Source organism: Phaethon aethereus, assembly GCF_964289735.1.
Source record: "Phaethon aethereus genome assembly, chromosome: 1".
NCBI classification, from domain to species: Eukaryota; Metazoa; Chordata; class Aves; order Phaethontiformes; family Phaethontidae; genus Phaethon; species Phaethon aethereus.
The window spans coordinates 106558226-106846583 of record NC_138575.1 but is presented as its reverse complement, the minus strand read 5'-3'; the positions used below and the strand labels follow the sequence as shown (position 1 = coordinate 106846583).

General features: G+C 38.6%; 1 protein-coding gene across 1 annotated transcript; it reads right to left on the bottom strand.

Moving 5' to 3' along the window:
• Nucleotides 1–79085: 79085 nt before the first annotated feature.
• On the bottom strand, nt 79086–252381 carry GBE1 (1,4-alpha-glucan branching enzyme 1; the record flags this gene model as incomplete). The annotated part of the gene is made up of 17 exons (XM_081996299.1): nt 79086–79142; nt 87637–87684; nt 89277–89393; nt 102961–103092; nt 104101–104285; nt 136758–136929; nt 139824–139934; nt 142047–142145; nt 145491–145618; nt 145863–145978; nt 172047–172256; nt 173410–173500; nt 175711–175846; nt 178478–178603; nt 201836–201951; nt 211398–211567; nt 252278–252381. 17 exons carry the CDS (start codon nt 252379–252381, stop codon nt 79086–79088), a joined length of 2118 nt encoding a protein of 705 aa, XP_081852425.1.
• Nucleotides 252382–288358: the final 35977 nt, after the last annotated feature.

Here is a 288358-nt window from a genome sequence, read left to right as displayed (position 1 = left end):
AATATAATCAGATTTTAGAAAATAAATAATTCTTGACTCACAGGCTGAATGACTAATCTGAATTCAAATTCTTCTTCCAGCCTTTGAAAACTGTGACAACCCTTTAAACTCACTTTTAGGGATGAAGTAAAAGTGGCCAAGAGGAGTAATACAGACCAAGTTCATTCTGCGACCAGTTTTCTAACCTTAAAGATAGAGCTAGGATATAACTAGATATAGGGGATAACAGAAGCACCACCTCTTTAAGAGCAACCATACGCATACAGTATCTGCCTACATTTTCTCAGAAGGTTCTTTAATACTGTAAATAAATTTATTGCTACATTTTAAAGGGGAAATATAGTCTTCAGTTTCTACAGTTTTATTTAAATATGGCCATCTCTGTCTTTGCCATACTGCTTACAAAACTATTATTGAGAGCTCCTAATTGGCTTTATTACTACTCACGTGTCAAAAAAAATTCCTAGCCAGGGCCCTCTTAGCTTTTGTCCCCTGCATAGGTATGAAGCTCTACTGAAAACTATGGGAGGGACTCACACAAATTTCAAGGAGCTATAGATTGCAAAAAGGACAAAAACAAGTTTGATGAGAAATGTTAAAGATATTTGTTTTCAGCTTATTAGAAAAAAAAAATCCACATGGAATCCTTTAGGACTACAAGAATGTTTGGAATAACCAGAAGCAATCTGTAACTCCAGTTGCTTACTTCCCACAGGAGTCATTCTGTAAATCCCTGCTGTGCACGTCAAGGTCCAGACAGCTTTTTGAAGGTCCAAAAGCTCTTTTGAGAAAGACTTGGAATTGTTTCATCAGTTTAGCCTGTTCATTTTGGAACAGGCAGTTTGATGCCCTGAACATCCGCATTCATTTCTTGCTTTCCCAGTCCCCAAGGACCAGAAGTTCTTTGAACCAAGAAATCAGTGATGTTGCCTGTGTAGTTTATTTAAAGACTAACCTGCTTTTGGTGAGTGACCTTAGCTCAGCAACGAACCTTTGATTAGTAAATCGGATGACATTGCTTTACATTTCTTACTTGATTCTACTGATCTTCCTCAGGCAAAGCTCCCACTGAAGTTAAATGGAGTTATGCTCTGGTAAAGATGGTTCCTATTAATTTAGCACCTGTTCCTTTGCCTGTGGATTAGTGGTTTGTTTGTGGTATCTTAATCACCTTTTCTGATATGATTAAAAAGCCACCATTGTCTTGCGTTTTAGGGCCATAACATCCTATTGATTTTTAGGCAAACTCCCCATTGATTTCAGTTGGAAGCTCTACTTTTAAAAGGAAAAAAAAAAAGAAGAAAATATCAATGGCATATTATGACCCTTAGAAAGTAAACAGGACAGGAGAAATAATTTGAAGATGTTTCAAACATTACAAAGGGACTTTGTTTCAAAACGTGAGGAAATAAGACTACTGCGTTGTCTGAACTTTCTTATTGATTTCCAAACAATATATAAAGAACAAATATACAATGTTCATATCTGTCTGAGGGGAAGATAATAAAACCTACTAAAATTATGGTGCTAACCATGTCCAGTGCACAACTATAACAGCTGTCTGATGGTGAGCTTTGCAAGAGCAGAGAGTGACTGTAGTTTCCTCCAGATTAAGTATTTCATAGCTAGACTTGGACAGAGAAAATCTCTTTTTTCTAACCCATAATCACATCAATTTTAAAGATCGTGGGTGGTTTTTTGTGTGTTTTTTGTGTGTGTTTGTCTTTTTAAATAGAAATAAACTGCTATTAGTGCAAAACATTTAGGTCTAGAATACAGTTTTTTATTAAAAAAAAAAATTCCTAACAAATACAAAGAAAACCTTCAACTTGTGTTAGTATAAAATTTTTTCCAATTTCCAAAGCGCGGGGGGGGGGAAGGGGGGAAGTACTTCACTGAAAAAATCTAGCATGTTCTTCCTGCAATTCCATCTCTTGTTAGTCCTGTGAGAACATTGTAATGAGGACCTACAAGAGTCCAGCAGAGACTGATTCTTGTCTCCAACAGCATCTCTGAACCTCTCTCTCCCAAAGCCCAGCAAAACTTTATGGTGCATTAGCCTGTCAGATAAAATCTCTAATATATGCTCTTCCATTCCTTGTTCATGTGGTGTTTAACTTCACTACAGAATAACTGTCCTCATCAGGTTATTCTTCACATTAGTGGAGGTAATTTATTGTGATCACTAGCACTGTAAAACTATTGGAACCAAATGGATGATAGCTATCTATCCCACCCAGGAATAATAGACTCGTATCTAACCAAGCATGGAGAACAAGGAGAGGCAGCTTAGGTCCACCTGGAGCCGGCCGTGCACGTTGTATCAAACAGCAGTTAGACTCATTAGTAAGCCCCTCTTCATACCTTCTTCCTCCATTTGCTGCTGTTTCCACTTTAACAAAGACTCAAAGAGGGGTTGTGCTTGAGAAATACCTAAGTCCTTCTGTGCACAGTCTACAGCCTGAACGATCACATCTAATCCCTTGCATACAGACAGAGGTCAAGGCTGTCAAATTACAGCTGTATCCCTAAAGCTGAAAATTTCAGTTGCTGCAGTCTGAAATGAAGAATCAAGGTCTCTGGATGGGACTATAATAGACACACTCCCTGTATATTGACATAGGTAGGTCTGTAACATATGCCTAGCAGTAGGTTACATGTTACCTCTGACAATGTCAAACACTATTCTTCTCTCCACTTCCCTTTATTTGTGCTTGGATAGAATATATTTGATCTTCCTTCCTTAGGAACATCAAATTCACATTCAAATTACATCAAGAGGGGAGAGATGTATTCCTTCCATGTCCTGGTGTGGTAGTAGCAGTCAGAACTTGGACAGAAAATATTTTTGTCCCTGAAGAATTTTCTAAGGATATCACATCTTTGCTTCCCCTACCTCACCGCTGCAATCAACTGCAAAAAACTTAACATTTTGTAAATTGTACAAAGGATATAATAAAAAAAAAAAAGCTTTTAGAAATTTGGTGGGTTTTTTTTCTTTTAATTTCTGTCGGGTTTGCCAACAAGTCAACAAATAAGTTTTTTTAATTAAAAAATGTAGTGAAACAAGAAATGAACCAAAATGAACAACTAATTGCTCAAAATGAAAGCTCTATGTAATCAACTCCACCCTACGAAAATACTTCAGCACCCCTGTGAGTCCCTGTGATTATTGTTCTTCCTGTCCCAAGAGAAAAATCATTGCATTCAGTATGGTACTTTCTCCCTCTTCTAACCAGCTGCTATGACTCTCCTAACTGCCCAGCAAGGGCACCCCCAGACACACACACACACACACACTTCCATGGGACAACTTCCCTAAGAAAACATACAACTCCAAAAATGAGAGAGAGAAATTTCTTTCCTAACACAATAGTGGTGAAGCTACCTTTACGGACCTTTCTTCAAATCTTACGTGCTGACTATTCAAGGAGAAAAATAAAAATGATTGAGATGTTATCTTGCCTCAAAGTGAGGCTGAAAATGCAGTAACATCTCCAATAAAACTCGCGAGGGGATTTTCAGCTTGCAGTCCTAGCACACTTCCATGATCGATGAGTAATCCATGGATTCCAAGGCCTGTACAAATTCATGCACTTGTTACCCCAGGACTGCTCAAAAAATAAAGGAAGAAGCTGTCACAGTCTGTTCTCTTACAAATGAGCTTTTAGTGACGGATATACACAACAGATTATAGTAGCTCTGAAAATGAAGGTGAGTCAGATACGTAAAGGGAATTCACACAATATGTATTTAAAGACTCTCATATCTGTTTTGCATTTATCTGAGAGGCCCAAATGGCTCCTACAGAGCAGTTATTGCACTCCAGGAACATAGTACATTTCATGACAATGCTGCTTTAAGAAAAAACACATGTAAATATTCAGAACATTCCTCATGCAAGAACCCAATTCAAAATTCAGACTGAAGCCATGTCCCGAATGTGTTGTCCTGGAGATTGGCCTTTCTTGCGGCTCTGAGACCAGCTGAAGGCAAATTATAACATGTGATCCTAGAGAAAGGGGAAACTTTTTTTTGTTATTCGAAAAAGAATTCCTCTGGAACTGTGGCTGTAAAGTGACCCATGGAATTCCTTTAAATTTCAAATGAGTCTCTTTCTTTGAATAGTAGCGTTTAGTATTTAATAAGAGGGAGAAAAGGTGATTCCACTTTTTAAAATAATTCTGGTATAGGTGGTGAATTTCAAAGCACTTGTCTTGTTTTTGCTGTTATCTCAGAGTGCAAATGTCACAGAATAATTCTGCTGTTATTTTTCTATGGTACTTCTTGAGTTGAAAGACCTGACTGCTATACATTCCAAGGTTGCTGGTTTCCACTACAATTCTTCTGCTTTCAGGCTTGCATAATTTATACCACTTTGTCTGCCACCTTCATACCCAGCTGTCGTCTTCTTAAATATTGAAGTAATATAAGCAACTTTTAGGCATGCTTTATATTTAAAATAAATATCATATGGCACACAAAGTCCTTGTGTTGTCAGAGGACTACAAAAATCACAGACCAGCTGTTTTTCTGATTTCAGTTCTGTCTGGCTCTAAGCTGAAGTACCCTGGCATACATTCTATTGTGGTGTTTGCATTTGAAAATCAGAGAGAAGTATTATCAAATGTCTCTGTAATCATACAATATCATCTAACTGAAAGGAAGATCATACAAGCTGTTGTCAGAAGAAAAGGACAGGTCAGTGAAACATGATAAAACAAACAAAAGAGGCAGCAAATGAATCAGAAGAATTACCCCATCATACAGTGTCTGTCACTGAATGAAGGTTACGCAGCAACAACAAAACTGTCTTCAAATAATCCACCTAGGTAACATCATTGATTCTTCAGTTCAAAAAGATGCTGCTCTTTGGGGACTAGATACAAATGCTGGTGTTCAGAGCATCAAAACTGTTTCCTTCAGAAAGGAGCGCTCAGCTGGGAGAAACAATCCCGAGACCTTCTCAAAAGACCTTTTGGCCTGTTGAGGAGCTGGATGGTATTTGCCGTGCAGCGTGGGGGTCTGCAAAGGAGCTCCCTTGGGGCTGAAAGGGCGGGAGCTTGGACTCATGCTAGCCGTGGTCATGGGCCTGGCAACCGGGGTGCGGGGCAGAGCAAGGAAGCTTTGCAGGGGAGGAGGCTACTTGGCACCAAAGACAGACACGGTATCAAAGAGGTGCCTGCGACAAGAAGAGAGACGACATAAAAGGAGGTCAGACTGTCAAGTGAGCGCTGGCAGCTCTCGCTCTTCTCGAGGTTCTGGCCATTACGAATGGGGTCTGGCTGAAGAATGATAGATACTGGGTTTACTTTCCTCTATCTTTTACAATATATGACAGATTTTCCTAGAATGCACATAGACACAAATAACAAGCAAAACTTACCGTTTCTTGGGCGTCACATGAGAATCCCTCTGACTGCTGAAGGACAGCGTAGTGCCGCACGAGTGAATCTCCGGAGTAGATTTTTTTTGTTGTTCAATATAGGAGAGGGGAGAGACCTTTTCAGTCTGTTTCTCTGGAGTTCAAATAACTCAGAAGAGAAAGTTGCAGGCAGGCGCTGACTTATATGACTGTCTATTCCTTGCTTTTATTTCTGGTTATTTGTGATCATATTTTATTCCTGTTTTCCTGTTGGTTAGGAAAAACCACAATCAAATATTACAAATTTATTGACGAACTGAGCCCTAACTAAAAAAACCTTCTATAGTCAAAGTCTAAAATACAAACACCTCAACAACTAGGGCTCCTCACCCTTTTACTTCCTTTAAAATCTCCCATTTTAGGTTTTTTTTTTTGTTTTTTTTAAAGCCATTTTTTCCCACAGGATGAAGCATTTATTGCCCATCATTATGTATCAATAACTTGTAAAAGATAGGAAAAGCTGACTTTCCACACAGAGACTCCTATAGTAAGATTCAAATTAATTTTTAATAGCTTAATTCCCCTTCCCTGAGTGTACAGTGTCTAACCATATTTGTGCACACATACAGTAATGGAAATGTAGACAGGTGGTATAAACAAGATGTTCTTTAAGATATGAAGGGTATTTATTTTTATTCTGCAGTGGTATTGAGACAGAACAAACATCTACTCATAGACAAAATCATTTTTATGACAAACAGGAGAAGCGGCAGAAAAAATTAACAATTTTTCTTCAGAAAGAAAGTTTTCATCTGGGACACCCATGTTCCCTGACACAAAAGAACACTGCGTGTTAATTTTGAAATAGCATTCAGACTTTATTATGGCATAGCTTCATTTTTAATAGGAAAGGTTTGCATTCTGAGTCTGCAAAGCTGCACATGAAATTAGTTTATCCTTTTAAAACAAGTTTTAAAACAAGGCAATTGCACATTTTCAAATGTTAACTATGTCTTAAAAGAGAAGCTGCATAGAACTCTACCTTTGGGTAGAGCTGCTGTGGTAAGGCTAATTTCTCACAATTACACAGTATCACGCAAACCCCGAGGGATACTGATTCTATTATATTTTATTGTTCCTGAGTTCAGTGAAATTCTTTAAAGAGACCATTTTGCCAATCAAGCTAACAGCAATTCTGAAAATGTTGTAGTAATCTGTATTCTTTATTAAGCGTACATTTGCTGACTAAACAAACGACTCTTGTTTATTTCCATAAGATAATAACTCTGATGTTATATTTGTCTGCAAGTCTACTGCATGATTTGCTGCCACAAAGAAATAAGAGTTTTGGCAATAAACAAGATCCAACTGCAGAATCAAACCTTAATTTCACAGAACCCACCTGATCACGCCCATAAAATAGCTATATTCTGCTGTTCTTTATTAACAATGCTGAACGTTTAAGTCTATTAAGATGCATTTCATTACCTCTGCCAAATGCAAATGACTTCCAACCTTTTCAGGGCAATGAGATTTATCGTACAGTTTAAAGGACGGTTGTGCCTTCTTTCTTATACAAATAGTATTTGTTTTCGTTGAGTACATTCCCAGCAATTTAGTAGCTCTAATTCAGTGGGTTTGATATAATCCTGTAAATATTTGCAAAGGAATTTGAATAACAGCCCTGGCACATCTACTTTGATTTACTGAGAGATACTTGCAGGAATGCTGCCACGAATCACATTGTAGTTAACATTGTTAACTAGTGGAGTAATTACACAGTTAAAATACCATAGAGTGCAGAGAGTAACTTAGTCTATAACTCCCGTAACAAATAAGGATGTTGTTTTATGATGGGACATGGGGTGAGAGTTATGACAAAAGGTAATTTTTATGAGTACATTTTCATCCCCACTCTTCAATGTTTATACATCACAGAAAATAGGCTATAGAATTCATAAACCTAGTGAAAACATACTAATGTGCCCTGGCATATGTAGATCAGAGGGTAAATTAAAGTTCCAATCCAAGTTCAGAATGCATATAAGTTTTTGTAGGACTTTAGTCTGAGAGGTTTGTTTCCCCATTTCAGTGGAAAATAGTTTGTGCTAGTAACGCATCAAAACATCTTTCAAATAACAGCAAAAAACAATAATACTATAATCACTTCTTTTTCCATTCACCACCTTCTGTTCCTTGTACCCACCACCACCCTGATATGATGGCAAACACAACACTACAATCACCGCTTCTTCCATCCATCACTCTCTGTTCCTTGTCTTCCCCTTCATTATGACAGATTAAGAACAACTTTAGTAAGTACAGCTGATAGGGGAAGCACATATGCAGTAGGTCCACCTCACTGCACTAGTAATTACTCTGTAGAGATGGAGACAAAATAGCTACTCGGGTCCAAGCAGTGATGAAGATGTTCCCCAGTCACTGGCAGGGCTGCAGAGTAGCAAACTAATCCACTGTTATACAACAATAAAGTATAGAAGTAAAGTTTGACACTGGTGTCATTGGTTCAATATTTTTTCCACTTAGAGGTGCCCAAAATTATCTCAAGTCTTTAGTAATACTTCCCCAAAAAGGAAATTACTTTGATATAATAATATTTCCCAGAACTGGAGTGCCCAATTAAGTAAATTTCCATACCACACATTTGTATTTTAGTCAGCCTCAAAGCTGAAGGTAAGTAAAGATTCCGCAAACAGGCAGGCTTTTAAAATGAGTGAGGTCTTGCCTGTATAAGAAAAGAATCCTTTTGACTTAAAAGTCTCTCTGGTTGGATTTGAAACAGTAATCTGACATCAGTGGACACCTGGCTGTATTTCTACTCTTCAACAGCCTACAGATGTTGTTACTCCATTTGTTTTCCTGGCACCTTAAAAGAAGTATGCTTCGCAAGCCTAGAGGGCCGCCTGTGTAATGTCATCCCTATAACTGAAACTCTGCTCTAAGGTTCAAGCATGGGAATTGTTTGAAGCTAATTGGAAGAAGGAAAGTTGCGTTGGGTAATAAAATGAAGTTAGAGCAATATAAGAGCAGCAGGAAGACCGTAATTACTCAACAGTGCTTTGAGAAAAATCTCTGCCTTCATTTTCAAACACTAACTTTCTACAATTGTTGTGGCAAAATCACCCTTGAAAATAAATCTGATTACCCACTTCAAATATATTTCCATATTAGGAAGGCTGTAGACCTGTAAGGCATAAAGTTTTAGCACCTAAGAGTTACGTATATTAACAGTTAGTCAGAAATTCTTCCCCTAAATGTCTCTCCCAACCTCAGACTACCTTCTCCAAGAGAAAGACCTTTAGTTAATCCTTTTCACAGTAATGAGGTCTCTGGGAAAAAAGCCTATTGCTTATTTTGGGATGCAAATAGCATCATAGACCTGTCTGGTTTTCAGGAGGATCCAGGAGTGCCAAGGCATCAAACGGGAACCTCCACCCAAACCAAGCGTGAGGCTACTCCTCTTTCAGAGCCTTCACCCTCACTGCCAGATTCTTTACCCCTGGTAGGTTTCTGAAAAAAATGGTAGCTACATGGGCCCTGAGCAGCATTAAACTGGACCTCACAGACCAGCTCCAGAGCCTTTCTTGTGCTCTTTGGGCTGCAGATAAAACCATCTGTTGGCAGGGAATAAGGTGCGTCCACGAGAACTCACTGGAAGGAAAAAACTTCTCCTTCCACGGGTAGGGAACATCTCATGTGCTGCAATAATCTGATTTCAAGAGAGGTGAAGTCCCTACTGGTGTGACCAGTAGGCAGTTACCCGACCTGTGTGAAGATCAGTCACTACAGCTTTCTGCAAACCCCACAGTCACACCTGCCAATATGATTTGAAGAAGAGCCTTCAAGACATTCTTCTGATAAACTCCAACCGGAACATAAATGCATTTTAACTTGTGCGACTTCTACAGTTCCGTAAATCCATATTGTTCCTTTGACTTTTTTAATGGATTCTGAAAACACATGGATAACATTTCTGTATTCTCTCACATAACCAGCTATGTAGCTTTTTAAAAGTACAGTGACTGTCAAGACAGAATCAGAATGTGGTACCTAGTTATTTGTCTTAATATATGGCAACTTTGGTTAGGAAAGTTTTGATTTATTAAAGAGGCAAAAAACTATGAACTCTTTGTTTGGAGAGATGGTGCACAACATGATGCTTTTTACTTGTATTTAGAATCTTTTAGTCCAAACACCTTCACAATCTTTTGAAATAAAACCTACATAACTCACTCTCTCTGTGAGGATTTCCTTTACTGGACCAGAATGCAATAATTACCAGGTGCCTTATGCCTAGGTAGCAATTCCAGGACTAGACATTTTGGCTAAACCTAACTAGGGAAAATGCCTACACTAGAGAATTCCACACGAGAGCTTTAATTGCATGTCCAGCCACCTTCCTTCATGGTCTGGCTTTAACCTGAAATTGAGATTCTTTCCTGGAGTTAACATCTATCTTGCTTTCTTTTTTTTGCTAATGACAGATGCTTCTTTGTTGTTGTGCTCATTTTCCACACTTGATATATAAAGCATATTTTACATAGTGAAATAAACAAGAGAATAAGACGTACACATTTTTACAATGTGATATACAAAAGCTTTGGCCAATCCCTCCTTTTATTTTGTAGGATTCCAGGCCAAAATGAATTTTAGTGAAAGAATTCTGAATGCTTCATTTTGCTGAAAAGTAAAACCTTACATGCAATTTGAAAGTAGACCTGGACACATATAATGGATTTTTCCCTGGTGTTATTTGAGGGACTACAATTTTGGCTATTCAAATTATTATCCTGGTTTTGTAACCCTACCTGCCCATAATCTATAAATGTGTACAGTACCATTTATAAAAAAATAGTCTATGGCCACTCAACATATAAGCACTATTTCACCTTGAAATCTGTATGCACTAGACATCAGAAAAAAAAGGAGGAAACTGAAAATTACAAGTTCAACATCATTTCACAAGGTTTCCTAAGTCATATAATTACATCAGAGAACAGGAGCTAGAACTCCTATTAATCCTGTCATAGAAACACTCGACTCAAGTGGGTCCTCTAGCCTGCAATCCCTTCCTTCAAATTTCCTGTTATTGATGCATATTATTCAAGTTCAAGAACTAATTTTGCTAGAATACTACAGAAGATTTCAGATCTGCTTAAAGTTGTCATATTTTTTCAGAGTATTATTCTTTAAAAAAAAAATAATGGCCACGATCAAAGGGAATGTTTTATGCTATGCCCCCAAGGCAGGTTTAAGGTTTGACTCCAGATTGAAGTCCAAGCTGAGCAAAGACCTTCAACTTCTACCTCACAATCTGAATTCAAAAAGTGCGTTAGTGAAACAATATTTTACATTGTATGATCTTCAAAATCAGAATGTGATATTTAAAATGTACTGGTTAACCTTAGCCATAGCTTTTAAATTCTCAGCAACAGAACAACTGGCCAGTAGGTATCAGTGTGTACTGCCAGATGGAGATTTTTACATTTCTGCATAAAAACACTGGAAAGATGTGAAGTTTTCCATGCAAGCTGTTCGACATACTGACTCCAGCATAGAGTATTACTCTATTATTAGAGACGAATGTAAGACGTCATGAAAATGAGGTGCTTGAATGCCTTAAAGGAGGCCGGAGTTATTCTGGAGACCTGCAATAAGCCAGGGGTATAAAGTTTCACTCTCAGAAAAATGGGGCATAAATCCTCCCTTTCTTGAACATCTTAAGGACATTTGGCTGGATTATGATGAGAGTATAAGAGGTGAAGTGCTGCATGCTGACAAAAGCCTGAGAAACCAAAGTAAGATTTTGCAACTTGAAGACTTGCACAGGCATTTGTTAGTATGTTAAACTATCTCTTTTTTTATAGACATCATAGCACTGTTCCAAGGCCTCCACAAATAAAAATATAGAATAATCTTATTTGCAAATTATATATATGCCATTATCTCCCTTTTCCCACATTCAGTAATATCAAATTACCAAAACACAAACAAGCAATATAGAGTATTTCATGTCAGGTAAGTGGATTAATATCATCCTTATATTACAGCCTTAATTCTTCTGACACACTAAAGTCAGAAATAGAACTACCCAAACCCTATAACATCAGCTGCTATTCAAAAACATGCACATCAGATACTGTCTTCTCAATCCAGTGAGCATATCTTCCTATCCATTTAAACCACTGCACAACTGGTACTGCAACGTTGAATTTGGAGTGGCAAAACAAGGTTGTATCCTTTAACTTTTATATATATATATATTTGATCTTGGAAAACATATAAGAACGTAATAGGCACCTCAATAGATACATTTTTTTGTAATGTGAGGTAGACATCAATTTGACTTAATCTGCTTTGCCCTTGACTATATTACATCCCCCTGCAGCATTAAATAGTGTTAATGAGCCTTAGACAATATTCAGAAAGCTAGGCCTTGCAAGAAAGGGAGCTTCAGCACAGCTGAACACATCATTACAAGGGTATAATAAAGGACAGAATGTGAGCGTATTTGGGGGGACAGAGCAGTAGCTGATGAGCCTCTTCAGAACCAAGAGGCTTGTCACAACAATGCCACGCGTTCGTGATCTTGCCAGCCAGAAGGCAGCTAGATTGACCAGGGACCAGAGGAGAGGGGGTGAAAAGGGAAGGAGAAGGGAAGTAAAGAGCAATTTCCTAGTAAAACATTCAAAAGACAGACATTGCTATCTTGTACCTGCCTTGAATATAGGAAATACAATTTTTAGTTTGCAGCTGCTAGATTTAGTTCGCTGCCATTTCACTGTCAAAAGAGAAAAGAATTAAAATGAGTTCCTGAAAATAATCATGCAGGACTTCTCATGGTTTTGTGGGTTTGTGTGGGTTTTATTGGTTTGGTTTTGGTTTCAGGTTTTGGGGTTTTTTTTACATAGACCAATTAGCATCAATCCAGTTTGATGAGCTCATATGAAAGTAAATGAAACTCCTACCTTTTCCAACTCATTTCTATCAAAACCAACTGGATAGTTTAACTCAAAAACACTACAGGAAACAAAGATCCATAGCAGCCACGATTCAGTTAATACTTTTTTTGTCTTCAAAGATTTTGTATTGGGGTACACAAGGTAAAACCTTACAATAATCCACTGTACGAAAGAAAATTAGGAAGAAAAATAGGATGATAATATAATGCAATAGTCCATGGACATTTTTAATTCTTCTTAAGGCAGCAGTTGTTATACTTTTTTCTCATGCCATGTTCTGTTCTGTTTCTACCCACCCATTGGAGAGCCACTGTCATGAGCCACATACTCCTCCCAGGTGTGTGGTGTGTGCCAGGCAAGGACGGCACGATGATGGGACTTCATCAGCTTCTGGAGTTTAGGTTTCCCTGTCTTGTCCTTCTGTCTTCAGATAGATAGTTGTGCTCTGACCATGTCAATGCTACCACTACTGTCACGCGGTTGCAAGATCCTGAAAGGTGAAGCCATGAGTTACCTCTGCTACCGCTTTGTATTGCGCATGTACTTGCCACCAAAGCTCTACCAGCTCTACTTCACCGTCTGACTCTGGTCAATCCTCATCAACAATTCCCTAACCAACAGGTCCTCAGCAAACTAAGGAGACAGGATGGAATTTCTTCCATCACTTAAAAGCCACCAAACTAAAATTAAATTTAGCAATGTCATAGAATCCTAGAATCTTTGAGTTGGAAGGGACCTTTAAAGGTAATTTAGTCCAAACCCCCTGCAGTGAGCAGGGACATTTGCAACTAGATCAGGTTGCTCAGAGCCCCGTCCAGCCTGACCTTAAATGTTTCCAGGGATGGGGCATCTACCACCTCTCTGGGCAACCTGTGCCAGTCTTTTACCACCCTCATTGGGAAAAATTTCTTTCTTATACCTACTGTAAATCTACCCTCTTTTAGCTTAAAACCATTACCCCTGGTCCTAGTGCTAGGACAGGCCTTGCCAAGAAGCAGAACCCCCAATGTCTTTAATTTCTTACTGGGTTCCTGGGCTGAAATTGCTTGTGCTTTCTTCAGCTTGGCAATCTTCCGTCACTGCTCTCACTGCAGCTCAGCCTTTTTCCACTCTCCAGAAGAGCCTACAGACTCCCCAGCTATCTGAGCTGCCGTTTTCCTAACAGCTGCTTTTGAGGTGGGAACCTCATGGAATCTGAGGAACATGACTCTCCCCTTCATGAGCTGGTACAGCCAATGGTTAGTGAATTCATTTTCCAGTGAAGCTGTTTGAGACCAGTGACGGAGCTAAAGAGCTCATCTGTCTCAGACTCCCACAGGAGAGGTAAAGACTGCTTTTCTGTCCCTCTCTCATCCTCTCCTAAAATGCTAGGCGAGGCTGCTTTTATCATGAAAATGCACCCCCCTCTTAAAACTACAATAATACTACACGTAGGCTAAGATGGTTTAAGAAAGGGGCTTACGGGTTCCTGTTATTGATGTCCAGAACAAAGCTTCAACCAATGAAAAACTGCTTGCTTTTCCTGTTTCATTAAAAACTGTGGAATAGAGAGACTGATCTACTTTATTCCTCTAGACATTCTTTAAAGTATGACTGTCTAGCTTGTGGCAAAAGAGAAGCTTAGCATATGGTGATTTTTTTTGTCTAATTCCTGACTGAACTGCACACAGTTGCCTCACACCACAGTGTGTGACCCAGATATGTAGCTTACTGCTTTGCAAAGCACGTTCTCCTGCGCTGACAGATAAATCAGTTTCTTGTGGCTGCTTAAAAATAGCAGCTATTGCTGTTGGAGAAGTTCTCTGCAAGCGCAGACAAAACATGAAATTGTGAGAGCAATCCACCACGCTCTTGACAAGCCAAAGGAGAGCCTGATGCCCACGTTATCACCAACCCCCACATGCAACCCCAACGACGTAGCAACAAGGCTGGAAAATCCTCGAGGTACGTCGAAGGCTGTCAAAATCGCTAACATGATTAGTTAAGGCGATCTGCTTGTTTTCCTCACGCAGACGTGTGAAGCCCTAGCATCGTTCAATTTGGGTACTCTCTTAACTGAGTCATCTCTGCTGTAGGCCCTAAGTAGACGTAAAAACCTTCAATCCATGCTAATGCAGTCAAAGCTAGCCTGATCATCTTGTCACTTCTCCTCAGGTGTCGGCATAATTGGGCTTGACCAAGAGGTAACTCAGCTACTTGTGTTTATGCCATAGTTTTCAGCTGAGGATGCTTGTTCCATTTCGCTCTCGTGTCATGTTCCATTACAGATGAACCCCTGAAGTAGACCTGAATAGGTAAAAAAGGCTTGCCCAGATTTTTTTCCCCACACTGAAATGATAAATAAGTGAGAAGAAAAGAGCCTCCTTCTACCTAACCTGACTTAATACAACATGTCTTTTCAGATGTTCCCCCAAATCTTCTGCGACAGGAAGTTCTAAAATATAAGCAACATTATAAAAGAACTAGAGGTAGCAGAGGTGGCTTTAGAAACTAGTGGAGTATGAGAATCTCAACTGCAATCCTTCCCCTAGTCAATATGATGACTGTATGCTATCTATAAAATGAGTATTGCCTGATTTTGGGGTGTGATGGGGGTTTATTTGTTTTTTCAGAAGACTAGAGAAACCATTAAAAAATGGAAGCTTGTGATGGTGACTGCCTAATCTTTGCTACATATCCTCCCTTCTGATATGAAAATAATAATGTTTGGTTATGCATTTTGTGTACCATAAGGCCCATGATGGATGTCTTTAAAGTCCAATATGAGTCTCAAGTGAAAAACCTGAGGTGTGCAAAAAATCATTTTCAGAAAGGTGAATTCATCCACTGCAGTAATTAGGTCAGTAAGGTCTATGAGAAGATAAGCCATTCTCAGTAAGTATTTAGCAACTCGGGATGAGTAGGAAGTGTGTGCACATATACACACTAAAGGGCAATACCGGGTGATTGATTCCCCTGAAAATATAATTTTAGACTCAGACTATCTGTCCATTCAACTTGATGGGTGTGTTTTCTAAATTCCAGCATATTTTCTTTGAAGCCTGTCAGATCTTGAATATTCACAATAACCTAGTCAAGGTGAGCTAAAGGTATCAAGAAGACAACAAAACTTCTTTGACAAGTTAAGTTTTGTGGCACATGCTGCAGACAGGAGGTCAAGTTCTGATCAGAATAATCTATTCTCACCTTAAAAACTTTTTGAACCATGTGAAAATACTAGTATGCCTAGATTCTTCTCCACAGTGCATACTGTCCAGAATGAAAACTTCAAAATGGCTCTCCAGCCATGATGAGTAAGATTCGTTTTTAGCACTTTCCTGACCCATTAATTTTAAAATAGAGTTAATTAAAAATTCAATAAAAGTAAGTATTACCCTTTTAACTTTATACTACAGCAAAAAGTAAATATTCTTTCAGTTACAGCACTAGAACAAAAGAAATTAAATATTTTTTTCTTCTGCTTTTTATTGAAGACACCATTGGGTTTTTTTACTTGCTTTGTGTTTTTACACGCTGCATGATGGTACCCTCACTTTTCTGCCGACTGATGTCCCTGGTAAGAGTACTCATTTCCCCACGGGTACTAATTTTAACGGCTTGTCCTCCAAATCAAGAAGAAACAAGCCAGCGTTAGTCTGGAAGGCACAGCGGTGTGGAGTTCGATCCAAATTGAAATGCGATGTTTCTCATCCAGTTTACGGCAGGGTCAGCCCTGAATTCGCGCCCTTGTGAAGCTTCCAGATCCTGCTGATCATCTCTAAGCATGGGCTGAATGGATGCATGACTGCCTCTGTCACAGGAATACTAACTCACTGAAAATGATGCTCAGGTTATACAGAGGCTGCATATTTGTAGCCTACTTGTGAATCAGTTCTGCTTGCTGGGAACTGGCATCTTAAGATGGCTTCACAAATACTCCTTTTGGCAGCTCTAGAACTTAAACTTCTCCCTCCCTTGTATCTCCTGTATCATTCATGCCCCAGTAGTACCATCCATGTCAGTAATCAGTAGGGTTTGTGGGAACCGTTCAGTAAGTCTCCAATTAAACTGGTACTACTGTTGCAACACTGGAGCAAAGGTGGCCTTAGTGGTATCCAAGCAATAAACCGGAAAGGAAGAAGAGTAATTGCTGAAACTAATTGCTGTTTAAAAAAAAGGGGGGGGGGGGGTGGATAAGAGAGTGTTCACTCCTGCTATACTGCAAATATACTATTAGCAGCTAACTTTAAGCCCTTTCAGAGCTGCCTCTGAACTCAATAAAAGCAGGTGCGGACCCTTTGAATGCAGGTTAATCGCTTCCATGATGAGGATCATCATTTCCAGTATCATTATCAGGACAATTAACGGGAACACCACAGTTTCTAGCACCTTTCACTTCGTTTGTGGCGGCATCCATGGCACAGCGTGGCTGAAGCTGGTTCCCCACCTAGATCAATGCAGGATGGTTATCTGCTCTCAGCTGACGATTTACCTTTAACTTGCCGCTGTAACTGACTACCAGGCATTAAGCCAACTGCAGATTCTCTGTCTTTGAAAAGCAAAACCAAATGAAAATACCAACCATTTCATTTAAGATTGCTCCCATACAAGGTCATTAAGCTACCAGAATGTCTTTTGTTTCATACACTGCATGTATAAAATCCAAGAGGACTCTTTTATTGGAATTTTTCTGCTACTTTTGATTAAGTGCCAGAACCTACATGCAGAAAGGAGAATGGGTAAATAAGTATGAGTAATTTTCAGCTCTGTACGTATCTAATACTCAACACTTAGGAACCTACAAAATATTAATAAAAGAAGATCTCAGCGTTTTACTAAATGATATCAAGAATCCCTTCAATAAAATGCTCTGTCACTATTGACTTCAAATCAACATTTAGCTTTTAGATAATACATGCTTCACTGATAAGATTTAGGTAGATGGTTTATATAGGTACTCATTATAGGTATGTAGAAAATCCCCAAATCTTAAAAACTGTGACACCTTAGGTTAATTTTATCTCTGGGATTCATATCTAGTAGAAAACCTAGTAGCTGTATCAGTCAGTTTAAAACAAATCTCCTTGAGAAATGATCATATTTTTTATTATTCTGCAGCTCTGGAAATGCACATTAAATGCACAACTCCGTTATTACTGCAAAGCTTTAATCTCATTCATATATTCTGGTTGTTCTCCAGTGCTAAACATGCCTCTAGCAAAGCAGACCTCAACTTATTAGCACAGATTTTAACCATTTCTCCTTCCCTTTTTGCTCTCTTTTTTTCCTTTTCTTTTCTTTTTTTTTTTTTTTTACATTATCACTTTTCAAGTGCTTTCTTTTTTTGGTTAGACAGTAAATTTAAGTTGATGCAGTACATAAAAACCTGCATTATTTCAACTGGCAATAAATACATTTAACTTACAGATTTATTTCTTTACTAGCCATGTGTTCTTCCCCTGTTACACTCCAAGGTTTATTGTAATACATCTGGCTAAACAATCTTGGTTTATTTTTCAGTAAAAATATGAATTCTTGCTGACAGCAAAATTTTACTGCAGAGGTATTGGAAAGTAATATCTGTTCACTATAACAAGCTCCCCTGAATCCCTGCTATCAACCAGAAACCTGTTACGGGCCATTTGTTTTGTCTTTTTTCCCCTCTCTCTCTCTTAAGCAAGTGTAATTGGTGCAGGAGCAAAAAGGCATCCTTGAAGGACAGATCTCAAATGGTCAGCCTTCAAAAGTGTTAAGCAGTACACACTGCCTGCTCAGATGCTATCACTCAGTGCACCTCAATTCCCTCTTATATGAGAAGACTGCCTGTCTCGCATTTCAACTGCATTTTGACAGCCAGGGTTTCCTTTCAGGTCTCTGAAATGAGAATATTTCCTGACCCAATACACCTGATCCCATTAACAAAAAAAAAAAAAGTGAGCAAGGAATTTTTCTTTACTAAGACAACTCATCTTGAGCTCAGAAAACATGGGCTACATCTTTTGAACAGGGCTGGATACAACTGCCTTGAAGTAAGCACCAAGTCTCAGAGAAATACACTGGTCCAAATTCTTACTTATCCACAGCAGGTTTCATGAGAGAGGGGTATTTATATTCCTTATTGAGCAGCATATTGAAACATAAAAATACATATTTAGCTGATCTGAACTACCACCACAGTAAGAGTTGGAAAGCAAAAGAAAGAGTGAGCAAGCTCATCCAGGGATGGGGTACCAAGTACACCCGCTCACTGACTCTAATATAATTGTGGTGGTACTTAAGAGAGCAAAGACAGCAGCAGAGACATTTAATTCAATACGTTACTAGAAAGGGGAAAATTTTGTCATAAGCAATTTTTTTGCTATAGCTGCTTAACTTCCCCTAATATTGACAATATAAATTTGCTCCAAGAAGCTCTGAAGAGATAATCTTTGCCCTTAATTACACCTTGTATTTGAGGTAGGTATCTTCCAACACAAGAGGTAAAAGTAGAAAAAGTCACTTCAGAAAAATAAAACCATAAAATTTTGTGCTTTATAATTCCCAATTTATATTAACATAAGGAAAAGAGAAACTTTCATTATCAAAAGGGATGGAAAAGAAACAAGATTTAAACAAATAAAAAAACCATGAAGGCTTCCAGTATGAAGGCTATACACATGTTGCTTTGAATCACTCAGACCTTCCTCTGTTCTCCATTTTTTGTTTACTCATACTAATTTTTTTCTATGAACAGTTTTTCCATGTGAGATAGTCATAGCATCCATACTTCTACTAAAAAAGAAGATGCCTGTGAACATTTAAAGAATGGTCAGGGAGAACTCTAAGAAGGTTCAAATAATTTTTTTAGACCTTTAAATTATTTTCATTGATAATATGTTAAGGCTCTAGGACAAATCTGTTTCTCTGTATTACTATTCCTCCTAGAACTCCTCTACCCCATCGGCAGGGCTGATAGGAGTTTAATTTTAATGATATTCCAATGACTTGAATTTTTTCCTACGCTGTTCTTTTTGTCACATTGAACCATTTTTATTCCCCTTGTATCTTTTAAATGTGTGAGATTACTATAATAGACAATAGCTGATTCTTAGTCATAACAGACATCTTGTCAGCGAATTGACAAGTTACAATCCTATCCACTCAAAGCGGGTGACAGTGGCGCCGGCTGTAGTGAAAGTTTAAAATATGTATCTCCATAGTGTGCCAAATGATCGAAACGTGAAGAAATGTTACTGGGCAAAAAGTTACCTCCTTGGCATCCCCTATTCATAAGCAGGGCTGAAGTGATTCCTGTATTCTATTGCTTCACATACTGAAAATTTTCATGTACTGCTTAAAATGTTAGCAAGTATGAAAGTTATTCTTCCCTTTTCATACTCTTCTAGAGTGATTGTTGAGAGAGAGTTGAAGTGATGCCTGCACTCCAGTCAACAAATCAGTCACTAGGACATTGGCAGGGGCCGGTGGGCTCAGTTCTCTGTGGCCCCTAGACACCCATCTGACCTCTATAGGCATGCTGAAACAGATCCATAAATCTATTTGGGCACTTACTTCCCAATTATTATTATAAAATGGGATAACTCAACTTTGAGTTTTGTTTAGCTCATAGGTTGTTCAGAAATGGCCCGAGACTTCATGCACTATCCAACACCTACCATAACTGAACTATCATTGTCGAGGCCTTCTGTAACCCACAGACACAAATAAAATGTCCACACCTCTCAGAACAAGCTGCAGGATTTGGATTCGGTTGACACAGCTGGAGAGATTCTGGCCCTCTATGTTTAACAGCACTTCATCACACCATACTGTAACTATTCAGGCTTCTCTTCCTTGAGACCATCTCTCTGCTTTGTCTCTCATCTTGATCGTCTTAGTTGGTTATTCTCAAGCCATTTAATGTTTACCCAGGAGAGGCTTAGGAAAACATAACAGAGGATGTTCCAGCAGTAGGAGGCATCTCAGATATTGTGGTCAGAGGTGACTTATTAAAATTCAAAAAGTACAGATATTCTACAAATAGATGCAGTAGTGCCTGAGGATGTTATACAATAATGATTTAAGGTATGTATACATACTCATGCAACACACATATTTGTCTGTCATAGAGATAACTTTCTTCAAAGCAATGTAGCTGTGACAAGTTGATCATGACAGCTCAAGTGTCAGAGAGGAAAACAGGAAGCTCTAAAGAATGAATTACCATCTTTCAAGTGGCTGTGTACTTTGTCTTAAAAATTACTGTAGCATAACAGAGACCATCCTCGTGTACCTAGATACAGAATCTCTTTCCTTAGTTACTGATATTGATCAGATGGGCTATGAAAGCAAATTTTCAGGTGTTCATATGCATGTATCATCTTGAACACATACTCTGCCATGAATTGCTTCAGAATCACAGGACTTTCCCTTAAAATCATCATAAAATCATAGAATGGGTTGGAATGGACCTTTAAAGGTCATCTAGTCCAACCCCCCCTTACAATGAGCCAGGACATCTGCAACTAGATCAGGTTGCTCAGAGCCCCGTCCAACCCTCTTGTGTATATGGTCAGTATGGCAAAGATAAGAACTACCTATGAAGAGAATCCTATTTATCAAATATTATGTCAGGACAGATGATGAATCCAGAGCAACACTGATGGATTTCTCAAAGCCTTCAGAAGCACCAACCGTATTGAGTCCCTGACATAGACCCACAGACTAAAGTGGAGATAACAATAAAACATGAACAGAAATCCACCTGAAAGTTGAATTTGACCTGGAGAATGTTAGTTGTCAGTGACTTTAATTCCTATCTTTGTGTTCTCTTATGAGCAACTATCCTCCAGATGGGAAGCTTCGGTGTCAAGTCTTGTTGGGACTACTTCAAATGCACTATGTATGCACTGAATCATAATTATGTTTCAGTCAGACAAATGTTTAAGAACACATTTTAAATTAAAGCCAAAGCAAGATGCATTTTTCATCTAAGGAATATACAGTATGACAAGAAAAAATGTCTCCGTTCATATTTGAAACTAAAAGGAAATTCACCAACTATTAACATGAAAAGTTATATATATTGAAAAGTCAATTTATCATAAGATATGATGAAGGCAAAATGATTCACATATCAACCTGACTTAAGCATGTTGTTATTATTCTTTATACCTGAGAATACAGATCATTTCCATGTTAGAAGTCTAAAAATACAGAAGAATGTCACACGACACCCTCATCCCCATTTATGCAATTTTGTTTAGGAATTTTGTAATGAACTTGTAATTTATATCAACCTGAAATAGCTAAAATGCCAAAGATCTGGTTTAATATATATTTTAGGCTGTGCAAATCTGGAGGGTAAGTGTACTATATAACAAGAATCAGAACAATCAAACTACATCCTGGATAGCTGCTATAAGATAGCCAACACAGGAGATGACATTAGCCCTTTTCTCTCATGTCGCTCTGCTCTGTAATCAAAGGGGGCAGAACGCCGGATTGCCAGTTTTGCCAGAATCAGAAAGCTGGCCGATAAATCAGCACCATATTCAGGGTATCTACCCCTAGCCCAGGATCTATTTATCAATATGTATAGCCTATATTTTTAAATTGTAAATATCTATTTAAAAAATTATTAGATAAGCCTAGAATGGATCTCACCTTCTGCTATAGTATACCTTGAGCAACTGCTCACTTTAATGTAGAATGACTTTAAGGCACTGGAAGCCTAGATCTTATTTATTGGTCTGGATCTACCCCTAAGAGAAAAGGAAATTTCCAAAACACGTCTGCAAACACAGCTTGAAAATCAGGCTGATAAATCTATCCTGCATGAATGCTAGCTAGTACCAACAGGACAAAGAACAATGAATTCTTTTAAACTGAATCCTAAACGTTGTTGACTAAATATGGATTCCAAAGGGGGCTGTAAAAAGTGGTAATTTATCTTTAAGTCGCTTAAGAGATGCTGAGTTTCGGATACCAAAATAAAATTGCCTGAGAGTTTCTTGCTGATGCTGTACATATTCCAGATTATGACAAAAAATCCTCACCCTTATCTACCAGATTTATTAAATCGAACATCGATCTATGCTCAGACATTAAAGGGCTTGCCATTCATCTTCAGTTAGTCTAGGAAAACGTTTGCATCTCTGTGTCTCTTAGCACAGGCAAGGGATTCCACCACCCCCAATCTGCAAAATGTGTCTATGAATTAATTCAAGCCTTATGAAGAAAAGATTTTTGTTTCTTAAGAGCTGAATGTCTGCTCAGACTGCAGCAGACTCTGTGACAGCAATGGTATCAGCTCAGGTAAAACGTCAGGCAAAAGGACGCACTTCGTGCCACCACGCAGCTGGAATAGCACATAGTGCCTCTCCAGTTCTAAAGTCAGTATCTGCATTGTCCAAAGGTCCAGGCTTTTCTGAGAAGTGGCTCTCCTATTTCTTCATCACCTCATATCTTTCAATATAGGTCTATTTAAAAGCCTCAAGGCTTGCAGTCTTTGTGGAGGCTGCAAAAGTGGAGCAGAAAAACATTCAAATACATTTTAAAATAGCAAGAAGTGCTTCATGAGGAAAAAATGTACAGGAAAAATAATTTGCAACCTGTCTGCTCTCTTTTTCTAACTTTTCTCTTAAATACCATAGCGACAATAGACTGACTCTAGAGGATTAAAAAGAGAAAAGAAAGCTGGTATGACTTTCATGTCATAGCTGTTTGAAACATTCACTTTTTGTAGATGGCAAGGAGTTGCTGTTAATAATTTTATGACATTATTAATACCTTACATTAAATTTGATCTAAATGACTAAATCAATGCTCTTTAAAATCAGGGTTATGCCTTGATCTAGTACCATGTGAAGTCACATGCCTAATTTCACGGCGGTGAGTCATCCCCTCTTCCTCAGCGAGGCTACGTCCATAAAGAGCACTGCAGCGGTACCTTAGAGACACCCAAGCTCATTGGGTACACACCATACACACCTGGGCACAGCTCTTGGATTCCAAAAGCATTGCAGCTGTGTTAGGAAGGTGTCACACTTTGCTGAACTGAGAGACTGTTTCTCATTCTGAAAACAGAATATCGAATGCTGCCGCAGAGTTCTGATGTCGTTTGCTGGGCTATATACTAAGGCATCTAAATAAAACAAATCTGACATTGTTCACAACCGCATTTAAAAGCCTTGTCTGCAGTGGGAAACGACATCATTCTAGAATATGTCTTGAGGAATTCTAGGAATTAGGAGAGTTTTAAATGCACTATATCAAGGAGGATTGCTAAATTTAGCAGTATATCAGATAGTCATGGTTAATTCAAGGTTTAGTCTTTACTAACACTAAGCACCAAGCTGACTGTCTTAACAAGTAATGACTAATCCAAAATATATTCGCAGAAAAAACAAATGAGGACATGAACTATTATAGGTCAAGGCACACTGTAGTCTTCATCATAATGTTTACCTAAACCTAACACTAAAATGCCAGCCTTTACCAAGATTTCTATTGTGTTATTTACTACATTATGTAATGCCTATAAAAGCTTTTTCCCCCCCGTACTGTGAGCTTGCTCTGTGTATGCATTCACATCTAATACTGCCTGACCCAAGAGGTGCTCCAGCACGATGTGATTTTTACTAAAGGGACAGGACTGGGCAGGTCACACACACTCTGCTGACTCCTCCAGCTCGCCAATGAACGCAGGAAGAGAAGCCTTTGCAAAGGCAAGTAATTACGGAGCTGCATAAAGCTCTGTATGGAGTTGTACACTCCTGACCATCCACAAGGCACAGAATCTAACAAAAAGAATTATTCCAAGCAAGAAAGAAGAGACCAAGCTAACAAACAAAAAAACCTTTTCAAGTTTTAGTCCCATGTAGTCATTCTCTATGTAAGACTCTCTGTAGATCTAGTACCTATAATGTCAGCTTTAGGGGTATTTCTTATTCAGCCTTCCAGCATATGACAGTGTGCAGTGATTTATATGTAGATTCCATAGCAGTGAAAATCAGGACAAGAGCTACTATTCAGACCTTTGGCAGACGCCACCCAAATGTAATTATAAATTGAATTAGGAAGAGTCATCTACTTCTACCCATCTATTCTGAGATTTTATTGGGGAAAAAAATGGTAAGGAAGATAACAAGCACGCTGAGAATCTCTGTTAGGCATTTCTACACATCTTTTACTCGGCGCTCTTTTTTTTTAAAAAAAGGTTTTCTTTCAATACTGCCTGCCTGAAAGAACAAATCTTTTCTATCCTTCTTTTAAAAAACAACAGCGTATAGTTAGGTCCTAAAGTGGTAAAAAAGTCAAAGCATAAATTATAGAGAAATGAACTATTTACCACAACATAATAATTGGAAGGCTGAGGTTTCTCCTTGTTACCACTCTGTGCACATATCATGATCCCAAATGAAAAGCCTATATTTTCAAAAACCACACAAAGTGTTTCCAGCAGGGCTACAAAAAAATTGGGAAAAATCACCTTGCAAGTCAGTTCACTTTATTTTATAAAGCTCACCAAGGTCACAAGCCCAAGGAAAGCTTAATTAAAGTCGATGGAAGATGCAGAAGTGAGGCAGAAAGAATAAGATGGCAAGAAAAATCATTTTTAAAAACATATTAGATTATGTGAAGCCAGAGAGGCTTGACACCATCGATTTCAGAAATGGGTTAAAGATAAGGAACCAAGTATTGTAGGAATTACAATGAGGCAAAGCAGGCTGGGAACATCTGTTACACACATCCACATTCTAATTCCAAGAGATACAATGAAGGCTAATATTTAAGGGTGCCTAAACCCAATAGGCTTTCATTAGGAGCCACATACCTAAATCCCAGGGCTCCAATGAAAAAAACCAACAGACTAGCCATGTCACCACATGACAGCCAACATTTTAGTCTTTCTTCTTGCTAACTGCTAGTAAAAATCACTATATTTTTCCCCCTGTACACTATGCTGCCTCATTGTTTTACACATCCCACTCCACTCCCCATTAGTCCTAGAAAAGATGTAATCATAATTATTTCCTGTCCAAGAAGACAAACATAGCTTTCCAGCAAGCTGAGAAGCTGCCTCAGGAAATAACAGAAACTAAAACACAGAAAAGAAATAACAGAAAAGAAGAAAAAAAAAAAAAAACAAGCTGAACTAGCACTTATTATACGTAAAATCATTGACCATACATGATACTTTCATGAAGTTTGTCCTCCTCATATTATTCAGCAACCAAAAAAACCCTCCAGTTAATAAGGAGTTATGTTTAAAGCAGTCTTTTATAAAAATGCATCTTAAACTGACTTGGATGACATAAGGTCAATGCTCAAAGGTGTAATCCCCATCAACAGAGCAATTTTCATTATTTGGCTGAAGATTTTGCATCTTAACCTCTAAGACACTCGACCTCTCTCAGCAATCATTGTCTGCTAGTGCATTCTGCTGCAGTTAGCAACACAACAGAGGGACAAAAGCTGAGTTCAAACTGAAGAACGGAAACACCTCACATGCTGTCTGCCAGCTATAATTAGCAAGGCCAATTACAAAGGTTGGAAACCAGCATAAAGGAAAGCTTTCTAAGGGTTTGTGCAGAGGGAGAGGTGTCTGGGAGCCCAAGCACCACTGAACTCAATGGGTAGGTGCATTTGTGGAATGAAGGTGGGGAAGGGTCCTCATCCAAGGAACTCCCCAGAATTTCCCAGGAAGTTTTCACATGAAAGATGAATAGGGTTATTCCTTTGCTTTTTAAATAGCAAAACACTCATTGCTCTTTTTGGTGAAGCATTTGAAAATGCAGTTCAGTATTTTATAATGCAGAGCTAGACACTTGAGGAAGCAGAAAAGCTGTCTGATTCTAGTATGTTAACTGCTTTTTAGCTTGAGGCTGTGCTGGCTAGAGGTGTATTAGATTTGCAATTAATTTTACTAGCCCCTCTGTTGTTTTCCAGATGTGTATATTGAATATTAGTTTCAAATGGTAATACTTAATCTGCATAAAATATAAGTAGTTAAGAACTACACAGATATTTAATTATTTTTTTTAAAAGTGTGGATGAGTTAAAGGGCCAATGTATAGCAAAATCTACCACACCTTTTCTTACAATGTTGCTTCCCTTCAGGAGAGTGCAACGCTTGCTCGATGGCCAGACGAAATAAGAGAAAGAAGACATTACATCCACCTGAAAATACTGGAGGACTTGAAATAACCTGATTGCTCTTAGAATTATCTGTCTGATTATTAGCCAAGGAAAGAATTTAGCCAAATACCAGTATTGTAATAAGTTCAAAACTACTATATTTATGAAACACATTCCCGCTCTTAATTTGGCCACACTGTCTTCTCATGTTCACCACCAGTCAAGATATCCTCATTATTACTGAAGGAAGCCATTACCTCCTAAATAGCACGTGAACTATACATTTGCTACTGCCATTTGTCCCGTATATAGGCTATGTAGAGCAAACAATTCAGTAAATGAATTGTTCACAAACATACTTTTATTTTTATGAATCCGACTGCAGCCTGTAATTATTTGGAGATCTTATGTCAGCAATATTTGGCCTATGACATGCTTGAAAATTGTATTTAGAGAAAAGAATTAATATTGCTCTTTGTAGTAGGTCACCTTGGGATATGTTTCCTCTCTTCCCTTTCTTGATGACACGACATACACTTCATTATACTTAAGTACATTCATGGAGGAAAGAGTGAGGCAAAGGCAATTAAGGTTAATGGATTAAAAAGTCTGAGGGGGTTGGGTTTTTCTTTTTAAGATATTCCAAAACTATGTCTTTCTGGGCCCCTTTAAGTCTCTCTGGCCAGATGTTTTGGATTATTCTAAGAAAGTTAGCTGCAATCCTTAATGTTCAAACTTTCTCTCGCTGCAAGCATATGTGGCTGTGTCACCTGGAATCCAGCTTTCTTCGAAGGTTTCTGCTTCAGCTAACGTTGGGCTGTGCGAGGAGGCGCCTGGCCAGCCAGACGTACCTCTCGGTATGGCACAGCGATGCCTTTGGTGGTTCCCGGCCCCACCACGGCTCTCAGCAGTGTAAGGTAACTTTTAATGGGGGTACCTGGTGAACTGACCGGAGCTATCTAACACCCCGTGCAAGAGGAGTCTATGCTCAGTGCGAGCTGGCCCACTGCCGTGGCTCAGGGAGCAGTCTGAGGGCAGAGTCCCCCTCCTCACAGACTCCTCTGTCAGCTTGGTGCAGCAGCTCTTTGCTTGCATATAAAGAGCAGACACGAATATTTTGGTCTTCAGAGTCCTACTATTCACCATTCTTCACCAGGACTGCTGTGACAAGCCAGCTGATTGACTGTGTGCTCAGTCCTCCCTGAGAAACTAAAGGGAAGTAGCCATAGGCATTAAAAGAATAATACCTTCTTGCTGAATGTCTGGAAGAGTGTATTTCAGTGAAGATTTCCTTGGTTCAAAGAAACACTCTTTCTCTTGATGTATCTTCCTTATTCATTCGCAGACACCACCTGCACACGAGTGACAGAAAACAGCAAAGGCAGGGGGATGTGCAGGAAGAGGGAGGGAATTTCTTTAAGCAAGTCCTCCTAGATCTTGTTTAGCTATTTAAGGACAAGATTGAAATTGTTATCAACACCATGTCTTTCTCAACCCCTCAGGATGGTTCTGATTGGGAAGAAGTGTATAATGGATAGATAGAAAGACAGACAGTATAGAAAAAAACACAAAGAGGATAGATCAACAGTCACCCTAGGGAAGGTTATAAAAGAATTTTTACAATGGGATAGTTAAATATCTGCTCTATATAGAATTTCCATAATTATTTTAAAAAGCAAAATATTACAGATGTTTAATTATTGGAGATATTGAATTGCTATATAGAGTATTGAATTGGTATATGAAGATGTGTAATGGTGGTAGACGCGACAGTAAAGAACTGCGTTTTATGGAACCATTTAGGTTGGAAAAGACTCTTAAGATCATCAAGTCCAACTCTAAACCTAGCACTGCCAAGTCCACCACTAAACCATGTCCCTAAGTGCCACGTCTACACATCTTTTAAACACCTCCAGGGATGGTGACTCAACCAGTTCCCTGGGCAGCCTGTTTCCAGCGCTTGGTAACCCTTTCAGCAAGAAATTTCTCCTAATAACCTAATATCATGGTCCATTCCTACTCTAAATTCTGGCTAGGGAAGAGAGAGTGAGCAGGGGAAGAAAAAAGTGCCTTCTGACAAATTTAATTGGAAACCCAAAAATCTGTTACTTTTACCTGAAATAGATTTGGTATAATATGAAACAAATTTCAGTTTATAACCTAAAAATCTATTTCTCATAAACTTTTTACAAATAAGATTTCACTCACATGAATACAAATATTTGTGAAGAGATGAACATAAAAAGCAGGAAAACATGGCCAGATGTTTCACTTTCCAAATAATTCCAAATATTTGTGATTTATTTTTCCAATTATTTGCCCATCTTTAAGTTGAACTTAAAACCTAATTATTCACAGCCTTTAGGGGAAAAGACAAAGATTTCTGTTCCAGGTAGGCTGCAGCAATGCTCTGTCTACTTCACAACAAAGCAGTTTTACCGTTTAGTTTGTTGACCTCTACAATCCCTTACTAGACTCTAAATACTGCAACTTCATTAACATATATATCCTTTTAAAGATAACTTACTTTTGCTTCTAGATATTAAGCTGGTACAGTGGATAGATAACTTTGGCTTCTTATGTTTTTCACGGGACACTTTATTTAAAATCTCCCGTGTCAGGCTCAGGCAGTTCTCACAGGACTCCATAATGTGAAAATTTGCCACTGGGCACTGCCCTTATAACCGTAACTCTTAACAGTGGTGACTAAATGAGAGAGAAAAGCCACTTCTACTTTGTCTTTAGTTTTCATAGGGTAATGGATTCAGTGTAATCTTAGTGAAAACCAGAGATGCAAAGCATGGTTTGATCCTGAAAGACATTTCAGTGTTGGAAATGGATGCTTTTTGGAATAATGCCCAGTGAACTGCAACTTTCACAAAGTCAAAAGTCTGCTCTATTAAATCTAAAAGGTTGGTTTGGCTGGTATGCAGTAGATATTAAACTCAAAGTACAAAAGTCAGATTGACTTATTGAGACATTTATCTGCTGGAGTGATAGTCCACCTTTCACTCTGTTCCGCTGAACTGCCACGCTCCTAATCAGATCTTTATGCCTACGGACGTGTATGGGTGACACAAGGTAAGTGTAAACCCAGAGATCCTAAGGCGTATGACAGAATTATTATCACTTATTTTTCCACATTTAGGAACTGAAAGCTCATATAGTGTTTAAATACTTGACAGGAATATTCTTTTCTTTCCAGGACTTACTTTTATGCCGCGTGACCCATTCCTCTTTGGTATGAAGTTTCCTGCTCTGTTATGCACGGTGAATTATGGGGAAGAAGACAGAATGGCATCTAAATTATACGAAAATCTAAGATATACTTCCATAAACAGAGGAAAGGAGTTTCTATGAAGCAAGTTACCTATTTTTTGAGCATTTGTGCGGGACATAGCCCATTAGCAGAAACCCCATCAAGGATGCTGTTTCATTGTGTCCTCTTGGCTAACTCTAAAGCGACTTCTGTGGCCCCAAATAGAAGTTTGCACTCCACAACACCCTAGCCCTCCTCTGAGGAAAGAAGCCAGATGCACACCAGCCCCTTTCTCTCCCTAGTCCTCCTGTTTCTACAGGAAAGAAATCCCATAAACCGGACAAGGGCCACATAACAGATGAGCTGGTGACAGAGCACCCAGGTTGCACTGTGGAGTGCACTCAGAGGTCATATTGGACAAAAATCACTGGACTTGGTCTGCTCCTCTCCACCAGACGCAAAGACTTGTAATTCCTCCTCCTAGGCTAGCATCTCACAGAAATAATTGTTGCAGAGACAGGTATTGCTCTTATTTGGCAGTCAGCAGAGAAGTCATCTGATTTCACAGATATTGGAGGTGCCACTTGGCCATCTCCATCCTCATTTTCCTTCAATCTCAGACTGAAAATGAGAATGAAACTGAAAGGAGGAAATTAGCTCTTAGGTCACAAGTACGAACATGTGAATGGGATCTGTGTCACCAGTGCAAACAGTTTATTTCTGCTCTTCCTTAAAAGCAGTCATGAAAAGTAGTGTCAGATTCCTAAACCTTGTTCCTTAGTTTTAATGAGCAAGAGAGAATAACACTGAAAGGACTTGTACTTTTCAAGTTGCGATACGTCCGGCTGTCAAAAATATTGGAATGCTACATACCCTAATCTTTTTTCTCTCACCATTGCACAGTTTGTGCAATTATTTTGTTGCAGTAAATTGAGGAAAAAAGTATCAAGAGTAAATTAGTGTATAAAAGCTATAAAATCTGCATTGCATGTTGTCCCTTTTCCTATTAAAATTAAAGGAATATTATGAAAGAATTAAATAAGGATGTGATTTTTTAAACAAGCTTATTTCTCCTTTCCACAGCATTGTAAATATTTTTGCTGCACAGTCATGAAATAATCTGTAATACTATCGGTGACAAGGAAAAAAAAATATTAAAACTGGATGAAACACATAATTTTAGAACCAAGACGTAACAGCAAACAAATCTGATGGAAAATGCCATGAGTAGTAATTGTTGGCTTGCAAAAGATATGAAGGTCAGAAAAAACACTGCATAATATTTAAAAGATGAGAATACATACTGGGAGAAAATAAAAAATTGCTATTCATGCAGATACCTTTCTCAGCATAATATGTTCTTTGCATCTTTAAAGTGCTAAATGTACTCTTCACTAAAAATAATTAATGGTAAATAATTTGAAAAACCTTACCTCTTTTCAGGTCCCTTGTGTTTATGACACTTTTCAGAACTGCCAGGCTGAATTCGTCTACCTCTACCTGCTCACAGAAGCTCAAGAATTACTATCCCTTATTTTTCCCGATTTAGGAACTAAAAGCGCATATAACGTTTAAATGCAGTGCTTGGATACTCCATCACCAAGATCCCTCTGGCGTATTAGAGGTACAAACCTAAATGGACATGGAAAAATACAGAAATAAATTAGTAAGATCCTATTTGGTCTCGTCATTATTGTTAAGGGAAGGAAAGTGAGAAGAAAATACCAGAAAAGCAGGCTGAGATGACATATTTGAAACTTTTCTAAAATTAGTAGGTTGTGAAAAAATAGGCTATCTTTCGTCAATAAAGGAACATTATTTTGGAAGGTGAGAGGCATCTGTGTCCATGTCCTAAATGCAATTAAGTTCACAGTTTCACAATTCGGCTCTTAGGGGATGTTGTAATACATAAACATTAGTACAGCCTTTCTTTTTTTTAAATCAGTAGTTCAGTCATAACACTTAGTTCCATCAAGGTGTTCAAAAGAATTATCCCTAAATTCAGTTGTCCACTGTTTATATCTCTGATCAGTTCTGTATTTTGTCTTCATTTTGCTCCTGAAGCACTTTGCAGTGAGGAATGAATGCTGAGCTGCTAATGATTCTCCATGGCTGCAGTCTGTGGTGGCTCTGGAACAGATGAAACCTCTGCTGTGATTCAGTTACTATCTCTAAACTTATGACTCATAACTGTTGGTTTGGTTTGGAGTCTGGTTCTACTTTTAGTCAGTCGAATGGATTGCCAGTGAACCCACATTAACTAATTCAATTGTAAAAATTTACCTTCTGATAGTGCTTTTGCAGCCATAGTGATTTAAGGATGCAAGGCAGATGAAGTTTTTAGGGTTGATGTTGTCTTTTATTGGGCCAATATTATCTATATACCATTATTTCCACCAGCACCATTTATCCATAGAGAAGCTGGTGCTAGATTGGGATTAACAACTCAGTGCTTCTCCTTCTCAGTGTGAAAACAGAGGACTTACTTGCTCTTGGTGCAATCACATACATTTTTCTTCCTAGAAGTTGAACGAAACTATCACAGACTGTCACCTACAAACATGAGCATTAGCTGAATGCAACGTAGACGTGCTCATACCTACCCTAAACTGTGAGGCAGCTTCCTGTCTAGAGTCCCAGTGCCCTCCACCCTCCAGCCACCGACCTGGCAGGAGATCCTCTGGCTGCCTGCCAGTGCCATGACCTCATCTGGTTTCATCACCACAAAAAATCAGGGGGCTTAGCAAGACTCATGCCAAAGTCTCACCCTCAGGTAGAATTGATGTGTGGCTAAGGCATGTAATTCAGGAGAACAGGACTTCTTGGTGCCACGTTGTAGATAGATCTTCAGTTTCCTTGTGCCTCTGTTTCCAGAGTTGAAGGAGTGTCGTTCCCCAACTAGATAGGCAAGTGTTTATCTGGATGAATTATACACAGAGAGGCACTGAGGTACTGTGGTAATGGAAGCCATAAAAGACCTAAAACCCGTTGTTTCTGTAATTAAATCATCCATCTCAGGAGAATCAAGAAAAAAACTGCAAATGGACCCTTTTCAAAAATGAAGAAAAATTAAGTGGTAAATAAATGTTTAAAAACCACACAGGTTAAATGAGTTTTCCCTTAATAGACTGAATACCTTGGTCTTAAAAAAACCCCGAACAAACCATGAAAGCTGAAGTTACTCGCTTAGTACTCGCTTGATTTATTCTGACTGCTTTAGAATATGAAGTTTAGGGATTTAAAAACAGATTTGATTGGGTTTTTTAAATTATTATTGATCAGTTGCCTTCCATCGTATGAAAGTCCACAAACAGATGAATGATAATTAGCCATTTCATATTTGACTGGTTGGTGCATTATCCACATGTGTATAAAATTTAACAAGTTTTTGTTGTTTTTCCTGTCCTTTTAAGAAGTCTAAAATGGCTTTTGTGAGTTCACTCTGGCACCCTCCTACTTGAAAAAGTCTTCTCCAATTAGATAAGGCTTCTTTGTTTCTATGCAATCACACCACTGCAGATTAGGGAAGTCATTTGATTATATTGGTGAACCCTGCACAAGGGGCTGCCTTCAACATCAACATTTAATCAATTTTATAGACACAAACAATGAAGCCCTTGAAAAGCAAATTCATACTGAAGTGGCTAAGCTTTTTCTGTACATCCCTCTAACTCCAGCATTCAATTCCAACTGAGAAAGATGATATTCTTCGTGAAGTATTTTTCTCCTCTCTTTTTTGGTGATTAGCTATAGAATGCAGCAAAGTGCCTGGTGTACCACATTAAGGAGGATGCTAAGCGGTTTACAAGTCTCAGTAATTAATGACTATTTTTATCACAGAGAATATAGACTACTTTCTTATATCTATCTGAAACTCAATATAAGCCTCTATAAGCCTCCAGGCTGCATAATTGGTGCAATAGAGCTGAAAATGAGATGGAGGATATAATACAGCTCAAGTAATCCTGCCTTTAGCTGAAATGGAACAGTGGAGGCTCTGAGCATCCAGAAATGTTGTTTCCACTAAGATTTAAAGCCAGCCAGCTGTCGGCTGCTGCAGTGAAAATTGTAGCATTATTTACTTTGTTTAGTATACTTCAAATATTTAAAGTAACACAACCATATTTATGGGCATTTTTTTTATCTCTAGCAACTTAAGCAATGTGTACTTTCCCATTTTTTCTTGTTAGGGGACAAATGAGTGTGTATTCTTCATAAAAGTTTCAATTCAAGCACTTTGGAAATTACCTCAGGTTAGAACATCCTGGAAATGAAGAAATTGGTTTTACCTTCTCTATGCAGTAACTGTAAGAAGTAAAATCTTTTTTAAATCATAATGGGTTTATAAAGGGTTTAGAGAACAGGAGGGAACATTGAAAAGCTTTACTCAGTGGTGACATTTTAAGATTGAAAGAGAGTGCTTGTTATACAGAGACCTGATGAAATCTGTCAGGTTGGGATTTACTGTTCAGCACATTTACCTCAGATGTAAAAAAAAAAAAAAAAAAAAAAAAGTTTTAAAAAGTAAAATAAAAAAACCCCACCAATCTTGCCTTCTCTTTTCTTTACAGTTTGCATTGCAGACAAGACTGGAACGGACTGATGATGAGAATGACAAACTCATTAGCCTACTTTCTTGTGTTTCTTTATGTCACTTATTAGTAAATGGTACATATAATATATTGTACCTCCTTTCTTTGTGAGAGAATTGGAAACAATCTCCAAATGCAGTGTACTGGCTGAAATGCAGACATTCAGTTTAGTTTTCCCTGATTCCCCACTCCTCCCCCAGGGAAATCTTGGTTATTTTAAAGTTATAACAGATGAAGTGCAGTCTATAACCTATGCTTCTGGATAAGGTTTATCTTATTTTTAATTGTGTGCAAGGAGCCTAGCAGAGTAGAGCCCTGGGGCACCACTGTAAAACAATCATTAAATAACATTAAGCCTATGGCAGGGGAGAAGGAATCAGTATAATCATTGTACATCTTTCCTCCCAGATCCACCCTCAGCCTGGAGTCTAGTTCTTGGTCTGCTGGAAATGCCATCTTTTGATTACAACAGAAAAATCCTGTTAACGTTCCTGCCACTGCCACAGTGCTTCCGTGTTTTTCCTTGTGACAGATACATTACCACATTCTGCTGCATCATCTGCATCACTAAAATAACACCACCGATTTTCTGTCTCAGGGATACGTTGTGTGCTCTCATTAGCGATACGCATTTTGACACTGCGGGACTGAAAATGATGTCGAACCGCAGAATATTTTTACCGCTGTTTAATAATGTTGAACAATACTTAGGAGCTTCTTTAGCTTCCTGACTCCTGCTCAGAACGCGCGACCACCTCTCGGAACAGAGGTCTGGTAGGCAATAACCAGGCAGTGTGCTTCATCCAGATGGGCTATGGAAATAGCCTCTCCTAGCGCTTTGGCCACCGTGGGCCTTCTTTGCTTTTAAGGGAACTGCTCTCATGCTACAAACCATCGTCCATGACCACTTACACGTTAAACTTTTGTCCCTGGACAATACCGTGGGACTGTGACCAGAGACTGCTGGAAGGAGAAGCTGAAGAGCTGGCGGTACCTGATCACTCACTGTCACCTTCATGACCCAGGCTCAATTCATAAAGAAACGGGTTTCAGGTAACTGAGACCTTGAAAAGAGAATAATTTACCCTACAAGAGGACATACACCTCTGTCGGTACTTTTAACAGAAGCATGGATGGGTTAACAAAAACATGTTAACACCAGAGACCTTGAGATTCTGTATTCTGCTGATTTTGGCCTAGGCAAAGCGTCACTCAGTCTGATGAGAGTTTAGTTTCAAAACTGCATAATGAGACTTCCTCGACCTTTGTGGATGGACAGGAAGGGTCTTTGCTTCGTATCTGAACATACTTCCTCTCATGGCACAGCATGGACCTCAAAAGGAAACCTACAGCCTGTATTCATCTCTTCTGTGTACTGTATCTTTTATGTATTATTTTTCTTTTATGGATTACACTGCCAAAGAATCACTAGGTTTTATGCAAAGAGATAATACAGAACATTATGCTAAAAACTGGTTTATCACACTTACATTAAGTCAGATTTATCAAATATGTTCTGGTATTCACTGTGGAGTAGAGAAATGCTTCTCCTTTTTATGTTAAATTTTTACAGTTTTCACAGCATCAGATTTGAACTGCTTTGCCTGACTGGTTTCTTCAAACCCCAGGTGAACTAGGAGTGGGGAAAACTTTGTTAAGCTAGAGATTTTGTGAACCTCACATTATTTTCTTTGGTTCACAAAGCCCATTTGACCATACGAAGCATTTCCTCCAGGAATGTAAGACCATGCTTTCTGAGAGGCAACTCTACTTGTAAGAGACAGGCTTGTTAGCTACAAAAAGTTTTGATGATGTTTCTGGAGCTACAGATGACCAAGGGAACAGTGGTTTGGTTGAAAGAAATGCAGTATTGCCACAGAAAACCTTCAAATAAAAAAAAAAGTTAAGAAGCAGGACTGAACATTCACTGTCTAATAGAAAAAGTGTTAGAGGTGTCTTTATGAGAATGATGTTCTCCATCCATGTTTTGAAATAACGTATGAAAATGTTGATTTTGTTTTTAAAGTCCCCTCTAATTTGCTTTATAAGTCTCTATATGTTTCAATTTGCATATTTGAATACTCTCTTTATCTTTTTACTACTATCTCTTTTTCTGGACTTCTCATTAACATTATCTTCTTGGTATCACACAATCTATTTTTCCATTTCCTTCTCAATATTTTCCCTTTGTTTCCTCACCATACTGACCTATTTCTAAGAAGAGATTCTCTTATTCTCAGAAGGTGAATCCAGCAGTGTACACATTAGAATTAAGTTTTCACAATCAATCTACAGGGGAAAGAGACACAAAAACCTTCAGCACTGTCATACTACTCTCCCTGCCCTGTAAAAAAAGCTCGGGATGACAATATTGTCTAGATATATACACAGAGCTACTGGCATTTAACATGTCCTACACCTTTCTGTGGAATGCTGGATGGCATATAGAGAGATTGGTTGTTACACCTGAAATTTAACAGACTTCTGTTGCAGGAAAAATGCTCTGTTAAAAATATTTTTTAAAGTTTACTTTATGGAATCAAGTCTTGCAGGTAAATCCAGAGTTCCTAAAACTCAATAATACAGAATCGTGCACTATGTTATCCATTTCTTAATGTTATGGAAAGATTAATGTTGGAAACTGTGCCACCTGTCCATAAGATAATGTGTACCTGCCATTGTTGAAGCAGACTGCTTACAGACCTGCATCACCAAAGATGTATTTGACATATCAGGGTGGACCTAGGGAGAAGAAAGAAAAAGGAAAAAAGTTAGCTGCAATCAGGAAATAATTATAGGAGCATAGTTACTATATAATATACTATTAAAGCCATAGAATTGGTATCTGCTGAGCCTATGGGAGGAACAGATGACATATAAACTGTACAAGGCTGGTAGCTCGGGCATCGTGTGAATAACCTGACTAGGTCAGTGTGGGAGCTGATCCAAGAGGCTCAAAAGGTGGGATGGTCATGGGAAAATGACGGATTTGTTTTCCCATAAGATTATCAGGCCCAGCTCGGTGCATTCAGTCTCCTGGAATCCCATAAACTCCCTCTGTGACACTGAAGGACATCAAGGTTTCGCGCTGCATGCAGAAGCCTAGGAGAAGCATTTACACCTCAACTAGTTTGACCTTGATAAGTCCAGAGTATAAAGCCGCACCTGTGGGAACGGCAGCCTCGGTCTGCCTTCACAACCTGGCCACCTCCCGTTGCCACGTGCGCTGTTCTGCGGCGCAAAGGCAGGGGCTGGCGGCTCCGCCGCCCTCCCAGGGCATCAGCGGTGCCGCGCGCAGCCGGGGCGAGACAGAAGCCCGCCGGCAGCTAACGCACGCCGCCGGGAAAGAGCCCAGCTTCTTCTGCTTCAGGGAGGTTGCAGCCTCGGAGGCCCAGGGAAAGAAAAGTGCTGAGATGTTTCTGCTGTTTTCCGTGTGAAAGTTATTTACATAAATTTGCCAGCCTAGCGCTACGTATATCTATATATGCATATACATATATTAAAAAAAAATAGAGGCATGGTGCACCTGTGTGGGTTCATCTGCACAGGTGAACGGGCGCGAGCACCGCCAGGTGCGGAAGAGCAACAGAGCTTTGATCAAGGAGAAGGAGGAATCGGGGCAACGGGTGAGGGAGTAGCCCTCTCGCCAAAGGAGAAGGGCTACTGACTTCTCTCCTCTTCCACCCCGTGCCCTGAGGAGGCTGGTCGCACTTAACGTGGCTGCTGAACATCAGGCCTAGTCACCTAGGCATGCTGACAGGAAAAAAAAGTAAGTCCAAAAAAGTAAACAACCAGTATTTATTTGTGTAATTAAAGGAGACTAAAACGCAATAGAAATTTCTAATCTCCACAAGAAATCCCGCAACCAATTTCCAAGATGATTAAACTCGCGTTGTTGCAAAATGAAACAATCTAATCAACGGTCTGTGTTCTAATTACGTCTACCTGATCTCAAAATATTTCTGAGCTTGTTTATATCCCCAGGCCTTTTTATCTTGACGTATTGTAAAATCATTTCTAAAATGAACCAAGTAATGTGTTTTTCTTCCCGCGGCAGGTACAGCGCAGCGAGCGTAGGGAGGTTCAGAGACCACAGCTACGCAATGGTGATTGAAAATCTCAGGCAAGTGGGGGGAGCAATGGAGAGGGAAATGAAAGTGCTCAAGGGGAAGAAACACACCTAGCACTGGAAACAGAAGGAAAATACACTGTATACAAATGAGGGTATAGCAGAGTAGCAGGGCGAGAAGAAACTACACGGTGCAGGGAAAGAAGGGAGAGCAGAGAGATAAAGGCAGGGCAGTCAGAGGCACCTAGAAGTAGGATGGAGACAGTGGATTATTCAAGGCCCTCTTAAAATTACCATCAATTAATTTCTAAAATTCACATTTCTATCTCTTTCTCACACTGTACTATTTTATTAATTTGAGCATATCCTCAAACCTGATCTTTGCTTTCATAACCGTAGCAGTTCAAACAGTTAGTGGTGACTGGTGAAGGGGGGATGATTGAGAAATGATATATGAACATAGCTGAATAGTTAATATTGTAAAATACATATTAAGTTACCTCCAAAAGACAGCAAAGGACACGGACTTTGGAGAGTGGAAAAACTGCGTTTTCCTATTTCACTGTACAGCAAAGTGCATTAGAAGGTTTTGATCATGATACTGGCTTCTGGATGCTGTTGCAACATACAGAATTAACAAGCATGGCATGGCAGTGGGAAAAGACAACATGCTTTAAATTTGAACGACTATAGTTTGGAGCCTTAATACTTCTACCAGCAGACTAACCGCACAAATGCTGAAGAGGGAAAAAGAAATGCAAACTTGCAAGGTTTTATTTTCCATTATAAATGCTTATAAAACCCAAACTACTTAAAAAAACATTTCCCCCACACATACACATTTTAATTTCAAGCTTATGATTTAAATCAAGCTTGCTTCCTGGAGTGCTGAAAAACAAAAGAACCTCTAGCACACCGGCACAGTCCCAATTAGAAAAGCCCCAGACAAAACACCGCACACTGCTGCCCCTCATTTCCCTAATAATAGGGACTTACCTCAGGTAAGAAAATGGATCATTACTTTTAATCAATATGGCAACAGCAAGACCATTTGGACAGGGGAAAAGGCAGAATAGATACCTTTCACCTGACGAATAAGCAATTTTCTGCACTTCTAGTGAAGGCAAAGATTACTGCATTTTTTTAACTTTCATAAACACTTCAGAGCTTCATCATGAAACACTGGCTCCCCAGTTTCTTGTTTCCGTAGGAATACAGAAGGAGATACTTCAGGAGAAGATGCAAGAATTCCTTGTTTAACATACATGGAATAAAATTCACTGCATGAAAGCTTTTTACTCCTCATCTTTTTAGTTTCAGATCCCCGAGAGTTAATGCCTTTCCATTCTTAGTCACTATTAATGATAGAAACTTTTTATTACTGAGATCAATACCTGGGCGGGTGGTCTGCCCACACTGACAAGCAGCAGGGTTCTGAAATTTCAGCAGGCTTCCTCTGAAGCACATCTAGTGGCCCTTCAGTGCCAATAGGTATTTAAAGAGGCAGCAAGCTGAGAAACTGAAAAGAGAAAAAAAAAAAATATAATGACCTCTATATCGGGATTCAAACAAAAACAAACAAAAAAACAGAAAAAAAGAAAAAGAAAGAAAACCAACAACAGCTCCATGAGCTTTCACCAGGAAATACCACGGACGCAGCTTCAGAGCTAGAAGAGAGGAAAAGCCTGGCTCAGACTTTCACGTTTACTTGGCACAAGCCAGAAGCATACAGTAAGTTTAAAACAACTTTTTGCCTGGACTAATTGGCTTTGTTGAGAACCCACTGTGTAACACACACGTCCCACAGGAGATTTTCCCAAGGCCCAAAGGGTCTTGGGTGCTCAATCCAAGGGCAAAGGGAGGAAGGGGCTTGGAGAACAATTCATTAGGGGGAATGCCAGCAGGGATCAGACTGAGATGCTCTCCTCAGGAGTTAAGAGACAGAAGGAAAACGAGAGTAAAACAAAAAACGGAACAAAAAAATTGTCTGGGTTAAAAAAATAAACAAACCACAGTTTTAGAGCAAGGCTAGCAATCCTCAGAAGTACTTACACAACCTAAATGGCTTTTGCTCAAGTATACCAGTTCCTGTAATACAACAGAGAGACGCTCCGGTTACCTTTATACTAGGGCAGGCCTGAGTATAGGTAAAAACCTAACGGTGGCTGCAGGCAGCTCAGCATCTAATCACGTACCCCTTTCTCCTCACCTCTTCTCCTCTGACTGCAGCGTATATACTACTTGAAGTGCTCAAATCTCATTTATTTGTGTACTCCACCTTTAAGAAGCTTTCAGAGTTATGAGGCTTTGCTGTTTCTCCAAACACAGAGAGACAGAGAAACAGGCTGATGATAAACTTCCAATTATGCGAAAAGTTGGTGTAGCTGCTGATGATTTATATGTTGTTTGACCTTTTATAGGTCATCTTAAAAGTTAACATTTAAATTATATGAGAAATTCTGACTCTTAAATTGGCTGTTTCAATAACATTATTGCTTCTGCCTCCCTCGAGTGCTTGTGCTCTTAGTTTCCTGATTTTAATTATTAATCCACCACCGCATGTTGCGCTTCTCTGTAGCGACAGAAAGGTTAATATTCATAACCGATTTTTTAGGTTATTTTTAAAGGTAGGTGAGGAACAGCGCAGGGGAAGATGCAGGAGGGAATCAAGTTTTAATTACTTGTCAATATCACTATCTAGGTTGCAGAGCTGATTGCAGCTCTGCTCCTTCCCAGGCTCTTTAAATGCACACCCAGAAGTGCAGTTCCACCGCAGGCTGAACACCACTCCCCGCCTCTCCAAAATCACCTCTGCGCCAGCTGCTTTCGGGACCCTGTGACCAGCAGCTTTTCTAATACTGGTCTGCTGAAAGTAATCGATGAAGCAAGATCCTAGAGACTCGTTCATAAAAAAGAAAGCCTGTACACATATGTAATCTCATCTAATCTTATGCTTCATTACAATACAAATAAGGCAGGCTGGCTTCTTTCTTCAGTTAAGAAGGACCAAATCCAACTTCCACCCCCAGAAAGCCACAGAGCCTGCTGGAGACCAGAGCTTCTCTCTGCTTTTTTCCTTAGTGTCTCTCAGACTGATTTTTCTCCTGAGGGAAATCTAGACTTAAACAACCACCACAATTTCTTCCCTGCTGCCTATTTCCGGTTCTCCAGAAAGTGCAAAAAGACTATTCTTATTTATTTATTTATTTTCTACAAAGCCATACAGAGGAATCTTCCTTTATCTCAGCTTGGATTTCCATCACAGACTCTACATTTATTACCAGAATGTAATACTTAGTTCTTTCTCAATAATGGGAGTACTCAACTACATCATTTGTAGTGAAGTCAAAGTGAGAAAGGAAAGAGGCAATGGAGAAAATCCTTTCACTAGCAGTGTCTCCTCCAGTTTTTTCTTCAGAAAAAGGCAAAAGCAGTTCACATAATTAGTCACATCTAGAACTTGAATCAAAGCTCAGAGTTGCCCGAGACAGATCTCTGCGTGTCCCTGTACAGCCTTCCCATGTTCAAACGGGGAGGTTGCTGCTGGGATTACTCGCTTCTGTTCTACTCTGAAAATCAAGGTGTAAATGGACAAAACTTGTACCTTTCTGTTTTTTAAACAAACAAAGGAAATTCAGACACACACTTTTGTGCCTTTTTAAATCCTCATTCCACTCAAAAGAGAAACCCCCTGCTTCCATTTCCCACTCTCCTCCTCTTACTCTCAGAAATGCACCAACAGGGGCTACGGGTATAAAGTTGTTTTGCCTAGGCAACTGAGATGAGAAAACTGCAACCTAAATGGTATCCTAGTGGATATTTTCGGAAGACAGAGTAGGTTACGTACTATAATATTATTTTTCCTCATCATACCTGTCGTGGTTTAACCCCAGCCAGTAACTAAGCACCACGCAGTCCTTTGCTCAGCCCCCCACGGTGGGTCGGGGGAGAGAATCAGAAGGGTAAAGGTGAGAAAACTCATGGGTTGAGATAAAGACAGTTCAACATGCAAAGCAAAAACCAGGCACGCAAGCAAAGCAAAACGAGGAATTCATTCACTGCTCCCCATGGGCAGGCAGGTGTCCAGCCATCTCCAGGGCTGCATCACGCGTAATGGTTTCTTGGGAAGATGGACACCATAACCCCGAACATCACCTCCACCCCTTCCTTCTTCCTCTTCCGGGCTTTATATACCAAGCATGATGTTATATGGTATGGAATATCTCTTTGGCCAGCCTGGGTCAGCTGTCCTGGCCGTGTCCCCTCCCAGCTCCCCGTGCACCCCCAGCCTGCTCGCTGGCAGCCCAGCACGAGAAGCTGGACTGTCCTCGACTGCTCAGCAGCAACCCAAAACATCAGCACGTTATCAACCGTTTCTCATCCCAAATCCAAAACACAGCCTCACGGTAGCATCTAGGAAGAAAATTAACTCTATCCCATCTGAAACCAGGACAATACCCAAAGGTTCAGAATCCGTCTTTCTGCTAAAAAAGCACTGGATCACAAGAATTACTCAATTCAAATTCAAAATTCAATGTATACTTGGTGCTCCTGCTGTATTCAATCACACAAAATGCATTCTAAAGCCCTTTCTCCCAGGTTTTAAAGTGACATGACTCAGTCCTGCCACGTAAATAAAACGCCCATTGCATTGTCACCTTGACAAGAATGCTACATGTTTAAGTGATGAAAAAGCAAGCTGAGGATTTACAGATCTTTTTGGTGGAAGAAAAAATGAAGTAGATGTGAGATGTTTTTATTATCTTGTAAGATAGTTACAGAATTCGTTTCTACAGAATGAACCTCATGAACACTTTCACTGCTACTGCATTTTTTTGTTTATTTTCAAGCAGAAGTTCCTTTGCTTTCAAAATGATACAGCTTCGTTTCACTACCTGTTAAGATACAGGCAGGCCTATGAACAAAAACCATTACTGTGCACTCATTCCTCACGTTTTAGATAGTTTCAGTAGCCTATCTTCACAAGAGGACATTTGCCTATGGCTTTGATTCATTTACTTCTCTTTACTGTAAAGATGATGCAAATGTTTATTATGCAGCATGATTTGAAAAGCCTTTTTATGTTCTACATCAAAAAGATGAAGTGAACGAAAACTGGAAGTCTTGCTATATACATGCAAGATAAAAATTCTAACCTGTAAACTGAAAGTCCATTTTAAATTGTTTTTTCATATCAGAAAAAAATAATGAAACTAACCTCAGTTTATTCCCTGTCACCAGTCAAAACATGCACACATGCACATAGTTTCATGCAGAAACTTGAGTTTTAACTAAAATTACATACAGTTAAAACAAAATACAGAGGTACTATTGCGGTGGTTCTCTGAAGACCTTGAAGTGCTATTTCTGCTCTGTCAAAGACCTCTAGATGGCATACTTTAGTAAACTTTTATGATTACACACATTTCATCCTTTGTACAGTTTACAGTGTTTTCACCAATGTTTTTGAATTAATCTGCTATAATGACTATCAGTTTAATAAGTTATTAAAAGATATTCCTGCTTTTGTAGTGAAAAGTGTAGCAAAAACAAAAAAAAAACAAAAAACCAAAAAAACCCCCCAAAAAACCCACCACATTTATTACAAAAGTTCCTAGAATAAAATATATGCCTCGAGTGTCTGAACAGCATTGCAGGCTCTGGGGAAAATAAAAGCCACAGTATTTTCAAGCAATAAAATATTTTCTAGAACAGGACACATACCTGTAAAAATTATTGTAATGTATCTTCCTCCTGAAGTCAGTAAGGTCTTTAGAAAGAAGAACTTCACTGAATTTGAATAGTCTACCCAGTAGGGATCTCTGAAAGGTTTTACAAGGAGAACATCTAGTAAACAAAATGGAAACTTGCTGCTAGGATCCCTGCTTAGCGTTACACCAGAACGCTGCATTAATTTGTAGTAGACCCTCAAGTGTCAGGATCATTAGATCAGCAAATACAAATTTCCATATAACACAGGCTCTTGGTTACTGCTACGCGGAGCCCAGTAACTGGCATTTGGCTATGACCTGTCTTTCGATAGTATACACTTTGCAGAATTAGAACCTAGCAGCAAGGCAGTCTGTCTGGAAAGGACAAGTCAAAGAGATGCTGACTGTCACTGCCATCAGACAAGGTGATGATAGTCAACAGAATCATAGAATATCTCCAACTGTATATATACATACACATATTTGAACTGAGCCTTTTCTGTGCCAATTCAGCACATGAGAACTGGACCTAAACAACATGACTCCTGCATGGTTCATCTCCCTTTTATCCAAGATTATGGCTATCTGGGGCTTCCTAAGTCAGAGAAAATCAATGCTAGTACAGGTTCTCTAGGACATGGAGTCATCTTATGCCCACTCAGATTTCCTACTGAACAGTGCAAGGTCTGAGCTGGTTCCCTCGTGCCTGCACTGCTTCCAAGCCCTCATCAGCGCAGGTGGACTGAGGGGTGCATGCAACCACGTGCTGACCGTTCCCAGATCATTCATGACACAACTTGCCTTCTCTGCGTACTCACCTCCACTTGGCTTGAGGTGCCTCCCCAGCCACCTCTTGTACTCCCTGCTTTCAACCACCATGGTCCTCCCTTCCTCTTCTTCCTGCAAAGTTGTGAATACTTGGAAAAAGACAACAGAGAAAGCCTTTCCACCTCTCTCCCAGGCAGCTCCCAAATATTTAACTGGATTACAGATCCTGACCCACACAAAGCTACCTAATAATAATTGTTCTGGGACACATCTGCAACCCTATGTGCTTTGTTTAGAAATGCAGATGTGAGATGAGCAGACTTGAAAACGTAACTGAAAAAAATGAATTATTAGTTAGTTATGTTTGATTCAATAAATACGTGTGTTGTTTAGTTTTTTAACTCCCCAGATTAAGCCGTATATGCCCTCTTGTCTGTACTCTAGCAGGTAGAAGCTGCTGCATGCCTTACTCAGAATACCACAGGAAAAAGAAAATGAGCAAATGCTGTATAAAAGAAGAGCAAGCCAAAAATACCCCCGGGTTATTGCAAACTCCAGCAGATTTTTGCAGGTGTTCTGGGCTTCAACAGCACAGTAAGGCTTTTTCATTCATGTTCTGCCTGCTTCCTGGAAAACAGCACCAACGTGAATATCCAAGCTAAAGAAAACAAAAGCCAATGTGTATTTCAAAAAGAGAACTGGCTTTATATCCCATAGATTATTATATATCTCTGTTCACAAACTGTGCCTAGGCATCTTAGGCATGTTGAACTATTCAAGCACAAACAGAGCCAAGATTATTTATAGTTCTTTTGTGTCATATTGGATGAGGCTATGTTGCAATTGGACGAATAATAGGGCCCAAGGTGACACACACTATAATATTAATAGAGGGGCAGAGGGGGAAATTACCAAACTGAAGTGCTTGGAAATCTACAACCTATAGCAAGAGCAACCAATGTCATAAGAAAGTCATTCCCCTCTAACACCACATGGATTCAGGTTCCTTTTAATCATTTTGTCTAGTTGTGTACTCTGTTTTATGATGGTTTAATTGTAGCTGTACTTCAAATGCGGTGCACTGATGGGGGACAGCAGGGGAGCATTAGGCATAAAATTTAACTGCAAAGCTCAATGCAATCCTAATTATGGTGCTGCTATGACACCTCCATAATTACTCATTCTTATCCACTGGCTCTACTAAAATAATTCAAAAGACAAAAAGCAAGCTGAGAATGCCAGCATTGTCACTGCAGCCCAAATCCAGACAAGACTAAAACATGGTGATGGTAGGCTTTTCGACACCCACGCCCCTCCACAGAATTTACTGACGCCCTATTTTAAGCACTTGGTTTCCATATAATTCAAAGATCATCTAAACTGGCTAGAAGGAAATATGGAAGAGAGAAGTGCCTAAAATCTCATCTTTCTCAGGCGTCTCTATGCGATCCATGTCAGTTGTTTTTATGAAGTCAGCATTCCCAGTCCTGCAGGACTTGGGAACCTTTTTAGTACATGCAGGCAACTTATACTTTTCTTCTTCAAAATAGCTAGAAATAGAAGTAGAACTTGTGCCACTATTTTTCTTTTTTTCTTTTTTTTTTTTTTTAATATAACAACCTAGGAGCAGTGTGTTTCATTCATGGACAAAATAAATAAGCATCACCATGCCTTCATCCCTCTCTAGACCAGGATTGCAATGACAGGGCTGGCATTCTCAGCTTGCTTCTTGTCTTGTGAAACTCTAAGCGGAGACAGTGGATGGGGAAGAGTAATGATAAATGTGTCATAGCAGTGCAGTAATTAGGACTGCACTGGGCTTTGCACTTGATTTGGGAAGCACAGATCAATCTCCAGTCCTCCCTTTGCCCGGGGAATGCCCTTATCACAGGACTGTGGAGACAATCCTTCACTCTTTTTAAAGACTCGCCAGTCTAGCCTCCAACTTCACAATTAGGATACTTTCATGAGAGAGGACAGGCGAGGATCTGCATCCTCGAGCAGAGGGTCAATTAAAACTTTGACCTTCGCATCATAAGGCAAGGGGTAGGTACCAGGTCTGAGGAACCCCCTCAGTACTTCCTCCTCTTCCTCCAGCCACATTTATCCTGCAATGGAAGCTAAATCAAGTCTCGACAACTGTGGAATAATTGCTGGAGGTGACCTAGAAATCTAACTTATATCCATATTTTAAAGAAAGGTACAGCACTGAAGAAGCTTCCAGGGTGTAGTGCGGCTGATACTCAAGGGATACTTTCCACGGGAGTTCCCTAGGCCTGTAACTCTAGATGTTACCACACCAGGGGAACTTGGTGTGCTGACTCTAGGAGGAACTGTACGGAGGGTGGAGCAGAGTGGAGACACCGTGGCCAGGCTCTGTGAGATACAGAGAACTTGAAGGTACAAGGGAAACGATAAGCTGCATATTCACTGCCCTGAGCCAACTGTCATGTTTCTGATGAAATGCTGTACTTGGAGTGAACTTTGCTTATTATAATATCATTATAATACTAAAACGCACACCCCTCTCAAAAGTTACCCACCTCCCAAGGTGCGACCACCCCTCAATGAGAGTGCGCACTGAATTTTTCCTAGTCTGTACCTTTAAATGCGAAGCAAAAGAATTCTGAACCAATCCTGATAAAGGTATGTATGACTAGAGTCACTCAAGCTCCACCTGCAAAGTAAAACACTATAAAATAGTGTGAAAAGAGCTGGATGTCAGGGAAGATACCATCACTCCTGACTTTTAGGACCTGCTGACGGGCTGACCCTCTCTTCCCCCGCATTGGGACGCCTTTGGGTAAGATTCAAACACTCGGCTATCCCGAGTGAATCCCCGGGAACTTTAGGAATCTCTATATAGAGTTGTTTTATTACCCCACGCGTGTGTAACCCGGCCATATTTAATTTATTACACGTGCTTTGCAGACAGTGAATTCATCACCGGCAATCCAAAAGAACTTGTGCATCTGTTGCTTCAATAAATCGCACTATTGACAGACTCAGCCGTGTGTGTGTTGTCCCTGAACACGACCGTACCTCTGAGTGCGGCCGTGTGAGTTCAGGAGGTGTCCGGCTGAGCAGGTAGTGTGATGTTAGTAGTGCATCCGGACCCGTGAGAGTCCAACGAAGGTGTTGGGCACGACTGGACTACTAACGCTGACTTCGGGCCTCACTCAGAACCTAAGCTCAGCCGCCCCCAGTCCCTCTGATATCTGAGGATCGACTGGAAAGCAAGGGGGTTTAGTTTCTGCCAAATTGCTCTGCCTCTTAACGCAACAACAACTAAACACTTTTTTGTAAAGGTAGCAATCTTGGCTACACTCATAGAAAACCACCTCTAGCTACTGTGAATAGTCCACTAAAAAACCATAGGTATGGATTCACAGGCCTCTCAACACCAAGACAGTTATTCTGTGCACTGCACTGTTGTACTTGCGCCCCATTGTACATGCTTTTGTGTTTTGTAGTTTATGTCTCAAGGTATCATCAGAGCTGGAGGCATTACGTAACTCCTGCTAACTCGTAACACACATGCTCGGGTCTGCAAAATGGCAGCCACCTCTTCTGCCGCAACAAGGTTAAAGAGCACTTGTTTTGACTGTGCTGAAAAGGTCAAGGATAACTGACAAAACATTGGGAGTTTCAGGCATTTCAGTCTTTCTGTCCTCTAATATTAGAGCAGTCTAGGTAAGATACAAAACTTACAAAACCTTCACTGGGACAAGAAGTAAGGGATCTATAAATTTCAGGGAGGATAACAACAGAGATACAGATTTCCTCTAGTAACGATAACTCAAAGTCATCCAAAAATTCAAGAGCTTGGTTTGAAATAATAAGCTTAAAACATATTTTGGAAACAGTGAAAAAAAATTGCGTATTTTTAAGTTTTTCCCCCTTTAAAAGCAAAGACTGCAGATGTAAAAAAGCACAAACAAACCTAAAAATGGATTCTGCAGTACTAACATACAACTGTGAAACTGGAATAAGACACCACGTGCTGCAAGAATTTCAAATAAATAGTAAGTTTGCAACACTGTCCCTGCTCAGCTCATTCGTATCCAGAGTGCAAGGCTGGCTGATAGGTACTGACAACAAAGGTTAGATCAACTTCCCAATCTGCTGCGAGGTGCTTAAAGGATTAGTACCGAGGGACTTAATACTATTGAAAGTACTTGATTCTCTCTGCTACTTCTCGGTTATTATGAGGAGCTTCTTCCCTCTGCCTACACAACAGCAAAATATCTAATCAAAGCTAAAATCAGGTACACATTTAATTTCCTGATTCTTGATTTCTGGCAATTGAGACCCATTTCACTTAGTCAAATTTGTGAACCAATCTGGACTCATAAGGTGCAACTGTCTATCAATGTATCGGAGGCCAAGGTCAACTAAAACAACAGAATGTGCATTTTTGAGTCTAGATATGGTTACCGTGAAACAAATGCATAGTCATCTTTAAAGTAACCCAAAAAATCATTCCTAGATCAAATTTTTGCTTAAAAAGGTCTGGACTCACACTTCTATTATATATGTATATGCACATACAGATGTACACATATATATACACACACACACAAACATGCACTTACCTATACATAGTTAGTGTTCCCTGAAGCGTTTTCTAGATGTGAATTAAAATTCAATGATTTCTTTTTATGCACACTGACAAAGCGAGGCAAAGGAAGTTTCAGAGCTTCACTTCCCTGAAGTCAGATTAAGAGTCATCTGACTGCCTACAGACATCTATAATGTAGATGGATACGTGAAAGCTAGTCAACTAGAAATGTAGGTTTATTCAGAGTATGATTGATCTCAGTTGAAGGTAGAGCTCTAAATGAGACTAGAAGTCTAAAAATCTGGTAAGGGAAATAACTCTCTAGCCCATTTGCAGAGCCATTTCACAATATGAAAAATGGCAGCAGATTTGCATTAAGAAAGAAAACAAGTGAAAAATCAAACGTATTCAGAACTTAAACCCACAAAATGTACTGGATTTGCATCTGTCTTGCTTTCTCTTAAGATTTAAAAATTAAATACTACATTATCCATTCGATGGCATACTGACAGCTCTCCTGATTCAAAACATATGGAGAAATCCAAAGTCGACTAAATTTTCTTTACTCTCAGAAATATCATTTCTGATCTGAAGCCAACCATGGAACACAGCAAACCAAAAGGGATCTGGCTGAGGAACCTGTGGACAATTGAGATGAGAATGGTTAATGAAACATAGCCCTGCATGCTTCATGCATAACACTGCATCAGTGTTGAATATTTCAAAAGTAAAGTTTTCACTAAGAAAGCTTTTAAAAATATATATATTTATAAAGGAAGACTTCCTGAAGAAGCACATTATCCATAATTTCTTTATATTTCCACCCCCCCAAGTCTGGAGGATACCCACTTAGTGCCTGTTACCTCTTGTAAGGGCAGCAGGGAAGGACTGGATGGCTGAACACACCTATAGCAGACACGATCGCAAGGGAGAAGGTTTCAGATTCATGCAGACACCTTCAGGAAATTACAGCACAAACCAAAGGGGAATTAAAAATACGTATTTTTTTTTTCTGCAAAATGAATGACATCCATGGTTCATATAAAGTGTTCTCTTTTCATTATTAGTTGTTCACAGAGAAAAGGTAAAGTGCACATAAGAAAACTCTTAAATCTGAGTTGTTTCGGTAATACAGAACAGAAATACATGTCTAAATTTCTATATGTGATTTCTTAAGTGGACAAAAGCTTTCTGTCTACTGTAAAAATGTTCATATATACATGGGGGAAAATGGATAATTATGGTGGCGACCTCTACTATTTACCTAAGAAACAAAATTAGATGTGCAATAAACAGGTAAGTTTTGTCTCTTCTGTAGGAACAAATCATCTCTTTAACAATCCATAGTGACTTTTTTAACATCAGCTCAAACAACCATCTGAAGGGATTTTGCTAATTAACTACAAACTTGCAAGGCGCAAAATTCAGCTTATCAGTTTGTTTCTTCTTCTAAAAAAAACATTTAAAAATAAATTAATCAGGATATTCAAATGATCCTGTTGGCTTTATCTTATTCGTTCCTGAGTAAAACTGAGATACTTAAGATCCAGAATAAATACTGATAGTACTAACTAGTAAAAACCCATGGATGATACAGGCCTCACGATGCTAAAAGTGAGTGCCAAAATGCTCCAGTCAGCAAACTAGACCATTAGATTTTCCACCCACTACGCTACCACTAAGGCAAATACAATGATTTTATTTACATAAATAACTGCTGCTATTCGGCGATAATGGAAGCTTAAGCTACTCAGTGTGCAGTAGGGCACTTGGAGAAACAGAACCAAAATCAAGCACACTGCAGAAGAGTAAACCAATTCTATAGTTGCATGTCTAAGTTTATACAGAGAGTAACCATGATTTCTGGTTACCGGAGCGAGCACACAGGTGAACAGATAACTGCACGGATAAACAAATGTTCATAATATAACTCGGACATTGAAACACCAGCCCACAGACCAAACCTGCACAACCTTCACTGTAAGTAGGCTTTTTTTTTTTTTTCTTCCCTCTTTAATGCCCGCACGTACCAGATAAAGTCATGCTACTCACAGCCAGTGACTAGAACAAATGAACTGGTTCAAAGGGCGGCTGCGAGGCACTCTCCTGCTATACGACAAAGTATCGTTTTTCCTTTGCGTGCTCAGTGCCATCTCTAATCCAAAGCAATTGCTCTGAGGTGCCGCACGTATACAGCGCGACAGCCAGCACCAGCAAGTAATATTACTGCCTGCTTCCTCCAGAAACTAACGTTACTGGGCCGAAAACTCACGCTGTATTCTGCCCGTGTCCTACCACTCCAGGAGAAGTTATGATAATCTCAGAAGTTGCTCCTCAAATAACCACAGTAATTCTGTAATGAAGGGGGCACCAAGGAGAGGAAAGTAGTGTAGATTCATTCAGTAAAGAATATAACAGTAACACAAGTTAATTACAAGGAGGATGCTTTAAGTTTTGGACAGTTTTTCTGATGCCATCACCACAAAGATGTTTTAGCTGGTCACCAAGCAGACCTTGAACCATCTGCCGTGTAAACAGAAGTAGTTGCAGATTTACATGGAAGCTATTCACACTCTGCAGCCAAGGGAAGTAACTTTCTCGGCAATCTTACACAAGCTTCCCATGCTCATGTAGAAACCCATGGGATAGAGTGAAAAGAAATATGTAGAGACATTATTAATAAATGTTTATAGAATCAACTCTTTGCCAGAAGATTATGGACTCCATGCTTTAAAGTGGGAAAAATAATTAAAAAAACAGTGAATGGACTTGATGCATGCCAAAGGTATCTAGCCTCACTAGTACTTCCCTGAGGTTAGAGAAATTAAATATTGAAAAATATTTTAAAATGTTAAGGCACAAAATGTTGGGGGGGGGAAAGTGGCTCTGTTGGTAGTTCAAACTACCTTTGATGAGCAGGCAGGTACTCTAGGCTCCAAAAGACCAGTGTGAGGTGAACCTTGAAAACTCTCTCAAAGAACTTTGCTGTTGCCTCTTTTCCCGTTTCTGCCTGGGGGACTGATGGCTTAAGCGGTACAGCAAACGAAATTACCATTAGGAAGTTTGTAAAGAAAAATTAGCATCTAAGATTGTCAGTACTCACATAACATAAGGCGTAGAAGGAAAAAAGTGAAACATGAAATTATCAGATGGACTGTTCAGTGTTACTGAGGAAATATCATGTCACCAGAAGAAACTACCACACGGGCACAGTGAAGCGTTTTCCACCTTTTGAAACATGACAGTTTTCTCCCAACAGTAATGGTATAAAGATACCTTAGATTAATCTAACTGGAGAGAATTTTTTCATTTAAAAACAATTAAGAAAGGACTGTTATCATGGTTTAGCCCCAGCCGGCAACTAAGCACCACGCAGCCGCTCGCTCACTCCCCCTCCCACAGTGGGGCGGGGGAGAGAATTGGAAAAAACTTGTGGGTTGGGATAAAACCAGTTTAATAGGACAGAAAGAGAGAAAGAAACAACAATGATAACAACAACAATAATAATACCGACAAAGGAATGTACAAGAACAAGTGATGCCCAATACAGCAATTGCTCACCACCCGGCGATCGACAGCCCGTCCCCGAGCAGCGATTTCCGCCCCCCGGCCAACTCCAGTTTATGTACCAAGCATGATGTTATATGGTAGGGAATGTCCCTTTGGCCAGCCTGGGTCAGCTGTCCCGGCTGTGTCCCCTCCCAGCTCCCCGTGCACCCCCAGCCTGCTCGCTGGCAGCCCAGCACGAGAAGCTGGACTGTCCTTGACTGCTCAGCAGCAACCCAAAACATCAGCACGTTATCAACAGTTTCTCATCCCAAATCCAAAACTCAGCCTCACACCAGCTTCTGTGAAGAAAACCAGCTCTATCCTGGCTGAAACCAGGACAACTGTCCATCTCCAGGCTGAGGTGCAGATGAACAGAGTAAGGCTTTGCAGCTGCTGTTTATTGGAGGGGCCAGGAGCACCTACGCATGGAGGAGGAAGGCCATCAGCAGAGCCCACGGCCTGGGCTTCTACCTAGTGGCAAGAGAAAATCTCTTATCCAATGCACAACTTTGGGCCCTAAGTCCTAGCTGGGGGAAAAAAATTAGTGCTCCCTCACTGATCATACTGAAATTATCTCAGTAAAGGTGTTCTTTTCAAATCTTGTAATTTTTTTGAACTACCAGAGGTTGTGATCAGCTGTGCTACCACATCAGTTCAAGTGATGAGAAACAGTTGGGCTCCCGTGTGCTTACCATGGCAGGGACAGAGAGGTACCAGAAGTCAGCATCACTGAATGAGAGAGAGATCAAAACACAGCTGTCTTTTTGTTCAAAAAAGGGCCTGATTTTGATCAACTATTTGCAGCATTGCCACCAGCTGTGACCTTGGAAAAGTCACTTCTTTGCTTCACTCTGCCTTCACACCTATAAGACATCTTGAGAGCTTCTGCTTATGTACTAGTTCTATCTAAAACCTACAAACTATTCTTGTAACCTGCAGTCTTTCATAATTAAATTTAATGGATGCAATTTTGATTTAAAACTCTGTATTTTAAGTCTTTCACATATCTCAATAATAGCATAGCTCTTATTTTTAAAGAAACACTTGACTGTTGTTAATTGTACAAGACATATCTGCTCCCCACTAATATCTCTGTGATGTAGAATTTAATTTACTTTCCACCATTTTACTTTTAATTATTGCAAGACTCTCAAGCAATAAACTGAAGAAACATATTGATGGGACAAGCCTTTTAAATGATGAGACATAACAATTATTAATTATAACTTAAAAGTCCCTAGCAGTACTTTCTTGCTATAAATACTGGCTGACTTCAAAAGCTGGAAAAGACTAGTATTGTGCAACAGTCAATTAATTAGATATATACTGCAGATACCTTTATTAATGAATTTGATTATTAATAGAGCAACTCTCAAGATTGAAATACTGACTCAACTGTTAGCAACCACATTTTTTTTTCAAGGATGAATATATTAGCATGTACAGGCCACCTAATTATATTGCAAATTTTTATTTTCTCTACTATCATTTAGTTATAGTGTATGCATAGTTTACGTTTTTACACTTTTACAAACAGTGCTCAGCTAGGTGGAAATACTTATATAAATAATATTAAATAAACCCTAAAAGCAAACAAACTTCTGCATTTCTTTTCTCTGCGGAACACGACAGAATTTTATTGTCAGCTTGCATAGGAGAACACGATGGTAAAATAGCATATCTGTCACAAGTAAATCAGCAGAGTACCCTTTTTAAAACATATTATGAAAATGCTTAGCAAGACTCTGTTTTAATCCCAAGCACGTTCGGGAAACTAGTAATTCCTTTCCAGAAGGAACGCCTCCACAGGTAGAGAAATTTTTTTTTGTCAGTTTTGTGAAAGAGCTTTTAATTACCTGCATTCAATTGAGTCTTGCAGATACACATTGGGAAACAATTTATGAGGTTTAATGAGTCTAGAGCACAGCTCCCAGAATAAATCTTTCCCTTCTCTATTTACTTACCCTACCTATGTCTCTGAGCCATGGTTTTTTGTTTTTTTCTTCTTTCTCTTGTTCTTTCCAAGAAAAATGAAAAGCACAGAGATATGGTCTTCTGGTACCAGTGAAAGCAGCACGGTCTAGCGTTTAGGGTATGCAGTCAGAACAGGATAAATGGATTTTCTTCTCAGCTGTACTAGTTGATCAGTAGGAGACAGGACGAGCCATGTCACCCCCTGCCTGGCATTGGCACCAATGGAGACAGGTATTTTTTCCGTTTCTCTTACAGTTTTCTGAGAAGCAGTAAAACAAAACCTGCCTTATAGGAACAAAATAGCAGGTGACTGACTGCTTTGTAAAAGGCCAAACACCATCCTGCGCGAAGATAAAATTAAGCATCTATTTTCTAGTTTGCCTCTCTTTGCAAGTCGGATCAACTTTAGTAAAACCCAGTAATTTCCAATTGTGGTCACAACTTCCTGCAAAGAGAATGGGAAGGGAAGACAGATGACTAGACGCTTGAGAAAAAATGCAAATATTTGAACTACAGTAGCACTCAGATATCCCAGGAAAGATCAGTAGAAAACTGCTTCTGTTTCGATGTGCTGCTCCCGGTAGATAGGATAGGAGAAAAAGGAGTAGCTCTAGTATTATTTAGCTAATTAGTATCTTCATTGGCTCTTTGCTTTATACAAGACATGAAAGCTTTTTTGTGGACAAGTCAGAGCACAGAATACACTCAGAATAAAGTGTTTAACATACTAAGGAACCTGATTGCAGTAGCTGCTACTGTGGGCTCCAATATTTTCATGTCTGAAAAGGGTGACGCTGCAGTGAGGAAGTCTTTTGCTGCATTGTTGCCTCGCTTGTTTTGGTTTGTTTTTTTTTTTACCAGGATAAATATCACTCAGAAATACACATGATGCTAACTGCAAAATGAACCTATTTCTATTTCTGCAAGCAAAGCCATGGAAAACACTGACCACACACAGTTGACAGATGTACGTCCTCCTGATCTTTAGTTCTTCACCCAGTGAAATTCTGATACAAAGGAAGATTAAAACAAACATATATATATAAAGCGAGAGAAAAAACACCCACAAAGCTGGCACAAGAGTGTGGTACTAACTACAGCAGTAACAGCCTCCTGAAGAATTATATTTTAGTTCCGTACACAAACTTTAAGGCATTTTTCTTGTGGGAAAAAACATTCCTATTGAGAGAGACAGGGAGAATCCTAATATCTCTTCTCAGTTCTTCTCCCTAGCCCTAATCGGTAGGAGATATTTTTATTGAAACAATCTCTTTTTCTCCTTCATTCATTTGCTCAGCTGCTTATCCCTCACCTGGAGCCATAATCTCTTGTCTGTAGCTTCATAATCTTCTGCACTGCTAAAAGGATTAGATATTCAGGTGAAACATAAACAGCAGGAACAGATGATCACATAGGAAAAAAGTACGAGTCTAACTTTTCAGATGCTGAAGAAACCCTAAGCACCACCACCTCTTAGAAAGCAAAGCAGCAACCCTACAAACATATAGAAGGAAAAAACCCCTAAACCTTATGACATAACTTTTTAAATAACTCTCCTCAGAATTAAAATTGCATGAAACTTCAAAATGAGTAGTATAAAAAGACCATGTATAAGAAGATTTAAAGAGAGACAGAGAGATATTATTCTAATGTTTTAATAAAAACGCTGCAATCTTTACAACGCAAATACGTTCAATCCTGAAAATAGATGCCTTTTTCTCTGGGTTTTCTAAAAGAATGGTGAAGCTGAACTTGGAGTGGGAAGGTTACATTTCAGTCTACAGTTTTCACTGGCTCTTTACAGCACATGCTCATTTCTTTTATAAACTTATAGGGCATTTCTCATACCTGACTTCTTGTTTAGGTTTTGTTTGCTTGTTTAAAGCCAGTACACCTGTTGGAGTCACAGTGTTGCCGTAGCCTTCCACCATGATTGAAAATCTTTCTGATAAGAAAAGATTGGTGCTCATTAAAAATGAGAGAAACATTTGTAAAATTCAATATGCTTTTCAAAACTGTAAGATCTAAATCTAACCAATTCATACTCTTTTGACACACCCTTTTCATCTGATATTTGAGTCTGTTCTTTCATTTACCATTTCGCTGTTTTCCTTCAACTAGATGTCTGACATTAAGCTCAAATACTGCCCTCACTAACATACCATACAACTGGAAAATTTTCAGAAATGGCTTTGATTGCTTAAATTTGTGAGAAAAGAAAAAAATATTTTGAAATGCGTTACACTCTTTTATTAAGCCTTGTTATACAATAACCTTTACAAAAGCAAAACAATGGCAGATGAATACGACTTCTTGATTATTCAGTTGTGCCTGTATGTGGGAATTGGGTAGTCTCTCTCCGAAGCAGACAGCATCACCTGGAAAATGAAGCCACTGGACAAGCAAAAAAGAAAGTCGGGCTATTCAAAATGACATACCTCTTCATGATGCCTCCCCTCTTCCCTTGAAGTTACAACCTGCTCTGACTTATTTATCTACCAATATTGTCTGAGGCTTAATAAAGTGTTGATTCCTTCCCTATCAGTTTAATGGGCAATAGATCTGCTTTTCTCCATCACTAGCCTATGTACAGTAAGTAGAGCAAGATTTACAGTAAGTAGAGCAAGATTTACAGTAAGTAGAGCAAGCAAGCTGAAACCTATTCCTGAAAAGTTCACCATCCCCTTCATCAATTAGAATGGATTTCAGTGAGTGGACATAAGAGATGGCATGACATTGTAAAGGTTTTAAAGGTCTGCAAAAATTCCAGTCAGATACAGATTGAGTTAACATAGTTTTACTGATCTAACCAGTCCCTTCAGTACTCCTGCTGACAATACACAGGCAGTGTCTACAGAGCTGTCAAAAGAATCTAGCCGAGCAGACAAAAATGAACACCTGAGCCAGGGGATCTGATATTTGCCTACTCCTACATTTCTTCTGAACAGTTCTTTAAAATCTTACCATTTAGCAAGACCCACCGAAAAATAACACTTGAACTGATTCAAACTTTATCTGGCAGCCCTCTCTACTAACACTGTTACAGAGAACTTCAAGAGCTCATTGTCAAACAGCTGTACCAGGGAATGAAACTGGCAGCAAAAATTCCACGAAGCAGCAACAGTTGAAGACAGAAGGAAGACAGAAACGTGTGCTGACGATGTGGCGAGGACTGCGTCCGACGGCTTTTTATGTAGTTGGTACTTCAGTCGAAGGTAAGCCGATCTCAACACAAAATAAAACTGCAACACAATAAATTGAATTGAATTATGAAAATAATGCAAAAGGACACTCCCTGGGGGATTTTATTTTTTTTTTTCCCCCTGTGAAAATTATACCAGTCTTTCACGAGGTGCATTCACTGCCTGGAGGCTTACAGGGAAGGTTACTCTAAGCAAGCTATTTGTTGTGATCTAAAAATCTTCTCAACTCCAGCTGTGGTCAAAGGCACAGGAACCTTCTCAAGGTGGGGACAGCTGTGAGTAGGGTTTGCCACACGGGCACTCATGGTGCCGGGTTATTCCCCTCGTTCCCCGGAGCAGCCTCAGGCCACTGACCTTCCAGAGTAAGGCACAAAGCTCATCTCTTCCCTTGGGTCTTGGAAATAGAAAAATGACTTAAAAGGCGAGAGCCGAGACTAAGACCACCTATAATAGCGAACAGGCTGCTTTTTTCCTCCATCGCATTTATGTTCATTACTTTACTCGCAGAGTATACCAGAAAAGCCTAGAATCTAGGCCAGGTGCTTTAAATGCCATACGTAATTCCAGCCAACTAAATATCTCAGAAAATTGGAACATCATTGGTGATTGCTCACAAACTAATTAACAAGAATGGACAAAAATCACTGAAAATGTGCTATTTGGCGAAGAATTGACTAAGAAGCAAGGTGTGGAAAAGACAATAGCTGTGTGTTAATAGCATAGTCAGCATTTGAAGGCTTCAAGCACCTAGGAAGGAGACAAAGTTTTACTTTCCCAGACTGTCTTAAATAAAAATAAAAGTTACACAAATTTAGAGATCATTGTTAAATAAAAATCTGATCTGTTTTTTGAGTTGCAAAGCTTCAAAATATTTCTGTTTAAACACCAAAGAGTTAAGGCATCAAATTAGAGAAAAGAAGAACTTAAATTAAGCTGGGCTTTGTATTAAATATTAATTGTTCAAAACCAAATTTGCCATTTACCCTATTAAACCAAGAAAATGTTAAAGATAGATAGATATGCCATGTATGTGATCTGAAAAGTGCTGTTGCCTAAGCACTTGTAAGTTTCTGAAAATAAGGATCTTTTAAAGGTTACAGCTTGGACACATTTACATTTTTCTGAGTACACACAGAATTCCCCTAATGCTAGTTTACAACGTTTAACAGCCATATAAAGTTCAAAATCAAAGACTAGGTAATACATTATTTCATAGCAAACAGGACAGGCAGTCCTTAACAAAAGTTTGATAACTTATTAATTAGAATACAACAGAGAGAAAGAATTAAAACACACAAGAGAAAAAAAATAAAATTATAGCATGACAATTTGACTTTGATATTCAACACTTGCACAAGACAAATTTGATAAAAGCTATCAGATTTCTGTTGCTAGAGAGTGGATATTCAGGATTCTTGAACGTCAAGTAATCTTTCTTAGTAAAGAAGAAAGAAGCAATGTTCTTATTGAATCTCAATTGATTTGTGCTACCTTGCTGCCAACACAGACAAACAGAACAGATTAGTAAAGGGGAAAATGCTTATTTTAATCTCTCAGGTGAAAATGTGATCCATCATCCATGAAGGCACACACTGTGTCTCAGCTAAAACTGCTTCTTGCAACTGCCTGGTCTAGACCATCACCTGGTCAGTCTCGGCAGGTCTGATGCCCAGCAGATATTCTGAGCCTTATTGGTGCTGTTTGGGCATCGCCTCCTTTTGTTCTGGCGTGCAATCAAGAAGGCTGGCTCAGACATAGTTGGAAACAGAGAACACGCATGCATGAGGAGGGAATAGGATGGACGAAAATGACGGAAGAACGAATAGGACACGTAGTGGGGAAAGCAGCAGGAAGTTCTCCAGGGTATGGAGTTACGATCTTTCCCCTTTCAGTAATAACTCCAACTGATATGCCAAAGTTTATTTAAGTCTCCTTCCTGCCCTCAACTTTTTTTTTTTTCCCCAAATGTTGACAAACAATACAAGATAAGTTACTTATCATTTAATTCAGGTAGATTCCATTGCTGACTTGTCACTTTTGGTCAACCAATTCAGAAAGTATTCCCCTCTCATGCTTCACGCCCAGTACTAAGTGCAGTCGCAGTTGCATCAAAATTTGTCCTGTCTGGGTTAAACCTGTTTGTTTTCAACTTCTACCATTTTCCATCAACATTCATCATGCCAGAGTACTTTGGATGTCCAGCGGTATTCCAGGCATAAGCTCACGGTGAAGGTATCGGTCTGCGTTGAAGCACTTTCCTACCAGAACGCGGGCCGGCACGTAGCCCGGGGGCTTCGTACCGGGGAAGTTTTAACGTTTCCAGCTACTCTATTTAATTTTTTCCTCCTTGGCTCTTTTAACTACTCTAATCTCTCTGTGTTTAAAGTAGCAGGTTAGGTTCTTAAAATCATTGTAACGGTGGAAATAAAAACTTGACCCTATACTGAATAACATAACTCTGCGCCTGCCCTACAAGGCCGTCTGACTCTGAGCGGCGCGGCGCGTTCCGAGGGCACCCCGGAAGGCTGCGGCTGGGCGAGCCGCGCGCGCGCTCCGCTGGCGCCTGGTGATGGCGGTTGGGTTACGCACAGACGGAGCCGGTTGTTGCTGAAGGTTGAGAGATGGATCAGTAACACTTGAGGCAACAACTGAACAACTCTTGGGAAAAGGGCGGGAAGGGAGGGGGAAAAAGAGGGGAGGGAAGAGGAAGGGCTAATATAGCCAAAAACCTTACTGCCAACAATAGTGTCGGCCTATGAAAAGTATCTCAAGGGAAACAATGTAAGTACCAGACTTAACCCATTCTAAAGGCTCTGCAAATCAGTAAAAGCAAAGTTTTGCATTACAGAACTATACTGGCCTAGCAGGGACATGGAGCAGGTGAACTAAATAACCAGTTTCCAGCATCTTAGAGCAAGCCACTGGAAAGTTGAACTTCTAGTTTATTATGTGAAAGTTATATTGCTTGTTAGCTCAAGTGTTTAAGTTCTTTTTTCTTTCAGTTCCTCAATGTTACATTTTTTTAGTCCATCAAACCAACCATCTCAGAGTTGTTACTGAAGCTAGAAAACCTCAGAAGGCAAGGGAAAAAAATTAAAAACAAATTAATGTGGGAAGACAAGATAAATCAAGTAGTGAAGTCAAGAGTAAATTATCAAAAGATCTTTTACTGAAAATGTTTTTCTACTTCAAGAGAAAGCTATTAATTTTATTCCCCTCTACCCCATTCCTTAGCATGACTGTAGTTCAAGCAGCATAATATAAAAATATGCTTACTAAGATTTGAAATGCATTTAACTCTCATAAGTACCACAGTCCTTCAAAATTTAGTTTTAAAAAAAATATAAATCAGGGTAGCAGAAAAGGGTTTGCATTCGACAATAATTAAGGGGGAAAACTTGGTTATCATTGACAAACTGTAAGCAAAACAGAGACAGAAAATAAATGGCATAGGCTGGATTTGGCAATCACTGACAGACTGTAGCTGCTTTCATTGGCCTGGAATGAGATTTTGGGGGTTCCCTACAGAGTAATTCTAATTGTTTTCAAAAGACAAGATGTAGGAGGTCCAGTGTCATTTAATGTAAGACAAGCAGAGTGATTTTTTGAATATCTGTACTTCAATTCTATATGATACTGAGATCTGCAGTTCTGGTTAAAAAGGAAAACAAAATGAAAAGCATACAACATATACTCAGCTTTAAGGCTTTTATCTCCCTGGCATCCCTCAGTTAAGCAAACGCTTAAATTGATTTCTAGACTGGCCAGAGAGAAGTCGTGGGGCATGGCAGCACCTCACTGACATGCAGCGTGCGTCACGCGAATCATTTTGCGGTGGCTTATACTGCATGTAGACTCCTTAATTTTGCTTATTCACTTCAACACGATCCTGTGCATCTCTCACCCCTTTCCTCTCCTGAAATAATTATCAGATGGGAAAGCAAGAAAAATTCCTTAGGCAAAAGCTCTGCACTGTGCTAAAAGGAACGTCCAAGGCACTGCCATTCCTGAAAGCAAGTATGTGAGTGCGCAAAGATCCCACAGCCAAAACAGACCACAGCACAGACAGACTCAGGGAAGTTAGCGGTAGTGGTTATCAAACGTTACATGACAACAGGCATAACACTTTCAGTGGCTTCTGTGGTCAGAGCTTGTTGAGACATGTGCTGGTTTTGGCTGGGGTAGAGTTAATTTTCTTCACAGGAGCTAGTATGGGGCTGTGTTTTGGATTTGTGCTGGAAACAGCGTTGGTAACACAGGGATGTTTTCGTTACTGCTGAGCAGTGCTTACAGAGAGTTGAGGTCTTTTCTGCTTCTTACCCCACCCCACCAGCGAGGAGGCTGGGGGTGCACAAGAAGTTGGGAGGGGATACAGCTGGGACAGCTGCCCCCAACTGACTAAAAGGTTATTCTGTACTATATGATGTCATGCTCGGTGATAAAACTAGGGGGAAGGTTGGTCGGGGTCCAGTGCTCAGGGACTGGCTGGGCATCCGTCTGTCGGCAGTAAGCAATTGCTTTCACTTGCATCACTTGTCTTTCTTGGGTTTTATTCCTTTCTGCTATTTTCCTTTTCATTACTATTTTTTATTATTATTTTATTTCAATTATTAAACTGTTCTTATCTCAACCCAATGAGTTTTCTCACTTTTACGCTTCCAATTCTCTTCCTTCCATCCTGCTTGGAGCGGGGAGTGAGCAAGCAGCTGCGTGGTGCTTAGCTGCCGGCTGGGGTTAAACCATGACAGAGAACTTGCAATAAAATAACTAGGTACATCACAGCACAGCAGATTGGAGGTGACAGCAAAAGTATGGTGAATGAAATGGTGAAGCCAAAATAATCAGAAAGATGTAATAATTTGCCAATCATTATCAGCTCTTATTAGATGGTCATTATTTTACTGATATATAAATCATATGTAGCAACTCAAATTCTGTTTCATAATCCGTTAGCAGTTCGACAAGGTAGGCAGAATTTTAGTACTAATTTACAATATGAAAAACGCTTCTGAAAATTTAGTATACTGAGTCTCAAATCCTACTTCTTACTTCAGGTATTTCTGATCTTAATGTATCAGACATGCTAATTACTACATCTCTGTATCACAAAGACAAAACCGCAGCCTTACGGAGGAAATACAATAATTCCTGCTGTCCTAGAATTCATGATCCCAGAAGTTTCCTCATGGACTACATTCACTTGCTTAAGGGAAGATAGTTCAATGAAAGACTCAGCAGCAAGTACTGAGCAAATAGCTTTGAAACTACTTAAGCTAGAGCATTCAGGACTACAGAGACTCAATGGCTGCTTTAGCAAGTTATCAGGACAAGGGTTTCACTTAATGTTTAAATAAATATACTTAATATGAAAGAGAGAGACAGCCACGTGTTATTTGCCTGTCTGTATATTTTCCTTAATGAGTGCAGAGCCTATAAAAAAAGGCTTATTAGTATAACTCACCAACAGAAAGGTCAGCCTTTTCATCCTGTTCCTGAGAAAAATCTTTGTTAATAGCCTGACTGATCACATGTTAAGAATGTTTCTATTACTGATTTATTTTTCAGGAATTTCTAGCCATAAGTAAACCAGAACTTCTTTGTGTTAGGTCTGCTCAGGCACACAAAAGCAAGCAGTTCCTGACCCTAAAGAGGCTCAAATCTAGTACATATTGATGGAGTTTTCTTGCACTGAAATATAAGAATGAGAGAGATGTTTGTGTGCACATACATATGTCATACGTACACTTAGAAACATAAACACACACGTGTGTTTTTGTGGAGAACACCTCGCTTATGGAGGAAAAAAATTTGGCCAGAATTATGACACAATGTGACCGTTCAGCCGAATTAATACCACATACAGGATTGCGTGCACCACCCCCATATGTCCCTTTGTGACAGCATGGACGTGCAGGTGGGCTATAGGGCAGCCCTAAAAAGAGGGGGAACAAGGGATGCAGACAGAGTAGGGCCAGGTACTGCAGCTCACAGGACAAAATTGATGCTTTAGTACCACTTGCATGGCGGGTCGTGGCATTGCTCCATCACGGATGTAAACCAGCTACACACATGAGTCAAGCTGTGTCACCCAGAAGCCAAATGGGTGGCTGAGGCCACTGGAGGACGAGGCCCAGCTTCTGTCTTGCTCAGCACCCGAGGCCCGATTTTGGCTGCTCACTTCTCCATCAGGTAGCCAGACCCACGGAGAGAGAGAGATACCTCAGGTGCCCTGTTGCGTTAAATGCTGCTTCGTTTGCGTATGTGATCAACAATTTTGGGGAGACTTAGAAAACATACCCCAGATATCTCAGCTCCAACATGGCTGTACTAATTACTAGGGCAGAGAATTACGTTTTTCTGAACCAACAAGCATTTGGGTATTTCACACCAACCTCAGCACTGCTCTGTAGGAGGACAGTGATTTTACACCTAGGTCCATACCACGTTAACACTGAGACCTCTCGTTTTCCTAACACAGTTCAGAATGGACATTGGCAAAACTGGCTGTCTTCTGTTCTTCAGCTGTTTCAAAATTGATCTTGTTATTTTGAGGTCAAATGAAGTGATTCAAAGCCATACAAAACATTGTGTTTTAGTTCGATAACCAAAGGTAAAACCTGCTAATATGGTCCTTAAACATTTGTACATTACCAGTGTGCTGAATGACCCAATACATTCAATTATTCACCCAGAGAGGAGACACTGAGCTCTACTTAGAGAGAGAAATCCATTTTAGTTATTGATGGACTTTCATATATACTGAGAGATGACTTTTTCTGGGGGACTGGAATGAGAATGACAGCTTTAATACTTTTGCTTAGCTCTCTTAACTTTTCAAGATAAATTTTTTTTTAAGCTTTAATGGAAGTTAAACTGTATTTATAAATATTTTTTGCTTTCTGTGGTATGAACTGAATACATAAGCAGGGATTACTGTATAAGCAATAAACATATTTGGAGTCAGTGTTTCCTAACTGCTATGTTGCAATCTATACTCAGCAAGGCCAGAACCGGGCACTGTGCTGGAGAAGTTTGTGCCCGAGATTCCTTACAATAACCATAAGCATGAATTACTGAACTGCCGCTACGCAGCTCTGACCTGCCTCAATAAGCATCAGATCGATCGGATCACTGTGACTATCACAGTACTGACCTCCGTGTGAGGTTTTCCAGTGAAAAATAATACTAACTTTTCCTCTCCCAGGTCTTTCTGTAATCCTGCTTTCAGTGCCTGGCACAGAGCTACAACTATTTACATAGGCTTTGGATTAACAAAGATGGTTGGATAACCTTGATGCTTTGATTTATATCTAAATGAAATTAATTTTTTGCTTAAGTTGACTAATATTTGGATATAAAGGTATATTTTGTTTTAATACAGTGCATGGATAGCTACAATAGGCGTGTTTAGTGTATTTACACAGAAGAAAACGTTAGTCTTAAGGAAACCAAGCAATCTCATGTCTGCAGTGCCAGAGAGCACACTAGCTGTATATCCCAGTACATACAGCAAACACATCCTTCGAGTTGGAACAGTTTTATATTGACTAGTACACATCACAACTTCCCTGGCGTTACAGGAGGCCACACATGCTGGCCACGGAGACCAACCTGCTGTCCCTGCACCAGTTCAAGTTGTGCCAACGTAAGGCCAGGGAAGAGAAGGCAGAAAGCTTGCAGCACCTTGGAAATGCAATGGACATATCAATGCCTGTCAATATCTGAAGGGTGGCTCTCAGGAGGATGGAGCCAGTCCCTTTTCAGTAGTGCCCAGTGACAGGACGAGGGGCAACGGGCACAAACTGCAGCACAGGAAGTTCCACCTCAACACAGGGAAAAACTTCTTTACTGTGAGGGTGATGGAGCACTGAGAGGTTGTGGAGTCTCCTTCTCTGCAGACTTTCAAAACCCAACCGGACGCGTTCCTGTGCAACCTGCCCTGGGTGATCCTGCCTTGGCAGGGGGGTTGGACCAGATGATCTTCAGACGCCCCTTCCAACCCCTACCGTTCTGTGAGTCTGTGAAATTCCCTGCGCTCTGTTCTGCCACGACCTGCAGCTGGAACGGGCTGGGGCAGCAGGGCAGCAGCACCTAGCACGGCCTCGATGACCTCCTCACGCCGGGACGCGGCTGCTGCTGCGGCTCCACGAGCACCCTGCAGGCGCAGGATCCTGCCGTCAGCCCTCTACAGTCTCTTACACGGCTCTTACACCCGCGCTCTGCGCTGCTGATGTTGCTTTCCTCGCAAGCACTTAAAACTGGCAGAATATTGCAACACAAGCAAACATGCCCACATTTCTTCTTCTCACCTGTCAGCCACCAGCAAGGGCGAGGGGGGATGTTCATTTTCCCCGTGACTCTGCAGCAGCTCTTCCCGTGTGATTCCTGGGATAATCCTCTCCCTGCAGCCACCTGGTGCCTGGGCAACGTATGCTTCCCGTGCCCGGGCACGGGGAGCACCCGGAGGTGTCATTTACCTACTCCAGGAATACACTTCGATACCCAGCACTGGCCCCAAGAGTGGCTGTGCGTGGCTAGCTGGGCAAGGACCAACTGGCTCTGAAGCTCCAGCTGGGGAGCTGCTGCCCAGAGGGCTGAGGTGGTGAATACTGCAGCATAATCTGTTACGGACATCATCTTATACCTATGATGTACCTTCAGTGTGTGACATGGCACCCTCCCCAATTACTCCATTTGCTAGAGCACGCAACATTAGAGTGCAATGATAGAATGCAGCAGAACATAAGCAAAATAAAATATGTGGAGGGCATCAAGGGCAGTATTCATCCCATCTAACTCACAGGTGGGCTTTTCCTGACTGCAGTTAAATAAGGAAGAATTTAGTAAGAGAAAAGCTTTGCAAGATCTGGAAGCAGTGAATCCTTGTATCAGCAAAGTACTGTCACGTATACCCTGAAAGACAGGATATGTCTCTACGTGATAGATGCCCATCTGTAAAATGAGACAATACCAATTTACTTCTCCTGTGCTTTTGTTGTGGATGCAAATCATCGCCCACCATCCCTTATGCGAACACAATGTTTGTAGCACAAGGAAGCACCAATTTCAAGGAGGAGTGAGAACCAGTTCCTGATTTTGAGCTTATGGCTGTACCAATGGGAATGGCAACCCTCAGGTGCAGGAGGCTGGAAATGAAACAGAGTCTTGGGGGGTAGGCGGGGGGAGTTAACTCTCACTATGTACTGCTAAATTAAAAAAAAACCCTCACAAAAAAAAAAAACCCACCATAAAACTTGTTAACTTTTAAAAAACTTCTGGCACATGAAGAAAAATTAGTCTCAACTGAAAAAAACCCTCCCAAACCAAACCACAGCTGCCATCCAAATATCCTGTTGGTAATGATTTTTGTGCACTGAAATGTTACATATACTAGTTCAATTTCTAAATCTGCATTTCAGATGAAAAAGTGCAAAATAAGGTTTAGCAAATTGGATATTGAAGATTTTGCTACTGACTGCAGTTTCTGTTACATTAGACAAGCACATTATTTGCCTTAGCAGGCAGAAGAACAATGACTAAAGGCTGTTATTATGCCATAACGGCTACATTAAGATAACTGTAAAAATAATTGGAGATTCACAACATCAGTTCTGTGTAAACATTTTCAGAAACATTTCTGTATCTTTAATTTCATTTGCAGTGCTTCATAAAGAACAGGGCTTAAGCCAAGGAATATGGATTGACAATAGTAAAGTCTCGAAAACTTAGAAATAATACTCCTGGCCTATTACACTACATCTACGTTAGCAAATATTTTAGGAACAGATCAAAGTGGCCGCTGCCGAGCTCCTCACACTGCTACTACATGCGGCTTACGCACTATACTGTGGATTAGATGCAACCTCATCTATGCCAAAAAGTCTTACCTCCACCTGCAAATGAAGCTTCCTGATAGGAAAACTTAGCAGATGCACACGGGAAGTCCTTGCAGTGGGTGGAGGCCATGCATGGGAAGATCAGGATCTAAAGTTACACACTAAGGGACATCTGGAGTGCTTTTGGGGAAAATATTGCTGTTTAGGTCCACCTATTTACTTTTTTCATCCCAAAACTGCTCTTGGAACTGAGTTAGCACATGGTAAGTGGAGACCATCAGGTCTTCAAAACTGCGTATTACTTCTCTGATCTGAATCACTGTTGTAGATGCAGACTTGCAGAGATACCAAACCATTTGCAGCACATTTATCTTTCTGAACTCTGCTACCACTTTTTTGTTATCACTTCTGAGAGGTTCAGGCCTTTTAGGTAACACTTCCAGAAAAATGTCATGTACTATTATTACACATCACTTGGTTAATTAAGCAGTATAACTTGTGGAAATATTGCACAGGTTGCTGTTGCTAATGATGCGACTTAGAGATGTAGAAAAGGCGGCACAAAATACCGCAGAATGTGTGCTTAAAAAATAAAGCCCAATTACTCAAGTTTCTGTGACCAAGAGACATATCTACCTAAGATTTAAAAGCAAGAGAAACAGCTTCGCCGCAGATACCTGCCAGACATATCTGGATACTTATTCCCTCCCCGCTCCACACAGATTCTTTTTTCACGCACAGCCCATCCCCAAGCAAACCTGGCTTCCCCGTAAGCAGGATTATCACACAGATACCTGCTGCTGGCTGCCTGCATCTTCTGCCAGCAGCAGTCACTGTGAAAGACAGGGTGAGCACCTGATCGATTCCAGTAAGAACTGGAAGAGAGTTAAGAAACAGTAAATTCTGTGTGTATGCGTGGTGTACTTAAGGTTTCATATCCTTGTTTCCCTTGGTCATTCTGTCACCTGAATTCTTGACATTGTACTTGTAATCCCTGGAGCATACGCAGCACCTGTGTACTGGAATGGATATGACTGACTCCCCTGAAAGGGATGGGAAGAGGGTGGATTCGATTGTACCATTCCAGCAGGTTGCAGCAGCGTTCACATCAAGTCTGACTCTTCCACTGGGCATCAAAGCAACCTCAGCAGCTGATGTGTCTTCACAAGCCCTTCATATCTTCATGTATCTTTTTTGTTTTCCTTCCCCCAGTGCAAAAAGCTGTACTTGATGAGTTGTGGAGTGATTCTCTCAAATCCTGGGCAAGTCATCTACCACGTATCAGCTTTTCAGAGTAGGTATGTATGGGGCACAAAGGAAAGAGACTTTGAAATATATGCAAAGGACATGCTCAGACTTACAATTTTTCCTCGTGGGGAAAATTCCCAAGCAGTAACATGCAAGCATGGCTCAGCAGATGACATGAAGGAATAAATTCAGTAAGCTGAAGATGGTTCATTTGCACATCTCTGGTTGCAGCTTACATCTGCACTGTTACAGCGATTGCTGCGAGATCAACAGCTGAAACATTACGCCTATTCTTTCAGGTCAGGGACAGCCCTGAAAAGGAGCCACCAAACCAGGGTGACAGAATCTGTAAAATCTGGGGAAGTTAGGAATTAGAAGATGGACCTCTTGTGACCTTTAAGGATAAAGTAAAACACGGGCCAACACATTCATTTGTGCTGCAGCCCTCTCTATCTCCAAGCACCTGAGAGGTTTGGCCTTAACAGATCTTTTGATGGGCCAAACCCCTTGAAAATACCTGCATCAACATACCCACCTTGCTGGGCAGTGGGAGCCAGAGAAACAGGAAGGGATAAGGACACAAGGGCTGCTCAGAAGGTCAGAAAGTGGTTTGATGCAGAACTAAGCATAGCACAGTCCTGTGAGGTGGCAGGACTCTGTACACAGCACAAGCACACCAGACACCTGCCTCCATTGTCCAAAATAAACAGGAAGATTCACAAGATCTGTTTAGGAAAAAGCAAAAGCAGATAAGACAGGTTGAAAGCTACGTCTGGCAACAAAGCATAACATGGCTTGAAAGCCATCAAGGCTGTTAATACTCCAAGGTCAGTATATTTAATTAGTCATAGGAATGTCTACCTGTGAGTTACCTCCAATGAAACATCAGCAATTTTCTTACATGTTTAAACAATTTTGCACAGTGTTTTACATAACACGGTGTGTATCACCACTCAAATTTAAATGGGAATATTACAATCAACTAATATAATAAGCATGCACTGCGAGGCAAGAATTTCCTGATGAAAGCTTCTATAGCAGCAGCAGATGCATAACTCTGCGATATTTGCTCCTTTCATATTTTATACGAGAACTATCATGAAGATTTCTGAAAAAGAGTAACTCCATTTTCACAGTAAGAGAAGACCAGGCAATGTGCGCTTGCAGCCCAAAAGACCAGCAGTATCCTGGGCTGCAACAAAAGCAGTGTGGCCAGCAGGTCGAGGGAGGGGATTCTGCCCCTCTGCTCCACTCTGGTGAGACCCCACCTGGAGTCCTGCATCCAGCTCTGGAGCCCTCAGCACAGGAAAGACCTGTTGGAGCAGGTCCAGAGGAGGCCACAACAATGACCAGAGGGATGGAACACCTCTGCTGTGAGGACAGTCTGAGAGAGTTGGGGTTGTTCAGCCTGGAGAAGACGCAGCTCCAGGGAGACCTTATCGCAACCTTTCGGTACTTAAAAGGGGCTTCTAAGAAAGATGTGGACAGACTTTTTTAGCAGGGCCTGTTGCAATAGGACAAGGGGTAATGGTTTTAAACTAAAAGAGGGTAGATTTAGAGTAGGTATAAGGAAGACATTTTTCACAACGAGGGTGGTAAAAGACTGGCACAGGTTGCCCAGAGAGGTGATAGATGCCCCATCCCTGGAAACATTCAAGGTCAGGCTGGACGGGGCTCTGAGCAACCTGGTCTAGTTGAAGATGTCCCTGCTCACTGCAGTGGGGTTGGACTAGATGACCTTTAAAGGCCTCTTCCAACCCAAACTATTCTGTGATTCTCTGATTAGGACTCACCTCCCTCCACTCCATCAGCACTTAAATACAACAGAGACCTGGATAATTAGGTTATTTTTTTGTGTGTGTCAATATGAAACTAGCCATAATTTCTAGCTATATGTTAGTATGGTTTTATGTTCCCTTTTGTGTGTGTGTGTGTGCACTTGGTGATAGCATTTCTTAGGGACACATTAACCACCAGTGATACCTTGTGCTTACTACATCCACAGAAAAGAAAAAAAAAAGAGAAGGCAGAACCTAAAATTGCATTAAATATACCTGATTTCTTCACTATCACTTCCTACCAGCTATCCTCAGTTAGGCAAACCATGTTCAATTTCTTCTAAAATACTTACATTACTGAATGATTCCTTGGGGATTTTTAGAAAAACAAGGTCATTGCCATGAAGGACATGTGGTCACTGTGTTAATCCATGAATATGATGTATTGTGTTACACTTGTCTGACAAGTTTGAGGAACAGGGTCTGGCAGATCCGGGACGTTATTGAAAATTAGAAGGAAAAGTTAGTTCTGTGTAATAGCAGGCTTCTACACAACACAAGTAGAAAAAACACTTACATATTGGATGCAGCATAGTCACCGCCCAACAAGTTGCAGGAAGATTGAGACATCAATTGTAAAGATCTCATTTTCCAGCTAGCGTTACATATTTTGGCAGCCTTATGCTATTAAAGAGAGTTACATTCCCACAAAATCAGTTTTACAGTCCAATTCATCACATCGCATCAACAGCATCTGTGCAAGGACCACCACCAGGACAGCTTGACCCCTCTGGGCAAGAAGATGCTGATGCTAGCAGCCCAGCCAAATCACTGCCTTCCAACCCTCACCAACAGGCACCAGGCAGAAGTTACACAGCTGATTTGAGTTTCAGAAACCAAAGGAGACCTATGGAAAACTAACTCCATAGCCCTATCACTTTACACGCTCATTAAAGTTTCTTATTTTCAGAAGAATGGTACATGGATTGACTTAGGCAATGAATTTAATGAAAACCTCCTCCACACAGCTGCTTACTCTAACAACGTTACATCTGTTAGTGTCCATGTAATGCAAGCATTGATTTTGCTTAGTGTTCTTATTTTTGTAGAACTGTTCTGGAAGGGTTTTTGACAAATACCTTTCTATGAAAATGCTCACTTGTCATAATCCAATATTTTTTATGAAAAATATCTCATATTTGAAATCTTGGAAGATTTTTTGCCTTGGGAAAATAGTTTTCTGCATAAAAAAACACGTTCTCTATGTCACACAGACCTTCTGCTCCATTTCATAAAGTGATCAACTCTAGTTCCTTTAGATAAACAAAACTGAATAGAAAAAAAAAATATTCATTTTTTGGACATGATGTGTTTACATAATTGGCTTTGCATGCTAGTCTAAAGATGTGATTTTTTTTGCTGCCAGACAGGGTTTGCTTTTATCTGACAAAAACATGCCACAGTCAAAGATTTAAAATGATTAGTGGAATTGCAAAGGCAGGAATTTAAGTGGCATTTATCAAAACCACCAAACATCTTAAGCTTCCCCTCTTATCCCTACCCCAGAAACGCACAAACCAAAGCTAACCCCAACTTATTACTGAAGATTGAAAACTGATTGCCTCAACCATTCATAACTAGTATTTACACAGGTTACAGAATACAGAAAGACTCAGAGAAAATGTTGCATTTGGTCTAATACCATTGTAATGAACAAAGAAAAAAAAATCCCAACAGAAGTCGCGGTCAATACATGAAAGGAGCTTTGTACAAAATTGATGGTTAAAATTTCATACATTCTAAAGATCAGGTTTTCATTTCAGTTAATTTTCCCTATTTTTATCGTACTAGAGGGTAGCCTTTTGATAAAAGTTTTTTTTTCCTCTTTTAATAGTGAATAAAATTTTATGAAAGAATTTACATTATAATTTATTTACATTTGAAGTAGAGAAGTATTTTTACACTTTTCTACAGGGATAATCACATGCTGCTACTACTACAAAAGAACTGGTCCGAGAATTTTTAGCATGAACTAGACTGAATACATAGACTTTGTCTGGTCATTCACAGAGGTGATACTTTAACAGCAAGACAATAAATCTACTCCAGTTATCTTGCTCTACAAACCAAGTAGATGCAAGACACATGCAGGGTTTTGTGAAAGGCAACGAAGTAAGGTTGGGATTTACCCCCTACCTTTTCCTTCTAATGACATGACTCTCAAATGAGTTCCAGTGACTTCACCTACTCTCATCTTGAGAATTTCCTTCTGAGGTGGCTGGCTCACTTGGTCTTTCGTGGAGGTCATGGGTTGATCCCAGCAAACAGCCAAATACCCTCACAAGCTGCTTGCTCACTCCCCTCTCCTCCAGGATGGGGAGAAAATAGAAGGAAGGTGAAAAGACTTGTGGATCAACATAATAACAGTTTAATAGCAAAACCAAAAGCTGCATATGCAAGCAAAGCAGAAATAGGAACTCATTCACAAGTCTTATGAGGAGCGGCTGAGGGAACTGGGGTTGTTCAGTCTGGAGAAGAGGAGGCTGAGGGGAGACCTTATCGCTCTCTACAACTGCCTGGAAGAAAGGGGTTGTGGTGAGGTGGGTGTTGGTCTCTTCTCTCAAGTAACTCGTGAGAGGACGAGAGGAAATGGCCTCAAGTTGTGCCAGGGGAGGTTTAGATTAGGTATTAGGAAAAGTTTCTTCACTGAGAGGGTGGTCAGGCATTGGAACAGGCTGCCCAGGGAGGTGGTGGAGTCACCATCACTGGAAGTGTTCAAAAAAGGTGTGGATGTGGTGCTTCGGGACATGGTTTAGGGGGTATGGTGGTGTTGGGTTAATGGTTCGGCTTGATGACCTCGGAGGTCCTTTCCAACCTTAATGAGTCTGTGATTCGTGACTTCCCATCAGCAGGCAGATGTCTATCCGCCTCCTGGCAAGGGGTGGGTTGGGACAGAGTAGGAAACAGGAAGCCTTCACACTGGGCAAGCACCGTTCAGCAACAGCCAAAACATTGGTGTGTTATCAACACTGTTCGAGGCACAACCCCAAAACACAGCACCACAGGGCTGCTACGAAGAACATTAACTCCACCCCAGCTGACCCAGTACAGCAGGACAGCTATCTGCTTGCTCCCAATCCCCGCCTTCAGTAAAGAGAAGAGAAAATAGACCAGAGATGGTTCCTTCGCTACAAAAGACTCAAGCAGACTACAGGAAAGTAGCAGAACAAACAATTACTATGGGGAAAACACTACAACATTACAGCATTTACAGCATAGTTTCTTCAGTGTTTGCAGACACACCTTTCTTCCTAAATGCACTGTATCTATTTTGTCATAAACCTCATACCCTGAGCAAAGACTGAATATTCAACACATTAAATTTACATCATCCTATCACAGACTGTCCTTGCTCTATACATTTAAATTGTGATTTGTGAGGCAGAGTCAGAAGAAACATGCAAGTTGAGGAGGAGTTCCCTCTTAGCTTTTAACAGTGCTGAAGACTACCTTGGAGTCAAATGGCAGGGGTGATTAGTGCTGCATCTATTTTAATCCTCTCCTAATATTCTAATAAATTATTGTCTTTATCTTACCTTTAGAAGACAGTTTTCAGAACTAGTTCAGTTAAACACTTAGACCTTTTTTCAGGGTTCAGAATAGCTTTGTAAATATGCAAAAATATCAGCTAAGCTGACACCTATTACTTCAATGCCTACAAGTTCCTACATTTTCTCCTAATTAATTTTAGGCTTTAATTTACCATGAATATCCAAGAGTTATTTATATTTACAGGGTACATATTGTACTCACAGGCATGAAAAATATAATTTATCTCATCTAATGAGTCATCATTAGCTTTTGTTTTTACCTTTCCATAAGCAGAATATTTTTAACGTATTCAACTGGAGTTATTTTAACCCAACAATTTATATAATTGTTTTTAAGAAGAGCAGTCATATGTCCGCCTATCACTATTACTGCAACTTATTTTCAGATAAAACAAAAATGAAAAATCCTACATAAAGGAAACATTTCATCAAGAAAAAAAAATATTTCTCTCTATCAAGGCAAACATGACCAAAACTTTTGGATTTTCTTTTTTTAAATGCTCATGAAACTTTCAGAAAGATGCCATTTCTCTCCTCAAGAATTTGAATACAACTCTAAATAATCTGGAAATCTAAAGAAAGTTAAAACATATGTTTGGCGTAAGAAGATGCCACTTATAGGCTGATTTTTAGGAAACTTAGATCCTAGCTAAGGTATGATGTATGAAAATATGTAAAATACCGCTTCATCCCTGTAGCAGTCCTCCAACAATGACAACATGCCCAGTTTGGAATCACTAGTCAGTGAGGAAACTCTTAAATGCTGAATACTTAAATTCCTCAGAAATCAAATTATGGAGCTGAAGACAGACAGATCATAACACCTCAACATATCCAGAACAGAATATCCACATTTATTTAAGTTAAAGGAAACAACTGCTGCTGTTCATTCAGTTAACCCTCACCCTTCAGCACTCACCTAGTAAAGTTATTTTTGAGCTCTGAGAAGGGAGACATTTTAAATAAACAGGAAGTTCTTCCTTTAACCATTAATGGGCACTTAAGAACCTGAAGTCATGAAAAAATGGGGAAGCTAAAACTTCAAGTTGCTTAAAACATCATTTGAAAGCAGAACTGTGACCGACAGGTTAATACGGAAAAATACCATCTCGCATTATATCTGAGTACCATACCGTTGCTTACCTAGCCTGGTATCTTACTGTTCATACAGCTGATCGCCCTTTGTCAGAGCATTAGCTGCTACACCACGTTCCTGCATTTCAGAGCACATAGTTAAACTCTTTACTGAACTGCATATAATAAGCAAGACAAATTTCATAAAAGGAAAAAAAAAAACCCAAAACAAAACCGGTCACATTTTTCCATTAAAAAATCTGGGTTTTTTTCCATTAAAAATCTGGTTTCCAGAAATACTCACCGAGCTGAAATAACCACTCCATTCTTCATCTTTAAAATAAACCTCAGGACAGTAAGGCTTGAATTGTGGGAGTAGGAGAAAACATCAAGGAAATAAAAACTTACTGCCCACAGAATACACCAGTCTAGTGGATGCCTGCCTGTTAGCGTTACGAACAACCTGGTCTGGAAAAGAACTTGAATTATTCATTACAAAGAACCACTCAACACACACGATGCAAGATGGAGGGAAGGTCAGCCTGAATCTTTAGATAAACTGGCAGGTGAGGGCGAATTTGAGTTCTCATTGACTGTTAAAGAGCCCATGGGACAATAATTTCTGGGGCCAAAGCTACCAAGAATTACCAGTGCTCTTTCAAGTGTCAGGTAAGTATATATTTCTAAGTGTAGAAATAGAAATCCTTATCAGACCTTTATATTAAGATAGGTTATCTTTAAAGAGAGCTCTTCCACAATGTCTAAATCTCTGTGGATAGCTTTGTGCCCGGGGATACATCACCATGGACTACTTCATTTACTTCTGTGACAGAGCTAAACTACCATATTTGACCAAAGAGTGCTGATTTGAGGTGCACCCAAGCAAAAAGCTCTGGAACACGTTTGAGGCTTCAACCAGTCATGGTGACAGGCACCTCAGGGCGTAATGGCACAGAGGGCCCTTGGTTGAAGTCTTGCAATCTGAGGGTGCCACTAGACGTAATGGCACAGAGGGCCCTTGGTTGAAGTCTTGCAATCTGAGGGTGCCACTAGACAGAAGGTGAAACAGCAGTAGCTGAATTTCTCTTTATAATTCATCAGATCACAGTGAGCAGGAGGAAGCAATTGTCTTACCATGGGTATTGCAAGGGAAAATTTTCCAGCCTTGCGTGACAGGCAGAAGTATACCCACTGTTAGAATGTAGACGTGGACTCCAAAAAAGCCGTAATTATTCTGCTTCCTATATTTTTATGTTCATCTCGCAAATCTTGTGGTCTACTTTTATTTATCTATCACTACATAAAAGAAAAATGTATGTAGGACAAATATTCTACCAATCCCATTAGACTGTTTATGACCAAGAAAATTTCCCCATTTTAAGATGGAGCGAAATCTAATACTCTCCTCCAGTACTAAGACTACTGTAGAATCCTTTTACAGTAAAAGCAATGAAACCATATATGCATTTGTTTTATCCTCCTCAGAGTTTATTTTGCATGTAATTTTACAGAGTTTATACTTCACATCATACATTTATTCCTTCTCTTGAAAAAAAGGTTTGACATAGACACTTGCCTTGCATTACATTTTGAAACCTGGAACTGGTACCAGTAAAAAAAAAAACCAACCACCCTATAAAACATATTAGATCAATACAATGTAAATATAACATGTATTAGAAATTGCTCATTATTTCACTACAAGGAAAACAATCTGGAAAAAAAAAAAAATCAGTTCCAGTTGCTAAAACAGTTCAGTGTATTTTCTTTAAAGTCTTAGTGTAACGGGAATGCTTTTATCAGCCCACTACCAAACAATGATCAAACTGCTGTAGAGGAAAATGAAGCATGATCCTAAACAGTATTATGGTACTCAATTGCAATATAAAATTCTCTGTCACACAGAACATAGCAGACTTTCAAGTCCTTTCAATGTGAACTCTGCAAAAGACTGCTCTCCATCACGCTGCATTATTCCATCATATCCCTTATTTTGCTTAAGAAGTAAGCCACAAGCATTCCAAGAACCATGAATAGATTTTCAGTGTTAGCACAACTATTCAGTCATTTACACAATGGTTCACATAGGAAACTGGGTAAAATTATGACTTGGAAATGGTCACGGACATCTTCCTCTTTGGCTACTTTAAAAGTTAGAAAATTCAGATTTGTACAAAAGACATTCATTTCAGAACCAATTCAAATATGTTTTTAAATAAATGGAACAAAATAAAGCATGTGTCGTTAATTTGGTATTAATTTTCCAGAATACTCTGCAATACATTTTCAAATATACAAAAATCTTACTCTTTACAAAAAAGTTGTAGCTCATGAAAGAACTCATTTGAATAATCTTAGCAGCACTCCAATAATAAACTACCTTGACTTTATTGGAAAAACACCTTAGTTTGATCACTGTATTTTGAGACTGCTTCTTCATGAGAAGCAATGTTTCAAAAGTTATAAAAGTGCAAGAACATCATCATGTTCCAAGCTGAAAGGCAGCTTCTGGAAGTAGTGGAATTAGTATTGCAAGGTCCTGACATTAGTGAAATAAATGCAATGGGAAGAATTAAATTTTAAGTCCATCTTCCAGCGTGGTATCATCGCATAAGAACAAAACACTCTTCTCACTGAACATTTGAATCATCTAAATAAAATAGTTGTGTCATTTTTTTCAGCTGTAGCAAGTGAGATGCACAGACTAAGTGATTTGATTGGGAGCAAATAAGCAACACACACAATAGCATCAGCAGGTCACCAGTCAATCGGCCTGCTCATTTTGCTGTTCAGCATTTTTATGCAATTTTAATTAAATAAAAAGTGGCAAAGTACAATACTCTCAGAGGACCTTCTCATCCATTTGCATAAACATTTCTAATTCCATGTTGGACTTCATTGAAGAAGAGGAGCCTCAAATTAGGTCCCACAAACCGTTAAGGCTGCCTTTCAGCCAAAACCTTCTGTTTTATTTAAGCAAACTACTTACTTTTAGTAAGAGCATTAATATATAATGAACATTTGAATTCACTGTCCAAAAAAGAGTTTTCAAGAAATTACAAACTTTGGAGCAGGATCATTCTTGTTATTTCTCATAAAATTCTGTAAACAACAATTTAATTGAGAATACCTGCTGCTTTGCAATATCTTAAGTGTAATTTTGTACTACTAGAACTACAAAACCAACGTTTGCCTTTCTCTTTTGTAAAGTTTCCTCTAAAGACGTGCTAGCAAGTCAAGAGCTCTGCAATTATATGTGAATATTAATCTTACATTTTAAACACCTATTACTATACTCAGTTTCAGAAAGTTTCCTTAGAGCAAGTTTTGTTATACTCAATACTAGTACAGCGTATCAGCACTTCTTCTATGACTTGCTTCTTCAGTGATAGCTACAGAGAACTTCATTTTGGGATATCCATATTCTGAAGCACAATAGCCACTCTGCTTGGAATGTACACCTAGTAAAAATAAGACAAGGGTATGAATAGCTGTAAAAACCATCAACCTCACAGGATACAATTTCTAAATAACAGCATGTGAAAACAAACGTGAAATATTTCAACTGTTAAAAGTTTGTCATTTGTGCAATGCTGTGCGTCATATTAATAACATTTGAAGAGTGAGTATTGACTGCTTAGTCCCCAGCACTTGAATTACACAAGATAACTTAAAAGTTTAAAAGACAGCTTCACTGCAGTTTCTCCTCTTTTTTCTAAAGCTTACCTTGATATATTTTGAAGTGGCTACCAGTAGAGGGCCTCATATGACTTACAATGACTGGTTTCACAAATCTGAGGACATCTAGGTCAATAGACCATACAATGATAAATGACAAAGTTTCTCAACACTCTTCTGCTGTGAATTAAAGTTGCCCCAAGGTCTATGATGTCATTCCATGCAGGTAAATACCAGCAATACGACACAGCAATGTATTCTTCTCGCTCTTGGCATCTATGGAGTTTCAGTGTCTGAGCAATAAAACTCACTCTCAGAACTAGACAGATTCAAAATTAACCATGAAATTATTGCATTTTTCTTACCCTTTTTTCCCCGATTACCATGAAAAAACCCAAACATATACAATCAAAAGACTCCTCATAAATCACAAAAGAACTTGTGGCAGTATATTTTACATGACATTCCTTCCAAGCAGACTAGAGTCACAATCTGAAAACAAGACCGGTACGTACGTCCTACCAATTACCTTGATATATGGTACTCCATCAATTGTCAAGTGTATGAATGTGTTTGCTGAACAAGTCAATAAAAATGCAATTATAAAAGGTAACACAAGATTGAAGATTATCGGCTTCATTCTGACAACATCCTCTTTTAGACTATCCTCCATCCCTGTGGAATGTCTAATATTCTGCAATTTCAACTACGTTATCTGCTAACTAGAGCCTGATGGCATGAAAGGCTTTCATAGGTTTCAAAACAGAATAAAGCTAAAAGCTTTAGGAAAAGGAGAAAAAGGAAAAGAACAGTTGATCTTCATTGAACCAGACGGAGCTATGTCCAATGCTTCTTGAAAGGCAGCGAACATAATGATTTCCCCTAAGGTTTCAGTGATAAATAGCTTCTACAAATCTGTGCAAAAGAGGAAATACTTAATGAAGTCAACTAGCTCAGAACGTGTAATAAAGGAGAGATTTTATAATTGTGTATTGAGAAATTCAGCGCTCTGGGTTTGTATGGTAAAGTGAGAAGGGAAAAGGAATAATTAGAAATATTTTTTCTTAGAAAGAATGTGTAAAAAGTTACTTCAGCTAAGGGAACAAAAATTAACACAGGATACAGCAATTTTCAATTATATTCTGGTCAATAATGTGGCAAGTCCTAGGCAGAGTAAATTAGCCCAGTTCCTTTAAAGTCAATTTACATCAGATGAGAATCTAAGAGCACCATGGAAGCATCCCACTCCTACCACTTCATTGCCAATCAGAATTTTAAAACTGGCTTTAAGCACAATTTTAGAACTTGTGCAAATGATTGTGTTTAGACTGATGAGAGATACATTTTCTGTTTGCCATTAAGAGATGCAACTGCCAGCTTATTACTTCAGTCATGGCCTCTTCCTTACCGGGGCAAATTAAATGTGTGTTTTAGTGTTTTTTGTCTTGGTGGGCTTCTTGCTAAATCATAGAAGAGGTAAATATGGCATTATCTCCTAATCTTATCAATTTATTTCATTGGCCAGTGTAACCGCCTCTAAAGCTTAAATAAAACTGCAAAAAGCAACAAAACAATTAGGGCATGAACAATGAATACATATTAATTACTGAGTAAATATATTAATAATTATCAATTGTGAATATTAATTATTCATTCCACTTCTGTAATTTTTTTTAAAAGGAAAAGCACTACACAAATATTAGATAGTTGTTACAAATGCATAGGGATTATTCCTTCCCCCTGCCCAACAGTATTTACAGAAATACTACAGTGTATATGCTCTAGCTTTACTATCTGTTTAAATAGACAGAACACACAACATTTGTGTGGGGAAGAGGGGAGGAAAACTGTGACCAATGAGGTTGAAAAGACTGCTTGTCTTTCCTGAGGTAAGGTGCAATCCAGAAGATTATCTGCCCAGGAACCCAGCAGGATTTTCAGCCTTCGCCTAGATTTCTCACCTCTGCTGATTCCTCTTCTGACAACCCAAATCCAAGAACTTCCTCAGCCTTTCCGCTCCAGTATTTTCCCTTTTCCTTCAGCACCTCTCACCTGAACTACTGCTCTTGTAGTAACATATCCCCATTAATTTATCTTCTCTATTATTTTCTTGAATATACTGAGGTGTGCCGAGTAGACTGTGCTCCAACCACATGCTACAATTTGCCACCAAGTGGTATGATTAAAAGAAGTCAGGAATCCATTATTGACATGCTAAGTTGAAATGCAAGCATCTTCCTGTATATTTGAGTCCAGACACTTTCAAATATATAAAGTTATATATAATCATTAGCTAAAAGCTAATTATTTAGTAACATTAGGTATGTTTTTATCTAAATCAGATGGAGACCTCAATTAAGAATTCTGCTTGCGTGTAACATTTTAATCCATTGTTCTGATTCATATCAAAACACATACATACAGTATTTAATATTATAGAAATAAATGTACAATAGCATACAATAAATGGCTTACATCCCCAGACATTGAAACAGCCATGTTTCTATTGTACTACTCAGTTTTGTCACCCTTACACACTGAAAAAAAATGGCAATCTCAGTTCTTTTTGCATTTCCTAGGTAAAGTGCCAGGATTCTCCCCCCTCCCTTTTCTAAGTTATTTAGGTCCAAATTATAATAAAGAATTTTAAAGAGAATTCCAATACACTGAAATGCATCTGTTCTGACAGATTATGATACGTGTCTGTGACAAACTCCACTCCATTTCCACTTAGTATCCAGCATAACTCTGGTGTTTTCAGTTTGTTGGCTAAATCCTCAAATTTATCGAGATGTGCCTGGACTGCACCTCTAACATTCGATTTATCAACCACTCACTCTAATTCAGTGTCATCTACAAATCTGCTGAGGCTGTGCTCTGTCTCATCATGCCAGTCACTGCTGAAGACTCTAAAACAGTATCAGCCCCAGCAACAACTCCTAGGACACTCTCCTTGATACCAGCTGACAGCTGAGCCTCCGATTACTAAAACCGCAGCAGCCCAGACAGTTTTTAACCAACCTAATAATCTTCTTATGCAGCCTGTATTTCCTCAGCTCCGAGGTAAGAATGCTGTAAGAGACAAAGCTGAAAGTCTTACTGCGTTGATTGTAGCAACCTCATGCACACAGCTAGAGTCATTTTGTCACAGAAAGCAATAAGGTTGATCATGCATGCTTTGCTTTAGAAAACCAACCCAGATTTAGCAAACTGACCCATCTCATATACCCCACTTATTTGGCTACGGATTCCAAAAGGAAGTGGTCCATGTACTCTCAAGAGACTGAGGGGAGAGGCTGACTGGCCGACACATCCTCAGCCTTTCTTTTTGCTTTTACTACGGCCTTTGTTCAGTTGTCAGAAATTTCCCCTGACCACTGCGATTTTTCACAGATAGCCAGCAGCCTTGCAGTCACATCATTGAAATCTTTCCAAACCTCTGGGGGTATCCCAGAGTGTCTTTAAGACTAAAGACTAACCTACTGCTCTACTACTTTCTTTTCAATAGTGTACTAGCACACAAAAGGGTCTGAGAGCAGGCTTTGCCCTTGGAGTCCGAGGTAAAAAAAGGCCTTGAATACTCCTGTACTCTCCGTAGTGCCCAGGACAGGTTTGACTCCTCACATTGCCCATGGACTTGCATTTTTTCTTAAACTGCTTTTGCTGTTAGTATACTTGTAGAATCGCCTCTTGTCACCCTTCATTACCTCTAGTTAGCTATCTTTATATATATAGTACATGGCCTGAGATACATATCTACCTATAAATAGATAAGTATAGTAAAAGTATATAGAGGTGTCCTGATTAAAACAACCATAGGAAACCTAGGTATTCATCAATAAAAGACATTATCAGATATATGTAATTTCCGATTTTTTTCTGTACCCTAGATGAATCCAGAAGTTTATTCTTGTCTTCCCTTTTCCTCTCGTATACTGCTGCAGAATTATGTTCCAATTGGTAATTCCAATTACCAGCTTCAGTTCTATTGATCTCTGCTCTTCTAACCTGCTGCTTTCTGATCACAAGATTTATTCCATTCATGTCTCCTCCACCATTTCATGAGGCTCACTTGATGAACGTAGACAGAAGTGAAAATGTGAAGTACACAATACTGAAGAGAATACATTCACAGCTAACCAACATCTTGACTATCATTCAATCATATCTTCCTCTGAATCCCTCTTCTGTTTCAAGCTTTCTGTGTTCATCTTAAATGCCCTTCCCAGCTCTTTCCTCCCCAACAGGTTCATCCATGTTGGAAGGGGCTTCAAGAGGCCAAACTCCCTGCTGAAAGCAGGGTCAGCTATGAGTTCAGAGCAGGTTACTCAGGGCTTTATATATGTCAATTAATTGGTCCTCTGCTTTCTACACCAATTGCTTGCTTATTACCTCAGGTCCTCTAAGGTGTCACACAAACTCAACTATTTTAGGAAACCATGAAGACCTCTAAAACCACACACAGGAAGACTCACGAGGCCTTTTCTGATGGGGAAGCTGAATATGGGGAAGCGAGAACATCAGATCTGTTTGGGATACAGTTCGGGTGACTCAGCTGTGAATATAAGTTTTTGACAAAGTTAACATTCAAACATTTAGTCATCAAACTACCATTGACAGTCTTTTCATCCTCAATGCAGTATTCAGCAGGAATGAAGGGGAATAATTGCAGTTGACTTCACAGGCAGATATGCTAGCAAAGAGGATGACGGAGAATAGGAATGTTGTTTATAAGCCAAATACATACAAAATTGTTTTTTGTTACTGTCTCTGACTTTTTATACTGCATGTCCATTTAAACTATGAGGCAATTACACTATCTGAAACTAGGCAAACCTCACACAGATCAAGGCTTCTGGCACTAAAATAGCATAGCCACTCTACTACAGAGACAAAACCCCCATTTATTACAATTCACCTGTTCTCCACCAACATACATGGTGTTCTTTCAAGATCATTGTTCATTCATGTAGGGTCTCACAAACAGGGGAAAACAGCAATTGTCACTACTGCTACTTGCCAGGAGCATAAGGCGCTTTTCAGCCATACAAATGCTCACTCCTTATACTTTTTTTTCTGTAAATATGCAGATAGTTCCAAGAAACGAGAGATTAGAAAAGGTAAAAAGAATGCAGGAGTACCAAATACAGGAAGCACTTGTGAACAAGAGCAGCTATAAGCAGAAATGTCACCTTACATATTTTGGAAGAGGACTACAATAGACAGCAGTCTCCAAACGTATCTAAAAACCGGCAAGCAAGAAGTTCTGCAAATGACAACTGCTACTTTCAGATCTGTCAGACTAGATTCAGTACCAGGTGCAAGCACAAGTGAAATTGGCTGCAACTGCAATGAACTACTCTTCATCCCACTTTCAGGGTTGGAAAACACCAAGCCCTAAAAATCATTTCAAGGTCATTTTGCAACAGATGGGAGAATTATTGGAACTCAGAGCTAGATCAGGCACTGCAGAAAAATATTTGACAGTGCATATTGCAGCTGGTAGATGCAGAAGGCAATGTCACAAGAGTCTGTGCCAACATTCTCCCAAACTTTTAATTAAAATGAGGGCTTTAGACAATCTCATGTCTCTGTATCATTACTAATTGTCAGACACTGACACTATGCTGAGAATATAATTAACCATCAATGAAGAAAATACATGATAGCTTTTACTTTCTGACTATAATTTGTTATACAAAACCTCAGATATTTTGGTTTTCATTTTGCTAGATATTGCATATGACAAAGAAGGTATGCTTAAAATAACGTGAAGTTCTGCCTTCCAATTTGTTTTTCAATTTACAGCTGTATAGCATGAATATGCAGAAACTCATTTCTCAGATTGTCTTGCTTCATTTATGCAGAAGTTGTCCATATACTGCAGAGGCTGTATCTCAAAATTTCTCCTCTATTACCTTCTACACTCTTAAGGTTGAGAAAGAGCACTTTAAAAAGACAACAAAAACCCCCGGCAAACACAAACAAGTAGACTAAATAGACTAAAAAATAAGATAGGATGAAAGGAAATGACTAACAGCAACTTTGGAATCATTACACTTGCTTGTGGTTTTAAGAAGTCAAAGGATTAATAAATATGAACAAATGAATTTTTAAGTCTTAATCATCAAGAGGTAAAATAACAAAAGACTTTGCTGGTATTAAAGTCTTACTGATTTTTGCTGGTATTAAAGTCTTACTGATTCCTCTAGTTAAAACAGTTACTTTTCTAACTACAAACATTCTTTCATATAACCTGTATATCTGTGCATGTCAGGGGAGAAAACAGCTAAGGACTACATCAGTCCCTTAAAATTCAACATATAAATCCTTTCCATGAAAAGTTATTCAAATGAGTACTTTCAAAACTGAGGTCACTAAAAGCTTTTAGATAATTTCAGTTTATTTGAGTATTTTAATTTGTCAATAGACTCAAGGAAGCAGGAAGTTGCACTTTGGCATTTAATAGTATACATCAAGGTCAAGGTTAAAAACCCAACCCAGCAAATATTCTTAAAATAAACTATATAATTTTGGTTTTATTTAATGTCAAAAGACTGTCAGTGGATGCAAAAAACAGAGAATCAGAAAAAAACAGTATTGGAGACAGGGGGAAAGGAACACTTTGAGATCTATTTATTTCTTAAATAATTGGAAAGAACTACAGGAAAAGTAAATCTATAAAAGCTGAATTATGTTAAACAATTATATTTCTCAATAAACTGCATACTACTTTGTCAATGACACAACATACTCTGCAACATTCCATTTAGTGTGCTTATTACTCAGTTCTGTTGGTGCACGAAGTATCGAGGTATAAACCCCACCATTTTCATATAAATCCCACCTTTTGGTATGGTACAAAAAATATTAAAGTAACTAGGACATTGATATCCAGTTCCATTTTACAATAAAATTCACTCTTAGAAAAGACTGACAAAACATTTTGAAGGATGACTTATTAAAAATGTTTCTTTTTCTCTTCCCTGCCCCAAATTTAAGTTTCACATTCAACTATAGCAACCAAGTAAGGTATCAACAAGTGACTTCATACATAAAGGCACACTAGAATCTGACAGGAGTTGAAATGTGTGTACAGCACTTAGTTTACATCTTTCAAAGAGATGATAAGACATAAGCAAAACTAAAAGTTTACAGAAGCTGAAAAAGCACACAACTTTTATAAAACATACCTCAAAAAAGACTATTAGGAGAATACTACAGTGGAGACATAAACAGAAATAAAATGGTGGTAAAAAGAGTCTATTTTTACAATGACACAGTGGTTAACAGCTTGTTATTAGAAAGTTTGATTACGTGGAAAGTTATGTACATTTCATATATTTGTTAACAGCCCAGAACAGAGCAAGCAGTGAAATGGAAAAAAATAGATCATAATCATTGTTTAAATCAGTCATATTACAAAAGACATTTTTGTGCATTTTCCTATGGAATTTTCAAGGTGCGTCTGATGATTTTGAATTCTGGCCCTCTACAGCATTACTAAAAAAACCTGAATCATCATCTGGTTAATCAAAAAAATTTTAGGGTGAAATGCCTAGCAGTGCTTCCTCTTCAACCAGGATTCTTTGCTCCAGGAGTTTCCTATCTCCCTTCTTCTCATTTTGCAATGCCACTTTGAATATTTTTTTATTAGGTCATGCTTCCAGAATGAATCATGTCACATCTCATTTTCTATTTTTGTAACACATTTGTGCACTATTTAAACTTGAGTTGAGCAGCAGAATTATTGTATGAGGTTTCATTTTGTCATAGCCCTCCAGGCTTGTTTTGCTGATAATGTTTACTTACACACCTTAAGGGAGGTGCATCTGTCATTAAAAAAAAAAAAAAGATATTTCTTTGAAGTTTGTGCTGGAGGAGGAACTAAAATTTTTGAAATAAGAAATTTAAGTCATGCATTATGTAAAGAGAATAAGATAATTGTTAAACATCAGGAAAAGAACTTTTATGAGTTTACTGGAGTGGCATCATATGTTTTTTGAAAAGCAATTTGAGGGGAAGACTTCTACTTGGATTTTAGAAACCTCAACTAAGACTAAAGCAACTCCCAAGGATAATTGATTACCCAAGAATTGGGATGTAAATTTCTATTCAAAACAAAATGTCATTGTTTTATTGTGAAATAGCAGCTGGAGGTATTTACTGTAACTTTTGTTCTTTCTTTCTTGGAGTTCCATCTTGGTGAATTTAGTCAGGTTTTCCAGATTTTTTCCCCAATTACTTTTACTTGGTGTCCTTTTACTAGAATTTTACCTCTATGTGGTGCTTGTGGCATCTTCTGGGGTGTTGGCTGAAGGTGGTCTGTGAATTGGATTGCTGAAGGATATAAAAGAAAGTTAACGTGACCTACACTGCTGAGCTTCTTTCTGACCCAGAAGTGCCACGGCCATGCCACAGTTTATGCTGCAAAGTGCATTTGCTGCTTTGCTTGTCACATGCCTTATCTTCCACATGCTCCTAACAAATTGCATCTTCACATTTTGTTGCATTTTTTTCTGTCTTGAATGACTTACACTCACCAGCTAAGATTCCAAATGTGAAATATACATTCCAAATTACAGTTAATTGGCTTACAAAAGTTAAGTTAGTGGTAGATAATTAAGATGCTCTCCAATCACCAAAGCAAGGTATTTGAATTGAACACATGAAGGAAGAATTTTGGAAGTGTTAATTTGCTATATAACCTTCATGGATGAAGTCTTATAGTCTTAGTTTCGTTGTGGGCAAGTGAGCATAGATACCCAAATTATGAGGGCATGATCACATACTTAAAAAAAGTTCCCAAGATCCTTTACACCAAGCATGAGGAAAGCACAAGAATTCTTTCATGTAATGAAACCATTTTAAAGCAAGCAAACGAGAGAAAGACCAATACCCTGAGTACAATGAAACAGGGTGAGTGAGAGTAAGAGAGATAAATTAAAAGTGACAATAATTCTCAGGACTTCTCAGGAGAGATGTTAAGATGTGACACTAGAAACTGGATATGAAAATCCAGTCAGCAATATAAGCATTCTCAGAACTTTTTCAGTGAACTCTGCCTTAATTCATGGCCTTTTTGAATCTTATTCTGTTGTGCTTGTGAACATATACACATATATACATATGTGAATGCATATGTAAAGAATGGGAAATGTGTATAAATGTATACATACATAAAGAATGGTGAAAATGACATTTTAAAATTGTTAATTGTACTAAGTGATTATGATTTCAGGAGTAATGAAGAAAGGTAGAGTTTTCATTAGTCACCATCTCAGCTCACAGAAATTATATGCAAGGATATGCCTCCCACTTCATGTGAAGTCATTTGTGGGAAAGTCTTTATCCTTTAAAGTCTATGCTTTATTCATATCACTTTAGGACTGGAAATTCTTGAAATTCTCGATGTGAACAGAGAAGGTCTGTTCCATTTTGCAAAGTTTTTCTGTAAACCGAGGAGGAGAAAGCCAGTTGGCAAAGGCATGATTTGCTCTCATTCGTGTTTGTGGAGTTAAGCAAATGATTTTAAGCAAGCAACACAAGATTCAGTTTCTACGGAGCTTTAAATCACAAAGCAAGTGTGAAGATGGAGTTTCTCAGACATGAAAATACAGCAAATGATGATACTCAAAATGACAATTCAAAATCATGCATGTTGGCAAGGAACATTGTGTGCCAGACACAGCGAGAGTGCATGCAAATTTAAGTGTAACATCGAAAGAGAAAAATGAGTTAACATTGTAGGTCATAAACAGATCATAACATTGTCATCTCTACTGTATTCATACAAAGGCTAATTTCAGAAAATAAATTAAACACTCTCCCCCAAATACTCCTAGAATAGACTCCATATTTGTCCAAAGAATTTAAGAAGTTATTGAGATAGAAGCAGAATGGAAAAAAAAACTTACCATAAGTGAATTAGGTCGATAATTGTGAGGATATTCTTCAGAGAAGTACTCTGTACTGTGGTCCAGCCTTTGGTGCCCTCCATATTCTGCAGCATCAGAATCCAGAAGGATTTGATACTTAAAAACAACCATTAAGGAACTATGCCAAATTACTGTTAAATGGGAAATAAATCAAAGCAAAAAAATAGAACTGCTGCAACATAGTTCATGTTAATATACACAATATAAACCAATAATAATAAAAAAACCTAAGAAAACGTAAAAGTGGAAAAATATACAGAACATATAGAAGTTGTATGGCATCGTGTCTTGAAAATGTCAGCATAGTGACTCCTAGTAAAGAAAATACCTTCCAGTCTCTTCTGGAATCTTCCATGAATGATAAGTTTCTAGTATTACAGCAGATATGCAAAGCACTTTATGTGATGAACTAGACTAAAAGTGTACCACTAAACAAAATGAGTGGATTTGAATTGCATTTGAGAAGTTACATAATTATGATCATCAAAACCAACTGCTGTTTAGCAATATTTTACAGTCTGTCAGAATCTGGTCAAGTGTTAATGAGAGAAGCATATCATTTTACAGAAGAAAACCCCACAACTCCTTCGAGAGTTTTCCAGAAAAGAGCTTGAATTATTATAACACAGAGGAACAAACAAAAGCTTATATTTAATAGAAGACCTTTTAAGAAACAAACATTCTGACTGCTGCTGTTAAAATGGGGTATGTTATTTAACAAAGTGTAACAATGAGTTGGAATACTTGTACTGATACTTAAAAGGATCTAAACAGATTTAGCAAAAAATAAAAGATAAAATAACACTGAAAGAAGAAAAACCACAAAACGCAAGAAAATAAATGGGGAAATAAAGAGCTATTGTATTCAAAAGTCCATTTCTTCTTATCTGGGACAAGAACAAATAGAATGTGTTTATTTTATGATTATTTCGGTACCTTTGAATTTCTTGTTTCTTGGACGTAATTAAAACATCCTTCTCCCTCCTGAAGTTACAACAGAAAGCATCCATCTCCACTCCCTACTGCCCAAAACATACAGAGAGGGAAATAACAGTGCTCTATAATCCACAATCTGCTTCCTTAATTTAAGCCATGGAAGAATCTTATTTTGCTAGAGCTTGTATGTAATAGGATTAGGGAAGAGTGAAGCAACACTCTTTCAAGTCAGTGGTTCTTAAACTGCTCTTGGGCTTCTGTGTTTGCTCAACCTTTTGAAAATAGGCCTGCTCAAAAATCTAAGGATTTTGCTATTAACAGAATTGTTTTCATTTAAGTCTTTTTACACTGCTCTCTTTCTATCAGATGAGTTTAGGAAATTTCCCAAGCACCAGCCTTACAGATTTAAATCTCTAGCAACAAGAAAGACTGACGCATGACACAACAGAAAAAGTAGCCTAAACTAAATGTTACTGCAAATTTACTCTGAGATATTTCAGTTTAGAGCATGGCACAAGTTTTGCTGACAGAAGGCAAAGAAGAAAAATAGATGTACATGAGGAAAAAGGCAAAGCTGGAAATTAGCTACCAAATCGCCCACATTAAGCAATCCCTTCCCCAGAAGTATTTGCAGCAAAATGAGACAAAGGTCCGGAACTGACCAGTTAGTTGTTGATTTCTAGAGGGCAGGTACCCAAAGGGAGAAACAGCAGATCACTACATTCTCTGGCAAAATCTTCGTGTTTGTTACCTTTCTTTAAAAAGCTTTAATCCTCAATGCCTTATATGTGCACTACATACACCCCCTGCCTTTATTTCATAAACACATTCAAATTACCATTCATTTGTTGTTACGCACAACATACAGCAATACAACCTACAACTTCTAGTTGCTCTCTGCAGTGTCCTTTCAAACCCAACGTCAGCAGTGCCTGCTACTATTCCACTGTATATTTTATGAACGTGGCAGGGCCATGTCTCCCTCAAGCACTTCATTCTTTGCTTCTGTGGTCTACAGTATACACTAAATTTAATAATTTATCAATGTTGCTGAAAGCCCTGACATCTCTATTGATTCTTTTAAACCTACTTACAGCAAATGTAATTGTTATGGCTATGCTAATTTTAAAACAATTGATCCCACTTCCCTAATCCAGGCTACAAAAGTATGTCTAGCAGTGCTGTCTAGCAATAAAGAGTTAGTATCACTGCGTCTCCACACTTTGCAACATAGCATATTTGGCGTAAATACTGTTAACCACATCCCGAATAATGGGGTCAGAAAGAATTTTAAGATCTTCACAAATCAGATATTTCTCAGGGAAAAATAACTACTTTGGTAAACATGCCCATTTGCCTTCCAACTTAAACCTCACAGAAAAGCTGCTTTTCACATTTCAGAATTTTACGAGCATCTAGGTTTTTGAAGACTACTTTCAGGAAAACATTAAACAACAGCTGTGCATTTTAATTAAGCATATAATAGAAGTATTTTCTTTTGCAGTGGGGCCTCTTGTTTCAGTGGCAGAGTGCTGGAAATACTAACCTGTACTCTGACTGAAAAAAGCCTGATTTCTGTTCACTTTGATGCTCTGACTAAATTTCCTAACCACAGTGGAGGAGAGTAGAAAAAGTAATGAACTCTTGTACAGATAGAGCTGGAAATGGAAAAGCTGTCATTATCTACCACATTAATTACTGAATTACTATGCTTTTATGATGTTTTGAAATACACATTTTAACACAATTTTTTATTTAATCTTATGCATTTTTAATGACACATAAAACACCACTAAGTAAGTGCAAATCATAAAATAGGATAATTGGTATTTTGTTCCTCAGCCCTTACTGTCGATGAAAGGATCCAAGTGCTATTTGTGGGGGATGATGGTCCAGCATAATTAAAAGCTTTGCAGAAGAGCAGATAAGAATTTCTATTGACCAGTTGTAAAATGACATAAGGCTTACTGAGTATTTATAAAGAAACTACTCTTTTCTGTATGGTCTGGTTTCATTCACATAAACGTCTATCACAAATCAAATACACTCAAGTAATATGAAGTACATTGGGTCCTCCGTATTATATATGACAGCCCTATTACAGAGGTTACTGATGTGACAGGTTACCCATCAAGTTAGAAAGTCTGGACACAACTGAGCAAGACTGGACACATAGAAAGGGTAACTAAACATATGCGAAAACACTGTAGGTGATCCTGATGGTTTCACCTTCATCCTTTCATAACCTGTTTTAAAAATCAGGATTAGCAACTGTTATAGTTTTGATTTTCTTGTGCAATGAAATGTTTAAGCACCCATACTTCTGATTCTCTGGTGCTATCCAGGCATGGCCCTAGAGCATGGGTGTGTATGTAAGTATTTATTTTCTTTTTGACTCATATGTAAATGAGTTCTCATTTTCTCAGTGCACATCCCAGTCAAAAGAATACCTAATAAAGTTTTCAATTTTATCTCTTGCTACCATTTCTTGGCTAAAAGCAAAAGTATATGGTTCTGGCAATACAGATGAGACAAAGATAAAAGTACAGACCAAAAAGCATCAACAATTGTGCTGAAACACTTCATTTCTGTCTGTATATAGAAACTTTCAGAAAGTTAATTTAGGCTAGAAAGACAGTGTATGGACAACAGAAGACATGGGAACGCTTTTGAAAAGCTTTTGATCCTTTAAGCAGTCTTGGGATCAGCTGGCTGTCCTGAACCTGTTATAGTGGCAGTGATAGTAACACTGCCATGATCCCATACCTAATCCAGCTGGAAATTATAACCATGTGACAAGATAAATTTACTCATTCTCATTATATCTACAAGGATTAAAAGATTTACTCACAGAAGTTAATGGCTAAAGGTAACCCTGGATGCTTTGTTTAGGGTGTGCAGAGAAACCTTTGGGGGTTGTTTTTGGGTTGGTTTTTTTTTGGTATAAATTAAACAACTTCCCCATAAAGCCTTTTTCAATATTTCCTAAGGGAAATCCTACAGTATATTTGCTGTCATACTTGCACGCAGCATACAAAAGACCATCTCTTCTTAAGAAGCCTATATCTCATTAGATTAATATATTTACTTATTGTTTAAAATATATTAGTAGAAGCTGTACAAAAAGCAAGAGATATTTAACTAGGGCATTTGACGCACTACGTAAGAATGCAGAAAGAAAATCCCTCTCTACCTCAGCCCAAATTTCATTGCTGTGGATTTTTGAAGAAAAAGTGGGTCCAGAATTTCTGTAACAGCCAGTTTGCAACCTCCACATGAGATCTTATACTACATATTACAGAAGAAGAGAGCTTTTTAAACACGGAGAAATGGAGAAAGGAAATAAAATTTCTCAGGGAAAAAGTTAAAAAGTGTATCTATCAGTTTTAACCCAGCACTCTAATGCAGAAACAGATATTACAAGAAGGCTTTATTCTTTCTAATAAAAGTTATAAAATAACAGACTAAAATAATTTTTTTCCTCAATTATTAACAGTGCTACGTAATACAAAAGTGCTGAAATTTTCTACCATTATTGAAACAAGACAGTGAAGCAAAACAGTTCGAACACTGTTCAAGGAAGAATTAAAAAATAAACCCACAAACACAGAAAAAAAATCCAAATTTAAAATTAACTAAGAACTAAGAAGTTTCTAAATGAACATGTCTGCCTAGATGTTCTGCATACCTTCTTCTAGAAGTCAAAAGTATATATACACTGGTGAAAGCAGCATGTTTAGATTTTACCTCTTGCAAAAACCTTAAGAAGCAACGGTGACAGTACAACATGCAAATAAAATGCTGGAGTGACCAGTCACTGTAATTTTAAAGTACTGCCCACTGTAGTGGCCAAACAAAGGCTGACTCCATCTGATGCGGAGTGTTAAATGGCTTCTTAGCATGGTTAGTTCATTAGCTGCCTGTACATTGATGGCATAAGTTAAAACTTCTAAATAAAGTCTTTAATGTGTTGGATGTATTTTGACAAATCCAACCCTCAAACTCTTGGAAAATATTTTTGCCCATCTTAGGTTAAAATTGAAGGCCAGGTTTCAAGTATTGTATCAGCATTTCTCCTTGGTCTTGTTTTAGCAACTAGCATACAAGCAGCCTACATCTGCATGATCTTCAATCTTGTAATAAACGGATTCTCAGAGGTCAGGTTGAATAAACCGGCAAAGCAATGTAGAATAACTCACGCCAGTATTTCACAGCTGAATGTACAAGTCTTTCCAACCTTGCTCTTTAAAAAAAGTCACTCTAAGTCAACATTGTAGAAGACTACAAATTACTAAGGAGCAACCCTTATAAAATACAGATCTGAAACATATCATTAACACACCAAGATTTCCTTGTACTACTATGATTTAAAAAACTGAACACAAAAATAGCTTCTCCTGTTTTCCATACTTCAGCAGTTCAAAATTGGAAACTACACAAGGCAAAACATGAAGTTCATGGATATAGGTTTCATATTTTAATTGAAGCTCTCATAATTCTCAATCACGAGCAAAAGTGCAAGTGCCCTTAAATGTACTGGTAAAATACAGATCTGAAATTAGTTTTTTTTCTTTACTTAGGCACATTTTTCTCTTTTTTAGGTACAACCGGAGATTCAGATATATCTAGGTGAATCTGTCTCAGGAGAAAGAAGAGAAACCCTCCCTGGTTTCACTTTAAGAACTTACTATATTCCCTACGTAGGGCTCTGTGTGTATCTTTGTTCATCTTGAAGATGCAACCCAGGGTTATTCTAAGAAAAAATGAAAATAGAATTACTTCAATTCAGGGTAGTTCATACAATGAGTTAATCCACCATCACCATCTCCTTCTTCAAAATTAAAAATGACTGTACACAAAATTAGAGAAATAATATATGAAAAAGCCAAGAGCAATGCTTTAATAGTGCCCTATTGTTGACCATAAGTGACTTACCTCTTGTATGCTTAGACATACACATTGAACCAGGAGCGAAGAGTCAGAGTCATGGAACGGATGCTTACCTTTAGTGGTACAGCTGCCAGACAGAAAGCACAAACTGAACTTTCCGCTACTCCGCACATCCACTGGATCCTCATATTCAATATGAGAAAGTAGAGAAATCAGAAAGTGAATCTACCTCAACATTTAAGATGGGCTTGGGAGTACACTTAGGTGCACACTTAGTCTCTTAGGTTCTTCTTGATTCACGATGAGGACCCAGCTTTTGGACAAATCTTTTATACCCTCTGAAAGATGATAGTTGTTATGATCTGTTCTTTGCCCCAGAATCTTGCTTACTGCAGTCTTCATAAGCATTAGGAAAGGTTGCTGTTCACTGTGCTTATCCATGTTCACTTGAAAGATGTCTGTTTTCCTACTGAGCTAATGGGAAAAGGAATAGCATATATTAAACCGTGTTGCCATCCCACTGCTGTTAGGCTGGAGGGTCCTGTGACAAGTCATCTGGGCCACAGCAGAGATTGTGACACTTATCAGACTACCTACCTTCTTATCTTGACATGAAAAAAACAACCTAACAAACTCCTGTGTTTCAGTGCTGGAAACAGTATTTTCCATTATCAATACTAATTCATTTAATTCTCATTTTGTTGTTTCTAGCTAGTGCTTTCACAAACACATCTCCATTTACATATTTTGTCTGCATTAGTAATATTATTGTTATTTTGCAGATGGCAAAGTTTATAGTGGCTTCAAGTATACCCTACGACTGGAATAAATTCAAGAAATGGCCCGGAGTGAAAGAGAGGATGTTCCATTGGGATAAATGCAAGATGCTGCACTGACAGGAATAAGAATTATTTAACTGGTAACAAATACAAGACGAGAAGAAGAAAACAGTTAGGAAATACTGGAAAACAACATATCACAAATGGAACATGTCCTGGCACAAACATCATGTAGGATTTGAATTTTCAACACCATTAATGCGCCTGTTTCTCCAGCTTCGGTCAACTGTCAGAACTGTGACTTGCTTTTGGCACTAGAAGTCAAGAAAAACTAATTCCAGGAGAATGGCTGAAAAACTTTAACAAGAGAAGATCAAAAACGTGACTGCACTGTCATCAAATGAGAAAGGAAATCTCTATTCCTTTAAAAATAGGACCTATAACAAACAGTACCTAAAATGTGGTAAGACAGATTTCAATTGAACATTAAGAAAAACATTCTGATAGCAGAAACAGTGACATAAGGGAATAGATCCGACTACAAAAGTGGGGGAGGTTTTTTTGAAATTACTGTGGTTAATGTAATAACTTAAATGGAAAACAAATCGAAGCTCCTTTCTTGTTCTTTCCCTTTCCTTTTAGTTCCTTTTGAACAGAGGAAACAAGGGGTTTCTGCATTGAATTTGTACTGCAGGACTGGCCTTGGAATCAACCCCTACTGCACAGAAAGGTCCAAGTCAGAATTAAAAAAAAAAATAAAAATGGAAGCTTATGAATGGCTTCCCTATTAACACTCAAAATTTTATCTACAGAGAACTACAGACAGCTGACCTAGATGTTGGTTATTCATCTATCTCCAAACTGAAGCAAATGAGGCAGAAATAATTTGTTAGCTCAAGCTGCCTGCTTCTCATGAAAAGGCTTCTGAAAGAGCATAATTTATGAAGTGAAAATCCAGCATGAACATAGAAATGTTTTCCTTTTTCCTTCAAATAATGAAACAGAAATTGGGCAATAGCACATGCCACTAATAGTTACACAGACTCACGATGCTGGAAACCTGTTTCTTTTCCAGATCAAAGTGCATTCCCACATTAGTATGCTATATTTCTCATTCACACCTATTAACCTTAACATGTCAACTGCCTTGACAGAAAATGGCATTTGGCTGATCCTAAACTAAGTCCTTCATCTCCACGTGCGGGATCCCCGCTGAATTCTAACAGGCAGGGACAGTTACATAACCGCACTTCAAAGCGGCCCGCAAAGCAGCGTCTTTGCCGTCAGCAATCGCACGCCAGTGACTCATTCAAGTGACCTTATTTGCTCATTAGAAGCTCTAGGTGCAGGCTGCAAATGTCAGACAGCCTGAACTAATGTGGTTTGCTGTTTGTGTGTGGGGTTTTGTTTGTTTTTTTTTTTTTTTTAAGTATATTTTTTCAGCATTTTGATGACAGTATTTGTTGTACCTCAGATCTCACGTAACTCTTTGGTTACGGACAACTCTGACTTCAAATGTTTTTATTCACCCTAAATTCATGCCAACAATAAGCATTCAACTGCTCTTTATTCACTCTAGCATTACAGTGCTTTGTTATGTTATGCCATGTAAAAATGGCAGGATTTGTAGCCATTTCTTCCCATGACATTTATTTTCCTTCTTGCACTTTAGCAGTGTATGACAACATGAAATGTCAAGATACAAATAGAAGTAAGCTAGTAGCAATTCATATCGCTCACCACATTTATGGACTTTTGTGCTCACGTATAAAATTAAGGTCTCAGTCCTTGAATGTCTCGCAGTAGGGTACATCATCTTAGGAAAACAAGCCATAGAATGGAGCAACCCACTGTCAAAGGAAATAAGTCAAGAGAGAAGACTGCAGCAAAAGAGGGAAGGAAAAACTGACTCCAAGCTGGCTGTGACTCTTCGTATCTTCAGAAAAAGATCTTCCAAACCAGGTGGGATCGGAAGACTGTAATGCCTACTGACTACCACTTGTCTTATAAAAGCATAATAAGGTTTGCTATGCTTACAGCCTAGAAATGAAGAACAGCTGAAAGAAGAATGATATTTTCAATGAAATCAGAACAGATGAATGCCTATAAAAATGTAGGCCAGAGAGGCAGGAAGCTCTGTTATCTTTTAACATACCTGGTAACATATCTGAGAAATTACATATTGCAACAGCTTAGTGATAGGTGTTACTACAATATACTGATATGCTAAAGCCATCCACTTAATAAAGTTAAATTTCATGACAAGTGTTACATGCATTAACTTGACTAACTCCATCCACTAAACAAACTTACACCTAAGCATTGAAAGGATCACCACATTTCCCACAATTTCCAATGTCATTCAGAAAAACTTTTTAATAGAATAATTTAATCTACGTATTACAGTAGTTTGCTCTTCAGGCTTATTCAGTAACTAAGTCAGAGTAGCAAATTAAAAATCCACCAAATTTTTTTTTTAAAAAAGCAAAACAAAGGAAAAACAAACTCTTGTTTTTAAGTACTTCTGCTTAATGTTTACGTTCCAAGGGGATCATAAAGAATTCCTTTTAAAGTGGAGAAGTTCTTCTAAAGACTTAATGTCACATATTTCCTAGGTATAGGACATTTTTTTAAATCTCAGGTTAAAAGGTTCCATTACAAAACAATACATAAAATTCATGGCTCTAATTGCAGGACAAAACTTAGAAAGAAAGCTAGTCAACTTTAAAATACCCCAACATATTTAAAGAAAAGAGATACTAAAACTCAGCCTGATGGATGTTGGCAGGGAACAAGAAAAGATGCTGAAAGCAAGTAGAACAGGACAGTAGTAGTAATAACTTTGGAATACATTTCATTTAAAAACTGATACCATAAACAGTTCTGCACTATAGTTCTATACTATAAATGTTTGACTACTCTAAGAGACAGAGCTGCAATAAGAAAGCTTCATGGGGTTTTTTTGTTGCTTGTATGCTGATGCAAAGCACTGTTCAAGTCAGCTGTTCTTGATTAATAGTTTAGAAATCTCAGCCAAGAAAGACTTAGCATGTCTAAAAGAAATAAATGCACATAATTTGCATCTCTCCTGGTTAGGTGGAGTATGAATTGGACTTCCTATGGACTTATGTGGGCGATAAAATACTTGATACCCTTAACTTTCAGTTCTAAAAATAAAGCTAAATCCTCCTAGTTCATGCTATGAAAACCATGTCATCCTTTTCTTTTGCACTGGCTCACTTTTACCAGTCTTAGTAAGGTTACAGAAATAGTGTAACTTAGTCCCTGTTTACTGCTAACAGTTATGTAGTTAGCAGCACTACAGAAAATAAGTAGATCCAAATCTGAACAAGCACTGTCACCCACATGCAAACTTTGCCATTTGATCTTGCAACCATAGGAGATTGTGAATAGAATACAGAATATTTAGGCTGTGCTGCTAGAGAGAGATGATAGAGAGCTAATGGGATAGCAGAGAGCTTCTGTCTTCATTATCAGTGAAAAGATACTGAGAATGTAGTTGGTAGATAGAGTACTGCTTAGCATTCTCCTGGACAGAACAGAAATGAGAAGTTTAGGTATGGTCAAGGTGTTTACGTACATCTTATATTATTTTCCAAGGACTTTGCTAGCAAGAGGCACTAAAAAGAAGTGAAACTTTTATGGTGTAGGCATCAGGGCAGATTGTTTTATCTGACAGTCAAAAACATTTCTTTTAGAAGTCCCAACTGTTCATTGCATGTGATGGCCTTGGATGAGAACACAGTGACCTTCTTAATAAGGATAATAAATAAGCTTCACAGTTAAAGAGATCTTAATTAACATAACCGAGACATTTCGAAGGCCAAAGAAAAAAAAAAGATGCTTATGAGTCAAATCAAAAGGTTTTGACCCAAGTTAAACTTGCTTTTTTCTTTTTCACTCCTTCATTATTTTCTCCTCTTTATGCACAACAGTTTAAGAAGAAACATTATGATTTTATTTCAACAATCAACAGAAGCCACTGCAACTATCCTGTTTCAGGAAAGTCTAATGCAGATAAATTCAATCTGCTTTCAAGCTAAGACTACAGATTTGGGGCAGCTAAATTATTTGTTCAAACACGCCTAATTCTAGCGAAGTGTTTTTATGGGATATTTTTCAGATGAGAGGAGGTTTTCTATTCTCCTGGCATGGGAAACACTGCTTGAGGGACAACCATGCAAAACACTGCAGCTTTTGAAATCTGAAGATCATGTCAGGACAGCTTTGTGAACCAGAACTTGCACAATCTCTTGCGATATGTCTGCCTAAGTATATGTACTATTCAGAATGACTTGCACCTTCAGAATCTGAGATAATGGAAGGAAGAGAAGGTTCCTACTTTCAAACTTTAAAATCCAAGGTTAAATCAGGTTGAGAGCCAGTTGGCAACAGTTCTCTCCCAGAGGATTTTCTGGAATCTCCCCTGGTTCATGCATTGAACTGACAGAGAATAAAATGAATAGGGGAAGACTGTGGAAAAGGTGATTTATGGGAATATTCTACATTTGAGACTCCCTAGTGAGAGCACTAAATTAAGAGAACTACTTCCCCTCAGAGTTGCAAACAATACAATACCTTATAAAAGGGGACAGATGCTTCCTTAACCATATGAACAAGGCTCTCTGAGGTGAAGCTGCACTGTGTTTCACAGAGAAGTAAGAGCAGCAGCAGCATTTAGAGCCCTCCGCTCCCACCAAAGGCAGCAGCACACATCACACACTGAGGACAGAGAACCATAAAGTCCACTGTTTTGCTTGGGGCAGGAGGGGTTAGTCAGACAAAGAACCTCAATAAAAGCAAATACACTGTTTGTAACTAGCAGTTCGATCAGCAATAAAAACTTTAGGTTAGTGAATGAAAAGCTAATATGGAACTTTATGCTTTAACAAGGCCCTTTTAAATTTAAACTACCTGTAATATATGATGTAAATAAAATTATACTGCACACACTTAAAAGACGAGGATATGTACTGACCCTAACACATTAAAAAATACAATATAAACTGGAAATATAAAACATCATCTGTATGCCTTGTTTGTATCATACTTGTTTTGAAAACACATGAGCTGTTAAGTTTCTGTATGATTTTCAGTGAACAAAATAAGCATAAAGGATGTAAAATGTCCCTGATCATCTACTACTAAGTGAATAATAAACATTTTCCAATGAGTTTCTGCTTACATTAAAAAAAAAAATTCAATCAGCAATGACTGTTTCTGGCCAAGATACAGTAGAAAGCCATTCCAATGCCCAGAGTGAACTAGCAACAGACTAACTTACTGAAACCCAACTGGGACTTGATTTGCAAAATAAAACCCATGAAAAGCAGGTTTCACAATTTGCTTCAGAAGAGCTACTATAGAGCAGCCTCAGCCGAAACAGGAGCAGTGCGTTCAGGATTATATACAAACAGTAAATACGTAATTTATAAGAAGAAAGGAGATTCTGGTGGTGTAAGATAGATACATGAAATGTTTCTGAAACAACTGAAAAATTTAGACCACTGATTAAAAAAAGGCTGCTTATATTAAATATTTAGTCAACAATCTGGTCATAAAAATATTTCCACAAACATAAAGAAAGCCCAAATAGTTTCAGAAGGCTGAGCACAGATTAATCTCATCTTAGCTGTAAGTGCCAAGGAGTAGGAACTTTTGTAACAATGTGGGCAGGGCATTTACACACCCAGAAAAGCAATGCCTAGGTATTTCATTAATTTAGCACAAACCAGAAAATGAAGTTAGGAAAACAGGCTCATATGTAACCATAATTAAATACAAGCCTGATTGAAGATGTGCTATGGAAAAGACAGAAAATAAACAATAAAAAAGTTATTAAGAGCGAGATTTTTAAAAAATATTTTGTAAGCATTTCTGCTAGCTGAACCTCTAGCATCTTTGAAAAAGAAAGGCAGAATGTGAACAACAAAATGTGGCTTGGATTTAATCATATCTGTATAAGTATCAGAGCAAAAGAGTCACACCAATTCTGTTATGTGTTGTAGTTCTTAACACGGAACTTACACCTTTTCCATTTGCAGAACTCAAATAATTTCATACAAGATATGAAGTGCAGTAGCATCAACTTAAACAGGTGAATACCTGAAGCCTATGACAGCCAACTATTGTTATATCTCACACCACCAGATTAAGATTTTACTATCCCAATTTACTACTCCATTCTACCTTTTCCAGGAGTTCCAGTAGCAGTACAGAGGCAGCAGAAGAACGCACAGAAGAAGATGAGTTTGATTTGGTGTTTCTAATCCAGAATCCTGCTAAGTTCCTGAGACCCTGTAGGTCAATTCAGCAGTGCTCAGGAGTTAGACTAATACATTAAACTAAAGCAACTGAAATAGGGCAGTAGTTTCTTGAAATTGCTGATAAGGAAAAAGAGAGTAGGCCAAAACTGGAACTGCAGTGCTTTAAACTTACGCAGCAAGATTCACTAGACTGTTTGTCAAAGGACTTGAAACAAACTAAATTTGGACAAATTAAATTCCTCCAGCAAGTTAGCTTAATGTTAAGAATTTGGACACAAATGCAAACCTAGCCAATTACTCAAGAGCTCAAGCTCAGCTGAGCTCAGAGCACATTCTCAGTCCACCCAGTTATCAAACAGAAGTGGTACAACCTTCCTGATGAAGGTTTAAGCTAATGCATTTTCCTGTGTGACTGCATGCACAGCCTCATCTTACTGTGATCGCTTTCTGTAGTTTAAGAAGTAGGAGTTACTTGCTTTCTCACTCCTCAGCATAATTCCAAAAAACAAGGCATCACAAGAAAACTTTAACATGTAGTCTTTAAATTGCTATTTTTACTTTTGGTTTCTACAAAATGATCTCTTATGAAGGTGGCAAATTTCTAAATTACTTTTTGCTGTACACTAAGAATAAAAGAAAGATTATACTGATGACAAATGAGTGGTTTCCTACCTTTTAACTACAGTTTGCAGTCATATTAGATAACAGAAATAAAATTAGTTTTCAACTTCTAAAGTTTTCTGTACAAGCAAAACAGTAGAGAAAAGGATATTTTCCTGGAGTTTCAATACCCACTCTGTAGTCCACGTAACTTTGATATGGATGGAAGTTGAAAATAAAAATGAGACCTGCTCTCTCAAATGCGATGACCTTATTGGATTCATGCTTTTCACTCACAAAGGCCTGGGAAAGAAAAACACTCTATACCTCATTTCAAGTAAAACAGTCAAAGATTCAAGCAACATGGATAAGGGCAGCAGGCAAACTGAAATTGTTTACCTATGTCATCTCATGTAAAATTTCTGATTACTAAACTGTAGGTTACTTTTCATAAAGCAATGTAAAATTGAAGAGGTAGAAGCATGTTAGGCATACAGTACTTGAAAAATTCTTGCTCAAAGATTGGTAATGTGGTCTTTTTATCACACTTTCCCTTAGTAAAAAGTGGATTCCTTTTATCAAATCAAGTCTTCAACCTACTTGTTATGGGGATCAGCATCACATCTACTGTTAGTAATTTAGAAAATAAAGCACCGGATATGTTTTTGTTTGTTTTTTAAAATCTGTGTAAGAAATAGCTTTGATAAGCCACACTAAACTGCTGCACCTTTGTTCTATTTGCTGAAGCAGCTAATAAATAGACATTCATTAAAAAAAGTGGATTATGACTAGAAAGAAATAATAAAACACTGAGAATTATAATAATTGAGATGCTTTGACAGTACAGTGCAGTATTTAGATAAAATAGGTAAATACAAGAGTGACAGGTTGAAGACCGGGAGACAATAACTTACATTATACTCTGTTGAAAGTGTTTTCTCAGTAACAGAGAATTATTTATACAAAAGTAAATCATCAGAACAATTTACACTTTCCCAAAGCAGTCCTTGGATTGTATTACAGACAATTTCATAGTCTGCTTTATCCAATGTGCAGTTACCAGATAAAAATAGCAAAAATAATAGGAAAAGAGCTCACTATGAAGATAAAAGGCGACTGTTTCAGATTTCTATTATCTGCGGAAGATATTTCAGTGACATGTTTTGACAACTTGAAATATATGGTGGGACATTACATAGTGCATAATAAAGTGCTGTTTAAAATTTCTGCATGCAAATTTGGTATTGTTGTTATTCTAAACACATACCCAACTGGTGACTAAAAACTTATCATTTAGTATATACAGCTTACCGGGGGAGATGCAAGCCAGCCAAATCTTTCCTCCAATTTATTCATATCTCTATCAAATGTATTTAGGAATCTATAGCGAAGAAGATGATCCTCAGTAAGATTAAACTGTCTTCTGGCATAGTGGTAGCTCTCATTATTCCCTTTTCTGGGAAAGTCAAGCCATTCTGGATGTCCAAACTCGTTACCTGTATTCAAAAATATTAAGGATCCATGAAACCGTACATTAAAGTATGTTTCCTTCCTACAAGCTTTACATTCCAAAGAATAATTATCTATATATAAATTGACCATTTAATTATTAAAATGTGTGTCAGAACATTCATGCTTGTTAACAGGTTTGTTTGGCCAATAAAACTACCAGTGAAAAACACCCATGGACTCCAAGAGAAGTATGAAGTGGTAAATGAATTAACACCTCTATGCTATCACGCTTAAAAACTCCTCATTTCCATCCCTTAATAAGGGCAACAGAAATTCAGTCAACCAGGATACAAATTTTAGAGTTACTATGAAACCTAAAAACATCACAGTAGCAATCCGTTATTTTAAAGCACTTAACAGAAGTCAGCGCTACCATTCACATAACCACAGAGGCAGAAATCTCCCATTTTATCAATTAAACTTCAAATAATCAAAAGACCAGTTGGATACACTTTGACTGCTTTTTTTTATTTTTACTTTTTATCCTGGCTACAAATACAGTCATCATTGTTTCCAGTGGTATAAAAATAACTTAAAAAAGATGACTTGAATCTCGGTTCCTCCCTTCCTAGAAAAATTCAGAGACATCCTAGTTCAAGTAGCAAGCTAGATTACAGAGATCTAACAGAATGCATTCATCCAGAAACCTTGCAAGGGGAGCTCCTTTTCCAAACACTCAGCGTCACGAGCCCCAGAGACACATTTCAGGATGGGATGAAGCACATTTGAACGCTGGGTTCCTGTATGTGTGCACTGGTTCAGGTCCCTTTGCACATGTGTAAACACAGTTGTATTTCAATTTGGTTTTCTATAGCAGTAATGCTTTGCAAGTTTGCCAGTCTCAATCCTGATTATCTAAGCCCACACAACTACTGAATAGACTTCACTAAGACAAGGAATAGGTTTATTCAAACTTAGATCACACTCCGTTAAAAAAGAAGGAAAAAAAGTTGTAGTTTAATCAAGAATAAGTTAGCTTCTCTTACACAGAATCTCCAAAGCAATTCTCAAAGCTAAAGTTTCACAGCAATATCTCATTTGTGGCTCAGTATTTTGAATGATTTCCACGTATGCAAAGTTTTCTTGTCATTAATACAGTTTGAGACAAATACAAATGGAATTAATGGTTCTTACTCATGCTATAACCTGCTGCCTAGCAGACTCTCAAGTCATTTTGAACTATTCATTTTACAGAGGATTAAAATGTGTTCAGTACCTTGACAGTTAAAAACACATTTCAAAACCTGTAATAGTTGATTCATCACAAATAGCTCAGAGATTACACAGAACACCTACTCACCATAAAACAGAGACAAGTAGTGTACCTGGCAATATGTATGGGAGGTAATATGATCACACTTAAGAGTGTTTCTATGTTCATAAAAAACGGATCCTAACCATTTTCACAAGCAGTTACTCAAGTTTTGTCAGTAAAGTGGAGTTTTGTGGGCAGAGGAAGGGCAGGGATGCTGAGAGAAGGCAAGCGTTCTTTCCTGGATGGATACCCTGCATGTGCAGCCACCATCTGCTGTCTCGCAGTGCCTGTGCTGCCCGGACGGCCCGGAGGATACAGTCAGCAGCGAGAGCTACAAATTTAGATTTTCGAAGTGATTTTTGTGTATTTCCACGCTTCACGGGAACAAAGAAATGAACAGAGAACAAAAGAGAAAGGCTGCATATATATTTAGGAGAATCCTTCACAGTGGCATCCATGTTGTAAACAAACTGACAAGTTGTAAATTACATTTCCCATTCAAAAGCTAAACCACTAAATTTCATATTCAGCTCAGAACTAGAGACAAATATAAAAGAATCAGAATCACAGCAGGACTTTGAAAATGACCTTGGAATAATGCTGGACTGAACCCTTAAACTATGCTAACAATACGGTACAGAAAATGAGCAAAGATATTGCTATAAAACAAGACACTGTAATCTAACCAAATTCATTATTCTCTTAAGACCAGGCAAAGTATTACCTTCTTTCGTGATCTGCACACTACTAAAAAGATAAACTACATGAAATAGTTCAGTTAAAGATAGCAAAAAATATCAGAAAGTCAGAGATTATATGTCTCTTGAAAAGACAGCCAAGGAAATCGCACCTATTTGTTCAAGAGAAACATAAAACCAAGGGAAATAAGCAATAGAAGATAGCAAATAAATTAGACTAAACTACCCCATCATTTCAATAGGGTATTTCACCTTAAGTAGAGCACATCTCCTTCATGTTTACACCATATAGCAACTCCCCTGCCTATTTCCCCACCACAGTTGTCTGAATGTTGCATTTTGGCTTGTGGTTTTTTTTTTTTCTTTTTTTTTTTCTCCTGCATTTTGGCAAAATACAAAAGCAATGTAATTGTTCTAGCCATTACTAATGGTCATTACAAAGAAAAGGAATTTAACACAGTGCAGCTACTTGATAGAAGACTAACTAAGTTACTGATGGGATCTGAAAAGCATGTTGATGGTCTAAACATTGACTGCTCGCACGTTAAACATGTTTCTATGGGCACCTTCTGGAGAACACACTCCTGACCTTTTTCGTATGTTTTGCTTGATTTTAAAAGGGTCCCTTGATTTCTCTTTTGCGAAAGAAAAATGTAAGTTCATAACTAATGACAGAACAAATTCATGTAGCCATTTCTCATTCTGTTTTTAAGATGTGGTACAGGGAAAAGGAACTAACATTTCGGATGCAAGCAGACCACCCAACAAACTCCAGAGAGTGATTTTACACTTGAGGTGCCTTAAGGCTTTGCATCTTTTAACAAAAACACCCACCTCACTACTACTTTTTTTCCTTAATTGCTGTGTTTTCCTAATTTAACTTTGTAACAAGCGAGGGGAGGGTCTAGGAAAGGGCAAGTACAGGTACTGACCAGCACTTACTTCTAGAGGTAACTAATGGTACCTGTGAAGAATGCGCTGCCCCCTTCCCCATGCTCCACTTCTCATTTGTGACAGGAATCAGCAACATTCACTTCTTGATAACTGTGAAAGCCTTTAAGCATAGAAGTACTATTGGGATTTCTTCTCCTGTAATTAATTTGCTGTTTGATGTAAAGGTCCACACTACAGACTGACAAGAAGCCAGCCTTCTACAAATGATGGAATTCAAGACAACGGAACTAATATGGGGGAGGCTGAGAACAAAGCTGAAATTAACTGAAATTTTGATTAGAGAAACAAAAGACAAATCATTAAGTGCAATGCATACTGATTTTTTCTGTGAGCTAATTCAAGTTTGTTATTTCCTACATATCGTGCACATTGGACAACTTTACTATGTACAAGATTTCAAGATCAGAATTCCAATAAATAAATTAACCTTCTACTGCTAGAATGAAAATCTACATCACACTTGTTTATTAGGCTAGAAATGCATTTATACCACAAAGCAGTTATGCTGATGATGATTACCTTAAAGCTGCACCCCACAGGTCATTAACATTTTCTTGATCTACAACAATATAACAAAGTGAAATTCCAAATAGACTCCTGTTGAAACACTTGGGTTAGATGACTTTGAGACCTTCATATTTTTAAAATTTCTCTAGCACTGGTATTGAATGACACGTTGGTCCTCAAAAGACTTACAAAAAATAAATTCAGGCAAACAATTATATTGTAATTTCTGCATAAAACACAGGCTTGAGGAAATATCACATATGAGGAAGTAGTACAGAGAGAGGTGTTGATAAAATCAGTTCTGTGAGAAAAGTATTTTCCTCCCATTTTCTGAAACTATGAGATATTTTCTCCTTCCAATCCATGAAAAAAATCAGGATAAACTTTGTATTTGTTTTGAAAGTCCCATATCTCCTCGGGGAGAAGGAAGGGGATGCTTAACCTTGCCTGTATTAAAGGATCAAAGAATGCATCTCCTCTGGTGTAATACGGTACGAAAAAACAAGCATAACTCTAAGGTATCAAAGACATAGGAAAGTATAGAGTCCTTGAAACGGTTACCCTAGATCACACCAGGGATACACTCCATAGTAGCTGACTAGAAGAACCAGGCCAGTTACAGAATGAAATTTTGAGGAATTTCTTGGGACATCCGTCTTGTTGCTCGAAGAAGATATCATTTAGCTTATCTAGAAAAGTAGTTTCTTGTTCTTCCACCAGAATAACATTGATTTAATTTACACAGCATTAAATGAAGGCTTCTAGTTATAATGATTTTTTCTGCTTTTACAGCCTCTTTTCTTCTTTATTACTCCCCAATCTCAACTATTATCACAGAAAACTGTTTGGAAATATGGCTTTAACACTATTCAGCTATGACATTCCTTTCGTATTTCTTAATAAACAAAAATATACTTCCTGCCCCCCCCCCTCCCCGAGACTACACATAAAACTAACATGGAAGCATGTGCTGCATTTTCACAGCGTCAGCATAGGTAGGTAGGTAGGTAGCACTTTCAAATGTCCTACCTATTGTTTGAATATCCAAGCTTTTAAATAGTGAACATTCGCCTACTGAGGCTTTAAGCCTCCCCTTCTGCCCTGAGAAATCCTAAAGAAAATGATGATGGTGATCCTCCCCAACTTTGTATGGATCGATTTGCAATACTGAGTACAATTTCTTCCAAATTCTATGATTAATTGTTGAAGCTCTGAAGAAAATTAGAAAAAACCAAAATAAATCACATTAAAAAACCCTTCAAGATAACCTGAAATAAATTTTCAGAATGTCATCCTTATGTATATGAACCACACCTTTTTGGGGTTTTTTTGATAACTAATGGTAGTTGTGAAACTTTCTGTGTAAGAATTTCATAAAGTAAGATTTGTGCGTTGGGGAATATCAGCTCTGGCAAAACCTTAATTGGGACAATATACTCTCCATCTCTTGAGACTTTTATATTAAAAAAGCAAAACCAGGTCACAGAGAAACCACTTATGGATCCAAAGAGTTTGGGACCACAGCTGGGGTGTAGGAGACTGACTTGTCACAATCCCAGAGATTCTGCAGATGACTCTCCTCCCTTCACTTATCTGTCTGCAATTGATTTGAATAAAACTCAAAACATTTCAAGAACTCTGAAAATTGGTTTCTTTTCTTACTTCCTAAGAAATGAAAACATAGATTTTCAAATCAGAAAGTACAGCATAAAAAACCCCCTTACTAACCCATGAAAGCTGTGTTTATATAAACACATTATTCATGACAAAGCTTTTGACAGTGGAAAGTTGTACAACATTGCTCAGCAGGAAAATGTTAACTTTAGAAGCTACATTCATCACTTATTTTTTTTCATACTTTTATAAAAAGGGCATTTACTGGTTACTGACCTCCTCTCCTCCAAAGAGATACCTTTGTTGTATATGTCACTTATAATAAATGCCTTTTGTCAAAGCAAACAGATTAACTTTATTATTCCCGCAGTCGTTAAGGCAAACAGGCACAGGTTAATAGGAACAAATCATTCAAGAAAGCAAATATTCTTACATCAGAGACTTTGTTTAAATTCAAGAGACTTCATAATTTACTATTTCTTTTTTATAGAAGCTGACAAATGTGTACAGAGTCTGTGCTCTTGCAAGATACTGTACTAATTTTATACTATTGTTAAAAGGTCCAGTACTCCTGGTTTTCCTATTTTAACACACCAGCCATTTCAAATCACATCATGCTATTGTACTGTTGCCAAACCCAGATAAATACAGTTAATCTTCACCTATGAGTGGACGTAATGAAGTTTTTCCTATCAGAAGATTGCAGATTTTTATACTGCAACTTGCATTGTTTAACTAGCTTTTTTATACCATAAAATATTTAGCTGATGACAGCACTTTCAAAGTTCAGTGATAAGTATTTCTAAAATACTCTTCAAATCATATTTATAGTAATCTATTCCTAACACATCCTATTTATCAAATAAGGGAGAAACAGAAATCCTATTAAAAGATATTTCTCCCAACCAGTTATAGTACATTCTTCTCTCTTGTACATCTTCATTTTAAACCAGAAGAAGTAGTTTTTAAAAATTTCAGTTGAATTCAAGAGGAAAATACTGCTGTAAAGTAAAAGAGAAACCAAAGAAATAAACTCCCATCTGAAACTTCTGTGAAATACATTTTACTTCATCTCTATTAGATTCATATGCTATTAAAATGATACAGTTGACACCGTAGTTCCCTTGCGTATTTCCAAGGGCTGTGTCTGGCTTATCTAAGAAGCTCTTTTGGGGAGAACAACTATAATTCAAAGCACTGCAGGAACAGGTTAAGATCTCTGTGCTTGCTCATACATCTGCATGGCACAGAGCAGAAATACCTTTAGCTTCTGAAAACAATCCATTGCCTCATAGTTCCCGTCTTCAGCAATATCCCTTGAACAGCAATAAGCCAGCTGATGCATCACATATGGTATCCTAAGAGCTACCTCGGTTACCCAGAGCTCTTGCTGTCTCACATTTCAGGTGAGATTTTGATAACACTGAAGCACAGTTCTGCCCCCCCCTTCCAAGAAAATGTTTAAAATTAAATATAATTTTCTGGATTGTGGTTTATCAATAAATGACTTGCTTCTCTCCTATTCTCCCTTTCTATCAAGGTTGGCCTGTCTTCACTCATTTCCTACTGATGTTAGAAAGTTGGAGTTATCGTACTGTACAATTTTATAATGTTGATAAAACAGTTCCAAGTTCTTAAAGGAGAGAATTTTCCAATTGTTCCAACAAAAGTTCCAACCACACTAAATAGTAGTGTTTATTCCTCATATTTCCAACCTACACTTCCCTTCGGTCAGATCAATTACAGGAGAAAAAAAGTAACAAGAAAACAAGCAACTCTGCTCAGAAGCACCAGCTCTGTATAACTGTATCAGAAAAGGCTGGAGGGCGGAGGAGCTTGCTTACATATAGGAGTAGCCAGGCACAGGCATAGTGGACAGACCATGGTATTGCTTAGTATGACTTACTTTACTTTTCAACAGAAGCAGAGTGCACGATGGTTATGCCAGCATGTTCGTATTTGGGATAAATAATTATTTCATTTACTTATTTATAGTGTTCCATCAAAAGAGTATTCCATGAAATATTAGTAGTGTCACTGATAATAGTACTCAATTCCTAGGGGCAGATTAATGATTTCCCTTGAACGCTTTAGTGAGCAGAGCTCAATAGTTTCTGCAGTTCATGCTAACAGACAAGAAAAGAGTACCATGAGAAGCTATCTAGACTAGAAGGGATCCTGAGAGGATGGTTCTTTTACTAACCTACTCTTAGAAACTTTCAGTCCTGGAAGTTTACATTTCAGCACCCCTCTCCCAGTGTAGAATAATATATTTCAGACTTGGAATTTACTCCATGCTCTCATACAGTATTTAAAAAATTGAGTAACAATGTAAACTATTTGCACTGCTGTTACAGTGAAACAGTTTCCATTTTGCTGATTCCTATTACCGGCATCTTGGTAGAAATCAAAGAGACTGACTTGCGTACTGTGACACTTCCACTATGCCCTTACACGTACATGCACAGTATATACTATTTATTTAACCACTTCCAAGAGCCCACTAAAATATTTAGGAAGAGAAATATTCTACAACACATTGCAAAGGTTAAAAAAAAACCCAAACAAAACCGAAACATACAAGACCTATAACAAGAAACTTTCCTGAACAGAAGATGCGGTCAAAGTAGTTCTAGATAAATCTTTCAGTGTGGCATACTACTGGGTATTGACTGGTACCACAACTGACAGGTTAACGGGCTTAAAAAGTGAATCAAGGACCAGACTGGAACAGGAAGAGGTCACGCAAAGATGGCAAATCTTTTGCCATGATATATTCAATAAATACCAGTTTTCTTACTGGTGTCAGTCCAGAATTTCTTCCTGTAATTTTGAAAGAGTATAAAAAGGATTATGTTACTGAAAGGGAAATAAAATGTAAAGAGACCATTTGATTAGTATTTGATACATAGGAAAGGTAAAACTTTTCATATGATGCAAGTCAAAAATGAAAGTTCAGTAATATTCTGTTCTTGCTATATGAAAAAACCTAGTTAAAGTTAAGTAATTATGCATTTGTTAACAGCACAAAATAAGAAAATTTGAAATTAAAGTTTAGACCCATTAAAAAAGCTGATCATAAATTAAAAAACAACCCAACAAAACTAAAAAAGTATCAGCTTGCCTTTGGAGTCTGGGATTCACCAGAATTTTAATTACACTACAGAGAGGACTACAAGAGATGTCAAAACTGGCAAGCCACAAAGATGTCTGGGAACACAATTTTGTGCAAGACTGTACAATGTCAGATATTTTTTCAAACTTCTCCATACTAGCTGAATCAAAAAGGAGTTGTTAGATTTGTCATCTATTTGAAACAGAAAACTTTTTAAAACACCCCAAGTGACACATGTCAGAACTCTTGAATATAGAAATATTAATGAAGTGACGTTCAAAGACACTAGAGAAACCTTCAACTTTTAAAATGTTGTAATGCTTCCAGAGAAAATAAAGCCTTATACTTTCATTAACAAATATTAACACAGCTCTATGTCTTCACACAGTTCTATATAACTAGTTCAAGCAAATAAACAGAAAGGAAAATACACAAGTCTTGTTCCATAGAACTGGCAACTTACCATTCGGTAAGGTGGTGATATGGGGGGGGGGGGGGGAGGAAAAAGCTTTTTTTGAAATAAGGAGGACAATGTGGACTGTTAAAAAAAAGGAAAAAAAGCAGACAGTGCAGTCTAGCATAAAAGTCAATACACAAAACAGAAGCAGGTGGAATGTGAGAAACGATGCAGATTCTGGAAAAGTCATTTGAAGGAAGAGAGACATGAAGAGGGAGAAGCGGGCATTAGCAAAAGAAAGTAAATCACCAGAATAACAACGTTTAAATTAAATGGTCTTATCTGGGGTCAGGGAAATACAGAGAAGTAGCAAAGTATGCTTGCATAAGGGAGAAGTCATATCGAAAAAGGTACTTGAGAGTTTTCACTGTAAGGTTAATTTTTTTGCATATGCACAGACATCCACCTTATCCCTACTAGCCTGACTGCAGATGGCATAGTCATGCAATCCTCAGAAAGGTTAAAAACACCACACAGAGAACATCAGCTCACCTGCAACTAGTATATCATCTATTCTGGGAAACTAGCTCTTTTCTTTTATATACGTCATTACATGCACCACAAATATTTCTATCTACATAACACACACTTCGTATGTAGAATTGATGCAACAAGGAAACAAAAAGGCAGATAAGGCACTGATTGGGAACTCGTTCCACTGTCCACAAATCAGGACGGTCAACTTATGCCAAAGGAGGGGGAAAAAAAAAAAAAAGGTCTTGCTTTCTTGAAACAGTACAGATCAGCCATCAGAGAATACTTCTGGCTGCAGCTCTCAAACCTCTTCTTTCCTGAGGTCCTCCAAGAAGTACATTCCCGAGATTCCCCCTAGAATCACATATCACTGCTTTGAGCCCACATTAAAGCTTCCTTCTGCCAGCTGCCTTCTGCCTTCCGAGGCTGGGCTCAGTCCTGTCATGCTGAGAATGTATTTATAAACTTCCTAAAAAAAAAAAAATTGTTTTAAAAAACATCTTCAAGACCTTCACAATTTTAAACACCTTTCATTTTCCATTGTTTTCAGTGGACCTTGGCACTTACTAAGGTATTTTCAAAAACAGAATTTTGTGGTTATTGTACAAGTCTTTGAAAAGGCACAGTATCATGCTGCTAGCCACACCACCTTTTCCACCAAACAGCCAGTACAGCAGCTGAATTAAGTAGTACCTGGACACTGTGGCACACTTTTTAAAGAGTCCAGAGACTTACCTCTGATTGCTCAATCTCAAGGCTGTAACTGCCAATGTTAGACTCCTCTGATGTAAAAAAAACAAAAATCAAAAGTATTTTTAAGTTCACATACCAGATATGTTTCAATGCAATTAAGGAAATGCATTTATTTGTATTCTGAATGTTATATAAGTGACTTGTGAATTTTGAAGGTACAAGCAGTATTGCTTGCAGGACTCTGCCCTGTTTCAAGGCAGCCTATTACTGTAGTGTCTCACCACCGTGAGCTTACATATACACAAAACTATATATAAATATAATATACAAAAATAAAAAATATAAGTTTATATTAAAATGTAATTAAATGATCTGTTTATTTCTAAACACAATTCTATACAACAGCTGAAACCTTAGGTGTAACTAATATCTAACTTGAGCGATACTTTAGATTTGCAAGGATATTTGCTGAAGAATTAGTTGGAACAAACACAAAAATGGTAAAATCAAGCAGAAACAGCTACAGATCTAGGTGTATTGCATGTGAGCTAGTCCTACTCTGGAACATTTCCAGTTTGTAACATTTTCCCTAAAGAAGACTCCACTGCAACAGTGACCAGGCTATCCACACGTTTTTCAGCTGTGCATTCACCAACACGATGGATGTGCTACCTGCCTAGTTACCTCTCAACCTCTCAATGAAAATACTTATGCAATAGTAGCTCATATTGGTAGATGGTCATTTTTGTTTTCAAACATATGTTTTCTAGATTTATATGAGTATAGCCAAGCTGAAAACATGGCTTGCACTTCCAACGCAAGGTAGCATTGTTGTGACAAGCCTTACATCAAGAGCTTATTTCACATCCTCTGATTGCATTTCATTGATATATATTCCTACACAGACCTGCTTCACTTTAAAAGTTACCCTGGAGTCAGAAAGGCCTGTTTGTGAGCATGGTCCTTAGCAGGTCTTTCACGTATCACAGGACATGTCCTAGCACTACACTTTGCTCTGAGATACAGAATCACGCTATCACAGAATAATTAAGGCTGGAAAGGACCTTCAAGATCATCAAGTCCAACCACCAACCCAACACCACCGTGCCCACTAAGCCATGTCCTGAAGTGCCACGTCTACACGTTTTTTGAACACTTCCAGAGATAGCGACTCCACCGTGTCCCTGGGCAGCCTGTTCCAATGCTTGACCACCCTCTCAGTGAAGAAATTTGTCTTAATATCCAAACTAAACCTCCCCTGGCGCAACTTGAGGCCACTTCCTCTCATCCTATCACTAGTTACTTGGGAGAAGAGACCAACACCCACCTCACCACAACCCCCTTTCAGGTAGTCGTAGAGAGCGATAAGGTCTCCCCTCAGCCTCTTCTTCTCCAGACTGAACAAGCCCAGTTCCCTCAGCCGCTCCTCACACAACAAATGAGAAAGTTGTGCAGAGCTCTTGAAGAGCGAGCAAGAGAGAAATCTGATGTATTTGTGATAGATGCCAGCACATTTCATCATGGCATGCTGACTGGCATGTGAACTTTCTGTGCTTAAATAGCCCAGGTTTTACAGTCCAGCTCAGTGCTGATGAATGCATAATTAATTGATCTGCCGGGAGTGAATGCAACCACTGTATAATTAGGTCTGGACATAGTTTAGTCTCTGAGATAAATTATAAAGCTCAAACATCTTCTCTCAGTCCTTGGACAAAAAAAGTATTCAGAAGCCAGCATGTAAAGTAAAAGTCAACATCCTATATCTCGAAACAAAAGTTTATAGAAGTAAAAGGAATACAAAATTTGATATAAAGTTCTAACAGTAACATGCAGAAAATCTCAATTTCACCACAATGAAGTGGGAAAAAACAGTGAAATGATTCCAAAACAAGTCATATATCACATTTGGTAAGAAATCTTTTACATCAAAATCCTTGCAGGTTCCTAAGTCAGCAATTAAACATTATGGTAACATACGTCAAAGAAGTTTTTGACCACAATCACACCTTCCAGTTACATACTGTTCAGAAAATACAGATCAGAAAGATACAGACATATTTTCAAACTGTTCATTCAAGTGTTTTAATTCTTATGGAGTTTGACAAGTCTACTCCAACATAACGCATTCAGTGCTTGGCTAGTAAATCCAAACCCCTTATTGAGAAGAAAGGCAGACACTATGATCCAGAACTGCATATTTCAGAATGTTTCAATGTTTCAGAACACAGAAAGTCTTCCAAAATGAGAAGAGTTGAAAGCATTTTAAAGTCAAGTTTCTTTCAGAGACATCTCTCAAAATAATGTATTTTAAGAAATAGTGCCTCAGTGAGCTGATGAAAGAGCATACCCCTGGCAAAATCAAGCATTCTTCCTGTTCAGCACAGTGTATTTTCTTTCTACAACTACTTCAATTCCACTAAGCAGGAAGACATTTAAATTTTTATTGTACTTCTACCTCACAGCAAAATAATGTACAAGGCTGATGCTAAATAATCATGGGCTGAAATTTTAAGGTTAGATCAGTGGTTTTTGTTGCTGATTGGGGTTTTTTTTGTTGTGCTTGGGTTTTCTTTTTTTTTTATACACAGCAGATGAAAATAAGCGCCAACTACTGGCACTGAAAAAGATTGGTCAAATATCCCCTTTGCTTCAAGGCTACTGCTGTGGGATGAATGAAATATTAGCCAACTGTAAAATTCAAACATACTGGGGAAGTATAAATACAGAATCCACATTTTGAAAGTCATACATACACTTTGCTAATAGTCTAAAACAATCCTGACATAGGATGTACCAGTTAATCAATCTGTTTCTTATATAGTTACTAAAGTAAATGAGATAAGATTCATGAAAAGAACTATATGCGTAGACAACGGACTCAGAGTGGGCAACAAGTAAAACTGAACACCTCATACTGCCACTTCCAAATGCTCATACTAAACCATTTTCAGAGAGCAATATGCTGCATAAGCTATGAGGTAAAAGGGCCCAAAATCTATCCCAGCTATGTATGCTTGAGTTTACCAGCTGACAGTTAGTTTGTGTCACTGAAGTTATTTAACCCAACATCAGATTTTGAAGAGGGAAGTAAAGGGTGAATCAGACACAGCAGAAACTGGAAAACCACATTTATAAAAAAGCCAAGATGCTGCATCAGGAGTGGTAGAGGTCCTTGCTGAGCTTAGGGCTAGCTGAGGTTGAACTACCCTGCCAGTCACAGGGATCGAGAGGCACAAATCTAGTTGAAGCCCTGAGCTGGCAGCCACTGCTTCCTAGAGCTTTAAGATATTGCTTATCAGCTGCCCCACGCTGCCTTGTAGGGAGGTAAGTAACTCTGCACAAGTCCAGCCTAGTCCACTTGGACAGCCTGCAGCAATCAGCAGAAACTACTGCAAGTCCTCCAAGCATAGCTGTTGATCCCTGAACTTGCAGCATGCCACTGAGAGTGATGCTGCTCTCATTTGTAGCCCATAGTCCCACTTCAAGCACCAAACAGCACAGTAACTCTACATAAGAAATTATATTGGGAAAGAGTGACAAGATCTATGTCTAGTTGCTAACACAGATGTTGGTTCAATGTTTTCTAAGACAATTTAAAGACAAAGCAAAACCATCGACCCCAAATCAGAACACATCACGGTATTATGTGTTACTTTTTTGGCATTTCCACTCAAACCAATGCAGTGTTTCAGTATGATTTGCTGGGGTTTTAGAAGGAATTTTTATTTAATAACTCAAGTTAAAACATGTTGCTGTTCGAAAAACATTTAACTAGTTCAGACAGGGATTCTCATTATCGGAAAACAGATTTAAGTGGTTAAAGACAAATGACACTAACCAAAGTCACAACTAGCTACTGAAGCTAGGAAAATACAAGCCTGCAAAAACCTCCTTGTGGAAGCATGAATATTTTGAGAAACTTGAGGAGGAAAGGGGAAGCCTTGAGAGTTTCAAATTCTCATTTGCACTATGCCAAATTAAATGGTACATTTACATTTAGATTCATTTTCCTTCTGTTTACTAGTAAATAAATAGATGAAAACACTACTATAAGCAGTTTAAATTCTATCAAGTGGAAATAATTTCCTGATTTTTCATCTCACAAAAATTTAACTTTTCATCTTAATTTGGAAATAAAACCAGCCTTGAAATATACTGACATTGCAAAGAACAGAACTGCTGCTTTGCAGAGAATGTTTCAAAAGCAGTATCCTCAGTGGTTCATAAATATTTATGTTGGTATGAACATAATTAGTGTATGTATCAGAAGAACAGAATCAATTTACCTACTTTGTGTACTCATTGTCTCAGTCTTTTCTTCCCTTCTTTCAACTTGTTGTTATCTTTAGTGGGTTTTTTTAAACAATATTCTTAGATAAGAAATGAAAGAAGGTGACTGCTTTATTTAAGACTATAACCAGACACTTGAAAGCAATTTTTCTAAGTGATGGCTATTAGTTTTAGCATATTTCCAAAGTGCTAGTGTAATAGTTGTATGGCAACAGCATACTGTGTTGCAAGACCTCTGCTCATTACAGTCAATCATAACCAGGATGCCTAAAGCAAGATTATATATTTGGGGTTTTTTTGTTTTGTTCTGGGGTGGTTTTTTTTTTTTTGCTATGTGGAAGTGGATGTTGAAGCTTGTAAGTTGGGGTTTTTTTGCGTTTTGTTTTGGGTGGGTTTTGGGGGTTTTTTTTCGTTTTTTTGGTTTTTTTTGTTTTTTTTCTTTTTCAGAAAGAACGGTTAGAGATCAGCAGTCAGGGTCTCTCGTACTTTGCCATGCTACAAAAGGGGCAGGTTTTAAGAAGTCTCATCTGCCTAATCAACAGAACTACCTATGACAGTTCAATATATCGACTGATAAAGAAGCAGACTGTTCAGTCATGAAAAACAAAAGGTATGGTGCAAATTATAACACCTTGCCTGTCTGTAAATAAGATCTACTAATGAAGGAGCACAAAAGGTATGTATGTATGAGCAAAAACCTCCAATGATGTAGTTTTGATCTGTTCCGGGCAGTAATCGCCCTGGTGTTCTCTCTCTCTCACTGAAATAGGTACCAAGTCTCACACAGTCTTCAAAGAGTTTTTCTGAACTTTTTGCAAGATATAATGTGTCTGACAGATGGAGGGTGACTGCACCTGCATGATGTTAAAAATCAGAATTCATTTAAAATCATTGAGATGTGCTGCTTCCACAAAAATACAGTCTTTGAATGCTCACTACATCATCTCCTGAAATTTAGCATACATTTGCAACTGCTTCACATGGACGTTATGCATACAAATGTTTTATATGGATGGAAGTGTGACAAAATTTGATTTTAAAGCATCTGAAACCTGATCCTCAAACCACCTTTATTCACATCTCAGAGTATAAAAACCATAAAAAGTTAAAATATAATAGCACCATAAAACTTGCATATTATTAAAATACTTTTATGTCTGTTTACACCACCAGGATTGCATATAGAAAGGCTGTAATTAAGTACCAGTCTCTCAAAAGCATTGCCTTCTAATACTAATCTACAATTAATTACATCAGACACCAAGAACTTCTGATGCCATGCTTTTAGACTATGAAATAAAAAAAAAAAAAACCTCAAATTGTTCTGCATAGCATAGAGTTAGCAACTTTATGAAGTAGGTCCCTGTTTGAGTAAGTGAGGGTGATGCTGCCAGTATGGGTATGTGCATGGAGAATGTAACTACTGTGAAGGCTAGGGCAGACCATTACAGGTATCCTGATGAACAGATGTGCTAGATTTACAAGTGTAATTTAAAGATAGTTTCAACTCACCTTTACATTAGGCCAGTATCAGCACAAGTGAGAAATGGGAGAAAGAAAAAAAAAATACAGGAAAAAAGAAAACAGAGTAAAGACGAAAAACGATTTAGCAGGTTTAGATAAAGCCCATCAGGCAGTTGCCCAGCAGGCAATAGCTTTGGAAGCTGAAGCGAAACATTGCTTCTCTGATAAAAAAAGAGGACTTAGAGAATTGGTACTGATGGCAACTTTGCTACAAGTAGCAGACAATTTATAAAACACTCTCCAAAATCTGTAAGATTAGAGAACAATTGTCCAATGAGGCCTTCATCATATTTTTGTTTGCATGTGGGGAGACAGGAAAAAAAAATCTTGCAGTATTGAGGCTTGAAACAAGATCACAGAATAGTCTGGGTTGGAAGGGACCTTTAAAACCATCTAGTCCAACCGCCCCACAGTGAGCCGGAACATATTCAATCAGATCAGGTTGCTCAGAGCCCCGTCCAACCTGACCTGGAATGTTTCCAGGGATGATGCATCTACTACCTCTCGGGGTAACCCGTGCCAGGGATTCACCACCCTCACTGTGAAAGTTTTCTTCCTTATGTCTAGTCTAAATCTACCTTCTTTTAGTTTAAAACCATTACTTCCTGTCCTGTCGCAACACGTTCTGCTAAAACGTCTGTCCCCATCTTTTTTATAAGCCCCTTTTAAGTATCAAAAGGCTGCAATAAGGTTATGTATTAAAACATAATAGAGAAACAAACTAGACTGTAACTGAATGTTATGATATTTCTTCTTTGAAAAAAAATCAGTTGTAGCAGAAAACATCCTTTCTGCATCTTTTGTTATTCATGTTCTCCTTCCTTTGTACTTCTGAATAGGGCACGCCTTAAAGGAACAGCTTTAGGAGACACCAGAAGATCCAAAGATGCACTGGCTTAAGTGGCATTATTCCCCTCCCCTTCCTTCAGGTAATCATCCTCACTACAGCAAAAAGACCAGAGAAAAAATTTTGGCCATTTGCCCCCCAATAATATGTCTTTTGATGAAAAGCTTTTAAGAGGCACTCTGCTGCCAATTTTATATTTCACCTACCAATTTTCAGGTTTTAGTATAGAAAATTGTTCAACTAACTAGGAAACCCAAGACCCACTAAAGCACTCCAACATTTCCTGGTGATTGGCATATTACATACCTAACTCCAGATACGTATCAGCCCATACGTTAAGAACACTGGTATGAGGTATATGTACATGGGCCAAGGAGCATGGGTTCACAAACAGAAGCAGAGGATGCATGCTAGACTCCATAGGAAAGCCTCAGAAGAGCTAAAAAAAGTCATAAGAACTTTCTATAAATAACTTGTTCAATTCACTACGTCCCTTCATGCCACCAGCTTTTATGAAAGACAACACTATTCAGTATATTGTTATTCTTCACCCAAACCCAACAGGAAAGCAGAAGCTACATATTTTGGTATCTCTAGTTGCATTTATATTGACAGGAAGATGATCTCAGAGTGTATAGTTACGTTACGGACCGAGACACCAAAAGTGAGCAGAGTGATCTGCCTGAAATGACTGGCATATACATGATAGTTGGTGGTGGTTTTTTGGGGTTTTTGTTTGGTTTGTTGGTTTTGGATTTGTTTTTTTGTTGTTTTTTTTTTGTTTGTTTGTTTCGTTTGGTTGGTTTTTTTGGTATTGTTTTTACACAACTCCAGTTTACCTCCTGAATTTGAGAAAAGATCACATAGCATTTTGTTATATTAAAAAGAAATCTAATCAACTCCATCTGTGGGGCTTCACTGGGATCAAGTGCTCTTTCTTATTGGCCTGGTGGCGCAGGTGGGAGAAAAAGTTGCATTTTGGATCCTTGTGGCAACTGGGGAAGGGATGACTCTGAACAAACGTCTTCACAGATCAGAACGCTAACTTTTGTCTAGAGTTGTTCCCATTAGAAACCAATCTTCCTTCATGATACCGATCTTAATACTCTTCTTTTTCTTTTCCAAACAAATTTGTTCAAAGGAAGTTAGGAAACAAGTAAATAGTTGTAGATGAATGGTCTAGCACTGGGAACCTGAGAGATTCGGTTTCCAAGAAAGAGAGATTCACCATGAGCTGTCTTCTCTCTTCATTCCATTATAATGTGCCTCTTTATTTACAGATTACAGCCATCTCTTCCGGTTTTGAAATTCAACAATTTGCTATAGGTAGTGATGCAAATATGACAGTATTCACCTTATACTTGAAATGCATTTAAATTAGTCCCAAGACCTGAATCAGCTGAAGGCATAACAAAGCAGTGAGCCTTTCCAGACACAACTAACTAATCATTTTAGGTTTACCTTGTGACACCAAGTTAATAGATACAAAATAAATTTACACTTATGAATGAGCAGAAGTTATTTCTAGATTACATTATGACTGCTTAAAACATGATAAACTTTTAATTTGGTTTTTTTTTCAGGTTTTGAAACATACTTCTGAACTAGTTGTATAAAATAATACAAGCAATCTCATTTATGTAGCCACCTCCAACTTTTTTCTTTGAGAAATTTTTTTACTAAAATAATATTTTAACATATACTGCTCCTTTCCCTGCACAAAAGTTTCATGTAATCACTAGAATTTTTGTATGCACGTATTCATTAATTATTTTATTTTAAAACAGTATTTCCAAAAATTGCATACCATTTCACTGAAATATGGATGCATTCAAAGCACTATACTTCATGCTGCTATTGAACTGTATACAAAGAAGTGATACAGCTTTCTTAGCACCAAAGATGAAAATATATTGCAACCACACTAGGAGGCGCATAGCGTTTTTTGCACCTTGAAGACAAAAATTCTTTGTCAAAGGAAAAAGTAAACTTTGATTTCAGAAAAAAACCCCACCTGCTTCAATGTCACAAGACTGCTGCGTTACAATTGTTTGAGCAAAGCCAAATATATACAAACACTACGATGATTTTTCCTCTCCCCCTCCAGCAATACTGTATGGAAATTCAAAGTGACAAAAGCAAGACACAAAATAGAGACAAGAAACCGTTAGAGATTACTTGCACAAGGACATTTTGAATTGGACATATGAAATATTTCAGATTAATGATTTTTCATTCCTGTTTTTTTAATTTAAAAAATAAACTTGGAAGTGATAAATGTGTTCCATGGATCTTTTAAAAAAAGCGAAAACATTCCTCTTGAAACAAGTAAAATTACATCTTTATCTGCAAAAAATTATTTGCCAATGTCATTACTCAGTCTCTTTTCTTCCATTTTATTCTTTTACACAGCCACGCTATGCTGGTAGCTTATTTCACTACTTTTTTCCTTATTTATATCTTAATGGGAACATTTTATTGTCAGAAAAACAGCATATCCTTTGAAAACCTCATACTGCATGGCAACAGCTGGAGGAATACAGAGACAAGGCTGTAACACGAAACTAGTAAAAACTTATGTCCCTGAGTCTAGCATCTTGGTATCTCAGATACAGCTCACATATATAGATACAGTTCCCTTTATAAACTAGGAAATTAAAAAAAAAAAAATCTTCTTACAGAAAGATATACTACAACTTCTAAACCCAATACACACTACTGCTTTATACAGGCTTTTCTCAATATATATATTTTCCTTGTAGAAATACTTCTAGCACAAGCATTTCCATATTTACAGTTAAGCACTAAGGAGAGGAACGTAAGTCCTTCAGTCACACATCATACTGGTTTTTGTCTCTTGTTCCAGAGTGCCTGGTCTCTCTCAGTATTTTCAACATATTCATGAAACAGAAAACACCACAAATCAAAAAATTACCCAGAGAATATAACATAGTGACAGCTCCTTTATTAAGATAAATGTTATGTATTTCTACTGGCCTCTTCCTGTATTTAAGTTTTCAGAGACTAGCAATGGATTTAGTCCTGTATTCTTATGTGCAGCGTATAAACCAAACAATAACCTTCCACGTAGAAAATGAAAAATTAAAAATACAATCTTGCTGGCCTACAAATATAAATGCTACTTAAATATGAAAAGGAAGTTTCACAATTTTTTTTTTTCCTGAAAACTTCTACTATGTCTAGGTTAAACTCCAGAAAATGAAGACTATTTTAAATTAAGAGTCTCCCTGTTTGATTATTTTTAATCGAGGCACAACCTTCCTTCTCATAGGTAGGAGGCAGAATTTTAATAAGTAGCTTACTATATTTCTAAGACTAGTCACAGCCAGCACCATAACAAGATTATAGCATTATTGATCCTCCCCCCCCCCCAACAGATTTCACATAGTGAGGAAGTCTGCACACATAAAACAAGTTCTCTTTACATTTCCTGAAATGAACATGTCAATATTCCAGCATACTAATCAATTTATGGGCTTTGAATAGTCATATTAAATTTGACATAAAAAGGCATAGCACAGCGTATAGCATAGCTTCTAAAATTTAGGATTAAATCGAAGTGTAGAGGGGTAGAAACCTTTCATGACAAAACCAGAAATAAAAAGGAACTGAAAACAAAAACACTTTAGATGATGAGATTGGTCTGGCTACACTTCCAATTTCTCCTTTGAAAAGTACCTGCAAGCAGGAATAAGAATTACCACAAATAGCATCTCCATTACGTTGTTCTAGATCATCTTTACTTCTCTGATCCGTGTAAATCAGTGCTTTAGCACCAAGATGCTTGCAAGTATGACATGTATTAAGACAGGAGAGTGCATGTAAGGCCCACATTGCGATAAAAAGAAAATTTAGAAACAAGGTAACCTCGTATTTCAAACAACTATTGCTGTATAGAATATTTTCAGCAGTATTTGCTAGGTGTTTGTTTGGTGGTTTTTTTCCTCCAAAAGAAAAAAGGGTTGAATTATTAGGGAAGTGAAATTATTAGTGAAAAGCTAAATGAGGTTTAAAAATATATTGAAAAAATGGAGGGTTTTAAAGAATTAACATATTCATAAAGGTCTGCATATAAGCTCCCTGAGTACAGCTAAATAAAACACAAGGAGGAAAAGAGCACAATATGACAAATGAAGACTTACTGAAGATAGAATATAAATTTACACAGTACTTTGGAACCTATAAATAGATAGCATTTTCACTATGCTAGCTTAGATGAAAGAAGAAAATCCAAGTTATAGAAGTCTACCCAGTTCAGACTTCTGCACTTTTCCCTTCAAGCAGTATTATATACAACTCCTCACTTTACGATGGTGTCAGCCATTATGAACTAAAATAACCAATCACCAAAATAAAGAAACATAAGAACAAAACCTCAGCATGAACCAAGTTTATTTGTTTTTAAAAGGCCACATAACGCATATTCCCCCAGTCCTAGAGAGAAGATGCACAAGACACCTAGGCTGAAGTCTACAGTAAGGGAAAAATATAAAAGGTGTTTTCAGTGCAGGTCACAATCACAACATTTGTACTTTTCACAAATGTAAGGAGTACAAGGTAAATGGTGGAAAGAATGTTGCTGATCCAACACTACATGTTAAAACAGATTAACATTTTCCTTTAGCTTTCCTTTTCTTTGCAATAATATTTTGAAATAAGGCCATATATTTCTTCATTAGGAAGACAAAGGTTGTGAGCTTAGGCTGCACAAAGAGCTGACCATCAAGACAGTCCAGGTTTTCCTGCAGTATTTTCACAGACTCACAGAATCACTAAGGTTGGAAAGGGCCTTCAAGATCATCAAGTCCAACCATTAATCCAGTGCTACCATGTTCCCTAAACCATGTCCTGAAGCACCACATCCACACGTTTTTTGAACACTTCCAGAGATGGCAACTCCACCAACTCCCTGGGCAGCCTGTTCCAATGCCTGACCACCCTCTCGGTGAAGAAACTTTTCCTAATATCTAATCTAAACCTCCCCTGGCGCAACTTGAGGCCATTTCCTCTCATCCTATCGTTGGTTACTTGGGAGAAGAGACCAGCGCCCTCGTCGCCACAACCCCCTTTCAGGTAGTTGTAGAGAGGGATAAGGTCTCCCCTCAGCCTCTTCTTCTCCAGACTAAAACAACCCCAGTTCCCTCAGCCGCTCCTCATAAGACTTGTGCTCCAGACCCCTCACCAGCTTCGTTGCCCTTCTCTGGACACGCTCCAGCACCTCAGCCATCCTTCTTGTAGTGAGGGGGCCAAAACTGAACACAGGATTCAAGGTGCGGCCTCACCAGTGCCGAGTACAGGGGCACAATCACTTCCCTACTCCTGCTGGCCATCCCCATCTTCCAGCTCAGGGGGCTGAATACCCTGTGGATACCTGGTCTGGCTATTAAAGGCTGAGGCAAAGAAGGCATTAAGTACCTCAGCCTTGTCCTCGACCTTGGAGACAATGTTCCCCGCCATATCCAGTAGGGGATGGAGATTCTCCTTGCCTCTCTTTTTATTGTTAATATATTTGTGAAAACATTTTTTGTTATCCTTTACGACTGTGGCCAGACTGAGCTCTAGCTGGGCTTTTGCCTTTCTAATTTTGTCCCTGCTTGACCTAACGAGATCCTTGTACTCTTCATGAGTTGCCTGCCCCTTCTTCCAGAGGTGATAAACTCTCCTCTTTTCCCTGAGTCCCAGCAAAATCTCCCTGTTCAGCCAGGCCGGTCGCCTTCCCCGCCAGCTCTTCTTATGGCACATGGGGACCGCCTGCTCCTGCGCCTTTAAGATTTCCTTCTTGAAGACTGTCCAGCCTTCCTGGAGCCCTTTGTCCTTCAGGACTATCTCCCAAGGGACTCTCTCAACCAGTGACCTGAACAGGCCAAAGTCTACCCTCCGGAAGTCCATGGTAGCAGTAATATTTTGTATCAATGTTAGTGTGATACAAAAACTGATGAGCTTAAAGAAGCTGTCCCATAGTCTACAGACTGACTCCTCAAATCAGGAGTGGATTAATAGATTACTTCTCAATAATATTTCTAAGAAAATGCTAGTTAAGAAGCTATTCTATGGAAATACCTTGTTTGCAGGACCTGCTCTGAATTTCACAATAAGGTGCGAATAACTATCCTAACTGAGTCAAAGTTCTGGGCTTCTGGCTGTAAAAAGACTGCGCTAGCACTCTTGGCTTTGTAAATAATTCTCTGTTCACCTTGTGATGTTAAGTCACTTGTCCTGTTTCTTCTCCAGCCCTGCACTTCTATGGAATAAATTTAGAAAGAAGCAGTCTTTTATATTCAACACGACATTCCAACTCAAAAGGTGTGCTCTAGTCACAAAAAAAGAAAGTCTAACAAAATTAATTCTATGTTCAGCCAAAACTAATTTTACCTTCTCCCTAAACTCCCTTTCTAATTTACTCTACTATAAATTCCTCTTCTCCCTTCTTGAGAACTTAGTAAAATCAGCTCTATCTTCATACACATGATTAACCTCATAGCACTTAACTCTGAAGTAAAACTAAAATACCTCATTTTCCTTGTATTTTTATGGATTTCCATGAGCTCATGGAAATAATTTACCCCAAATTATATACAGGAATGCATCTTTTTAGTGGGAAAGATAAAGCAGCTGTCCCGGGTTAATGGAGCCTGCAGCTCCACTCCAATACCAGCCTCATTACCTGCCTCCTCCACCCCCCCATTTTCTTGGTCTGCTTTCTACCTTGCAAACATTTCCTCCCTCCAACACCAATACATAGCTACCTCTGACTGCTACTATATAAACGCATTTTTCCATTAAATCTCTTGACATATGGACGCACACCAAATGGGTTAGAGCGCTTTCAGATTTTCTTTTTGTAAACCTCAACAAGGTTATAATAAATTACAACAGAAATGTACTCCAAATTCAATGATGTAGTCCATGCTTGCAGTGGTAAATTCTAGTGACACCTGAAGCCTGCATAGTTTGAAATTTTAAACTGAAGATCTCAAGACATCTGAGAAAGAGGTCAACATTTATAAAGGATGTTTTAATATGCTTTACTCTACAGAATTTACTACTTCTTATGAAAGTTTGTATAGAAAATACCTTGCCCCTTGAAGATCAATGCAAAATCAACTACAACATTGTTTAAATTATTATTCTAGTAAATTTCTGAATAAGCATGGGATTGATGGCCTCAGAAAATTAAGACAATGAGCATATTTTAAGCTAATAAATAGGCCTTGTGAAAATGAGAAGTTCTTGAACTCATAAAGACATCTTTTTTTCATTCCAATGTCATCACAGAAAGTGTTATCTCAGTTTAAACTACATTGATTTGAGGAATTAATGACACTACTGAGATGAACTCATTTTCAAATTGCCACAACTGCACACATTAAAATCCAAATTGGAATGTATGCCTAAGGACCCATTATTCAGACTTTACTAATACAAAATGTCACCTGCTCAGTCATGTCTCAAAACAGCAATTCCTTACTGAGTAACATGTGGGGTTTAATTCTATTTGGCTCTGCATTGCCCAAAACCAGTCTGAGAAAGAACAATGTATCGCCAAAGGTAGGGTTGCTGATTAAAAGATTGTTATGCATACTCTTACACAAGCTCACTACAGTTTCATGTTGCTAAATTACTTGATTGTGACGTAAAGGAAAACGCAGTTTGTGTCACCTCTCTCTCTTGCAAAAGCTGGCCTACAAAGTATAACAAGGAAGAAATTTTTTTGCTCTTTGGTAGACCATTTTGGACAAAATAGATGCATTTTTCTCTCGGCCATGCAATTGCTCAGCCAAGATTACTGAGTATAGACACACTGCAAAAAAGTAGAAGTAAAATAGATGGGTGTGGTAGAGGCTGCTGTAGCTTCTTTTCAGCATTGGTGGTTTCAGAAATAAGTAACTTTAAACGAGTATGGATAAATTCTCAGCATCAAAATTGTATGAAGTAGAATGAGCAGTAGGAGAGAAAAGACAAAACCTTAACATAAACACCGTATTTACCACTGTTTGAATAGGGCATGCTGATCCTTTTTCCCTGCTCTTACACAAAAAGTTCTTCAAGTGATGGCCTTGCGCAGATTTAGTTTTTATCTGGTAGACCATTTCTGTAGACATCTGGCATCCAAGAAAGGAGTGGCCTCCTGCACTAAGCATGTCATTAGCGATGTTGATAAACAAACCAGGAAAAAAAGATTACTCCTCTGCTTTGTGACAAAGCAGAAACTGAGTTCTATGTGAAAACTACATGTTGTTACCTAACTTTATTGAAGAAGTTATAACAGAGGGGAAAAAAACCCAGACAAACATACGCTCTTTCAAAAAGGCAAACTATTACTATTTTTTTGTAATCCAAATGGAGACCTGGATGTTGGATTCCAGCTTTATCTACAGATCAATTTAATCTTTACATGAAAATATGGAATATTTTTTCTTCCTTTCAGTTTTGCACCATGTATTCCGGCTAAGGACCCGGAGTGTTAGAAGCAGAAGTCTATATGTAGCTATAACAGCTATAGCCAATCCATCATTCTGAACACATGCAGTGAGGGAACAAATCTTCATGTGACCATAAGAAAAACACATATATATATACACTCAAGAATGTTCTGTACCCAGAAGAGGGAACCAGCTATATAATTTTTTTCCCTGAAAAGGCATTATGAACAAAATCAAAGGCATTTTTACATACCTTACAACATCAAGGCTCTTCTGGAGCCCTGATGGTTAACAAAGAGTTCATAGGATGAATCAAACTTAAAAATATTTATAATAATTACAATATGTAACATTTTAAAGCACTTAAAACTATATAAACAGAAAACATTCAAAGCCTTTTGTTTGTATCCAAGTTAACCACAGCATAGAAAGTGTAAGATGACTACACTTAATTGCTTATGCACCTAATGAATCACTGAGCAAAGAAACATTTACGTTTGTGTATATATATGCATACATATATAAAAATAATTTTTCAATATATTATAAAATTTAAAAAAATTACACTTCTGTACTAAGAAGCAAGAATATTCTGTCTTCCACAAAAATCTTAATTTTGGACAACTGAAAACTAATCAAAACTTTTTCTTATGTACAAATATGTACATTTAAATGCACAACTCCCATCAAATTTGAGATAGATTTTTAAGACAGAGCTTTCACTACAATGCTTATATTCTGAATTAAAAAAGCAAAGGATTCTGAAAGTGAGGTAAACTTATCTATTTTAAATTTGAATTAAAGGTGAAGAAATCTAAGACAAAATATAATTTAGTCAGAATATTGTAGTCTTTAGATTTATCTTTAACTATTGAGGTTTGTTTTATTGTTTTTGTTGTTTTTTTCATAGAGGACAGCTAAGTAAAACTAATCAATATAATCTGTATATAGTTTAATTATAGTTTACTGAACAGAGTTTCTGAACTTCGTAGCTATGAAGGAAAAAAGCAATTATGAACAGAGAAAATAACAGCCATGCCCTGCAGAGTTAGAAATCCAGAAGATCTTAAAAAAGCTTTTCATAACATGAATTTGTCATAATTTCTGTAATAAATTATACTTTTGAATGCTTGAAAAGATAAATTCCTTGAAAAACCTGTGCTGAAAGTATAAAGTTATATAGCGTAAAGTTATAATTTATAGAGGCCTATTAGTGTGATTGTTCTTCAAAACAATAAAGCAAAAATTAAGGCTGTCCTACAAACAGAAATGGAACTCTCATTTCTAATACAACTTCAGTATTTATTTTACAACTTCATTTATCATTTTTTAGCAAGTCCTCACATCACACAAAGTATTGTATCAGTAGACCAGGTTGTATGCACTCACACATGATGACAGAAAAGATGTTACTGTCTGAACTGTGAGCTGTATAAATCATACAAGATGCAAGGCAACAGATGGAGCCTGAAGAACAAAGTTTGAGACATTAGCAGAAGTCTCAATAACAATATCACCATGGCTAAATGATGGTACTAAGCATAATAAAAAAATAAAATCTGTAGTTCACAAAAAAACTTAATGTGGGCTTAAAAATCAAATCTCTTTATACCAGTAACAGAGAAAAATAACTAGAAAACTACACATCCTTTAAAAAAAAAAACACCTTGTAACTGAAACAAAATGTCAGAATGGCTTGATTTATTACAAATCCACTACATTAATAATACTGGAATATGTGATGCCCTGTGGACTTAAGAACCAGCTAAGGAAACATCAGCATTACTCTGAAAGAAAAAAGGAGCACCACACATGACAGCTACCTCAATTTAGATGATTCTCTCCTACCCTGGAAAATCCTACTCAGATTTCAATCCATGAGCATGTCTGGAGCAACTGTTGATTCTTGAGCAATTCTGAGGATGCTGCTGACTATGAAGGCTTCTTTTTAAAGGTTCCTGACGTGAGAAGCCACAGTGTGCACACCAACACACCATGACGTGTATAGACTGCCGCTAGTAACCATTTTATTTATGTATTTAAGTTACATAGACTTTCTTCCCTACCCTCTCAAGGAGGAAATACAATCAACTCCCACAAGAAATTTCTAGTATTTGGACATAATTTGTAAAGAGAAGGTGGGACAGAAGGAAAATTATTTTATGTGTGTGTGGTTTAGTTTTACATTATGAGACAGTCTCTCTTTAATTGCTTTTCTCCCAGACACTCTAATGTGTTTTGAGCAAGTGTAGAAATGAAGGTTGTTTCAATCAACTCCGAATGAACAACAAATATTAACAGTTTGGACCTCTAGACTTTCCACAAGAGACTCCCAAAGCATTTAATGAAGCCTAATCTATATATTTGGATTCTTCTCCCTGCCACTGCCTGCCACTGCCTGCCACTGCCCACTGCAAGTTTTGAGTGGGGGCATACAGGGTACTAGGGAACAAAGTTGTATGTGGTCTATCGCTAGAGAACAAGAAGTCTATGCCAAACTGTAGGGAAGATTCCACATTACACTCTTTTTATTTTCTACCTTAAAATGAAGATAATTGTTTCTGTCAGACTGCCATGAAATTAAAGCACCTGGTAGAACTGGCAGCACAGAAAGCACATTTGCCAGCTATACTAGATAAGCATATTAAGAAGGATGATTTCAAACTACATACCCTAATCCGCAGTCTTTACCAAATGAGCACTTCAAGATCGTTTATCAGAAGGAGGTGACTGAAGGGAGCTAGTTTAAAGAGCATTTGCTCTTGCAAAGCCATTTTTTAGGTCATGGTCTAAAAAGTCACACTGTAACCCATGTACAGCACTAATAAGCATAAGAAAGTGTACAGAAAAAAAAGTGTAAAAATTCAAAGTGGTTTGCTTGCAAAACGCTTAAGAAAATAAAACCCTCTCAGTTTTATGCTAAATATCCTTGTCCCTGAGACAATTTCTTTTTACCTAGAGTAGCTAGCAATAAAATAATTTCAGATTCTGTTTTAAGTAACACTCCGATTTATACTGGGAGTTATGTTCTACCATTATTTCAAATCTTTATATTATTAAAGTAAATTGCACGCACATTTCCCACCCTGATACTGGTGCTACTAATACAGGTTTGCACCATTCCTTTTCTTGTTTGTCAACGTATTTTCAAATCCCTGTTACAAAATCCTTTAGTTTAAAAAAAAAAAAAATTAAGTTTCTCTCTAAAATACTCAAAGGAATGGATGATGCATAGCATTTTATTTTTAAGGTTAAAGAGAGAAGAAGGTCTCATCATACCAAACCATTAGAGAAAAAACTGGTTTAGTGTATCCAAAAAATCCCTAAGCATCGAGAAAATAGATAAACTACTGTGTAAATGAACTAACAAGTGGGAAAAGGAAGCTTTACAGTTAGATTTGATTATATTAGTGAAACAGAGGTAAACACCAACCCAAACGGTAACGCCATCACTCAGTGCTCATGATTACAAACAAAAAAAAGTTCTAGTTACTAAAAATCATTCTATAGCTTCTATATATACAAAAAAAAGTTGTTTTGCAGGAAGACAGACATGGTCTCTGGAGTCCTAATTAAGAGTTTTACTACAGAAAAGTAATGAAAGATAGTGCTAGGGGTTCATGTAGGACCTAACCTCCATTTAAATCAATAGATTTGAGTTTAAGCCAATTTAGAATGAAGAAGCAAGAAAAATTATTTGTTAGCAAGCTGAAAAGCAAGATCCTACAGCAGCAGAAAACACTAAATATTTGTGCTATGAAGGTTTTCAAGGACCTAAAATGCTATTTAAGGCCCCTCGGGCTGGATCTTATGTCTACTCTCGACAAGAACGCAGGTACCTCGCTTGCCTAAATTTAGGTAGACAAGCAGATGTATCTTGCAAGATAAGGAGAGAACACAGAAACAAGTTTACTGAAGAATTGGCACAGCTTTTTCCCATGTCCTGCAGGGTTCCCCTTAGTGCACAGGCAATGAGCACGAGAAAACAAAAAATATTTAAGAGAAAGGAAGAACTACAATTGTCTACACCTTTTCTTCAGGGACACAATGGAAAATGAAGCCAAAGGAAAATGAAGGGATGTACAGACAGAGGAGTTTTGTAGTGGTAAGTTCACCTATTATTTTCAGGAAATACGTGAGAGTCTTTACATTGAAGTTAAACATTGTCCAATTTGTAACAACAGTGGTTGCTTTATTTTCAAGGTAAGATCAGACAATTCCTGCAGTATTCTAGAAGTCTTATAACAACTTCTATTAGTCCTTGTTTAACAATTGAGGAAATAGACTAAAATCTTAAGCTTTTTTAATTTTGTAGGGGGTTAAATGACAATGAAGAATTTTAGTCAGATACAGCATTTTTATTTTGGATTTATTTTCAAATCCTCATATTATAGCAAGGGCAAAGATCTATGTCTCCAAATGTTTTTGCACATTGTTTATGGTTTTAAGTTAATATTAGACACGTACTATATTTCAATATCACTACAATTACAAACAAAATTACCTGAGTACGAATGGGAGGGGTGTCCTATTATTTCCAATAAAAAAATTACTTCCAGTATTTAATATAGGCACACACTGTAAATGCTTGGAGCTTTCTCTTTAGGTGTCATTCATGTTCAGACAATCAAACGTGTACTATGTTAATATCTTCATGGACGCTTAGCTGTAGAGAAGGAGACCCTGAAAGAAGCACTACCTGTGACTCTACGAAAGCATTGTGCAGAATAACTTTTTTGTCATTTCCTGAAGTCGTTGGACATCTTCTGACCAGCACTGGCCAGTCTCAGTATTACTATGTCTGTCTGAATCAGGAGTTGGGTTGAACAAACTACAACTACATTAGGATTGTTGCTCCCTACCTGCTTTGAAAGCAGAGGATTTAGACACAGCACAAGTTTCACAACAGTTGCTACTTTTTTAGTATTATTATGAAACCAACTGGCCTTCCAGAGTGTTCATTCATTACAGCAGAACGTTTATCATTGTCATGCTCATTTTCAGCCAAGCATATGGAGTTTTCCCCCTTCTAGGTTAAGTCTTCCATGCCAGATGGGCACATGAAGCCCCAGAGATTACTTGCAAAACTGCACAGAAAACTGAAATCCAGACGGGAGGAAAGAATGGTCCCAATGGTTTGTGTTACAAGGGTACCAATTTACTGAAATGACAAAACTTTCCTATTCACATTTAAGTTTGCATACATCATTGGTTGCCTATTATGGGATATAAGCAATTGAGAAGGAAAATAAAAGCCTTCAGTGAAAATTAAACATCCAGAGACATGAAAAATAAGAATAACAGCCTCCAGAATTTTTGCAGTGCTTTCTTATAGATATCTGTAAGAAGGACAGAGAACTGTCCAGCATGAGAAGGGAGAAAGATGGGAGAAAGCTGTAATCAGTGTTTGGTGTTCTGTGGAGTACAACTTCTCTCAACAAGAATCTGCTTACTCATATGGAATACAAAAGATACTCACACAGATGTAATTAAATATTACTCCAGATCTTCAAAGAGAAATTCCAGGATATATTTGAGAACACCGATTTCCACTCCTGATACAACATTTTTTGTAAGCTGTTTGTTTTTCTGTAAGGTGAGCAAAGCATTGAAAAAGTAGCATGTTGCTTTGGTGTCTGTCTTCAGAAAAAGAAGGTACAAGACATTTATGGAAGGACCTAGGGAAGCACAGAGACACCTGCAGTGCCTTCTCCAGGTGTTGTGAAAGGAGATTTCCACTCTCCTCCTCACCCCACAGAAGGCTTCTCTTCCTCACCCTTGGCATTCACTCAAAAGTGAAATTTAGAGAACTCATTTGTCACTGTATTTGCTTAACTAGATAGCATGCTGCAACATGCATTTTAAGTACACTGGATTGCAAGCATCCTGAATTTGTACGTTTTCCCCTCCAACATTTATGACAATCTTCTCACCTTTTACATATAGCAAAATGTAACGTAGCTACTGAAATATCTGCAGTACTCAAGGATACACAAAATTAATTGCTCAATCAACCTGCATTGACACACTGGATTTAACATGCCACATTGAATTACTGATCGTTTTTCTAACCTTACCAAGTCAATCTGGGACAGAGACATCTGCAGTTTAGCTGGCGTATTTTTTAAACACCTGCTTCCTTGACTATTGTAGTATCGCTAGTTTGAATGGAAGCATACGCATCATACCTTGCACATTTTGGTGCCTGACTGCACACTTCATAAGTATTTATTTCATTAACGCTTCTTCACTGTTGGGAAAAAAAAATCTGCATTTTATTGGAAATAATAGTCTTACTAGTACACCATATACTGAATTGATTTGTTCTGTACTGTATTGAAGTTACATTCATTCTGTTTAAGGAAACCCACAAATATGATATCTAATTTTTTGAGTGTTCTTCTAATATCAAGGCAGAAAACATGTATTAGTATAGTCATGCTTACACCAAATGCCACCACTGCCTTACTAATGTTCTCCAGTTTTTTACTTGGAAATATATATTTTAAATACTATCATGGAGGCAGGGCAATATACATCTAACAATACCCTTTAACTTGACAATACAAAATATTGAAAAATAAAAATTGACGGCAAACTTCTATAATTTTCAAATGTTTCATTGTCATAAAACTGAGATGGTCATTTTCAGCATGCTTTCAACTGTTTTTCAGTCTATGACACTTATTACAAGTGCTATAAAGAACTTTTCTCACCACGTTGAAAAATTGTGTTTTTTTACTATACAGTAAGGATTATTTTGCGAAGAAATTGAGAAATGCGAACATGAATACGGTAAAGCACATCAAGCATAAATAGCTTCAGCATTTTGTATAAAACTAAAAACAACATTCAGGTTTTAAGATTACCACATGGAACTGTAAATTGCTGATTAAGTGAGATTAACTATTTAATGTTCTTGTAGCAATAGTGCTTAGGAAGCAATGCACAGTTGTAAGTACTGTTGTACTTTACAGCTTATGAACAAAAAGAAAGTATTGCTAACTATTACTATTTCCCTGCTTCGATAGCACGATGTGCTTTCTATCTCTGATTTGTCCTTGCTTACCTCATTAAGCCCCTGTTCTTCATTAAACAGCAAGGAAATATAAATCAACTGATTCCAGATTACTTCCTGACAATTAATAACTGAAATAAGCACAGAGCTATCTTTAGTAAATTCACTGTTACCCTAAAAAGTTTAGGAGAATAGAAGAATAGAGACAAAAGACATCCCAGCTGTGTAAGGTATGGCTCACTGTCTGACAAACTTGCAGAACAACAATTAAAATACTAGTCTGAGTTGTAAATCAGAGTAACCTGAACTAGAGCTTACCACATATTTAGAAGTTATTTCTGTTACAATTAGGAACCACATTGATTTTCTTTTCTTCTCTTATAATGCATCTTATGGACAGAAAAACAATGCATATTACCTTTTGCACTAAATCTTTATAAAAGCATTTATGCTCCAAACTTCATCATTGTGATACTGTGGATGTAAAATGATGTCAGATCGTTTTCTTTCCCTGCCAAGCATTCTGTAGATGAGAAAATGAAAAACTTGCTCCTAAGATTACTTACCCATGAAGTTCAGATAGCTCTCTCCTCCAAGTGCATGAGTAATGAGACGAATCATTTTATGAAGCTGTATTCCACGATCAATAACAGAAGTTAGAGGCGAGAGCACACTCATGTTTGTATACATCTCTGCATCCATCAGTCGAAATGCCAATGTCTTATCGCCAACAAGGGCCTATAACAGTTCAAAAAAAAAAGTGAAGAAAACCCTTGGGTGTACTAGAAGTGTTTCTAACTTTTTTTCTAAGCAGGTGCTTTATATTGTGAGGGAAGGACTCGGAATATTAGCCAGGAGTCAAAGAAGCTTTGTACTGCATGCTGTGTAATCACATGGATGGGATATATATATAATCTGCTGCCAAAAAGAGCAACTATGTAAACTGAGGCAGGGACATCCCTGAGCTAAGCCTTGACTAGATGTCAGACCTCACTGTCTGTTTTCTCCCTTCAACCCTCCACATGGTTACTGGGGTTCCCCACACAAATGGGAGTGTAAGCATATGATCAATAAACTAATAGCTGTCTAACCCCTGTTGTGGTCCTACATTTCACCTGATGGGATCGAACTGCACAATTACTTCCGAGAACCTCTTCACCTACAGGTATCAAATGTGAAATGTTAACCTCAACTCAATAAGCCACAAGTCACCTACCATTCTGGAATTTTTATAGAAGACACAGAAAATAAGAAAGCAGACATCTCAAGTGAAGTTCCTGGGCTGTACAAATAAAGGGCTATTAACAACACTCCCGATTTAGAGATGCAGAGTGAGTATGAAACATTCATTTATATGCAGTCAAGAACGTGATTAGTTTTCTGTGATTTCACACAAGAGAGAAAAACAAACTAGTAATTCTGTCTAAAAACAGTGACTGAATTCCTAACTTGCTAGTGTTTACTGTTACTTGAGAAAGACCACACAAATGCCATGTAACAAGGATTATTCTAATGTATCAGCATGCAGGCAGTTGAAAACATTTTGGAGCATTTGTATGCAAATAGCTAATTTTTCTTCAATTAGCCCAATTCTCATTTTATACTCTAGCACAAAAACCTCACTGCATTCCAGAGAGACAGATAAGTTGTAAACAGGTCTAGCTGAAAAGCACCATCATCCTTTAGTTTTCCAATTAACAATATACCCACATACATAGATGATTCCCTTGAGTAAAAAAATGTTTTTTTAAAAAAAATGGCAACAATGGCAAGACTGAAGACTGCAACGAACAACCGCAAAGAACAACTCTTCTCTGAACTCAGAATGTGATAAACATGTCCATCTGCAATTGTCATAGTTAGCTCTTCTTTTTTTTAAATTTAAAATAAATAGATCATAGAATCATAGATTAGTTTGGGTTGGAAAAGACCTTTAAAGGCCATCTAGTCCAAGCCCTTGCAAGGATCAGGGACATCTGCAACTAGATCAGGCTGCTCAGAGCCCCGTCCAACCCGACCTGGAATGTTTCCAGGGATGGGGCATCTACCACCTCTCTGGGCAACCTGTGCCAGGGTTTCACCACCCTCATTGGGAAACATTTCTTTCTTATACCTAGTCTAAATCTACCCTCTTTTAGTTTAAAAACACTACCCCTTGTCCTGTCACAACAGGCCCTGCTAAAAAAGTCTGTCCCCATCTTTTTTTATAAGTCCCCCTTGAAGTACTGAAAGGCTGCAAGAAAGTTTTCCTGGAGCCTTCTCTTCTCCAGGCTGAACAACCCCAACTCTCTCAGCCTGTCCTCACAGGAGAGGTATTCCATCCCTCTGGTCGTTTTTGTGGCCCTCCTCTGGACCCATTCCAACAGGTCCATGTCTTTCCTGTGCTGAGGGCTGAATGTTTTCAGGGTCAGAATTTATAGTTCTTTTAAAAAAAAAAAAAAAAAGCAAGCTGTTTAGGAGCATATGGCCAGCTACAATGAGAATGTTCAGAATGTTACATTTTTACAGGTCTTCTTCCCAAGTATGAGATTCATAAACAAAAATACACAGTGATACAGAAAACAACTCAACTGATAAAATCCATCATGAAATAAAAAACCAGCAACAGTAACATTATATGTCATGCTTTACAATGAAGAATCAACTTTTATAAAAGCAAATAATCACAAAATAATATGCATTTCCAAGTAATGCCTGAAGTTCTTAATCGGGATTGGGACTCTTCTCTCATGTCTTAATTGAGCACCGTGTAACACTCTGAGATGAGAATGTAAATAGGTACACAAAAGGAATCTGATAAACTCGTAATTATATTTTTAAAATAAAATACAGGGTTTTTTTGGTACACTTCCGTACACTTTTATTATGGAAGATATAGCAAATAGAATGTCAATTTCTACCACGTAAAGAGTTAAAGGTAGGTTACTTAAACCTTTCGTTAGAAAATGGATTATATTTTTTAAATTTTAAAATTCTCCAACAATGGGTTTTCTGATTGTTCAGAAACAACTATTACAAAAGATTATGGAAGATGAGTGTTATCCAAACTCATCATTACTTTTTAGTTTTTCTGTATGCAGAACCATTAAAGTTGCTGTGTTTTGAATCAAACTGTTAAAGAATATTTCATTTAGATCTGTAAAGAGGATTGGTGTTTGCAATGCTTTCAGAGAGGAAACATTTTCTTGAAGGGAATATGACAGTTGCAAACACTGATCCGATGAACAAATCTGCTACACTGTGATACAGTTTATGCTTATAAATAGTGCTCCAGCTTACTTTATGGAAACCAGATTTTCAAAAGCATGGTTTATATGCTTTCCTATGTCCTATGACAGGCAGCCAAAAAAGGAAGCTAGGCCTCACCTCTTAAAAAACCAAACAAAACAAAACTGAAAAATAACACCCACCCACTTCAAGCAAGATTCCTTTATTAAGAAGGAGGATCAACTCCCCCCGAAAAACACAAGAAAACCCAAACAAAACAAAACAAAAAAGTAGTAGTTCAGATCTACCTACCCCTGAAATTGTTGCCTATCCTTCTCAACTCTTGCCTCAACTTTAAAAAAACAAAACCCACTAAACCTCTAAACCTCACCTTTTACTTGCTTACATATAAATAGATACAATACCTGATCATGGCTCTCTGCATATGCAATGTACTTTTCTTCATACCGTCTATTTGTTAATGTATGCACGATATTGCCCATATTCCACTCTTCATCTTTCAGCTCCTTAATTATCTGCAGAAATAAAGAAAGATCATTGAAAAATTCTGTTTTAACTAAAAGCACATGACTACCTTCATTATCCTGGCACAGAAACCTCCAAAGAATTGTGAGCTTTATTACTTTAACCTCTACTATTCCCAATTTTGGAGCAACCAGCTTTCTCCAATAATCGGAAGAGACTTCCTTCTTTTGAATTCTGCTACATAAATATAACTAGAACATTTTGTTTCTCCTGTACTTCCACATATAAGCATGGACAACTGGACTTGCCATCTATCACGTGAATCCTCCGATACAGTGGGCAATGGGATTGCTAGGAGCTACAAGACAGCACTGCACCAAAAACTGGGCAAAAATTTGTGTGCACACACACTCACCTACATGTGGTATTGAAAGAAGTCCTCTATTTCAAGTAACGCTGGCATATGGCAGCTTCCAACTATAGCTGAAGCACCGGGCTATCTGGTAGAGAATGGATCACTGCAAGATAGCACTACGCTATCGCCATGAAGTACACAATAACGTGAGAAGGCGCTCAGAACTGGGACTTGCATGTTCCCCAATATGTGAATTCCCACTCAGTTCCAAACCATAGGCTGAATGCCAAAGCTTTGGAAGACAAAACAAGCTTTACATTTTTTGTCATGCTAGCTCCTGGTTTTTAGGAATTTAAATTAAATCACATCAATAGGAGTTTTCTGCCTCATATGAAACTATTTCTTCCCTTTTTTAAACTTAGTCCAATTTCAGTGTCAGTCCTTTCTTTTCTCTATAGAACTTCATAGACCTCCACTGATCACTACAACTTACATGTATATACATAAATATATAGACATGAAAAGGTGATTAAAAGGCAATATCATCAAGATGCCTAATATGATGCTGTAAAATTTTACATTCTGATCGTAACTGGCCATGTACTCCTAAACAGGTTGGTTTGGTTTTTTTTAACTACTCTCTAAATTCTGGCCCTGAAAATATTCAGGTCCCTATGCAGCATCATATTATGTACTAGACCAACCTTTAATGCGAGCTAGTACAGCCACTGTTATGACAATCAGCTTATCTCACCCACCTTTACAGATTCTTCAGAATTACTTCATGGAACCCTGGAGATCCTTGGGGTCTACAACTGCTTTTAGGAAGCTGCCTAGAAAACTTGCTATTAACAGGTACGTACTTAAAAGCTGGAGAGAAATGACAGCAAGCAGTCTCAAGTTCCTGTTCGAAAAGCTGGCAAGTTTGTCTTCTGAATGAAAAGAAGGTTGGAAAACTGTTTTTCGATCTGCCCTCCGCCTCCCAGTTACAAAAGTGAAAGATGTTGAAGAAGTTAATTTGCTTTTTATTTTAAGCTATTCGCTACATTTATTGAAGCATTAATGCTCATACAAAACATTTATTCTTTTCAGATCATGATGATAGCCTGAGGGATTTGGCTGCAACCTTCTATCTAACTGAAAAGCATTCTCTAAAACATCAGTAGAAGCCTTCTTAGATCATTTAGTGTTTTATTCCTTTTTTTGTGATTCTCTGTATTAAAGAAAAGGTAATTTAAATCCGTATCATAGTCAGTGTTTATTAGTATAATAAATGATCTTGAAAAGCATTTACAGATTTTAGCTGTTCTTTTTGTAACCCCACTGTACCAATTGCTGGTGTTTGTATAATTCATTTATGTTAACTTTCAGCTCTATGTTCAATATCAATTACTATGTCCAATTTCAGGAGGGTTCATTGCATGTTTTTGTTTTGTTTTTTTAAATATATTTATATGCATACGGTTAACTTATCATCTACCTGTTCACCTTCAACATAGACTACACATTCTACAGCTGTTGCAAGGCACAGGTTATTTCAAACAAAATGAGTCTCTGTCTTGTATGAAGAAAACAAATATCAGCTAGAATGCAAAGAATAGCCCCAAACTTATTCATCTACATGATACGTGACAGCTCTCATTTCAGCCACTAATACCTGTGCTCAAGCCTGTCAGAATTTATTTTCATAGGACATTAACAGAAGAGAGTAAAATTTGTCAATAGGTTTCAGAAGTGTTTTTGTGTACGCACAGATAGAGAAACATCCCACTTCAGAGCGCAGAACGTATTTTTAAAAAGTTCTCACCTGTATCCACTTATCTGGAATAGCCATGGCTAGTCGATAATCAAAGCCCCCTCCTCCCTCTGCAACAGGACGACAAAGAGCTGGCATTCCTGAAACATCCTTAAATAAAAAAAACCACATAATTTGCATATCATTGCAACTATTAGTTCAGATTTTCTACCATACAGTAATACTTCTATACAAACACCTTGTAAACTATAAACAGCTTCACAGACTGATCTGTATAAGATAAAAAAAAAAAACAGTGAGTGATTACTACACCCAGATTTGCTGTTTGAATGCAGAAGTTAAAGGGAAAAGCATTATGACTTTTCTCTATTACTACTACAAAGTATTTTATACAGGCTATGTATTTGAGGGGGAAGAGACCTCACTAGATGCAGAATTTGAAATAATTAGCTCTCTTGAGTTCCAAGTAATCAATAGAAAGCAGAAAGCACTCAACAGAAGACAAATTAAACCTTCATTGTGTTTATTGATATTTTGCATAAAAAATGGCAGAAAAATAAAAGGATTCATATAAAGTACAGTAAGGAAGAAAAATAACATCTCTTTTCCTAAATGCACAAACCCAAAACTATTGATCCAGCTAGCCCTGGAAAGTGACATGCTCTTGCTGCATAATCTTCCAGTTTCATATTGATGGAAGGTTGATCATTCTTAAATATGTAATTCAAAGTTCTTAAAATATTTATTTCACCGTTTTATTAGGCAATTCTGTCACATAGCATTCTTTTTGTAAAGTTAACTTATCTGCATAGAAAATGCAAATCTCCAATAATTGCAAAATACCTACCAGTACTCAATTTTATTAACCTATGTCAGTGAGAAGCCATTCCACCACAATGGCTATGGATTAACATACACCTCTCGCATCTACACAGGAGAATTTATGGAATTAAATTCTAGCTAGAACCAGGGCTTAATTAGGAAGTTCATTCTGGATTTCTGGATTCAATCCAGTTTTCAATCCAATTGCTGCATTAGACTAGTGAAAGAGATATTTGCGCTTGAAGTTATACATGCGTACATACACACACAGCACCCATACTGACATTGAGTGAGGAGACCAGCCACATCACCATGAAGCTCATGGATGGCATCCTGGGGGATAGAAGGCAGGGCTGCCGTCCAGAGGGACCCTGACAGGCTGGAGGAATCCACCACCAACCGCAAGCTCAGGAAGTTCGGCCAGGGCAGTTGTCAAATCCTGCCCCTGTGACGGACTAACCCCTGCATCCATCCGGGCTGGGGACTGCCAGGCTGGGGAGCAGCTCTGCTGGGAAGGCCGTGGGGCTCCGGGCCAGCGGCAAGCTGAGCATGAGCCAGCAGCCTGCGTCGGCAGCGGAGGTGGCCAGCAGCATCCTGGGCGGTATGAACAGCAAAGCCAGGAGATCAAAGGAGGGGATTAGCTCCCGTTACTCAGCAGTCACTAGATCACACAAAAAGCTTCTCCCACATTGCACATGCTGTAAGTACCAAATACTGAAGCGGAGATACTTTCCAAACTTCTAGGAATAGGCCTATTCCTATAGAATAGGAATTCTATATAGGCCTCCTAAATCAGTCAGGAAGGATAAAAACAGACTAATGCTCTCCAAGTTATGCAGGACAAGATGATTTGAAACAAAAGCCTTTCTCCGTGATGACGTGATGCCTACCTGGACAGAGTCTGAGTTCGAGATTTAAGTAGCTCCCATCTACTTTAGTCACAATTTTGAAAGTCAGATTTCTTGGAAGCAAAATTCCAAATTTAATACTATTTATATCTATATTTATCTATAGATTTTACCTGAACACTGGAGAAAATTCAGTGTTAGTTTGTTCAGCATATTTTCCACTACACATAAACAGCCAATGCCTAAGCATTTGTTCAGACCTTAGTTTGAAATGAGCTGCATATAAAAAAAAAAAATCAAAGCAGTAGGGTTTTTTTCACCTGTTTGTTTTTATAATACTTCAGGCATGTTGTAACTTTTCTTAACATTTTTTTCTACTCATTATACAAAACTTTAATCTCAGCTTTATTTACAAGGCTAAAATGAAAAATAAACATAGTCAGTAATACCTAAAGACTTACAAATTACTAAAAGACAGTGAATGTACAGAATATTTAAAAATCTGTAAAAAATAGCAGTTAAATAATTAAGGAATATATTATAATTAATTATGTCTAGACAAAAACATTTCCATGTGGCACTCATTCCATCATCATTATAGGCAAGCAGATATTCTTCATTGCCTTTTGTAATTTTCAGTTATATCAATAGTTTCTCCTTCTGAAATTCTCCTTTAACCATGCAGCACATTGATCAATTCTGTATTTCACGTAGCAACTCCCCCAGGCAGAAAAATGATGTATCGAAACAGAAACAATTTTCAACTCACGCAACAGAAACTCACAACACATCTTATTAAAAAAGAACTCTTAGGACAGGTAATACAAGCAGACTAAACTCAGAATTTCAGTGGTAGAAATGCTTCTATAATCCAAGACTATGTAGAAAACAAAAAAATTTCACTTCAAATAAGCCTACAGCTCAATGAGACCATCTCAAGTTTACTAGTAATTGCTCACCAGATGCTGTTTTTGATAGCTTGTCCTTAAGCTTTTAGTAGTGGCTGTCTAGAATATAAAATTTTACCATAAGTAACAAATGACGTTAAGCAGTATTTTGTTTTCTGAAGACAAATGGAGAACTTGCAAGCAATGTAAAAAGTTTTATTAGAAACCTATGTAGTCCCTAATGATACCAGATAGATGCAACTTTTTCTTTTAAACAAAAAGAATTATTTAAACAGAAAAATCCTCAAGGTTTGGTTTATTTTCTTTTCTAGATAAAGAGAAAATGTACCTACTCATACAACTTGAACGCTCTAGTGTTTTGTACTATTAAAAAAAAATTTCACCTGCCAACAATACTGTTTTTCAGTCAAAAATGTTTAATTGATCTCAATCAGCTCAAGTAATACAGTCTATTTACTCCCTCAAAAACAGGGAGAAACTTAATACTAAATTTAAATTAGCATAAATATTCAACATTTATAAATTTATCACATTTATTTTGATATTGTCAATTATGCCAATATACTTCAAAATATGCAAAACCACACTAGGCTGTTAATCTTCAGTACCATGAATCGCTAGTGACAAATGGCAATCATGCAAAGGCAATAAACTAATAAAACCAAATCTCATTACAAGTTCAAGGAGATGAAAGGAAAAAAACCATAAATCCCCACATTAATGACCTATTAATGCAGAGATAATTCCCAAAGTGCATGTTCCAGTTGTTTTTCCCCACAAGGCAAAGTCTGTCCACTAATTAGTATTTCTCAGCTCCTGTCACTCCTTGAGTATCCAAAGTGTGACTTGATAATTAACAGGAAATTCACAAGCTAATCAATATTAATGTCACTGAGGATGGCAAATCCTGTTCTTACCTCTGCTATGGTTATGCATTCTGGATGCAAGAAATTAATCATGTGGTTGGCCAGCATTAGATAACACAAAGCATCTTCATCCACATGTAGGCCAAAATACTCATTGTAGTCTCCACTGAATCCTGTGCCTAAGAAGGCAAGGAAGTTTTAAAGGCCATGGTTACTTTTTTTTTTTTAAAAACAGATTTTGCAATATGTAATTTTACATGCAACAGATTTATTCATCATTTCAGATCAATTCCTATAGCAGCACAACAAGATAACAGCAAATCTGCAATTTTTGGAGCATTCAGTGAACTTTTACAGCACTATTTCAACAGCAACAGAGTCGCAAGAGGATTGGCTCAGATTGGAGTTCAGGAAATTACTTACCAATTCCATGATGGTGATACAACATAGATGTAACACCATCAAATCGGAAGCCATCAAAGCGATAGTCTTCGATCCACATTCTCAAATTAGACAGAAGGAACCTCAAAACTTCCCAGCTGAAATAACACGAATATATTTTGTAAGCTTTAGAAACCTTGGGATCAACTAGAGGGCCTTATACCATGTTCCCCACTTGTATATACAGTACCCATGCTGGACATTTTACCAATGCAATGACTGCTTCCCCATTTTTCATTAGCCTTTTCCTAAAGAATTTGTCTTACTTAAATCTTTGTCTTTTATTGCACATAATTTTAAGATTGCAGATAGGGGTTTAGGAAAAACTGCCAACTATCTATACAGATATCTAAACAGGTTAGTGTTTGAACACATGTATTACATTTTAACACTCATATTTGACACTGTAGTTTTCCTTTGCCTCTCTAAAGATGTTTATACTCTGTTGGAAAAGATCTTATAGAAATGGAAAAAAAATAATAGGTCTGATTTTTGTCCCCAAGATTTTATGAATTAAAAGCAATTTTTAGGCAGAAAAAAAAGTTGAAAAGCTGTCGTCCCCCCATCCCCCCTCAATTATTTACAAATCACATGTCACCAGTAGATTACCAGATCACCTACTGTGTTGCAAATATACGTATTTAAAGAGTAAAGCAACTTACAGAAGTTGAGATGTTTTTTGAAATTCAGAACAACAGGAATGGGGTATAACACACGCACACAAAGAAAGCACGGACATGAAATCAAAAATATAAAAGAGGTTCCAATGCAAGTAAGCATGTGGAAGCATTTGTGAACAAATTTTACATTGAAGAACAAAATGGTTTCAAGAACAGTCTTCCTACTATTCATCACCTCCTCTCCCAGGACACGGGTAGCTTCCAAGACCCCCATATCCTGTTTCTGCTGTTCACTCTCCATGCCACTAACCTCTCTGCCACCCTTGGCACTGGCTGCCTCAGGTGCATGCCCTGCAAGCTGTGGCTCCAAAGAGCTCATCCATCTCAATCAGCCAACTACATGAGGAATTGAAACTTTTTTGCCCACATCTTTAACACTTGCCAATGTTATGATTTCTCGCTAAGCAATTTCCCAACATAGCAAAACTACAGCCCCACTTAAAACTGAGTTCCTGTTCAGAGAAGAGTGGAAGCTACACAGCAGCATGCACCACCCTCTGGTGGGCGAGACTGAAGGGGTACACCTAGCACAAAGCACATCAGTCAGTATCACTGTTACAATTTACCTATGTACATAGTTGGCATAAGGCAATGAAGGAGACCCTTTCTAGATTTCACTTTATTTAACAGATGTTGGAGGCAGCAGACTCATAAGGCAATTATGACACAAGGAATAAACTCCATTTACGACAAAACAAATGTCCCCGCCTTCCTTCCTTCAAAAAACTTCCTCGTATGAAGTGTACTTTAAATATGGAGTTTGTGGTATTACATGAAAAGATGAAGAGGCTGTGGAAATACTATAAAGCTGGTAAAATCCTGACCTCACAGAAAAGCTAATTCCTATTTACTTCAATAAGATAACAATAGTTCTCCTTTCTTTCCATGTACTGCACACAGATATATACCTGTGCCTATAAAGACAGAAATATTACCAAATTAAAAGCTCCAAATTTAGGAAATGAGAATCTATGTATTGCCTATTTCCATGCCTGTGTTCCGCTCCCCCCACTCCAAATCATCCAATTCACAAGGTAACACTATATGAGGAAGATCCTCAGGATCTTGTCTACAGAACCTTTTATATGTTTGTTATTTCTCAGGTGAGATGATTTGCAATGAATGAACTATAGAGAGAATGCTCTGATATGGAAAGGAATAGAAAGGTATCAAAAGTCCTATGAACTGGTAAGCTGGTCACAAAAATACAACTTCGTTCAATTCCTCGCTGTATCTTTTTCTGACCCAGCATCAAATTTGCAGAAAGCCATTTTCTGCACGCTAAACACTGTGAGCAAAGTCAAAGCAAAAGATGAATTTGTTGAACCAAAAGATTAGTTAGCAAATTGATGAGATCATAAACCTGAGTAGGAGCAGCAGATGTTTTCCAACCATCTGATTGCACATGGGAGAGAAGATTGTAAATATATAAATAAACATATTAAATCTGATTCTACTCTAAACTTGGAAAAATTCCATTTTAGGATGATTTCTAGGAATGATGTCAAATATTAGCAACCATATTTACTTTTAGAGAGGTAACTACACAGCTCCAAAACACAAGCCAAAACAACAGGTTTTTCTGAAACATGCAAAACACACAAACCGTACAGAGGTTCATCATTTCATCCAAGTCAATTTGTTTATGGGAGCAGCAGCATTAGAAATAGAAGTTGACAGAAGTAACAGATAACTACAGAATGCCAGTAGAGGCCAAAATCATAGCATAATTGAAATACATCCACTGCAGAAGCAATAACTCAGGAACATTTCTAGAAAAGTACATTCTCATAATTTTACAGACAGATACAGAAACAGGATAGCATTCATTAAGAATGTAATTTCTTCTAGGCAAAAACCATATCTTAAATCATATCCTAACAGTCTCTCACATTTTTGCATACCATAAAATTGAGAAAGTTATTTCATTGCATGCATGATCTAAGGGAGGAAAATATATGCTGTATTATCACTAAGGAACAGAGTGATTTACACTGTAAGAAATTTAAGTAACTCAGAATTCACTCAGACATCATTCAAAACAAAGAAGGTCTTTGCAGAGAGATCTTGCTTTTTTTCCCCTCCTCCCTTGGGTCCAATAGCTTACACATTAAAAACCAACTTCTTGGTGAAATGAGCATATTAGATGACCTGGTTTCACAAGGTGATGAGAAATTTAACAGCTTTCCTAGGTCAGCAGAAAATCTATTAATATACTTACAAGTCAAACTCATTATTTACTTTTTTTTCTTTCTGGACTAATAAAAAAGAAAAATCATGATTCACCGTAAGAATTCTAAATTCCAATCTGTGATGAACATGAAATATTTAGATGCAAGAAAGTAATGCATTTAAACTAGTTAATTTTGTCACTACGGACAGAAAAATAGCATTGGCTGTACCTAAAACAGTTTCAAGCTGCAATTCTTGAACCATATTAATGTTGACATTCAGGAACTACATTTATTATAATGTATTACAGAAAACGAGTGGAACTGCTGACCTTGTAAGAATATAGACTTTTATGATGATTTACCTGTTTTCAATTCTTTGTGTTTAATTAACTTAACACACAGTAGCACTGAATTGCTAAAATATTACTTCTAGAATTATCCCCAAACATTTCAACAGCTAGCTGGCTTAAATTCCACCAATGGATTGCTAAACAAAGAAACTGGCACTCAGTAATAGTGCTAACTTTCAGTGAATCTGCTCAAGTTATTTTATAAACTAAACCACCAGATTTGATAAAGATGTTCTTTTCCCTCCCCACTGTTAACCAGCATATACCAGTTTGCCTGTTATTTAGATGCACCTTGTTTGATCAGAGTGGTACAAAAGGGTACACAGTCTTATCCTATTTGGAAAACAACAAAAACAATAAACTCTCTGTATTTCAACTTCCTTCATTTACATGGAGAAGTGACTCCTTGCTGTCCTCTAGACAATATCATTGCCAAGACCCCAACCATCTCTAGCCATAAGGGACAGAGAAGTCAAAGCAGTGCAGCAGGTGCGTGCCCGGTTTTTAACCAAGGGACAATCCTGACTCACACTGCTAGACTGCTCTCGATATCTGCACTCATATCGAACGCCATTCTACAGGAACATACACATCTCTATCAGTCAACAGAACGTGCTACAATCATTAACAGACCAAAAGAGCTTTTGCGTGGTGAGAAAAGATGCCTGACTCCGAAATGAACTGTGCAGGCAACACACACAAGAGAAATCTATCCACCTGGGGCATACAATAATCTGTGAGCGGAAGGGGTCAACAGCAACATGTCACTTCCCCTGTATCAATCCCAAGAAGAAACAGAGAAGCAGTGAATTAACTTTTTTCCCCACAGTAACAACCACTTTGTTGGTTACATTGAGGCACTGATGTAGAGTGCTTACTTTTTCTAGATTTAGGATTTCGGAGAATGCATTGCATGGCTGTGTCCCATACAGCCAGAAAAGAAACAAGTGGTTCTATTTCAGCAATATTAAGCTTACTCACATTTCAAAGTTAATATTTAGACACAAAATAATTTTTAAGGAAAAACCTTATTCTGAAAACAAGCAATACTTATTAATAGTAGTGGCACAGATATCGATAGGTGAGAAGTTACAGGAGACTAAAGCTTTCAGTTTAACATGCACTGAATTTTTAACTTTATTTTAAAATAAACAAGACGACAACTGACAAAAATCCTGAGGACAGAATCCTCTATATACTCTAACTTTCAGCTGCAGGAGAATTTAGCTGGTAAAAGTTTTCAGAATGGCTGCAACATTCTTGCAGTTAAGTATTCTTGAACTATTCTTCATAGTGTCACAGTATTTTGGATATTATTAAAATAAATTAATATGATGAAATTGTTTTTTTTAACATCCTCACCATAAGCAACCAACTAAAAAGACTATCAGTGTGGTCATGATCCCTTTGGTCAAGAAGTTCAAGCTGTTCACTATGAAGATCTGGGGGCCAAGAGCAAACTTACATGTTAGATGCGCAAGTTGTAAGGTTTCTACTTCTTGTCCATCACAATCTTGTACATGGACGAGGCCAGAAATTAACACCTTCAATAGCAGTAGATCTTAGTCACACAAAGCTTGGAAAAATGGTTTATAAATGTACTTTCTTGCACAAGCTAATGGGGATAGTTCCCAATTCTCCAAGTCGCCCACTGCCACTGGCTCAAGACTTCCTTAATAGGAAACTGGGATCATTAACAAAGATTTATCTATATCTTTCAGCCATATCAATGACACAAGCCACTTTTTTTTTTTCTCTTGAGGCCTCTGAATTTAAAATAAATACTAGCTTTAGATCTAGCTCCCTGAGCTTTTGTCCTGAGATTAATCAAATATCTTAATTACTACCCCACTGTCTTCTCCTTCCCCACTTACTGCTTACAATCAATTGCTTATCACTTTACCTCTGTTCTCTGCATTGTGAGGTTCTGTTTGTTTGAGAGAAATGGATCCATACCGTGACCTTTCTGTTTCACTTGATTAGATTATGTTTGCTTTGCTACCTGTATAGAATTCATAACACTGAAAGTAAACAATTTATACACTGAGATAGAGCAAAGATGTTGTTTGGCACTGACAAGACTTGTAACCTTTGATCTTTGGTCTGCAAAGCAGCTTTATCTTTTAAATGACATTTCAAGTAAAAAAAGCATTAAATAACACAAGTAATGGTGCATTACAGCTCTCTGAGTTTTATCTTTCCTTTAAGGCCTAGTATGACACTCAAAACATTTTTTTAAAAGTTTCAATCACCAGTTGGATAGCTTAGTCTAAAACCTTCATGGCCAACTCTCCTTCCAGCTTACACAAAGTCCTCACTTTGGAAATCTTGTTTGACATTGCAAGCTCGTGTGACACAACCATAGAACAAAGAGGACCCACTACTGAAGAAGAATGCACATAGGTCACTGCAAGAGCACGAAAGGTTTTGACAAACCATAATTGTTATGCAATAAAAATTTTTAAATTATTTGCTTGCTCTGGTTCATGTACAAGTAGAGAGTACTCTGACATGAGTCAAGGAGGAAAGACCTACATTAAAGACACATGAAAGAATCTGAACTCTAAGCAAATAAATTGTCCTGGTTTCAGCCAGGGTAGAGTTAATTTTCTTCACAGAAGCTGGTGTGAGGCTATGTTTTGGATTTGGGATGAGAAAATGTTGATAACATGCTGATGTTTTGAGTTGTTGCTAAGTAGTCGAGCACAGTCCAGCTTCTCGTGCTGGCCTGCCAGCGAGCAGGCTGGGGGTGCACAGGAAGCTGCGAGAGGACACAGCCAGGACAGCTGACCCAGGCTGGCCAAAGAGATATTCCATAGCATTTAACATCATGCTCAGTATCTAAAGCTGGGATGAAGAAGGAAGGGGTGGAGGGACATTTGGAGTGATGGCATCTGTCTTCTCAAGAAACCATTACGCGTGATGTTGCCCTGCTTCCCTGGAGATGGCTGAACACCTGCCTGCCCATGGGGAGTGGTGAATGGATTCCTTGTTTCGCTCTGCTTGCGTACGCGGCTTTTGCTTTACCAATTAAACTGTCTTTATCTCAAACCATGAATTTCCTCACTTTTACTCTTCCGTTTCTCTCCTCCATCCCACCGTGGGGGAATTAGGAAGCGGCTGCGTGGTGCTTAGTTGCCGGCTGGGGCTAAACCACGACATAAATGAATATGAAATAAGAATGCTGCACATCTGAAATCAGAAAAGACAAGCAAATCTGAGTACTAAAAGGCAGGCATTTCAAAGCATGCCAAATCTTAACCTCAGGAGGTGCAATGACAACATCCTTCTGAGGCAGTGCTAGACTACTTGATTTGCCAAACATTAACCCATTTGCATCTCTGCTAGAAGACAAATCTCAAAGAGGTCTGCACCAGAACACAGCAAGCAATTAAAGATAAAACTGGTCTGAAGTACACAGTCTACCCTGAGGCCAGAAGGGGATGCAATCCTTATTATGAAAGTCTGAAACACTGGATCAGAAATTAGGATGGGGTTTCAGTATGTCCTTATGATTGTGAGAAACTCTTATAGTGAAGTTTCCTGTATTCTCACAGCAAATAATGTGGCCCTGGGGAATGTTTTGCCACACGAAAAGACAATGAAAAAAGTCAACCAGCCCTCATGGACTTAAGGCAAAGACCTACAGGAAGACATGCCATTCCTAATCTATCTTGTCACAGCGAGGTGATAAAGTGTCACACAAAGTGGATGTGACCCGTTAACAGTCCTTCTCAGCCTGTTTTTTGGTCAGGTACTTAAGTAATCCCAACATTAAGTCTACCAGCTGTGAGAAGAGCAGTGATGGCAGCAAAACACAGCACTTGTTCAGATCAATGTCTGTGAAACCTTCAGACACACAGTGATTGGCATCACTAAGCCAGACAGCGATTTCCACTGGGAAGTACAGATCCCTCTGCACAGCAACACAAAAGGTCATGGCTTTTTCTTCGCTTTTGTTTATGACAAAAATGGTGCTTAAAGCTAGTAATAGTCACTGATACCAGTCTTCCCAGTAGGAGCTGAACTTCCTATGAACTACTTAAGCAGCTTTCCCAACTACAATAGTTGCCATCATGCAGCTGATACTCAGAAGAGTGATGTTTCCAAAAGACTTGAGGTTAGGGTAAACTGTATCACAGCTTTCCAAGAAAGTAGAAAATAGGCAGGAGAAGGTAGATGCAAACCAGATGTGGGTAAGCCAGTCATGTTTTTAAGGAAGTCAAGAGTTTATCTTTTCATATTCCAGGATGTTAAGTGACTAGTGAAGTAAGAATTCCCACAAACCTGGTGTAAACTGAAGAAACAAGGTACTCCAAGGTTTTGCCTCACTGCCATGAGCAGTAAGGAATAAGAGACAATTGACCCCCTCCATTCTTTAGAAATCTGTGCTGGAGAAACACTGGAATCTTGCATTTGTAACGTTAAATGAATAGCTAACATACAACCTGGGCACATCTAAATCCAGGAAGAAAGCTTTATTTTTAGCCACAGAAATTGAGGATTTATTTATGCCACCACAATTAGAAAGCTACTGATATTATGTATTTATACTTATGTATTTAAAGAAATCTAATAAGCAGAACACAGGTTAATAGACCATGTCTTTTCTGACATCCGATAATGAAACTGTAACTTGATACTCCGAGAATGAAAAATGAATCAATATAAAATACTAAATACTAAGAAATAAAAAATAACCAAAATAGTTTTCTTGGTTTAATTATAGTTAAAAATATTTCATTTAACTAAAGCTTCTCATTTTTTAAGAGTAAGACTAAACAAGAACAGCAGCTTTGAAGATGCAGAGGATTTTCCATTTTAGTTAAAAACAGAATTTTAGAGTGCCATACCAGACAATACCCACCCCCCGGAAGCATTAATCCTGATTCCCATAAGTCCAGCGTTACGCATGGAGAAAGCAATTTCATTCACTATGCTGTAAAGAATAAAATAGCAATATGCATTTGTGAGACTTGATTCATATTCAGCAATTACTTAGGGAAAATGATTTCTTAGAAATAGGCACATCCCCAAGAAAATATTTAGGGTTTTTTTTCCCCCTCAAAATTCTACTTAATTTGTTGACACAAAGCAGCACTATAAAGTAAGGTCCTTTGGGTACTGTTCTCAGAGATGATACAATAAACAGTTAAATTAGGGTGACTGAATATGTGTGACAGTCAGTCTAACATTTTGTCCAGAGGGGGAAAAAAAAAAAAATAAGAGACTAACTATTTGTCCCTCTTGCAGGTTCTCCCAAAGTCACTATAACTGACCCCAGGGACACACTGCTGTGTGTCCTTGGCAGCTGGTTCCTCTCAAGCACTCGTGAATGTGGGGAAGAGCAGCAGCAGTCACACGCTGTGTGAACTCCACTCCAAGCACTGAACGCTGATCGTCTGCCCATCTAATTCCAGATCAGAAAAGCTATACCCACCATACACACAAACATGTGCACGCACCGAGAATAACTGTTTTCAGAGAGGTGGAAGTTAAGCAGCTTCGCATACAAAACGGCAAGTTTTCTTTGGCGAGTATCAGATCTGGGCTCAACCCAGCAAAAAGCAAGATTCTGATGCATGGGTCAGGAAGTCGTTTTCTCTAAATTTCCCAATTTTCAAGTGCTTAGAAATTTGATCAATGTTCTGGAAAGATCCACCATTTTAATTTAGCAAGTTAATTCTGCATTAGCCATCTCTATTGTATTTTGCCAAGGAATTAAACATGTTTATGAATATATTCACATGACTTTACTGAAATGCCATTTGCACAAAAAGACAAATTTTCTCAAAGGAATCATGGAGTATTATATCTAGTAAGCAGCACAGTGTCCCAGACTTAAATTTTTCAGGCTTGTCCTATCTACACCTGGTAAGAGTAAACCAAGTAATATCAACTAAAGCACTCAGATATTTGCCATAAAAATGGAAGCAATAACTCAAGTATTACTCAGTAAAGGTTACGTCCTGCAAAATATGAATATAAGAACAGCCTTGGAGGCAAAGCAGATATGTACTTATTGTAATGAAATTTAATATTCTTTATGATTTTTGCTCAGAGGGCTTCCTTAACAAAATAGAAAAACAAAAAAAAAGTACTGAAGACAGTTACCTGCAGTTTTAACACAGTCTCCAGGACAAACACATTTTAAAATAGAGAACATCTCAAAAAATAACATTAAAAAAACCTTTAAAGTACTGATACAACCTACAATGGGTTTCAGCTATGATTTGGATACCCTTAGCACTCATACCACTCATGTTCTACCCAAGTAAGTTATACATTGATAAAATAAAAATACTTGAGAACATTTGAAATTCTTTTCTCAAAATAAACTTCTTAGCAAATAGTATATGTGTATATTCACATAATCAACGCTGCAAATTAACAAATAAAATTTGTTGTTTTGCAACCTGCAACTAAATGACATTTTTAAAATATGCCATCAGGATTTTGCATACAATTTAATGCAATTCATGACTTCCATAATTGAACAGAAATCTCAAGCATTGCAGAGTAGTTTACTGTTCAACACTGGCTATGCTTCTGAATTAAGACTAAGTATAGTGCAGAAATAGGTAACAAACTATTATGTATCAGGTGACTCACAACCTTAAACAGACCATTATCCTGAACTTTCCCCAGAAAACAGCAGAGTTAAAAAGCAGACTGGTGAAGAATCAAATTGCAAGAGATATTTAACTACATTGTTGTGAAGTGTTTTTTGTCCCCTGAAATAGTATGCTATTATACACATGTAAAAGAACAGAAAACAATTATCCTCAACTTTTTATACTCCCTATATAGAAAGCTAAAATTATACTCTCAATTTGTTTCATTAGCAGTGACAAAATATTAAATACCTGGCAAAATGTTAACACTTTTAAGCTCTACTTTCTCAAAACCATCTTATTAAAAGCCTGAAAGAGTGCTTTCTATAAACTTAATTTCATTTATTACTTTAAAACACTGGTTCCTAAGTTGAGACTCACACAAGTGACTTTAAAGAGACACTGAAGAAGTGTCTGGTTCACTGTGTTTCCTACCTGACCACCTGCTTCCAGCCTTCTGTCTGAAGAACCAAACAGAAACACGTGTGTCCTCTGCAACCACGCAGTTTAGCCACAGATGAGAAATGCTACTGTGACCTCCACGCAAGTCAAGGTAGGATTTTGAGCACACTCCCTCCCCTCAAACATGCAGAAACCAACGCTACAGCTGACAAAGCACTAGCCTTTCCTCTTTGCTGGTGGTAAACCCAAAGAGTAATAATGCCAGCATAAAAGCAAATGCAGACACACAAAATATTTCAAACATTAGTATTATGCCTGTATCTTCTAGATGAAAGTGCAGACTGTTTTCATGTGAATTCTGGTGGCCGTTTTGTTTTTTCTAATGCTAATGAACAGCAACAGGAATTTAAGGAGTAAAGAAATAAAGTTCTTCATAAATAAGAGCATTTTGAAAACTCCCAAGTAAAAGCATTAAAGAAGTGAAGCAAGAAGACCAGACCTCTGCACTTGAGAAAATTCCAGCCTTAATACGAACATATCTAATATCTGGTTTTCCAAAAGTTAGGTGCACTGATGAGTGAGAAGTCTTTGCTGCATGCGGATGACAGTGAACCATAGTTGCTGTCGTGGTAACTGAAAGACTCAAATTCATATATACCAGGAACACACTAACAAAACTTTATCAATCCATCATTCAGTATCCATATACCATCACCTATTAGTTTTTTTTTAAATAGGTCATTACCTTGAAAATCCAAAAATCGAAACAGTAATCCTCAAGCAACGAACTGTGTCAGCTACTTTTTATGTTAACACAGCAAAGCCAACATCATAAGGAATAGGTATTATCATATACAGAAGCCTGAAAAGGGGGTGACACTTGCATTTTACCATCCTAAGACTTCTCCTTAGAAGATATTACCCGAATATCCTTTTACTTTAGTCTCTCGGAGACTGGTATATTGGACCCCTGAAGTCTCAGTTGCCTGTCTGTATTTTATTGATCAAAAGTCTATCTTTCCCTTCCTCCCAACTAGACAGTAGCAATACCAAATCTGTAAAAGGAGAACAAAATTTTAAGACAGGTAGAAGTGTTAATTAATTAGTCATCATGCAGTACAGACATTACAGGATGCTTCTGACATACTAACACCATGTCCTGAACGGTAATTTACTGATTTCCTCCCCTGGGGAACCAGGGGGTAAGGAAAGTTCACTCTTTATATTCATATTAGCTAATACAAAGCTTAGATTACATCCTCTCACACTTCCAGATTTTATCCTCAGCATAAACAATTGCTCTGGACACAGTCCAAAATGTTCTTTTCAGCACCATGGGACAAGACCGCTCAGTTACACGACAAACTTCAGTATGAAGGGCAGAAAAGTTTGTACTATGAATCGTTAACTTCAGAGAAAAAGGAGATTTCCAGTAGAAGGCTCAGAGAGCCTGAAGATTGTCTTATATCATCCCTAGCACGAGATTCAGGAAATGACTGCAGAGGTAAGCAGCCATCTGGCAAAACCGATCTACACATGCATCAGTCCCTATTATCTTTCAGCAAGCACAAAATGCAAAGCTGTTGCATTTGCACAAAACAGCACAGATCCGATTTAATATGAACCCTATTAAGGTTCATATTAAATGGGAATTCATTCTTAAGCACAGTGCAGTATTTCTCAATTTGCTGCAATTTTTGAAGTTATATTCTTCAGCAATGTAATTAAAGATATTAGCTCATCTTATGCTGTGCCATTAGAATTAAGAACTTGCAAATGTAATGCTTTCTGTATGTTCCATAAATACTTTTTCGTGTAAGAGAACTGAAAAACAGGTTTATTTTTGAAGACACTTGTTTTTTCTCTCAGTTTCTTAGTAGATACTATCGTTTCGGCTATATAATTTGCACTTTATGAAGATTAATACAAGAAAAATAAGCACATTTATAATAGATTGTTAAAGTAACTGTTTAGCATATAATATGTAGCAAGATTATTATTTGAATTGTCTCTGGCAAAAAATAGCTAAAATGTAATTTCTGTATTGATTCACAGCTATACTTTGTTTCATCTATGACTATTTTTAAAGACTTAAGCACCTAATTTGAAACCTTTTGCGATCTGAACATACGTTTTAACATACCCGCTATCTTTCTATAGCCACCAAATCTGTAAGTTCGACCAAAAACATGTGGGAAAGAGACTGTGCCAAAACATACTCAGTTGTACTCCCACTAATCCACTGAAATTAAATTGTGACAATGGAAACCTCAGAGAGTATCTTGAAAATATTCAGTTAGAATAATCAGTGTCCTTATATTAGATAAAAATTAAAGAAAACATACATTGCTGTCTACAGCTTATTTGGAAAACTGTTTAAAAACAAAACACTCCTCTACACCCCAGAATCTTTAAGTGTTCTATTTCCATTTTCAAGTCAACACAGAAGTGCAAGCTCTCAAGACAAGGCATCAGTACCTTTTGATAGTATTAAAATCAACTTATATTGCTGAAAGATCTCCGATTAGTGCACTAGAACTTGTATATTTATCACAGAATCACAAAATTGTTTGGGTTGGACTAGATGACCTTAAAAGGTCCCTTCCACTCCCTTGCCTCAGGAAGGAACATCTTTCACTAGATCAGGTTGCTCAAAGCCCCATGCCACTCGACCTTGAACACATCCAGTGATGGGGCATCTGCAAACTTCAAGGCAACCTGTGCTGCTTGTCTCACCAGACTCACTGCAAAAAGCTTCTCTTTTATGCCCAGTCTAGATCTATCCTCTTTCAGTTTAAAACCATTGCCCCTTGTCCTGTCACCACAGGCCTTGGTAAAAAGTCTCTTTCTTCCTTATAAGTCCCCTTTAAGCATTGAGAGGCCACAATAAGGTCTCCCTGGAGCCTTCTCTTCTCCAGGATAAACAACTCTAACTCTCTTAGCTTTTCTTCATAGGAGAGGTGTTCCATCCCTCTGATCATTGTTGTGGCCCTCCTCTGGACCCACTCTAACAGGTCCATATCTGTCTTGTGCTGGGGACCCCAGAAATGGATGCATTACTCCAGCTGGGGTCTCACCAGAGTGGAGGAGGTGGGGGGAATCACTTCTCTCAGTCTGCTGGCCACATTATTTTGATATGGCCCAGTATATGACTGGACTTGAAGATATTCTTTCCAACCAAATCTCTTCTTTGTTCTGCCAAATTTGGATGATGATGGTGCTCCCCTGAGAGCAACTGTAGACGCAGCCTACAGAACATTCATTCTTTCCCATACACAATTCATCAGTTTATAACAATGCTATTTCACACTACTTTCTGTAAGTCACTAGCTTTGTTAACTGATGTTGGATAAGCATTAGAAAGAACATACAGCTTAAAGTTCTTTCCATTTATCTATTTCCTGATAGACTTTGTTTCCTCCCCACTTAACCCAATGACAAAATAATTACCTCGGAACATCTTATAACATAGCCAAAGTAGATTTTCATCTTTTCCAATGCCCTTATCCAAGAAGGTGAGGGCAAAGGAAGCCTGAAAACATTGATAATGTAAATTTTACAGTTTTGTAGATGACTTTTCTTCTCCAAAAATAATTCACTTCATAAATAATCTTTGGGGTTTAAACATCAACCCCAGAATGGACATAAGCCTCCAACTACTACTTAGGGCTTTGATTTAAATATTTATTTCCATTTTACAGGAAAAAAAATACAGAATTTCAGATTACAGGGTGGTAAAAAAAGCCTAAAAATCTGGAGTAATAAACACTATACATTCAAACCAGAAGATGGGGAGAAAAAGCAGTGGAAATCTTTTGGGATTGTTTTGTTTTTCTCCAGTGTTTGGCTGACTTCTTGATTACTCAGATTCACCAATTCTTTGAACACAGAAAGTATCTAGGGAATCTAATGCCAAGAGCTAAATTTCAACAACAAAAAAGGAATTTCACTTATACTTGTTGTTCATAAGACCAACTGTATGCCTAGCAATTTGAAAACTTATGCTATTTATTTCCTTAACGTAAACACTAAATTAGCTACTTGTTTCTGAATGTCCAAGCTTAATCCATTTCAAATTAAATAAATTAAAAAAAGAAACCCATCAATTCTAAATTACATAATTCAGAATAAGAAATGGTTTTGGCTCATAGCTGTGACTATTTTTAGAACCTCAAAAGGTCATTCTTTTACACAACCTTGGCACATGAAGGAATGGGGTATATGTAAGAATTTCATTTGTGTGAGCAATTCTATTTATTATTATTTATTCTAATTATTCACCATTCTGACTAATGTGGTATAATAAATGAAACAAACTTAAATGTGTTTTCCTTCCCCTCCCTTCCCCCATCTGGGAGAAGGGGAGAAGGGAGGGGAAAGAAGGCAAGGGGGAATTTAGCACTGCCTCCACCTGCTTGCAAAAGGTCAGGGGATGGAAATGTAACACTGACCAAAACTAATACCTCAATTGAATAGTGCTCATAGGGATAATTTTACTACCAGTTGTGGTTTAATAATGAATGATTCTGTCCTGAAAAGACACCAATTTCTTTTACTTACTCTATTAAAAACTGTTGCAGAAAACGTAAGTATACTAAGAATAACAAGCCTGTGCTAAAAGCTGTTCTAAAAATCTCATGCTCTAATCAAAGGTGTGCTACAGTGTTAATAAAATGTTACTAAACAGCAAGGGGGAAAAAAGCTGATCACTGTAAAGCACTAAAGAAAACAGCACATATCGCCAATTGCCAAAGCTTTGTGGGTTACAAATACAGGCCCTAGGGCGTAGCTGGACTGGATGCTCATTTTGATAGGGTGAAAGGAATATGGCTTCACTCCACATCATGAAGTGACAAATTCTATGGTGTTTGCATAAATCCTTCCAGCCAAGAAGATGTGATCTAATGTGTTTATTTAATTGGGAAAATTACAACAGTCATTACTTTCTTTACATGTCTTAAAGAGAATAAAGACAGAATAAGAATAAAGAGAGCAAAGAACACTCTCCTTTTCATTGTGAAGCCCTTTGATATATACGCTCACTTAAATAGCCATAGTGCAATGACTAAACACATACACAAAACCCCCATACTTTTACTTAGTAATTCGCCAGAGAACTTCATTCTCAGCTCTTTGTTCAAACAGATTGGGATGTCTTCTACAGAAATAAATTACTAGAGCACATAGCAGTGACTTATTATACGGATGTGCTTTTTCATTCTCGTGTTTGTCTATCCTTATAGCTGCATTTGACAGGATTTACTGCACAATAATTAGACCGAAGAAATTAAGAGCAGTAAGGTCTGCAGAAAATTACTTATTCTGCTGGGTTTGGCTGGGATAGAGTTAATTTTCTTCACGGTAGCTAGTATGGGGCTGTGTTTTGGATTTGTGTTGGAAACGGCATTGATAACATGGGGACGTTTTAGTTACTGATGAGCAGTGCTTACACAGCGTCAAGGCTTTTTCTCACACCAACCCACCAGTGAGTAGACTGAGGGTGCACAAGAAGTTGGGAGGGGACACAGCTGGGACAGCTGACCCCAACTGACCTCAGCATACACCGTGTTCAGTTTTGGGTCCCTCACTACAAGAAGGACGCTGAGGTGCTGGAGCGTGTCCAGGGAAGGGCAACAGAAATGATGAGGGGTCTGGAGAACAAGTCTTATGAGGAGCAGCTGAGGGAACTGGGGTTCTTCAGTCTGGAGAAGAGGAGGCTGAGGGGAGACCTTCTCGCTCTCCACAACTACCTGAAAGGGGGTTGTGGCGACAAGGGTATTGGTCTTTTCTCCCAAGTAACTAGCGATAGGACAAGAGGAAATGGCCTCAAGTTGTGCCAGGGGAGGTTTAGATTAGGTATTAGGAAAAGTTTCTTCATGGAGAGAGTGATCAAGCATTGGAACAGGCTGCCCAGGGAGGTAGAGGAGTCACCATCACTGGAGATACGCAAAAAAAGTGTGGATGTGGCACTTCGGGACCTGTTTTAGTGGGCATGGTGGTGTTGCATTGACAGTTGGACTTCATGATCTTAGAAGTCTTTTCCAACCTTGACGATTCTGTGATATAAAGCTCTTTCCTGGAGATGGCCGAACACCTGCCTGTCAATGGGAAGCAATGAATGAATTCTTTGTTTTGCTTTGCTCGAGTACACAGCTTTTGTCTTCCCTATTAAACTGTCTTTATGTCAACCCATGAGTTTTCTCACTTTTACTCTTCCGATTCTTTCTCCCATCCCACCATGGGGGGGAAGTGAGCAAGCAGCTGTGTGGTGCTTAGTTATCAGCTGGGGTTAAACCACAACACTTGTACACTTACTTCCCTCACTCCCAACTAAACTCATTAAGTTAATCGTAGTAGAATAACTTAGAACAAACTTTTGTGTCAAAAACTTTTCTATCCAAACTAATAATGATCATCTTTATGGCTATGAATTTTTTTCTAAATAACTTTATACCAATTTTTAAGAGATTACAAGGAATTATAATAAAGATACATAAAAATATGGGTAAAGAGTTAGCCTCTTTATCAAAGAAGAGATACAGTGAGGAACCAGGACAAACAGATGTTTGATGGCAATTCTCATGGCAAATTATGGAGAATTCTATAAAGCTACCTTTTTCCAAGGATCTGCCCCAAACAAATGCATAGAAAAAATAGCCAAGCATATTTAGTGTAATATGCTTTTTTTTAAAAAAGTTGGACTGTTCTTCCAAACCTGGTTTAGAAAAATATGCTCTGTTCCCAGGGATAAAGCTTTTCATACAACATTTTCTTTATTCACTGAGACATATTTGACATGGTACACTATTTAAGTTCTTCAGACTTGTCCTGTAACTGTATGAGCCAGAACAGAACCTAGAAGAAAAAACAGCAAAAGGTACTTCCAGTCCACCCATTACTACTATAATGCTATCACAGCAGAATCTGTTTCTGTATCTTCATTACAATTTCACCAATAATTTTCTAAGTATGAACTCTAATAAAATTTATCTCAATAACACGTTAGTTCCAAAATCAAAGTAATTTTGGCATTTAAATAACCCTAAAGAGAACATCCATATCAGCTGCATGAGTCCATAAAAATCCTCCCTAAGTTTTAGCATAGAATCACCAACATAGTCCCATCCAAAACTGAAATCTCAGCCAGTGGCTACAGCTAGGAATCAATCTGGTACGACAGAGACAGCTACCATCTGAAGCAGCAGACTGGCCAGCTCTGTTGGGATGCATTGACCTCCATCTTCAGCTGGAATCAACTTCTAGAGACAGGAATTTAGTCTTTATGCTAGTCCATGAAATGGCATTCCTCAAGATAATATGGCATCCTCTCAAAACTGAAAATAATTTAACAGATCAATATTACTATTCGCATATCACTTCTGATCTGTTGGCCATAAATACACTACTGACTTTTGGAAATGCATACAGCATTTTGATAGTTGTTTTCTACTTTGTAGATATGGTTAATTGTTTTGTCCCCTGTTACAAATTTTCTTTCTCTCTCCAGTGAGCTTTCCAAAAATGGATTTCAAGTGGATCTGTACATTATACAACACATACCCACACTAGAATCAGAAAAAAATGACAATTGTTTTTATGACCCCATCTTCTTTCCCTGCCATGAGTGGTACCACGCCTAATTTTCCTCCAACACAGAACTTCTTTGGCTGAAACCCTGAAGAAAGTGAACATTCCCCATTTCATTTGCAGATTTTCCTTAAAACCTCTCCCTCATCTCAAATGTATACATTCTTCACCCCCCAGTACAATCTTCTATTCACAACAGATACTGCTCATATCACCTGCTGCAGTAATCACATAGGATTCTGTGAAAGTTGTCAATTTCTGTGTGGATTACTAAATGGAAGATCATTATTGCATTTAGACTGATGAGGAATGATTCTCTGCAATGTGTTGAATCTTGCCTAATTTTAGATCTTTATTGAAATACCATAATCAACTTCAAGCAAGAGTGACTGTGTGAATTTAATTGGGTACAAGTGGTGACCTCTGTATTTCAAAATATGCCTCCTGACAAAATTTAGAACAATTGTCTGCAATTTTTCAGTGTGCCTTTTCTTCAAGTATCTATGTATTGCTTTATTACTATATTACTTTCTGCAGCTACACTTTAGAATGTATACACAAAGCTCTGATTGCTATGTTGGAGGTTAGCATGGGAAACTGGACACTTCAGAGAAAGTTACACATTCTTACAGGAAGCTCTGAGTTTCAGAACATCTGTGGATTGAAAGCCTCCCAGTCTGTTATATCAACCTAAGTGCAGTGCAGTAAAACAATTAAGCTTAGATGAAGGTTTAATTCAAAAACTACAGCAATTCTATAGCAGGTCTAGACTGCATATACTATAAATCATATGCTCATGGCTGGAACTTTTTTCCACTATTATTTTAATCTTTCCGATTATATCACAGTAAGTTCCAATATATCATACCTTCTGTTAATGCTTCGAGTACTCATTCCCTTAAGTAAGGCAATTTATTAACTGCTACGCCCCCATACTTGAATATTAGCTTGCTAACATTCACAATTATTACTAAAAAGAAGAGAAGGAGAAAACACAAACAAACATTTTCACAGACATGGAAGGTCTTAAACTTTAAGGATTAAGTTTTATAAAATACTTTCGTGCTTTTACAGTCACCCTCAAAGTCTGGTCTACTAGAAGCACACTGCTAAGGACATATGCAGGCCCATTTTTTAAAGTCAATCTGTAATCAAAATAATTACATTTATGAGCTGTGGAGGAAAAAAAACAAGCCTCATACTACATAACAAGCAGTGTTTTCTTAAAACAGTCATTAAAAAACAATCTTTGCCAGCCAAATCCAATTCCGATGCATATTATGGGGATCTCTAAATACAGAGCTTTCAAAAATTAATTTAGCAAAGGAAGACTGGCAGGAAACGAATTAAAATCAGCATAGCTAAAGGTTTTGCATTATGAAACACAACTTATATCCCTGTTCCTACTATAATTGCCCCAGAATCAGCAATATACCAAAAAAAGATCGAATGACTGAGAATCTAGCTCGTTGGCAACTATCACTGCATTGCCTCTAATCTAGCTGAAATTATGGCTAAGGTATCTCCCCAATGAATACATGTTTGTGACAAACATGACCCGACACTGGATGTCATTACGACTGCATAAATGCACCTGGAAGAATGTCACCTGTACCTGACTAAATCCTCAGAAGCTGCAGAACAGAACACTTCAGAAACTATACCTACACTCTGGGAAGTCAACTCTTCTGTATACAATACTTTAATTCTTCAGTAATTTTCCACTGCCACCTTTCCCTCTCCCCTCCCATGGGATCAACAGTGTCCCAAAACCTGTATAGCTTAAACTTCTAAGGAAATTGCTTGGTTGAGAGAAAGCTGCGAAGAAGTCATTACATTAGAGTTACGCAAGGTAAGAAAAGTAAAGTTAGAGAAAGACAGGTTTGTAATAGCCTCAAAGATTCAAAAGGAAGAACACAGCAAGGTGCAAAACAGAAAAAGAAAATCATATGGAGTCTGAAGAGGATAACCCAGCACCATCAAGGGTCTGTTACAAGTAGTGGCAGCCTCCTTTCTCCCACCTGACCAATGCCTACCTGGCCAGCAGGGACTCTTTAGGTGTCTTATTGGACACTGAGTATACTAGCAGTTTTTAAACCCTACCTCGTCTCCTTTATGTATGTTAACTAATAAGCAACGTTTTGCAGTCAAGTATACCCTCTTTGCACTCTGTAAAAGACACTTGAACAGAGCAACCCCAAGATGGACAGTAAAAACACACATACCACATTATCTGCATTTTGTAACTCACGATGATGTGCCAACTTTCCTTAAGTGCATTAGGCAAGGAACCATAATCTTTAATACTGCAGTAATCCATAATGCATCAACTTATACAAATTTAAAATGCTAAACATGCAAGTGTGATAAAGTAGCAGCATATCCATTTCTTCCTGACAACTGACTGTTACAAACCATGGTGATGCTCCCACATAAGGCAACAAGTTTTTCACTTCCACAGATATTTAGAAGAGCTCAACACTGAAGCGTAGGCTACTTAAGCCCACAACGTTTCTCTGGACATCTATGGTAAGAGAAATGCGAGCCCAGACAGGTACTCCTACTAACCAAAACACATTTCCCAATTCATTCCACCTAATAATGATATTACACAAGCGGCAGCTAAAGATTGGGAAAGTCGGCAATCAGAAGAAAGGAAAACATTTTCAGATAAAAAACAGCTGTTTAAGGAAAAATTAAATACTGACCTTAACAGAGGCTGCTGAAGATCTTAGAAGATCAACATGCCTTTACGGAGTCAGATCCTAAACTGATCCTAAATACTATCTATTGACATCAGTGGACCTTTTTTCCCCGTAAAATACAGCATGAAGTCTATGCAGGATTTAAACACCAGGTGGCCGAAAAGGCCATTGTCTCAGCGTCCAAACATAGGTGTACTGTGCCATTTTAGATGCAAGTGAGCATCCGAGCTACATGCATAAGGCTGGACCACAGGACAGGGAAGAGAAGCTTCAGGTGACCCACACCACTCTGGAGGGGCAAGCTAGAGGACAGGCCATCTAAACCAGAATTAAAACACATGCTTTGGCACCTGACAGCTGCCCTATTTCTGCTGCACTAACAGCAGAGCTAAAAGCAGCTTCTGAACCATAGTAGTTTATAACCTACTTCAAGAAAAAAAATGAAAAAAGGGTAGCATACTGAGCTATGATCAGCTGCTCCACCAACAGTTCAGAACACTGAGGTGGAGAGAACATCTGGTTAGGCAGCAGGGGAGCAGCATGTCATCTGTTGCCCTGATGTAAATTGTGGCTTGTGGGACACAGCATTTATACTCTGAATACTACCTGTATCATTTCAAAGCACATTTGGCATGGACATCACTTGGGACTTCATAAAACTTAAGGAGGATGAAAAGACTAAATAGGAGAAATATATCTTCTTTTCAACGGCTTAAGTAAATTTCGTTTTCTCTACAGCACTTAGAAGTCTTAATTCCCAAAACAGAGAATATCACCAGCAAATACAAACAAGACAAAATATGTAGGTGGACAGGCCAAAGGATTTCCACTAGTTATGATTTGGTGTCTTCACAGTAGAACCAAAGGATGGACACATAAAATCCAGTCTAAAAAAGCACTGAAAATAGGGACTCAAAAAGCCTCAAAAGAGATGCCAGGGATGTCTGCTCGCCCCAGAACCTTGTAACTAACATCATTTCTTGCTGATCAAACTGCTGCATTCAAGGAAGTAGGACTCTGTAATTAAAACCAGAATGTAATTCAACCTCTGACTTTTGTAACAAATTCTTCTCCTAGATTGAGCAAGAACTTAAAATTCTGGCTAAGTGCTCAAGTGAAAAGGGTCACAGTATTAAAAAAAAAACAAAAAACAACAAAAAAAAACAAAATAAAAAACTTTGGGCATCACATGATTTCTGCTGAGTTTTACTTTTACTTCTATTCCTAAAGGCTCAAACAAATAAATCAGTATACCTGTTGTGCCTTAGAATTTAATTAAGAAAGTGTAGAATCCAACAAAACCTAATGAGAATAGAGGAAAACAGATTTTTTTTTTAAGAGGCTTTAAAAATCAAAATAATACTCTCAGATCTCAATAAGTCTAGAAATGTAGCATCATTTACACATTTTAATTATGTAGTGCTTGGAAAAAAAAACAACACACTTTATCTTTGCAAGGTAATATCTTATTCTCTATTCTTTTTAAATTGTTTTGCCTGATTAGTATTTTAGACACATTTGCTATGTGGAGAAAAGAATTGAAATCAAAACAAAATCAACCACTCCAGTTGTGATCCCACCTGGTCTCCAGGGTCTACAGCATCATTTCTAATGAACTCGGCAGCTGAATAATCTTTGAATATGATTTTAGGAAAGAAAAATTGTTATACTTAGCTTGTGCTAAATTAATTAAAATCAGAATCTTTACTTAAGATGGAAGGATATTTACATGTATTTCACATGAGCTATCTTAAACAGGATCACAATACAGACAAGGCATTTAATTTGCCACAAAATTAACCAGTGCCAGCTAGACTACAGATCCAGAGTTTGTGGCATCCCTTTTACCTTACAGCATTGCACTTTCATGAATTCGGGGTAGAAAGCCACATCTTCAATAGGAACCAAGACAAAGGTTATAACAGTTGGTTTTAAAAAAGTATTATTAAAATAAACTGGAATGCTCACTCAAGCTTTGTAGTTCTGGTTTTGGGTTGGCCGCTGAAGGGGCTGGTGGGAACAGACAAGGACATGGGTACTGCCAGGAGGGGGTGGAGTTGAAGGAAAGGAAAATTCACCTAATTAATATGTTTGAGGAAAAAACTGCCCAGTTCCAGATTTTAGAAAAACTGGAAAAATGTGCCAAAGTTATGAAAGGGGAAGTTTATTTCCAAATCTATTTTTGTTGTTTTTTAAAAGCAGAATTTATAATACTTTTCTTTTAAAAAGTTAAGCAGATAGTATTCTTTTACTTATTTAGTTATTTTACCTCCAAATTCTCATTTTACTGAAATTGAGGTTTTATTCTCCTGTGACAACACGTTGTACAGCATAATATTTAAGACGGTGTTCGTTGTATAAACATGGATTAAAAAAAAATATTTCTAGTGCTCATTGTGTTGTCCCAAAATCCACAGTACAAAACATGCCTTCATCTTCTTAAGTTGCACTATGGTGTGAGATACAACATCCAGGTTGTCCTTTGAACAGTTTCACTGCTGCTTTTCTTGGAGCTACTCTCTACTTACATGAACATTACTAAAAAATACAGTATTGAAAATACACCACGGATATAGTCCTTTTTTGCATGGATGTAGATCTTTTACCACCTGTTACAGCAAGTATTCACAGTCCCCTTCCCAGATAACTGAAGAATCTCACAAATGCTGTGAGACAAACTTACTTACATCTTGGCTTTCGAAGAAAATGTAGACAGATGAGCTGATAAATCAATTGTTTCTTAATCACTTTTATGGCAGAGAATTAGTTTCTCTCAATTCCTAAGTACATTGAGCATTCTTGCATTTGCTGTCTAAGTACCTGTAGATTTAACAGTTCTTGCCACTACAGAAGGAAAGGGATTTAGTACAGCGCTGTACAGGAAAGCAGGCTGTACTATAGATGAAGAGATTTGTCTCAGAAAGCAAGCTTTTCTGTACATATTCAATAGACTGTGTTCAGTGTCATTTATTTTCCGCAAACTTCAAATATCTGCAAGCAACTCTAGTCTCTCACAGATTTTTATACTCCCCTCTTTCAGACTAGAGATGCACATTTAACGGTATGGAAACTAGCAGGCATGTCTATAAAAAAGTCTAAATGGAAAAAAACCCCAACATTTTCAATGAAATGTCAGTTCTGATTCTTTCCCAATTTTGTTTGGGACCTGTACACACAAAAAAAATTTTAATCATTTCTGAGCAGCTGTGAAAAAACATGATTTTTATATCTCTTAAGCCTTAGAATTTGACTATAAATACAAAGAATATTTAGTGTTTCAGATATTAGGACTAAAGAAAGCCTTAATGACTAAAAACAATTCACTGCACAGCTTCCTGTGCTTGAAAAGGAAGGAGAGATTTCCCTAAAAGTTGAACAAAAGAAACCCAAATTGGTTGTTGCATTTCACTAGAGGGCAGGGTATGGGGAATGCCATATGAGGGACCCGCAGTCATCCACAGCATTACTTTTACTCATCAGTAGAGCATAGATTCAATTTCTCTGGTCTCTGCTACTTCCTAATCTCTTCTCTCCCCCTCACAGGTCTTTCCACTCCCCCTTTCCAAGCACTCAGTCTGGCATCTATTCCAATCACACAGGATGAAAAGTAATTATGCAGCAGTGTCCCTCCCCAGCAAGTACAGGCACGTATCACTGACCGGAGAGACCTGCGTAGGAAGTCCTTCAGTTCTGAATAAACGGTTAACATTGCCAAGTGCTACCTGGAAAGCAGCTTGCTGCTTCTTTCATATACAAATCCTTCCAAAACACTCAATAGCCGCACCACTTTCTTTCCCAATAGAAAGAACCTGCCTCTGGAACAGAGAAAGGTCCATAATTGCATTCAATTTATTTTTGCACTAGAGAAATTGGTACTACACACTTCTTGATTATGCATAAGCATAAAATGAAATAAAGTGTGAAATACCATTGTATTGATATTAAAGCTTAAGATTATCTGAAATAGAATTTATCTGAATATGAATGTAAACATTAATAGGAAGCAACTCAAAAAGGAAATTATTATTGGACATACTAAAAAGCATTTTTTATAGTAATTAAAATCACTATTAAAAGAGACTCTCTGAATTCATCAGTTAAATTGTCACAAATAAAAAGTAAATAAAAACAACTAGTCCTGTTAAGTAACATAGTGCATAAGTCTCTTATTACACTGGTCACTCGGTTTAATTGAAATCGTGAGTTAATGCGCAAGAGTTTCCATTAAACAGTTGACCTATGCTATGTAACATTATTTCTGCAATAGTGACCTTCTTACACAGTTACAGCCACCATAAGCTATGAAACTGTCAGCCTCAAGGGTATAGCCTATGAGTACAGGAAAAATCTTTTTTGGCAACTAACTGAACATAGGTAATTCTGATCCAAGGTTTAAGGACATCTGCAATATAAGTATATCCCGTTAATGGCAATTCAAGTGCAAGTGAGGGAGAAAAACAGAGGGAAAACCATAAATTGAACCTGCAGCACAAAACCATACAACTAAAAGATTGACAAGAGACCAGAACTCTACCATCGCTGAGTGATGAGCCACCAAAGGAACCACTCAAGTGTAATCTTGAAAGGGTTAAACCAGAACTTCATAACTGATAAGAAGTGCAAACAAGATTGTCATGCATTTCAAGGGGTGGGGAAAAGAAAAATCTATCAAGGAATAAAAGGGGAGTGACATGGTATAGAATTTATTAAGAAATGCAATAAGAAGATTGTGGGGTTGTGCGAAACTTATTGTGGGATATTTAGGGGAAGAATCAACGACAAGGAAATGGAGGAATCAAGGTGGTTCAGGGATGAACAAACATAGGAAAAAACGGAAGGAGGATACTGAAATATACTGGCTGCCTGTCTGTGTCTGTTTCTCCATTTAAACCACTGAAATATTCAGCATGCGAAATAAATCCCCTCACCCCCAATGCATCAGAGAATACAAAGTAAACAATATTAAATGCTAATCATCATCTGGCATTAACACATGGTTTGACACAGACTATATTTATACTAGTTAATTAAGTGTACCAAACTGGGTCCCTAACACTGCCTACCGAAAGTGACCCCTGCTCTGTATTAACTGTAGGTTGGCCTCTGGAAGCTCTTTGGAGTGGAGTTAGTTGTCCTGGGAAAAAACTTTTGCTACATTTCAACAATCCAACAGTTTAACAACACATTTCCAGATGTGAAAACTTAGAAGTTTTCTTTGGCTTTTTTTATTCTCTTATTTATTTCTATTTTAAAATAAAATATATTCAATATAATATATGGAATATATTATACATAAATATAATATGAAAAGCCAAATCCATTTTATAATATGTAAAATACATAATTAAATATAATATATTCCTATATAATAAATGTTCAAATAGGTATCTATAAAATATTTGAATCTATTTAAAAATAAGAATATAATTATATAATACATACAATGGTATAGGATATGTATAGATAACAAAACCTAAATACTACTATTTAGTGTTAGATTTTAAGGATGTAGCAAAGTAAAGGAATTTAACTAAGCATATCATAACTGTTGAACAACCCAAATAACTCTTCCAGTTTGGCAAATACTGTAGTTTTAATAGAATTGGTAAGAACTAATAACCACTACCACACCTGAAGTAACATTTTATACTTACTTTGCATAGTCAAAGAGCCTGCTGTCCCAGAGCTGATGAGTTCCTTTAGGACCGGAATGGAAAAAACAAGAATCTGTACCATCAAATTTGTTGAGACCATCTTCAGAGTTTTTTGACGCGTGGCTGTGCACAACATCCAGCAGAACAGTGATGCCCATTGAGTGAGCAACATCAATCATTTCTTTCAGGTCATCTGGAGTTCCGTAACGGCTATCAGCATGAAATTGCAATGTGTTATGAGTGGTACAATCTGAACTTAAGCTGACAAGACAAAACATTACTTATAAAAACTACATCAAAGTCAGCAGTTCTTCATCACCTAGTTTCCAGCTGTATATAGTGGGTTTTTTCCAGCCTCTTCAATAATAGCTATTGATTAAAAACTGACAATTACAAAAAATTAATTACAAAAATTACATCAGGCATGCACGTAAACTTTTGCAGAAATCATTTCAAAGTTTTAGTCTTCTCTTTTAATCTGCTAATACATCAAATTCAGTATGAAAGATAACTGATAGAACTTAAAGCTTCTATTTAATATTGAATACTTCTTTACTTTGTAAGAGCCAAGAACGTATTTATATTACTGGAATAAAGTAATACATAATGACTATAAAAGTAAATGTACATTCATTAAAGTCCCCAAAACACACCATCTGCTGCCGTCCTGCTTAGTTATTTGTTTTAGATTCTACACTATTTTCCAACTTGTTTTTAAATAAAGATTTTTGTCTCCTGTGTCCGACATACCTTTCTTTCAACTAATTAAGCCAGTTAAAACTTGCTGTCTATCTAAATTCAGCCTGGTTGTCATTTGAGCTTCACCAAGGGAAAAAAACCCACAACATTCAGGTTTATCGTAATTTTCTTAACAATTATCTGAATAAAATTTTCCATCTATTTTCACCCTAGGCCTCAAACCTAAGTACAGTCTGTTACAAGTGTAGGAAAAGTCCCCACAGAATGCACAGAGCCATGATTTTAATCAAGTTTATTATGAACAAGTAGTGTACAGTTCTGCTTATCATAAAAGAATGACTTACACATCATGTTTGTTACCGCCAAGACTTCCACAACACAAAACCCATCCATTAAGACTGACGAAGCTGCATTAGCACGAATATGCTATGACAGCTGAACTTACTTATAACCTTTTTATTTGTATCCTATATGAAGTGTTTCACAAACCAGCTGATCACTATGCCAAACAGATTTCAGATTTAAGAGGAAGCTAGAGCAAACACCTAAGCCATTACTTTTTCTTTCCATTAAACACTCACTTGCAAACACACACATACAGGCATACTGACTTCAATGGTTGGGGAGTAAGGTAAAAACAGAGAAGATGCTGAAGTAAACTTACCTTGATGCTGCGAAGAAGCTTGTGACCTGATAACCAAAACTAGCATAGTATGCATGTTCCATAATAGCCATCAGCTGGACACAGTTATATCCTATAAAAAAATAGAAGAAATAAAACAACCCCCTGCCTTAAGGATAGTTAAAAGAGGATTCAACATCTGTAACATCGATTCCAGTCTTGTCTCATTTTATCTGCTTCTAACTTTAATGACTAACAACTAAATATTCAGTCTCTTTCAAAACTTAATTCTACCTAGTAGTTTATACTTACATGATCTTCCATTACAAATGGAATGGTCAGTTTGTCGAGTGATCTGCATATAACTAGGTGTATTGAGTCTCTCAGATTTAGAAAGCAGTAAGTGATTGGCAAATTAATTTTTATTTAACTTCAGAACATTAGCTATGCCAATCTGTGTGTCCCGAACTTCTGCTTCATTTTTGACACTTGCAGTCAGGGAGCATGGGGGTACTCCCTGGCTACACGTACTATACCTTAAACCCTATTGAATCATTTTTTACCACTTCAAAAACACTCTTTCCCAACTTTAATGATTACGTCCCCCCTCTACAAGAGTCTTTCAAAAAAAAGAATACAAAAAAGCAATGTGTTTTTGTTCCGAGTTTACCAAAGAACCAATGCAGTACAGGAGGATCAAGGACACGCTGTCTCGTGTATCATCTAAGATAGTTCAGTGCAATATTAGGGGAGGGAAATCTAAAGGGAAAACAACATACTAATGGTGAAGCCACAGTACTTGCCACACATCTTAGCTAAAGCTATCTTTAGTAACAGTGAGTAAGTGCCCCATATAGCTAGCAAGTGAGGTCTATCAGCAAAAGACAACCTTCAGGTTTAATCTACAGTCTGTTGAGACTCTATTAGTTTAAACAAAATCTTCACTTCGTTCTTTAGTTTTGACAAGACACTGGTTTCTTTATTGTTCTTGTTTTTAACTTTCACAGCTATAAAAGAGTTATTATTAGAAGATAGTTGGCATGAGCTCAGCAATCTGTCAGATTCATTGCTGTTTTATAATTCAGGCTCATTGCACTTATTCTTATTTATAGCATTTTTATAAATAAACAGCAACATAGCATCAAATTAATCTCATTCAATTTGCTTGCTATTTGTCATGCACATATTTCTACAAGCTATTAATATCTTAGCATTCTTAAATACTGATGTATTTAAGCTTTTCCTAACAAGTAAGACATTCCAAAACTGAATCTAATAGCCCTTAATAATAATTTTTGTTTTTTAAAAAGGGACTTAATTCCCCACAGTATTTACTTAATAAATAAGAACTAATATTACCTATCATTTCTGTATACCAGATTTACTTTTTGTTGAGGGCCTCCAGAGGTGCAAACTCCCTCATCTTCAAGCTACACTTTATTGAAAGGCAAAAGCCACATTCTGTGAAACATTGATTCAACAAGTAAACCTACAAGAAGCAGCCATATGTTTTTCAGGCACTCTGATAAATAAAAAAATTTTAAAAAGATAACCAAACACTACATAAGCACAGCCACCATCCACAAACGTCTCCACTATGGATGTCACCATTACTTTACAATTGAGTGTAACAAAACATATTTCACCACAGGGCAGTAAAAGCCAGCATGTTCTAAGATTGTCCATTATAGAAACAGTGCAAAGACACCACAGGAAAAAAATAATCATCAAATAGAAATTGAGGTGGACAGTTTGGCTATGCTTCCTGAGATAATCATGCCAGCTGTTTCATACATCCCCTCCAACACACTAGAAGTTCTTTTCTACACGAGGATTTATCACATTTAAAGTTTACATGTTCTGATACTTCCTATAAACTGTTCCGAGAAAAAAATTAGCACGCTTATTCTGACAAACAGAAAGGACAATCCTTTCTATCCAGATATTTCTTTCTTTCCTTAGAATCAAGATTTACATTAGTAGAATGGATTAAGAACACAGTATTTGCTGAGGACTATTTCACAAAACCATGTCTTTTTTCAAGTTGAAAGCAAACCATGACAAAAGCAAACTGCCCTGCAATATTTATCTAGGCTTTTGCAATCACATTTTACCTAAAAATCTGTGGAATTGATTTTGATTTATATATCCTATTTCAGTCTTTGTTTCTTCTCCTACATTTTACTTGCTTATAATTTTTGCTGCCCAAAGAATCTATTTTTATAGTACAGGTAATCTAAAAATGCAAAAAACCTAGAGACACTTGATAATTATCTTTTCTATTAAAAAAAAGCACAAGCACATAGAAATCTTATCTCTGCAAGTATCTCTGTTATTACTTACCAAGATCCTTTATTCTAGGTAGTACATTGTATGTAAAGTTTTTATAAGAAGCTACTTTCCCTTCTGGTGAAGCAATCCCCACGTGAGATTCATAGATTCTTAGGCTTTTTAGTCTCTTGGGGGAAGGATGCTTATGCTATAAGGAAACAAACAGTTGTCATTAGGATACAACAGCGTGGAAGTCTTTTCACAATCACATAATACACACAAGATGAAAAACAATTTACAGTTTGTTTTGGTTTTACTTTTAAGAGCACAAACACTTCAGAAGTAATTAAGCATTCTAAACCGTTAAAGCAAATGTCTATTTCAAATTAACATTCTTCATGAACAAAAAACTGGACATCCATGATTCAACACTTTTCTTATACCCTAAAAATTACACTGAAGTGTACAAATTTATAGCAACCGTTGTACTACAAAGCCCTTCTGAATTACTATGAAGCTTCTTTGGAAAAAAAAAAGACAATAGAAAGATAGGTTTTCATTTTTTCAGCATACCTGCTTTCTGCAGGCATTTGAAGTTGCTCTGCTTTCTCCAAATTAAAATCTATAAATAATTTAGTCCTAAAAGACACAGTTCCACAGCACAGAATCATCTACATTCCAATTACTTAAGATTAAAAAAACAATGTCTGCAGGGAGTACACAGTATTTCTAGATGGGTGAAAATATTTTAATATAGAAGCAATTGAAGTTCATCACAAAACCTCCTCCTTACATTTGAAGAAGAGTTTACATTTGATTGGGATTTTACTTTTTAAAAACAGAAGTCTTGTCTGAAGAAACTTAGGAAAACTACCACTCAAAACCTGTTATACACCCAAAGATTTTTCTTTTCTTCTCTCTCCCAATTAAAAAAAAGAAGTTACAAGATTTTACACTCTATTTATTAGTTTAATATTGAAGTTAAATTTTGAAAAGTTAGACCAAAATTGGTAAAAATACACACAAACATTAAAAGATATGAGAAGAACAAGAATCATAGAATAGTTTGGGTTGGAAGGGACCTTCAAAGGCCATCTAGTCCAACCGCCCTGCAAGGAGCAGGGACATCTGCAACTAGATCAGGTTGCTCAGAGCCCCGTCCAACCCGACCTGGAATGTTTCCAGGGATGGGGCATCTACCACCTCTCTGGGCAAACTGTGCCAACCTTTCAGCACACTCATTGTGAGACACTTCTTCCTTATACCTACTCTAAATCTACCTTCATTTAATTTAAAACCATTACACCTTGTCCTAGTGCTAGGACAGGCCCTGCTAAAAAGTCTGTCCCTGTCTATCTTAGAAACCCCCTTTAAGTACTGGAAGGCTGCAACAAGGTCTCCCCAGAGCCTTCTCTTCTCCAGGCTGAACAGCCCCAACTCTCAGCCTGTGCTCACAGGAGAGGTGTTCCATCCCCCTGGTCATTTTGTGGCCCTCCTCTGGACCTGCTCTAACAGGTCCATGTCTTTCCTGTGCGGAGGGCTCCAGAGCTGGACGCAGGACTCCAGGTGGGTTCTCACCAGAGCAGAGGGGCAGAATTATCTCCCTCAGCTTGCTAGCCACACTGCTTTGGATGCAGCCCAGGAAACAGCTGGCCTTCTGGGCTGCAATCGCACATTGCTGGCTCATGTCCAGCTTTTCATCCACCAGAACCTCCCCAAGTCCTTCTCTGCAAGGCTTCTCTCAATCCCTTGATCCCCTAGCCTGTACTGATACTGGGGGTTGTCCCAACCCAGGGGCAAGACCCTGTACTTGGCCTTGTTGAACCTCATGAGGTTCACACAGGCCCATGCCTCAAGCTTGTCCAGGTCCCTCTGGATGGCTTCCCTTCCCTCAAATGAATCAACTGCACCACTCGGCAGAAGTTCTGGTTCAGCTTTGTTCCCTGTATTTTACTTCCCCTATTTATAGAAGGACTTTTTTTTTTTTGCCTGACCTAAGTCAATAAGGCCTTGTCTGCACCCTAAATGTTCTCATCTCCTTTTCACTCCAGGTCATACAGATCACTGCATTTCCAATTATCTTCCCATTCTCCCTCTTCTAAAGGATCTAGGTGTCACACAGCATCACAGATACAGGGTAGGTCAACTCTCAACAGATCTTGCAGCACCTCTAATACATAATACTGTGTACCATGTTTTTAGTGAACACACCAAGAAGTGTGATATTATGAAATAACTCAGTCTGAAGTTTCTGAATGTTCTCCTATGATATTTTTCATGTATCATGTAAATAGTTATCCCCCTTACAGCTATGTATTGGAAGTAAGAGGTCTTAAAATAAAAAAATCAATAAATGGATTTTCCTGATACAAAGAAACTAGGATTTGACTGGAGCATGGGCACATTACTTTTGAAAGCTTTTTCTGACTTCATACAGCATTGACTTATTATTGGAGTACTGAACTTTGTACTTGCAGCTAACTCTTAAACCCAGTTCTGATAATTCCTTACTCTCCTCTGTACCAGGAAGGGTCACCTAGTCCTGGAATAGTTAACAATCTTGCCTATATGAAACCAAGTTTAAAATACCACTTTAAGAGGTAACTATTTTTTATATATTCTATGGGAGACTGAAAAAGTAGCTCAAAAACATCCATCATTAAAATCACTTGTTTCCGTCAAAGCCACAAATAAAAATCCTTCACTTCCCAGGTAGCTACTTTAACTAGTTCGCTACCCTTTTCATGGAACAACTCTTTTTTTTCTTCCAAGCAGGGACAAAAATATGACATGATACACAGTTTTATACACCTTCTTGAAAATGATATTTAAGCCTTACTATATATGACTCTGGTGGATTCCAGTGTACCCAGTCATAATTCACTTTGTCTTCATCACGGACTACATATCTTGCCCAAGGTGAAATACGATAGAGGAGTTCACCATTTTGAGCACGAATCACCACCTATAAAATAACCACAACATATGCATGCAGTCACTTATAATTCATATAACACCTCCTATGTAAACCAAAGCAGAGATTGAAGAGGTATGCTACACTATTTTAAAGAATGCACAAATATACAATGCAAGTCAAGACAAGGAAGAATAACCCTGCTCACAGAAATTATTTGCAAAGGTATAGCAAACCAGGCATGTCAGACACAGGAGTGATGTTCATGAGCAGGAGCTGAAAGGTGAGAATATATATGTAAGCTTCACAAGTAATGAGAGAAAGAGCCTTCCAAACAGATTACTGTTAGGTTCCCTAATTTCCCCTGTCATTGCTATTTCCCCAACATGTTCTTATAAATTTAAGTAAACATGCAGTATAATGACATCAAGATGAGAACTGTGATTTATTTACTTCACAAACAATCTAGTAAGCCGATTTTAATATCTTAATTCCTTCTGTTGTTCTATACTCTGAGTCCTGACCAATATCATATAGACCAGACCTGCAGATCAACACCAGACACACAGGTCAAGAAGAGGGAAAAGAGTAAAATTTAATTTGCTGCTGCCTTTCAGGTCCTCTGAATGCCTTCATCATTCTGATGATAAAGTGTTATCTCTCACCTTACCTCACCCTACCTCCCCTCTTCCTCAATGCAGAAGGAACAGCACCGCTCTGCTTTCACTTGGTATTTTGGCTGCCATTAAAGCAGTAACACAGAAGGTTTGCAAATTTAAAATCCAGAAATGTACAAGCAAGTGAAGTCCTGAAATTCTTAATTCCACTTCTGTTAAGTTGATGGTTGGTTTTTTTGGTTTGGTTGTTGATTGCGGGGGGCTTGCATTTTTGTAAAGGAGAGCTACGAACACCCTAAGAAGCCTCAAATGACGGGGTGGAGCAGAGCTTTCTTTTCCCCCCCCTCCATCTCCTTTCTTGTTTTATTAAAAAAGTGGCTTTTCTTTGCTCCAACTCCTAAGAAGTAGTCTGGAAGAAGACAATTACCAAAAGAATTGCCTTTTCACCTGTGGCAAGTGTCTTTCATTATTTTGATAGATTATCTGTATCCTTAACCCAGCCACATGGGAAAGCAAGATAAATATATATATAACCAGTAGGTTAATGGAAGTTGGTAGAGTAAAGCAAGGAAGTATGATCGCTGTGTAGCTCAGTATATATTATAATTCTGACAACTCAGAACAGGTCTTGTAAGAAGGAGTAATTGAGACTAAACACCTAATCATAAAAAGCTAAGAAAAAGTTATTGAAAACACTGCACAGTTGTATGGAAAACTTCTTCTATTAACTGTGCTACCAAAGCTGGCCAAATACTATTTCTGCAAACTGTATCAACACTATGAAGATCCTCCTGGCTGGTAGCATTGGCAACTTGCGTGTTACTTTAATAAAAGTTATCTCCTCTTTCTGATAGCACACTTCTGATGATGCTATTGCTTGTTTTATTAATTTGTCCCAATTTAACCGTCACAGAAGTAAGATAATTACTGCATATAATAACCATACCTGGCTACACATGTTAGCATTCCTTTTTCTCTAGTGTTATAGTGTAATTTATATTCTACAGGCTTATGAGGGGTGGGCACATTTCAAGAAATATGAAGTAATTAATCTAAATTCAGAACATTATTTAATTAGACATAGTACTGGTTTAATCCAAAGATTATACAGTGAGGGAGGAAGAAAAAGTTTATTTATTATGAAATACTAAAATCAGTCATGCATACTCTTTAATTTAACCCACTAAGCAATGAAAAATACTTCAGAAAAAAACAGATTAGAAACACATTTAAATGAGCAGCCAGTTATTTCACTTTTTTCATCCACACTTCTACAGTTATGCTGCATGTGTTAGTTGACCATATCTCTGCATCCCATCCTTCTAACATCACATGAGAACTTCTGTTGTTCTGTAATCGCTCAGCTCAAATTGACTACCTTTTCCCTCATTTCCAAGGCATCAGTGACTTCATTTACCAGCTTTTCAGAACTCATTTTGTTCAAGTACTAGGTTTGCTTTTATTCAAAGCATCTATCAGGTCAAGTTTATTGGTTAGACTTTTCAGGAACTGAGATACTTTTATAGGAACTCATACAAGTTCCTACCAACTTTCACAGCCAAAACTCTATTAGCTACAGCTAAAAACTCTGAGAAACAGAGACATACATGTATTTGTCATATATTAGGATAATAACCATGCAGAGCCATAAACACATACCTACCACTTACTGCAAAGGTTGGGTTTACACACTTAACAGTCTTAACAGACTTAAGAGTCCGCTCTATTTTGAAGTTCACAATCTAAAATTTTGGTTTTCATTTTTGGTTTAGAACTTAACTTTTAGTTTTATTAGGCAAAGATACAAGAAACCTTCCATGTTATAAAGAAAAGGATACATTTATCCAACAATAGAAGTCATACAGTTTAACAGTGCTAATGTCAGAAAATCTCTAAAATAAAGTAGGGGGAGCACTTATTTTCAACAAACATTCAGAAAATTTGTTGCTGCCTTCACATTGTAGGTCGTCTTAAGGAATATTTTGCAAATATATCCAGCCATGGTTGTATGTGGATGAACCTCACCACAACAGTAGAAAACTCAATTTTGCTCTTGTGTTGCTGTCATTTTTTAACATCATGAGCTGTGCACAGAGAAAGCATAGTCAAAAGGAACCTAGCTAACCCAGAAAAGGAATCATTAGGACAGTGACGATGGTAAAGTTGAAAATGGTCTGTTTTACAACAGCATAATCAACATAGTTTCCTTAGACCTATCAAGTGATCCCTAACAATTTCAATTCTTATTTCCTATGCTTGCTTAATAGTTTTCTTAATTTTGTGTGAATCCCATTTACTGAATCTTTCCTTAATTACCAAGCTCTACACTCAATCAACTTCTTATTCCTCTCTCCTGATATTGTAGAAAGGTGATTAATAAGTTACAATTAGAAAGACTTCAGATAATATTTTATACTTTCTAGAGACAGAACTTGCACATCATCATGCTTAGCTGAGGCATGAGCAAGAAATACTGTGAAAGTTGAATGGTACCCCAAAACTAATACCAATTCAGCCTGAAACTGACAAAAAAAAATCTCTAATGGAAATAGTCCACCAGCTTTCATTCCATGTTTGCTTTGGCATTTCTTGAAACAATTACAAGTAAAAGGAAAATAGTAATAATATAAACCACACACAAAACTGAAACACAGATAAACAACTCTTGCTCCATTCACCCCAAACTACTACTTGTGGTCCATTCTCTGCTCTTTATATCTGTTCAGACATAAAAAGTAGCTACCATGTATACTCTGCACCTGCTGCTACAGGTTATATATGCACATAAAGAATACTGAATACAGTCATTACATAGCCTTTTTGTCAAAGCACCTATGAGTCTATTTAGCAGATACTGTACTTTTGCTCCAAGCTTGCTTTTTTCACTCATTCCAGACTACTACTTAAAAGTTATGATGCATAGCCTAAGCTAGCTACCACTTAGTTCATCAACATTTCATAGCTGAGCTTACATTTTCTAATTAAGTCAACAACCCTCTCTAAAAAAACCTACATAAGATTATGATGTTCATTAAATAGGCTTCTTCAGACTGGCCTTGGGATTTACCTACTTCATTTTTAAAAGGTAGGTCCCTCTTCTTTCCTTAAGGTATGAGAAGGCACATGAAATCATTTGATATAAACACTACAGCCCCCATTAAAGATTTAAAAATGCATACTACTATAGCATGAAATGCATTTGTCAAGAAGACCAAGCAAACTGGCAAGTCTAGCCTCTAATCACAATTTACCTGTTTTACTTATTTAAGCTTTAGTTACAGAAAAATCCTAGGCAAAAGTAGTCACTGTATTTCTGATTTTGTTAGCAGGTCTTTTTCCACTTTTGCTGGTTTCCAAGAACATATAACAGAGCATACATCTTGTTGGCTTTTAGGAACATAACAGAGAATACAGACACAGCTGCTAAAAAAATCATAGTTAAAACTTAGTTGTCACATGTAATAAGCAATCAGGCATAATATGTAGAAGTTTTGCAATAGACGTTTAGCACATAATATTAATGACAAAGGGCTGTTAGCTACATATGTTTTTATATTACAGTTATGTACCTGCATTATGGCTTACCCTTGCCTTTCTTCAGCTTTGTGATTTAAGTCACCTTTTAAATGCTTACCCATGAGTTATGTAAAATTGTCAGGGAGGAGAAGCAATGCTGGTCACTACAGAAAACACTCCAACAAGAGGACAAGTGCAGGGGGAAAAAAGGAAATCCAAGTTTCCTAGGCAAAATAATACATCCCTCTCAGTTTGTGTGTTTAAGCAGTTAAGAAATAACCAAAACTAAAGTTAAGAAGTAGGTCTACATATTAAAAAAGTTAGATTTACACTGCCCAAATTTAGAAGGACAGAAAAGCACAGACAAAACACAGATGAAGAGAACGTGCCATCACCTACATTAAATGTGTCTTTGTCTGCAAAATAAGATAAGAGTAGTATTTTACTATCAAACTGCATACTACATGGGCAACATGACAATTTCCCACCCCCCAGAGAGGGGGAAGTTTCTTACAACTATTAACGTGTTTAGAACTCTATACTAAAAAGCCAATTTTCCCTATGTCCCCGTAGTTTCCAAGCTGGCTTACCCATTGGAAATTTCAAACACAAAATTCCGGAAAATTCAAAGTTAGTCATGCAGAATTCTGCCTACATTAACACTAGATATAGCTCACCTGAATAGGTTCCCCCCTCCCGTAGTAAATACACTCACACGATAACACATAAAAACTCAAAATCCTTAATGACCTTTGAATGTCACATGACTGGCTTCCAAGTGAAATATCAGTATAAATACATGTAAATAAACGCTCACACACAAATAAACAATTGTCAGAAAGACAGAATGAAAATGTCCTTCAAAATTTGACATTAAAAAGTCAATTTACTCTAAAAATGGACATGGCACATATAAACAATTCATATAAGCACAATTCTAAAACACCAAGAAGTGAAGAACTTAAGCTAAGCTGCTCATCTTCTGTATGTAAAGGTTAAAAAAATGTGTCTTGTTTGTTTTTTCCATTATAAGGATGTTGGATGTATTTTCAACATTTGTCTGAAGTGTTCAGCGCACTTAGAATGTTTAGCATCTGAAATCACTGTAATTAGTGCAGTGGATTTCATAGATGAGTGCACCCAAGGAAGTGAAAGCATGTTGTGGTAACCCAAGGTTTAAGGCATCAATGCTGCTGAAGTGATTATTTCTGAAGTAAGAACTTTCAGTTCTGAATAAAAATCACTAGAAAAGCTGAAACATGTATCTGTAGTAAGAGCAAAGATATAGCCAACAACGGCTGCCTTTAAAGGTATGTAAAAACTGGTGTGTAAAGATGCATTCCAATTTTCAAAATGCTGGACTGCTAGAAGACAACCATCTAAATCGCACAAGAACATTAGTATCAAAGTGACAATGTATTTCATGTCTGTCCTACTAGAGTATAGGGAATTTATGAAATGAGGAGTAAGCTGTAGGATAAAAACCAAGTACAGCGTTTACAGGTCTGTTTTGATGATGATTAAAAAAACTCTCAAAAGCAGTTCGTTACAGTCAAGGAGAAAACATCACTCTGAGTGCAGTCCAACATCACACAGAAAAGGCAATAACACATTGGAGCAATTCAGAAGCTAAAAATAGGCTTCATTTAATTTAATGGTACTTCCATTAAATCAAGGAGCCTTGATTTTCAGAGACACTGAAAATTTTTGAGACTCTTGGGTATCTCACTACTCTGCCTTTCCAAAATAGCATGGGTCTTCCATATAACCGACAGCACACCTGCCATACCCTTCTGAATGTGTTAAGGCATTTAAATGAAAACTTGGCACCTACGTTCAGACGACTTCCAACCTACCAGAACTCAGTGAAATTTGTTGGCTTTTTATGAACAGAAACCACACATTTTTTCCTTAGATTTTTATTGTTATAAATGAAGCTTTGCAAGTCTAACAACTTTAGAACCTTACAATTCCTCTAAATTTGTATTTGTGACTAAACCCACGTGTAAAATGGAGCTTAATGTGGTTGTGCTATTGTTATGACATGTGCAGTAACAGGCAACAAAACACCACATTTAAAATTCGCATTTATGAATATCCCCTTTCTTTTTGTGTTTACCTACTTTCATCTTCTCATCAGCTTCATGTGGCTACCTCATCTTCCAGCATACACATGCACAGATCTTCAGAACAGTGGGGGAGAACAATTCAAATGACAGTTACATAGAACATCAGGCAATTTCTCTGCCCAGCATCCACTCCTTTAGATTCCAATTCCTGCATTTACGCAGACTTTAACTCCATGCATGAGCATTGTATTCAATTATGATGTTTTCCCATAAGTCACCTGCCTCTGTTTCCACTGATGATGATACGAGGTCAAACATTAGAAATGAAAATAAGCCATGCTGTCTTTATAATTCCTTATTTTTCATACATTTATTTTCATTTAAAACTAGCATCTGCTGGGCTTTTTTTTTTTTAAGAATAAAGAATTAAGACTGATATTTTTGTAGTTCAGAAAATTTGTTACACAGTGGTTTGTCATTTATACTCAAGTTGAGGAGACGAAAACAAGGTGGTGATAACTACATAACTGATGAATATATGCAAGCCAATAAACTGTTATGAAACACTGTATTATTATTTCATTACTTTAATAGCTTGAAAGCACTTGGAATGATTGTTAGTATATATTGCTTTTAATACAATGATGAAATTAAATTGGCCATCAAACCATCAATACCTAACATAATGAAAGTGGACTAGCTTTAATATAAATATGGAAATATCAGTGATTCCTTACTTCTATAAAGGCAATAAGCTATTATTTCAGTATTTTACAATTTATAGTATTTCATTAGCTTCATATTTATTCATTTCTGAGACAAGATTATCCAAATGAAAAAGCCACAAGAACACAGGTAGAAACACCACCTCATCTCGGTAACATGCACCTGATTTGAAAGTAAGTTCAAACCAAAACCTAAAAGCATGACAGGAGGAGCTCGAAGCCACCATACTGCTAGAAAGCTATGACCTGGTTGCCATTACTGAAACTTGGTGGGACAAATCCCATGACTGGACTGCAGCTATCTATGGCTACAGGCTGTTAAGAAGGCATAGGTGAGGAAGGAAGGGTGGAGGCATTGCCCTCTATGTCAAGGAATGGATAGTGCGTGAAAGTTGTCTCAAAAATAGCCACAAGGAGGTTGAAAGCTTATGTGTAAGAATCAGGGACAGAGAAAACAAAGGGAACCTTGTGGTTGGTGTATGCTACAGGCCACCCGACAAAGGGGAGTCTATTGATGAAATCTTCTCACTCCAGCTACAAAGGCATTGTGCTCACAGGCTCTCGTCCTGCTCAAGGACTTCAACCACCCAACATCTGCTGGAAAAGTAGCACAGCAAGCTGCAGGCAATCCAGGAGACTCCTGGAGTGCATGGAGGATAACTGCCTGTGCCAGGTAAAACACAGCCCTACCAGAGGGGATGCCATACTGGACACCAGTATGTCATATTGGTCACCAGTGCACATAAGCTAATTGGTGACATCAAGTTTGGAAGCAGCCTGGGCCATAGTGATCATGCACTGGTGGAGTTTGTAGTCCTGAGGGATACGGGGCAGGTGAAGAGTCAAGTCAGGACCCTGAATTTTAGGAAAGCAAACTTCCAGTCTTCTGGGAGTTAGTCAATAGGACCCACTGGGAAACTGCCCTCAGGGTCAAGGGAGAAAAACAGAGCTGGCAGATGTTTAAGGACACTTTCCATAGAGCACAAGAGCTCTCGATCCGCAGGTGTAAGAAATCGGGAAAGGAAGGCAAGAGACCAGCACAGCTGAGTCGAGACCTGCTGGTCAAACTAAAGGGCAAGAAGGAAATGCACAGGCCATGGAAGCAGGGACAGGTATCTTGAGAAGAGTGCAGGGACACTGTCTGGTTGTGTAGGGATGAGGTCAGGAAGGCCAAGGCACAGCTGGAGCTGCTCTTGGCAAGGGATGCAAAGAATAAGGACTTCTGTAGGCATGTCAGCCAGAAAAGGGAGGTCAAAGAAAGCGTACCCCCCACCTTGATGAATGCAACTGGCAAACAGGTAACAACAGATGAGGAGAAGGATGAGGTACTCAACATTTTTGCTTCAGTCTTCACTGGCACTGTCTCTTCCCATACCTCTTGAGGGGATGGACTGCAAGACAGGGACTGGAGGCGCAACATCCATCCAACTGTAAAAGAGAATCAGGTTCAAGACCACCTGAGGAACCTGATCATGCCCAAGTCTATGGGACTTGATGAGATGCATCCCAGAGTCCTGAGGGAATTGGCTGATGTAGTTGCCAAGCCACTCTCCATGAGAGTTGAAATGTCCTGGCAGTCAGGTGAAGTTCCTGGAGACTGGAAGAAAGGAAACACTGTGACCCTTTTTAAAAAGGGTAGCAAGAATGATCCTGGGAATTACTGACCTATCAGCCTCATCTCTGTGCCTGGGAAGGTCATGGATCCTGGAAGCTATGCTAAGGCACATGGAAGACAGGGAGGTGATTAGAGACAGCCAGCATGGCTTGACCAAGGGCAAGTCCTGCCTGACCAACCCAGTGGCCTTCTATGATGGAGTGACCACATTGGTGGACAAGGGAAGAGCTATGGATGTCATCTATCTGGACTTCTGTAAGGCCTTTGACACGGTTCCACACAACATTCTTCTCTCTAAATTGGAGAGATATGGATTTGATGGATGGACGGATGGCTGGATAAAGAATTGGTTGGATGGTCACATCCAGAGGGTAGTGGTCAACAGCTCAACGTCCAGATGGAGATCGGTGATGAGCAGTGTCCCTCAGAGTCCTGTACTGGGACTACTACTCTTTAATACCTTCATGGATGACAGACAGTGGGATCGAGTGCACCCTCAGCAAGTTTGCAGATGACACCAAGATGAATGGTGCAGCTGACACGCCTGAGGGACAGGATGCCATCCAGAGGGAGGAACGGGCCTGTGTGAACCTCATGAGGTGCAACAGGGCCAAGTGCAAGGTCCTGCACCTGGGTCAGGGCAACCTGCAGTATCAGTACAGGCTGGGGGATGAAGGAATTGAGAGCAGCTCTGCTGAGAAAGACCTGGGGGTACTGGTGGATGAAAAGCTGGACATGAGCCAGCAATGTGCGCTCACAGCCCAGAAGGCCAGCTTCACCCTGGGCTGCATCCAACTGCATCCAAAGCAGCATGGCCAGAAGTTCAAGGGAGGTGATCCTGACCCTCTCTGCTCTGCTCCCCATCTGGAGTCCTGCATCCAGCTTTGGAGTCCTCACCACAGGAAAGACATGGACCTGTTGGGGAGGGCCACAACAATGATCAGAGAGATGGAACACCTCTCCTATGAAGAAAGGCTGAGAGAGTTGGGGTTGTTCAGCCTGGAGAAGAGAAGGCTCCAGGAAGACCTTATTGCAGCCTTCCAGTACTTAAAAGGGGGCTTCTACGAAAGAAGGGGGCAGACTTTTTAGCAGGGCCTGTTGTGATAGTTTAAAACCATTACACCTTGTCCTAAGAGGGTAGATTTCAACTAGATACAAGGAACAAACTTTTCATAATGAGGGTGGTGAAAGACTGGCACAGGTTGCCCAGAGAGGTGGTAGATGCCCCATCCCTGGAAACCTCCAAGGTCAGGTTGGATGGGTCTCTGAGCAACCTCATCTAGTTGCAGATGTCCCTTCTCCTTGCAGGGGATTTGGACTAGAAGACCTTTAAAGGTCCCTTTCAACCCAAACATTCTATGACCCTATGATTAGGTCTTAAAGACTCTCTAGGAAGTTAGATGTGGCAATAACATAACCAGGTTTTTCCACTACATGAAATTTAATAGAAATGAAACATCAAGGTATTTCCCCTCCCTCAGTTGTTCTACGAGTGCATGGGAAGGAAAACAACTGCTTATACACTAAGATGGTTTTCAGTATAACGTACATTGTAGGCATAGAAGAGTTTACATCTTTACCTTTGCAAAAATAGGGTAACCAAGTGAACACACTACAAATTTGCAAGAATACAAAAGAATCTGAACCAATTAATCTCTGTGGAACTTTATACATAGGACATATTGCTGTTGTAAGAAAATCTGGTTTTATATTTTATTTCATAAATGCAGTTCAGTTTCAAAGACAGTTCCTGCATTCACCTCAGTGATACAATCCTGCTATAAGATCATATTACTTGTTTCTTAAATTGTTCATCCTTTTCTGAACACTGTCAAGTTGCTACAGAAAGAGAAGTAAAACTTTAGTATCAACTGAAAATACGTTTCCCTGTATACCTCATGTGTTTACTTCTCTTTCACAAAGCATATCCAATCCTGAATTTAGCTCGCAGGATAGAATACACAGTTCTGATGATCTTTTCCCAGTGGATGATGTAAATTGAGACTACTTAAAGTAAATAAAATTACATACCATCCCTGCCTTCCCCACGCAGAGGAAACCACAGGGCAACTATTACCATTCTATTCCTACAGGTCATAGTGGTTTGAGAGAAGCACTAGAGTCTAGAGGTAACAATTTTGTACAGCTGGTTTATGTTTTTTTAATACATAGGTCCACAGCAGAACACTTTACAGTACGGTAATGCGACCACCTGCACAGCCCAGGACCAAATTCAGAGTTCCTTGCCCAACTGCATTCACTTTAAAGAAGATTTACATAAAAATACAAAAGCCTGACAAAAATTTGTGATAGAACAGCACTGTCAAGAGCTTTGTTCTGAAATTGTGTCATTGAACCCGATAGATTTTAGAGCCCAGATAAAACATTTCCCTCTAACACCTTCAGAAATAGAAGGCAAAGAATGAGGAAGCAAAACACAGCTTCTTCACTTGTGCCTCCCATATGGTATGGAATAAGAGATGGAGAATGTGCTGGTTTTGGGATAGAGTTAATTTTTTTCACAGTAGCTAGTATGGGGCCATATTTCGGATTTGTGTTGGAAACAGTGTTGACAATAGAGGAATGTTTTAGTTACTGCTGAGCAGTGCTTACACGGAGGCAAGGCCTTTTCTGCTTCTTGTCCCACCCCACCAGCGAGAAGGCTGGGGGTGCACAGGAAGCTGGGAGGGGACACAGCTGGGACAGCTGACCCAGACTGGCCAAAGAAATATTCCATACCATATGACATCATGCTCAGCATAGAAAGCTGGGGGAAGGAAGAAGAGGGGGAGACGTTCAGAGTGATGGCATTTTGTCTTCCCAAGAAACAATTACACATGATGGAGCTCTGCTTTTCTGGAGATGGTTGAACACCTGCCTGCCCATGGGGATTGGTGAATAAATTCCTTGTTTTGCTTTGCTTGTGTGTGTGGCTTTTGCTTTACCTATTAACCTGTCTTTATCTCAACCCATGAGTTTCCTCACTTTTACCCTTCCAATTCTCTCCCCCATCTCACTGTGCGGGAGTGAGCAAGCAGCTGTGTAGTGCTTAGTTACCAGCGGGGTTTAAGCCATGACACTACCACACAGCCCTACTTAAAGCTCAGGAAAGGCAGCAAGGAGGAAAAGGGATCCAAAGTTCTGCAACACTTCAGCTTCCCCTAGCCAGGAGTACCTTCCCAAATGGACCCCCCACCCAAATCAGTAAGGGAGTTGGCATGGAAAAAAGGAGATCTGTCAAGAACACACCTTCCACTGAAAATCTTTATTCCTACCGCTCCAACGAACCAAGAAATCAAGTGTATCTGTCAAAGTGCTTGCAGTCACTGAAGTTATTTCCTAACAAGTAAATTGAGTGTAAACCTTGAAAAGAAGTTTCAGAAAGAATGGACAGCATCTTGCTTCTACCAGGCTGTTCTTCCTAAATAGCAAATTGGTTACGCTAGAAAGAAAAAGTAATGGAACACTCTAGTCACATATACTCCAAGGCTCCCTTTCTCGAACTTATTCCTCGTCAGTTTAGGACTACTGTCAAAATTAAGCCAGTTAAGACAAAGAAGTCTTTGTTTTTTTTTTCTTCCAAGCAATCTTCTGGAAAATAAATCTGCTAAAGTGACAAGCATTTAAATCACATATTGAAGAAATCCTCCTTAGCCATCAGACATAGTAATACTTCTCAGGTGGTTTATACATTTAACAAAGTTCTGCAGAGGAATCTGTGCAATTCAGAAGCCATTGGGAAAGAGGTCTGTTTGCTGTGCAGTTTTTTTTCATGTAAGTGTACCATCACATCAGCTATTAGACTCTAAACTTATTAGGGATACTAAGTACTTGTCACAATTCCCCCTTCTTTCCCCTTCCTTTCTCTCTCAGCGAAAGAAAATAAATTAAAAAAAAAAAATCAATATATGAAGGAAGCAGAAGCCTATCTTCAAAGCCAAGTCATGAAGTCATGCCTTGATTTTCCAAAAGAGGGAGATCTAGTTCCATTTGTGAATTAAGCGTTTCAATTGCAGTGAAGAACCAAAGAACATGTTTAACTAGTTTACTACATCAGATTTAAGAGAAGAAAGCTTTTGTTCTTTTTTCTGTTTCCATGCTTCTCTTAGAAAACTAAGAAATTAGTAAAATACTAACAAAAAATACAGAAAATACTATATTCTCTAGTTGAGCATAAAAAAATTCAAAAAAATGGAGACAGTAGTCTAGCATTATAAAAATATCTATGCAGGTAGAGATAAAAATACTATAGGAAAATCAAACTGTTAAAACCCACCAAACCATAGGAGAGTTGTTACAAGTGAAAGCAATATCACATGGAAACATTCCAAATGTATTGTCTCTACACTTGTGCCTGTTGAAATCTTCCACTTAATCATGAACTATCACAAAAGTTATAACTGTTTACTACACATAGGTAACATTACTAGGTATTGAAGGACAAGAAGTTTATTTTTTTAAAAAAGGAAAACACTACATGTATCTCTGCTGCAGGACAGCATTCAAACTTTTTTCAGTCTAAAATCCAGATTTTGAAAACTTTTTTCAAAATCAAATTAATAAGTCAAAAAAACCCTGGAATCTCTAAAATACACAGTTCAAGAAATATTTTTTTCTCCACTGTGACTTAACCAGAACCAAGTTACTATAACAGTGATATAGCTCAAAGACTATAAAAAAATTGTATATATGATATAAAAGCATTCACGTATGTATTATGTAACTAAGATGCTTGGGGTAGGAGAGCACAGTTTGAAAAGCAACCATAATAAAGCACATTACACACAATAAGTGTAACTTATTAGAGTTGTTTCAAGCCATGTCAAGTAGAAAAGAAGTTGCTGAAGTATGTAATAGGGGCACCCAAGCATTAAGTATTATCTATCCTCAACTAGTGTTTGTATAAAGAACAACTGCTGCATAATGCACCTTGCGGTTGGGTGGTTGTGGCATAGCATGCTTAATTTTTGATGCTCCCATTCACGGCTGTTTCAAACTGACATTGAAATGTCATTTGGGGATGAGGCATGTCATGCTCAACACCTTCGCCTCCTGTCACATACGTCCGCAGTGTCTTACAACCGGGGTAGCCTACAGCCCCAGATGGTCCTTCCACTGTCCTATCCCTCCTCTTGCTCTTGGTCTCCCCACCCAACAACTCAAGAGTCTAACACCTTAGGTCACACTTTCTTTGGTGGATAATAAAAAAAGTACAGAGAATCATGATGTATTCCCTCTGTTCTGAGGTCACTGGTCATGAATGAGCTCAACTGACCCTCTCCACACATTGTTATGTGCATTAACTGCCTTCTGATATTCTAAAATCACATACCTTGAATACTTTATCATAATGCCTCAGAGTCGTCCTCCTCAAACAGCTCTGGTGTTAGCTATGTTGCCAGTACAGATGCCATCTGATAAGACTTGGGCATTCAAGGTGTGGAGTATGTCCATTAGAATACCAAAGTTTGTCTTCCACTTTCTCCTTGACCTATAATCTTCTTTTAACATTATAGACAGATACAGCTGAAAATTAGGAAGTATGTACCAGTAAGTCACACTGAAGAGAGTCAAAAGCTGTAGCTAATTAGTGTCCCTAACTTCAAAACAGAAACGATTACAAAAAGTCATGTTTATATACACTTAATATGGACTCTCAGACTTCAAATTCCATTTCAAGACCCATTCTTTAAAACCTCTCCTTTTTCCTCAAAAAAAACCCCACATTTTGCTGTAACACACACCTAATATCAATTGAAACAATTAGTCTTCTATATGGATAAACTAAAAAGGAAGCATTTTAAAATAGCAAAACCTCCTACTAAAGAATTGCACAATCTTTAAGTCACAGGAGAACTAAGCCTGCCAAAACATCTGAACAAGAATATTCTGAGGTGCTGAGCTCACTCCGCAAAAAAGGCTCCAAAGAGCAACAGTCCACTGCATTACAAGGTTTCATCACTGTTACAGCCTCTCCTATAAGTGTATGTATATGCTACATGCTTAAGTCCTGTTCCCTAAAGTTAAAAATGCCAGAACACTACATCTGCTCCTTCTTGCACACAAGCTATTACCACAGTGCTGCAGAATACTTGTTTCATTCACTGTTCAGCTTTGCAAACATAGCGATTTTTATTTTTTTCCATCCTATATACCATTTAAGATATAAAATTTAAGTGACATGGAACTAAACAGACTATGAATAAGAATATTCCCCACCCCACAAGCTGCGGTGAAAACAATAAACATTAGAAGTGTTTATATTCATACACATATGAAAAAAGTGAACACTTCAGGAAGCTTCCCATTGAAATCAAGTTTCATACCTCTGCTAGGGGTACCTAGGGCTCCCTTTGCAAAAAGCTGTCTGACTGCACATAACTTATTCTCATCTTACATTACAGAAAACCTACCACATCTTTAACACTTCCATACCTAGCATCCTAACCACCAGCCTGTTATTCCGTTATTTAAGTTTCCTGGGTTTTCACATTCTCATTAAAAATGCCTTCACGTTTTGACTGCAGACTGCTTGAAGCGCATGAGACCTGAACTCGAAGCCGGTCTGATACTATGCTGCTGGACTTCCTGATCAGTCAGGTCAGCTGCAACACCATCTACTTCATCAGTGACAGTAATTGCACTTGATGAATTTTACAAACAGTAGCTCCTGGCACTGATTAACCCACCCGATTGCCATATTTGATTGCTTTTCAAGGTTTACAAGTTAAGCACAGCATGCAAATCTACTATGAAGTATAGGATACAGTGATAAAAACCATAAGGATGAAGTTTTAATACTATTCTTTATACTTAACTTTCCTCTCGCCAGCACCTCATGGGTACAAATGCACTTTTAGATACTTCTAACCAGGATTAATCTGCTAGTGTTCTCAAACTAGTTCCTCTTTTACACCCTTTAATATTAAAATGGGTTATATATTTGGACTGGAAAACTACTCAAAATGAATAGTAGTGAACTTTTAAAACATTTTGCACAAACTGATAAAAAAAGTGACTGTTCATGTCAGCCCAAATTTTGTATTGAACTTGGCACCTATAACTATTGTTCAGCAATCACTGAAACCACTCAAACAGGCAAGAGTCTGGAATAACAGTAGAAGAATAATGTGTCAACAAGTGCACAAGATACCCCATTTAATCACCTCCTTACAACACAAGACACTCTCTCAAAAAACTATACAGTTTACAATTTAAATATATACACACATGTGTGCACAGATATGTGTTAAGGATGAAAGGATATAGATTTAGCAAATGATGGAATGCAGAGTTTTTAAAGTTTCTACCATTTTCTGAGTTGACCTTTCCAGGGAAAACTTGTTATTTGTATGAGCTGTACCTGATTAATTTTGTCAGCATAGACAGAGAAATTATGAAGGGTGCGATGGTGTCCAGTAATGATCTGCAAAAACCCAGTCAAAATTAACTATAAAACAGATTTTTTTTGAGTTGTTGTGGGTTTCCTGTAGGTTTTTGTGTGTTTGTGTGTTGGGGTTTTTTTTAATTAACTTTTATCTACCTACACTCAATTACATAAAAGCTGTATCTAAGAAACCTACCCATTTGTAGCTTAAAAAAATGTAGTAAGAAACCAACATATTTAGTCACTGGTATTTTACAGGCAACTTCCTAATCTTTACCTCGTTCTTGGTAAAAGTTGCATTGCAGAAGCATGTCAGCCATCCTCACTCTTCCCTAAATAACTCAAAAGAAATAAGCCAGAATCACTTACATTAAACTAGATTTCATGAATGTGCAAGTGATATTTAGTTGCATACAGTGTTTTAATTTCATGCACCTACCTAGCATATTGTCATCGTGTCAGATAAATTTGTTAGTAGTAACTGTTCAACTTTTCCTAGAAGTTACAGTAGATCTGTGATTTCTGAAATTTGACAGAACAAGAATTTTATATGCTATTTTAATATACCCTCTCCAGCTCACAAAAAGACCTACTGGTTCTGCTATACAGATCTCCTCCTATTCAATGTTCTAGGGCAGCAGATATCTCAATTATAAATGGCCAATATTTTCACAGAATCACAGAATCACTAGGTTGGAAAGGACCTTCATCAAGTCCAACCATTAATCCAGCGCCACCATGCCCCCTAAACCATGTCCTGAAGTGCCACATCCACATGTTTTTTGAACACTTCCAGAGATGGCGACTCCACCACCTCCCTGGGAAGCCTGTTCCAATGCTTGACCACTCTCTCGGTGAAGAAATTTTTCCTAATATCTAGTCTAAACCTCCCCTGGCACAACTTGAGGCCATTTCCTCTCGTCCTATCGCTAGTTACTTGGGAGAAGAGGCCAACACCCTCGTAGCCACAACCCCCTTTCAGGTAGTTGTAGAGAGCAAGAAGGTCTCCCCTCAGCCTCCTCTTCTCCAGACTGAACAACCCCAGTTCCCTCAGCCGCTCCTCATAAGACTTGTGCTCCAGACCCCTCACCAGCTTCGTTGCCCTTCTCTGGACACGCTCCAGCACCTCAGCCATCCTTCTTGTAGTGAGGGGCCCAAAACTGAACACAGGATTCAAGGTGCGGCCTCACCAGTGCCGAGTACAGGGGCACGATCACTTCCCTACTCCTGCTGGCCACACTAGTTCTGATACAGGCCAGGACACGGTTGGCCTTCTTGGCCACCTGGGCACACTGCCGGCTCATGTTCAGCCGGCTGTCAACCAGCACCCACAGGTCCCTTTCTGCCGGGCTGCTCTCTAGCCACTCCTCCCCAAGCCTGTAGCGTTGCATGGGGTTGTTGTGAATGAAGTGCTGGACCCCGCAATTGGCCTTATTAAACCTCATACAGTTGACCTCTGCGCATCAATCCAGCCTGTCCAGATCCCTCTGCAGAGCCCTCCTACCCTCCAGCAGATCAACACTCCCACCCAACTCGGTGTCATCTACAAACTTACTGAGGGAGCACTCGATTCCCTCATCCAGATCATCTATAAAGATATTGAACAAGACCAGTCCCAGAACCGAGCCCTGGGGAACACCGCTTGTGACTGGCCACCAGCCGGATTTAACTCCGTTCACCACAACTCTCTGGGCTCGGCCATCCAGACAGTTCCTCACTCAGCAAAGAGTGAACCTGTCTAAGCCATGAGCCGCCAGTTTCTCCAGGAGAATGCTGTGGGAGACACTGTCAAAGGCTGTACTAAAGTCCAGGTAAACAACATCCACAGCCTTTCCTTCATCCACTAGGCGGGTCACCTGGTCATAGAAGGAAATCAGGTTGGTCAAGCAGGACCTGCCCTTCATGAACCCATGCTGGCTGGGCCTGATCCCTTGGGTGTCCTGCATATGCCCTGTGAGCACTCTCAAGACCAACCGCTCCATTATCTTCCCCGGTACAGAGGTCAGGCTGACAGGCCTGTAGTTCCCAGGATCCTCCTTCCGGCCTTTCTTGTAGACGGGCGTCACATTGGCAAGCCTCCAGTCTTCTGGGACCTCCCCTGTTAACCAGGACTGCTGATAAATGATGGAGATTGGCTTGGAAAGCTCCTCCGCCAGCTCTCTCAGTACTCTCGGGTGGATCCCATCAGGCCCCATAGACTTGTGGGTGTCCAGGTGGTTTAGCATGTCCTTGACTGCTTCCTCCTGGATTATGGGCAGGTTATTGTGCTCTCCATCCCCATCTTCCAGCTCAGAGGGATGAATACCCTGTGGATACCTGGACTGGCTATTAAAGACTGAGGCAAAGATGGCATTAAGTACCTCAGCCTTGTCCTCGTCCTTGGAGACAATGTTCCCCGCCATAACCAGTAGGGGATGGAGATTCTCCTTGCCTCTCTTTTTGTTGTTAATATATTTGTAGAAGCATTTTTTATCCTTTATGACCGTTGCCAGACTGAGCTCTAGCTGGGCTTTTGCCTTTCTAATTTTGTCCCTGCTTCACCTAACGAGATCCTTGTACTCTTCGCGAGTTGCCTGCCCCTTCTTCCAGAGGGGATAAACTCTCCTCTTTTCCCTGAGTCCCAGCAAAATCTCCCTGTTCAGCCAGGCCGGTCACCTTCCCCGCCAGCTTTTCTTACGGCACATGGGGACTGCCTGCTCCTGCACCTTTAAGATTTCCTTCTTGAAGGCTGTCCAGCCTTCCTGGAGCCCTTTGTCCTTCAGGACGGTCTCCCAAGGGACTCTCTCAACCAGTGACCTGAACAGGCCAAAGTCTGCCCTCCGGAAGTCCATGATAGCAGTTTTGCTGACCCCTCTCCTTACTTTGCTCACAACTGAGAATTCTATCATGTCGTGGTCGCTAAGCCCAAGACGGCCTCCGACCACCACATCTCTCACCAGTCCTTCTCTGTTTGTAAACAGCAGGTCCAGCAAGGCACCTCCCCTGGTGGGCTCACTCACCAGCTGCATCAGGAAGTTATCCTCCACACACGCCAGGAACCTCCCAGATTGTTTCCTCTCTGCTGTGTTATACTTCCAGCAGATGTCCGGTAGATTGAAGTCCCCCACAAGAACAAGGGCCAGCGAATGCGAGACTTCTGCCAGTCGCTTATAGAATGTCTCACCTGTCTCTTTGTCCTGGTTGGGTGGTCTGTAACAGACTCCCAGCAGGATATATGCCTCATTGGCCTTCCCCCTCATCCTTACCCACAAGCACTCTACTTGGTCTTCACAATCATTGATTTCTATGCAATCAAAACACTCCCTAACATACAGAGCCACTCCACCACCTCTCCTTCCCTGCCTATCCCTTCGGAAGAGCTTATAGCCATCCATTGCAGCACTCCAGTCATGGGAGTCATCCGACCATGTTTCTGTGATGGCAACTACATCATAGCTGTCCCGCTGCACAATGGCTTCCAGCTCCTCCTGTTTGGTGCCCATGCTGCGTGCATTGGTGTAGATGCACTTGAGCTGGGCTATCGATGTCAACTCTGGCATGCCACCTTAGGCTCATCTCTGATCTTAACATCTTCTCTTACTTAGCTGTGTGAAAATATTTTAGAACTTGATCATTAGCCATGAATTTGGAAGTCATCTTCATCTAGGTTTGATTTTTTGGCTTCTATTTTCCAATTTTTCTGCATTTTCTGTGTTGTTCTTTGGCATTCCTATAAAGAATATTAAGCAAGTTTCCCACTGCAGATATCAAGATCTTGATTTTTACCAATACTGTCCCCAGCCCTAAACTCCACTGACACTACTTCAAACATAGAATCTTACAGACTACAGCAAAAAACTCAGTTTACAGGTATTTTTAAGCAGTTGTAAAACTAATTTATAAAACAGTAAAAGAACAACGTGGAACACTGATTTAACTCCTGCATGCATATGACAACATGACAACAATTCCTAAGGAAGCCTATCCATGTTAATTTTTCTAAAAGCTTGCTGTATACTGTGAAAAGGTAATTAAGAATAGTCTGGCAATGTAGGAAGAATTCAGTCATTTTCAAACACGAAAGATAAGCACACTTGCTGCACAACTGCCATCACTGTTATAATGACAAATGTTAATATTTAAAGAAACTTTGGTTGTCCTTTGCTTCATTTATTGAAGCACAAAGGTTGGTTTTGGGTTTTTTTTGTGTTTTTAATCTGTACTCAGCTTATGACATCTGTCAGAAGTTTAAAAAAAAAAAAAATCCAAGCACCACACAACCACAACAGCAACCATATTTGTTCACTTAACTCACTCTAATCTCCCCTCTGATCCACGGGAGAAAGAAAAAAGTGCACTTTTCTAGCAGGTAACCTTATTTTGTCAGTGGATGTCATAAGCCACAAGGGAGTCACTCAACCGTTACAAGCATCCATCCCTTCACAGAAATATATCAGATTTATAGCTGTTTTTTTAATTACTCACCTTTTTCAATGTTTATATTTACTTATGAGAAGACTGCCTGAAGAGCTACAGTAGACAGGCGGCTACTATTGAAAACAGGCAAATGTTTGACCTCTGCTCCTCGTTTATTTTCCTACAAAAATATTTTGTGACCTGATCTAAATTAGTGTCACCAGCTACACTCTATCCATCTCCCATTCTGGCTTAGAAATTACTTATTTAAAAGGAATGACCTTGTCACCATTTCAGAACTTGGCATTCATCTGTATAGAACCAAAGATGAAAACAGTGTAGACAGAAGCTAAAGATAATAACCTCATGGAGAAGACCTTTCCCCTCTAGCAGATTAATCAAATCACTGCATAGATGTCTGAAGTGGACTAGTTTAACTTAAATAGCTAAGAACAATATTAGTAAAATAAACTTTAAAATTTTTGATACCCTTACGCTTCTTTAGTAAAGCAAAAGGAGGAATATCTTCATTATTAAAAAGAAATAGTTTTTGTTGCCTAGTCTAGTACACAGAGACAACAGTGCCTGTTTATTTTAACATTATCTCTGCAATCTGCATAGTAATCTCCATCTACAGACAATCCAGTATTCTCAGCTTCTACATGAAGAACTGCAAAACTACACTCTACCACACAAATCCTCATATTCCCAAAAACACACACATTTAAGAATGAACATAAGCTAAAAGAACCATGTAGTTTGAAGAAAACTTGCAGAAAAGCAGCAGTTTTCTAAACCAGTTCATTGAATCAGAGAGGATAAAGAGATCAGCCATAGCATGAGGGTAACATACATGCCTACCATGTGGGATATTCCAACCTCACTGCAGCTTTTATGACAGGTAAACTGTTTTAGAACTACCTTAACTGCAGACTTTTTTCCACGTTAGTTATATCACCTAAGGACATTGAAAGTATACATTGTGATGTGTTAGATTCAGTTGTGTAGGCACCACAGAAGAAAAATAAAGTGTCATGAAAGATTATTAGCAGAGTTACAGATGAGGCTGCGAGCAGTTCCATATGGATGAAGTGATCAATTATGATTATGTACACTTGTGAATCAAGCCTCTAAATCTTTGCTTTTTTTTTTAATACAAGAATATACACACTCAAAAGCAAATCTCTCTCACAGGCAGAACAGTCCAGCTTCACATTTGGCAACAACATATTTTGAGTGTCAGTGACAACTGACCATGTAAAAGCACGATTAAAGAAGTGGCAGGGTAAAAAACAAAAGGAAGACAAACTCACATTCTGTTCTGCCAGCAGGAGTGTCATGGCTTTTCAAAAGACTCAGAGCAACTACAGAACTACAGCAAATCATCTTATTAGTACATCAGCACCGAGAGTAATCAGTAGTCAAAAATTCTGAATACTAAACAAACTATGCACAATACAGTCTCTGCTTTATGGAGTTTATCTTTCAAAGAAAATGGTGAATGGAAAGACAGAAAGTACTATGAAGAGCTGTATGTCAAAAATAGGAGACAGGACTAGTGATTATACAGGTAGACAAGTTATCTTAAGTTTTTCCAAACATGTTTAATATATGCTTTTTGCTATTATGTTAATAATTATCAATACTCCTCATCATTCATACCTCGTCTTTACCCTGAGCATAGAGTATTTTACAGTATGCCCAATATTTTTGTAGACACAAGGTAAGTTCAGCAACAATCAAAAAAATCTAACCTACTTACATCTGAAAACCATGGAAAATATTAACTAACCATTCTGCAGTCTCATACATTACTGCATAATCACTTCATTTCTGAGTTGCAGACAACTGTTTTCTTTCCTGCTCTGTAAAATAAAAACAGCTTTCTCACCCCTGAATAATTATTCCTAAATTTCAATGTATACATATTTATTACTGGGATAATTTCATAGGCCACCACAAAAAGCATGGAGATAAGCACACACATTGAGTAAGCATTTCCAGAGCATTTTTATTCATATCTTTGTTTCAGCACATTCCTTGTTTACCTAAGCTGATTTTCAGCAGAAAAATGAGGATTTTGTCAGTGTGTTTTGTTGATGGGAGCTCTGAAAATATAGTAGTATTATACAAATGCTCCCAGTCTCCTTAATTTTCCTAGTCTATAGTTGATTTCAGCACATTTCTTTCCTTAACTACCCATTACCGTCCTCCATTAGCTTCGGATATCTCTGGAACTCAACTGACTGCAACAATTCAAATTCTCAGAAGTACATATCTGACTGAAATCAATATTCACCTAGAAATAATCAACTCTACTGATAGTTAGTTGTCCTTATGTATATCTGCTCTAAGCATAACAACTATGGAACTTCACAGCTCAAGAATCTTTCCATTAATTTCTGGAAGAAAGGATTTTATGCTCATGGGTACCTATGAAATACAACTGATAAAATAACTAAGTTTTCCCTATGTCTTTATTTAGTTTAACTTACTAAACCCTAAGCCTACCACTTAATACCCTTCATTCCTAAATGATAGGCAGAAGTTTTACAAGGCCACATGTACCACTACAGCACCAGAAAAGCCATGGTTAGAAGGATCACAAAAATTACCAAAGTATTGAGATTTGAATAGGATCTTAATCTCACGTAGTTGCATTGAATACAGAAAGACTAAATCTATCCATTACTTCTTATTTTTTCAAGTTATATGTAAATACTGTTTTCATCATGTAACATGATACAATACACTGCATCACATTTCAACCACAAATCCCTGTTCCTGAGCATCGCAAAGAGTTAGTTGTTAATGTTTCACTCATTGAGGTCACTTTGCACAAGTAGATAAATTGATTCTGCTTCTCAGAACAATAGAAGATGAAGTTAATTAAAAGAAAACAGAAAGGACAATTTAGTAAGAAGGGTTACAAGAATTAGAGTAAGTCTAGAACCAACACCTTTAGCTTTGATCCATGGGGCACAGGAGAATAACCATCTTGTCCAGGTGGAATGAACAACTCCCACTTCCCATACTCCAGCTTCTTATATGGATGAGAAAATGGATTCCAGTCATCTGCAATTTTAGAAATAATACTAAGCATATTTATCTTAAAATGTGTCCAATTACAACTGAAAGGTATAACAGCATGTTCCATCTTTTTCAGATTAAACTTCAGTGACAGCAGACACAAATTCTTTTATATCTGATACTACCACACACATTCAAAAGAGGTTCAATAAGACATATAACATTTTTGGTAGGAAACCATACTCCAATTCTGATTTGACAATGATTAAGTTTTCTACTTTACCTTCTTCGATCAAAGTAAAAACAACCTCCTCCTCCCCAAAAAGACACTACTGATTTTAATGCCACAAAATCATGGTGGTATGAAAATTAAGAGCTGAAAAGTTATGCTTAATGTAGAATTAAATCCCAAAACCTCACATCCTAAACAAGCCAGTAGAAATATTTCTAACAACACTATGGGGAAAAAATACTTAGCAGCTGTTGATTACAGAGAGTGGAAGTGAGTTTGGACAAAATGTAACCAAAACCAGCCTCCATCAACTGAATGCTGAAACCAGGTTTGGACACACATGCTGCTCATTGCCTCTATTTTGACAAGCTGATGTCCTATAATAACACTTATTAAGACTATATAATAGTAAAAATAAAGGCAAAGCCACAGACAAACTTGGTAGCAATGGCTAGGAAACCACACAATACCAGACAATGACAACACAGCCAGGAAATATGGCCTGAAATGCAGTCTTCAGTAAGTCTTGAAGAAGATTCCTTCTTCATTAAAAAGGCTTCATGAACCAAGCTTAGATTCCGTAATTCAAATTTCTTTGTCCTCTTTTTATTCACTGAGCACTAGAGACATGCAAGGTTGGTCATTATGACATACCCAACCGAATAGACATATGCCAAGACGATCTTGTATGCATGTTCAAGGTTAACTCATATGAATGACACTGAATATAAAGCTTCTGAACAGACAGACTTAGGCAATTTAATATTTCTAGCCTAGAAGGAAATGGGAAGTCTAGTTTGAAAATTACTTTTTTTGCCTTGAAATGTGTCTAACAGATTCTTACGCTAATAAGAAACCAGTCAACACAGAAAACTGAATTGCAAGACATTAAAGCAACACATGCTAATCTTCCTTTAAGCTAATCTATTTGCATGCCATGTCCTGTAGTTAAGAGAGATGGCTTACACAATGAAAGAAGAATAAGCAGTCTTCGGTGACCTATTTACAGGAGGAACAGTGCATGATCTTAAGCAGGCATTCTGCAACAGCTAAAAAACTGTTCACACCCTAAACTGTAGTTCCATGACTAGTTTAAGCTAGTATAAAACAATATTGCTCTTAACCATGGTAGTCAAGGGTAAAAGCAATTAACTAAAAAAACTGGTCATGCCATTGGAGGACCACCATCATTCCTGTCATCATGAAAAATCACAACAGGGGAGGGTTTTTTCCCCCCAATAAATATCAGTAATCAAAAATATTATCTGCTGTGCAACAAAAAGATTGCCTCCTCTAACAATATATGGGTGTTCCGAGTTTCAGAGAAAGACTAGGCTGCTTTCAAAATAAGTTGCCAGTTGCTCTTACACAGCTGTTTGAATGTGAGAACTGCCAACCTTTAAAGAACAAAGCTGAAAGGCACAAATGAAACAGGCTAGACAATGTGGTAAAAATAACAATGCAGACCAAATATTCTAGTACCTATTCATTTTACAGTAGAGAGCAATGTCAAAACCAATGAAGAGATTATTATAATAAAACATTCCCCATGCTCAAAAACAGACATACAATTAACTCTGTACTCTATTTAGATGATCATTTTTATCACTATGGCATTTGGATAGTGCACACAGAAGACACAAACATTAGCAGAAGGAAAGTATTTACTATACTATTGCTTGATTAATAGCAGAAGAGCTTCTATATTGATAAGATTAGGTGGGTCTTCCCCCTTGGTTTTACTCTGAAGTTTCAGTCAAAAAAATAATGAAATGAACTCTGCTAACATAGACTCACAGAATCTTTGGGTTGGAAGAGACCTTTAAAGGCCATCTAGTCCAAACCCCCTGCAAGGAGCAGGGACTTCTGCAACTAGATCAAGTTGCTCAGAGCCCTGTCCAAACTGACCTTGAATGTTTCCAGGGATGGGGCATCTACCACCTCTCTAGGCAACCTGTGCCAGTCTTTCACTACCCTCATTGTGTTCCATTTCTTCCTTATATCTACTCTAAACCTATCCTCTTTTAGTTTAAAACCATTATCCCTTGTCCTATCACAACAGATCCTGCTAAAAAGTCTGTCCCCAGCTTTCTTAGAAGCATACTTTAAGTAGTAGAAGGCTGCAGTAAGGTCTTCCTGGAGACTTCTCTTCTCCAGGCTGGAACCTACCCCAGCTCTCAGTCTGTCCTTATAGGAGAGCTGTTCCATCCCTTGGATCATTTTTGTGGCCCTCCTCTGGACCCTCTCCAACAGGTTCGTGTTTTTCCTGTGCTGAGGGCTCCAGAGCTGGATGCAGGACTCCAGGTGGGGTCTCAGCAGAGCAGAGGGGCAGAATCATCTCCCTCAACCTGCTGGCCATGCCTCTTTGATGCAGCCCTAAGGCTACTAAGCCCTGAGGCTACATCCACTAAGACCAACGTTCTAAGACCAACATTGAATAACCAATAACTCAGCAATAAAGCAACCCTCCTTAAAAGAAGATCAAAACCGCAAACACCATATAGTCTTTACACACTATAAGACATGTATTTTTTTTTATATATTTCAGGGAATGGTAAAGAACCTTGTATACATCATTAGGATTTAAAAAAAAAGTAGTCATATAACATGTCACTTACTGTAAGCTATAAGACTGTCAGTGATCATCACTAAGAGAAGTTCATCACTAAGTTCCTGAACGCTCCCAAAGTGCTCAAGGTATTTAAAGGGAAAAAAATTTAAAGGGGTGTTTGAGGTAGAAATTAGGGCAATTACACATAAACTAGAAAAATTACATGCTCATTTAGAACATATTTGCATAATCCATGTGATACTGATACAGTCCTTAAAGCAAAATTAAGGACAACTGAGTGGTACACAGCCAGGTAAGACTCTGTAAGCCTACTGGAAGAACTTATGCCTTTGGACAATTACAGCACATTTCGTCTACAGCAGGACCTTCATTTGGAGTATAACATCAGAAATAGTATCTAAACTTCACATACCAACATACGGTAAGAACCCTACATGGAATGCTTAGAAAGCATCTCCGAACAACACTGCACCTTTAAAAAGAAAAGCAAGAAAAAAACCCACACAAAAGTAGTTAAGAGTTAGAACTGATATTTTCTTTTAAATTGCAAACGGTTCAGGAAAAAATGGGAAAACAGAAGAAAGATCAAAAAAGTAACAAGCATCTTAAGAAGCTGCAAGAATACTACTTTAAGGAGCCTGTTCAGATTTATGATAGTCAAGGCCTTACGGGAATTACTACCAACTCTTTTGACCACCTTCACCCTCAGAGATATCTGATCATCTTCACTGCTTTTCGTGAAACTCCTTCCAGTTGAGCTGTATCTCTTGATTACAATGCATGAACTGAACCAAATATGGCAGGTGATGACTTGTTAATACTGAGCAAAATAAAAAAGTGAGAGCAAAAGTCTTAGGCTCAGCCTCTATAAAACTCACTTGGGGAAATTGCCTGAAGTTTGGTTCATTGTGTACAGCAAGAACACTGAATTCTTGTTTCATTCAAAAAAACATTCTTGTGACCCCTGTTACAACCTCCTTTCTTTCCTCATTTAGAGGGGGAAACAGTTGCATCTCTACCTATTTAAGCACCTCTGCTCTCCACAAGCAGCTTTACCAATTCTACCCAAGCTGTTTACACTTTGCCCTCCACCTGCTAGCAATACCAGATGCTCCTGTTAATCCTTCCTTTTCCCAGCCATGGTCCTTCATTACTGGATGTCCACGGTTCATGACTTAAGAATAAATACAAAGCATTTCCATCTGTCCCAGCTGGTCCTACATTGTTTACTACTCACTCCTGGAGAGGAACTCATTTAAGAGGGTTTTAACAGAAAATATTGCTTTGTATTAAGGCAAAGAGGCATAAAAAGTTAAGACACCCTGAAAATTGAAGGCTTCCTTCAAAGAGGAAGTAACTCAGGCTTCTCTCAGTTTTACTGCTCAGTTTTCAGATTCCTCAGCAAAACATAGCCAAAATGCCTGGGGAGGTGACACGGGATGACACATCAACAACAAAACCAAAAACTGAATAGGAAACTACTGAGAAGTTGAGACTATAAAGACAAGAAGTATCTTAGTTTGAGAACAGGGACTTAAAACACTCTGCCAATAGCTACAAACAGCAAAAGACTGAGAAAATTACCAGCAGAAGTTCAACTAATCAGCTTGAATAGGTTTTAGGAAAAAAGGACACCATCACAGAAAACCCACTAGCCATACACAAAGACAAGAGCTTCTACACAGAAGTTCAGACCCCAGGTATATCTTAATGCAACACGGAAGGAATCTTTAATAGCCAGGTACTTTTAGCTCCTCTCATCTCTGTGCTTAGATCTTCCAAAACCAGCAAACTATTTAAACATCACATCTTACCTCAGCAACATGAGGAACATGGGAACTTCTTGCTTAGAACTGCACGCTTAGTCTGCCAAAGAATCATGAACTGAGCTTTAATCTAGAATTAAATTCAAAGCTATAATGGCTTAGATTCTACCATCTGTCATTAAAAATTAATTTAAATGCAAAACTTCCAGCTAAATCATAAATCAAGTGACTTCTTGTTCCATCTCCTGCCTTTACTTTCACATTGACAAGTATATAGCCATACAGCTCTAAGGCTCATGGCTTAATTTCTGATATGAAACTCCCAAGTTAACACTCCTCTTGCTTCTCAGAGTAGCAAGAAGTACTTCTTGCATATTGATCAAATCATTCACTTGTTCCAATGTAAGAGCTGATGCATCAATGCAATGTTATAATTATTTTTTCAATAGTGAAAAAACTTCATAAACTGACATTGAATTCTCAAGTGCAATGAAGTCATCTCTTACAGCAGTTCTATTTCCACATTCCACATACTTCTGATCGACTTAAAGATGCTCAAAGAAAATACAGAGTCCAGCAAGCATTCACACATCTTCCTTGAGGAAAACATATCAGACAAATAGCAGTTCAGACAAGGAAAGGGGCATCAAAATCCCACTACCTTTATACTATTTGCTTGGAATATGAAATCAGAACATAAATGGAGAGATTCTCTAAGGACGCTGTACTGTTCTACATAATAAACAATTAGGTGGTCTTCTTTCTACATTGTCTGATTTCAAATAGCTCAATAGCAGGGTCATTAACACAATCTGCTTGAAGTGATTTATCAGCTCAAATATTGGAATAAAAACAAATGTCATTACTTCTCAGATAGGATGTCTCCCTGGATACTGGATAGTAATAGCAGCTTATACTTCAGTCTACTGCCTTCTGTCTGCAGCAACAGAAGTACAACGCTACTTGAATTTATTCATGAAATCTAGGTATTCTTCTATAAAAAGCATTGAAGAAAGTAGTTAGAAGTTCAGTAACATATCACAGGAGTATCTAGACTCCATTTAGGTAAAAGTTTGAGTCAAGTCTGGAAAAAAAAAAAAAATCATTCTAAGATATGAAAAGTTTCCAATCAGCTGTCAGATAGGCAAATTACGAGGGCTGGTGGCTTAAGTTCCCCTTTCTTTGCTCTGAAGGAAGCCTGTCAAGAGTTTACATAATAAACAAACATCCCCTCAAAAACAACCAGCCCACCCTCCTTCCACCCTCCAGCCCCACCAGAAGCCTTCCCCACCAGTGCAAGAAAAAGGAAGCAAATACCAAAACAGACATCTTAGATTCAATGTTAGCTGCAAGGGAGGGAGGAAGGGAGGGGAAGACGGAGAAAAAAAGGGAACTAAAGAACAGAAGCCACAAGTATGACAATCTATTGTACCAAATACTGACTTCTAAATTAGCATATATATACTTACTTGAAAGCCTCTTAAAATCAGTAGTTTTTTTTTTAAATTAAAATATTGTTTACATATAACCTACTGAGTCTCTACATGGCCAAATACAAATACTGAATGTTCTAATTCCTGAACAAATTCCATGGGTTATCCTCAAAACTTGGCAGTTCAATGACCCATTATGAAATAGTTGACTGTAAAGTAGTAATAAATTGCCAGTAGTCACCAACCTTCTCAGCAATACAGCATGCAAATAAAATATTCAGTGTGTTATCACTGAGAGTTTAAGGTAGCTATAATCCTGGTACTGCCTCTAGTATCTGAAATTCATCTGACTAATTGCCTCATACACTTGACTTACTGAGAAGCTAAAAGTACTAATTGACAAGTCTTAATGTTTTTAGATGTTCATTTACTACTTTTCAGCTAGAGTAAAGCACCATATCAGAATACCAACACATATCTTTTTCTTTCCAGTTATGGCATTCAGACAAGAACTCTGAAAGTATTGGGATTTTCTTGAATTTATGTTGTTTCATTCTCCAATCCAAATACAGATTTGTGTGCTATTACCAGATTCTAGCTTTCTTCCAGAATGCAAAGTGATACTAAGACTTATTCTACAAATAGGAGCTATCCCGTTCATTACAAGCATCTCAGAATGAGGTACAGAAATACCATAATTTAGGCCAAAATACCTTAATATCAAAGCTTTTATTTTCTGCTATAAGGCATAAAAGTAATTCACAAAAAACTTTACATTTGCAGGACTGATCCTTCACATGTATATAATTACAGAAATAAATCATTGATGTTTATCTTAAGCACAGCTCATAATAAAGCTATTATCAACTATCAGCTTAATTAAACTTCTTTCAGAATTTGTAAGTTCTCTAACAGTCTGCAGTTGCCATTAAATTTTTTCCTAGTGTTTGATCCTCAAAAAACTTATCAAATTAAATACCAGGGACTACTATTTTGTGTCGTTTCTTGTGTCTTCCCAAACATAAGAGACTTTACCATATTAAGTAAAACTGTATGAGAAATCACTGCTATCCATCTCCCTAGATGAGAACTAAAAACAAAGGATGAAATTGACTCTTTTTATATTATATGCCACCATATTTCAGTGTAAAGCCTAAAGACCTGTCATTTAAATTCCATGTTTGTTTCTCTGTGTAAGACTTTCAACTTCCCCCAAGTAGTTCAATTACAGTGATAATTATAAAAAGCTGAGTTTTATATAAAAAAAAAAATCTTAACAACAATCCTGATATTCAATTTAAATACAATATAATCATAAATTTAGTTTGAGACTTTAACCTGTCTGAAAACTTAAAGAAAGGTTAAAGGGATTCAGTTTTAATTAAACATATCTGTACTAACTTGAACCTAAATCTTAAGGTTTTGCAACCCAATTTCTCATCAGAATATTATTAAAGCTCTTCTGAATTGAATGACAATCTTCCATTCCTCTAGGCTTTCCGAGCACATTATCTTTTTCATGAATGCTTTACTATGACTGATGAACATGATATGTAGGACAAACACAGTTTTTCCACATTAAAGTGAATTCTTTCTTAGTCTTTTGACTTCCTACTACCATTTCATTAACATCTAGATACAACTACTTTAAGACACTAGTCCTAAATTTCTGCTGAAGTAGAGTTTAAAAAACCACTCCAGTTGTTAGCTACTGTATTCTGGTATACGTGTACTTCCCTCCCCAACCTGCCAAGCCAATTTACAAGCTATATTCTCTTTTAAAAATATTAGTTATTAATGTAATTTAAAATCTGTTTTTTAAATGGCCATCCATTAAAATACACATTTAAAACAACTGTATTCTAGTCTTCAACTGTGTTGAGTAATTTAACTTAACATTTATTATATCCATCACAAACCTTGAGCAAGTAGTGGAGGAGTAAGGAGGGGGATTTTCTTTGTGTTTATACATATGAAGTTGAGCTATTAAAACATCCTCATCCAGCTGTCTTGCAGTCAGTAGTGCTAGCTGGCATCACTACTATCTAGCAGTAGCTGAACTATACTCATGATTCATTATTCAGTTTTGAATCAGAGGACGTATCCAATTCCCGGATTAAAATTCAAGTACTGCACTAACCTATTTTATGAATGTTATTCCAGTAAAAAACCTAGGACTATTTCAAGGAAAGCTACTCTATCATTCACTAGGTTAACTCAGTTTTGCACTAACTCTTCTGTTTGTCTTCTGCATTAAAACTAGAAGATTTTCCTAAAAATAATCGCTGTCTATAGACTCAAATTATCACAGTGAATAGTGGGCACAGACCCTCCCATTGAGTTCTTAAAGAAGAAAATACAAATTGCTGACAGTTAAATGCATTTTATGACCCAGACGTTTGGAAACTGAAGCATAATGTGAGTATTTAAACACGATCTTTTGCTTATTCTATTTAAGTGTATCAATCTTGGGACTATGGAAAAAATACTAAACCAGTACTGTTTGCTATGAAGCATTGCAAAAAAAACCCAAAACTTACCAACGGATCTGAAAAACACTGCCAGGATAGTCTATTCATTTCTTTATTACTGCACACATTTTTACAGAAGTTTAACCATAGGACTCTAGAAAGCACTACCAGATACTACAGCTAATGGCATATGTAATGAGTCTTATCATTTTAAAGTTATATAAACACATACAATTTCAAACTCATTACTTCCTGAAATACAGAGTTTGCCCTTTTAATAGTTTCCTCAAACAGGGGTAAGGAAGAAGGAAAACTCACCATTTAACTTTTTGTTTAAGCAGAACTAGTTAACTGCCTCAAATTGACAATTTGTATTTTTTTTTTTTAACAAATACCCATGCAGAACATTCACCAGGTATTTATTTTTGCAACAAAAGTTGAATGAATAACACTGCATACTTCCGAAATGCAGTTACATGAACCAAATCATTTCACAGAAAGTCCCAGTTTAGTAAGAGCCAATAACAAAATTCCTAGTATCTTAATGGACTAATACCAAGCCCTGAAGAGGAATAGAGAGGTAAAAGGGAAAAACACTATGAAAACCTCTAAAACCCCAAACAAAAAGGAGAGAGTGGAATTATTATTGCAGGATTTAAGAGCAAAAACGTATCTGACTTCCATTTAAGAATTTGCAGAATGTGATTTCAGGGTAGCTAGCCTTCCGAGGCTAGATCCTTTAGACAAGTCACAGCCTTACAGATATTAAAAAAACAACAGCAAGAAATAGATATACATAATACTGACCATACAACAGAAACACCTATGTTCTTAGACTATTGCAATGTAGAGTAAAAGATCATTGGTTAAAGTTACAAAATGCCACCAGACCAGCAAGCCACAACATAGATTTTTGCTATCAGAATTTCATCACTGCTACAAAATGGTCTTTAAGTGAGGGGGATATTGATCTAAAACACAGTATGGAAGAGAAGAAATATTCCTAAAAATACTTACTGAAGTCACCTGCGAGAAACACTGCTTCTGCTCCTGGTGCCCACTCTTTGCAATATATTCCACCATCCACAAACTGGTTAACTCCGAAGGTTTTGTAACTTTTTGAAAATTTATCAAGGCCTCCTTCATTTTCCTCAATGTTCTTCAAGCGGTTATAAAACAGAGAATACCTTTCAATGAAAATAGATAAGATTTTTTAGAAAGTTTAGTAAGCGTCTTTCTTACATTAAGGTTAGCAAGTATAAGAACATAGAAGACCACTGAGACACACTTTGACACTATGTCCTAAGACTACAATATCAGATTCAATGTTCTCTATGGAAATAAAAAAACCCCCATCAAATACAAACTATATGGTTTTTCCATGGTTGTTACAGCGCAACATTGCAATCTTCACATTTGTCTGTATTTTCTCTACTTTATGGGAACAGTTTGAACTAAGTCTAAGACTACAACTCCTGATTGGCAGCCAAAAAAAAAAATCATAGTATTACCACACAACACGAAAACTTCACACTCTGAACAGCCTAGCACTTATTCCTCCATCTTATTAGTATCAGACACAGGCCTCCTCAGGAGAATTGTATAGCCCCACTACATCTCTCACAGCCAATTTTAACAGACAATTTCAGGACACCGGAAAGTTTGCAGTACAACATACAGTAAGTATAGAGAAAGTAGTCTGGCACTTGCAGAAAGCAGCTCCTTTGGCAGCTTCTCTACAGAGACCATCAGCACGAATTCGCAGTCCCCTGACACTGCAATATTTGGAAAACAAAGTTACCACTTCTTGGAAGTAATTATTTACTCCATACCCCACCTACTCAAACTTCTAATGTAAACATTTACTCATAACAGCTTGGGGGGGGTGTTCGTTTTTTTAACATACTTTGCTATATTTTCTCCAAGAAGCTCCCATCAATTCAAGAAACACACATCAAGCACACAACATAAACAGGGTCAACTTCAACTCCTAGAACGTGAGCTATTATGTGAAGAAGCACAGCTAAAAACTTCAGCTGAGAATTAATGCTACCTGTACTTTTTTTTGGTTTGTTTTAAATAAGACATCCCCAATGTAAATCGGAAATGTGTTTGTGTTCTCCATAAATGGAAAAGTTTTCTGAAATGTATAAAAACTAATAAGAATGCCAGCAAGAACAACATTTTTGCCTCATTACACTTACTGTATTTTGAAAGAGGAAATAGAAACAGTAAAGCAGCAAAACAGCACTATGGGATGATACCTTCTTGGTTTAAAAAAAACCAAAACCAAAACCAAAAGAGAAGTAGCCTGTCTGCAGCATCAGGACTTAAGACACCGTTCTGCGATTTGTTTTCAAGTTTTGTTTTGGAATTCACCCTTAATTAGTTCAAAGTAGAGGATTAAAATGTCCATTTACTGGTTAAGTTGAAAGTACTCATAGAACTCTAATATAAGTAATGTTACTTTAAGGTTAACCTCCCAGCAAATTTTTATTATGAAGACTGATGCTCACCTTTAGAGACAAAAAGAGTTGAAAAATACCTCAGGACATACTATACTAAATATATTTAAAACTTCTTGCCCATCCACCTGCATCGGTCCTTTGAAATTTTCTCACAGGTATAATCCTCAGAAGCGCATTACTAACTACTACTGCTCTGATCATCAATTTCATTTCTAGTGCTTGAGGAAGAATATTTTTGCCAGATTTCCAAGTATAAGTGTATTACATATATACACAAACCCAGCTGACTGACTTAAGCTTTGACCAACGGCAACAGAAGATTTATATAAAAGTTTAAATACAGAAACACAAAACAAGTCACAAAGCCTCAAAAATGCAACATATGACATTTGGTAAAGACAAGATTACTCCATTATTGAAGGTTTCTCCTTGGAAAGAAGTATTTAGATTTGTACAGCTTCTCTTAAAGTTTTAAGCCTTCCTTTAAAATAGCAGTTATATAAGAGCACAGTGCTATCTGCAAATTACAGTTTCTCAGCTATCCATAAACTGTTTCAAAACTGCTGCCTGTCATATGTTTCAGTTTTGTTTGGGGGTTTTTTGATTTTTTTTTTTTTTTTTAAACTAGTTCCACTGCAGATGAGGCAGGAACCCTTCTGTATATGCTGTAAGTAACTGTTGTAACTCCAGAAAAGATATAACTTAAGCAATGAATTTGACACTTAAAATACAAAATGCGTTTTGGAATAGGTTATCTACTTAAAATTAATCTATTTCCCCCCACACTTGGTACAGAGACATTTACACCGCTTTAGTAACACCTTTGGCTGGATGTGGTATTTCCCACATTCAGGAAGAAGTAGAAGAAGTGGTAAGCATCTTTAAACAAAAGCCAGTCACACAAATCTTTGAAAGCTGGGGAGGAAGGAGATACATTTATTAACAGGGAAGAACAGCAGGTCACAGAGGACTGAAATACCTGTGCGGAAAAGAAAAAGGCTATGATAAGCTTCCTGTAACCTAGAGGCACACACATGCTGAGTGCCTACTGCTCTTTCTCAGTGAGACCTCCCTAGCAAAGGGGAATCAAACCCATTCATCTCATTCCAAAAAAATAAGCAGAAAACATATTCAGGATTTGAGAGTGGGTTTATGGGGTGGGAGGGATGAAAACAGACTTTCAGAAAGCAATTATGCTATTTATGTGTTTGCAAAAAGTCACTGTAAACTCTGGATTCTTGTTACAGAGGCACTATGAGTACATCCACTGTTTCAATTTTTGTCTTTCTAAATTCAAAGTTAAGACAAACAAAGAGACCATGACACTTTAATATGTGAAATAATCATGACTGTTACTGTGAAAAAAAGATTACTTTTTGCTCACTTTGCAACAGTGCGAGCAAGATTACATACTCAATAAAAAACATTTCTTCTGGAGGACAGGGGTCAAGGAAGGAAGCAGATTAGAAAGGTTGATCAGGGATGTAAAACATTATTACAATAACAGCTTTTTATATCAGACAGATTTTGAACAACTAATACAGCATCATGTACATAGAGTAAAAATGCTTCTTAAATTTGTACACAAGCACACTGCTGTGATAGAGCAAGTTAATTCAAGTATTACTGCTGCATCATCACTGGAGAAGTCATGATTTTTGAAACAACTAGTGCTCTCCATAATTATTTTTAAATTATATTCTAGAAGTCATTCAGGTTTGTTTTGTTGTTTGTTTTTTTTTTAAACCACCTTCTGAAATTATCAAACATAGAATCGTAGTTTGCTCAAAGTTCATGGAAAACCCACTAGCTTCTAAAATGGATCAAGTATTTATGCTGTGAACTGTTCTAAAAAAAACTTATCTCAGGAGTTGAAAACACATCTGGATACAGAACAAGGTTACCTGCCATAGAAGGTCTTGTAAAACAGCAGAAGCATAGTTCTGTATCCTGTTGCTGCTTTAAAGGAAAGGATTCAGTTAAGTGTATGCTCATTATCCAGATTTAGGAAACTTAAGGTTTTGCTTTCACAGGAATTTTGACTTTCATTTCTACATTACTGAAACTTGTTAAACATTTTTCCAAACTGAAACACCAGGATTACACACAGAAAGTGACATGAAAGAGTTTTTTGTTCAACCGATTCCAAAGATTTATACTGTTCACTAACAGCACACAAGAGTTAAAAGAGGAGAGGTGGACATTAGATTGATGTGGCCGCATTTCATGATCCCCTCTTAACACTGAAGGATATGTCATGTTCAGTTATGCATTATATACTCATATGACATATATATGTAGTCAGACAGACTCTAGATACACAGGACACATTTCAAAGGTGAGACAATCTTGTAAAATTTTTGACATGTGAACAGAGTCAACAACAGTGTCCAGCACTACGTCAGGGCAAAAAGGCTGACCTCTGCCTTCACAGCTTAATGAGCGACTTCAAAATCTTTTAAAATTTTTCTACTTCCGTGACTTAAAGTTGACACTGAAGAGGGCTACAAGGTAAAAACCATACCCAGGTATGCCTTGAAAAGTACAACCATTACCTTTGGGACAAAAAAACTAAATAGAGCAACAACTGGATCCATAGAACTTCAGGTACAAAGGGTCTGGAGCAACTGGAAAGAGTTGTACATCAAGTCCATACTACAGCTAGATACACCACCACACACCTGACAAGTGCAGACAGCAGAAGGGGGCTGCTTTTGATGTATTCCTTGCTTCTGGAGTTCTTACAGAAAACCAAGCTTTTCCATTCAAGTCCCATATCCACTCGTCTCACCTCTGTTAACAGACCAATGAGTTTTAAAACTAAAATACCAAAATAGGTGTTTTCTTCAGACTTATTGGAAACAAAGACTTCAGTCTTGGCATTTTCCCAAGTACACATACGCCCAGCTTGAAACAAGACATTTGGTAACCAAATAGTACTTTTACACCAGCATTTTTTTCCCCTTCCTCTACCACTATTTCACTGTGAAATACTGGTAATTGCAAACGTAATTTGAAACAGGGTCACAACACTCTTCTCCAATTGTTACATTAATAACTTGTAACACAGCATTGCTTTAAATCCCACGCTTTATATGCGGCTTTGTTTAAACCCTTATAATAGAAGTGTAGGAATTGGCTGACTTTTCATATAAGCATGATTAAAACATCAAACATGAATTAGTATAATGGCTATCCAGAAAGCAGGTATCTTGCCAATGAAGTAAGCTTCATAGTAAAGCAGTAAAGACAGTATTAACTCGGTAACCACTTCAAGGCTTTACATTTCAAGTGAGAATCTATCCCTCATACTTTATCGCCAAATCACCCTCAATTATTTTGTCTTGCATACGCAGAAACCCAGAACTTATACAGTAGAAGTATACAGTTATCAGAAAAAAAAAAAGAACAGACAAAAAGTTGGCCTGAAATCTTTCAGTTCAATGCAAAGCTATACAGTTCTTACCCAAAGAAATAACATTCGATTTATTTAGTAAACATGATGTACAAAACCCTTCTGATGCTGCAGTTCTTATCACCACCGACTTGATTCAGCTATTGATCTCATTAAAAATCCAACCCATATGTCAAAAATCAGTAGTTTCAAGATGGAGCATAAGAATAAAAAAAAAAGTTAAGCACACCCCCCCTCCCCAAAGTCGACTGCCTTATTTCACCAAGACTTTTGGCAGATAATTGAAGTCATCTGGTGGCAAGTCAGAATACTGAATTAGGGCTCCACATAAAGCCTTCAGGTCTTTATTCTTCAAGGCAACCAGAGGTACCAACTCCTTCCTGGCCACCTTGTAAAAATTACAAAAAGGTATTCTAATATTTTAAACTTTTCGATTTAACCAGATAAGCTTTAGATTGCTGTGATGTTGAAGCAACTAAACAGAAACTAGTGCAACCAAAGAAGCCTTAGCAGCATACAAGACACCCTCATTGAATCAGTCTGGTGCAGAACTCCAAGATGGCTGAAAAACTTCACGATGTTTTTATGCCCATTCTCATACCTTTTTATAAAGCTATAGTTATTGCAGTTTATAGAACAGTCCATCAGCTTATTTTAAGACCTGTGGTGTCAACTCTGAAGTTAATAATTTTAAGCCCTCTTCGGCTTATGGGGCTGACTTAAGTAGCTATTCATCTTTTAGAATCCTTTTGTCAACACCAGCTTTGGTGTTATAATTTATTTCTACAATATTGGAGCGGTATTAGTGCTATTGTACTTAAAACATGAAAGCAAGTAGGAGAGACTTTGATAATTGTATCTGGTGTCCATATGGAAAGCCCAATTCTTCAGACACCAAAGGGAAATGGATATGAAAGAAAATACCCAGTAAGGTACTCCCTGTAGCCAAATACTCACATTTTCCAATAAACAGAAACATTTTCAATAATGTCAGTGTTAAAAATAAAGCTACGGTCCAAAAGAAAAGAAAATAAAACTCTCAGCTACTTAAGTCTGTTACATTTCTTTACATTTCTTCCAATGTAGGTGTTGGAAAGACTAAAAGATCAAACACAGAAAGGGAAAAACAGTTTCCCCACCCCCTTCCTCCTCATTTAAACAAACCTTAAGAAAAACTGTTTTAGATTTTGAGATACCACTTATCCTATTTATCAGCTTAATCCTGAAGCCACTAAGGGGAATGCTACCTCGTACTTTTGACCTTCCACTTTTCCCTGCCACAAAGCAGGTGTATTAGCATTACAGTAAAACAGGGAATAGGAAATCAAAGAGGCCATCAAATCCTGTCCTGTATCATCACTAACATATCATGAACAATGCTATTCATAAAGTTACTGAGATTTCAAAACTGCCTTCGGTCCCTCCATGCTTATTACTATGACTGGAAAACCGCTACAGCACTGCTGAAATCATAGGACCTTCCTAACATGCCCACATAGCAGCTCTGTTTGAGGGTTAACATACCATCATCCTCTGCTCAAAAAAAAAAAAAACCACCACCAAAAAAACCACACTTACACGAAATTCTCCTGCAGTTCTCCAGGACTCCATTGACTCCTCTGGGCATTTTTTATTTTAAAGCATTTTTACGTCTTGTAAACAAGAACGCAAACCATCATCTCTCTGGAGTGATACTGAGATTGCATGCTGTCTTCAGAGCTGTTGAATGAAGCTCACTGTGACAGACTGGGGCCAGTGGTGGGGAAAAAAGTTGGGCAGCGAGAGACTCATTATTCTACTCATGTAGACAGACCATCAAAACATTCCCTGTTTTGGTATAGATCCACTCTACCTTGTAATCCCAGTGGACAATCAAAAGGGTCAAAAAAATGTAACAAAAAAAATCAAAATCATCAGTATAGGTGCATCACACTTCCACCAACTTAATACCATTTACAGATTACTTCTCTATAGGCTGAGGAATAATTGGCCACAATCTTTAAAGGCTTATTTTTCTACATTGATGTATTATTCAAATAAAGGCACACTTTGAAATTTGGCAAGTAAGGAATTGAAAATGTCCAATTTTAGTTCCAATAGTCTATTTCAGCAACATGACAAAGAATTGACAGCTGGCTTTGAATTATATACCAAGAGCTGCAGTTGCCCTTCTGATATCATAGGCAACCTGTTTTTTTAGACAATGTCATCCAAAATCGTGCAGTGCTGTCATCAACTAGCAGTGATGGGTATCATCTAAGTGCCTACACTGAACATGTAAACAGCAACTGCTTCTTTGAAAAACCTTGATAGCTACGGAAGTGGAACCCCGTTTGAATCTGAAGATGTGATGATAAAACTTCTGTACTTAAGCAGCTCTTACCACTATGCATCTAGTCAAAAATGTTCATCTGCAGCAGTAAAATTTCCTCAGAAAACTATGTTATAAAAACAGACTGCCCTGTTGGTCTGCCAAAACCCTCAGGGTAATAGTCAAATTCAACAAGCAACATGCTGTGGCATTTCAGAGCCTGCCTATACAATAGGCATTCCTGCCTCCAAATTTGATCTGATACATCTATACAGAGCTATACAGTCCAGGCTCACTAGCTCTTTGATCTCCACACTGCAGCATGCTGTGTGCAACAGCTATCTTTAACCACCATGTGCAAATCACACAAGTGAAGGTTGTGCTTCGTGAGATGGTAACTGTAAGGTTTGTGGTAAAGACTATGCCGTACTCACACTGAATTTTCCTGGAAAGCCAGAGTAAAATTAATTTATTTCAAGGTAGTCAAAGGAAGAACATGTCGGAATATGAAACTGGACAATCCTGAAACAGTCATCATTAGTCACAGAATCATAGAATCTTTGGGTTGGAAGAGACCTTTAAAGGCCATCTAGTCCAACCCCCCTGCAATGAGCAAGGACATCTTCAACTAGATCAGGTTGCTCAGAGCCCCGTCCAACCTGACCTTGAATGTTTCCAGGGATGGGGCATCTACCACCTCTCCAGGCAACCTGTGCCAGCCTTTCACCACCCTCGTTGTGAAACATTTCTTCGTTATATGTAGCCTAAATCTACTCTTTCAGTTTAAAACCATTACCCCTTGTTCTATCGCAACAGGCCCTGCTAAAAAGTCTGTCCCCATCTTTCTTATAAGTCCCCCTTGAAGTACTGAAAGGCTGCAAGGAAGTCTTCCTGGAGCCTTCTCTTCTCCAGGCTGAACAACACCAACTCTCTCAGCCTTTCTTCATAGAAGAGCTGTTCCATCCCTCGTATCATTTGTGTGGCCCTCCCCTGGACCCTCTCCAACAAGTCCATGTCTTTCCTGTGCTGAGGGCTCCAGAGCTGGACACAGGACTCCAGGTGGGGTCTCACCAGCGTGGAGCAGAGGGGCAGAATCACCTGCCTCGACCTGCTGGCCACACTGCTTTGGATGCAGCCCAGGATACAGTTGGCCGCCCGGGCTGTGAACGCACATTGCCAGCTCGTGTCCAGCTTTTCATCTACCAGTAACCCCTATTCCTGCTGTGACCCTTACCACTTCATAGAGGGGAAAAAAAACAAATGAAAAGATGAAAACAGAAGTTGAAAATGTAGATGCAACACCCCTGAATATTTCAAAATAAAGAGCATGGGGAATTCACAAATTATTTTTTTCTAGTGTTGCTCCTCTCACTTTGAAGATGCATTTACAAACACTTCACTGACACCAAAGCCAGTGCTGAGTCCCTGCTCAGATTAGCAAATCCCCGATTCTCATTTTCTCTTTCACTCTGTAGTTAGTTACTCCCTCAAACTGTCCTCATTCATCTGCCTATAAGAGGACAGGTTGAAGGAAAATAGGAGTAGGGTGGATCAAGTTCTTCCTAAAGCAAATTTCTGCAGCCCAACAAATCAAATGCATCAGACCGTGTTGAACTAGAATCATGCAGCAGAAGCAAATTCCTGTTTGCAGTTGCTTCTTCAACTTCATTCATCACCAGTGAAAGTGTATCAAAACAGAAGCCTTGGACTTTATTTTGTTCTTTTCTCCACCTCCCTCTACTCACTTTTCATTTTACTTTGTGTAAAACTCTGAATAGTCATCACACTTAAGAAAAATAGTAAGTAAAGGCACAAGAAATCTCAGGTAGGTATGAGTACTTCAGAACAGCGGATTTACTGTATTTCACTTGGTATCAACTTCATAGTTTCAATTCAATTTCTGCATAGAGAAGTCCTGTCCCATTCAGTTAAACTTTCTAACATAGATTTAAATAGATTAAAGGGTACATGTGTTCAGGTGTTGCTTAAAGTGTCAGAAGAATTCTGAGATATGCTCTAGAAGTACAGGATAGCAATGGCTCATATTTATAGAGATCCAGAAAGAGTCAATCATTTAATTTTGCTTTTCTGCAGGTTAAAAGTAAAGGTGTTATATGTTTCTGAAATCATTATCTTAAGAAGTCTGTACATGGCTAAATCTGAGTCTCCCAGAGGTTCTAGTTGCTCTATTAAAGTTATTCACTTCACAAGTACTTTGCTTCTCTCTGAAGTCATAGGCAATTTAACAGACATTTTCAGCTGAAAACTAAGGGTTCTGTAGATTGTCCAACGATATTAAGTTCCTTTCAGGTGTAATAAAATTGTTACCCAAATAATTTAGGAATACAGTTATTCCAATAAGGAAGTTACACAGCTAAACTCTGTAACATTTGTGAAAATTCCTAACAGAGTGCTTTATTACTAGTTACTAAAAAGATCACCCAGTAGAGAACTCTTAAGAGCGAGCACAAAAGGCAGAAATTTCAAAAGCAACTTTTCCAATTTTTCTCTACTATGCAGATAATGAATGCCAACACACAAATTTTTCATTTCTTCCCTTCCAATAGACAGGACAGCTCTGCTCTGTGCTTTCCTGGTCTCCCCAGGAGATTTCTTTAAATTTTACCCAAATGAATGGAGGGAGGGCAAGAGATTCAGTAGTGTCACCTGTTGCTGAATCCCATTAACATAGTGGTTTTTTCAATAGCTACATCTAAAAAAAGCTCCTTCAAGTAAATGCATTAAAATTTGAGTGTCCTTACAACTTCTCTCCCGCTAGAATAAATCTGTACTAATAGGAAGCTACAGTGGTAATGGAAGCAGAAGCAGTTTAAAAAGAAAAATGCAATAGCACCTTACTTTGGTAGTTACTTACTATTTCTGGGCACTTTCCACGGTGAGCAAACACATGTTAAACTACCAACTCTCTTTGCACGTTCCATGATTTCAGTATGGAGAGGTAACACAGCTTTGTTTCTCAAACTAAATGAAGTATCTTAAAAATTCAGAAATATTTGCTTGGGGATAATGAATGAGTAATTACTTCCTCTGTTAAAAGTTACTCATACAGGACAAGTGACTGATTCAGCATCAACTCTTTCAAAATAATTTAAAGTGCAGTGACATGCAAGTCAAGCCCTGACAATAACATACATTCTAGTACATAGGAGCATGACAAAACATAGAAAGTGGCAGAAAACATACAGAGTTTCTCTTGACATCCTATCACCAGTTGCAATTTTTTTACAGAGATGTAAAGATGTATTAGACTTCATAGGTTAAAGATAAATACATTTCAGTAGTACTTTAGCAAGAAGATTATTTACTGTCTTAAGTTCCGGCACTGTGCTTTCTGCACAATACTGGGGACTAGAAGCAAGTCTCTTCCCTGCTTTAAACATTAGGATAACTTCGTGGCTTCACCAGCATTTGACAGCTGTAATGTTTTTGCCTTCAGCTTCATAAGAAACACACACATTGCTCAATTCAGAACCAAATGCAGGAGTGATTACAAGGTGTATCAAATGCAAACTTAATGCAATCATTTTGTAGTAATTGCTCCACTGACTTATCTAAAGCAGTCCCACTTCCAAGAACATCCTTCCCCACAATATTTAGAGGCTCTTACCCACATCTGCATATCTTTTTCATCTATCACCCCCTTTGGTTTATTAGAAACACATGGATGCACCTCACAGGCTAAGCGTAACAAATTACTAGTGTTTAGAAGGAGCAAAAGGCAACTTCTTTCTATCACAAACCTAGCAAACTACTCTCGAGACATCAATTCAAGCGAGAGAGAAGTGTATATGTAAGTATTAACACTTGCTAAAAGAAAGCCATTTTATCTTTTACCCTCTGTTGAGATAAAAGGTATATACTTGCTTTTTATTTTAAACTAAAAGACACCCCCAAAAAACCCAGTCACCCCCAAAAACCTTATGATACTAGGCTGTGTTACAAACTTCCAGAACATCCATGTATATTCTTTATATGCCAAAGCTCTCAAGACAGCTTCCCTGTCGTGAAGGGACAGTCTACATAAAACAGCAATTACAAAATAATGGGATTTCTATATTTTTTTTTTTCCCCTTTGCATATAAGGAAACAAATTTACCAATAGCATACTTCATTTGTTTTACACATCTGAACATTTATCAGATAAATACTTTAGGTATGAGATTTCTTCATTTAATAGTAATTTGTCTCACTAGCCCTCTACTAAGTAGTCTTAATTATGCATGAATGGTACACTAAAAAAATCCCTCTTTCAGCTATGCTAATTTGCTTCTCTGTTGTGACGGTATCTGAAGCAAGTTGATGGAGGCCTTTTTGAATTAATGTAACTACAGAGAAACTCCATCATATTTGAGCAGAAAGCTGCAGAAGCGTACAGAGACAGATTTCTTTCACGAATTCAGTATACTAAGGCTGTGTTAGCTCATGTTTCATATTACACAAGAGAAAATAAACTGAAAGGTCAGTTGAACAGTTACAGCATTGCCCTTTTCCAAGGTAATCATCAGAGCATGTAGCAAAGACGTGAACACAAGCATGACTGGAAAGACAGTAGCTGATAAAGAGGCTTTTGCTGCCAGAAGTATGGGACAAAATACCACTCAATGGCCATCGAGGAGTGTGGCATACTGCAAACATTACTTCAGTAACTCTGATTTATTACTTCAATTTGAAATTGTGTTCTTGTTAAACATTCAGGTTTTCAAAACACACAAGAATATGTAATACTGAACATTAATCACATTCTCAGGTAAACTACAGGAACAATATCATTATTAATTTGTTTGCAATATGGCCACAATACAGTAAAAAATTCATCTGGTTTACTAATGCATTTTTACTCTAAGTATACAATTTCTTCTTGCTATTCAGTACTATTTAACTGGAAACTGCAGGGTAGCTTTCCGTCCATATTAAAAGCAGTCTACTTTTCCAAAATGGTTTCTACTCATTATAATAACATATGCTTAAAAACACCTTAATCTGGAAACAACTCAGATGTTTTATTTACCAGAATTATTTTTAACTAAGCTGTAAATAACAGCATATCAATCCCCATTTGATTCCACTGCCAACTATTTCTAACTGACTATCTTCGTATTAATAGATGTCAAGGTCTAGCTGGGGAAGAGTCAGTGATTCCCACAGCACTAGTACAAAGTTGGAATCAAAACACAAACTAAAAGCAGTAGCTACACAAGAGGCTTCAGGCAAAAAAAGCCTACATGATTTCTTGAAAAGAGTTTACAACATGCCTTTTGGTGAGCATCTTACCCTTTCCTCTTGAAGGTATTCAGTAACCTGGAAGTGTCAGTCAGTACCATTTCTAAAGCAATTATTTGTGTGATGAGAACTAGCCCGCACACCTCCTAGAGGTTGTAAAAGCTCTGCACATAGTGACAAGATAGTCTGGACTTCAGCAGCTATTTAGTTTAATTTTTGTTGTTTAATTAAAGCTATTTTGAATGTGGTGTTTTGTTTGTTGGGGGGTTTTTTATTAGTTTGCCACAGCAGTAAATATAAGCAGCCATGTGTTTCATTTCAAATTCGGATTTCAAGTCTGCTGCATCAGTTTGGCTTCCATATTCTTAGTAATGCTGCCAGTCACATTAACTGGCATAAATGAAACCCAACACAACCACAGAATCATTAAGGTTGGAAAAGACCTTTAAGATCATCAAGTCCAACCATCAAAATCCTAAGACAGACTTATCTTTCTAAATAAATATCCAAGAAGTTATGAATTAAAAGCTTTAGTTGTCTACCAAACAGGAAAAAGCTTTTAAGTCAGAAGCCACTTTGATTATTTCAGATAAAACACAAGGTACTCCTCACTACCTTAGCCACCCAACCCGCTGTAGTGAACACATTATGTAGTTGGAAATTCAAATAACAATTCTTAACAGAAAACTGCACAGCTGCTCTAGCTACAACTTCATTGTTAATCTCCGTAAGTCTTACTTCACCTCCTATTAAAATATGTTTCAGAAATTAAAAACAAAGTCTTGATTTAATGGATCAGATCAATGGCTTGTATATTGAAGCAGTTCGCTATTTGAAAGTCATGTTAGTAAGTTAAATAAAAGTCTTCATACCCTGATAATCAAACAAAAATCCTCCTTTACTATAAGGCTGTTTCTTTGTCAAACTTTAAATGCCTAGCCACCTTAAGAGGCTGTCAAAAAGATGGCTAAAGGAAAGGTACCACCCACAGCAACATCCAGCTTCTTTACTACCACAGGCATTGCTCCCTGTAACAGTTTTTTTCTCATCTAGTGTGACCATAAACCTACAGCATTCCACCTAATTAAATAACTCTTTAAATCCTGCTGCTTTAGCCTCAATTTTAGGATGTTCATGTATTCATATACCACCTAAAAAGGTGTTTTGTTTTCCCTTTCCCACGCACACAAATATACTCCCAATGTAGGTTTCTTCCTGGCCTTTAAGTATTTGCCACCCACTTTTAGACTACCTCTCTGTATTTTCTTTGTCACAGTAAAACTTCACAGTACTCTAGAAAAGAAAAGCACGTGTGATATTTTTACATATAAAGAATAGATACAAAACTAAGTATTAAACACAGAATGGGAAAGGTGGTATACTTTTGCTTTTGTTGCTGACCACTGTGCCAGTTGTGATCAGTGATCTTCACTGGTTTGATCAAGGAATGTTTTCTATTCAGGCTCAGTAGCTGTATGGGACTATTCATATAGACCACACATTCAACTCGCCAAGCATGCCCATTCTGCTAGATGGGTTCCCTGTAATGACGATGAAGAAAAGTAGCCTTTTTAGGTGACAATTTTACGGAAGAAAACATTACCACCAATGACTGGAAAATAAGATCTGGAGGGATTTGGGGGTGGAGGGAGGAACACCACTGAGCTACTTTAGCTTCTACATCATCACACCAGCATGAGGCACCTTAGCAGAACCACCGCATTAATTTTTAACTGCTTTCACTGCAGACAGGACAACAAGGAAAGCCAAGTACTCTTAAACATTTATACAGTCGTATAAAGTGTTCATAATTTACCATCAACATACTAGAAGCATAATTAGAACTTGTGTACTTAAGAAATGTCTCTAGTCCCAGTCAATCAACTCTATTCCCACAGAACATGAGAAAGAAAAAAAGCATGTATTACTGTTGATTGCTGCTGTGAATAGTTGTATACAACAGCTTACTTCATTTATGGCCAAGCATTTTCAAGGTGTGGTCTAAAAGCTACTCTTTTTCCAGAATTCAAATCAGAATGAATACAAAGTTAAGAAATACTAGTCATTAACTAATTTGTACCATCATCTAAAGAAGTATAAACATCAAATTCTCAAACTTATTACACTGAATATTCAAAGCTGAAGAGTTCAGATTTTACATAGTCCAGCTATTCTTCTAAATCATTAAGCTACTGTATCTCCTTGACATGATCTTTAATCTGACTAAAACGATACGAATTGCTGCATGCCAAAAATTTGTTAGGCACTTAACTGCAGAAAAAGCACTACTCAGCAGCTGGATTCATCCCAACCACATACCCATTTTCACATAATTTAAGCTCCTAAGTACATAGGACATAGCTTCCAAGACACCTGCCTTCTGATGGGACTGCAGCTGTATTTGATGTTAGCAGGAACAGCCTAATAATCATAGAAGTCACCATTACTATGCAGCCTCCAAGCACGTGTTAATCTCTTGTCTATAATGCAACTTGTCTGCCACAACGTCAGAAAGCTTATGATTCAAGTTTTGAATTGATATGACTAAAGAAAATCAAAACAAAAGAGCAGGAAGAGTATTAACTAGTACCGTGTTACTATGCAAGACTCATAAATCACCTACCATGACTCAAGATTTAGCAAGACAGTGAAGTTTGCATCAGAATTTTAAGCATCTGAAGTGATGAGGTAACTTGGGACACACAGAAAGCCACTGGCAACAACTCAGGGGTGGGGAGAAGGAGGAAGCAAAACCCCACAAACTTAGAAAGCCTGGTATTGCTGGGTTAGTCATCCTGATATGCTGCACACACAAGTGCAACCATAGTCTTACTCCTAGGAAGTACTACTGGGAACACTTCAGAGATCATGGAATATTAACATTTGTCCAATACTAGGAGTGAAGAAATACAAGATATGAACAAGCTGCCTACTGGGTGGAGAAAACCCCTCTGTTTAGGATTTCAGATTCATCTTGTCTGCTTAAGAGTCTATATGCATCTTTAAAACAACTACTATAAGTTAGAGAAGCCTTTCGTATCAAATTTTGACATAAACTTTATTTACACAAAACCTTTTGTATAGCAAATTAATATTACTAGGCATTCATTTACTTCAGATGGATAAACTTAAACAGCAAAAAGATTGAGCAATATAGTAGTGGACTACATGTTGGATAGGATTTCTCTCTTTTGTAATTTTCCACCTTCACTATGACATTCCTATGACTATTTAGTATGTTTTTTTCTTTATAGAAGAATTTAGACAGTTTATACTGGCTGAACTGCTTGAAGAGTTGTATTTTAAAGTACCTGTCTATCTTTAAAGTACAAAATAGAAAAAGCATCGCACTACACTCTTGACTGAAAAAAAATAAATATGTATGTGATTATCTACAAAACAGGGTGTTTACATTAGGCATATATACATACAACATTCCTTCAGTCTTCCCTCTCCCACCTGAAACACATACAACAGTACATAAAAGTAATATCTCTTTTATTGGAGCTAAGCCTAGAAAAACACTACTAGCTCCAATTCTCAGCCTGGAGAGCTGCCAAAGTAAAGCCTACAAACTGAAGCCAAGCCGGACAACAGGTTAGTCCCAAAGCTTCAGTCAGCACAGCCTCCTTACTTGAGGTCAACTTGATACACACCAGCACAAGGGAATAACAATGGAGGAAAACAATGAGCCAACAACTTTAGGTATTCACGGTTTGTCAGGGAATTAACATCTTCATTTATTAGCTATGCATCAAGAACAAAATCAGTATAGACTTCCGAGGCATCAGGGAAGAAAAAATACTGTCAGGTATGCAAAGAATTAACCCAAGTATTTTTTGTCACAATGAATACATTACATCAGAATAGCTTGGGTATTTATTATTCCATAAATAAATCTACAATCTGTAAACTATATAACACCCCAAAAATTCAATACTTAAACCTTTTCTTCTCCTGAAGAGCCTGAACTTGCTTTCAGCTTCTACAAGACTACACATACGTTAGCATCTATAGGTGTAATCTCCTATTCTTTCCCTCCTAACACACACAGTTTGCGTACCACCAGTTAGAAGCCTTTTTCAGTTGTCATCTGAGTTGGTACAAGATGAGAGATTTTAGTGTAAACCTATGTAGAAATTGACAGGGGGTACCAACCAGATAGAAAAAAATTCCCTTAGGATCAGGGCCCCAGAGAGCGTGCATAATCTCAGTCCCTGCAGGTTTGACACCCAGGAGAACAAAATCCTGAACGATCCAGTCCCAATTCAACACTGACCTGGTTCTGAGCAGGAGACTGGTACACAGATAGCATTCAGACGTCCCCTCCAACTAGAGTTGTTCCATGAATATTTAGTACTTTACACCTACTGAAGCTAGCCAGTTCTGCTTAAGGAAAACAAAGAACATAGCAAGATATATAAAGACAACAATGCTATACAATGACAGAAACACTATGAGTGCTGCAAATGCCAAAGCATTCTAATGTATCTTACATTACTGGCAGTCACATACACCTCCCCTAAACTTGCATTAATTTTCTTTGTATGTGTATCTATGTGCACAGATAAGAATTCCACAGTACTAAAACAGACAAAAATATGGACAAAACAGCCCAGCTGCTACCTTGAAACAAGTTTTGCTATTGTTAGGCAATTTTTCCTCAAATACCTTATTAGCATGTAAGTTTTTGCCATATCATTTAAAAAGCACTTAAAGTAGTTACTGACCTGTGTAAGGTGAACTTTTACATCAATACTACCTGTAAAGTGCTACAGTTATAGTAACCACATATTCACAAGGAATTGACATACCTAGTTATTTCTATTTTAATTCCTTGTATACAAGTTATAGAATTGCATACTACACACTATACATATACATGCGTATATGTATACATAAAGTTTACTTTATATATAAGGTACTGTTCCAAAGCATTCTGGAAATGTAAAACAGTTTAACATTGACAAGAAATTGCAGAGTTTTCAGCACTTTGGGTGGGGGATTATGGACGCAAGATTGCATTCATACTGGATATTATCCAATACCATATATTTTCTGCTACTTTCTGAACCTTTTTAACCAAACATTACTGGTGCAGTTTTTGAGATTTTCTTCCTAGATAACTAATTAGAACAAGAGATAATCCATATCCCTGAGTATTCTGCAACAGGGAGGGGCAAACTTCAGGAAAGGTAATGCTAACATGTCTATTTCCTGAACTGAAGCACAGAACTTCTGTTGAACAGTGTTTTATCTCTACAGGAAAGGGACCCCTTATTTTCCATCTCACCAAAACCAGCAGGAATGTGAAGACACATCTTACCTTATGTACCTTCCTGCTACTGACTGGCAATCCTCCTGTAACTACTACTGTCAGCCTCATTTATGCCAGCAGTGGCATTCTTGGTGTAAAATTGTGTTAATATACGAGTTTTACAAAACCTAGGACCTTACTCCACACTTAAAAGTTACCAAAAGCTGACTGAAATCAAGTGCATCAGCCCTAATTCTACAGGGCTGAACTTCAAATCCTGAATAAATCAACAGGGGAGGCGGGGGAGTCCTTTACAAAGTACACCAGTGTCCAGGATATAGAATAACTTAATCCTAGATTTTCAGGACAGCCACAATTTTCTTTGAGGGTTTTGAAGAGGTACCTATCACTATTTGGGGCAGTTCTGTTTAACATGTCTGTCTTCCTTTGCAGGCCTCCCTTAAGACAAATCAGCATACTTCTACATCGCCAGGGAGGGAACCAGACAGTTTGACTCACTGCAGTGTGAAGGTTAAAATTAGATTAATGCCCACACATTACACAGTCTCTTACATAGCAAAGGGCTGTAAGTATGTATCTACCTCATTTTAAGATCTCCTGAAGGAAGCCTGGATTCTTATAGTCCATCATCCATTTACTCTAAGAAAAATTCTTAATTATTCTCACATTCTTCTGAGCCGAGCATTTAGTGCCTTTAAGAATGTGCACACTAAACAAACTATTATATTTATTTTAAACATTAAGCCACAGACCACCAGTGGGTGCACTGTTTGACAAAATTTAGAGACACCTCTGTTCAGAAAGCCATGGTATGCAGTCCCAATGCGTTATGCTACATAATACGCTTGCATTTGGTTATGAAAAAAAGTTTTCAGCAACAGACCAGACAGACTGTCATAGAAAGGCCCTTCCCATTACCAGTCCTTTAGTACATGTCAGACATGTAGATGCAGGCCAGAACCACAGCCTCTCTCTCAAACTCAAAATATCACACAGCTGGAACAGTTAAGTTTCATGTCCCACATGGCATCACAGGAGCAAGAGAAGCTCATTCGAGGTTACCAGCACATGAGATATAGGTGCTCTATCATGTAAGAGTGAGGACGACAATAAGCAAGTTTCAGGTCTAAACTGAACATACAGTTATTTTTTCCCCCCCTTATGTGCACTGTACATACGGCTGAATAAAGCAAATTTTCCATTTGCCGATGGTTTCTTGATATAAACTTCATTAGGAATAACTGATAATCTTAAGTATAAACATTCAGAATGCTTACTGAGAAAAACCTACAATAAAAACAAGGTTTTGAAGGCACATCAGTATATATAATGAATAACATGAACAAAAACAGATCTGGACAATATTAAAGAGCTCAAACTGGTAATTCTCCCCTCTTTCTTAGTGCTAAAGAGTTGCTTGAACTACATTGCCTTTACATAACACTTTAATTTTAGGGAGCTCGCAACTGTACTCCAACACAGCTAATGCAGATTTGAACTTCCATACATTATATGGCACCATTCTATCAAGTCCCTTTAACTGCAGACAGGACCTAGTCAGCAGAGTCAGCCTCCCACCAGCCCTCCTGCTCAGCTCCCCTGCAGCACAGGCTACTGGCACTTCCAACTCCAGGACAAGCGCCAAGCAGGGGTCCACGACCAGGACCAGACATGCTCTTTGTGCAAAACCTTAACTTTTTGCAAGGCTTTTCCCCTCCCCTTCTTCACCTCAGTTTGGAGCAAAGCCAGGCTTTGAACTCCCCAAGCAACTGGGCTGATTTTCTCTATATAGTTCTTAAAACAAGCACAAGCGTCCATGATACAATTTTATGCATCTAACATTCCAAATAGCTCACACATAGCCAAGATAAAAAAAGAGCCATGAAAACCAAATTAAATCCATTCTCTTAAAAGTTTAAGGTAGCATGAAGGGAAAACTGTTCTTTAACTCTTATTTACATATTAAGTTTGCAGGCAAAATAGGAAAGCAGTTTCAAAATATGTATTTTGGCAGAGGCAGATGCCTATTAACGTGAGTGGCAGTGAATGTGACATGGCATCTTTTTACTAAAACAAACAGAATGCAAGGCCTACACTTTAAATCTTGATCCATTGCTGGCCAACTAGCTCTTTCTAGATCAAGTATCAGCATCAGGCACCCTCCGTACTTGCTTAAAGAATAAATTCTGAGTAGCAACTAGTTCCCAAGTGTTTTGGTTTGGGTTTTTTGTTTGTTTATTTTGTTTGAGGTTTTGTTGTCTTTTTTTGGCAGGGGATGGTAAAAGCAACAGAAACTATCCCAGCTTACTTAGCTTGCACCCAGGACAGCTATTCTGAAGACAGAATCACAGAAGCATTACGGCTGGAAAGGACCTTCGAGGTCATCAAGTCCAACCAATAACCCAACACCACCATGACCCTAAACCATGTCCCGAAGTGCCACATCCACACGTTTTCTGAATACTTCTAGAGGTGGTGATTCCACCACGTCCATGGGCTTGACCACTCTCTCAGTGAAGAAATTCTTCCCAATAGCCAATCTAAACCTCCCCTGGCACAACTCGAAGCCATTTCCTCTCGTTCTATCACTAGTTACTTGGGAGAAAAGACCAACACCCACATCACCACAACCCCCTTTCAGGCAGCTGTAGGGCGCAACAAGGTCTCCCCTCAGCCCCCTCTTCTCCAGACTGAACAAGCCCAGTTCCCTCAGCCAGTCCTCATAAGACTTGTGCTCCAGACTCCTCATCAGCTTCATTGTCCTTTTCTGGACATGCTCCAGCAACTCAATGTCCTTCTTGTAGTGAGGGGCCCAAAACTGAACACAAGATTCAAGGTGCGGCCTCACCAGTGCCGAGTACAGGGGCACGATCACTTCCCTACTCCTGCTGGCCACACTATTGCCGATACAGGCCAGGACACGGTTGGCCTTCTTGGCCACCTGCGCACACTGCCAGCTCATTCAGCCAGCTGTCAAACGGCACCCCCAGGTCCCTTTCTGCCAGGCAGCTCTCCAGCCATTCTTCCCCAAGCCTGTAGCATTGCATAGGGTTGTTGTGAACGAAGTGCAGGACCCGGCACTTGGCCTTATTAAACCTCATACAGTTGACCTCTGCCCATTGATCTGGCCTGTCCAAATCCCTCTGCAGAGCCCTCCTACCCTCCAGCAGATCAACACTCCCACCCAACTCGGTGTCATCTGCAAACTTACTGAGGGAGCACTCCATCCCCTCATCCAGATCATCAATAAAGATACTGAACAAGACCAGTCCCAGAACCGAGCCCTGGGGAACACCGCTTGTGACCGGCTGCCAGCCAGATTTAATGCCATTCACCACAACTCTCTGGGCTCAGCTGTCCAGCCAGTTCTTCACCCAGTGAAGAGTAAACCTGTCTAAGCCACGAGCCGCCAGTTTCTCCAGGAGAATGCTGTGGGAGACGCTGTCAAAGGCTTTACTAAAGTCCAGGCAGACAACATCCACAGCCTTTCCCTCATCCACTAGGCACGTCGCCTGGTCATAGAAGGAAATCAGGTTGGTCAAGCAGGACCTGCCCTTCATGAACCCATGCTGGCTGGGCCTGATCCCTTAGTTGTCCTGCACATGCCCCGTGAGCACCCTCAAGATGAACCATTCCATGATCTTCCCCAGTACGGAGGTCAGGCTGACAGGCCTGTCATTCCTGGGATCCTGTTCTGCCCTTTCTTGTAGATGGGCGTCACATTGGCAAGGCTCCAGTCTTCTGGGACCTCCCCTGTTAACCAGGACTGCTGATAAATGATGGAGAGTGGCTTGGCAAGCTCAGTACTCTCAGCTGAATCCCATCAGGCCCCATAGACTTGTGGGTGTCCAGGTGGCTTAACAGGTCCTTAACTGTTTCCTACTGGATTATGGGGAGTTTATTCTGCTCTCCATCCCTGTCTTCCAGCTCAAGGGGCTGAATACCCTGTGGATACCTGGGTATTCAGACCATTCAGTGAACTTCAAAATTTGCTGAATACAAGAGTCTAGAAAATCCTCACTGCTTGGACAGTTCACAGAGAAATTCAGAGAGAAAACAAATGAAAACACAAAAACTCATTCCCCAAAAAAGTCACAAAAAGACACAGGCACACAAACAGTGCACCCCCAGCAAAAGCATACCTTGGCAAATTCATCTCATTTCATTAACAACTTTGAAGACTGAAGAAAAAATACTGCCACAGTTTTAGCTTGCATTTCTAATCTCTGTTATTTGTGAGCTATGTGGTCCCATCCCACCAGCTCCATAAAAACCGAAAGTGTCCTCTACTCCCTCACCCCTGACAGAACTCATGAAAACTCTAAGTTTCAGCAGTATGCAGCATGTTTTGATTAATGTGTTTTAACAGCACTGAAATATTAAGAGCTGTAACAATGATACACAACCAGCAATTGGTATGATAAACTTTCAGAACAAAAGTATTTCTGGAGGAAAATGTCTTTTAAGATACAACCAAGATGCACCATAGACATTACAGGTTACAAGAACCATGCAAAAAGTCAGTTCTAGATTACTACCAAGAACACAAGTATTTGATTATAATTTGCATCTTTTTCAAATCTTTTTCTTTTTAATTAATGCTCTGGAGGGAATTTCCTCCAGTACCTTGTAAGCTAACCAAGTGCTGCACTTTGCAAAAGAAAGATTTATCATCAGCCTCAGAATCCCAAACTCCCTAAAGACTATGAAGTGCTGGCTTGCACACCCACAATAGCTACGACAGATTGCTCCCCGTGTAAAAAAGTACACAACTAATGCTTACAAGGAAGATGAAAAATGGTTCTGGTGGCAGGAGAAAACATGAATGAGGTAACTGATGTAAACAGCAAACAGACCATGAGACACAGAATATCTGTCAAGACTTGAAAACGCACAAAGTTTATATATCTTACCCTTTCATAATATTTAGTTAATTCAAGATTCCCCTGCAACAATCATGGGGGTTTTGTATTGTCAGAAACTTAAAAAAATGACACCTTTTTGTTTGGCTGGTTTCCCATAATATATGGTATTCACTGGAGTACTGACATGATCGTATCCAATACAAATTGCATCATGAATAGTGCAGAAACTATTCTTTTAAGATTTGACAGTTATCTGTATTTCCAAAAATTTAAGAAAAAGCAGTTACATGATTCCACCTACTAATAATAATTTCTTAGTGATACCTAGTCAGGACATCGGAACAGTAAGCATTAGTAAAGAGTCACACTGGAATATGACATTTTTCTACCTGAAGGTTGATAGTCATCTTACTCATACACACATAATACAATGATGCAATTATTTAAGCTCCCTGCCTTTGACCACCTCTCTCATCAGCTATCACAGCAGAGCACAAAGGAATGAGCCAGCAGAAGCAAGACTCCACCACATAAGTTTTTGAGACTGTGTGATCTGCAATTACCCTGTCACTGCAATAACCATCATGAAAGATAATACTACAGGTTGCAGTTACAACCTGTTTGTTACAGCTGTCTTATGACCACTCTATTATTAAAAAAAAACCTACCCACAAACAACCCCCACAACACTTCCTCCTCATAGCTGGAAAACAGAACACAGCAAAATCTGACAGAGAGATGTAACCCGAGGTTTTCGTCACAGCTTCTCGAGGTGATCTGAAAAATCTTCATTCCTTATTTCCCTTCCCCTCTGCTCCCAAGTTTGCCTTGGCTCTCACCCCAACCACCCTTTTTCATTTTCTTTTTGCTGAGGCAATGAAATTTTTTAAAACTTGCAAAATAATTTGACAAGACAGAAATTCAAATTTATATAATGATGGGCACTGTGTGTGTATGAAATCCCACCGGCTTCTGCCAAAAATTTGCTTTGGCTGTATTATGAAAGGTAAAAGCAAAGTATATTAGAATCTTATAGTATTATATGCAACAGTTTCCTAACACTTTATCCTCAACAGGTCACCATCTATCCAGGTTTCCAAGTCAATAAAAGTTTTGAAATATTAGACTTAATCTGACATCCTACTTAATCTGACTGCAACAGACCAGCTTGTTTGCAGATATATATATAATTTTAAGATTGTTTAATAAATACCTCTCATTCAAATACGGTTATACATGTATCTGTATTAGGCACAACCTATCTTCGTAAAATCCCTAAGCTAAAATTTCATAATCTTGATATCTGAAGTATATAATAGAGGAAGCAATAGTACAAAGCACACAATTCACGAAGTACTAAAACAGAGCACAATTTTCTCACCAACTAGCAAGTTTTTAAATGTGCTTGGGGAGGGGTAAAAACCCACACCTTGCACAGCCTGGCAGTTAGTAAGCAGCTGAGTTACAGACACTTACAGCTATTTAAGCCCTCAAAGCTTCATTTTATTTCCCTGCCAAAGTCTATAGTGTCTCATACTGCTTGAGCAGAAGCAGTTATACATCCCCCAGTTATACTTCCCACTTTATTCCATATCACAAGAGGGACCTTTCCTGAGTTCACTTGTCAAGACGACAATTTTCTCTTCACTTCAGTTTCCTTAGTTTCTTTCACAGTTTACAAGTGGATCAGTTGATGAAAGTATCAATAGAAATGGCAGGAGAAAGAAAAATCTTAAGCCAAAGCTTCTAAACCTAAAAAACAATGTATTCATTGCCAAAAAAACATGCACAACACTAGCGCCGTCTCTACTGCTTTCTACATGTCTGTTTACATCTTACAGACTATTAGATGTCTGTATTACCAGGTGAAAGCTCATGCCCCACTGAATTTTGAGGTTTCTACGATACCTCTTCGCTTCTGTAGGAGAAAGCAAACCACAGCAGGAATACCACCTTGATGAAGCACAGTGAGACCCAGAGCACTCAATCTTTCACTGTTTTTCACTTCCCTTCTATCTTCTCCAATAGAGCTGTTCATGAAATCTGTCTTGGTCAGCCTATTCCGCACAAAGCTTTAGAAGTCATTTACAAGCTGCAGGGGACTGAGTACTTTCTTTGCATTGACATTTGAGACGCAAAAACTTCAGCAAAACAGATTCAGGAGGCTAATCCACTGCAGACATATTAAAAAACACAACACCCCATACCTCCATAAAAAGTATTTCTTGCTTAAAATAAAAACACACAGACATCTGAAAAATTTTACTGGGTTACATCATCACAAAATATGAAATACATAACAAAACCAGCCACAAGCTACTGTTTAATCCTACTTCTGTTAAACAGTTTCTTTGCCACAAGAACTGTTTGTCCCTCAAAAAAGCTTATTCTTATTTTTCTCCTAATTATCACTTATGTTTTTGCATTATCAGAAACATCAAAGCTGGGGTTTGGAGCCATCATACCAAAATGGTGTTTCCCTGTGCCAGAAGGGAACAAGTGTCAGCTTTCAACCACTCCAACAAGACGGTAAACAAGTCGATTTAGTAATTTTAAGGTTTTATGCCATTGTTTCTAACATAGTTCTGTCTTACCATTCTGCTCCAACTAGCTGCACTCACTGGAGATACCAGGAATAACGCTACCAAAAAAATATCCCAAAAGACAGCACAAGCAATTTTGGTCTTTATTCTCCTGCAGCTTCTCAACTAGCCATCATCACTATGACACTTGATTTATGGAAGATCAAAGGCTAAAACGCATACCTGTTCAACTCAACAACATGTCTGTTACAGTATTTAATACAAACACAATAATACATGATGCTAAGCACTACGTCTGACACCTATCATGGAGTAATATTGACAGAATGAATGCCAGAAAAGGTTCCAGAGTCTGAAAGCTTTCTCCCCTCTGACAAATCCCTGGGTTTCTTACAGTTCCTGGCAGACAACCCAGAGAGCCTGGAGAGATGACCAAGAAAGACTTAGAAAACAGAATAAGGGAACAACGAACAACACAAAGAATCTTGACTTTGTCAGCACATATATTTTGAACAAGCAAAGACTGGACGGATGAAACTTAGTTTGGAAAATGTCAAAAAGAAATAAAAATTACCACAGTTTACTACTGTCCTATTGTTTTCCTTACCACAGACTAAATGTTGTTGCTCGCATTAGACAAACCTCATTACGCATTTGAAGAAAACCTATCTGTGAAGAGATGTCAGCAGCATTTTTACAATTACTTAAACAGCCAACTACATATATACTGCTGATAAGAGTCAACAATACCAAGAGCAGCCTTTGAAATTGATAACCCACAGTAACTAGCAGAACCAAATACCCAAAGTCCAATCTGTTTCCTCTTGGTAAAGTCCACAGGTTGCACAAGTGTGGTGTCAAAATTTGTACTTCAGTCAGTCACATCTAAAGGACTTATGCAAGTGTACCTAGAAGCTGTCTCTGACCTTTCAAAATGTGAAGACTATTGTTCTAAAACCAGGTTTACATTAGAAGTGCTTCTTAATGCATTAGCAAATGCTACTGGTGAGCAACATCCTTTTTTGCTGCAGAAGTCCTTAGTGCAGATGCCATTAGACCAAGGAATTTATCACTACAAGTTTTGTCTGGGTTGGAGAAGACACCAGCAACAATTAGTATTATCAAAAGCATGCTCTTGCACCACCTATAAACTGTATCACTGTACAATCACTTCTCCAATATTGTACACTATACTGGCAGTGTATTTCTATGGACATTTTCTACTTTCTGTGGACTTTCTACTTCAATACCTCCCCTTCTTTGGTTTCCCCTGCAATTAATGCAATGATTCCCCAACCTACATCCCAGAACTGACTAAGTGTTTTTGAGAAAACGCTGTTATAATTGAACAACATCAACTGACAGATACTAGATTTGCAGCAAACTTACACCGATCCACACTATGTAAGGACAAACAAGCTGTTCAGAGGAATATCTGGGGAAAAAACCATACCCAGATCTTGACAGACTTGGCATTTCCTATCTCTGCAGGGCCTGGGAGACGTTTGTCAGAAGCCATTATGGTCAAAGTGCTCTACAAGGACACTTAATGGACTTAACTACCACTTAAAGCTACCTCCATTTAAAGTAGGAAACCACTCAGAGTCAACCATGACTGTTGCTGAAAGCTCAGTCTGATGCCTACTTTGATGACAATATATTATTTACAAGATCCCTTACTACTTCTTCTGCAATTGAAAGGCCCACAGCTCAGATGAAGTTTTTGCTTCTGGTATCAAAGTAAGTGTATTTTGTTTATGTAATTGTTTCTACTATTTACCATTAAGCAAAAAACCAACTAGCTTGGCCAAAATACACAATGGCTGATAGTTACACTCAAAGACATCACTCGTTATCTTATAATACTCAGTCCCTAACTTCATGGTCCAAAAGAGATCCCATTCAGAAGGTAAAGATACTTTAATCCAGTCATTGTTATTGTGCAGTAACAACATTCCTGGTTTACTGGCTGTGCTAAAATAGTGGACATCCAAGTGCTACTTAGGTCCAAATTTGCAAATTTTTCAAGTGAGAATACTCATTAAATCTATTTAGATACGTAAACTTTTAGTAAAGCCTTTTACATCGTTCCCAGAATTCACAAGTTGTAGCTGAAATACATGTATCTCCATACACAAATTGACTGTGCTCTTAATTTTACCAGTTGCGGAACCTAGACACCTTCTACCAGTTAAAGGTGTTAAAGACTAGGTTAACTTCTGTACTATGAACACTACTTTTTCATCCTGTTATCAGTTAGAATCATAGAATAGTCTGGGTTGGAAGGGACCTTTAAAGGCCATCTAGTCCAACTCCCCTGCTATGAGCAAAGACATCTTCAACTAGATCAGGTTGCTTAGAGCCCTGTCCAACCCAAGCTTGAATGTTTCCAGGGATGGGGCAATGAAAAAAGTAGCACATAGCTTTCCTCAGAAGAAAAAGCGTATTTTTGAAAAATCAGATTTATAGATTGAGTTTCCTGCTGCCACTAAGAACAGCAACATCAAGGAACTTGTATTTATATTATCTGATCGAAACAAGCTAAGATAAGCAGTTTAAGTTTAAATAATACATGTATGAAACCTGTTGAAACACACTGTACTGGGAAGCCTTGCAGAAGACATTGTATTTGAGGAGCTGGTGACATTGAACAGGCCCCATCTGTGCTGTTGGGCCTTGTACTTGGGGCTTGAGAAGCCTGAATGTTAGCATGAGTAGCCAGCCACTGCATGGGAACTGGCTGGAGGGCCCTGTTGCAGTCTGCAAGAACAAACTAACTTTGAAACTAGCTTATATGCTCAGACCTGCCTCAGAAAAAAAAAAAAAATCATAAAATCAGAGAAACACAGTGAATTCACACTATGAATCAGCATTCACCTCATGGCAAATTCTGGGGATAGAGGGGTGGAATTTATAGACAACTAACACAGCTAAAATTTCCCCACATAATGTCAGTACCTGGCATTATCACTCTACAGATTAAGTCTGGCAGTTAACATCTCTAACTTTGTCCAGTCTTGCCCTCCCCTTCTGCCAACTTGAACTTTTTATCCACGGTCTACCTTAGCAACGTGAAAAAACCCACACATTCCATACATTACACTTTTATTCACTGACAGTATAATCCAAGGCCCCGTTCTCCAAAAAATGCATCATGCCAGCTAACAGAATTAGTACCCGGAACTTTTGAGGAAAGTGCTATATACACCTACCATCGAAATTAAGTGGCATCTAAAACTGTGAGGGCAGGGGAAGGAGATGAAGGGGTAGTCTTCAGTTTTGAGATGGTTTTATTTACATTAATTTACAATGTTTAACTGACATAACAAATAATCAGATTTATGAACTCATACATTTATTTATTTTAGGGTAACAAGCAAGAAGTTGGTAGAAAAATATTTTCTGTCCAAATTTTTTTTGATGATGCAAAGAAAAACCAAAAGAAGTTTGGCAAATAAATCTAAATGCTAACAAGTGTTATTTATAATTTTCTGTCTGAAAGAACTAATCACTATAATCGCATTCAAATTACACTGCAATAGCATTACTATTAAAATCTGTTTGCTGCTATTTAAAAAACACACCACTGTTAGAAGCCTGATTTTTTTCTTAAATACTTTCCAATTGTTGTAAACAGGATTAAAATAAAGCAGCAACATTTTGAAAAAAAAAACAACCTTTCAGGTGTTTATAAAACTAAGCATTAAAGAACTCACTCTTATTAGAAAACTCAGATCAAATATGCCATAGATTAAGTCAATGAATTCCATAAGCCATAGTTAAACTTGCCAAAGAACCCCAATGGAAGCTGGACATATACACATGCTAGCTAGAAACTCCTTCAAAAAAGTTCTGTGTATATACACACTTGTGCATTAAGTACATAAAGTGCAATTAATAAAGATATTTTTATGTATTTTCACAAAAAGCTAAAAGGAAGCTGTAAAACAAACAAAGGAAAAGCTAGCTTTCACACTCATATCAAAAACTTTAAACCACTGAAAGCTAAGATACATCTACCTTGAATTTTACACAGACTAGGAAACAGCTACCTGCAGGTCAAGCGACATCTCTGTACAGCCCAGGCACAGGCATCTCTTTCAAAAGCTTCAGGGATCCCCTCTTTTTCCCCCCCTTTTTAGGGAAGGGTGCAACAAGGAAAGAAAAAACCACAAAACTTTCTGATACCGTCACCAGTACCAAACTGCTACCTTAATCACTTTTTTAAAAAAACCCTTTATCACTTTAGGCTTTCTCCCTTACTGCCTGACAAAACAGACAGCAATGCCTATTTTTATTTGCTTTCTTTAAAGAGAAAAAAACTGCTTCAACAATGGATACAGATCAAAGTAGCTAACCTAAATGCTATGCTTTGCTGCAGTCTCTCTCCCATCCCTTTGGAGTTTGTCAACAAAAAGATTATTTTTCTACTGGTGCTACATGCTGAAATTAGTTCAGTATCCCACAAGTACCCGCTGTTGATCAAAACACCTGCTAGCCAGTGGCAAGAAAGTAGCAAAGAGCTGAACAAAGAAGGAAGCACAGCAGCAGAGAGAGGAGCACCCCAACCAAAAAAATGGGGACAAATAGATACAACTATTTAGCCTCCTACAGACTGGACCCAAGGGAGTAGATAGTACAGCCACCATACTACTTGCAAGATGAAAAATTTAAAGTTACTGCCATAGCATTTTTTTTAAGCTGGGATTTTTCTAAATCACTTCCTCTAAATGAGAATGAAAAATTTATACAGCGCATCTGATCCCCATTAAAAGAAAGGGAAATGAAAAACCTTTTCTACCAGACTTCACTGGAAAATCTCACACATGTTCATAGAGCCCATGCCATTGGCAGTACTGGACACATACTGTTTACTCCCAAAACCTGAAATATTTCAGTACAAACGATATCCATATATTGAACTTGAAAGACATTATAATCCATGATCTTTCCAAAGATTAGGGTAAAGCTTGCGAGTTCATATTAACTGAGAGAGAGGATTTGTTTGTTCAGATAGTAGATCTGAGTCACCTGGCTCATTCAGCATGCAAAAGTTTTACCTCCTTCTCCACTACTTTAGACTACAGCTTTTTTTATGAGAATGTTAAACAATCCCTGAAGTTGTAAAGCACGTCTTTCAGCTCTGTTTCCTCCTTTCTTACAAGGGAGAGATTTTCTCCCCCATTTCTCCTATATCTCTCCTAGGGATGTTAAGGGGTTTGGTGACAGCGGGGGGTGAGGAAGGCAATTGCAGAAGGGTGCGACAGAGAGGACATCACATGACAAGTCCAATCAAAATACAAACTGAGGAAGGACCTCAGAACTGACAAACAGTATTTATTTGCCTTAAGTTCTTACCTTTATATACAAAGTATACAGATTGTGATACTTTCAGTAGTTCTCTCCAATTCCTTCTTCTCAAAGAAAAGCTGGATTTTAGCTCTAACCTCTGGAGAGCTCCTGCACCAGCTCCACTCCCAAACCACTGCATCTACTATTCCACAAATGCTTCTATGTAGAGTCATTGCTACTGTTCATGTAACAATGTGAAGCTATTGTGCAAGTATTTACAACCGGCATGCTGCCCAAATTTTCCTCAAAAAAGCTGGCACACCAAAGCAGTATGCAACACTTTGTATTTCTATTAAACTTATACAATTTCCTAGAGGAGTCACATTTGGCAGGAAGAACTGTTTATACAGGACAACTTAAATCTTATTGAAAGCAATCAAAGATTCATAATTTCAAAATGAGCTGCATAAGTCTTAGAATGGAAAGCATTAACTAACTTACAGCTTACCAATCCCTGTCAAACCAGGGACATTTATACTGTTAATATTTACCACAACACGTGGTAAGGCTCACATAAACAGGGATGTCCAACGGCATTTTAGACAGCCTAAAATACCCAAGGTCTCTGCTTAAGCCTGGCACTTATGACAGAATTTACTAAAATTCTATTTTTTCCTGGGATAGCAAGTACAGTATAATCAGGATGCCCCCTAAAGCTGGTAAAATGAGCTTCTGACTCCTATAATTACACAACGAATTCATTCTAGATGTGAAATTTCCAAACAGTTGTGGCAGTGCAGCACATTTTCATTTAAAACATATAGTAACTCAGCATGACGTTAATAAGAGTCTTTTAGACAATTCCGCCAGCCCTCCTGCCTTTATTCTAAAGCATCTTATCAAATGCTTATACATCCAGAAACTTAGATCTGATAACATCACACTCACATGTGACCATAGGGAATGCCTGGAAGCACATACCCTGTGCACGCATATAGCCTGCCTATTAGTGACACACTAGGAAAGAGAGTGCCTTCAAAACAGAAGTCTGACCCCACACACTGAATCAGCACGGAGTTTAACAACCATCCAATGCATTGTTTTGTCCAAAAAAAATCCCTACGCTAAGTGTAATAAACTACCTAAATCTGTTTGTGATCAGCACCAATACACTGTCTGCTGAAAAGCCTTGTCCATCAGCTCCTTCTTGAAGAGCATGAATGCAAATAGAAGATCAGACCCTTAGCATTGCCCAGAAACAGAGCGGTAAGTTTCCTCCAGTCACACATCTTTGCAGTGGTATTTAGGTATTTAACCACCCTTCAAAGTCTATGAAGTCTGTGTGTGTATGTTAGCTTAGCCACATTCCTACAAGCCTTCTCTTGACCAAAAAGGTGGGATTTTGTTTTGGTTTTGAGTGGGAGGACTTAAAGAAGAAATACTGATAGACCTGACATCCACGTTCTCCTAAATTATTACTTTAGCAGGATTTCTCCACTTGTCTACTCCCACTATAAAGGACACCGTCCTTACTTTGGTGTCTCTTACCAGCATCACCTGGAAGTGGGAGAACCCAGACCTCAACCTGCCTTTAAAGCCTGTGGAACACACAAATGGAGACAAACCACTCAATGAATGCAAAACTAGTTCACATAACAAGGGCTCACATTTTCTATTTCATAACCTACATGCTTAGGAGTTAATTTTGTGTGACTGAGTATCACTCAATTACTTTTGCAGATCTAGGTCACATTTTTTTTTTTTTGAACTTAGCATAACCTTTAGGTAGTGGTACTCCTACTTGGGAGACAGTAGGTCCACCCCTCCCTACTGGAACTTCATGCCCTGCTGTGAAATTATTTTCTCTCTCTAACGCTAAGCACAAGAGCAGACATGCCAGGCAACACAGCACACTAGGACAGCAAGGACACGAGGGAACCAGAAGTATACTATGCCTGGGCAACAGCTCCAAAGAAAAAAACAAGGGTGTCAAATAGAAAGCATTAGAGCTACTGCTACCTTCAAACAACATCAGTCAACAGAATCAGAGCTGCATGATTAAACAAACTGTCAGCAAGGTGCTGGGTTTTGTTTGTGGTTTTTTTTTTTTCTTTAAGTGTTTCAAGAGAGTAGGTTAAAATAAATTTAGCACTAGAAATATCCAGATTAATGGAACAGCTTCAAGACATTCCCATAAGTGACCTAGTCACCTGGGTCATTAAGACAGATCTTCAAATATCTATTCTGAGATAAAAGGCCTAAACCAGAATTTAATTGCAAATAACATCCAGATAATGTTCATTGGTAAGGTGCTTCCAACAGCAGCATGAGGCAAAACAGACTGTTGTTCAAAGGAGCTTGGAGACCTATCCTTTACAGCATGGCCAGAAATATTCACTAATAAGTGTCCTTCAACTTGCTAACATGAGGTGCTGTAAGAATGTCAAATAAATTTTCAGATACTTGGGGATGAGGCAGCCATATTACAGCAAAAAATTTCTTTTGCAGAGTATTTTTTTCTTCCAGAGGAAAACTCATGTTTTAAAAATTTTAAACACAAAAACCTGATCTTGTTGCACTTGACACACTGCCTTAAGACATTATTTTCTTTTTAAGCTAATGAATAACTGTATGAAGCAAAGCTTCAGAAGTACAAAGTAAACTGAAGCATGAGTGAGAGGTTTTAGATCTCTGACACCGTACAAGTGAAAAAGAGTTTCTTTTGTGGAAGACAGAAGATGAAGGAGCAGCTAGGATTAGAAGGCATAGTAGGAGTAAATAGGAGGTAACAGGGAGACTGAGAAGAAAGAGAACTGTGCGTACATAAATACTGAAACTGAACAGGGAGAGAAAAGCATGTTCATGGGATAGGATGTCAGTTTAAGGCAGTCCTCCATAATAAGAATGCCTTCTTTACAGCTTGGAAGTAGTAAAGGAACATACATAAATACTTGAATTTAAAGTATTCAGCAAAACAAAGCTTTTCCTCACTATTACAATGAGACTATGATTAGATTTCTGGTCATGTAATCTATTGTTTTAAAATTCTAGGCAAGTTCTCAGAGCCCATCCAACAACCTCAGACATGCTAGTACTACATAAGAGAGCTGAGGGAGCCTTCACTCAGTTTTTCAGAGTACTTAGTTTTAATTCATATACAGACGCAACTGCCTTGCTAACAAAATGCAATACCTACACCCCAATACCTTCCTGCTTTTTTGTAAAGCCAGCAGCTATTAAGACAATTACCAACTTGAATCTTTTCATGAGGCCTATGACCAGGTATGCATATACTAGGTGTACATTGGCCTATGTAACTACTTCCTCACAAACTTCAAAATTAAGGTCATCAGTGATGCAGTCAGCTGTGCTTGTCAGGTTTGGTAATCCTTATGCACAAGAGCATTCTAAAGACTACCATAATGCAGAAGCATATATTCCATTAAGCAGGCAGGTATTGGTTTCTATAATGCTGTACTGGGTTTGTGTGGCAAGCTTTTGGTAGCTGGGGGTGGCACGTGAGAAGCTGCTAAAAGCTTCCCTTATGTCTGGCAGAGCCAGTGGCAGCCAGCTCCAAGAAAGACCCACCACTGGCCAAGGCTGAGCCCATCAGCAATGGTGGTAGCACCTCTGGGTTAACATGTTTAAGAAGCAGTCAAAAAACCCACACAACTGCAGCAGAAGAAAGGAGTGAGGATATGCAAGAGCAACAGCCCTGCAAACACCAAGGTCAGTGAAGGAGGGGGAGGAGGTGCTCCAGGCACTGGAGCAGAGGTTCCCCTGCAGCAACTGGTGAAGCCTGTGGTGAGGTCGGCTGTGCCCCTGTAGCCCATGGAGCTCCATGGTGGAGCAGACCTCCACCTGCAACCCATAGAGGAACCTACACTGGAGCAGGTTTGCTGGCAAGACTTGTGACCCCATGGGGGACCCACACTGGAGCAGTCTGGTCCTGAAGGATGGCACTCTGTGGAAGGGACCCAGGCTGGAGCAGTTCATGAAGAACTGCAGCCTGTTGGAAAGACTCGCATTGGAGAAGTTTGTGGAGAACTGTCTCCCACGGGAGGGACTCCACGTTGGAGTAGGGGAAGGGTGTGAGGAGTCCTCCCCTGAGTAGGAAGGAGCAGCAGAGACATCTGACCACAAGCCCCATTTCCCATCCCCCTGCGCTGCTCAGAAGTGGGGGAGGTAGAGAAAATCGGGAGTAAAATCAAGCCCAGGAAGAAGGGGGTGGGGGCGAGGTGTTTATAAGACAAGTCAAGTCTGCTTTGCCCATGACAGTAACTGCTGAGTGATCTCTCCCTGTCCTTGTCTCGACCCACGAGCTTCTCGTACATTTTTCTCTCCCCTGTCCAGCTGAGGAAGGCAGCTATAGAGCAGCTTTGGTGTGACCCTGGCCTCCAGCCAATGCCAACCCACAAGGGCTCTAGAATCATTCCCAGTAGCTCAGCAGAAGTCAAATGAACTTACAGGATGCCACCAAAAAAATACAGCAATGTATGACATTGTTTTTCATGAATATTTAGTGTTGCACACCCAATACAGCAGCCTGTATGGGAAAACAGAAGAGGAAAATCCAGTTTTTCAAAGTTAGCTCCCTACACAGATGACACATCATAGTCAATTCTGTGACAGACCTTACTCCAGCCTTCCCCTCCTTGCCACCCATCATCATCTAAAACTAGGATGCCAGCTGGGTCACTCTTCAACTTCCTTCCATTCCCAAACCTGCTGGACCACAACAGCTGCCTTCCTGCTCAATCCTATTGAACCCAATTCTACACCTTTTCATTTTCAATACCTCAGTCAAGTACTCACCACTGTGCACCTCAGAATAGAAAAAAAAAAAGACAGAACCATCATAAAGCAGCAGTAATCTGATACTAGGTAGATGCAAACAGAAATATAACAAGTATTTCCCTTTTGTAAGGGTGCAGGGGTCAAAGAACACTACTAGAAGCCTATGAACCAATTGTCAGATATATTGTTAATTGATCCAGCTACAAAAGCCACTGAGTAGATGTTCCAGTCTTCTCAACCAAAAATTCATCAACACTTCAGAAGAAATGGGACCTTCTCTCAACCCATACCTATAACCAAGCACTATAGCCAGTATTTTGGCTAGCTGAACAAAGTGTCCTGTTTGAAGCTTTAACCAAGATAAGAACTGAATCTGTGCATTTGTACATTTTTACTTATTTACTCTATAAATTGAACTATTCTATAAATTGAACTATTCAAAAAAGCTTTCACCGAGGACTACATAGTCTGTAGATTACAGAGGCAGTTGCAGGGGCTAGATAATAAGCCATGCACATTGTTATAGCAGAAAATTCAAATGGGGAGCACCTCCTAACACCAGCTTGTAACTCCATAAAATGCAATTACACCACAGGCATTAATGGTTTTAATTAAACCAATTATGTCCTAAGAGGTAGAAGACTAAAAATACATGCTAAATTATACAAAGTCTTTAGCCTAAATAACACTCGGGAGTTAACAAAATACTTGTGGGAAAACATATCACAGATGGTCAAACAATGTAGCACAGTGATATTCTATGCAAACACTGTAACTTGAGGGTTTTGGCTTTTTTTCTTTAAGTAGATTCTTGTTTCAAGCTCTGAATAGTGTGTGTTTGGGTCAAGGCTGAATAGTTCACTGTATATACACGAAAAGGATTTCACCCTTCCCCAAAGAAAATACACACACACAAACTCGGGGTCAAATTCAAGCATTCAGAGAAAGGAAAAATGACAGATTTATTTTCTCCATGAACACCATTTGCAAAAATATGCCCACGTACGACAAAGAACTTAAGAGGGAATGTGACCAGAAGTCTTTCTTCCCACTAGTCACTCATTTAACTATAGTACTCTGTACTCCATGCTTAGGACTTAACTAGGTCCTAGCATCACATTTTAGGCATTACTTCTTTTAGAGAAGCACTTCGTTCCAATCAAACCATCCATTCAGTGTTTCTCAAGGCCCTGTGAAAAAAAGGAAAAAAATTCAGCTGTCTAAAGCAGCAAGTTATACTTTACGAGAGGTTGAAAGAGACAGTCCTTGAAAGCAAAAGAAAAATTTTCAGAACTTGAAGCAACATCATGATTCATTTTATCATGAATCTGGCAATTCTCAATGTGAATCAGTATAGTTATATTACACTGCAGAATGCAGGCTGATACAAGTAAAGTCTGTCTATCCTTCAACATCCCCCTCCCCCAAAAAAAAAGAAAAGAAAAAAGATTGTGCAAAGATCTCAGTATTAGATATGCTATCATGCAGACATGGTCACCATCCCAGGGGTGAAGGGGTACAGCACAGGGTAGGAGAGTTGGATGTGAACTCCAGCAAGATAGGCCTGCACCTGGTCAAGGTACAGGCAAGCAAGGCCAAGCTAAGGCCTCTGTAGAAAGCCAGATTCTTGTTCCCGGTCTGTCTTCTACTCCCTATAGCACACAGGTAGAGCCAGAGAGAGCTGGGTTTCTTCAGACTAGGGATGAAAAGGCTAACTTGGAGGCATAGGTTGCTGATGCCCACTTACAGTCTTAAGCTATCTAAAGAGACAGGTAGGGGGGTGTGCCTAGAGCAAAGAATGAGACAGGCTCTCCTCCAAGGTACACAGGAAAAAAGACCAGAGGCAAAGTTGCAGCAAGGGAAGTTACAGTATTAAAAAAAGACACTTTCATGATGAGGGTAGACAAACATGGGGAGAGGCTGCCCAAGGAGGCTGTGGAAGGAAATCCTCAGAGAGCCAGCACAACCCAACAAAGTCCTGGGCAACCCAGTCCAACATCAAAAATGGCCCTGCTTTGACTGTGAGAATAAGCCCTCATAATCAAGTTTGTTGCAGGATGCGCAGCTATCATGCATAAACAGTCACAAAATTTTCCCCTAGCAATAATCTGGCTATGCTAATATGGTGCTGTGGATAAAACAGCAGACAGACTCAAGCCCAAAGGGTGAGTCAACAACTTGCTGATGTCACTGTCAAGAATAGACCCTAAATCTTTTCCTTCCCCTCCCTTCTACAGAAGAACATACTGTTACTAAGTGAGACAAAGGGAGGACTATTTTTATATGTTTTTGCACAAGGCATAGTATAAGGATCTCCACAGACAAATGTTTAAAAAGCTTTGTTACTCAAGCATCCTTAATCCTCTGTCAAAATCCCCAACTTTTATTTTCCTAGGCAATACACAGTATGATAGCTATGAGCTACAAAATTCCCATCAGTCCTTAATTAGTTTGTCTAATATTAAGTAAGGCCAACAACACTGGAAATTCTAAGAAGAAATTTAGACTACTGCAGGAAAAGTACCCATACATACTGTATTTGATCAAGTCTCTTTCACTTCTGTTCTTTCCCAAAGCTTCCTAATCCAAAAAAAAAAAACGCTTTTGGTGCTACAGGGTACCAGGAACAACAGCTGCCTCCTGTCCCCTTCATCAGGAACAACTCAACCTTCTGAACTGAGAAACTACCTGTACCTTTGTTGTTTAAACTATTCAAGTGGTAAAAAATGCCACAGGACAGGTGTATCGGGGGAAAGTTAGAGAGAGAAAGCCAGCCAGTAGTATCAGAAGGAATAATGAACAGATTGTTACTTGTTCAGCAGTTGAGTGGTATCACTTCTATCCAGTTTTACTACCCTATAAAAGTAAATCAATTGCTAATACCAAGTATACATTTAAGAATTTAGTCCTCCTGCCCTACCTACAATGAGGCCATGGCAAGCAGTTGACAGCTGATCAACTCCTAGCACATAGATTTGCTTAACAGTACATATTCCTGGTTGCTTCGTCACAACCTTGCCTATACTATGTGTGGGATACATCTGACCCATTGGGTTACTTAATGACAGGACCCACAAATGTATGATTAACATTTAAGTCACCATTTAAAATAATTTCTACATTTCTACAGGCATAAGAATTTACTGCCAGTAGGATTTAAGGTTAATATGTGCAACCTTACTCAGTTCACACACTTGAAGCTCCAAAGGTAAATAAATTTAAATACATTTCTGCTTCTAGACAGCTTGCCAGGTTTATTTTGCTTTACACTTTTACTTAAAGGATTAGTTATGCAAGTGCTGTATCATTATGTAACTGTATTAATCCACACAGTATTCAACTCTGTTTTCAGTTCTAACTCCCGTCTCAAAAGGGGCCAGGAAAAGACACACTGCACAGCAAAGGATCAGACATGAGGATCACCTTCATACATCATCACCTTCATAGAACAACCAGTTAAATGCCATCAGGATCCTTCAGCATGGAACAAAGATCATATAGCTCTCCACCACTCAGGATGTCATGGACAGAGTGAACAGAGTTGTGCAGGGCTGTTCCTCCAGCACAAGAGTTGGAGAAAAGTAAGCAAAACCCACATACTGGAGGCTCAAAACACCCGAGACCTGGTTCTTCACACAAGCAGCAATTAGGGTGCAAAACTCCTTTCTCCTTGGCACTCTTGATGCAAAACCTCTCAATAAAAACACACTTAGAGCTATTAAATACAGACTGAATCACAATTCATGGAAGTTCAGATGAGCATTGCATGGAGACACCAAGAGGCATTCCCCTGTGCTTACACTCTTCCTCCTTGCCACTCTCTACCATCCACAGAATGCAAGACAGGACAGGCTTGTTGTTTGAGCTTAGAGTAAGACATTCAGTTTCTCACTGGTTGTCACTAAAGTTTTCATTTTTCTTTTAAAATAATTAATAGGGTACATGTTTCCACAATAACTCTATAGTAAGTGACCAGTTCGAGGTTCAGAAGCCAAGAAGGGATAAGATACAAACAGGATCATCTGAGTTCTGTGCTCAAGATGAATGAACCTGAGAAGTACACAAAAGTTTTGCAGACTCACTGTATTCAGCACAGCTGTACTATCCTCAGAAATACAAACACCATCATCCACCATGTGCCCATTTAGATGGGACACGCATTTGGGAAACCCAAATGTTTTAATGAATGGTTTTATTAAGAGCCAGATCCACCCACTTATGACTTCCTACACCCTGGAACCTCACTGAAAGAATTAGGTGTTTTACAGCACTGCATACATTACCACAAGCTTGCCAGGAATCATTGTTTAATAAACCCAGTTATTCTATCATTAAGAGATTACAGTTTAAGAAAGTGGTCTGTAAATCAGCCTAGCAGTTTACTCAATCCTTAATCCCATTTTACAAGATCTAGCCTTACCACTATTCTCTGCCAGAACCCAACAGGACACCTGGTAATGCGAAGCCAAAAGCACCATGTACAATACAGTAAAAGAAAAAAAGACAAATACTTCAAAAAAAAAAAAAAATCAAATTCCCTCTTACTACCCTCCCACATACATAGACTTTTCCAGACTTTTGGGATATAGGGCATTAGTCAGTACTACAATTCTGATTATCAGAGGAGCGCTAGTGAAATGCAACATATAAAGTTGCGCCATAAAAGCGCCCAATTCCCGTTTTCAATTGGCCAGTGAGGTTTTTAGCTGTCTTTCATGCCAGTAGTTTGGCTCTGCAGGACACAGGTCACCTCTGCCTGAGCTGCTGCTGGCAGGCTCTCGCCCAGGCCCGCTGCCTGTCCTGGCCAGAGGGCTGGTGCCGCAGTTCCCGGCTAAAGGCAAAATAAAATAAAAAAAAGGGATGCTCAGACCGGCAACCCGAGCACCCCCTGCTACTTTATCGATTGGAGGTCTGACGAACAGCTTGAGCTGGGCATTCAGGGCTATCTCAAGAAATGCGCCTAAAAGAAAATTCTCCAGAAAGGGGAGATTCAGGAGCAGTTTATTTACAGGTTCCCACAGCGGGACTTAAAAAAAATCATTTTTATTGGCGACAGCGGCTCTGCCAACCGCCCTCACAAACTGTCCCCGCCGCTCGCCCCGCGGCGCACCTGCCTGCGCCCCAAGGGCCAGGCTCGCCTGTAAACCAGCTCCCCCCGCCGTAACGAAGCGATGCCGCTTTCAGGCGGCCCCAAGGGGGACAACGAAGACTCCTGAAGCGCCGGAGCGGCGCGGGGGACAGGACGGCCCGGCCCGGCCGCTCACAACGCTGGTAACGCCGGCGAGAGGCCCGCGGCGAAGGCCTCCCTGCAGCGGCGCGCCCTACTCCGCTCAGCAGGCCCTGCCGAGCCCCAGCGGCGGCTCCGCCCGCGGCGGAGGCGCCTCTGTCGGAAGGGCCGGCACGAAACCCCGCTCCGGGTCCGCCCCCCCGCCACCGCCGCCGCCGGGGCGGGAAGCGGAGCCGCCTCGGCGCTGGCTGAGGGACGGCCCCCGCCGCGACGGGGAGGGGAGAGGAGGGAGGGGGAGGGGACACCGTCCGTCCCGCCGCTCCCCCCGCCCGCCCCGGCGCCCCCAGAGGCGGGCGGTCGCCGCCTCGCTCGCCCGCCGCCCCTCGCCCTGCCGAGGCAGCGCTCCCTTTCCCGCCGCGCAGGCCTAGGCCGCCGGCGGGCGTGCGGGCCGGGGTGGTACCTGCGCTGGAAGTCCGTCTCGAAGGGGGCCAGGTAGGGGTCCCGCTCCAGCAGCTGCTGCAGCTTCGGCGGCTGCGGGGGTTGGGTAGTGGCGGCGGCCGCCATCTTGCCCGCCGCGGGATCCGCGCCGCGCCGCCGCTAAATACACCCGGGGAGGGGGCCGGGGCGGGCGAGGCGCCCCCTGCCTCTCACCGCCCGGCGCCGCCCACCGGCCGGGGCAGCCCGCCGGGGCCGGGAGGCGGCCGCCTCCGCCGCCCCTCCCCGCCCGCTGTGCCAGCCGCCTGGGCCGCTACGGGCTGCGCTTCCCGCTCGGTGCCCGGGGCGGCGGTGTCGGGGCTCCGGGTGCCTCGGGGACTCGGCGGGGGTAGGGGGCTACTGGGAGGACCCCGTCCCTGCCTCCCCCTGGCGCGGACGAAGGAAGAGTTTGGTTTCGCAGCCCCGATCTCAGCCCGCAGGGGGGTAGTGGGGTGGTAAAAAGTGCCGTTCTGCTCAAAAGGGTTCGGGGTGTCGGGGCGGGCCTGGGCCGCGGCGCTGGCGGAGCCCGCCGTGAGGCGAGGGCGTGCCGCTGCCCTGGCGGGGGAGCCCCGAGCGGCCACCCGCAGTGCTGCTGTTGGCGGCCGGGCGGTGAGGTGAGGGGGCGAGCTGTGCTCTGTCAGTCACGGAGATGAAAAAAGTAGCTGTCGGAGCCGAGCTCCCGGGCAGGGCAGGGCAGAGCCGGCAGGAGCGGGGTGTCTGCCGTCCCTCGGCGTCCCCAGTTTGTTTTTGCGCCTCTTTGATGTCTTTTTCAGTGTGTCAGCTGCCGGGTGAGCTCTGCATTCCCATACACACAAAAAAAACCCCACACCACCACCACACCACACCACACCCCCAACAGATCTGGTGTCATCGTGAGTGCTGGAGTAAACTTCTCGACGGTTTGATAACGGTGCTGGCGTGCTCACAGACAAGCTCAGCAAAACAAGACTCCGGGGGCATCCATGAGTTCTCATAAACACCATGTCTGTACCGCAAAATGTTGCTTTACCGGACACATAAAGAATCCTAAACAAAGTAAGATGAATTCAGCTGATCCTAACGCAGCTCTAAATGCTGAACAGCACAGGTAGATTGCTGTGGAAGTTTTTGACCTAATATCAGCATGTCTCGTTTTCGGATAGGCCACTAAATATCCAAGGCAACTAATCACTAGCCTGACCATGCCTCTAGGCCAGCATTTAGGACTTTTATTTAAGGTCCAGCAATTTTGCTTTGTTTAGACATGTAGTGAGAACGTTTATTTAGAGGCCTCTTTTGAATGTTTTTCAGCCACAGTTTATAACCTTTTCAGCTCCTAGATACTTTACCTCATTTCCACCACCATCTCCTAAATTGTTATCTTCAGTTTGTAATTCATCTCCCTAATCTTGCCTTGTTCTGAATTTTAGTGACGCTTCCCCTTGCAGTCTGCCAGGTAACTAACAGCACAAGCGTGTAACTAACACTGGCAATTCATTTATTACTTTACCCAAAAATGAAAGTTTCCATAATGATTTGTTTATCAACAGTGTACATTTAGCTACACTGTATTTCCTTCCTTGCAGCAGTTTCTAACTACACATGCAAAAATCCAAGTACTTTTGTCCTTTTTTCCTCATGGAGCGCAACAAGTACAAGCAGGAAATACTGTTCACTGTAGGAGTTGCACCAGCAGAAGGCCTAAGCAGCGTGTTTGTTTTTTGAAAGCAGCAGCACCTATGCTGTAGCAGAACTACCTATCATATCCAGCTCTGACATATCAGGAGTTCTTTTTTTACCAGTGTCCACGACTTCTTCAGTCTCACTGGAGACAGAAAAACTGAGTTTAAAATTACCTGCGCTTTTCAAAACTTTTAGTGGCAGTGATTGCAGTGCCTGTGCTAAACAAAAGTTTAACAACTCTTACCATCTTCTTATTCTTGCTTCTTTCATCATACTATGCACATAGTGTTCTTTTGCAAATGTGTCCCTCTCATTCTCACCGTTAACTAGTTGGGCAGACGAAAAGGAGAGAAATTCTAGCTGATCATCAATAGCCAGGATACTGTTTTTTTACAATAGTGATGTGTTACCTGTGCTGCTGCTTCAGGGCTTCCAGCTGTTTGGTTCTAGAGAGGTTGCCTGCTGTTGAAGTGGAGGTAGGAGGGCAATTCCTGCAGCCTTTGAATTCACAAGCGTAGGAAATAGAAGCTTCACTCTTAGCATGGTCTCTTTGGTTTTCATTATTGTCAGAAAGCTCAAGAAGGTTCACCGTTATTAGCTCTTTGGCATAAACATAGGAGAGAGATTTAAAAGTCAGCATCAGCAATTTGTGTAAACAATAGGAATAGAGCTGTGACTTTCAGCTCCCAGAAGACAGGGACCCCTTCTTAACCTTCATTTGGAAGATTTTAAGTAGAAATGAGACAGTATCCAGCCTCACATTCAAGCAACCTTGAACTTAAGGAAGTTAAATTCTGCAACTAGCCCCTGACGCTGTAATAGACAAAGCCCTAATGCTATATTTAACACTCTGTGAATTGGGGAAATTGATAGCCATGCCATTTATATCTATTCATGTTCCGGTTTACAACTTGGGCATGATTTTATTAGCCTTCTTTTTCACAAGTAACTCAAAGATACTAAGGCATATATTACCGTGATCATCAGTTACACCATGATCTAGCTGAGAGTCAGGGGCCGAGTTTGGCTCTCAGGACACTGCCATTTATTCCTCTACCTGGAGCCAAAAGTGACAGCTCAAACAATGAATATTGTCCCAAGAGCTGAATGCATCTTTGTGCATTTGTCAGAGATTGATGCAAATCTGACAGCTGCTCCTGCTGCCAGTAGAAATAGGAAGAGGAGGACTGTTTGTAGCAACTGCTCTTTTAGGGGGACGGCAGTAGATCGAGTAGGAACGGTGTCTAAGGCATGTGTTTGGTACCCAATTACCGCTGAGGCTGGAGTATATCAATCAGCTCTAAATGACTCTTTCAAAGGATGCTCATGCTTAAGTTATGTATAATTTAAAATGTTGCATAGCAATGCTGAGCAGTAACTGTATGGTTAAAATTATTTTAGTATCAATTTAGATTTTTAAAATATGCAAAGTTCAAATAGAAATCAAAGAACATTCAAGATCTGGAAAGAACTGATAAAGAGATAAATGGCGATTGTTGTCATGCAGTACAACCACTTTGATTCACTAATATTTTGCACTTTTGCAAAAAGATAACAGAAATGCTAAACTGTACGATCTTGGTCAGGAAAAAAAATCATTTTTTCATTAGGGTGCTGTTTCAGATTCTCCCTCATCAATGGTGTCTGTTCATATCTCGGCAAGAATGGATCTGTGCAGCCTCTTGCCTTGACTGGCTCTTGCGGAGCCAGTTCCTGAGCTCTAGGTGCTTCTAAACCAAATGGCTCAGAGCAGACCTGGTCCCTTGTCCTGGCCTGGCTCTGTAACACACTTCTAGACCTGTCAGAGTTATCTTTGGGGTACAGGATTCTGCGCTACAGCTGTCATGCACTACTTTCTAGACATAAATGGGACATTGCAAACATCCATACCATCCACATACAGTGTGGTCCCAAATACCACAAAGTACTCGTTAGCCTGTTCTGTCAGCTGTGCTCCATTTTAGCTGTGGGCAGTCTAGACTCCTAGTTTAATCTGTCTGGAAAGAGGTGGCAGGTACCAAAGGCAGCAAGATATTTTTTAACTCTGCTGTTGAGAACATTTAAGAATTACTGATGTCTCAAAGTGAAAAACCACAAGGCATGTTCTTTGTATGTTTAAATTCAATACTTAAAGGCTGTATCCAAGATGTGTCATCTTTTCAGTCTGGGCAGAACTCCCAATTCCTTTTCCTGAAAGCCTTTTTACATCTACGTGTGGTTGGCCCACCTTGCTTCCATGTGAGGAGACGTATGCATTTTTTATTGCCGTTGCACCTTTTAATGTCTGAAAGATAGGAAGTAGTCCATGGCCAAGGACTGAGAAACACAGGAACACACGAGCTTTCCCCTGTGCCTATACTGTATCCCACAATTGGCACTATCAAGAAAACGTGTTCCCATAGACAGAGGCAGCTGTTCAAAAAGATTTGTGTTTCATTATTCCAGCAAAATGGATTCTTGAAGGATTCCCTGGGTCCTTTATAGAGGTGTCAGACATCTGAGCATGTTACGGTACACATTACAGCTTCCGACCTTTGGATTGGTTTCTGCACGTTCAGTACATAACACAAAATGGAGTTCAAAATATGAAAGAAAACTAGCTTATTTTGCCACATTGGCAAGCTATACTTATCCCTATTATTTGTTCAAGAATCCATAAGAAATTAATTGCACAGTTGTCATTCAGATCCAATACAAATGCCCCCCCTTAAAAAAAAATAAAACTCTTAACTTTTTAATTATCATTTATCTTGGTAGTCTTCTCAGACAGGTCAAACATTGGGCGTGGAGATTAAACAAGCTACTTACTTATCCCTATCTTTGAATTCTCCAAGGTGAGACACATAGGAGAAAATAAATGTTCAGTGTTGCACAGCTGCTGCCAAAGCTAGACCTCAACAGCCTGTCACAGTTTCATAATTAAAACTGCACTTCTAGCAAGGATTCAACTATTTGATTACATATGAACAACAAAGCACATATCCTTGAAAATTGCAGTGAGCATTCCAAGAACCCATTAGTATATCCATTTATTTGTTTATAGGTTTGGGGGTTTATTTTTGGGTTTGGGTTCTTAAAGAAATGTAGGGTATTCATTGAGACTATCTTTTAAGGTTTTACCGATGCCCTGTCATGGTATCAGGATCTTTAAATAACACCCCACCTTTAAAGATCAAAACTAATGTACAATCTGATATACTAAGAAAACAGTTTCGGGGTTGTCAAATTGCAGTAAGAGCACTTGATGGGAATGCCATTTGCACTTACCATGCAGAGCAAAATGAAAACACATTCCAGCAACCTGAAAGTCCTAGATAATGGCTGCTTCTTACTTTCACAATATTGCAGCATTATTATGATTTGGTGTCCTTATTTTGTATAGCAGAGTATCAAAAAATGTAAATAACTTTCATAGTTGTTTACAAAGTAATCAAGACACTTCAAAGTGTGATACCAATTAAAAAATACCAGCAGATGTAGGACAATATTTGTTGTGAAAATGCCTATGAGTCTCACTAAAAAAAGGATTTAATTTATCAGAAAGTCTTTAGTTTCAAGTAAGAATTTGTGAAACACTCTACAGATACAAAATACAGGAAAACCTTTAGGAATATCATAATATTTTTGCACATTGTATATACACTGTTGTATTTATGCCTTCTATGTGTATTTCTCAAAAGTAATTACTGCCAATAGTAACAACCTTCTACAACTGCCAATACTGCTATTTCCTGGTATTTGCATATGTGTTTATGTGTTGGGGGAAGAACGTAAAACATTTGGGACTCTCTCCTTAATGCCATACCCACAATATTTGGTAACTGTCACCTCTGCCTTACTAACATGTGTTTATCTCTAACATTTAGGAAATAAGTAGTTTGAGCTCTCCAGGATAGTTGTCCCAGAGGAACATTCCTGCTATTATTGCAGTGCTCTTCTGTAACAATATATTGCTACTAAACAAGCAATTTATTAACACTAGCCAAATATTGTATGTTTTACATCCAATACCTTTAAAATTAAGAATGAAACACCACAGCTTCAGCAGCAATTTTGCTTTCTTGTTCTTCATTGCAGGTCTTTCCTAACATCTCTGAGAAATAACCTTACCTAGGAGGTCTGTTGAAGGCTGGTTGCATAGTCTGACATTCTTCCCTGAAACACTACGGGCGTTTAGGCTGTCTGGCCTTTTACTCAGAAAAGAAAGTGAGGTTGCCAGATACTCGTTCAGGGGGTAACACATCTAATCCTGGCAGAGGTCAAGTGAGGTAAAAAGAAAGGAGGAGATGCATATTGCTAATGCTGTGACAGCGCTGTCAATATAAATTCATTAGTATATGTAGAACTATTAGTTTTCGAAAAGCAGAATAGTACCTGATTTGCATTCATGAATTTAAGCACGTACTGAGTTAGCCACAGTAAAAGCAGATGAATCCGGTGCAAATTGTGTGTGAAGTGCAGAACTTTCAGAAGTCCAAAATGCTTTCTGCAGACAGTCTTTTAGATCTTGGCAGTATTAGTTCTGGTTTAGTTTTTAATGGCAGTTGACCAAATCGGTTCTCAGGTGCAACCAGTAGTGTTTTGAATGATGGAAACGGGGACAAGTTCCATAGTGGTACACTCAAAATCTTGCTATAGGCAGAAGAGAACACCATATATAGAACTAAGACTTCACTTTTACTCCAGTAGATGATTTAATAGTATAATTGCCCAAATTTTCTGATTAATATGGAAAAAAAACCACTAATAGTGCGATTTACCTTGTTATACAGAAAACTTTTTAGCACCTATGCCTTTTCTCTTAATGTTATGTCCCCCTTCCCAGTGCGTCTCTAGGTCCTAAGGTTGACAGTTTAAGTCTTCCTCAGGCAGATGGGGGCATATGAGCTATGACAAGGCATTAGCCTCCTGAGGTCCTTGCCACACACAGCCTGATGTTCATGGGAGGGGTGGGTGTCACCCTCCTCAATTTTGAGGTTTCCAGCTGAAGTTTGACAACTGCACAACATCCTCTCCCAGATGCATTTGTCATTAAGGATGCTGTCGGTAGTGCAGGGACTGGCCGGGGCTGTCAGATCCTTTCCCCCAGTGGCACTCACAGACACAAGCTCACATGTGTTTAGCAATAGTCACTCAGGCACTAGGCAAGCAATGGCAATGGCAAAAAAATCACATGTACCAGGCTAAAATTCCCCTTTTTGATAGGCGCCCTGCTAAACGCAGGCTAATGGTTACATTAGTCCAGCAGAGATGTTGCAAACTCTCCTGTGACTCAAGGCTTCTTAACAGGACAGAGTGATGGCTCTTGAAAACTATCATTTCCCGTGTGGTCTTGTGTGATAATAACGCTTATCAGGGTCTGAGGGTGTAATGATGTATAGCCATTGTACAATCACCAAAGCTAGTATAACAACTAAAATTACAACTGTAGGGTATAAAGCTATGTTCAAGTTTCTGTAGATGTCGGAGACCATAGTCTTACTTTTAAGCTAATGATGTAATTTGTATCTTTACATTGCACATGTGCCTATCATTGGGCATGTTACACACTGTGAGATAGTTCACAGTGGTTTCTGTATGTATATGAACATAACTGAAGCCTAGATAGATAATGGCACAATGACTGGAGCAATTTCATAATCACATCCTGGTCAAATTCTGATCTAAACAATTGTCAAAATATTGAAAACTAATATTCTTACTTATGTAATGCATGTCTTGAGCTGTTGTTTTTCTGGAATCTGCCCAAAAAGACTATGACTATTAAGTTCAATAACCCGTCTTCATAAATGCTCATCCCTCATCTCAGAAATGCTATAGCTGTACATCTCCAAAGTTACCTGATTAGCTCTAGTTGAATAATCATGCAAGGTTACGTATTATAAACGTAATTAACATTTTGGTATCCTATCAGCTTAGGGACCCTCGGTTTCCACTATTTTCTACGTGTCTTAAAATATCCACAGTACAACAAACGAAGGTGCAGTCTTCACAGTACCAATGATACAAAGCTACACTTACAGGTATGCAATCCATTACCATATGCGATTGTACTGTATGCAATACAATTTTCCATAGGAAATATTTTTATATCTTGGTAATCTCACCTTTTCTTCTTAGAGCACTCAAAATTCTATATTTGATAAATATAGAAAGCTTCATCCAAGACAAACACATAAACACGCATATTTTTGTTAGGAACATAGATATGCATAGATTAGTAAGAAGTACATCTGTCTTCACACAGAGAAACAGGTTTTCTTGCTAGGCAATGAATCCTTTAGGTTGGATCCTTTGTCTGTTATAACCTAGGTTTTTATTTTGCTCTTGTTTTTAAACTCAGCCATGGCATTTGTGTTAAAAGTAGCATGGCTTTCACTTTTCCTCTATGCATGTGTCATAATAAGAATATGTAGTAAACTAAGTGACATGCAGTTTACAGCACGGATGGATTTGGAAGGGATTGCTTATACTTGTGCCATCTGTGGAAGATAAAATAAGCAAATATTATTATTAATAGTTATCTTAGTTATCCAGGCTGAAACACCTCCCTCAGTTTCTGAGGTTAATTAGCTGCATTTCTGTTTCCTGACTACTTTATTTTGAACTACATAGTAATGAAACAACTACTTCATTACTAGGTAGTAAGAAAATTTACTTCGTATTATTAGATAACTTTAGTAATCCGCCATCTGTTTTTGTTTCGCTTTGGTTCCATCTCTTCTTTGTAACAAACAGCTAAACATTTATATTTTAATTCAAATATAAACCTTTACATAATTTTTGATCTTATTTACAATCATGTTTTATACACCTAACTTTTGTTTTTCCAAGTTTATGTGATCCCAATTTAATTAGAACAGTTTAAGGGCTGATGGCTCTCTGACTAGTCAGTGTTCCCCAGTTTCAAACACTCTTCCTTTTTGATACCTCTTTGAGCCTTTTCTTTATCTCTCAAAATTTTCCCTGGATGTTGGATTCAGTCACCTAATCCTACTCAAGAAATGGTAGACATCACTGCTGAATATGATTTTAGTTTAACCAGACACTCAGTGCAGATATTTCTCACATTTGTGCGATCAGCTCCTGCAGAAGGGCATCATGCATCAGCAGTCAGACTTCTCACAGCAGTTCTGTTTTCCCCTGCTTGAATATTCAACTGCTTTGTTTGTCAGAACTTCATTCTCTTCCTCTCCCTGCTTAATCGGAATAGGCTTCTGAATTGCACAGATCACAGCCTGTGCCAGGCATTAAATCTTTTTGCATTATATTACCTTCTCAGGCAACATCCAGGCTTTTCTTTTTCCCTTTGTTCTTTAGCTCCACCAGGACAGCAGGCCATCCCCAATGATCAGGTTGTACTTTGGTGTCTGTAAAGGTGAGGCATAAGCAATTTATTGTCTTTTTCCTTGTGCCAGTCTGCAGTTAGTGATCTGATAAGGGGTTGTTGGAAATGCTGTCTCAGTACAGCAACTCTTCCCCAGTTTTCTCACGTTGTTTCCATGTGCATGCTTGTGCTAGCTCTGACTGTTTTCATACTACGCTATTTCCTACCACTGCATGGAGTACTTTTCTGCTTCTTTTTACTTTGTCATCCCTCTTTTGCCACTTTTACCAAAGAAGAATATTTGAGAGTTAATGCGGACAAAAATAACAATTTTTACAGCTTCCAAGTCATACACTCTCATGGATTTTTTGTTTGCTTTTCTTGTTTACTATTATTTAGAGTCCCCTAGATTACTTCTTCCCCCGTAGGGGTTTCTAGCTCATTCCATGCTGTGCCAGTACCTACAGGTCCTAAAACTAAATGCATTTTTGTGTCCAGGACATCCACTACAGCTCTTCAAATGCACCCTGGTCCTAATTTAAGGCTTGTCCATCTCTACCATGCACATAAGTTTGAACAGAGCCTGACAACTTATTCTGCTTTCAATACATCTCTGCTTTCTTTTGGCTTGTGATCATCCAGATGATACAATCTTTCAAATTCTGGTCTCCCTTTTAAAGCTTATACAGTGTTCTACATCCACTCATAGGTGGTTGCCACTGCAGGAAGAATCTGCACCTCAAAGACTTAGTCCCTGCTGAATATGCCATTCCCTCAGCTCAGTGATTTCTTCTGAAAAAGAGAGGAGGATGGGTGTTTCTAGGAGCAGAGTGGGCATGTGTAGTAAGGTGTTGGATTTGTTTTTCTCCTTCCTTGATTGTGCTGTCAGTCTACCTGATTTTGTGCTTTACAGATAAGCCATAATAAAACCAAAATCTGAACTCAGCTGGGTCATGAAAAAGGAGCAGAGACAGAGATCTCTGATCACCTAGGACTATCACCAGAGACTTTTAAAAGAAGTATCAGCAAACTTTGAGCTTCTATCCAGTGTCCACCTATCATCAGCTTGCTCAGACTGCCATCTGGATTCTCCTCTTTCTCTCAGATTTGCAGCAAACTGTCACCTTTCACCACAGAGACTGCCACTTACCCAGGCAAGTTTGCCTGGAGTTAGTTGCAGCCAGATCATAGAGCAATGTAACTACTGTTTCTCTGCTTTCCTTGGATTGTTAGTGGTCCTGAATCACCTGCGCTGACCAAAATTCATTTGTTTTACTGTAAATGACATACCTGCCAGGACACAGGAATGCACACCCGCTGCATTCCTGGTCTTCTATGACAACTGTAGGCTTCTGCCTACAAAAGTTTTTGCAGAGAGCTGGTTACTCACCAACATACTGGAAGGGTTCACAGAAGGGCTTACTCACATTCTCCCATGGATTTGTTACACTCAAAATCTTGTGTACTACACCATATACATAGTGCTAAGAATTTAATGTTAGTCCAGGAAATATTCTAACAGGCCAAATTATATGATTAATATAGAAAAGCCTCATTTTTCTGATGTTATGGTCACCTTTCCAGTGTGCCTCTGGCAGTTTAAGTCTTCCTGATACGGATAAGAGAGGGGGCTTGCTTTACAACAAGTCATCAGCCCCTGAGGTCTTCACGAGAAGAACAATGATGTTCCTGTTGGGGGTTTCCAATTCCTCAGTCTTGGGTACATTTGGTTTTATTTTTAAACCTTTTCCTTACACCATTTGCTTCCCTCTTATTGATTCCCATCTAGTTTGAATATTGCACAGTATCTTTACTCCAGGGCTTTCTGCAGATATCTGCCATCCTCTGCAATTTTATTCCACTATTATACAAATGTTAACTCTACTAAAATCAGTAGTTCCAGCAATATAAAAATGTAATTCCTTAGTGGAGAATCCAGGAGACAGGTTATAGAGCAGTGGTTGATTTTTCAAATTCACAGTAGTTTTGCTGAAATACATAGTCAGCAGAGCTGTATAAAACTGGAGGTCATTGCATCGTTAAGCTCAAATTTGTCATTTAGCTACTCAGGTAAAGCATCTATAAATGGAAGACATCACAAACTCTTTACATTACTTACTACTACTACTACTCTCGTAGATTAACCAACTGTTCTTAGATAAATATGCTGTAGAAATATTTAAGTATTCAAAATGCTCTGTCCTGGTGAAAAATTACAAATACTTTTATGTCTTGTTTTATTCCAGCTCTTTTTCCTCAAAGAATCTGAGATGTGAGTAAATGTGATAGGATAGATGACAATCCGTGGACCAGTAGGTATACTGAATCTCTGGAACCCATCTGCCATTTGCTGTGTCATCACTGACTCTTATAACAAGTGTCCTAGGCAAAATTATTGTTACAGGTATATATTTTTGCCTTAATATCAACCTTCTGTAAATTTAACATTTTTTTTACCAGTGATACAATCCACTGTCTCTGGTCAGTCAGGTCACTAGTAGTCAAATACCGGCCATATTAGTACACTATAAAGAAGGAGTCCTTTCAAAAGTTTTTCATGTCTTACCCCCATTACAACTTAGTCTCACAAATCACACTAAGTCCTCTTCTGACATTTTTCTGTTGGACATTATCTGGCTCTTTTACCCTTTGCAGTTAAGGTATTAATTTATGCAAATTAAGAGATTTCTTCATTTATAAGGTCATTGTCCAAATCGTTAGAATTATTTGTTCTATTTCTTCCTCCTGCTGTTTCAGCAGCACACAACTGAAATACTAAATTGCTCTTACAGTTCATGAATTATCTGTTGCTTCTTGACCTATGCAGTCCTTCAGCTGTCTCCTCAGTAAACTCCTATGTTGTCATCTGTTTCAACACATGCAGAAGAAAAACTCACAAAGGTTTCCATCCTGGGAGCTGAGTCACCCTCTAAATCAAGACCATCATCCTCTGAACAGAAACCTTCCTCTGCAGAACTTAAAGGCAAGTATTACCTATTTGATTTTACATAGGAATTCTTAGCTTCTCTTATTTCAAATTACTTGTGTGCCTGACTGAAAAGCACATAATTTGTCAGTATCCACTAAAATTTACTTTGTATTCATACTGTATGTGTCACATAATGCCAAAACCTTAGTTATCCTTCTCAGTTCTATGTTCTATTTCCTTTTTTTTTTAATCAATTTTCATTTCAAAACATACTCACATTTTCACTGGTTTACATCACTGTATGTACATGTAATTTCTGTGAACTGTGACTACTTTCCTGTCATCCAGGAAATCTCAAGTGCTCAAACAACATAACCTCATGCACAATCAAATTGTTATTCCAATCATACCATTAAAAGGCGCTCATGGTGAATATCAATCTGTCATCCGGTATACCTAACATTTAAATGGCCTGACTGATGAGGACATATGTTAGACATTCTGAAAGTGAGGAAAAAGCAAGACCAACTGTTTATTTCTTATCCTTTTCTTAGCACTATAAAATACCATACACATTCTTTGTATTTTTAAATGAACAGACTTGCTTTTAATCTTGTCTCTGTGCTTGCCAAAAATGTATACTCTGGTAGGCTGAAACCACTCTAGCACTACTACAAGTTACTAACACTATGAATTTTCCTGTTTATGTCCAAATTGCTGGGTTACTTGCAGCTCTGAATAAGATTTACATGAAGACTTCTGAAGAACTCTGTGTTTGAGTTGTAGTACCTTGCTTGAAATGAAAGTTTTCAGCTGATTTCTCCAGTGTAATTCTTTTCACGTTTTAGGAATTTTCACACTAGCTCTGTTTTTATAAATACTGCCTTTATTACATTTGTAATCTCCCAAATTAATACTCTTTTTCAGTTTTGTTCCTTGCTTTATTTGCTTCCATGTTTATCTTCTCCCTATCACTTGTCAAGCTTTTTTTTGTTTTAATGTGGGGGGGTTTTGCCTCTTTTTTTTACAGTAAGGAATGTGGCATCGATATCCTTAAGGAATTTAAAGTCACATGGAAGAAAATTGAGACCCATGCTGGTGGATGAGATAGGCTTTATGGTTTCTCCATGATCTCGTTGCACGTTGGTAAAGGGACAGGACTGTGGAATACAAGATACGAGTGTCATCAAAATATTTCCCTGGTTTTGTAAGGAGTTGCACAAGAAGTCATTCCTTTTCTGTAAAATGAAGCGTGGGTATTCATAACTGTAAAAAGAAAACCACACTGCCAACAACAGGAAAGTAACTGCCATATTTTGTTTCTTGTTTTTCCAATTTACTTTCTATAGAATGAAGTGTGTATAGTCATATTAAGAAAAAAAAAGTCAATAATAAGGAAAAGTATCACCTGTTGTATACTGTTTTTCTTAAAGCTAGAAACATTTTGCAAATTTAACTTAAAACATTAGTCAGGTGTCTTGTCCCAGTTTTTCATCTTTATAATAAACTGAAGTATCTCAGCTTTTAACATCTGTCCTTGTTCACATTATTTCATTTGTATGTTGGGGACCAATTTTTCATAAACATCAAGACCTCTTCCAACACTGACACAATAGTGGGGAATAGAGGTGGGTCCTGTTGTATTTCTGTAGTAAATTACATTCATTTTATAACATATCCAAAACTCAGAAACATGAAAACAAGCCTTTTTATAAATTTGAATCAGGTACATTGTGCCTTTCAGGTTAATGTATTTTATGTTCTGCTTTGAGTGCAAGTTTGCATATTAACTGAAAGAGGTTTGATTAGTTTTATTCTCTTCATTCCTTTCAAAAAAGTCTTTTGCATTGTATATTAGCTGCATTAGTAAAAAGTATAAAATTTTCTCTGATAAGTTTCCATTATGTTAGAGAAGATGCAACAAAGCCTTTAATTTCTTTTGTCTTACATTGTAAACCTGGATAGTTACGAAAAGAAAAATCTTCCAAGGATATGGTATCTCTCTATAAATATAATGCTGTCATTCATAGTTAGAGATAATATGCAGAGGTTATAGCTGTGTGAGCTATTTAAAAATCAAAAGCAGCACAGTCAGAATGTAGTCGTGTTTGGAGGAGCAGTACATAAAAGTTATCCCTCAAGAACATACTCTTCTAAAGGGTAACCAAATATAATTATTTCATGTGGTGCTGTGTAATTGAGATGGCTTGGAATTCCCCCTGTTGTAACACTTTTGATTTAGCTAAGTTTGACAGGGTAAGGTTAAATCTCCTTCTCCTATCACGGGTTAGGAAATACTTTTAGTGCTAAGAATATCTCATTAAAGGTGGATGGAAAGTCTCCTTTTCCAATGTACATATTAATTGCCATAACACTCAGTGAATTTATCTTTGCTGGCAGAATGACATATCTTGCTTGCTGTATCAATGAAAACTGAAATTCTTGTTGATTAAAACGGTCACTTGCCTGGAGTAACTAGGTCCAATGAAGTAAAGCCACAGAAAGTGGAGTGAGATTTTTTAAAAGTATATGGTTCTATTCTAAGCAAAACAGCACCTATTTCTTTTTAGAGAGAATCTGAATTGAACACAGGACCTTTGAGTCAGTAAACTCGGATGATCTGATCCACTATTGTTCTGGACCTCATATGACCCTCTGCTGAATTACTGGCTTTGCAGCAGTGTCACTGATGGCAGAAAACATGTTAGTAAGAAAACTTACCAATGTGCTTGAACCTTAGAACTTGAGGTGAGCAGCACCAGGGGCATCTGTGGGCTAAAGGCAGAGGCAAAACACTCCTTTCCTTCTACAATACACGTGGAAAACTCTAGTTAAGGAAGAAGGGCTAGAGCATATGTGCATCACCAGATCTATGTCTCTCTGTTTCCAAAGGAGCACCCTTACACTTTCCCACATTCTCTGCCCCAGCACAGAGAGAATCGCTCTGTAACCACAGTTTAAGACGTATGCTACAATGCCTTCTGTTCAGCCTAAAATATTTTTTGACCCACCTCCCAGAGTGCAGTGCAGTGCAAGTAAAATATACCCCTAAGAAATTAGCCTCAGTTGACTTCCCTTTCAGCTGCTGAAATAAGATACTCATTTTTTCTAAAGTGTATGTAGATGGATGTCTAGAGTTTATGAACTGCCAAATGTGTGACTTGGGGATAACTGAGTTGCAAAGCAAAGAAGCAGCTGCCAAGCACTGGATACTGACAGTGGTTGTCTAAAATCCAGTTAAGGATCCACTGTTACAAGTAAGAAGTACAATCCATCTGTAGAGTTTTTCCAGTAGAACAGGCGTCTCCAGGTCATCATCGTCACCAAGTGACAAAGTATATAAGAAAGATTTCACTATACCTTCAAGGCACATGGTACTAAGGGAAAAAATCCTAAATAAATGATCTCAGCATAATTGGGGAGAAGAAGATTAGCTAAGAAAATGTTCAAAGAAAATGGCTACCACTGCTACTGCAGAAGTGAAGAAAAGTTAAAAAAGTAATGCATAATTTAGGATGCATTATTTTAATGCTTTTAGTAAAAATCACAGTATCTTACTGGAACTTGGCCAATTTTTCAACAAAAACCTAACCAAAAATATGACATAACTAAATATTGAACTGTGACCCACTCTGAAGGGAAATACAAAGCATTAATTCTTGTTGTTTAAAATAATTTCTGTGAATTTGAAATGTTGTCTCTGTTATTTTTGGTCTGGATGTAATCCACAGATAATCTGGGACTAGCATTCATATCTGAAAATTTGAGTTCCTTTGGCTTGTTTTGACTGAATTTGCATGATATTCCTATTAGCTATGGATACTTAGCACGTTGCCGGTTCTCGATGTCTTGGCATGGATAGTTCAAATACTGTTTTGAGTGATTTTTCTTGGACAGTCATTTAAAATTTTTTGTTTCTATAAGGCTGTGATCATCAAAACCCAAAAGGTACAGTAAATTACTGAGCATGTTCATTTACCAATTTGACCAAGTATTCCCCAGAAATATTTTTCAGCACTCACTGACTGGCAGATAGCAATGCCTTTACATCCAGTAGTACTGTCTCCCATGGGACAAGAACAGTTGCTGGACCTTGCCTCTACCTAATCTCTTCAGTGCACAGCCTTGCTGAGTGACAGGGCTCTGCCCAAGCATTACCATAGCAGAATTCCCCTGGGATGCCCTCCTTTAAACCTGATGAGCCTACAGCATCCCGTATTCTTTATTTCTGCATTTAAATCTCCTTCGTAGAAGTGCATCCCTTAAATGGCTGGATTTCAGTACATTTGATTCGTTCTATTTTGAATGTCCTACAGCTACCACTTTTTGCCCGAGCCCCAAAGAGGCATCTCTCTGTTTCTAACCTTATTAACGTGGTAAGCCAAATGACGGTTCCCCTCTCATGACACTTCTCTCTGGGTAGTAGACCAGCATGCAGTGACTCACAGCCTCTCCTGGAACAGTTTTACACAAAACAGCACCTATATCTTGCTGTAAAGCTTACCGACTCCAATACATAATTAAGTCAACCTGCCGAGCAGTACTGCCAGTGTCACAGGACCGCCGCTCAGCACCCGTCGTCGTGTTTTTCACTGCTGCCCTGGAGATGGTAGCCTCTTACCTCATTCCCAGGCTGGGTTTACCCCAGATTTTGATTGTAGAACTTAAAAGTGGGAAAGCAAGGCTGTAACCTAAAGATAGGCAAAGTAGGTCATTCCTCAGTTAAGAATTCCACCATTTATCTTTTCGTAACTCTTGATATATTCTTGGAAATATTGCTAATCACAGTCTGGTTCCCTGCTTCCTTGATTCTTTTGATTAATTTCAAGCAAATTCATCATGAAAATATCAAGCAGTTAAACTGAGATATGTATAGTATTCATGAAGCAGATATCCCCCCGAGTTCTAATAAAGTCAGAGGCACTTATCCTGCCAGTTAGCTTTCACTCAGCATAAGGAAGGATCAAATTATGACCCTTTACTACAGTTGTTAGAGAAACCTACGGCTGTTTATTTTAACTGCTACATTAACTAAACATGATTGATTTTGATGGGATGATTCTTGGTAGGATTACTGATGTCAAAAAGGAAATCTTTTCTGAGGACCTGAACCTTTGGCCACCCCGGGCAGCCAGCTTATGTTCCTCCCTTCTCAGAGAAACATCTGTGGCAGAAGTGGTGGCAGGCTGAGACCCCAGAAGAGTTCTCAAGGCACAGCTCACAGGTAAGCGAGTTTACTGTAGTTCATTTCCTTATCTCTACTTCGTGCCATTCTACAGTATTCTGTTCATCCTGCTCACCCTCAGGATTTCCTGGTTTTTGGGGGGAGGTTGCTGATTTTTAGCCTGCCGTACCTAAAGGCAAGTTACAGACCTTATTTAACCCTGAAGAGCAAGGATGTTAATTGGGTTTAAAACGGTAATGATGCATCTAATTCTGTGTTATCTGCAGTGCTCTTCCTGCTCTCAGGACACCTGAGTGCACCTGCATCCCAGAACAGAGGCTTGAACATATATTTTTCTGTGTTGCACCCATCTCCTCCCTTGACCCATTATCAGTGGCACATTACACAGTGAATCAAATGTGAATCCCACGATATTTCTCATTCTGTTTCTCAGTAAGAGCAGGTATGTGCTTGAGACTTTTTTGATACTTACTGCCTGAGTTAAAGCATAATTAGCTCCGTGAAAAGGAAGGAGATTAACCGCCTCCACTTTAGCTGAGACCTCTATCACCTTTACATTTCAGGCTTCTATTTGGTTCTTCAGCTGTTTCAATTACCAGTCAAGGAGGGTTTTAAGTCTGCACTATAATAATACTTGCAATTACTAGTAAATAGCATTTTACAGCATTAACTAGTCTGCCCTTACCACATCCTTTTCAGGCTGGCAAATAGGCAAATAAATGTTATTATCCTCATTTTACAAACACATTGATCAAGTGACTTGCCTAAAGGCCACACATCAATTTCAATATCGGTGCCAAGATTAGCACAGAGAAACTTCTGCATTGCAGTCAGAAAAAAAGGTGATCTGTATTATCAAGTCCACCCCCTGTCAGAAACAAGCAGTCACTTCTCAGATGTGTAGTCTAGACAGCATTTACCTGCTTCACATCCCTCCTATGCTTTGTCCACCCGTTAAGCTGCTCCTTGATGACGGCTCAAAATGGTTCCCCGTATGTCTCTGACACGGGAAGCTTTTCTATCTGCCGCCTGGTTTCAACCCAAGGGCTGGAAAGCGCTGCCTGGAGAACCTGTGAAACTCCCGCACTGGTGTCTGAGCTTGTGGAGGCAGAGGGCAAGAGAAGGAAGAAGAGCTCGTGCCGATCTCCAAAGGGCAACGTGAAGATGAGCAATGATCTGAGGAAGCAGCAGAGGCAGGATTAGGAAGAAATTAGGAAGATCTTCCACTATTTTAAAAGATTTTTTTTTGCTTCTCCAACCAAGCAAATTTTCAATTTTTACGTTGTGCACAACAGGTACAATTCTCTTCTCTATAGGTGCTTTAGCTACTGTTTGGAAGTTGTAGTAGTTACATTAGTAACATTGGAAGTTGAGTCTTCAGCTCTAAAATGCAGTAGCATCTCTAATCCTCAATCTGTTGAGCTGTTGGGTAAATTGCTCCATTTTAAAGCTCCTGCTTTGAAATTTGGAAGGAAGTTTGGATTCCTAGTTTAGGCAGATGGATTGTGTCTGTGTTTGTCTCCTAACTGACTGATGAGCAGCACAGACCTTACCGCATGCATGTGCTACGTATGATAAATGAAAGTATAACAAGTAACATCATAGTACGCAAAAATCTATTAAACAATACTGAGTTCCTCATATTAAAAACCTGCTCTGTTTACAGGCAATTATTTCCAAGGAATAACATGATGGCTGTATTTTTTTCCCCTCCAGAACAAGTTCTCCCTAGAAGACAAACAAAATGGAGAAACTCTGTTTTGATAGAACTTTTAACAGCTAATTAGGACCAACCACATGTAAGGGTAGCAATGTTTTGTTCTCATTTAGGTACAGTTCACCAGATCTTTCTGACTCAACTTCTAAATGCAACAAAATCAAAATAATCATAAACCTTTTGAACCGTAGTAGTATAGTTCATCGGCAGATTCACAAATCTGTCACTAAAGCCCACAGTGTCATTTGCCGACACCTGAATTTGACCTAGTCATTGAAGCTGATACTGTGCCAATGTCTGAAAGCAGATACATTGAAAAAATGTCCAGCATGTATGATAGATACTGGTATTTCAGACCAGACTCCCAGGCGATGAATTATATTCTTAATGAGCATACATAACAAAGTTAAAATTAGAAGTAGAATTTTAAACAGTTACCAAGTTTTTAACTGAAGGTCATTTGTACTTTTTTTTTTTTTTAACCCATGCACATGTAGAGGCTCACAGGAAATGTGTGAACTTAACTTCAAAATACCTCAAATATTAGCCAGATGAATTATACATTTGCCTTCTTTCCTGGCTTTTAAAAGATTATTTCTCACATAAACCTGAACATAAAACTTGCATCATTCAAGTTATTGCTTGTGAGCCACCTGTAGATTGCAGTATCAGAATTATTCAATAGGTTTATGCCTGTCAGAATTTTATATTAGCTGCATTATTCATTAACAGCAAAAAAAATAAAGCATCTTTCTAAATGAACGCTTAAGCATGTGTGTTTTCTTGGCACTTTGTTGTCTGAGTCTTCTGCGCAACTCTAGTCCTTACTCTTCCGCCTGTCATATACAGAAGTGGTAAATTTAGCTGCATTAAACTGTGATAGAGGGTTAATCTCGCCTAGTGAAAAAGCAAAACATGGCTGGATGGCCATAGATGTGATTATGTGTTCTGAAGCCTGATAAATATTGTATCACGCCACAATTTAAGATGCTCAAGGGCTTCACAACCTTAATTGTGGTTTAATGATGGCAACTCTGTTCAATTATGTACCCTGGCTTCTTCAAAAAAAAGCACTTCAGTCTTCAAAATGATATTGTGGTACATGTCACCTGCAGGGCTGCTGCAATATTTGGGGTATGCCCTGTTGTCTTCAGTAGTAGTTTTGGGTGCTAGGAAATACAGGCCAAAGGCTTCTGCATTGGGAAAAAACCAACATAACTGCATATGTAATAAAGACTAAAACAAGAGGAAGTAATAAGACAATAAAATAATGAAAGACAGTGTTTGCAGAAAATGATGTTGTGTTTTCTTCTCATTAGCTTGCATATTCTGCAGAGCAAGTAGCATCTAGTGTTTTCTGAGGTGCATTACACTGCACAGTGGGAACCTCATTTGTGGCTGATCCCTAGGTAATACCACGAATATGAGCATTGAAGAGAAGTTTTCTTATCGTTCTTTCTGGTTTGTAATTTATTTTACTGAGCTTCTCGTACACTCTGTACTACCTCCTTACTAAAAGAAATTAATGATTTTGACTCGGCCCTTGGATTCAATCTGCTAAAGCACTTAGAGGCATGCCTATGCCCGTCTTCAGAAACTTTTAACAGTCTCATTGCCTTTGATGAAACTTCTCACATCATGAGTCACAGGCATGCTTTAGTGTTTCACTGGATTAAGACTTAAGGCATTTTTCCTTTCTTTGCATTTATTTCTAAGACCTAGCTTCTTAAAACTGTACTGGATCGATGATACTTCAGCACTTGGTCATGTTTTTTGGCTCAGTTTTCTTACTCAAATGTTCACTGATAACTCATCTCTTTCAATTCACCTCCAGAATCCACTCATGATTTTAATAAATATCTCGAGTCAGAGTGTATAATGAAATGAAATATTCAGCTGTGCTTTCAAAAGAAGTTAAAATTACCTAGTAAACATAGAGTCTGGTGCAGAAAGCCTTGTTTTCACTTTCGGAAACCCTTACAAACAAAAGTACTTGTGTTTGTCCAGAAACACAGTTTGTGCAGGAACTATGGGTGAAATTCCCTTTGCTTCTCATGTGCAAGAAGTCAAAACAGTCTCTCGTGGCCTTAAAAATCTCTGATGTATTTTGAAGTTTATGATTGCAGCATCAGATCAATGATACGTTATCTTTGTTTCAGAAGAACAATCCTCTGTGGTCATTACTGCTGCGTTAGCTGATCATTTTAAATCAACATAACACAAAACAATTTCAAAAAATCAATTCATATTCTTATCTCTAGAGTTCAAATTTTAAATATGGAAAAAGTGGAGTCAGAAGATGGGTATTTGCAGGGTGAAGGTGCCTTATACTTCCCAACCAACCCCTCCATTATCTCATGGTGCTTTTCAAATAAATGATTTCATGTAACTCACAACTTCTAAAGTGATTTGAAGGTTATTGCATTCCACTCATTTCCAAGTAGATTGGATACTAAAAATAAAAAGTAATGACTCAGAGCTTACCTTTCCTGACTCTGGAGCTGAAATGGTAAATATTTAATACTGGAAACTCTCTTACCCAAAGTTTTGTTCTTCTTTGTCTTTTTCTATAAAAAAAAGCAGAATGAATTTCTAAGCACATAGCTGTCCAGATACCGTACTCAGGGATAATCATGTTTCCATAGCATGGGTGCACAATCCCCATCCTGCAAAAACACATGAGGTTTTTTACTGATGGAAAGAGCCCCGATATAGACAGTGAGAATATAACTGAAGAGCTACCATTCATTGCTGAAAAAAATCACCTAGGTATATAATCTTTCCCTTCATGCAATACAATGGCTAAACGGACTGAAAAAAACTGTTACCATATATTTTACTGTCCTGGTATCACTGACACATCTGCAAACAGGATATATGTATTATACAGATGACAGTATATATTTTAAAAAATATATATATATATATGAATATTATTCACGTACTCTTGAGAGCAGTGGGCACAGCGCAGCGTTTGTGCTTTAGCCCACCTTTCAGACAGGGAAAAATACAAAGGCATAAGGCCTTTAGTTCTTAGTTCTTTCTTCGCAAGGTCTGAATACCTGAATATAATTAGTTTCTAATTCCAGTTGTTAAAAGACATTTACCTAGAAGAAAAACCTATTAGGAGGAAACAGATGATGCTTTGTGTGTAACCAAGTGAACAAAAGAATCTTTTTACTGGGAGCCATCATCCCAAGGAGACGCTGAGCCCCTTTGGAAAATACCTCTCAGAATAGCACAATATATTTGGCTCAAGGTAAGAGATAAATAAGGATATACCGATGGAGCAAGTACAAACAGAAATGCCAAGCCGGGTATTTCAGCCCCCTCAACAATCATCTTCCCATGCTGTCAGATCCGCACAGGCCCTGGCTCAGATCCTTGGTCTCTCTCTGAACGATTTCAAAGACACTTTTTTTTTTTTTGTTTCCTTAAGATGGGAAAATATTATTTTGTAGAAACTAGCTGGCGTAGAAACAGTAAGAAAGTCTCCACAAATCCTGACTCCTGCCAAAAGCAGATGCAGGTACCAGAGGTACCGAAGGAGTTCTTAAAACAACTTGCATGTAGGAAAGAGCAAAGGTGTTCTCCGGGCCTCACCTCTTCACTAGGAGATGACCTGAGCCGGCTTGGGGGGAAATCTCAACTCAAGAGCCCCGGGGGCTCAGGTTACCTACCCTACTTCTTACCTGGCCTTCCCACAGCAACTCGTCCACGGTGGAGCCTGGCACGGAAAGCGCACTCGGATCGCTTGGGAAGCGTGCGCGACTTGGAAGCCACAGGCTGCCCGCCCCGTGTTAATCCAGTTCGCTCTTCCCGACAAAATGAAGTAAACCAAGTACCTTGAAAATCCTCATTGCAAATTAAACTGATTTTTCCTTCTGCTCCGTGACTATTGTAAGAAGACATTATCATTGTCCTTTTGCTCTGCAAAGTACAAGAAAATGCTTTCTGCTAACAGCACTGAGCCAGAGATTTCCATCTTTCAAAAAGCACGTAACAGAGTATGTCAGCAGTAAAAGACACAGCATAGTCCACAAATATGTGTACATGGCCACCATGTTGCATATTGAACATCGCTTTGAATTACCTCATGTGTCTACTGCTGTCTGACTGCTAAAGGTGTCATGAAGATCAGAACGGTGCAGAACTCACCTGGGCTTTGATTGAGCTCCAGAAGCTAAACTGCTAAATTACTTACTTCAAAGATACCTTAAGAACATCTGCACTCACCTGCAGTTCATATATCTTAGGGATATGTTACAGATGATGCAACTGCTGTTCTTCAGATTCTGCCCTCCGCCCCAGGTATGCTAGAACTGGGATTGTAATGATCAGCTCTGATTCAGACCTGTTCTAAGTAGGTACAATTGCATCCAGGATTAGATTTTAGTTTAAATTCTACGGCAGATATAAAAGACAACCTATGAACTTCACAGAGGTATCTGGATTTCCTTAAAATTCACAGATGATTGAATCTTTTGGTTTGAGACTATCTCTAGTTCAAATCTAGTGGTACTTCCTAGAAAACTCTGGTACCTGAAAAATGCAATTTCCCGATAACTTGCACTGCAAGCTTTCTTTACTTTTAGCTTTCCAGACTTTGTTAAGATGAAACAGACATGTATAAATTCTTCATAAAGAAATAAAATGTAATTTTTTTCTTGAAAATACATTTCCACCACAGGACTCGGGATGCCTTGGGAAGGCTGAGTGTTCGAAAGATGCAATTTTTAGTTAGCTGGCTGTTTCTGCCCAAGCATGGTAAGAAAAGGAGACATTTACATACTTTACTTTTCCGGCATGTATTTCTCTGCATTTGATGGAGGGCAAGAGGAAGCTTAGAGAGTGGTGGAAGGACTGCTCCACAATAGGAGCAGTCTTAATGGAACAGTTACAGCTTCTTTTCATCCTCCAAATGGTGCCAAGCTAGGTTATATCTGTTGGATCTGTATTCCTTTGCTAGGAATTTAATATTTAATTTCTTTAATCTCTCCCAAGACAGAGTAATGATGTTACCAAACCCTTCCAAACCTTGTGAACTACTCACAACAATATTATTAGCGTTATTACTTTCACTCTTCCTTGCGAAAAATAGGTGATCTGGGAGTCCAGGCGTGAAAGCCAAAGTATCAGAGGTACTCAGAGGTACCACTATCTGTTTCCTTCTGCAGGCTCGATAGTCGTTCCTCGAGCTGAACAGGAGGCTGGCTCTTGTATTCCCTGACAGAATTTTTTCAGTGGTGCTAATTAAATAGCGTGCATGGCTCCAGGTTACAGCAAGTCACTTATCACTTACAGTCTATTGTCGTTGATTGTAATTTTTATTGTTTAGCTATTTGTTTGAAATTGCTTATGTGAAAGATAAATGCAACAATACTCAGAAGCCCCTTCTGCATCAGCAGTCATACTTACCATTTAATCTCTACCTCTTCAAGTAAGTAATGCCATGCCTCATTATGTCCATGTGCAAAATGAGAGAAAAAACGGTCAATGACTTTTACAAAATTGCACAACAAATCAGTAGCAGAACAAGGACAGAACCCAAGCGCTCCTCCCTCCCAGCGGGCTCTCGCTTGCCGTGTCTCCTGGACCAACTTGTGAACAAGTGTGGTGACCGCATGCCTGCTGAACTGCATTTGTTTGTATTGTCTTGTCAGGAATTTAATTTCACAACATCACATGCTACCAACACAAGCGTGTCATTGCAATTTAGCATGCATTTTGTTGGTGTGTTCTATATCTCATTAAATTCTCATCTCCTTAGCCAATACCATATGCTACTCATCTGTAGCAAAGCTCTTACATGTAATGAAAAAGGTATAATCACAAATGAGAAAGCAACTGTCAAACAGCAACCTAGATATTCAAGTTCCACGACACTGCTGAAAGAAACAACATTGCAAGAGCAATCCGATGTCTAGCATTGTTGTTTGACGGTAAAAAAAATGTTGGTCGCGGAGGTGCTCTTCAGTCATTCCTGAGCTGCTCAGTGCCATTACAGGATTCTCAGATCACCAGACAACGCCGTGTCAATGCGTAAGGGAAAGATCAATTTCTAACTTTCAGTTCAGTTTTATCAACTGAGAAGTTTCAAATTATTGCTATGCCGCACTGGGCATTTTATGTTTTCAAAAATAGTAATCTGAAAGTTAAAATATTCTGCAAATATTTTGAGAATATTAAGCTGCCTTCATAAACCTGCTGATAGCTTTTCTGTCCCCCAGATTTTGATTGGTTTTGTTTTGATCCATGATGGGAACTTTAGCTTTTTTTTTGTGACAACATGAAAATACACAGATTTTTTTTAAGAATAATAATGGAAAATATATAAAGACGACAAAATATTGAAATGAAAAATAATTATTATAAAGCAAAAATAAAAGAGTTGGTAGTGATCAACAGTAGCGAAAAAGAGTCAGGTTCTGTTCTCAGACATGTGAAGATAATTACCATGAATCAATGTGAAATGCAGCCGCATTAGGTAACAAGCCAAGTTTAGAAGCAGGACCAGCGGGAAAGGCCCTAGCCGCTCAGCGCTGCTGCTGACGCCATCGTTCCTAAAGTTGGATGGAGACTCCAGTGCTGAAAGGCGCTCCGTATGCGTACCGCCCTGTGTCCGAGCGAGAGATGTCGCTGACACCTAAAAACCTCCGCTCCCAAGCACCCGGCTGCGGGACAGAGACCTCAGGCGTGCCGGGGGCGACGCGGAGCGGAGCCGGGGCTCCCTGGGGGCACCGTGGCCAGAAAATGTCAGAAACACGGCGACGGGGCTGGGGAGGCTGCGAGCCTCCGGGAGGCGCAGGAAAGAGAAGAGCTGCGCGCCAGCGGGGAGCAAGCCGGGTGCTCTTTGCCTGCGGTTTCGTTCCCCTCCCGTCAGAAATAAGCCCAAGCTCAGGTTGTCACGAGCGGCGTTGGCGCCGACGGCTCCTCACGCGTACGCGCTTGCCTGTCCCCCTGCTGACAGGGGCACGGGTCCTGCCCCGGGCGCAGGCTTGAGAAGCCGTGGTGGCCACAGCCAGCTAACCCAAAAGGCAAATTTTCACGGGTCGCTATCAGCTGGGAGGGCCAATAAAACGAGGGTAACTTTTACCCCTTGAGTATTAATAACAGCTTATTGAAGACATGTATCTTGACTCCAGTCCACTTCTAATTAAATCTAAATTAAATTTCAGCAAGCAGAATTACCAGGGCCTAATTTTCAGACGCTGTGATAAATCCTGCTTCCTGTTGCTGACTAGCTGTTCACTAGAGACAAGATCCACTGCAGAACAAATAATTTAGTCCTTTCTTGGTACGTCAGCTCATGTCACAAGAATTAGGCTAGTGGGCTTCTTTGGGTAGGCAGTATAATGCACATTTTTATTTATGCACACGTTTTAATTGTACAGACCATAAAATATCTCTGGAACTAAATCAGAGTTCTTGAGAAGATAGCCATATATTCAAAATCTAAACTTCTCTGTTTCTTTGATTGGCAGCTTCTTGTAATCACTCTCTTTTCATAGCTCTTTCCCTATAGAAGCTCTGTAAATGTGCTAATCGTTGCTTTACTAATGGTTGCCTTGGTCTCACTAAAGTTTTTTTCTTTTTTTTTGTAAGTATAATCTTTCTTATGCATGCCTTCCATCTGGAAATAAGTTGTACCGAATTAGATGGACCTTTTTAAAAGTGCACAACTTAATGTTGAGTTTTAATTAAGCAGTCTTTTTTATTCATTATTTTTTATCCTAAAAGGCTCTAAATCTTGGTCCATTTCTGCCTGAGTATACATAGATTACTGCTTTATTTTATCTGTATATTTATATATCCACTTTGAACAAACTTAGATAAAGCTACAAAAGTTTTTGAGGATCACGTATAAATTGTTTCTCATATGTTCCTTTCCTTCCATCTGTAAACACTGAATGAATAACAGTCATTTTGTGAATCAAGCCCTGTAATTTTCAGTAACAAAACTGATTACCATTTCATTAATCACTGACAACAAATTAGCATTGTGAAAAGAAAATTACTGTATTCTTATGAAAATACCACTCTTTCTATAAAATTTAGAAGATGACTGATAATTTTATGCCCCTCGGTTTCTGCATGCCCAACTTAAAGTTGAAAGGCCCAGAATACCAGATGGAAAACAAGACTGTCTAGATGTAGTCAATGGATCAGTCTAATTTGCACAATGTGTGGTGTTGCAGTGTACGATGACACTTGCAGTCCCTGCCACAATAAAAGGTCACTTCCCTGCCTTGCTTATAATGCCCAGTCTTCAGCCTGAAGCATCTGCTTGTGCTTTGTCCAGGCTGTCAGGTAGTCTGAAGCCCTTCAGCAATGTTGCCTATTAATTATTAGCAGTTATTCCGGATTTATTATATGACATGATTAAGAAATAGCTATTCCAGATGTCTACACAAAGCTTCATGTGCTGCGTAGACATTCTCTGAACTGACAAAGCTATTTCCCATGAATGTTGCTACTTGCAGAAAAGAAGCAAATTAATTCCACAGATCTTTTATTATTATTTATAAACTGATTCCTAAATAAAGATGCTTACATCTGCCTCTTGCTCCAGATGGTGCAATTTAGCTGCCTATGTTACTCACGAGTTGTTTTCGGTTTTGAACAAATACTTAACCTAGCAATTGTCTTATCAAGAATTCTCCATTTCTCGCAATTGAAACCTAAACTGCATTGCTGCTTTAATTCTCAGAACAGGGAGTTTCATGTCTCACAGGTCAAAAGTACAAGGAAAAAAAATCTTTTTAATATTTCAGTGCAGCAGCCACCATTGTAAAACTGCCTGATACTGTACCCTCCAGTTACGAGCAAAAACTCGGGCAGCAAATGTAATCAAAAATCCTCATGAGGTCTGACAGCGTGCAGACAGTAGGACAGACCTGCGGCAACCTTTTTTTTTGTTGTTTCCCTTTTTTTTGTGCCACATCACCTGATCATGGGGCTTACGTTTGTGTTCCAGCCCCTAGGAGTATCAGTTCCAGCTTACAGCAAATCCTTCTACACACCTACTAGTGCTGCGTCCTTGTCCTAAAATCCGCCCAGGAGGAGGCAGTGAGCAGGCTGCAGCTCTCTGCCGGGACAGACCGGTGCTGTTCTCTTAGTTAAGAACCACAGTGCGACGGTGCGGCTGCTCCTGGGGAAACTGGAAAAAAACAATAACTATGGGATGTCCTATAGGAATGTAAAAAACACGGCGTGTATAGTTTGTCGAGGTCCTAGCAAAGTTATGGCCCAGATCCACCGTATAACTAGCCTTATAGAGATCTTCGGATGCGATTCACCTGTCTGCTGGCACGATAAGCAGAAATGACTGAAACATCCCTCTGCGAGGTTATGCTGTAGCTGCAATTTTTGCCCCGAAGCCGTATTACCAATAACATATTTTGAAACAATGTTAAATTCTAAAAAGTTACAGAATTATTTCACTTTGGTTTTGTAAAATCTTATTCTTTTAAAACCAAACTCTTAGACTTATTTTAAGGTTTACAATATTCTTGAGACTTTCACAATAGAATAAACGTGTGGTTTGAGTGAACCCCTTCAGATCAGTAATACATATCTAGCTACACTAAAAACAGAATAAATGAATGCTTTCCAAATTATTATGTTAAAACATGATTGGAAATCTCTGGTTCAGGAAGCTTGGGGGGGAAAAATTGCTACTGCTTTTCACTGTTTAAATTGAAAACTTAAATCTACCTCACTGAATTTTACTTGTGGAGTGCTTTTGCAGCCAGAAATCATTTGAAAGGTAAAATTTAAATGAAGATAATTTTTCTTTTAATGATTTCTATGTGTGCTCCTTTACTGTCGTTGATTCTTTATTTGGATTTTTTTAGTTTGTTTGTTTGTTTTTGTAATTAAGATAAGAAAAACATTTGGAATAGCTTAAAGCTGATTTGTTCTACTGCTTGTGTACCTCAGCTGATATGTCCTTTCATTATTAAACCTTCTTGAAAGATGAAAAATCTCTTCATTCTCCCTTGTCCAGGAAAAAGAGCATAGTGAAGACAGTCCACCGCCATCTGATCTTGTGGGTGTGTGCTGAGCATCCAGAGTTTTTTACCAGAATGAACATTACCTGGATCTTGATCTGATTTTAACTGAAGCTACTAACACAGCTGCTCCAAGCAGTAGTAAGCCAGGAGCAGAACTGATACCTGAAGAATATGCAAGTAAAAGCCATGTCACCATAGGCAACCAGTGAACAGGAGATTTGGGATCACATTTTGGACCTAGATGATCAACAGATTTAGGTCTGTTCCAAGTAATCTTCCTATGGCTAAGCATCTAACCTGAACTACTGAAGTCCCTTAGTGGAAAACTGATAATTCTTTGGGCTGGTAGTCAGCCATAAACAAGTGCAAGATAAAGGATATTTTAAGAAACTCTTCCTGGTCACCTCTTGGCTATTAGTACCTTATTTTCTCCTTTTACCATTGCCTATCGGCAGGAATGCACTTTTGGGAATGGAGGACTAGCACTGCTGTGTGTGATCTCCAGTCTCAGCTGCGAAACAGCAGGGGAGAAGACCCCTTGACAGCCCAGAGGCTACAGTCAACCTCACAAGAGCTTTTCTGTTCCTCTTTCTTGGAGCCACAATTCGCAGTGGAGACTGGAGACGCTTGCCAAATTCTTTGCTGTGTGTGTCATTTTGAACTACTGATACTGGCAGACCCGTATGCCCACGTGCCTGGGACAATAAACCCGGAATACCTAAGCCAAAGTCAAATAGTATTTGTAAAACCAGCTTAATTTAAACTCTTACTCTCCCTGGGCTTTTTATACAGCTAACAGAGAAAGAAATGCAGGCTGAATTGGTTTCCGGAGAGATATAAAGTATGAGCTGCTTCCTAACAGTGCCTCTCTCACTGCATATGCTACAATTCAGAAAATTGGACTCTCAAATTCTGTTCTCAACCAGGCATCTAGACACAGGCTGAATGAATCGTGGTCACGTCTCATGGTGAATTCAGCTTTTAGTAAATAACTGAAAAATATCCTACTGCTAACCTTCAGGCATTCAAGAGTCCTTGACTAGTTAGCATCCCGTTGTTAGGGGGACTTTCATTAATGTGATGTGCCACAATACCCAGTGTAGAATTAAAGGTGGGGAATTCCCACCTTATTGTGAGATTGAGGAGTCAGTCACCAAAACAAAACTACATTTAACAAAGCACTGCCCCACTGGGTTCGGTACGTTAACGCAACGTCATGTTATCACCATTTGGCAGATAGACAGTTTTATAAACCTGCTAAGATATTGCTAAGCTGCCAGTTCAGGCTATTTCCTCTAAATCTGAATGATCCATGTGTTTAAAACTGAAAATTATGGGGTTTTGGCTCTGTGTTTTCTAACACACTTTGACAGTGGGTCCCCACCATTCTTTCTTCTGATGCACTTAGGCCCTTTTACAGTCGATGAATGATACCTGAAGCTACCATACAGAACCGAAATCTTCCCTGATACAAATAGCCAATTATAAAATGCAGCTCAGGGTTGAATAAATTCTCTGCTGACCCCGTAGGTGATAAAGTGATGGCCAGAGGCACAGGTTTCATTATCCGTATCATTATCACAGCTCATATGACTCCCGTGTTAATGCCAGCAATTAGTTTGCTCAGATTTTCTATGAAAAATTTTCTGTATGAACCTAGCAAACTACATCCTGATCGCTTTGTTCCAGCTTTCTAAGACAGAGGCATAAACACTGTGAATGACCATATATCTATTGATTAAGAGCTTGGACAGACTTAACACCCACACAATAATAAGACATGTCCAAATGAGCATTAGGATCCACGACAGATCAAGCATGCAACAATTGTACCTATCAGCCTCATTAGTTAACCCTGACCATCCTTCATGCTTCACAGAAGTGCCTTCTGCATTTTAAAATATCGTTAATGGGGAAAAAACGTGTTTGGGATCTCAAATTATTGCTCCTGTGGAATGTTTTTCTAATGTGTTTCTATGAGCACTGAAACTAGCTGCTCGTATTTCATTTGGGTTGCCTTTCCAAACCATCAGATCCACTTCCACACAGCACAGTGCTGTACCGGGTATGCCTTATACAAAATGAGAAGTGCAATAGAGAAATGCCTAGAGACAGCTATTTTTAGAAGCAGCAGTTTAGATCACTTAGATGATAACTGGCATTAGTTGCTTTCCCACACCAGGGGATTCCTTCCATTTATTCATATCTCCATGAACTTCCCGCTATTACCATCCCTTCCAATCTTCAATATATAAAAAAAGAAAAGTACTTTCCTGTATCCCTTGTGCTTTAATAACTGAGGGATGACCAGGAGGAGAGAGTTACTCTACATAGTTCACAAGCCTATACAGTGGAGCAAGTGGATAATGACCCCTTGTAACTGATCAAGAGACAGCCATCCCATTTCTGAAATTCCAGCATTTAGCTTTTCATCACATCAAAATAAGAAGTAAGCTTATTGATTCTCTTTACGAGGAAATTATACAAAACATTGTGGGGGGGTGTATTCAAATATTTTTATTTTTTGTTTTAGAAAGTATTCATTAAGAGGACAGAATCCTGCCATGTGGTGGTCAGGATACCATATCCTAGGACGTACAAAAGTAACATGCTGAGAGATGATTTTCCTTTGTTGTTTTTGTTATTTTATATGTATATATATAAAAATATGTATGTGTATGTATGCACGGGGGTGTGTATATATACGTACCTCTATATATATCTCCCCAAGAATATTCTTACCAGAGCAAGAACTTGAGCACTTATGTGTCTTCCAAATCTCAGGCCACTGTTGTAGTTGCCAGGCTACAGATCATTCGCGTCCTTAACTTTCACTGTACCTGTTTCAGCTCCTGCAAAACAAGATACTGTAATGACGTGAAGGGAAACATTCTTCAACAAAATTTCAGCTACCTTTAGCAGAATATCTTCTGTATCTTTCTAGATATTGCCAAATAGTAGAAGAACCTAAATAAAATTAAAAATGTTTTTCTGACATTGTAAGACTACAAATAGGACAATGCAGCATGAAGAATGATGCCCTAAACCAGAAGTCAGACTGTTATTCCAGGTGTTATACATGAAAGTATCCCTTCTGGTCTATCCCCATTTGTAAGAATGAACCAGTCCAATGCCTGCTTTCCATCCGTGATCCTGCCTTCGTGCCAGTTTGAAACATTTGGAAGGCCCTTTAAACTGGGATCCTAACTGGCCATCCTTTACGAGCGCTGCCTTCAAGAGGCAATTCCAAAAGGAAGAGGAGGGAGAAGCCTTCCAGTGAAATAGAGTTATGGCTAAATCTGGGATACTCTGTGGTATAAGTTACTGAAAAATGAAAACAATCTCCCAGAATATCATTGTGCACTGCAAATGAGCCATGAGAGGCTTGGTGGGAAGAATGAAAGGTAATACACCACTATAATAACTCCAACAGCTTAAGGACAGACTGTGAAATGAAAGTACATAACAGCTTTAGTAAAAGTTTGAATGTCAGGAAATGACCTACAGTCATTTAAAACAAAAGGCATACTTCATCTTTTATTAAAAGTTTGATCTCCAACAGTGGACTTCCAATACAGAACTGCCACTGATGCTGAAAATCAAAAAGCATTAGTTGCTTTACATATACCTAGAAGCCCAAAATACCCAGGTTTTCCTCTTTCATTGCTGCTTGATGTCTTTGGCCATCAAAAACATCAGAATGCCTTCCTCTGGAAAAAGCCTCATTGCTGACTAGTTGTCTCTCTTATTGCCTACCACATGTACACAATAACAGAACTTAAAGGTTTACTTACATAGAAACAATAGCATGCCCCTCCTCCACTGTGCTGTTTCTCCAGTGATTAAAATGAGTACTGGCACGTCCTCTGAGGTCCGTTTATTTTGTGAGTAAAATTCTGAGGGCAAACACCCTTTTTTTCCACAGGCAGATACTGTGTATTGCCTTTTTCCTCTCCTTTTCCTTTCCCTCTAATGAGCAGAAGCCACCCTGGCCAAATGAACTGAATTTTTGAACAAGTGGCATGGTAATGCGTTCCCTGTATGCAAGAATAAACAGATTAGGAAATGCTTAACAGAGTGGTGTTTGAATAAGCGTTCACATGCACACAGGCCGGTGCTTTGGCAAGGGGTGGGAACGTGACAGCAGCCTTCAAGGGTGTTGAACATCGGTGTTGGTGTGGTGCTTCAAATGAAGGCTCAGGGATGCAGCACTGCCCAACAGTGAAAATACCAGAAGTCACTGAAGTCATTTCAAATTTATTTTGGCAGTAGAAAAGGGTAAAGGACGACTACGCACCATCTGAAAATGAGGACATGCGCTGCCAACATTACCCCCCAAAAAGTTACGTTAGAAAAATTATTTGCAAACAAAATACTGCATGTTACTTGCCGGACAGTGAGGTGGTGTTCCCACTCTGCTCCCCCTACTCCAAGCTCCCTTATAAATGAGGAGCTTTTAGATAGCTTAGAAGGGCTTGTTTGCAGGAACTAGTCTCTCATAAAAGGCTTGTTGCTGCTCTAGGGAGGAGTAAAATAGCTACTGATGACATTCAAATCATGATCTGTCTTCTCAGCCATTAATTTTAAATATGATTCATACTCCATTATGCTCTGGAAACCAAAGAAATTATCTTTTATTGTGTCTAGCCATTTTTCATCACTATGTACTCCTAATGACCAATTTTACTCTTCCTTTCAGATATGTGCTTGAAAATGTGCAGAAATTAACCCCAATGTTTTCATTTGCCTTTAATTCAGCTTCATAAGGATTTCCCAGTGTAAATATCTATTTATACAGTAGAACAGAATTATTATTATTAGCATCCAACATATATAAACAACATTAGCTTTAAATTGCTTAGATATTAGTGTTTGTAAATTAGAAACAAGTCCAGGTCAAACCTCAGGAAACAAACACTACTGAACTTTGTCCTACTTAAACACAAAATCAAATAAATATATGCATTCTAATGACTGTTTAAGCTTGTGTTAGGGCATTTTAATAACCATGGAAGTGAAGTCCAAAAATGGATGGGTTTGTAATATTCGTCTTCATTTGCAACATTAATGCATTTTTAGGTGTTTTTTTGGTTTTGGTTTTTTTTTTAGAAAGATAGATCACAGAAAAAGGTCCTGGCTTAAGTTTTCAAAAATCCAGATGCAATTCCTTGTGTCAGCTATGTGACTGCGCAAATCTTTCACTCTCTCTGTGACTCAAAATCCCACCTGTAAAATAGAGGTTTTCGTTAGGCGTTTCCAAACAAAACAGATATGCTGCGTAAAGCGGAGACACCACTTCCTTCGCCTTTAAGAGACGGGGTGCATCCTCCTACCTTCAGAGGCGGTGGCAGCTCTGAACCCCAAGGTGGAGGCCAAGGTCTTCCCCGAAAGCCTGTACAAGAGGTGACGTTACTCTGCTGTAACTCTCATTACGCTTTATTCACGGGGTGCACAGCAGTGGAAGATTATTTTTAACGTGTCCGGGACCTGCCTCCTTCCCTGCCCAATCCTACCTGCAGTGAGGAACCACGGATGGCGCTGAGGCTGCCTGCACCGGGAGGTGCCAGGGCGTGCGGCAGGGAAGCACGGCGTAACTCGCAGTCGCTAGAGTCTGACTCTAAAAATAATGAGGTAAGACCACTGCGTTACGTCTCACAGCGCACAATTTGGTTTGGTAAATATCTGATGGATCACGATAGAGGACTAAATAATACTTATTATCACTAGCTACTTATTAAATAGTAGCCGAATAAAAGCAGTAAGCATGACATGCAGCATCCTCAAAGACAATGTAGTTTTCATTCCTGTCTGTCCAGCATAAGGGTTTGTGGGTATCAGAGGTTGAGTCAAATGTTGCTGGGTTTACTTAAAAAAAAAAAAAAGCCTCATTACTCTTTAAAAAATGGTGATGAGTGCTGGGCATTACAAAGCTTATAAACATCTCTTGTTGTTGTTGTTGTTGTTGTTGCCAGAGTAAAGAGAATGAGTTACCTTTACCAGTTAGGGATAGAAAGTGGTATTATGCAGTTCTTACAGCTTGTCACACATAAAGCAAATCCCGCACCTCCCACAAGTACAAGCTTCAGAGAGCACATTTCCAGCTTAATTACTAAGATTCAGTTTGAAATTAAGTTATTGATGGATTGCAAATAAATATGAGATTTGAAGTGGGGAAGCTAGCCCTATTTTTAAAACCTTAAATGTGCTAGAAGAAAAGGGTAATGTATAGATGTATTGGGTGTCAGTGTCAAGGTGTTGGTAGCAGGGGGTCTGGAGGGGTGGCTTCTGTGAGAAGGGTGCAGGGGCTGCCCTGTCCTGGACACAGTCAGCTCTACAATGGACCCACCACAGGACATAGCTGAGCCCAACCTGGTGGCACCTCTGGGAAAACATAGTTAAGGGAGGGGAGAAAATGCTGGACAGAGAGAAAAAGAACAAAAATAATGTGAGAAGCAGCTCCGTGAACACCAAGGCAACAGAATAAGGAGGATGAGGAGGTGCTCCAGGTGCTGGAGCAGCCTGTGGACAGGACCATACTGGAGCAGATATCCACACTGCACTCATGGAGGTCCCTGTGGTGGAGCGGGTGGATGGTCCCTGAAGGAACTGTAGCCCCGTGGAGAGCCCATGCTGGAGCAGGTTTTTCCCAAAGGACTGCAGCCTGTGGGAAGCACCCACACTGGAGCAGGGGAAAAGTGTGAGGAGGAAGGAGCAGCAGAGAGGAGCCCTTATGGACTGACCACAGCCCCCATTGCCCACTCCCACTCCACTGCTCATCAGGGGAAAGTAGAGGAGTGGGGAACAAAGAAGTGAAGTTGAGCATGGGAAGAAGGGGTGGAGTGGGGGGAAGTTATTTTTGTTGTTGTCTTTATTTCTTACCATCCAACTCCAATTTATTTGGAAAAAAAAAATTTCCCCAAGTTGAGTCTGTTTTGCCTGTGACTAATTGGTGAGTGATCTCCTTGTCCTTATCTTGACCCATAAGCTTTTCCATCCTCTCTTCTTCCACTGTCCTGTTGAGAAGGGGAGGTGAGAGTGGCTGGGTGGGTGTCTGGCCCTTAGTTGAGGTCAACCCACCACAACAGACAAGTAAGCTTTAAAACTGATCCTGAGTAAAGTCCTGGAAGTTCTACACAAATTCTGAATGTGAAGAATACACAGAAACAGCATTAATCCAGACTGACATCTGTAGGATCAGGTAAGGGAGCTCATGAAAAAAGCCAGGAATTCT